This window comes from Plectropomus leopardus, chromosome 4 (assembly GCF_008729295.1).
Source record: "Plectropomus leopardus isolate mb chromosome 4, YSFRI_Pleo_2.0, whole genome shotgun sequence".
Taxonomy (NCBI): Eukaryota; Metazoa; Chordata; class Actinopteri; order Perciformes; family Serranidae; genus Plectropomus; species Plectropomus leopardus.
In genome coordinates, this window is record NC_056466.1 from 27,354,438 (window position 1) to 27,592,229 (window position 237,792).

Below are 237,792 nucleotides of genomic sequence, written 5' to 3' on the forward strand. Positions count from 1 at the left end.
TGAGAGGTGCACACTGTGTGCAACACGATACACAAAAACATCAAGGGAGATACAGCTTTATGAGAGAGGGCTGATGTAGGAAAACAGGAAACATCCAGAGGGAAGAAAAGTGAATGTAAGTAGGTGAGGGAGAAAAAAAGACTCAAAGATGGGATGGGACAGGAGGGGATGTGTGTGGAGGAGGGGGTGGCAACAGGTGTTTCATGGTAAAAGAGTTTTGTTTTTTCAAGGGGAGGAGTGAGCAAGTGCCCCGCTGCCTGCTCTGGTCTACCCCGATGGGGTTCTGGCAGTCTGGCAGGATGGTATTTCACATAAAAACACACTGTTGGTATTTCAGCCCGTACCACTTTTAAGGTCACATGAACCAAATTATATGATACTAAGGTCATATACTTTAGAATACATAAATACACATGGAGAGACGTGAAGAAATACACGTTGCATAACATAATTCTAATGTAATTATCCAAATGGGAGCATGAAATTGAGACGTGTGGAGAAAAGTCGTGTCCTGGGAGAAAAAGGGAGGAAGAAAGAGTGCAAGTGGTGGTGACAGGGTGATTAAACTGCTGCTGCAGTGGAAAAAGCTAAGCATGTGGGAACCTCGTTTCTGTGTGTGTTTAAGGTGACAGAAAGTAGAGAGGTGTGTGTGTTATTCTTTTTAAACTAACAGAACAGAAGCCTGCGTTTAAACTGTTTTTTACAGAGACAGAACAGTGTGAGAAAGCTCAGAGTGAGGCTGTGTTTGTGTGCGTGCGCCACACTCCTCATATAATATTATAATGTGTAATGGGATACGTGCTAAATCTGGCATTGGCATATGGTTCCTGTGTTAATGAACTGTGCAGTTCAAACCTACAGAGCATCGTAAAGTTACATAAGAGAGCTGGACTCAGCTTTCTGGACAGAAGAGACGGGCCTGGCAAAAACTGACATCAACTCCAATCTAGGACAACTCCCTTGGAGCAGTTTCTCCCCCTGGTGGAAGTATCAGGAGAGAGTAATGAATAAAAGTGACAACATACTCACATGAGGAAAGTTAGTTTTCTGATAATAGATAGATCATCTCTTTAATCTGAGATGTTGCTTTTAAAGACACAAAGTAAGACTGCTTAATCCCTGTCATAACATCATATCTATCAACTTTGCTCTTATATGGTTTTCACAGTTTAAAACCTGAGCATTGGGAGAAGGCAATGAGTAACTTAACAAGACACGACCCAAAAGGGAGAAAAAAAAAGTCCCTGAAAATTATGGCGAAAAAGATATATATATATATATAATAAATAAAATTCCCTGAAAATTATGGCGAAAAAGATTCCCACGGCCTAAGGGAGTTTAGTTTTGTGAATATGAGAATATGAGCTACTCTCTCTCATATCACAAACCAGAGAGGTGTTGGTGTATTTATGCACTCCTGAGATGGTCCCATTTCATGAAATGGGAAGTGGTTCTGGACTTGTTGCTGCACTGGCAAAATCCCTAAAACTACTAAAATATTTTTTACCTGACAAATGCTAATTAATATCTTTTCTAACTAATAAAAGGTCACTCTACATAGACAGCAACTAACGGTTACAACCTAATGACATATATAACAAATAATGTGAGCAAAAAATTGACATGCAATATGTGAATTAATAAAAAGTTTTATTATTTTCTGAATATATGGTTCCAACTTTGCAACTTGTGTACCAAATTTTTTATTGATTTTCTGAGTGGACTTTCCATTTTTTTTTCTAAAAATTGTAACAACATGACATGAGTGCAGGGTACATCTCAAACTTGTGTCATCAATAAAGTCTTGAGCTGCTCCATCGACAATGAATGGAGGCCTGATTTTTTGGAGCCACAGAGGGTTTGATTTCATTTCTGTATCTAAATGAGCCTTATCATATCATAGCATTCTCAGTTCTGAAATAGAAAATTTATCAAGTCACTCTCCTTCTTCTCTTGATGTCATCTGCAACGTCTTTAATCAATTATTGTCTTTGGAGCAGCTCCAGACTTTATATGCAATACATCACAAACTGAGTTTTAGCACTTAAACTTTTGGATTTCGGAGAGCGTTTTTTCATGTTTCCTGATATTTTTTTGGACTTTCTTAGACTATAGGAATAACTTGTTTGAATTTTAAAAATGGGCACAGCTTCCCTTTATCTTGCCGCACAGTGAAGACTTTTTCAGAAGCCTCCACAAGATGGAGCCAAACACTAAAATATATAAAAAAAGAATACGCCTCCAAGGCAGGACTTAATCCAATGCTTAGCACAAAGGTATTGAGCCTTGAAGTCAACATTGGCAGGGCAGACACACAAAAGGCCAAAGTAGAAACCATGAAACCTGATGTTTATTACTCTCTACCGCTCACTTTGTCATTTTCTATGTCAGGGATGGCTGTTAAAAGCAGCGCTGGGCAATAATGTATCACTGAAAGACAGCAGAAAATAGACTTTTCAGCCTCAGTAGCTGATTTAACATTTAGAACACATTTAAAAACATCTATCATAGTATCATCCCTAGCCACTGTGGGGTTACAAGTGTACACGATCATGGTCATATCAGATGGATTTAAATGAACACCTACTGTGAATTGTTACTTTCATCTCTCCTCCCTCACTTGTCCACCCTCCCTGATATTTAATTAAACTCCTCTCAACAGACTGTGAGTAGGTGGTGTAGCTGAGGGATACTCTCTCCCTCTTTTTCACCTCATGTTCACTATTTCTATCAATATTTTCTCTCCTCCCCGTCCTATTTTTTAAAATTCATTTCTTTTCACTAAACCTCCCTGATTCCCATTCCCTTCTGCATCTCCCTCATCATTTTCCTCCTCTTTCGCCCTCTCTCTCCTGCCTTCCTCCACACTGTGACAGCAGAGCGCAGCCGCTTTGAACCTGGTTTTATTCGGAGCACGCTCTTGTCTCCCATCACCCACGGTCTCCTGATTAGACTGCCCCCCCCCCCTTAGCAGTCACTGGGGCTCACAGCAGCCGACTGACAGGGAAGGAAAAAGCTTTTCCCAGGCAGAGAAGCAGCACTGCCTGAAGACTTGTAAGCCAAATATCCTGCTCGTCTGGGAGGTGAGGATTACCCTTTGGCCGGCTGCTAGATCCTTCGTTTCCCATATGGGAGTATTGGGTTCGAAAAGCACAAATATGGAAGCTTGTTCTACATAAGCTGCTGTAAGGGCAGATGTATGGTGAATGTCAGGATTTTAGCCCTCGGTACTTAATACCCAGTTACATGAAAATCTATAGAATTGAAAAAGAAATTATTTATTTGGAGACATACGCTGGCCTGCTGGCAACTGTGCTGCTAAGGCTGACTAAGAACTACTTTGTGGCCCCTCAGCTACCTTAAAGCTATATTTGGCCAGTCATTACCTGCTTCAGATGTACAGTATGTAATGCATACAGGCTGAGTGTTTGGAGTAGAGTGCAACAAGAACAGCATGTGAATTTAGGCCACATGCCTTTCAGCTACCTTTTAATTTGCACTCAGTACAGAAGTAGAGAACATATGTACGTAAACTGGTGGAAACAGAAAATTCAAATATATAAACAGCTGAATCCCGTCATTTATTCTCCTTCTCAGTGTGCCTGTTCTCCAATTTAACACCATCATTGCAAATGTTACACAGTGCTGATGAGTGAGCCAACAGGGAGGATGTTGAGCACCATGCAGAGAGGAGCTCTAATAACAGTCCCAAAACTGACAAGACCAAAGCGCTTAATGAAGTCTTAAAGCTGGAGACACAGTGCTGTCTGCATGAATAACATCAAGATGGACCTAGTCTCTAGCTTAAAGTTCTTATGTGTTAATCTTGCAGGTACTTTGTTTTGACTGTTACTAGCTCATTAAATGGCTATTATCGGTTGTTATCGGGGGCATAGATTTGAGGTATGGCCCTACTTCATGATTAAAGTTTGGTAGCAACCCCTAGTGGCCATGTGATAGGAACAAGGAAGGAGGCCAGGTGATGTAGTAGGCTAGAAAGTGCAAAACAAACACGAGACCAAAAGTAAATGTTGACTTATTTCAAATTATATGGATGAAACTTATGTAATGTACTCAAGTTACATAATAAAAATACTTATTTTTATCCAAACCAGGATCTTTTCCTAAACCTAACCAAGCAGTTTTAGTGCCTGAACCTAATGAAGCGACTGTTTCACAACGTTAGATATGCACATGTTGGTCTAATGGTAGGTGGAGTTTGTCCCGTCTGCAGCATTATGAAGGTAGTGATAACTACTGATAACGGTCATTTAATGGCCTAATTACATTCTAAAAAGGTGTCTTGAGGCCTAACATGATTCTCCGCTGCTTGAGAGGGTTAAAGCCAGGTCACCTACCCCCACTATGATCCTGGTCAACTTCACCAACGGCTGTACAACAGAGACTATCCTAACAAAAGCCATGCAGCTGCTTGTTATAACTGCCCATCATCAGTGCTGAGGTATCATCCATTCATGACAGCTGACATTACGAACACTTCACCCCTCTGCCTTCTGGAAGGTGCTACAAGTGTCAGTAGCTCACTGACATGTTTGGTTTAAAGTAACTGCAATTTTCCATAGAAACTTTAATAATCATCAATAGGTTAAAAGTATTTTTTGCTACATTAAACAAAGGTTTATGATCAAATAACTGCAAAATGAATATGATGTTCTCACCAAACTCTGCTACTTTGTATGCTAATTGGCAAACACTATTATGTTAACACAACCATCTTGAACTAAGACGGTGAACATGGTAAACATTATACCTGCTCACAACCAGCGTGTTAGCATGCAGAGGTTAGCATTTAGCTCAAAGCTGCTGTACCTAAATACAGCCTCACACAGTTGCTACCATGACTGTTGACTCTGGTTGGACTACTCTGTATATGCAGTATTTTTACAGAGTAAAAAAATGGTGTAGATACACTTGAATTATTATTCTGTTTAAAATGACTTTGCACTATTTTTAGAAAGCTGTGTTAGATTTGAATGATAATATTTATCCATGACAAAAAAGATTAATTGAATACCATTTTTCCTCTCCAAAGCCATCTTCTTTTCCTTTTCTCCTGAGCCTCCTCCTCCCTCTCCATCTGTCCCCAGCTATGCATCTCACCCTCCCTTGCTACCTCCTTCCTTTTCCCCTCCCTCATCCATCACTTCCTTCCAACCTATTCCTCACATGCATGCGTCCTTTTCTGCCAATCCCTGTGGAGACGCACTACAAGCTGACAACGAATGCAACCTTCCATCAGCACCAGCAGACTAACACAGATATCTCAAACACAGATATCTCAGTCTGCAACATTTACAGATAACCCGCATCTCTCTCTGCCCCCTTCTTCAATCCTTCATTTCCCTATCCTATGTTTCCTCTTCCTCTGCTTGTTGCGACCCCAATTGAATGAGGGTCTTATGAAGATAAATGACGCCTCTCAGCTTCCTCACCCTTCTCCCATCTGCTTCCCTCACAGCTGCGAAGGGGAATTCCCCTGGAATTCTTCCATTCCTACCTGACAGGTTCACAGCATCATTTTTTTTGTCCACACGGAAACAGTGAAAAAAGGCTTACGCATGGTTGGCAGGCGTAGCTGAAGACATTAGGCAGCCGTGATAGCGATTCAGAAGCTCAAGGCTCATCAGATTTCAATTATAGAGGAAATGAAGTGAAAATCTGAAGAGGCTTTTTGATAATCAAGGTTATTGAATATTTCTCTGGCACTACACCTCTGAGATAACTTCAGTACAAATCAAACACAATATTTTTTCAAATAAGATAAGGCAAATGAAGGAACAGTTTGACATTTTGGGAAATGCATTTTTTACTTTTTATTTGAGAGAAAATTGTAAAAGAAAATTGAAACTAATGTCACATCTCTGTGATAAACTTTACATTTTGAGTATTGGGATAGTGTTTAACAAAAAAGCTACTTTCCCAAAATGTCAAACTATTCCTTTAATATGAGAGAGTCAGTCTAAAGCTGGAAACTGAGGGGTGTCCATGTTTTTTTTTATTTTTCACAAAATTTTACATGACCATTGCCAGCTTCAATACTACGGACACTGCATATAAAAAGAACAGAGAGCATTGATTTTACATTTTTTTTAAAAATCCTGCTGTATAAATCTCAATGTCCATATCCAAATTATTTTCTTTGGAGAAACTTTCTTGACATGGAGAAAAGATTTCTATACACACATCGGTCTAATTTAAGTCTTTATTGATAAAGCCGGGCTTTCAGTTACTAGATGTAATTTAAGGCAATTTACATGTATTTATCCTGCCATGATTCAGGACCAGAACAGACAGGGTTAACTTCACATGGACCAGCAGAAATATCCTAGTGGGACTTCCTTATGTGACTGAGCTGTCAGGTCACTTAAAGTATTCACGACACAAGCAGTCAGTATTTACCACAGAACATTTAACACTGATATCTCTGCTCATACACCCAACAAAAATAACATGAATATAAAATGAGGTGGTGTAACACTTCACTTGGAACAGCTGCTATCATTTTGTTCCATTGGTGAAACAGCAAGGACCCTTGAGAAAAGACTCAACTCTGGAGAGGTCAAAGGTCACTGACCATGAGTCAGTGGATGTGGAAAGACGGATCAATAAGAACATCTTCATCTGCTACCAGAGACCATCTGTAAACATAGACAGGGGTTACCATCTCGGCCTCACGAATGGTTCTACCACCTGTTATCATGCAACCAAAGTTATGTAAAGACATCTGAGCAAGTTTCAATCAGTGGAGGGGGCCACGATCAACAGAATAGTTAGTAGGAAGGTTTTCTGTGAAAAAGGCTGACTGTATTGTGTATGCGGTGATCTCAAAATACAAATTTTTTTACCACTGGTTGTTTATTTCACAAAGAAATCTTCCAGATTTCTTAAACTGGACTTTCTCAAGTCCATGCACTGAAAGGGAGTTTAGTTTCATTATGAATTTGATATATAAATGAAAGAGATAAGACAAAAAAAGCCATGTTGTTACTTCAATTCCCCTTCCACATATTGAGCAGAAGGGCATGAATAAATCAAAGAATGAGCAAATTCCTCACAACTTTGCAGTCAGGAGTGCTTGTGTGCATGGGAGGGTACGTAGGCGAATTTATGAGACGGAGAGGGAATGTTTAATTTAAAATGAAGACAGAAAACAGCCTCAGAGGAAAACAGTCTATTCCACTCGCTCGGGCACCTTGAGATACTTACAGAGGCAGCAACCCTGAAGCCCAAAAAAATGTATCAAGGACAGGGTGCAGCCTTCATTTGCTCACCAAAAAGTGATCATACATTCTGAATCTCAACTTTTTTTTAGAGTAAGGCAATATCTCAAACATAGTTTCTGCTACAGCTAACGTGTCAAACAGCAATGGTAATGCTGTAGTCACTGCAGGGACAGTGTGATGAGTGAATATTAGGTTTAACTGGCTTTGGGTGTACACAGATAAAGATGGATGCAAAAATAGATGCATGAGTGGGTTTATCAGTGTGCTCAACAAACAGAGCACCCTCCCTTTGTATCTCTGTGTCTTTATTATAATAATCAGCGAGCAAAACACACACAGCTTTTCTTTCCAAGTGCTGAGTCACAAAACTGTAAGCTGAATATTTTTCTTTGTTAAATTTAGAAAGAACAATATTTTCAGTCCAAATGGTATCCTAAGATATCTTATTGAATCTGGTTTAGAAATGTGCACTGATTGTGTTTATGGCCTCACCAAAAATGGAGGCTAAAGGTAAATTTCATCTATTCATTTCAATGGAATAAGTGGATCCGTCAGCTGTTCTTGGCTGTTCGCTAAGAACCCTGAGTCAATTTTTGACATTCAGGGACAGCGTGCCAATTTACGCTTTACATTTACATTAAATGCATACAGACATTTTCAAACTGAAACTCACAACAACACTTCATTACCAGGTTTATTTCCTCAAGCTCAGGCAACAAAAGAATGTGGTTAGACATCGAAAAAAAAATCATCGCTGGCTTGGCTTAAATTAAGTATGGTTCTTTCCAATATCATGTGAAATACATCATGTAACTGTAGCATGCTACACATACTAGCAGGCCATGTTGTCATTAAAAATTAGTCTCATAAATTTGGTTTTACATGCTACACAAACAGTGGCTCTCAGGTGAGAGTCCTGAGTTTGTTTGACCCTTCCAACACCACTCCTGCACACCTTTATGGACTACAGTGGTTGCCCACAGGGTTAAAAAATGCCACTAGCTGGTGCATTTCTTACAACTGTGAAGGATTTCTTTGTATAAAGGTGTCTGATACCGGATAACCACTGACAAAGCAGTTGTATTTGACAAGACTGGTCGTTGCTCACTGTGTCAACAAGTGCCACTTCCCAGTGCTTATCGTACCACCATGAAATGTACCTCTGTGCGTCAGTATGTGACACTTAGATCACTGACAAAGCAGCATTATTTGGCGATTGGGAATGAGAATGGGCTGGCTCCGCTTAATGAAGTGAAATTAACTTCAACTTTGAACTATGACACTCAGAGAGATTAGGTGAGTCCAAAATTGAGGAAGCCATCATAGCTGTGTTACAGTATTCACTTTTCTTTATCACCGCCTTGGGCATCTTCTAAATAAACTGTGTGAACTGTTTGACCCGTTAGCCACCAAGTTTAACCAATAAGTTAATGAGTTTACTCGCTGACTGTTGCAAAGCTCGTCAGCCTGGGGAGCTTTATTTTCCTCTTCAGTAACTTTATTGAACTAAATGGTATGCAGTGGTTAACAAAATGCCAAGGGGAAGTAAACAGCATTAGAGAAAATAGAGCTGAATGGACTGCTCTTACGTAGTATCAGAGTTTCAACAATGCAGGTTTGGACTCAAGTTCAACATTGATTGATGGGGAAGCAATAATTTATAGTCAAAAATGGTAACAACTCTTGAAAGTCCAGAGGAATACAGGTAATGGTAAAAGAGGCAACAGGTAGAAGCAAACTAAACGTTTGGACACTAAATACACTACAAGGAGGAAACAGGTCAAACAAATCACTGGAGGAGACACATACAGCAAACTGACAAAGAACCAAAGGACTGGGCTGGTATATAAAGGGAATGACTGATTGGTGCAAACAGGTGAGCAGGAGCTGAGACGACTGCCAAACTAGTAGGAGACAGGTGAAAGTTATCAGGGTGGGGTAGGCAATCAAGACTGGAGGGAAACAAAACACAATGGTTGAAAGTGACATTAGAAATGGCACAGAACGAGATTATAACAAAATGAAATAGGAAACATGACTGACTGAAAAAATACAAGTAAAACTGAAAACTGAAAGAAAGACAGGTTAACCATAAAAATATATACCAGATAGTCTTAAACAAAAAATCTGAGGGCTCTGAGGACACAGAGCAGGACTATGACACATTGCACTTTTCTGGGCTTAGTGACAACTCAAAGCACTTTACAACATGACTTACCATTCACATACAATCATACATTGGTGGCAGAGGCTACAATGCAAGGTGCCATCTGCTCAGGAGGAGCAACGGCCATTCAAATGCTCTATCACATACTGATGGCATAGCCATAAGTAGCAATTTGGATTTCAGTATCTTACTCAGGGACACTTTGACATGCAGACTGCAGGGGCCAGGGATCGACCAAAAGCCTTCTCATAAGTGGATGACCGCTCCACCTCCTGAGCCACAGCCACACTAACCAGCGGCCAACTAGTAAGTTACTGATTAGCTTACCTGCTACATCACTTCACCAACTAGCCTTGCAGGAAGTCATTATTACCTCTTTTCCACCAAAGTTAGTGCATGTAAGCAGGTTTTTTGAACACATGTAAATCTGCTAAAAATAGGTATTAGACTTACTTAACATTGCCAGTAGATCAGAGCTGTGTACATGGCTCTGCAACAGATGAGCATGCCCTTGTGTGTGTGTGACTTCTGACATCATGGACAGACCAGAAAACAGGTTAATAAACTGTAGCAACGTGGAGGCCTGTGAAAAGTTTACAGTGTTTTTTTCTTTTTATACATCTCTTACCTATTCAGTGTCTCTCTCGAACTCAGTGTTTGTGTTTGCAGCCTCACCAAAAAATGGAGGCTAAAGGTAAATTTCATCTATTCATTTCAGTGGAATAAGTGGATCAGCCAAGCTGTTCTTGGCTGTTCGCTAAGAACCCCGAGTCAATTTTTGACATTCAGGGACAGCGTGCCAACTCGGCTCAGACTAGCACTATTTTGGTGGAGATGAACAACATTTTGTGGTGATGTTTATTGCATGTCGCCAATTAAGGGGCTAAAATTACAATGTTCACCTAGATGTTGTGTTTTAAACAGAGCATTCTACATTGTTGCAAGACCTTGGGATGTAGTTATCTGTCTTAAACACACACCAGTTCAATGGCAGGTTCAGGCCTTGCACCAGCTGTTAGTGCAGAAGTGCAATGTGCAGATGAGAGATGAATGGTAGATGTATGGGTGAGGATGAAGGCTAAGCCGGTCACTTCGGAAAATGGTACCACTCAATGGGCCCATTGAGAGGTGCAATATTATTTTCCTTTTACTGGAATTGAAACACGGCAGGAATGAGGACATTTGTGAATAGATTCCTTTGATTTCCTTTGATGTGAAGAGCTGATGCTTAAAAGTAGTTCATAAAGTGATGATGTGCTTGGAGCAAAGCGTTTGATGAATACTTTTTGTGCTTTTTACAAAAAGAGGAAGACATTTATAGGGAGAGAGAGGGAGAAAGTGTGTGTGTATGTGTGATCATTGGGATGACAATGAGCTGAAAAGCACTTTTTTAGTATGTCTCTAAGTGTGATAGAATTTAGCACCATGAAATGTCTGAGAGGTGTGTTTGATACAGCATTTTTGAGCTTGCAAAAAGCAAAAAAAAGAACCAGCTTTGCACTGTTTGATCCCCATGTCAAGGCCTCCTTGGCCAGGCAGAGAGAGGAGAGAGGACTGTAACGCTCCTGGCAGCTCTTTTCTCTCTTTTGCTCCATGAAAAGTAGCTCTGTGGGGGATGGACCAGAGGTGAGCATACGCACAAACTAAAGTAATAGCTGGGTGTTGACTAAGAGAAAGCAAAGCAGTGTGAGAAGGGATTTCACCCCCTGGCAGCTGTCAGTCAGTGTACTGTGAGGGCAGATATTTCATCTGATTTCACATGAAATCAATCAAGACAGTGCAGCTAAGTATTGTCTTACATGCAGCCTTTCCCTTGATATACTGTAATTTACTGACAACCATAAACAAACTATTTCTTCCATTCAAATGTGTGTGCAAAATGCTTTACCTTTCCCTTAGTTACACATATTCATGGTTAAAAGCAGTACAGTCTGATTGGCTGCCCACTGAGAAGCTTCAGTGGAGCAGTTGGGGTTAATGTTGCTGATGAAGACCTGCATTATGTTCCTTTAAGAGTTAACTCAAGACATTTTTGTTAAGTTGTTTGATTCATTTAATTTGCATGATGTTTGCAGAAGCACTGTAATATCTACTGTTTTATAGTGGTATTAGTGCTGTACAAATAGACTTGAACAAGAAATGAATAAGGGGAGACAAGCAATAAGATTTATCCTGATATCTAATGTCTGGGCTACCGTTGTCATGAGAGGTTTGCCTCTTCACATATACGATGACACAGATGGTGTGTGAGTGGCGCGTTTTGTTTTTGTCTTTTTGTTAACTGTCCCCTTGTACATTGGAATTGGGCACATTTGCGAGCTGCTTTACAAAAAAAAAACTAAACTGTACACTGAAGAAATTATTACCTAAAGCACCAATCCAAAAAATTAAACATGTCACATATTTTCCCCTCAAAATTAAATTAGCTGTGGCCTTTAGGTTTTGAACAATTAATAGACTTTAGTGACTGAGCTCCTGCTATAGACGAAGAAAGAAAAACAAAACAAAACAAAATATGGAGCTAGCATAGCAAAATTAAAAAGAAAATAAAATTTGTAAAAATAATGGACAAGGCAACCGTGACGTTAACTATTGATTCGACGAGTTTTGTTTTGAAGGTGCCGTTGTTAGCTGTCCTGAATTTGGCCGAATCTCTTTTCTCAGTGCCGATTATCACCTAATTCTTACTCATTTCGATGTCCAGATTGTGGTTTGTCTGAATATCTACTTTTAACTAACTTTGGTCGTTATGAGACGCTCCGAATTTGGCTGGGCTGAACGTCTCTTCTCTGAGTCATTTATTACTCTGGATGTCATATAGATGTCCAGATTGTGGCCTGTTGGAACATCTACTTTCAACTTGTTTTGATTGTCTGTGGACGTCCAGAATTGGGCGCTTATTATCTCAGTGTTATTTATCAACTAGTTCTGCCTCTCCCATGAACTTCCAGATTACAGCCTTGAAGGACGGACGTGATATTAACCAGTCTTGGATGTTCACAAACGCCTGCTCAATGGGTCAAGTTTAGTAATTTCACTTTTGCCACCTTTGAGTCAGAAGTGATGAGAAGTGACCATATGCTGAGGGTGGAGCTGACACTAACACTAGCTGCTAGCTTGGTTAGCATGATGCGTACACAGCTATTGTTAACTGTCATAATGCTTTTACTAATTTCACTAGCAAAAACTCACTAAAACTTCATCTTAAAATCAATCGAACAAAATGGAAAGTGAAAAAACTGACCGACGGATCCCTTAAATGCTATTTCAGTTCAACCAAATGCTGAACTTTTTTGATGCTTTTTTAGATGACTGAAAGGTGATTTCAATCTGTGATTACCCCATGGTTAAATTATCCAACTGACATTGTCGCTGTAGTAGCGACTTGTCAAGGGTTCGCACCCACCTTTCACTCATAACAGCTGAAGCAGCTTAATTATCCATAACTTTAATTTGGGCATTTTAACATAGGTTTACGGGGATTGCCTCAGTTTTGAAGCCAACCTCAGGTGGCCATTTGAGGAACTGCAGTTTCTGGTACTTCTGTGTTGGCTTCATTTTCCCCTGACTGTCAGTAGTTTCCACAAACAGAAGTGTCAACCATGGACATGTGCACATTTAACATCCCTAGAACTGGATTCTTGGATACTGTTGCCATGGATGCACATAACTCCCACACAACTGAAACATGTTATAAAGGTTATATTTGTGTGAGATATAATTTTCTGTTTTGTTCCTACAGTAAGTGCTGTACTGTAGTGGCTGAGTTTATATTTCCCATGGCTGTTATTTGCAGTACTCTGTCAATTACCATATGAATGTTTGTGTTTAAATGTTATGTTATGGGGTAAATTAGTTTTGCAGCATATTTAGCAAACTTGTGACTGTATTAGATGACATGCTTAAGAAATGTCATCTTAACTGTTTCAGTGCATACATATGATTATCCCTGTTTTATTGGCTTCATGGAAAACTCAACAGGGCTTTTTAGTCACACCAGATAGGTAGACGTATTTGCATTTTCTCAATGTACCTTATAGTCCGGTAATCTTTAACCAAATATTGCTCTCTTACAAACAATACTATTTACAGTAATGTCACTACGCCTGTCTTGTTGAACTTTGTCCAGGATCTGAACTGAAAGATTAAAGTTAAGATTTGCTGGACTTAATTTTTGGTGTCTGCTGCCATATTGGAAAACAGCTAGATTACCTGTTTTCCAGACTTGCTGGGGTTGCCACTATGACTTTGCTTGAATCAGTGTGTTTTTTCTGCTGACATTATCCTCTTGTAAAGTCATCAAGTGTTAGCTGCAGAATGGATTGTATGCTTAAGTATGTTTAACCTCTCCTTTCAAGTGAATGACTATGGTGTCTATGTACTCCAAAATCTGCAGAGACTCCACTGTTATGGAACTTTTTGCATTGGTAATACAATAGTTTTACTAAAAGACTCAACTAGAGTTCATTCTCCTCTATTTGAGTGTATTGTTTGTTTTTTCTTTAATAAATAAACAATTAGAAAGAAATATTTCAAAATGAATATCTGACTCAATTCCACAACATCCAGCAAATATTTTCAAAAAGGTTTTCAGCTCAATGCTGCCATTAAAAAAAAAAAAAACAAGCACTACATCTCAACTCTGCCCAGCTTTTTTAAATAATGCAATTCTATCATTTCTTTGCATTATAAATTAATTTTCAATAACAGTGTGCAAACTGTTTTGTAGACTTCACCCACAATGCTGTGCAGGACTCATTTTCATATTTCTTTGCTGTCTCTCTATTCTTTGTTAATTATATTAGTTAAGGTAAACATAATATTTAATTAATGTTTATTTTCCTGAAAATGATTCTGGTGTAAATAGTAATAGTTAATATTAATATTAATATGTACAAACACAGTGCACTGCAGTTAATGTTTCTTTTGTTTGTTTTTAAGATGATGTCAGTGCATATACTGTATGTAATGCAGTATTCAGACATAAGAAGAAAGAAAACAGAACAAAACTTGAAGAACATTTAAAATCAGGGCAGATTACATTAATCTCATCATGAAAGTATCTGCTGATAGTTATTAGAGCGTATCACAGTAATTGCATCACAAGTTTTGGGCATTTGAATCTACAAGGTGAGTTTTTTGCAAAACCTCTGAACAGATGATGGATAATAAGAATAATAAATATTGCAAACACAGTTAGTGTGGTCTTTTGATTTGCACAGCAGCATTAGTCAACAATCATAACATGCTGGAAAGGTCAAGGGTTCAACAAGGTCTTTTTTTTAAACAAGTAAATATGAAGGTCATCGTAACTTCTTATTCCAAAACAACATGACCTTAATCTTCCTTTCTAGTCTTGAAAGAGGATCCATGGAGCACAGTGTATACAATTCTAAAGGATTAGATCACCAAATAATTAACCTGGCAAGTACAAGTGCCCAGGTACCTGTAAATTAAATATGAGAGTGAGAATGTTAATAACATCCCAGCAGAATAGCAAATGGGAAGTTTAGACTTAATTTTATATTATTCTGTGGTGCATTCTGATTGTTTTTACCCTAGACAGTTTAACTGGATCAGTGCTTGCATTAGCTAACTTTTCTACATGTGCTGGCAGCCACCGGCTTCTATATTCTGTATATTGCATTTCATTTCTTGCCATACATGAAATCTGAACTAATTTACCAGATAAAATATTCTGAATCTGTCATTTGCAGATGGAGTGGAGTTTGTCCTGACAATCCCAGTTCTCCCAAACTCCCTTTCTGGTGAAAGCTCCACAGCGTTTCAGTCTTGGACACCCGCGGTCCAAAGCTCCTCCTGGGACCCAGGCCTCGTACACCAGAGGGTCGTTGTTCACCCACAGCCAGCGGTCCATCAGGTAGCGCAGGCCAATCCACACTCGCTCAGTGATGTTGACTTTCTGGATCTCTTTTTGGAACTGAACACGGTCGTCCACAGACATAAGGCTGCTGAGGTCAGTGTGTTTCTCTCTGCAGTGCTCCAGAGCCTCCTCCCACGTCATCTTCACCTTCACCAGCTTACTACTGAAGCAGTAAAAAGGCAAATGTATTATTTCTCTGTTATCATTCCATTTTCCATTAGACATGAGATGTCCAACTGTCTCATTGCCATTATTATTATCTGGTTGTCTACGACCCCAGTTTTTGAATGTAATGTCGCCCCCTCCTGACCACTTCCAGTTGGTATAGTTCTTGGGATCTCGATGGAGACCGATCCATCCGCTAGAAATGTTTACACCTGAAGCCTTTAGGAGCCTGTCTAGATCACTCTGACTATGAACAGAGGAAAGATCAGTGTAATATTGTCTACAGTGACCCTGAGCATCACGCCACGGCATTCTCTGAGGTACAAAAATGTGTTCTCCTAATTCTCCCTCAGCAGCTGCACAAAGAAAAAGTAAGATGATGGTCCTCTTCATGGTCGTTTTTCTTAAACTCAAGCTGAGATAGTTTTCTTTGGCTGTGTCCTCTCTGTGATGGTATCAATTAAAAGTGTGGTCATATCCAATATACCAAAAAAAATCAAATTAAGTAAATATCTCCTGAAGGTCTGCTAGCTGTCCGTTCTGTGTATGAGCTGAGAAAAATCACACACAGCCTTGGCTCTGTGAATGGGAAACTAAGTGGCTCAGAATGAGCAAGCCAGCTACTCTCCCTCTTCCACTTCCTTGCCAACAAGCAACGAAGCTACACCATGATAGTAATGAAACATCAGAGATATTACCGGAGCTTCTATAAGAGCACGCAATGACAGCGGTGTATTGTTTGGGTGTTGACTTCGGAAATCAACAATCTTTATCCAGAATTACAGACTCCACCTTTAAGTGACCGGTTAAGACTTTGCATGTGCTTTGACTTGTTTACAGGCAAAATATCCTCATGGTAGTCCTAAGTTCCAAAGACAAAAACAAATGACTTAAACAAACACATACAAAATAGTCAGCAGAACAGCAAGGTAGTAAAACCTGAGGGTGCATTGCTGCTCCACATTTGTTGACACTGGGAGGAATGTATCATAAAGCCAGGGGTGTATAAGGAGACAGTGAGGCCCTGGGCACAGATATGCAAAAGGCCCTACTACCTCTCATACATAGGAGCAAGACACACATTTTACAATTGTTTTGCCTCTTTTTGTTGTTGTTTTGCATCTTATTGTAGTCGTTACACATCTCTCTGTAGTTTTGTGTCTCCTAAGTAATTTTGTTTCTCTTTGTAGCCATTTCTTTGTGGTTAGTTTGTGTTAATTGCTAATTGCTTAGTGTTTTTAGTCATTTTGTGCTTCCTTGTAGTTTTTACCCATTTTTGTAGTCACCCTTAAACTCTTTGTGGCTCTTTACAGCAATTTTAGGTCTCTTTGTGGTCATTTTGTGTCAGTTTGTTGTTGCTTTGCATCTCTCTTTAGCCACCTTGTATCTATTTTTAGTCATTTTGTGCATCTTTGTAGTTGTTTTGCCCTATTTTTTAAGTCTTTGTGAGTCTTTTTGTGTCTGTTTGTGGTCTTTTTTACATCTCTTTGTAAACGTTTTATGTCTCTTTGGGCTCTTTTTGATGCTGGAAACAATGCTAATGAGAATGGAACCAGAAACAGTTACAGGATGTTAAATGAAAGCAATGACCCAACAGACTCTAAAACAGTCCATAGAGCTGAGGGGAGTTGCAGAGTCAGATGATAATTCTCTGTGGGTTCATCACAGGCAACCCCTTTCACATACAAGCAGTCATGTAATTGATTATTAATATAAAAAATATTGATTAGTGCAGCTTTAAAGTGATTCTCCATACAGTGTCCAATCCATGCTACATGGACGCTGTTTCAGCACTCTTTGTTCACGCTTTGCTGATCTGCTTGGGCTGCTAATTGAAGTACAACATATCCTATGTATGTTGTACAGTGCAAAATTAAATAATAAGGGCAGAGTGTGAGTTAGAAGTTGAAGGGAAAAATATCTAAAAAATACCCCCTTAGAATCTGGGATGCTCCTGCAGATTCAATCAGCACACAGACACAGATCAGTGTGTAGGTGTATGTCATTGGATCAGTGTCAGTGTTTTGTATCAGTTCCCACATTCTCATATGCACACGGAAACAAAAGAACTTGTACTGACATGATTGAGGTCATTCAGTCAACCTAGGCCACGAACACAAGTGGCTCTACAAAAGTAGCCTGTTTGTACTCATGGCTGTGACACACACACACACACACACACACAAATTTTCGACTATGTGAGCAATTGTGCCCAGGAGTAGTTTGATTCAACACTGCCTCCGCTGCAGCTGTCTGCACTACTCGAATTGAAGGACGCATCATCCTTTTGGAAATGGAACACAAGAGATCAGCTTTATATGAATGAGTGTATACGGTGTTATTGTTGATAGTATGTCATTACATTTCACTGGGATTTTCTGTGGCTTTTTTTAAAATTTAAAACATAGTCCTTCCCAAGATCAAGGTTGATCTTTCTATAGACGATATAGGCGGTATATACTGTGTAAAAAATGAACATAGCTACCATCACGTGATGCAATGGTTTGTGGACTGCCGTTTTGGAGCCTTGAGTTTGGCATTTCAGTCATCACCATCTTGGCTTTTTGGAGCCAGACATGACCATATGAGGGAGAGGAGGCAAGGGCACCTAATATATTAGGTCCAGCACTGGTCCCCACTTTAGCTTTGACCTGTGTTGATTCATTTAAATCATCCCTTACCCCTCAGAAAGAACTGGTTCAAATGCTGGTCATAAAGTTCATTATCATCAAAACATAATTACTATTCACTGCCCTGAAAAAACAACACACTGAACTTCCTTAAACTGTTAACACTTTCTCTAAGTTTAACCCATAAGTTCTAAGTGTCCTGGGACACCAGTGTCATAAATATACCATACAGTATGAAGAAACCATTCTTACGGCCTCACAGTCTATTAATATGACAAGTAAATCACATTGGTACTATAAGCACTTGAGAGGCCATGCTGTGTTCAAGATTTACAAGCAAGCCAGGGCCTTGGACAAGAAATGGATGTTCTGCTGCTCACCGGAAAATAATTATGAATAATGTCTCATGCTCAGGAATCTCAAAAACAGCACGATGAAAAAAAATGACATGACATTCTGTTCTCTGAGTAGTAATTATGAATATAAGATAAATAATTCCGATCTGACAGATGTGGGGAGCGTATCTTAAGGGAAGGAATGCAAAACACATCAAGGTTATTAAAATGTAGACTGACATAGTTGATGTGTTAAGACACATTACAGCAGTATTACCATATGTCTGCTGTTAAATCATTACTGTCAGTGTAATATAGATAAATGCTTTTACTGCATTCATTATTTAGTTATACATCTCCTAATGTGAAGAGAGAAAGGTACTAAGATAGCTGTTTTTTTTTCAGTCTGACCATACCAGATACAGGAGGCAGTAATCAAATTGTTGCCACTGACTATGGTTTGCTCCCATGTGCTACTGATTCAAGAAAATAGAGCACCAGAAGTCAAAGGGGATGAAAGTATGTTTAAAGTAAGTTTGGAAATAAAACGCTCTGAGTTCATGCATGAAGGTTGACACGTCTTCCTCTGCTCTGCACTTGCTGCTAAGCACCTCAACTGTTTTTCTCAGCTTCTTTCCAAGTGTGGCATAGAAAAGATAATCACCTGTGATGTAGGTTAGTTTGTATGGTCATTATGTTTCTTTATGCACGAGAGTTGGATGCATATGTGTGTGTGTGTATTTGGAGAGTGAGGGGGTCTGGATGCTCTCTTGCCCGTAGGCCAACTGCATTATTCAGGACAGAGATAAGAGGCTCCACACTCTGGACTTTTCTGATACTGCTTAACCTCAGCGTGGTCATACAGTAAACACATACACGCACAACCAAGCACTTCTATACTTGAGAGGACTCTCATACCCATTTTCCACCATAATTGTGTGTGTATGCAGGTTTTTAAATGTAGGTTAACCCATTAAAAATAGGCAAAAGCCTTGCCTTCTAATTGCCACAAGACCAGGGGTGTGCTGTAGATTAGCCTTTGGTTTTCTTTTTTTTCGCTGATGTGTTACACTTGACGTCGCAGACAGGAAAACAGGTTAGTAAACAGTAGAAAGCAGCATGGAGGTCGGTGAAAATGTTACAGTGGTCACTCCTTTTTTTTAAAAAAAAATCTCTCTTACTTATTTAATTTCAGTATTTTGTGGTGGCCTGTTATTGCAGTGTGCAAACAAAGGGGCTTAAATTAGCCCTTTTTTTTCACAGATTTTATATCTCAATCACTGCTGAATGTAGCTGTCCAGCCCTGTAACTGATAAGTACTCCTGACAATTCCTGCACAGTCATTTGTCCTGCAAGAATGCCAGTTGTAAACTTTACATTAAATACAAAAGCAAGGTACCAGTAAGTGTTTTTTTTCATCCAGTTGGAAAGTGGCTCATTGACATAATGTATCCTCTGGTCTAGCAATTTATCAATGTGGGCAGTAGTGCCCCACAGAAGGGTGTTTAGAAAATACTGAGGGGTGCTAGAAACAATATTTTGAAAGGGGGCATTTGTATGTGTCTGTTTTTAAAATAGATACATCCAAATGCATATTTACACGGTTTTATCAGACTTTTTTCACCACCATCATCAAACAACTGTAAAGTTCAATCAAATCTGTCAAATTCTTAAAATGGCATAATGCAGAATAATAATCACAGTGATATTTAGGGAAGACTTCACAACCATCACAACTGAATGCCTAACCTCAACCTTTACACATTTACCCATACTCTAATTTTAACCTGACCCCTAAAACCAAGTCTAACCCATTAAAAAGGCATTTGAAGGACTGTTTGAAGACAAAAACACACACACACACACACACACACACACACACACACACACACACACACACACACAAATATACACAAATACCCAAACACCCTTTACAGAGGCCATCTGATAGCCCACTGAATAACCTTCAAAGGCAAAACATTACACGAAAGACAGAAGAACCCGCAGGGATTCAGACTCTTCAGACTCTTCCCCCTTAAAGCTTAATGCTAATCCTACAGTCAGTCATGGCAGGCCAAAAGTATTTCACAGGACACACAGGAAAAAATGTCTTAGAAAAGAGACAAAGTTAGAAAGTGTGTAGTAACTCATGATATAATAACTTAGTTATTACTTTGTAAGGTGTGTTTATATGTAATAATATTAACTAATAATGTAATAACTACTCCTACTTACTAAACCCCTTAATCAATGCATCATCTTGTGACATTTATGTATTGTTACAACCCTTAATATTGCTGATAATATTTTTTAAGTCACTGGGAGAATTAGAGGGCAACACCAGCTAAGATTGATGGGATGGATCTATATGGTCACAGCATTTGTTCTGTTACAAATGTTTAGGTCTGTGAACATTTTGTTGACCTTCACTTTTCCCTGTGTCGTGTTTTATTTCTGACACACTTGTACATCATCTTTGTGGGCTGAGGATTCATTACTTAACCAAAAAGGACACAGATGATATACAGAAATATATGTTTCAATTCTTTTTGATTCAACTACCTGACTAATGAAACAAAATGTATGAGTTTGTAATAGAAGATGGACAAACCAGTATTAAAAACTGCACTGGCAACTCACTTGGCCTTCTATGTTGTTTTGTTTTATCAGTTTTAACAGAATTTAGCAGATGTGCCCAATAAAACTGATATTATGCATACTGTCTTACTGGCATTTAATACATTTAGCATTTATCACAGAAACAGACTTCTGCTTATATTTGCCTATTTTTGAGCATATTGGATTAGACAACAAGAAGGAGACAGAAAATCTGCAGGGACATGTTGGTGTAGTATTAAAAAAAAAACACTGCCAATGTTGCAGAAAAACATATAAACAACACAACAAAGAACATCTCTGAGAGGTCCTCCTCTTTGGGAGACACAAGGCATCGACCCAATGCTACATGGTTACTTTCTTCAGGGTCATAACGTGTTCAATTGCAGGTCTCCTGGAAGGTCAAGTGAGTTTTCTGTCCCAGTGGCTCCCTTGGGGTCAGACACCTAATTAAACACACACACACACACACACACACACCACACACACACACACACACACACACACACACACACACACACACACACACACAAGGCCAAAGTTTTTCAAGCAGCCCTGATGAGCATCATTAGATCCAATCAAAGCAAGTGATTAGCCATGGAGTAAGACAGAGAGACACTTTTAAGGGTGACTTGTACACTAATGAGCACAACAAAACACAAAAACTGGGTGGAATAGCAAACAATGGACAACCTTGTGTCTGCTTCAAGGGGTGCCGTCTGTCTACCAGCAAGCTGTCCAGCATGCTAGCTTACACACAGGTTTGTCTTGTGATGGTTAGAGAAAATCAGATCTCACTGCACAAATAGTAGCTAAACAATGATGTAAAAAGTACAATTTTTGTCCTTTGCATTAACCAAAGGAAAAAAATGCAGATGTTTTCTTTATAGTTTTTTATATGTTTTGTTATTGTGACTTATAGGGTCCAGCATGTAGAATTTAGGGAGATATAGTGGCAAAAATGGAATATAATATTCATGTTTTCAAAAAAAATTAGCTAAATGTATAAGCGAGAAGTGTGTAGCCTCATGAAATAGAGCAGAGTACATATATTTTATTGCAGATGCACTTGAGTAAATGTATTTTGCATAACAAATACTTAGAAGAATGACTAATTTTAAAAAGTAGTACATGTAGCAGAGTAAATGTGTTCACCCACCACTGCCTGTTTTACTATATATGACCACCTCACAGAAGGTGAAAACCTTGCCACTTGCTCTGAAAGACACAAGCCGCAGGCCCCGCCAGCCTCATTATGACTCACATGCAAATGTCATCAATAATATGACATGTTGAGCCCTGCACTCTTTCACATGAAAAAGGTGATTAACTTAAGTAAGGTGTGACTTCTCAGTGACACAGACCATGTTAAATGCAGCAGGCTCAAACCTCACTCTGAGGTAATGCGCTCAGTCACACAGAAATTATTGATGACGACTTGATTAATGTACATGTTAGCGCGGCTCAGGATCGAAATATACATGCATACATTATATATGCGACTAATGCAAGGCTCATCTCATTGCTGCGTTCCCCTGGCTCATTCGTAATGATTAATCACACTTTGAGGGATTGTGGGTAATTACCTTGAAAATATTCATTTGCAAGGTCAATGGGGGTGTTCGCTATATACTAAAAGCATTAAGGGTAATATATACAGTCCTTCACCCAATGGAATAGGTGTCATGTGTGTAATATGATACATAAGGTTTTTATGGCGTGAAGAAATCACAAGGGAGATGTTGCAGAAGAACACCGCAACCACACAGAAACATCTTGAGAGAAAATTATGTTTGAGCTAAAGTGACATGAAGAGATTAAGTCTGTGGGACTACGTGAGTGATCTAAAAAAACCTTCATTCCGTCAAATCTGTCACCCCCCCCATTATCTTCCAGCAGACATTCAGTGCTTTAGCTTGTCCACGCTGCATAGTAACATCACAAGAAAATTCAAGCTGTATTTGCACCAAACTAAAGTAAAACATTGGCTCGTGATATTTTTAAGCTTTTGAGGGAATGCACACACGCACACACGTATGCACGTGCACACACACACACACACACACACACAAAAAACACATTCTCTGAATTCTCTGAGACATGCACAACATGCACCTGCACATACACACATTGCATCCCAGCTAGTTAAAAACCCCACTGAATGTAAGTATAATGTAGTTTCCCCTAAAGTAAGCTTTGCTGCTTCTCCACCACCTGGTCCCCACAGTCCTGCGGAGCCTTGGCAAAGACAGATACCCCATCCACATGTGTCAAGATCTGGGTTATATACAATACCTGCAGGTATGCCTAACATATTGTTTGTAATTCATAATGTATGTGTTGCTTGAGGCTTGATCCATAGGCATTTAGCTTGTGGGTTTTTGAAAAGTTCTACACATGAGACCCTCTGTTGCACTTTTATTTGTATTCTTTCCAATGGCTGACCTTCATCTGATTTTCTTCCCATTGTTTCAAGAAGGCTAATCCATAGCCATGCTGGTGACCCATGAGGCTGTAATGCTCATTATACACTAAAAGCAATGGTTAGATGAATGGCATAAAAAAGTCAATAAGTAAAAACAAGTCCTGTTTTCCCCCCCCCCTGTGTACTTCTCTTGTAGCCTTGTTAGAAAAAAAATGTTTATTGAGCAGAGAAGATATAATGTTGTTGGTGGTTTTTGGTGGCTAGTCAGCCTGGTGAAGACAGTTTTATTGGTCACGGTTGCTGGATACCTAGTCGCCGCAGAGTTGCTGAGAGGACTGCTATTTCTGAGGACATCGGTGTCTTCAACGAAAGTCAGAGTCCATCTGTATCAGAGACCAGCCGTATTAAAATGGCATGTTATTTTATATGTCACCCAGTCCTGACTCAGGTCTATGATTTCCTCCAGCATGACATAAATACTGAACACAATCTCTTCTTCCTTGGCCCTCACTGGTTCGTGATCTTTCCATGTTAGAGGAGCTGATACTGATGCCTTCATACTCACTCTATAAACCTGTTGACAGTGGCCTCTCTATAACCTCAGCTTGAAAAGCTCCATAATTAACTTTGATTACCAACTTGATGTTTCTTATTAAATCATGGCAGACCATCCAGCTCCACCTTCAAGCTTCTCTTCCTTTAGATAGACACAAGTACAACATCCCTACTCACATGGATGTCTGACTGTACTTTTGAGTAAAGGTCAATATCAAATATTTGAACGTATCATAAAAACAAACAATCTGATATAGCCCATGAACACTGTCAAAAAGTGAAAGATTTGAGTCAAGTCTTTCTGTTACTATGTAGAGCTAGAAGAGGCAACACATTATATATTGTATCAGCATATCTTCAACGGTTTGCATGATATCTTATGAATTAACAGCCCGACTGATTATGTTGAGGAAATGAATCATGGTTCTGAGTGTTTGGCGTGACATGTTGTTTTGATATGTCGATGCAACGACATCACGTCCTACACGGTAACTTAAATTAACACAACACTGACTTTGGTTTTACACGGGACACAAGCCCCAGTCTCCTGGGTGAAAGTCCTGTGCACTTTTTGACCTTCCTTCCTTCCTATGTAGACTCTATTGCTCTTTATACTACAAGGTTTCCTCCTCTGCCCCCGATGATGGCGGACAGCCTGCAGGGAATAGGTCAAGTGATCACAGCCTCCTGGCTCACAATTATGTGGATTACATGTGAATTATAGTACAAAACTTTTCGTAGGTATAAGTACGAGCAGTAAATGAGAACAGCCTGTATATATATAATATATATATATATATATATATATATATATATATATAAATATATATATTACAACTGATTCCCTTACAGGTTTAAAGCCCAAAATTTCCCCCAAAGTAAAAGAACAGGACATTGTTCTGGCAGTCTTTTTCAAAGTGAAAAAACAAACAAACAAAACAACAACAACATAATAACAATGCAATCAACCCTGATAAATATGTTCTTATTTCTTTCTACAATCCTGACCATTATCAGAGCACATGACAGTCAGAAAATGCAAAAAAGGAGGCCAACCAGTCACAGATTTGCATATCAGGTCACAAGAGGCTGGCTTCCAAAAGACGAGTTTAGCATCTCCTCTGTGTCCTTAGTTAACCCCGTCACCTTTTTCATTTCTCTGACAGCTTCTTAAGAGTGATCTTGAGTGTAACAAGCCTGACCAACCTGAACCTTAACTTCTTGTTTCTCTTTGATCGAACTCCTTCTTCTTGGTCAGAGGTTGAAAAACAAACTACTTTCAAGAGCCTGCAGAGAGGGGCTGTGATAATTTCTCAAATGGCGATAATGACCCTTTATGTTCTCAAAGGCATTAATTGTTCAGCTCTCATTTGTTCACGGGAGGTTGTTTTGTATGGAATTAAATAAAAGAGAGCTTAAGAATTGTAAATCCTGCTGCCACCACAAGTGGCCAATAACCCGGTCTCTCACTCCTGACTCAGATTGATATGAGATATGAAACAAATTGGGGCAGTTTTGGACACTTTGAGCAACTGCCTTAGAATAAAGAGTGAGAAAGTCTTAATATTGTGGTTGGTAGTGGAGGTGGATCAGTCAAATGAACACTGGACTTTTACCCGTGTCCCTTGTGAAATTAGAAGTGAATTATACTACTTTAATAACAATATAGCTTGTATGTGTAACATACTAGCTTAGTAACATATGCCAGATAATGCATTTGATGTATGTCACGTGACAGCACATCCCACTAATAACAGATGTACTTCTTAAACCTAAAACCGAAGTTTTTTTGTTTTTTTTTTACTTGCGTTTTAAGTTTATTTTGGAAAGAGATGCACACATTTAACGAGCGCAAACTGAATATTTCCTGTGAAAACAGAAGTGTATTTTGAAAAGACACAATGCAAGTAACAAAATTGTGAACTGTGTGTAAATTGAGAGGCCCGTCCTCAAACGTGCAGGGAGGGGCACCTAGAGCATCATAGTTTGACATGTAGGGCCGCTGACCAAGTGTCTGTATTTGAAGAGTTGGGAGTTAGAATACGTGTCCAACTGCTACAGAGAGTTGGCCTGATTGTTCGATTATTTACGCTGTCAGCTGATAACCAAAGTTATTGTTATTCATCATTTGGAGACCTTGATACTGAATGTCATGCTAGTTGTTTTGGTATTTCACTCTTTGAGCTAATTTTTGTGAAATTTTGGCAAGTTGGCTCTATTTAAAGTATGCCAAATTAACTATTAGCATTTCTTCTTTGCAATTTACAGAAAACAATCACTGTTTTTTTTAAGTTGAAGAAAACTAAAAACATGATGATTCTCAGGCAAGTTCTGGAGTTATAAACTATTTTCTGTGCCTGCTAATTATTGATACATATTAAAGATGCAATAATGATACCACAGAAAGCCACCCTGAAAGTAAAAATTGTGTCATTATGTCTGTGTGTTCAGACTTGACAGAGTTATGACTCAGAGAAGGAGCAGGATTTCCACTCAGAGGGTTTTAAAGTACTTTAATTGCTTCCATGAGCGTCTCCAACTGCTGATTGAGTTGATAAATGGGCCAAATCAGCTGCCAAACTACAATAACTAACTCTCGCTTGTCTTTGCAACACTGGCATGCACCTGTTCCTTTCACCTCATGCTTTATCTTTGCTTCACGTCCTTCCCTCCATGTTGATCTTCAGCTGCACCCCATGGTTAGGACGCCTTAAAGTTTCAAAATGACAAACTCACATGCCAAACTTGCATTGTCTAATACATATTCATTCTTTTACAAACAGCTTATAACAAGGTGTCTTGGCTCTATATTTGTTTGTATCTTAGGATGTACTTACACCAACACACTCACATAAACTGACCTAGCCTGTCTTTTCTCCGCTAGGCTCGGCTCCTCCCTCCATTCTGTGCTCCCTACCCTCCATTCTGTCCTGCTCTGATAGCCCTGCTTCTGTTAATCACTTCATAGTGCAGACTCACACACAGAAAGAGACAGAGACACACACGCACGGGGCCAAGAATGGGAGTAATGAAGCTGGCTAAATGTTTTCAGCTGGGCTCTTCATCATGTCACCAAGGCGACCTTGGCTGGAGGTCAGACCGCTGGAGACCAAATCAGACTGAGCAGAAGTGGGGAGGGACAGGGGTCTATTGTACACTTACACAAAAAGAAGTATGAGGAGTGCAAGAAAGTGAGAAAGGGACAGATGATGTTTGTGTTTGTGAAAAGATGAGATGAAGTGTCCCCATCCCTGTCAGCGTGTATATTTTTATGTTTTAGAGGTCCAGTGTGTAGGATTTAGCGTGACATATTGGCAGAAATGGATTATAATACAAGTATGTTTTCATTAGTGAACAGTCACCTACAAATATGAATTGTTGTGTTTTCCTTATCTTAGAATGAGCTATTTGTATCTATATAGGGATTGGGCCCGCATTTATGGAGATCGCAGTGTTACAATGCCATGTTTCTACAGTAGCCCAGAAAGGATAAATCAAGCAGTCACTCTAGATAGTGCCATTCACGTTTTTGTTTCAGTCACCACAGTAAGCAGCCCCTTCGCAATGAGCAGCATTGGATAAACACTGATTTTTTTTTTTTTTTTACGTGAAATTGCTTTATTCAGTGTTAATAATGGTTTAGATCACCAGTTCCATTTATTTTGAAGTGGAAGAGACTTCTGTGGATACTTTGGCTCCTGCGAAAAACTTCCTGAAGGTCTGGATCTTAAGTTATCAGAAAGAAAGGTAAACACACTAGCAGGTGCTTGACAAGTGGGCTGTTTGCAACTTGCCAAACAGCATTGGCAAAACACTGATTTGTTACGGGAAACTGCTTTACTGAGTGTTTTTACTGAATTAAATCACAGAGTCAGATTTTCTGGGAAAGAAAGAGACCTCTGTGGATAATTCGGCTCCTAAAAAAAACGTTCCGAATAACAGGATCTTAAATCAGAGAAAAAAGTGAGCACACATTAGCAGGTGCTGGGCTAGTGGGCGTCTGCAACAAGCTTAACAGCATCAGAGAAACACTGGTTTGTGAAGTGAAGGTGCTTTGTTCAGTGGTGTTACTGGTATTAATCAATTGTTGCATTAATTTTTTGGGAGGAAGAGAGCTCTACGTAAAAAATTCTGCACCTGGTCAAAGCCTAATTGCTGGAGGAAATGGTTGCAATCTACAATCCTCAGATGCAACTAAATCCCTTTAAATCTCACAAACCGGACCTCTGAAGGCAGAGAGAATAGAATTGAGAGTGATGAGGTGATACAGTCAGAAGTGTAATGAAAAAGCTCAGAGAGGGAGCATGAGACGATAAATGAAGAGGAAGCCAGAGAAATTGAAATGTTGAAACATTGTGCCAGATGATTAAAAACAGAACACAATAATGACAAGACCAGCAGGAAATATATGAAGCCTTGGGGTGTGTGCTTCTGAGAAAGTAAGGTGATAATTGATAGTGAAAGTCTCCATTAGGCACTAAAATGACTCCATGCTGCACTAACTTCTCATAAACAAACCAGTCTTTCTTCCTTCCTATATTTGCTACCAAACGTTCAGCTCAACCAGAGAGGCTGAAGAATTTATAACAGGAGGCGAGACACTCCACAGTCTTTAGATACTTTATATCTGCCGCTTTCACTGCTTCACTGCACTATCTTGATATTCAGTTTCTGAAATCTTTCCATTGTGGGATACAGTATATTCAAGCTTCGCAGAGGTTTCACACCTGTATTAAAGCCCTTTTTCATCCCATACAGGAAAGCACAAAGAGCTTTCCTGCAGCTTCATTTTACATTCAGTGCACACATGCACACATATCCTCCTGCTTTATTATTTGAGTTTTATAGGTTATTTTTATTGTTTTGTTTGTTTGAGTTGTTTTAATGGGGTACAAGACTCAGGCCTTTGACATCTACACAATGTCTGTACTCATATTTATGACTGCTGTAGCCCTAATGTGAAGAAATAAACGTCTCTTGCCTCCAGCATCTACCTATAAAAACACATCAAAAACATAAATTCAGCAATATAACTAAGAAATTGTAAAATGGTATGCGTGTATTTTCAGCTCCAGGCTTGTAAACTACTTCTTTAAATCTTGTTTCAGTGTTTGTACAATTAGTCCATGCCAAAATGAATCACAGACTCTCTTACAAATTATGCAGAAGTCCTGCTTTTTCTATGCTCAAGTGTTCTTTTTTCCTCCCAAAATAAAAAAAAATGTTATTGTTATACACAAAAACTGTTGAGACAAAGAAATTTCCATTGTGTTTCTTGATCCTCTACCAGAAGAAAAACTTTGTTCTTCAGTATGCAGAGGGCTTAACGTCCACCTCTCACCAAACACCAATAAAGCCTGTATACCAGCAGCAGTTTCAGCCCCAAGCCTAAATAAATTTCCCTTGATAGCCTCTGTCTCCCTTTAAACCAATATAAGTCCATCACTTTAAAGTTTCTCTTCTTTCTCCCACTTTGTGTTTACAAAGTGGACACGTTCAAAAATGTGTGTGTTTTAGTTTCTATAGGGAGTTTATCTGTGTGTATATACAGTGTATGTAGCTGGGGTTGTGCTTGAGCTGCAGTCTAGATTGTGAAAAGGTTATTAAAGGGAACTGCAGCAGAGAAGGTAGCTGGAGCATTTATTGTGGCCGGCGCGGGTCATAGAAAGCCCTTACTGGAAAGACTGGGACATGTTTCATAGTGGAATAAAGTGTAATGACTTTATCCTCTGAGGGGTGACCTCGACAGAAGATGTTTATATGCCTTGTGTTTGTGTGCAGACTCATACTGTACGACCAAACCACATAATTTCTACTGTACCTTAAAACAGGACATATGACCTTGGGTGCCATTTGTCAAGAAAACTACTCGAGGCACTTATTTTTAGATTAGTCAGTTTGGTTTAATATATTAGCAGTACAGAAAGTAAACATGTTATAGTATATACAGTTTAAATCTCCCTAGAAATAAAGTCGATATTGGACATTTCTTCGCCTCACAATTTATATCCAGTGCTGTTCAGTGCCTTGCGGATGGTAGCCTGCCCTTTCAGACCATTTCCAGACCAGATGATACTTTGTCACGCCCCTTGAAGTCTCATAGCAATGCACAAGGCCCCCGTAACATGCAGTTAATGTTATGAAACAGTTGTGGTTAGGTTCAGGCAACCAAACTACCTGGTTAGATTTTGAAAAAAAATGTTTTGGGTGAAATGTTTATTTTGTGATGTGATGCGACGTAAATATGACGTGGGAATGACGTCAGTGCCTGACATACTGACCAAATGCTTTGATGCAAGTTTGGATCATTACCATGGTAATCAAAGTCCAAATCAGTTTTTGAATGCTGAATCTATTTATCTTACCATCCACATACATACATACATGTATGAATTGCCCCTAAAATAATAAATCAAAAGATAATAAGCCAAAATTATTCATTCTGCAGCAGCATTTATTACTTTTAATTATTGTCAAACACGGACATTTAAACTCAGTTTGATTACATGTAGTGCGCTACCAAGATGTTGGAAAAGTCAATAGCTTTGTGAAACTGATCCCAAAAGAGTCAATAGACAGATTTGCCGAAGAAAACTGGCATATCACAGACAATGAACTTGGTTAATCAAATGAAAACAACAAGTGACAGTTTAGCCATCTTGCAAAGTCCAAGTTATGTTCTAATTTCAGGACAGCCCCTGTGCCCAAGGTCTGTTCATAAGTTGCATACCATTACATTAAAACAACACTGACTTTTGGTTTCACACTGGACATAAACAGCTTTTGTTTGACCCATCTACCCTCCATCCCAGCCTCCAACTGTCTTGCTTTCTAAAATTGGAAGTTGCTGCATCATTTATTACTGTAGACTGGTCCACTCTGGAGTTAGCTGAAAACTTGGTGTGTTTCATAAAGATGCGAAGAGAAGTCTCACGCTATCACATACTCAGGAGCATTATAAAGCATTGGTATTTGACAACCTGGGAATGAAAACTGACTGGCCATGTCACAATTCACAGCCAAAAATACCCCAATGACATGACCCAAAAGTCAGATGAACAAAGCAAGGGGTTTTTACTGAGCAAAAATAGAAGGATACACAAAGATTATGCTGGTTAACAAAGTAGCAAGGTGTTGGGCTGGAACAAAAAAAAAAAAGGCAGGGTCAAAATGTAGATCAGAATCACAAAGCAGAGATAAAATGCGAGAAAGCTGCGGCATGGGGCCTAAAAACAATGTGGCAGAGACACAGTGAAAGTGGACCAGTAAATATACTGGGAGCTAATGAGGGGATGAGGAGCAGGTGAGTGATGATTAGCAGGTGGAGTGAATCTACTAATGAGTCAGCAAGCAGTGGGAGTGGCAGGGTGTGAAATGACAGCAGAAAAATAACACAATGCATCAGAAAACAAGTAAATAAATGCGTGATAAATAAACAAAGTGCAAATTTAAACAATTCCAGGTCTTTTATGTAGTGAGGTAGAAAGTACTGCAGGGTAGTGGGTGTTGATGTGTTGGTGGATCTGTATGCCTTTCCTATTATCATTAACTGTTTTTTAACAATTGCAATCACAGTCTTTACCTAACCTCAACCATATCAGTTTCCCATAATCTAAGTTCTTTCCTGGCAATTGAGTTGAGTTCGTAGTGAAGTGTAATATTTTTCATGTACGCTCAGGTTTTAATTTCTTGTCTCGTCATCATTTAAATTGTGTGCTAATGGAGGGTGACAGGAAACACACAACAAGAGTCCCCAACAAGAACCGAACCAAATATTCTTGGTATGCAACTTAACATTTGAGGTTTATTCTTCAGTTTTTAGGGGAACATTTAAAGAACAATGCAGTAAACCTCTAAGTAAGACATTCAGGCTAAATTTATATTTTCATGTCATTCCCCATTTAGCCTTTCCTGAGAATCCGGTAACTTCAGATGACATGTTGCCGTTGGCCCATCTGACCCCTGTTGTCCGCGAATTATATCACGACACATCTCTTACCTCTGATGGCTAAGCAGTCAGTGAGGGGAGAAAGTGTCATCCGGCTTGTTAGTTCAACTTAAAATCATACTGGCTGCGCTGCGTATTTGAAGTCAAACAATGACAGCCTAATCCACAGTAGAGCTGACAGTGACTGCATATAAAAAGAGAGAAATAGGGTGTGTGGGCCGCAGTGCAATGCAGTAGATAAAGCCAAAAAGACACCAAAGTCTTCTTAATTTCTTCTTTAATGTGCCATGAAATACCTCTTTTAATATAATGTACAGCCGGATAAAGCTGACGTTTACTCATGAAGTTAATCTAAGTTGACACAGAAACATGATGTTCACATTCATGAATTTTATTTTATTTTTATTTAACCTTGATTTAATAATAGTTCCATTGAGATTCAGCAATTTTTTATCTAAAGGTAGTCCTGGCCGAGACAGCAGCATGACAAATTTCAGGTAAAAGAACAACAGAGTTTTGGTCAAACAACAGAAAGATTTTTATAGTCAAAGACACATAAAAGCCTTAAAAAAATCAGCCAGTTTAAAGTTTAAAGTTTAATTCCATTAGAGAAATAATTAAAATGAGCAGCGTTCAGCAACTAGACAAGTGCATTCAGTGGTATGAAGTCCTTAGTCCTGTTTTTAAAATCTTCAAGGCTTATAAAAGAGAGTAGTTTAAGGTGACTCTGCAGCTGACACAAATATGAGGGAGCAAAAACTTTAAACGCACTTTCATCAGTGCCTGAGCTGACATACACATAACAATACAGTAAGATACTAATCTGAGCAAAAGCTCAAAAGCCCTTCAGGCAGAGGTGAAATTAGTTATAAAACATTTTACTCAGATAAAAGTCTTAATTTTACAGAAAAGACTGATGTGATTTCATCATTTCATTATTATTGTGTCTGTCATGCTTGCATTACTCTTTTCAAGCAGCATTAAGAGGGCCATGAGCGGGCTTTGCACCCCCAATGACCCCATGACCCCCCATGGTGATTAGACTAAGCCTTGGTAAGAGTCACATGTTATGTGAATGCTCCCACAGGACTCACTGTGGCAAATTTGGCACTCACTATCTTAACTCACTGAGTGCCATTGACGTATACAGTATATACGTCATTCAAAAGCCAACGTTTGAGTGCCATTGACGTATATAAATGTCAAAGTGTGTTTTCGGCGGCTGGCACAGGGGGGCGCACGTTTCTTCCTTCATTTGAGCTATTTGGTGTTTTCAGTCTTTGTACAAAATATTCTGTGGGTCTTGAAAGATGACTCAAAATGGCCAGAAAAGCTGGCACACACCCCTTTCCATTATATAATAGGGCTGGCACTCAATGAGTTAATTATGTTGGAGCCAGAAGTGACCATATTTAGATGAGAGTTTGGAGCTGTGGAGGAGCGAGGGGTGGATCTGACTCATAAGACTGTAGCAACTCCTCGCAGACAGCCTGTCACTCAAGTTGCCCCACCCTTAAATATGCAACCTTGGGCCTTAGTAAATTTGTTAATGAGTGAGCTATACAAAAATAACCCCTTTACAGTTGTGATGAATGTTTAGTTTGGCTATTGAGACAAAAACATGTTTATTTCTGCTGTGAAGTTGGGCATTTCAAGATCGCGGTCAACAGGGGTTGACTCGCTTTTGGAGCGAGCTTCTAATGGCCATTTGAGGAACTGCAGTTTTTGGATCTTCTGCACTGGTTCATCTTTCAGCCTTGGGGGTTGCCACTTGGACCATACCTATCTTTGAACTTGCCTTCAATTTTGATCTGAGCTACACACCTGTAAAGTTTCGTGACTGAATCTTGCACAGTTATGACACTACGCCACTGACAATATCCTGGTCCTGGGGAGAAGTCCCCTTCGTATTTAGAACATTTGCATTTGTTCCTCCCAATAAAAACATTAAAGCTGAAAACTTTTATTTCTGCAAAAGTAAAGACATTAACACTATAAATTGGTGCATAAAAATCAAATTTAGTGTTTGACACTAAAATGTTCTTATGGAGAACCTCCAAACCACTGGTTTTGTATGTGTTGTAACAAAAGGTATGCCCATGTGTCCACAGTCAACCAGACAGACATGTAAGCACCTGCCAAAGTAATCAAAAACACTCCTGTGGTTTTTCCCGCTACAAAAGGTGTCACCAGGAAAACATTTTGCCATGGTGACACAAACAAACACACACAGTCTCACAAGGGGAGAACAATACTGGCCCTGCTGTCACGGCTGGTAATAACCAAGCAGGAGACTATCAGACACATGTTAGTTCCTGGACAGGTCAGTCCCCCTTGAAGTCTACAACCTTCCAATAACATTTGGAGTCAAAAGACAAAAATAGTTGCAGGTGTCCAGAGCAGTTAAGGCTTTATCTGTGCCAAAGAGGAGAAAGGACAGCATAATTAATACCGCAGGGACTACAGGGACACTATTGACCATTTCTGTCCCTCCCTGCACCAATCAAAACCAAGCTCAAACTCTGACAACCAGCCATCTTTATGCCTGCATGCCTCAGTGGTCCATGCTGCACTGTGTTGTATATTCACTCTCTGTGTGCTACAAACTACAAAGACCATCCAGTTTGCCTTGGTGATATCTAACAGCAGCACTACATGCAGTTATTACTTTTTCAAAGCCTCAAACACATCTAGTAAATATCAGTAATGGACTAAGCTGTGTAGAAGGCCTCACAGTTTAAGTCACAGTTTAAAGAAAACAGCAAAAGACACAAACACATACTGTTTTAGCAACAACAGTCTATTGTGCCTGCAGTTAGTAGTTTTAAACTGCTGTGGCTGGATCAGCAGTATAGATGTTTTCATATTGTTGACTGAAAGTTGTTCAATGCTTAGGATTATCTCCTAGGCCAATTTTTAGGTGGCTATGGAGGAGAAATCAATCTAAAAGAGCAGAAACATCAAAACGCAGATCAATTATTTCCCTGCTGCTTTGACTGAAGAGTAAAATGAGGAAAAATCCTTAAAGACTTTCTCCAACGCAGCGATTGGAAAAAGCTGTGCCTTGCTCTTCTCTGAGTTTGCGCAGAGTGGTGTGGACAGGAGCGCAGAGTGGTGTGGACAGGAGCAGCATAACTCGGGAACAGATGGGCCTGTTGATGCATGAACTGGCGTGCATAGCGATATGTTACAGCATGATGTGGTGAAAGAGATCTCGCAGGCTGTGGAGTACATTGCTGTAGTTTTATCCAACATCTGGTTCTATCTGGCTGAGCTCATCACCTCAATGCACCATGAGGGACACATCGCACTGACAAAGCTCTTGAAGGAAATCTCTGAGCCTCTTGTACTTTAGCATGCTGCTGGCTCAGATTGTCACAGTGCTATACATAAAAAGTAGGGCTGTCAAACAATTTATTTTTTATTCCATATTAATCGCAGAATTTCCATAGTTATTCGCGATTGATCACATATTTTATTCACGTTTTCAATTCCATTATTTTGCATTACAAAACTGTTATGACGAAGATATGAATGATGAAGATATAAGAACCCTAAAGCATTATTCAACCTAACATGACATGGCTGGTCTTTTAGTTTCATATGATACTAAAATCATCACTCTAGCTTTCAAACTCAGCCTGACGTGTTGGCCAGTGATTGACACAATATGCAGAATGTTTTCTTTTTCTAATTTGAACACACAGGCCACCACTTTCCACTGCATATTTTACAATAATCATGTAAGATGTTTGAAGTAAAGTATTAATCATTTTTTTCACAGATATTTTATATTGCATGCACTGAGGCACAGCAGAAATCTTAAAACATTATTCACAGCATGGTCTGCCACAGATGTGGCCTTTGTATGGATCTGCTTACACAACAAGTTATTCTACTGATTCACTATCAACACGGAGTGTCAGCTGACATTAAAAAGCTGGAGCTCCAAAGCAGCTTTTCATTAAGCCTTTTCTTTTACTTGCCTTATAACCAAACTAACTTGTCCAAATTTAAAAAAAAAAAGATTTATTCAAAATAATAAAATCAACAGGGATTTGTATAATTATAATTTCTTAACATATAGAACACACAATTAATAGGTAATAATAGGTTACAACTGCATGAGATCAGAGCTGTCACGCTGTCAGGAACACAGTCTCTGATTGGTCGACAGAATCAGCTGAAGGCATCACTGATAGCTAACAACAACCGAAAAAATTGATTAATAATCACAGAAGACATTCAGTGACTGATTTATGTTCCTGATTTTTTTTTTTTTACAAAGTCTCCAAAAACCAAAGCAGTTCACATGGTTGGATTGCAAAACAAACAGATATGGTCGCACCGGAGCCCTGGTTGGAACAAAGATCAATTTCGGGGACAAAAATATTTCACATGCAGTGTTCCAGAGTTATTTAACTTTAAAAATGTTATGTTGTGTATGTCCTCGACCCCAGAGTTAACTTCTATAGTGTCCAGAATGTCTGATTTTGATTGATTTGGTGGTGAGAGAGACTCATGCATTCAGCTCAGGTGGAAAAGCACTGCTTCAAATATTCGCCATGATAAAGTATTCACTTTATTTTTTAAGATAAAGTTTCGTCAGACATCACATATATATTCCACTTGCCCTGCAAAGTGAAAGCTGAGAATGTGTCCATTGTTGTTCACACAGTAAACAATATTTGTATTATTATTCTTGCTAAATCTTTCTCAGATATCTTTGAAAATAGTTTCCACTGACGTTGAATCTAAATGTTTACCACCCAATCATGAGACAGAATTTGCTCTCATCTGCATGAAAATTGTATTCGAGCTGTCACCTGCTCGCTGGGCACACATGTGCATCCATGAAGTATGGTTTTGTGAGTCTGCTGTGATGTATGTTATGAAAACCCATTCTTGTCATTTCCACCCATCTGCAGCTCTCTACACTCTCACCTTCTGTTGAGTTACTGGGACAGATCAGAGTAATGGAGGAGAGAATGAATCCAGACACTGATCAGCTCTCCCACTGGACTCAACAAAAACTCCACTAAACTGTATAAAATCCCATTACTGCAGCGCCTGTGGGAAAGAAGTCCAATAATGTTCATTGGGATGTCTGTTTTAGGAACTGTTGGAAGAAAAAAAATGGAGTGATTACTCTATAGAGATGCTGAGTGTTGAGTCAATCAATTTGTGTTTGTTTATCGCTCAATTTGTTGCTTGTTTTTTGATGGATAATGGGTTTTCAAAATTGCATACTTTGGACTGAACAGCAGCGCAGCAAACATGCAGTAAATCTCCTGAGACATTGTATTTTTTCATCCATTAAATAAATATTTGCTTTATCTAATTTCTCTCCTCTTCAGTAATATTTGTAACACCACAATATTTTAAAAAGCATTAACACAACATTAGTTTATCAGGAGGTTTTAGATATTTCAGATCTAAAATGTTTAAGCTGCTTGTTGCTTTTGTTTATCTTTTAATAATAAATATATCTCTAATAATATATCGTAATGAACCATTCTGATCAACAGGCTGTAAATGTATGTTTTTGTTTGGTAATGTTACCAGCAAGACATTGGCAGACCAATTTGCAAAAGCAAATTAGTCTGGAACTTCCAAGGCATTATCACAGGGTGGCTGCAAGCCCTTAAAAGCTCTTAACAGGTCTCCAACATTTGCAAATAATATGCCTTAAAAAGTATTAAATTGTCAAGTTAGATCGCATGCTTTTTAGTCACGTCGCCACAAGAACCCCTGGTATTTGTGCTGCAGGGAAACATCATTTTAACAGGAGGGAAACACTGTTTAAGAGTGGAACAGGATTTGGCACAAGACCTGTCTGCAGGCAATACCCCTATTTTGGTCCCTTTTATGCATATAGATTACGCTGCGAGTCTGCTTTGTTAATCTAAGGCCTTGCTGGTCAGTCTGCTGGTTAGTTTTTTTTTTGAGCAGTAAACACAGACAGTATCATCAGAGCTGTTACCTTACTGTTCCTTTTGAACCCACATCAGTGTGTTTACTTGGAAAGAGTGTTGTTTCAATTTCAGTGTGTACTTCCATTGCAGGTCATTAATTTAATTATAAGTGGCATTTAAAAAATCTTAAAAAATTTCCCTCAACAGCCATGGATCAAAATGCCTCTGATCAAAATTGGTGCTAGGTCCTGCCACAAACCCAGACCGGCCAATCATATTGTAGCATCAGCCAGCTCCAACAACGGCCTGACAACAACCCGGCTGTGCTCCATCTCATGCAATCTTTTCAGATTTTCTTCATTTTCAGGCTGGATGTGGACTTTGAGCTCAATGTTGCGCCAAGGACACGTGTAATAATGACACTCATTTCTCTGATAAGTTGTAAGGAGATATATGTTTCTTCATCACAGCTGAAGACCTCTCTCTTTAGTGTTTTTATGTACGAATCATGTCCTCTGTTTTGAGCTGCTGCTATTGCTTTTCTTATATCTATTTCTTATATCTCTCCTGACATGATGTTATTGTTGTGCTCATGATTTGTTATTTTCTGTCTTTTTGTACAGCACCTGGGTTGCTACATAAAAGGTGCTATATAAATAAAGGTTCACCTACTTAGTCACTTACTAAGTAGGTGAACCAGGGTCTGGTTGGCTACACAATGAAATTAAATCCTCACTTATAAAATGGGATATCTCTGAGTTGGAAAACCAACCAACCAACCGACCGACCGACCAACCAACTGATCAAACAACCAACTGACCAAACAAACAATACTGCTGCTTCAGAAATGTTGACATGTGTTCCCAAATTTGAGAAATGTATATTAAGCCCTATTTGTACTAAACTAGTATTATCCAGGGACCTCATTTAATTTAGAAATGACCCCCCCCCGAGGCATTGTTTCCTGCGATGTATTTGCATGGGATAAGCAATGTCTGCATTTTATTCGAATTTCCCCCAAGCAGAAAAAAACAAAACGAAAAAAAAACCCCAAAAAAACCCAAAACCAAAACAACCCCAAATCACCAGCAAATCACAGAGATGCTGATTCACGTGATACTGATATTATCCCATGACCTCTGTGTTTGCTGAAATATGGTAAGTAATTCGCCCTGGAATTTTTACTTAACATATTACGGAAATGGCCGATTCACATGTCCTCCGCAATTATTACAAATACCGGAGGTCCCCATGTAATACCAATCCCGTGAGAATGGGGCTTCTGGGTGTGTGAATAGGTTTATATGGATTTGCATGTGTGTGTTCAAATATGAGAGACAGTTTTTTTTGTACAGAAAAATGGTGCTTGTTCTCTCTCTCTCTCTCTCTCTCTCTCTCTCTGTCTGTGTCCCTGCAGACTTAAACTCTATAGACGAAGAGTGTGTGTCTTTTTGAGTGTGTGTGTGTTCCTGTGTGCATGTGTGATCAGCGTATCTGGGTATGTTACTGACTTAATCATAGGGCTGCGTCCTGCTGAGAGCCTTACTGCTTCACACCGAACATCAGAGGCAGTTGCTGTGGCGATCTGTCACCATGGGGACACGTTTCTGCTCTGGGGTTCTGTAATAAAATGAATCTCTACCTCTGCTGTCCTCCCTCCCTCTCTCTCTCTGATTCTCTGATTCTCTGATTCTCTCTCTTTCTCTGGAGTTCTGTAATGAAATGAATCTCTCTCTTCGGGATATGGGTCAGTCTGCCTCCATTTTTTCCTCACACCCCCACCCACTCCCACTCGTTCTATACAATCTGGCTGAGATGGACTGCTCCATCACTGTCACCAGGTGCCCCGATTGGATGCCAAAGCCACTAATAAAGACAAGAAACACATTTCACTGCTTTATAAATACTTCTGCTTGGTCTGGCCTCTGTGGATGATTGTGTGGTTAGATGTGTCTGCAGGTTTGTGTGTGTGTGTGCTGTAAATATACGATATATATCAAACTATAGCTCCAGGTAATTTAGCCTCTATCTTTTCCCTGATGTATACACATGCTCACTCACACTTTGGTTATGTTTAGGCACAAAAACCACTTAGTTATGGCTCGGAGAAGATCATGTTTTTGCTAAAAATACAAGCCTTTGGTGGCAAAATCCTGACAAGAAATGCAGCAATGTCTCTGTAAAAAACAATAGCTTACCGTGGCACTATCTCTGGTTAGTGAGGAATCACTAAAATACACTCATGTCCGGTGGCTAAAAAGCTGTTCAAAACGCAGTGATGACTCGCTAAAACACAAGTTTGAAAAGGTCTGCAGCTTTGACGCCCTAGCACCTATTTATCATTATCCCCTCTGCTTCCTGATGACAAAGTCAGCTCATTTGCTTGATCACTTTAGTGACTTCGATACAGTATGTATGAAATGTACAAATGTCAACCTTCTCTTTTTTAAACAGGGCTAGATATTACACTCAAAAGCCATACACTATAAACAGTATTTAAACTCTGGTATAGTGGCATATTAGGAGTCATACTAGCACTAAGGGTGCGAAGGGTAACCATAGTACATGTCACTGGTAGGCAAACTGGGCCAAATCTGACCCTCTAATAAAAGTATTTGCCCCGCCAATGAAAGATAAAGTTGCCCCTTTTATAGTTTGCATCAAAACATTTGCATAATTATTCACACATCTGTTGCAGATAATGATGCACTAAATAGCCATCTTGTGTAAATCCCAATAAACCTAATCTTGTAACAATAAATCTAATGAATGTTTTGCATCTCAAACACAAATAGTTGCAGTCTAATTGACATGGTGTGCTGTTTATTGTTTTTCTGAGGCAACAACGGCTTGCTCACTGTTTATTTAGTGTGGAAAAAAATTACAATTTCAAGTCTCATAGCACACATTACATTTACTTAATTTTTCAACTGGATCCACAAAGATGGTTTAAACAAATGGAGGAAAGATTAGAAAATTGATTACTATGACACGCTATAAAGCAAATCTCAACAAACTTTCTTAATCAAATGCCACCCCATGCAGTTGAAATTACTTAATGCTCTATTTTTTTAATTTACCTGAATTAATACTTCACCCCAAAACAATACAAGCTGTGAATAGTACCTCCCTAAGCTCTATGGTCCCAGAAAAATTAAAAAAATTTTTGGGACCATATCCAAAAATAAAAAAAAATAAAAAAAAATAGCTATTTGAGCTAAACGTTTGCTAAACAAAGCCTTCCCTGTAAAGGAATTTATTGCACAAGCACTCACAAACTAAAATACTCATGAGTAAAATGCTAATCTAACCTAATGCTAGGGTTCCCACACATTTTCATGGAAATAATTTCAAAACTTTTCCATGACTTATTAAGGACTCATAAAATAATTTTTTCCCTTACTTGCTGGGAGAAAATGATGAAATGTATGTATTGGTTAATGAAGTTCTGTCACACATCAATGCATACCAGAGCTACATTAAGTTGACAGCTTCAGCAGATAGATTTGCTGTTGTGTTACAGTACATGGGAGGTTATCTACAGAAGACTGCTGTAACAATTTCATTACACACAACACAATTCCATAACTTTTCCAAAACTTTTAATATTTTTATGAATTGCATGACATTTCAAGGCATGGAAAATGTGATTGTGAAATTCAATGACTTTTCCAGGTTTTTCATGACTGTTTTACGACCTCACTGCTTACCCTTGTTGTATGTAGTGTGTTTAAGCAGAACAGAAGGAAAGCTCATCTGGATTTTCAGTGTGATGATCAAGATGAGTCTACCATTAGTTCAGTGAGATTTTTGTGAAAATAGTCTGGACATTTAGTTTAAAGTTGCCCATTCATGCACTAAAATCCAATGGTTTGCATCATGTATAATACTTCATTTAATTTACATCTCACAGAACCTGCAACTTCTACATTCAGTACTGATAGCACACATACTGTACTATAGGACTCTATTTGTAAGCACTCATTTGATGTAAAAATAATTAAACAAAACAAAAACAATGATACTAATAAGTTATAACATTTAGTAACAATAAGTAACTACATGTTTTTTCAACTGAAGCCCCTTGGCACACCTCAACCCATTTCTCTAAGTGAGTGACCCCAGTAAACACCGCTGTTAGACATCAGACTCTGGCTCTGACCTTCCACAGCACCTTAATTGCAGGTCAGCTGGGTTTTTGACTGGACAAATTACAAGTCAACCCCTATTTACTTGATTAGTTCCTCCTACGTGGGCAGAGTGCCACTTGGCTCTCAGATGGTCCCGCTGCCACAATCCAAGTGATTACAGGAAATGGAGTTTGGGAGATGAAGTCACTCTTGAACAAGTAGCGTTTAATCAGCAAACTCAGATGAGATCACACAGAGTTGTGTTGTTTATGTATCGGAGCAGTTGTAAGTGACACTTTGGTCTGATTGGATCTGTTGTTACATTTGATGCTGTTTAGATGAAGCTCATAATTAAAACATAAGTACTGGACACTGCTGTGTGTCTGAGCAGAGGCTGTAAAACAGGCAAGGCTCTGCATTTAGGAAAACGCCTGTAACAAAGTAAACACTGCATTTACTGCACGTAAATAAAATATACTGTGTGACACTATCTGTGACCCTGTTGGTAAATGCCTCAAGGCCCTAATTTGAATACACACCACGTGGACTGTGACAGCAAATGTTGCTGTACATCGTTATATATCAAGGCTTTCTGCACAATCAGACACTGTGTTAGCTTATTCTAGAGTTTATTGACCTCTCTGGCCTCCATTTACCTAAAAGTACCATAGAGGTGTGAATTATCCTGCCCTTACAGGTGCTATAAAACTCACCAGAGAGTAACAGAGCTGTCAATCAGGCAGTCTACACAACTAAACCAACCCAAGACGAAGTCAAATCCATCAAAATTCAAGGTGCAAACACCTGTGGAGGCAACATTGTGCAGGTGCTTCCGCTTGTCAAGTTATTCCTGTAGTCCGATTGTTGATGATGTTATTAATAGCATCCATTCTCCCGTTGTGAGAAGGAGGATCTTAAAAAAAATCTAGTAGTTTCCATCAACAGAAACCCTGCTGTTTCTTTTGTTTCTCCTGGTTCTCCAGAAATATAGGAGCAAGTGTGGAACATTTGTGACAGAACAGTGCAACTGACTGTGGAGATGTATACGCCTTAATACACCAAATGAGTTGGAGATAGTATCCATTTTTTTTGTGCTGGTTTTCATGAATAATTTTCACCACAGTGCAGAAAATAACAGAGTCAGAGTGAGACTGGCAGAGAGCAGTGATAAAAAATAGAGGCAAGCAGAGTAAATAAACAATCAGTGAGGTGGGCTGTGATTTGTTTATGTTTAGTCAAAGGCATTAAGCTGCTTGGCTATTTATTGTAATATAAATGCTATTTTTTTATATATAGTGGCTGTTTCTGAGTGGTGATGTCTGGGCTCATCAAATCGCTGACTTAAGTTAATAACAAGGAAAAATAATACATGTCCATAGTGGCACCAAAGATAGTTTTTGTTAAGGTAGTCAGATCTTGAAAATCCTGGAGTGGCACAGCAAAACCTTGAGCCATAGGTGATTGATGCTGCTGAAGTACATAATCTGGTTAAGAACCATGTCAATGTGGAGGTATAAGGAATCATGTGACTGTAACTAATTATCTGATGTGCATACACAAATACTACTGCAGTTAACATTTGGAGAACAATCCTGTTTAAATGTGTGGTGTATCTGTATGTGTTTGTCATGTGTTGTGGAGCAGGTGGACCCAAAAACAAGAGACTGCAGGCATAGTTGGTGCAGGAAGAAGAAAACTGAAGATCACACAACAAAAGTCCAACAAAGACTGAAGTTAAAACCAGGACTCAAATGCAAACTAGACTGACGAGGAGATGAAGTTCAGGTGGAGAAAAAGGGAGGAGGAGCTCAGGTGAGGGGAATAAGGTAATGAGGCAGAAGAACAGGCAGGGAGCTGATTGGCTAGGAAAAAAATCAGGAGCAGGGAGAAGCTAACAAGGCTTGATGCAAGACAGGTGTGCAGCTGGACAGGACAGGAACACAGGAGGGATAAAAGCAAGAGGCAACCTCGGAGGCTGAGAAATGAAGCCAATGTGGAAGTTCCCAAAAACTGCACTTCCTCTTATGGCCACTTGATGCTGGTTGCAAAAGTGAGTCAATCACCTAAAATCTCCATGTTAAATATATATATATATATATATATATTATATATAATATATACAAACTTTTAAAAACGTGGTAACCCAACTATATGTAAATTGTGAGGCCACATTCTGTCGTGTTGCTGCAGTGATCCTTTTCAGAAACACCCTTTTAAATAATAGAGTACCTCTACATAAACTGTACCATAGTGCTGAGTCTAACAACTACAGCAGAACAAACCTGAGCCTTTTAATACGACAGAATGTATTGCTGCTGTATTGCATTGCATTACATCATACAGGTATTTCTCTGCTCACTCTGTGTGTAAGCAGGGTGAAGGTGTAATCAGTGTGTAATACTCCAAATCATTCCACTAAAAGCCTCACCTTGCAAGGTGCTAAATGCACACTTCTGATATCCTTTAACACCTGTTCACACAGTCTTTTACCCTCCAATCTTTGGCTGGCTAATGATATAACAACAGAGAGGTGCCGAGTAAATGAGAATGGGAAGCAAGCTGCCTCGACACAGACAGGGAAGTCTATTCTTACCACGGCGACCAGCTCCCAGTGGTTGCCAAGACAACCACTGCGCCATTGTTTAATTGCATTTATAGAGACAAATTTATACTGGTCCTGTAGAGAGGCAATTATAAAAGACATTGTTTCCCATAAAGAACAGGAAGGAAAGGACTTTGACAATAAGTTGGTATCTCTGAGTGACGTGTCTCCTGATTGAACTATACTGATTAAAGTCCTGAGAGCTACAGCACTGTAACTTTAGCTTCATGAAGATAGCTAAAGCCCTGCAGTGTCGGGTTACTGCACAGCATCCCTCCTCAGCTGGGGAGAGGCACCCCGGATGGGTCAGTGCCGGAGAAGGCATGATGCTGAGTTCAGTATTGACTTTCTGTTTGCAACAAATCATCTGATTTAACCTGACTCAATATTGCATTGTAGGTTTTACTCTACTGTCTTTAGTATTGGTTGATTCCTTTATCCTCTTGACCAGGGGTCTTCAACATTTTTCAGGCCAAGAACCCCTCAGCTAAAAGAGAGATGGAGCAGGGTACCTGTATCTCTACGGTATCAAATTGAGTTGCATATTAAACTTTGCCTACAATAATGTGTAGGGCGACATATAGTGCCATGTATAAACACACACTTTTATGGTGCATGCAGTACTAAGGTACTAAAATAATATTTATTGGTAGAGTCATATCTTTATATATCATATTTGCTTTTCAGGTGGATGGGGTGTCAGAGTCTCTTGCAATGAGTTACAAAATGATCCATGTGGTTCATAAGAATGTCTTTATGCTTGAAATAATAATACAGCTAACTGCCGAATATGTTTCAACATGTTATGTTATGTACTTACAAAATTATCATAAAATAAAAAATAATTTATTATCAAACATTAAAAAAAAAACCCTAAACTTTATAAGACATAAAATACATACAAAATTAAATAATGTTAAATTAAACTTTACATTTCAACTTATATGAACAGATGCTAGCTTTTACAATCTTCTATCGCAGAGCTGTGACTGAGTAAAATTTGGAGCTAGAAAAAAAGAGTCAACTTCATTGTAATAAACGAAAATTACATTTGGTTTGATGGTTATCGTTTTTTTTTTTTTTTTTTTTTGTCTTTTTAGCCGAGTATTCTAAAGATATTGTCCTATCAATCTCAGCTATAGCATGCAGAGAAGAGGACAGGCCAATTTATTGGAATATAGCCACATTTTTCATAGGTGGAAACTGCCAAAATAATATGTAAAGTACCCCAAATGACGAGATCACATCCAGAGCAACTTTCATCCTCCCAATTCAATTAAAAGTACCACAATTTGTGAGAATATAATGCATGAACTAAGTACATTATACTGTATATAATCTGCAGGCAGTACCTTCGGAATTATGTAGGTAAGATTATTTCTGTCCTGGTTGACAGTCTTGCTCTAATACATTCTTGTGGGTGAAACAAGAGAGGAGAGACAGAGACAGACAGACAAACAGAGAAAGACAGAGAGACAGAGGGACACAGAGAGTGAGGCTGTCATCAGTTTATGAGCCAGAATGTGGGTGGTGATATTGACTGGTGTTTCATTACCCTTGAATAGGCTATTGATCAGCCTGTTATGAAGCTTTGTGTATTTCTGTACAACACACACACACACACACGCACGCATGCACACACACACACACACACACACACACACACACAGTGCTGGCAATACTCTATCCTGCAACAAAACGACTGAGTGGCAGACACTTGGACGTTTTGTCTCTCTGACACACACACAGATGCCCGCACACCAATACACAATCAAACTGGAGTACAAGATTCCTTCCACACCCTTGCTTTCTCTCTCACACAAACACACATACACACACATTCTCTCTCTCTCTCTCTCTCTCTCTCACACACACTAACACACAATACCTTCAGTTTCTCTCATCTGCAGCCCCCCATCACAATGCTATCTCTGCTCATTATGTCTCCTTTGTGTCCTTGCCCTACTGCCAAGAGCAATGGGGCCAGAGCTCCTATTGTTCCAGGCCCTGTCTATCAAACCGCAGTGCCGGCTTATCAAAATGAACATTACCATGACACTGAACCTGCTGGCATCTCAGACGCAAAAAAAAAAGAGGAAATACCAAAGGTGAGCTTAGCAAAGACACAAAGTAGCTCCACATAATGGTGTCTTGACATTTCCAGAGCGACAGGTAATAGAAGGCTAATAGCTTTCTTGGTCTGTGAATGTGTTTGTGAGTGTTTGCGTATTTGTATTTATTTTATGGCTGCTGTGGGTTTGTGTGCATACAGAATAGATTGCATACATAAATGCATATATAGCTGTTTTGTTTAACTTCTTCGTACTAGAATTTACAGTCAGATAAGTCGCTGGCTAAAGCTGATAGGAGATGTTGTTTAATTTCAACTCCCACTGTACAGGTAAATTGTCTGCCATGTAAAGCCAAAGTTCACAGTTTATGTGCTCACACTGTGCAGTCCCATTGTCAAACCATGACCTGAGTGCTCATACTTTACATGTAAAAAAGACAATAAAACAACCTGTCATAACAATAGCCTCTAACCGCGTCCCTCTGCCGGAGCACACTGGCAGTTTCTTTTCTTTTAAAGTTCTCTGTAGCGCCTTTGTATTCCCGTTGATGTGAGGAATGACAGTCTTGGGTTTGCTTTCTGAAACATCTGACATACAAGTATCATCTGTCAAGTCAATCAAAGGCTCCAACACTGCTTTCCGCCGATAGATCAGCTGCTTATTGTCATTGCTTGAATCTAACCAAGTGGTTTTGGCTATTGACAATTGTCTTTAAAGATTTGTTTGAACGCTAAAGGGCTGTGGGAAGGTAGATGTTTCTTTTGCTTGTGGAGGTTTTGCAATAATGTAGAGACAGATGTTAGCAAGGTAGCAGGACCAACAAATTAGTTAGGCAAACACCAGAGGTGAGGACTGACTTGGACTTGAGTCATACTCAAGTCACAAATGACTTTAAACTCAACTCGACAAAATTGAAACACACTTGCAACTTGACTTTAATTTAAGCAGCAATGATTCTTGACTTGACTTAGACTTCAACCTTTTGCCTTGAAAGTTATAAACATTTATGCAATGTGAGATGAGGTAAATACAACAAGACAGGATAGAAACATTCAAAATTCATTCTACTGTGGTACTTTTGTTGTTAAGTTCAGTCACGCTTTTTTTTGACAAACTTCTTTAAACCAAATAAAAAAATCTATTTAGCGAGGAGCAAATTATGACTTGTAGAGGACTCTAAACTCAAATGTATGGAACTGGCACTTGACGTGGAACTTTTGAGTGCAAAGACTTGTGACTTGTAAAACAATGACATGTTCCTACCCCTGATAAACACTGTACGACTGAGTACAGTGTTTATCAGAGGTACGCACTGATCATACGCACATACGCACTGATCTTGGGGAATCAACTGTGCGAGAGCCTTACGACAGCTGACCGAAATTTCTGACATGTGGGAATACATCCAAACTTTCGACAGCCTTTCGTTTGCAGCTGAACAGGCCATGATCAGTCCCGCTTCCCCCGTACATTGCACAGCAAAGAACGTGAGTCGAAGCTGAAATCTGGTTGACTAAGAAAAGTCATGCAGCTCAAAAATTAGGACTGCCTAAAGTCCAGCCTAATACAAGGACTCTCAATTCAATGATTCAAGAGAGAGGGGTTTAAAGTTTGCTAAACCTCCAAACAACATTTGCCCTGTCATAGCCTGGTAAACAAAAAAAAGCAGTACAGGTCTGTCAGACATCACATTTATTTATTCGGCTGGACAGACATGCTAGAACTGAAAAAACTTGGATTATCGCAAGAAACTATTTTTACTTGGCTGAAGTGGAAAAGTTTTTGTTTCGATAAAAGCAAAATGGTAACCTTGTGTAAACTGTGTATGCGTCCTGCAAGAATGGAAAGCGTGGTGCTGGTTTTAAAAAAAACAGCAGAGAAAAATAAGAGGTGACATTGAGGAAGTTTGCCGCGGCTGACGTAAGAAGAGACACATTTTGAGAAGTCAGTGAAAAAATACAGTGTACAATAAATGTGTGTTCACTTATGACTTTTTGTATGTGTTTGTCTACACAGCTGTCAGTCAGCTTGTGTTGTCGAGTGACTCGCTGTTTTAAAATATTCATTGGTCTATTCCCCTCTATGCAAATTCAGTCAGGAGCAGCAGAGAATATGCAGAATCTTTTTTTCATCTCTTCATTTATACAAACTAACACACACACACCACTGCAGTGGTCACCCTATTGAGAATTCAAAGTCACTTCTTTCCAGCCTTGGATGGGAGGACTGTGTGATTATGTTTTGGTCTGTCTCTGGCTTGACATCCTCTCTCTGTCTCTCTCCCTCTGTGTCTGACTCCCATCTGTCTGTCTATCTTCTCTGCACCGCTTCGTTGTTAATCAGTCCCATTTACTCGCCAAAAGACCCCTGGCTCTCAGTATGCAGCGCTTAGTGATGGCTTTGTCTGTGAGGATCTGATGAAGGGATTGGTGTAGACATGGGTGAAATGGTGGGGTGTCTGTGATGAGGTGCACACAGACATCAAGAAAGACACGACTACATGCAAAACATTGACACACATACTGTTTAAATATCTCATTTCAGATGAACCGCATTGGAAAATAGCAGATCTGGTATCCAGCGTGTTCAACTACTTTTGAGCCCAGTGAAATACTTTAAACAAAAATACTTTTGTTTTTGCTTCTGTTATGGAATTTGGAATTTGTATTTCTAATCTTTCTACTTACAATAACAGGGACTATGTCAGCTAGGCACACATTACATTTAGACAAGTCAAGCTGCTTAGGTTAGGTTTAAAAAAGTGAAGTAACACAGGTTAGGTTTTGAACAGTAAAGCTATGCAGGGTACCAGGGTTAGGTTTAGAAAAATTCAAATTACACAAATTAGATTGAGGAAGTGAGGTTACATAGGTTAGGTTTAAGGGCACAATGGCCGTTCTAAGATAAACATATTTCAACTTTTGGAATACAGCAGTGTGGAACGCACACTGCACATCGTGTGAAGAGGAACCAATCAACGGCAACTGATATGCTTCTTAACCTTTTTTATGTATTTATCAGTCTATGGATGAGTATTGATGAGAATTTGATCATTTTAGTGCAGGACTACCAAGAGCTTTTCAAACCATCCCAAGGACATTTTCAAAATGCACATTTAAAAAATACAATGCATGGAAGATGAACTTTGGATTTCTGTTAAGTAAGCTATGATAGGTCCTGCCTCTGCCCTTGAAATTTGGCAAAAGACTAGCTACCATATGTATTCTATGTATTTACGCACATTTTTTTTTATACAGTCTCAAAGACATCTGTCCTCTAAATTTCTACTTTTAAGTTTTTTTGAATAATTTAGTTTATTTAATTTAATGCAAGTTACTTCCACACTGTGCATGATTTTATGGCCAGCTCTGATCCTAAAATAAAGACATGCAAAGTCATATGCAAAAAACCCGCAGAGTGGACATATGCAAAAACATATGGAGGCAGAGGCGCATAAAGGCGAAGTGACCCACACAGATGCACAAGGACCCACACACATACACACATACAGATGGATACCCTCAAAAGTGCTTCCCTGCATGCCAGCAGCACAAATACATGCACATACTGTGTGCAGTAACGGGCACAGAGGTACAAAGGCACACACAAGGGCAAAGCATAACAATCCTCTTAAGTCTCCTCCTGTTGCCCTGAGCTTTGATCAGTATCCTCCACAGTCCACAGCCACCACACACATACACACTGTCTGCAAGGCACAACCACCACAGTGGAGGTCACAGTCTCAAAATTTCCTGCTTTGTGGGCGGATGATAGTACAATTATGCACCCCAGCTTGTTGGCCAAAGTCACCAGAAACATACATTTCCATATTCATGCCTGTTATTTTCCAGTTAAAAAGGTCATCTGCTCAGCAGCAATTTGCATAGCAGAGTGGTACGCAGGGAGGTGAGCCTTGGATGAGTCACAGAAACCCGTGCCAGGGATGCTTCACATGCCTTAAGTTTTTTTTTAGCCTCAAACTGATACTGCTTTTGTGCCAGCATAATTAGCAAATTCCTGAAAGTAACTGCAAATAGTTAATGATTTCAAATTCTGAAAAGTATGTTAGCCAATTAGCAGATTGAAATTTGTTGTCTCTGGAGCATTTCTTTTTTGATGTTATATTTTATGGTTATGCCACTGATCAGCAATGGAAAAAAAGCACAGAAGTGACTTAAGAACACGAAAACTTGAAAATTGACAGTGACAGAGCACTGGCAAGAACACCTTAGTCAGTCATTCAACTGATGCAGGAAATTGCACAATTTAAAAGGACTTAAAACCTATCCTGAATGCAAACTTGCAAATCCTAGAATAGCAAAGGAATGACCCGCCCTGCTAGGTAGTGATTGCTGCCTCCATTGGATGGATGGATTAGGTTAGGGCAAGAAGAGTGAAATTGGTTTGGGTTAGGGTAAGAATATCAGGATAAGTCAATAAGAGGCAGACTAAGGCAGAGTAGTGCAGGCCATTCCTTCACCCTCCTAGGATTTGCAAATTCACATCCTGAATTGGCCCCTCTTTTACCGAGTCACGTGTGTGATATATCTATTTCATTCATGAAATACATTGTGAGATGAGGTTTAACATCAATATATAAAGTTATTTTGGTCAGCTACAACAAGGTTTACTTTGTTTCACCATCATCATAGCCTATTAATGTTATTCATCTTACATCATCAAAAATATAGATATATATTCCCTCATTGCTATGTACCCTGCAAACACCTGTTAAAAAATGATAAATAATATATTAAGAATAAGCTGTGTACTTCTTTCACTTGCTTCCAAAAAATTAACATGTAAACCTGATCAAGATCTCTCTGACAAGAGGCAATGGTGCTCATAGAAACTACAACTACTACTTGCTACTTTTGTTCACAAGAGTGGTCAAAATCAACATAAAATGAAAGTTTTTTGTAGCTCCTTTACATAAATTAACAGTCCTACCATGGAAACCATAAAGAGACCTGGATACAGTGTTGGAAGCAGGCCCCATTCATTCCAATTGAAGTTGCTCATTGGTGCATGAAGCAAAATGAGTCATTTGGTGGTAGTTTTGACGCTCAAAAAAAAAAAAAACAAAAAACAAAATCTACTTTACAGTGGCTATTTTACAATTTATAATGTAATGTAAGTCTGTGGGAAAAAGTCTTTTTGAGTCGATGACATCATGTGAAAGACCTGACGTTATAACTCCACATAATAAATAATAATAAATGATAATGAATATTAAATAATTTATTAGGTAACTGGGACCAAATGTCCTAATAGAACATTTTACAGCAGAAACATACACTCAGTCCGATGGATAAACTATATGATGTACTCACATTTCTATATCACAACAAACATATCTCTGCTATTTCTTTAAGGCAATTTAATTTACTACTGAGTACATGTAAGGTCATAAGGTCATAACAGGCTGTATTTACTACATATGTTAAGAGCTCATATTCTAACAGCATTGATATATTTGATTCAGTTGTGCTCAGTTTAGTCGCTGACATGAACTGATGAGAAAATGCAGTTCTGAGCATTTGTATGTATGTTTGAAAGCAGGAAAATTGAATCTGGATGCATCAAACATTTAAGGAGCCCCCAGTAAATTAAAGAAGCCAAAGAATAAAGAGAGAATGTGAGGATGAGAGTTAAAGAGGACTCTCACAGAGACCTCTGTATTGCTGGAGGGGAATCAGGACCCCGTTTGTTATTGAGCTGGCCTTTACTCCTGCCTGCCTCAAATGAGACCTGCTGAATCCCTCCCAAACCAGCTCACATGGTGGCAAGCAAGCCTTAGCTAGAGGAAGCTATGCCTCATATTTGAACCCCACAGAAAAAATTCCTTCATTTTTCACACTGTTTATTCTAAAATATCTTTCCTTGTAAGCCCTTGAAAGCGTGTGCTAACATTAAAAATCCCAAATGGCTAATTTTATAAATTCAAGGATAAAACCAGAGTAAAAGATAAGCAAGTAGTTCTAATCAGCTATGGAGGAGACTGTGTTGTTTGAATCAATAATCACATTAATGACCCTGATTAGCATTAGCAGATTCAACCAATTATGCTGCCAGCAAAGATCTCACAGTAGTAATTGGACAGCTTTTGTCAGTTTCTACACATATATCTTTTGAATTTAAAAGCTTGCTCTCGGGGCTTTAACCCTACGTGGAGCAACCGTCTTTAGACAAACTGGACTGATCAGGCAAAGCAACAAATCTTTGAGGAGCAGATTTGCTTTAATTATGAGGTCCATCAACATTATCATCCGTCCTCACATCCACTCGCAGTGCTATTTGTGTTCTTGTGTCCAAGATGTGTCACAGCCAGCGATGGAAACTACTTACTGCATGATGTTCTCACAGCCAAGTTCAAAATCCACACCCCATTTAATCACTATAGTCATTATCCAAACTGAAGACTCATCCTGCCAGCCAAAACTCCAGTCTGCGCTCCATTAGGCGGCCACTGCCAGCCGGTCCAGATGGCTGTTGCCGGGCCCAGCCACCATGTGGCCAGCTTGGACTCATTGAGACAGAGTGGATCATTTCGCCATCCCTCTCTGCAGCCATGCAAGGCAAACACAAACACACTTTTACAAACACACTTCACACACAAACATATGAGAGCACAAACACGGCAATGAGGACAAATGGCAGTTTGTATCGGGGTCACCTTTGTTTAGAGTCCAACGTAAAGTCCTGCGTCCTGCCAGTGACAGAGAGGCAATGCGCCACTGCTTCAACATGTTTGGTGAAATGACAATATATGCTGATGATGCCTATTTGTCTACTATGTGAGTGTTTTTCCCGCTGACATCACCTGTGAGTTCCCACTTGGCTCATAGACTTTACATTGTGATGATGACGTAGATTTTTAAATCACTTTTCTCGGCCCGTAAAAATGTAGAAAATAGAAAACCTCTATGGATTGAAATAAAAAATCATAAATGTAAGAGTCATAAATTACCTTGTTTGCTGTTCAATGTGTCCTGTGTAAACAATTTTACAGATGTATCTTTCACAATGTTGGTTTCTGATGAAAATGTTTTTTGGGCTGCTGTGGATTATTTCACTGCAACACCAGGAGTGGCCCATGAATATCTCCTGTAGCTCTCTATCTAAGATTACATTGTATATAGACCAAGGGTGTCCAAATTCAAAACTGCTTCTCATGCAAAATGGGTTACTTAAAAAAAAAACAAAAAAACCACAAATGAGACAAACGTAACTATTTCATTGGTCAGATAGTTTTCAACTTTCCACCGCTCTTGAAAGCTTCCGTCATTACAGTTGACTTTACGCCTCTTCACTATGGCCATGTCTGCTGCCTAGCAGGAAACAACGCCTGCTGTTTGGTAACTGTTGCGTTTCTTGGTTTACCGTCAGTTAATGAAAACATATCAGCTCCGTCTGCATAGTTTCTACTTGATGCATGTCTACAAACTGTATGGTAGTCCTGCCATTGTAAGGTGAGGGGAAAATGCAAAATGATATTGCTTGATTAACCAATATTGTGTGGCAGGCCACAAACAGAATATTTTGAACGTCCAGCCAAGGGCCATTCAAAATTGGTTTGAATGCCACAATTGCCCCCCAGGCTGGGCTTTGGACATACCTGCTATAGACTATGTAATTTTAGATAGAGACTTCCATCACTCACAATGTCACAGTATTGACTCTTCACTGTGATAGATTATTTTATTCATATTGCCAACCCCAATTTGTATCCATCCAAACCTTGGAATTTTTACTCATACTTTTGCATTTTTCATCCCCCTGGCAAAAACAAAACAAAAAAAATGTGGTTGAAAGCCCTGAGTTCTACAACTACATTTAGTTACAAATGCAACTCTATCTATCTACTATCTAGGAGTCAGTGTTTGATTTGTACTTTCTGGGCTGCTGTAGAAAACACATGGCAGATTCCGAAGAAGAGGACTCTTATTTCAAGGTCACAAAAGCACAATTCTTATTTTCAGATGTTTATAAACTAATAAAAACATAGTTACGAATGTCACATTCATTTTTTGGAAATAGATGCCCCTAAGTCCTACACACTGGATCTTTAACAAAACCTTAAAATAACTTTTCATATACACTGAGAAAAAAAACATAAGAGGAAATGGAGATTTCTTGCATATTGAATGTTCAGTGGAAACTGCTCAAAGAGACAATGTCTGCCAGGTCAAATTGATAACTGTAGGATGATGAATAATATAATCGCTGTTTTTCTTTGTCCTTATTTCTTATGCAGATGATTGACATTTGCATATTTATTACATTAATCCAAAGTAATAAAACTGACAGCTCTGCGTGATGCCTAACAGCGTCTCTCGGCTGTTCAAACATCGCTGAGCTGAATGTGAGTGAATATGCCAAAAATAAATTACAAAAACCTACTTTTAACAGATAAGCATGTATTTTCACATCAGCTGAGACTCATCAGTCTTTTAACAATGTTGTCCATTGAGCCCATGTGGTGTGAACCACAGAGAGCTGAGCTGGAGGCTTCATCAGCAATGAGATAGATTAAAAAGAGGTCGCAGGGAGCCATTTAAAGAATAATGAGTTATGTCAGGCACTTGAGCACTCTAAGAAATGTTGTATTTCATTATCTATAATTTTAAAAGTGGATTTTGCTGTAATATCCGCTAAGCTAACATATTAGTGTACAGACAGTGAGAATGAACAAAGCTGTTGAATATTCATGAAATCTGCATGTTTGTGACATTTTCTTTGGTTCACTGAACAACAATAATACCTCAACCAATGCTATTTCAAAAGAAAACACTGCATTTGCCAGCCTGATCACCATACAACTGCACAGCTTAAAGCCAAATTGAAAAAAAAACAAGCTGAAGCACAGAAGAACCACAGAAATAGACATTATTCCCTGTAGTTGTCCTGTATGTTTCAGCAGTAAACCACATGAGCTGATTCACATTGCAAGGCGTTGGATTTGATCATGAGGGGATTATTTTATGCACAGTGTGTGTGTCACTGTGTGCACAGGCATGGATCTAATTAGGATTCAGGCAGTTAATGGGCGGAGGCCTGATGGTGTATGATTGCCTGGGTCTAATGTGCAGCAGGCTCTGGGGAAACATCAGCCCTCATGTCTACACACACTTTAGAAGAAAACTGCAGTGGCAAAGACGGGTTCAACTTTTCTCTCTTCCTTTTTCCTTTTGTCAAGCTTTTTGTTTCTCTGTTACTTTTACACAAAAAAATACTTTCACTAACCTTATCTTTTTCTTACACGCACACGTGCGCGCACACACACACACACACACTGCCTGATGAATAATGGCTGAAGTGAGGGGCGTAGAGGTTATTCATTTACAAAGCACTTCCTCTGCTCTCATCTCCCTGTAGGCACATCACTCTCACTCTGAATGAATCCCAAGAGAGACAGGAAGGTAGAGATGGAGAATTTAATAAGCTTAATATATTGTATGCTGATTATAAGTCAAATTAGGCGCACCACACACACACACACACACACACACACACACACACACACACACACACACACACACACACACACACACTCTCTCTCTTTCTCTTTGCTGTTGCGACAGACTTTATCAAAATAATGGAAATAACCAATATGATATCATCCATTAGTTTGTGGACACGTTTGGAAGCCTCGAGTTTGTCATTTTAGCTGTTGGCATCTTGTTTTTTTGGAGCCACAAGTTACAATATATGGAAAAGAAGGTGGAGCTGAGGAGTAGAGCTTTGATCAGGCCCAATAAAATAACCATTTAACATCAAGACATTTTCTGTCAAAGCTCAACCCAAGTCTGAGCCAGCAGCAGTTTTGGGCCCAAGCATGATTAAAACTTCCCTGCATCTTGTTTACAACAGGTTTGGCAGAATAAGTTATACCAGTCGGTGTATGTCAGTCTTTGAATGCGTGGTCAATGTGGTCAATGGCGTGGGGCATGCAGATGATGATCACAGCTTTCTGCTGCATGTTAAGCACATTTCTTTTACTGCTGGGGAGGCAGAAGCAAACACTGCCAACTACGTCATCCTGCAGTCACTTTGTCTTCCTTCTGTCTCTCACACTGTGTCCCTCTACCTCGCTTCTCCACTATATTGCTTTGTTGTTTCATTACCCCCCCAATTTCCCTCTTGATTAAATCATACATCAAGAACTGTCAGTTAAAAAACAAACAAGCAAATAAACAAGCAAATGGGAAATTGGTGAGAATTTGATCCAGTTTAATCCCAGAAGGTTGAGTTGGGCCCAATCAGGCTTGGGTACAGAGTCAAAGCTCTGCTGCGGTGGATTGCAGGGTGGGTCTGATCTGTGGTGGGGACTTGTCAATCACAAAGTAGCCCCGTCCAATACAAAATGAGGACCATGTTGTATTGAAGAAGACTTGAAAGTAGTGACTGAGACATGAACTCATGAGGAAAATGTTTACTGATGTAATGAATCAAGTGAGAAGCTGGGTCATTTTCTCATTGACTTTAAAAATTTGGGGGGAAAAAAACCTTGTCTTCTCTTTATTGTTACTGCTAAGACAATCTTCCTCGGGTTCGCCCACAACAGGTTTCAAAATCATTGTGTAAAGATGTATAATCCAATGTGTGAATCTGCAAAACTATTGAATATTTTATTCCGGTTCAGAAAGACATCTGGTTTTGCAGATTTAATATTTTTCAAATCTAGTTTACAGGAAAACAACGTGCCAGTTAGTACGAGCATCAAGAGCCACCATGACTGAACAGAAAAAGATAACTGCCGACAGTCCGATTGACAGGTGACCTCTGGGAAGTACAACAGCCTTGCAGCAGTTAGAACTAAGCACCACGGTGACTGCGGATAAACAAAGGATTTAAAGGATTACTTGAGTAAATGATGCAGCGTGGAAGTTTGCATAGAGGACGGGGGACAGAGAGCTTGTTAGCAGAGATGGGAGTATGAGGGTCATAACTTCCACATCTATTACAGAGTTACATGAAAGTATCGAAGGATGATCTGAGCCAGTGGAGGGAAAAACAATCTCTGCATCTCCAACTAAAATAAAGACAAATAAAATTGTCAGGACACTATGAATGCTCACCTCCAGATGATTTGGATCACTGTGCTCTTTAATATATAGCCGTAGGAATAATACGACACATCAATATGATTGTTTCTGTTGATGCAGAGCATACGTGCCCTTCCTTCAACTCCCAGTGTTTTTTTTTTCAAGTACATAAGATGCTCCTCTTTTATGCAGCTCATCTGCTTTCCTTGTCTCGAACTGTGCCAGTGGAACTTTATTTGCTACACACACAAAAACACTCGCACCTTTTTCACTCCCCTGCTACCCTCCCTGCTGTGCCAATGTGTTGCTGTTCTAATTAAAGGCGAATTTCCATTGGGGCGCGGCGGCTTAGGTCATAACACCATCTGAGTGACAATAGAACTCAGACGGTGTTGTAGCTCCATCATTATGCCATGCAAAATTGCTCCACCGTCCCCCACAGAAACACAAAACACCTTTGCTTATTAATAAAATTCCTGTGACTGAGATGGAGGGGGGCATTGTTTGAGCCTCCATAAGGTGTTTATGAGTTCACATAATTAATGTGTGTGTGTGTCTGTGTGTGTTGTTAATGTGTGTAAGTAGTTTGTTTATGTAATGATGTGCGTGTCAAGGGTTGCTACTCTTGTTAACATGCTTCTCTATTATCGCAAGATCCAACACATCTGCATGGGAACGAACAACAACAGCTCACAAGCATTGGTTTTTATAATAGAGCCTCTTTAAACTGTCAGAAGACATATCAACCAGCTGTAGCATGAACACAAGTGCATGCTGATCATAATTACAAGAAGCAGGAAATGGCTTTGTGAGGACGGGAAACATATCCCCACTGAACAAGAAAATGGAAAATTTGATCTTTCAGTAAAAAAATCATGATTTGAAACTTAATCAGCCCTCCACTGTGAATTTGTGTGCTGTAAGTGACTTTGACGTGGCATTTTGGAGGTTTTTTGAGGTAAAACACATGCCTGTGATCAGCCTGGATCATTAAGTGGGGCTGCACCATTGACGAGCACTTCATCCTTACAGATTTCAGACTGGATTTACTGTGTTTAGTTAAAGATTAATTACAGTCAGTGTTTGATCCTGTCTCCGCCTACTGCAAATTACAAAAGATGATGCACTAGCATGAAGAAGGAACAAGTGACAATAAGGAAAATGTGTTTTTATATTGGATTTCTGTGTGAAAACCTGTGAAGTCACAGGGGCAATATGAGGCTATCTGTTTCAGGAACAAGTAGCAGCTCAGCTACATTAGCTACTCACATAACCAGCCAATTTACATTTTGAAATTGTCAAATACTGCTGCTTTTGTAGTGCTTTCAGCGTAAGATCCCGACACCAAAAGCCACCTTTCGTGTCTGCATGATATGCCACTTAGAACGCGACTCGGACAGTAGTTATTATTTGCCACCAGACAGCATCTGCTGCTGCTGCATGATACATGGATGGTCCATGTCAGTAGAGTTTGTGGTCGGAGGAAACCTGTCACATCTACATGACACGCCACTGGATGGACTGAAAAATTGCTGGTAACGATGCAATATGTTGTTACCAGCAACATATTCCTGAATGTGATTTTTTTTCTGCACCTTAACATGTCCCTTTTTTTTTTGCCTAAACCCAACCATTTGTGCCAGCATGTGTGTTGATGTACCAGTGTTGGTTGCCACATGTTTTTGTTGCCTAAACATAATCATGTCCAGCATATTCTCACCATTGTGCTTGTGTTTACATCATGGCAACAGCATCCCGGAGCATTAACAGCAGATGCAGAAGGTTACATAGAGCGTAATATGTTGACACAGAAATCAACTGCAAAATAGCAATATGTGACAACTTGAAATGAGAATGGGTTGGCATAAATCCCTGCAAACCAGACAAATCTACAGTTCATGTTTTATTTAGACATGTCTGGTACGCCTCTGCTTTGGACAGATTTCCGGAATCTTGAGATCTGCCGCGTGTCACGGTCTTGAGAGCAGGTAGCAGGCTTGGACCCAATAGGAGGCAACAAAACTGGCAGCTGCACAAATTCAGATTCATTTAGAAAAAGCTTACAGCCCCCAAATCAGGAATGTGAAAGCAGGCAGGCACAGCATCACAGAACTTTAAACCAAAAATAAAGATGACTTGAAACAGAACAAAAGAACTGGGCAGGTATAAGTAGGGAGACACTAATTGGGGAAGTGAGAACAGGTGAGTAGACAGCAGGACTAGTGAAGGACAGGTGAAACTAATCAGGGACAAAACAATTACCAGGGCGGGAAAACACACAAAGAAAATAAAGTGAAACCAGATATGACATACCTACAAAATAAAACAGGAAACAGACTAAACATGAATGAATACATTAAAGGGAAATAAAGGAGAAAGCAAATAGAGAAACCAAAAACACAAAGTCCACAAGATAACAGACAACAAACAGAAAACCCAGGATCATGACACCCTGCCAATAACAAATCCAACATAGGGCGCGTTAGAGACAAAAAAAAGGAGCGTTGTTGGGGGATTTTGGCAATCACTACAGTATAACGCATGATAAATGCATGTACCTCCTGCGCTACAGCCACCCTATAAACAAATTGGACAGTAAATTTACGCTAAAAGAAGAACAATTAACTGCTCTTAAATATATGTTTGCTCTTATTCTTATTTGGCAAAAGTTTAACATAACAGCTCATAATATACCAGGTAATCTCTGCACGCTGTAGTCTGTTTACATTTGTTTCTGTTGCTCAGGTTTTTTTTTTCTCCCTACCCAATTTGTGCCAAGCTTGACTACCCATCTACACTCGACAGATCTGGTCATTGGTCGTGCTGTGCTATGTCAGATGATGTAGATAGCACCCTTTAGATATTGAAAATCGTAGGAGAGTAGCAGAGTGATTCACATTTGCAGTTGGGTCTTGCGATGTCAGGCCAGAATAACACACTCATAGTTGTTCCAGTGAAGGAGGATGATGGATGAGTCAAAGCAGCAGAGAGTGCTGTGATGTGAAACAGCAGCACTACTATGTACACAGTCCCTTCCATTTCATTAGGACATATAATTAGGCCCAAACACATCAGCTGTTCTGCTCATATCATCTGAGACATGTACACTGTTGCAAAATGACAGTTACCTGATGTTTCCGCTCATTGTTCAGCCTGTTTTAAATGTGATGGCCCGCTAACAAGCCAGCATGTCGTACTGTGCTGCTTGTTATACAGAATTAAGCAACAAAGGCCTTCACTACAGTCTTGCTTTACAGGGCAGAATAACTGGGCTCTGTCTGTCCTTTGTCTCATCCTGCCCATCTGTCTGAATAGCTGTCTTTCCACCAACCCCTCTCTAAATGAATCCTTCTAAGACCCCTATTGTTCGTGGTATGGCTGCCTCACGGTTTATGGTTTGGGATCGCAGTCATTTATAGCTCTCCGGCTGTGCGTCACCTAAACTGGGACGCTTTTCAGCAGAGCTGCTCAGAGAGATTAATCTGGTGGGGGGAAAAGGAAAAAAAGGGAGAGGAGAATAGCTAAGTGCGAGACAAGTGAAGTGTCCCTCCAAGGACCCCAGCTGAGCACCTGTCTGCATCCTGAAGTGATTTATTTTGTGGAGGGATGATAATACAATTTTAATATAGGGCAAAAAGTCTCTGTGGTACCGTTTGATAACTCCTTGCTCTTCAAAACAGGAGATAGTAGAAAGAGAGCGAACAACTGTATACAGAATTAAGATCAAGAAGCAGGGAAGATAGTGTCTGCTTTTTATGGCTAAATAGCACTTTAGATGGCAAGCAATCTACAACTACGGTCACTTTTAATCCTTGAAGGTGTTCTGTGGAGTTTTCTCTATTTGCATTACCATCCTCATGAAACATTTTACAGTTCAATTCGACATGATTTACATCTATGTTAACCAGCTGGTCTTCTTAGCTGCTCCCTCTTAAAATATTTTTTTTTTAGCAAATTCCTCCTTTTCTTTGCACATTATTCACCAACTGTCGATTAACAAGATAGCATGGACCCACTGGCAGGCCTGTTCATCCCCTTGGTCACATGCTTACATGGGCAGATTATGAGACAGCGTCCTGGGCACAGATATGCAAAAGACCCCAGCACTTCTCTTTAGGAACAAGATACGCAGACTTTGTTGTGGCTTCTTCATCTTTTTTGTGGTTGTTCTGTGGCTTTGTTTAGTCCGTAGCTACCTTTTTCTGATTTGTGTCTCTCCATGGTAATTTTGTGTCTTTTGACGTAGTTCTATGTCAAATAGGTAGATCCCTCTACTGGAGTCTTTGGGTAATACTCCACAAACACACATTCACACACTGAAAAAAGCATAAATGCAGCCAGCAAATCAGGAGTTGCCTACCCTAATATGTGCAGAATCCACATTATAGAGGGAGGTAGAATCCCGTCATCTATTTGATGACTTTGGGATGAGAATGGGCTGCACAGTCCAGAGCTAACAGAACAATATTGTAACCTTCATTATTTTGTGTTTCTCTGCAGCTCATTTGCTTTCTTTTTGGTACTTATGAGTTTCTTTTACTGGTCAGTTATCTGAGTGACATTTTGCAAAAGAAAGTTGGGGGGCACCTGACACTCTGGGCCTGTGCTCAGAAGGACCGTTCAGTTATTGTATGCATCCATTTGCATAATTCAAACAAAACAGAGATCCACTTATAAAAACATTGCTGATTACTACTGACTCCACAGGGTACTATTAAGTTCCCTGCACAGACAAGTTCCAAAATCCTTCAGTTCTGATCAAGCTTTAGTAGTAGTGGCTGATGATGTAGAGTACCTCATCATGTGTAAGACTCCACACTATGCCAACTCTTTTTTATGCCTGCCATGTGCAGGCACAGCCTTGAAATAAGTTGTGTTTACAGAGCAAAGGGAAAATAAAAGGCTCCCCTTCACCAGGATTTCCTTGTGTTGACACTGGGCCACCTCCATTCAACATCAAAGACACTCTGTAAAGTGCCCTTCAAGCACTGACTCAGCGTTTGTTCTGTGTGCTATGTTTTAAGTAAACTGTGGCACTTCTGCACATCACATAAAATACATCTGTGCAAGTACATATGAGTGCATGTGTGCAGGCTCTCATTTATGACACACAAATAGAGAAGCGCACACACATGTGCACACCAATATTTTTTGACACACAAACACAGAGAAACCTAAGATGACAAAATGTTCCACTTTTTGAAAAAAGGATGCCACTGGGCTTTTGAATAAGGTGCAGAATTTCAGAGGACAAACTGAAAAATCTTTAAAGAAAAAGATAAAAAAAAAAGCAAAATATATCCACTGCTTTTTATTCTGTAAGACATAGATAATACTGTGAAAAGGTTGAGCAGTGACCCAGTTCCAGAGGATTTCTCAGTTTTTAATAGTTTTTACACACTCGAAGGCAGAGACAGTGTGCAGTAAATGATGCAGTTCTTCAGTATACTTCAACACCCAAGGTCCAGGAGACCTTAAATGGACAGGAGCAGAAGGAGCAGGAGCAGAAGGCGAAGGGTATCAAGCATAGATGGAGGACAATTCTGGGCTCAAGTGATTTTTCACACTTCGGTGGCTTTTGTCCTCCTCTTGTCATCAGGCTTCACTATAGTTAAAAAGCTTTTTGCAGCTCAAGAGAAATACAGTGTGTGTGTGTGTGTGTGTGTGCTCATGCTGTGTTCATGCTACAGCTGGTTGATATGTCTTCTGTGTGTGTCTCCAAGCTGCAAAGGTCAGTATGTATCCAAAGACTCCAAAACACAAGTACAGTACTACACGATTTCAAATTCTTCATACACACACACACACACACACACACGCACACACACTGCGCTAGCACTAATCCCATCACATCTCTTCACTGATGCACACACATTTTTCCTCGCTCTTCCCTTTACTCTCCCTCGATCAGTCAGCAGCACACAGGTGATTGGGTCTCATCTCTATCAGTCTGATTGTCTCAGTAATTTGCTCTAAGGGGACATTCAGCCTCGGTAACATATCTCGCTCACTGAAAGAGGATGGATCAGCCTCTCTCTGCCTGAACTGAAAAGTCTCTTCAAAGGAGAAAAAATCACCATGGAGCCCAGAGCTCATGGCCAGATGAAGCTGCAGGTTGACACATGCTGTGTTTGGGTGACCATGGGGAGATGACATGATTGAAGTCATGTTCCCACAGTGTTTGTAAAGCTTTTTTACTGAAATATTGATAAGACTCTGCAGGAAGCTGATTATGGTCACTGGGTTACATCCAGTGGTGGCATGTAACTAGGTAGATTTACCCAAGTAATGTACATAAGTACAATTAAGAGACAGATGTTTATGGCTTTAGTATTTCCATATTATGCTGCTTTATGCTCTTTTTTTCCAACATTTATCTGACAGCTAGCACATAGTGATTATCTATCTATCTATCTATCTATCTATCTATCTGTCTGTCTGTCTGTCTGTCTGTCTGTCTGTCTATATATATATATATATATATATATATATATATATATGGATATTAAAAACCTTATTCTAAGGTAACAAAAACATGATTCTTAATTACAGGTAACTTTGAACTGATGAAAACATAGTTATGAATATTACATTCCATGTATGCCAACAGATACCCCTAACCCCAATCACACTGGATTTTAAAGTACAAGATCTGAATAGGTCTTCCACCACTTGTTGGATCATTACCAATACTCTTACAAAACCAGGTGATGAAATTTCAAGGGATTCATCCCACACGTGTCAACGAATTGCTAGTTAAAAGACAGAGCTATTTGTAAGAGGAAAGGAATGAAAATACTCTGAAGTCATAAAGGCAAGCGACAAAGCTGCATTTTGTGGAGGGATTTATTATATCTTTATCAGTTGGGTCACTGCTTATCTTATCATTCTGGGCTTTTCCTTATCACAGCAAGAGTGATGCAAGTGTGACAATATCAGTATCAATGTAACAATGAGACTTTATTGTTTGTATCAACTAAAGGTCACCAGGAATTAAGTCTGTGCCAGAGAATGTAATTCATGCTCAGCCAGCTCTTTATCCAAATTATATGTATTATTTTTTATGTCACTGCTAACCTGGCCATCATTTGCTATCAGAGGCTTAAGTGTAGCTAAAACAACATTCGTGGTAACTGTTCATATGGCAAGGCAATGTTAAATTTGTTTCCATTTTTAGTATATATAGGTATCTTTTTTGTATAGTTGCAAGTTCCTTCCATGTTTGTCTTCATGTTTGAATTGAAAAAGATATGAGGTTTTAGCTCATACAAACTATCTTTGTGATACAAACACATGAAAAAACAACATTTATAAACATGAAAGTAAAACTGAATTCTTGTACAAAGAGATAAAAGTAAAGGACTATTTCCATTTACCACTTTAGGCTTCCACAGTGCTGCAGTGTTTTCCTGAATTCCTGTGCCATTTCACTACCAGACTCTTTGTACTTCAATATCAGCCCCCTTTGTGATACTTTCAATCTAGCCTTGGCCATCATGGTCACAAATCCATAGACAAAGGGGGGAAATGGAAAAAGACGAACATTTAAAAATGTGGGGCTGCACTGAAGAGCTTCTGTGTGAAGGACAATCTGATAATCAGAGAAGCACGGGCAGCCTTGAAGGAGACACAAGAGCACTATCACAGCAGTTATGGGCTCTCTGGTGAACAAATCTTTCCATAATGTAGCAGCAAGAAAGAAAAGCTATATTCCTTGTACTGCTTGCTCCAGAGCGAGTACAACTTGTACAATTGTACAATGAACAATTGTAAAAATTGTATTGTTGTAGGACAGAGAAGAGTTAAGGTATATACTATGACAGCTTTGTGTCCTGCAGTATCTAGGCCAGTGGTTCTAAACCTTTTTCCCCTCAAGGACCCACAAATTGAAACACATTAGGGGCATAAACCTCCATTTGACAAGATGTTTCAGGGACCTCCTTCTGAAAAGATTCTGCCTGTTAGATATGATTAAGACCAGAGTTATCAATTAGCTGACGAGATAACCAAAGAGGAAGTGAAACCTATGATCAGAATAGTCACTGTTACAACTTTTCTCACCAATTGGGCTCACTCTATCAGGGTTTCCTACACATTCATTTATTTGTGGTGGCCAACCATGATTAAAACATCCACCGCTCACGGACCCGCAAAGATGCCAGAATTTAGAGTGGGGATACAGTGGGATACAATTTGGCAGAAATTAAGTATAATGAGTGTGTTTTCTAGTGTATAATCACCTGAAAAAAAGAAATTGTTATGTTTTCATTATCTTACAATGAATCGTTTATATCTACATAGGAGGAAGGTGCTCTTCCACAGTGTCTGTCACGTTGCACTGCCATGTTTCCACAGTAGCTCGAAAGGACAAACCAAACACTGGCTCTAGATTGGGCCATTTGCGTTTCCACATCACCCATCGTAGTAAGCAGTCTCTCTGTTACGAGTATGCCAAAAAATTATGATTTTTCAGCATGTAACTCCTTATTTAGTGTTTTGATCAGTTTAAATCATTGGGTCTATTTGTCATGGAGAGGAAAAGACAATTCATCTCTCAGAAAAAATCTCCTGTCTGGATCTTCAGCCTCTTCTCATTCCGAACTTGTAAAATACTGCCACTTCGAGGATGCTTTTGGCGTAAGATCATGCTGCCAAAAGCCACCTTTCGGGTGCACATACAGCCAGATGGCACCTACCAGCATGAAATTCAGCAGGATGGCGTTAAGGTTGAAACGCTGCTGTAATAACGTAATATGAGAACCGCCTATAGGGAGAGGTGGTGGATGGGTACAACCAACCCCAAACTTTTATGCAGAAATCAGGTGTTTGCTATCTGTCTGAATGTGATGTCTTTTTTGTACACCTTACCAGCTGCCTACTTCCCCTAAATCTAACCATACATGCCAGCATGTGTGTTTGATGACGTTATGGCGTTGGTTGCCATATTCTTGCGTTTTCTAAACATATCCATGTGCACTGTCATCCCACCATGTGCATTTGCTGACATCACAGTCGTGCCATCCTGCAGTGTAAACAGCAGATGCAGAAGGATTCCTTCAATTTAATACAAAGTGGCAATGTGTGACGACTTTGGACGAGAATGTGTTGGGATCTTGACTTATTGGAGAAAAAGGTGTGCACATGTGCTGTCTGCAACATGCAAAATGGCACTGGTGAAACACTGATTTGTAACCTAAATCAATGGCACTAAATCCCCTAAATTTTACACACTGTTCCTTTAAATGCTGACCGTGATTTAGTCAGTAGAGTCAGGCTCACTGAGTCAACCCTGGACATCTGTACAATCACTGAGCCAAGCATTGCCCTCTTTTCCACTTCTCTATTAACAGCTGCAATGAAAAGAAGTCCATCTATGAGTGCCAAACATTTTCAACAATGGCTGCCTTTCAAAGAATAATTGCTTCTGGAAATTAATATGAAGTCTGATGGTTGCATAGATCTCTTTATATGATAATGACCTTGAATTCCCCTTTCATTAAGCCATCTAATTCAAGTACCACTGCCAATATGCCAAAATCTTTCAGTTGCTCTTTTTGGATGAATGACATCTTATGAGGGCAGCAAGGTGCAATTACGCCTGGAGGCTTGTAACGTAACTGTAAGCTGCACTGTGCCGCAGGGAGCTTCCTTGAAGTGCCAGGTGGTTGCCTGGATCTCAATGACTGTTCTGTTTCCACAGCTGCTAGAGCTGTAAAACCTTTCCTAAAGCTGCTGGCCAACAATATCACCTTCCCTGGCACAGCGGAGGAGAAACAGGAGGTGGATATCCTGCAGCCAATATTCGTGATAGAGGGCACTCTGATTTCTGCGCTGCATGGTGAAAATCATCTCTACAGCTGCCAGAGAATTTTGCCATTATTACCCATGTTATTTACAGTGATTGAGGTGCCATTACATGTTCTCTTTTGGGGCCAATTTCTGAATTGGAGATCACCGCTTTGGTGGAGGCCAAATACAAGGCCAACCCTTATTTTCTGGCACATTCTACAGTAAGAGGTGGAGGAGGGGAGGGTGGAGAGGGCAACCAGTGTTGCACCAGTTTAGCTTTCTCAGCAAGTCTGTCTACATCTGAACACCACATGCTGTGCTGCTGAGGTTGTGACAGGATATCTTCATGATGTGGCAATTTGTGCCAACATCAGTGTGAGAGGAAGAGTTTGTTGGATGTGTTCGTTGACTCACATGAGACAAGTTGAATTATTAACTCTACCCCGTACCTGAACCTCCTTGGATGCTGAATGCTGTGAAGAATGGCTATTAGACTTTTTCATGGGTCACACTTTTAAAAGCTGCTGTTTAATTGGTCATATTATACTGGCTTTAGATTGAGCTTTCTTGTATGTCTGCTGTGTTTTTACATTCGATTTTTTACACCTATTACATCCCTCATCATCTGAGGAAGGATGGATCTCTCTTTGAATTATTATAAATATTATATAAAGTGGGTGTTTTCAAAGTCTGACAATGTAGGCATCTACTCAAAGAAAATCACACCAACTGTGCCCCTTGTTTTTTCTTCAGTGCTTTTTGCCACAAAGCCCTTTTTTGGCAGAAATCTTTGAATTTTAACCCAGACCATGATCTTTTTCCTAAACGTATCCAAGGAACCGCTTTCTGGCATGAAGCCCTGAAGGCAAATTTTTCCCAACAGTCATGGAGTCAGGTAGTTAGTTGTGGGCTACAACTTGAGCCTTGTTTGCTTGTTTGTGTGTGTGTGCGTGTGTGCGTGTGTGTGTGTCGGTGTGTTTTGATACAAGGCTATTCAGGGAAATGCATAAAACTATCACTGGATTACTTTAGTACTGGAGAAAACTTAATAACATGATGACTGTCAGGTAAAGTGTGGCAGTAAGGAGCATCTTTTCAAAAATTCAAATTAGATATATAGACGTCAATTCCATGCAACAATATCCTCAAAATGTGTAAGCCATGTTGTATTTAAAAATACGTATATCATGTCTGTATTTCCAGATTTGACTGACTCAGAGAAGAAGTAACTTGAATTAATATTTTACCCACTCTTTCAGTTAGTCAAAGAAAATGTTGTTTTTCTCGCATGCCTCCACAGAAAATGTAAAAGGTGAATAAAAGTACAAGTTTATCGACATCATTCAGTTTTAGTTTTACTACCCTTGGTTTAGGCAACAAAAATAAGTGTTTCGGTTTTTAAAAAGATCATGCTTTGGGTTAAAATAAGTACTTACAAATGCAAATGTAATGTGACATTATGTATGTCATGTGACATACTTCACAAACAAACTGCTGGTTGAACCAATCCACCATTCCTACCCCCCACCCTATACAGACTTATAATTACACAGCCGTTTCTCAGAGTATCAAATAATAATGCCCGGTGTATTTTTTACAGATGTTAAATGGTGCCGCGGTGCATCACTGTCTGCACTGCTGACCAGGCATTGCTATTTGACAAGTTGGGAGTAAAAACGCTTTAGATTAATGGGCCAATTACTAACTGCTGCTGTCACAATATCGGCATGTCTCTTTCACCTAACATTGTATCATTGCCTCAGTTCTCTGCAATAAAGCTGAGGCCATTCACCGATCACATTAATCTAGTTTACTCATCTTATTCACACTAAAACAACAACTTATGTTCCTGGTAAGGTAATAAATGAGCAACGAAAGGATGTTGATGGCCAAGTTTTGATTGAGAAAAAAAGGACATATGTTGCTGAGTTAGAAATAAATATTGAGTCTAAATAAAGAAGTTTGTGACTTTTTGTTAAGGACTTGAAAATGATATTAAGGGGAAATAATCCAACTGAGGAGAAGTAAGCATGTCAACCAAGGTAAGGAAATGCTGTTACAAAATTGACAAAGAATTGGCAAAGTAAAATACACACTCAGAGTACAGCATCAAACGGAAAAGAAAAAACTTAAAGCAGTGAGATCTTGTCTGCGTGTAGAGTCCAGGGGGAATCACAGTCCTCAGGAAAACCAAAAACAAGGAGACAGTGCCAAGCATGTCAAAGACTATAGTCAGTCAAAAAACTTCGTCAGAGAGAAAATTCACATTGGGATTACATCCACCACTACGAAAAGATCAACTTGGTGCATATGAAGGGGATCTGGAGTTCAATGTTTCCTCATCAGCTCTGCAGAATTCAGATTATTCCCCACCTCTGTCTGAGAAACCTCCATGGACTGGGAGCTAAGTGTAGTGAATGTAAAGGATGACGTGACAGAAAATGAAATGTTGTTGGCTTTGTCTCTTAAGGACGAACGACATTTCAATATTGTTTTTCCACAACACCAGTCTAAACCCAAATTCTGCCAACAGACAGACAACTTTCCTCTAAATCTTGCATGCTATAAATGTCATCACGGTGCAATAAGTCATTTTGTGAAAATCAGCTTGGTAAATTTGAACTGAACGTCTCATAATCATTTTGTATGCAAATAACTTCTGAGAATGTTAAACAAGAAAGAAAATGGGGCCTTTTGTTCCCTCAATAAAGCCTGTCAGGCAGCTGCCTACAAGGCTGTCAATCACAGCAGGCGATAAGGAAATGGCACCACATTATAGGAAAAGGCAATACCACAGAATGTGTTTTTGCTCCGATACTTTTTGTTTCTGTAATAGCATGAAAAATGATGCATGTAGCCATGTGCAAGAGCTTTTTTGTCTAATTAAGGTGTGTTCAGCTCATTTTCAATTTCTACTTCCCTGAGTTACATCAAATCACATAATTTTATTGACTTTGTATCCAACCACCACTGCAAATTGCTTTACAGTCTGTCTGAACATATAGTTTAATTTTTTTCACATTAAGTTAACTGAAATTCCCTCACTAGTGCATATCAAATCCATGGCACATTTGTGGTGAGAAGTATAGCAGCATTACTACTAGGGATGCCATGTAAATATCTTCGCTTTTATTTTATTTTCTGTCAGCTTTTTGTGTCAGACAACAGGCCAGCCACATTAACATGTGGAAACATGCCCAACGGCCCAACCTCCTGTCTGCGCTGGTTCCCTGGCTGCTGTGCACCTGCAACACCACTCAGGTCTGGTGGAAGCTAATGTTGGTTAGTTAGTTCTTCAATTACATCTAGTAACACTGTCCCAGTGGTAAAACACTTTGCTGTGGAAACATTGTGCTCATCCTCTGGTTTTATTTTGAGCTGTAAAATCCCATTTAGCATTGTTAACTGTGTTAGCACCACTGGCCAAGGTGACACTGCTAATGGCATTAACAGAGCTAACAGTGCAAACATAGTCAAAAATCCTGAAGGGGTTTACCGCCAAAAGGTTGAGACGCTTTCTCACCAGGGCGAGCTGGGGGAAGACCAGAGGACGAGTGCAGTGTTTCCACAGAAATGTTGTTGGGTCTGGATGGCATTTTTTGTGGTTATCGCAGAATGAGTGGCGCCACTAGCAATCTAGCTCCTTCCTGACCCCCTACCAGCACAGAGCAGTAAACTGAAGAATAACAAAATTAACTGACAGACCGACGTGCAACTGGTCAAAAATATCCTCAGCGGTTAATTAACTAAATAATAATATAATAATCGAAAAACTTATGAGCACTTTTGCTTTGCAAGCAGTGAAGTCAGGTCACTTTCAAGGAAACCCAGCAAGGGTTCCAAGTCTGAATGCTGGAGTTGGAGAACAACAAAGCTGCATATGCCCCTCAGTTTGTTGATGGTGATGTTGCTGGCGCTCTCTGTGGCGTCTGTCAGCTTTACGGGCTCATGCAGCCCTGAACATATTACAGGGCTGTTCTACAGAAGTAGGCTATGTAAGGAATCTGACAGTTTAAGGTCTTTTAACAAACATGGCAGTGTAGCATAGACAGTGTTCAAAGCAATTCACAAAGATGGAGGCTTTCTCGTCTCTGAGAGAGGACGCCACAGTGCACAGGGTTAACAAGAAATTCAGCCTTGTCTGTGTCACTGTTTGATGTCCTTTATCCCAAATCCACAGTGACCAAAGCCTGCTGAGTCCAGAGGTTGTCAGCTGAAACCTCGAGAGGAGAGTTTAAAGGAGTGAAGGATTTTGTGTTGCAGTGCAGAGACACAAGATACAAGCGAGATATCAGATAAAGCTTTCCTGCCCCCACAGCTTCACCAGCAAAGGCTTTCACACCCACGAAACCTTTAGAACTCCCTTGAGATGTAGAAAAAACACCACAGAAAGTAAAATCGGATGTGTGCTGACAAAGGTTGGCGCAAACGAATGGATGATTTGAACCTGCAGGTCAGGCTGCTGTTCGGAAATTCCCCTCTGTTGTCTCCACACTCTCTGAGATGCTGTATAAAGCCTGCAGGGAAATAGTGTAGATCTGAGTGTAGTTCTCTGACTGTTTCTCACACTTGCAGCTACTTCAAGTGAAAGAAGTTTTAGCGTCAGTGGAACTGTAAGGAATCTGTACTTGTTTTTAAAGAAATCATTGTTGGGGTTCAGACTCAGGGTGCTCCGATTGATAATTGATTCGGTCTGCCCAACCCAGGTGGCCAAAATGACCTGGCCCAGAATGGGTTTAAACTCAGCATGCTGGAAAAAATTAGTCGAGGCGCAGCCGGTTGCCCAACTTGGCATGAGTGACGCCCCAGAATCAGGCCAAATTTACTGGCTCAATTCCGGCTGCCGACACTGCCATTACTGGACTGTTATAAAAAATAACCTTTCCTAGCATCGGCCCAAACTCGGCACACAGGAAGAAATGAGTTGAGTAGCTGAGAATTGGGCTGAATGACCAATGCCCCAGAATCAGGCCTCCACTATTAATATACACATATAATTGTTATTGCCCCATACATAAAGTACAATTTTTGCATTTAATATTATATGCTATTATAAATAACATTTATTATTTTTGCTGTGCATCTCTACCCCTCTCTCAGTCTTCCTCCATCTCTTTCTCTTTTTCTTACTTTCTCTTTCCTATATATTATTTTGTCTTCCACTGTAATTTTACTGTCCTTTACAACATCTGTTGCACATCTGTTCATCCTGGAAGAGGGATCTCTCCTCAGTCGTTTCTTCACTTCTTCCTCAGGTTTCTTCCCTTTTTGCTTGGTGATGTGATATAATATTTGAACCCTTTTCACAGACACTTTTGAAAATGGTCAGGTACAGCTACAGAAAGTGAAACTAATGAAAGCATAAGACGATGACGTATGTGCTGTGGCATTACTCTCCACCATCTGCGTTGTTTGCATATGGTCACATTGTACACTTTTACATTCAGTGTTGACATTTATTACAGGCATTTTTAATAAGGAAAATGCAAATTCAGAGCAACCAGCTGTCCTGCTTTGTACTAAGGCAGAGAGACTACTGGGAATATAATGTACAAATAAGCAGCCTGAGGCTTTAATACATAAACTAAACTAATTAAACATTGTTAATATCACCTACAATGTGTTCCATTAATGTTTGTATCAATTACAGTGATTCTTTGCCTGAAGCACTTGTGAGGCTGGGTCACCTCGAAAGAATGTAAAATGTCAGCTTTGAATAAATGAAAATTAACTGTTGTGAATAGCCCCAGGCCAGCTTTTAGGCCTAAAGAAGCAAGCACTTAAATAGATAGATATGTGACCTTAATACTGACACCAGTCGGTTTGAAAAGATGTTTTATTTAAATACAATTACTAGCGATAATTATGAGAATAGTTTGTAACCTGGTCAATAGCATTGCCAAGCTTTTAGTAAAGAAAAAGGGAGGTTAGAACCAAAACATATTAGAAAAGCCAGAGTAAAATGGTTCTTCTTAGGTGAGGAGATTGATACTAAACTCATGTCTGTGCATTAAGTGCATTAAGGGCAGAGCCAGAGCCAAGCAGCAATTATATTAGCTTAGCATCAAGACTAAATGAGCTATTCGTGCAACCTGTGCTTCTATGCAGAACTTCCATCCACAGAGCCGATTACCAGTGAGCAGTCAGTTAGTCAGTGACACATGTTTATGTAGTATTATTATTTTATGTAGTATTATGTAGTATTATGTAATATTGTAGGATTTTTTTGTAGGCATAATAGCAGCAACTTCACTGTGACTACAAAAAGTAACTGTAAGACCCCCTTTAACTGAAAATTAAACATTAGTTTGTGAGCTCTGGAGATGCTGGAAAGAATGTTTTTTAAACTTTTTCTTCAACTTCCAGCCTTTATTGCTAAGCTAGGCTAATCAGCTCCTGACTCTGGAGTCCATATGTAACACACAGACAGACAGTGAAAGTTGTATGAATCCACTAATCCAATTTGTGAAACACAAAGCAAACATAATTTTCAATAAAGAAAATTCTTGAATGATTAGATGAAGATAGAGGTCATTTTTAGGTTTGAGGAAAGATTTGTTGGACTTTTTTAAGCTAACTATGATTGACCTCCCGCTCCACTCCTGTGCAGCTCAACTTTAGCATAAGTAAGGTTTTGGCATATCTAAGTACACTTGTGTCACCATCTAGGTGACATTTGTTGCCCTCTGTTGTTAATTTTCTGGACACAATAGGTGGGTTTCCATTACAGATTTGCACAAAACTTAAGCAATATTTTTGAAATGTCGATAAAACACAATTGCAAAATGTCTCCATTTCCGTTGAGTGACGTTATGCGACTTCTCACACGATGTTATGCGACTTCTCCTTTTGCAATAACATTCTAGCAAGCATGGAGATGGACGTTCAAAACAGTAAAAGGTTTATTTCTGTTGCAGCCACCGCACTAGCCAACATTATTTCCAACTGAAAGTGACGTAGGCGTGTTATGCGAGCAATAATGGAAAGACAAGCACCTTACATGGTAGTGGCCATGTATCAGGAATTTCTGGAAAGTGAAAGTGCACAATTTCACAGAGGAATTTCCGAACTTTTGGATGAACCGTTGAACTTTTAAAGAGTTATGCGATGCAATAACACCTCTTTTAATGCCTGCTTCATCATGCCAGAGGGAGCCAGTTCCTATTGACAAGCCAAGTCAAGTCAATTTTGTTTATAGAGCCCATTATCACAAAACACTTTTTGCCTGAGAGGGCTTTACAGCGTACAACATCCCTCTGCCCCCAGACCCTCACATCACCTGAGGAAAATCTCCCGAAAAAGAACCCCTGTAACGGGGGAAAAATAAAGAGGAAGAAACCTCAGGAAGGTAGAGGATGGTGAGGGATCCCTTTTCCACGACGGACAGACATGCAATAGATGTCATAAATAACAAATGAAATACAATCATGGCAAAAAGGAAAGAGAAAGAGAGAGGGGAGGAGAAGGGAAGAGATCTCTAATGTGAAAGCATCCTTCTACGTACTGTTGACAGTAAGAAACAAGGCACAAAATTCATATGTCCAGCTATTCACCCTAAAAATGCAAATATTGTATTTTCTGCTTTGCCAAGTAACATAAACATACTGTATTTCATTTTAAACATTTCTAACAACTGAGCCTTGTTGTCTTTTTTTTCTGTCCTTGGTTGGTCATTACCGGCATTAGCACAAGAGGTAACTTTTCCAAAAAATTTAAACAACCAGTGTAAGTTATCCAAATTATTGACCAGTGCAGTTATTTTCTAGTTAAAAGAGTTTAATCCCAATAGGTAAAAGTAACTCAAAATAAATCAATGGGGAACTTTTATTAATGTTGACAATGAACAAGTCTAACAGTCATTGTATGGTATTATTTATTTGTTCAGTTTCAATTATACTGGCTCCCTCCTTGCAGTATTATAAAGGAGTCATCTCCTATTGCAACTTAATAAATGATGGAGTTTTGCATGATATAATTGAAATGGGTGAAGTTTTTAACCATCTGCTCAAAAACAGCTTGAAAACAGAAAAGCCTACAAAGATCTTACTGGTGTTTCATGTTTCTGTCAGCTGGGAGAGAGGCATCAACTCTTGGGACAAAGCTATAATAAAGGACTTAAATGTGTATTTTAACAGAACAAAAGTAAAACTGAGAAGAACTCAGAAACTATAAACAACAGATTGCATTTGAGCCAAGTGCAGGTCCCCCAATTATCCCTCCAGGGCTGTTAAACTCAGATACTTTGAAAAATGTTATTATTCTTCCAGTATATACTTAAATACCCTGGAGACTATAATGCTGTATGGTAAGTAAATATATTTAGCTATCATTCATTTCTGCTTACTGCGTCCCCAGTGGCAGTTTGTTGCCTCCAAGCAATCTCTTTATATCCATCTGTACTGTCATGTACAGATGTATAGCTGGATTATTTATGTCGCATCCTGTCAACACAATGTCTCCTGAGGTTTACACCACCATGCTTTTATTTTCAAGTTAAATTCACAGTGTGCATGTGATAGGTGGCTATGTACATTATTTTTCGATGTAAAGACCACAGAAAACCAAGGCTACCATAAGTGTCTGTGTGTGTGTGTGTGTGTGTGTGTGTGTGTGTGTATGTGTGTTTTCAGTCTGAATGTATCTACCCTCTCCACCATTATCCTCCATTTTTCTTACCATGTTGCCTTGGGATGATCAAAGCTCCTTTCTGCTCTAGAGGAGTCCCCAGGGTTTAACGCATGAATAATACCACACACACATACATGCACACACACAGTCACACACTCTCTGATTCATAACAATCCCAGCTATAATTAAAACTTACATCTTTCTTTGAGTAGCAGCACACACATGAAAATGTGCTGCAGTGTTTCATAAAGCAGAGGTCACTACTCAAAAATAGGTCACGAACATGCTTTGAGCTTGCATGTTAAATTCTATTAACAAGGAAATAAATCTTGAAGGAGGTTGCCCGGGGTTGGAACAATCACTTGAACTTTGACATTCGTGTTCTGAAACCTCCACTTCATAGCTCTAAAAATTCCTCTTGTAAATTCTTTAACTATGTCAGTCTGGGATGTTCACCATGCAGCAGTGAGGGCAGAGGAGAGACTTTGCTTCAAGGACAGAACTAAGTTGGTCATTATTATCAAAGACCATCTGACCTCATTAACAATGAAAAAATTACGGAGTTAAAGTGTTGTCAAAAATAATTAAATTGTGACTTTGATACCAATAGCGAGTTAAGTATAACGACACGTGACACCTAAACACAAAGGATGCTACTATCATGATGTCAACAAATGCACATGATGGGATGATGCTGCATGTGATTCGGCTCAGGAAACAATAAGACATGGCAGCCAATGCCAGAATGTCAACAAACGCACCCTCTGGTATGGATTTTTCATTAATCTTATGATGGGAATGTTACTGTTTTGGTCACTTTAGGGCAACTGTTGTTTAAAAGTGACATTAAGCTGGTACAGTAGAAACCATATGCTAATTGGCTATTTCACCTTTAAAATATCACTAGAATAAGACCCTAAAATAATTGTAGTTTAATACATATATCATCTTGGAATTCGCATTTTCTAATATGCTTGTCATGCTATTTACGACACAGAATAGTCCTGACATTGATACATGATGATGTGCTATGCATCCTATAATTTAGCAGTATTGTAAATCCAAGCCATGTAAATCCAAAGTAAAACAGAGGATTTTTCTTCATTTGGTTGATTACACCTCCTAGACTGAGTTTCATTGGCCTTTTTCACAGCTGACATTTTGACCTGACCTAGTGGGAAAAACAATAATAACATTAACAATGCCTCTGTGCTTTTCTTGTCCCCATAAGCCTTTAAAGTCTAATTTTACTGAGGTGGTTTTGGGACAGTCAGTATTTTTGGCCTTTTTTAAGCCACTACACAACCATGGTGGACCCACAATCTGCCTGATATGACCTCCTCTTTTCCACAGACTCTTCTTGACTGACACCTCCCCTCTTTGTACTAAAAGCATGCTGCACCTTATAACCCAGTGTTTATACCTTTTCAAGACTTTTTGTTGTTGTTGTTGTTGTTTTTTGTTGACCTCACTGATGCTGCATTTTTGCCTGTAGACTGTACTTCTTGTTATACTTTACAAACTTTAAAAAAGGCAACATAGAGAGGTAGACAGAGGAATCAGAGGTTCCAATTTATGATCTGTGCAGGGTAATCTCTATTCGGAAATACATGCACGCTAAATACTTAACTGTAAAATATGACAAATTGATTATACTTGAAAAAAATCTTGGCAACTGAAAGCGTTGATTAAGGTAAATAAATATGACTAATAGTTTACTACAAAGTTGTATTTACAGTATTTAAATCTGTGAGGTTTCTTTAACTTAAAAATAATACTTACATAAACTTACAACTTAAGTAAACAGGGTTAGTCCAACTTACCTGAACAGTTGTGTTTAACTAATGGCCTTAGATAACACATATGCAAGATGTGTCTTTTGTCATGACAAAGATAGCAGTGCATGTGTTGGAGTTAGGGTATCTGGTTTGTTAATGCATTTGAGAATATACAATTATGACAGACTAGTTTTCAACCAGCAGGATACAGTTATAAAGCTCAATGTTTACACCTACAGTGCTGTTCTGTTAATTACCATTCAACTATGCATAACATGCATAGTAAATTACTTTGATTTTTGTCTGAGGCAATCATTTCCCTTAATTCAATTCCAGTTCTATTTGTCTACGATTGTTCAGTAAAGTCAGAATAAAATTGTTTATTTGTTACTGACACTTAAATCAAACAAGGTGACAGTACTTCTCAATTTTAAGTTACAACAACTTTAAAACAACTTTAAGTAAATTCAACTAAATTTTGAGGAAACTTAACCAGGTATAAAGTAAACATACCTTAGATGTAATAGTTATATTTACCTACCTTTTTTTTCAAGGCAATTAGTTTCTGACATTCTTTAGGTAAAATTAATTTAGAATTAAAATGACTCACAATATATTCCATAAATCTAAGATGAAACTGTACAGGTGGTGAATCCGACAGAAAAAAATGAATGAAATGCTGACATACAGCCTGACTGACATGAAACACATGTCCAGCCCTGCAGGCTGAAGTTTGATCAGTGCAATGCAACACAAGTCCTTTGTTTGGAATTTTTTGGGTGAACACTTCAATTTACTAGTTTTCACATGATGGCTCCCTGTAGCTAATTGCCACTTTCTGTCTCCCTTTATTGCGTACTTGCTGTCTGACTTGTTTGCTTTTTTGTTATGTGATCTGGTCAGCGTGTGAAGTGACAGGCGTTCAAGGTTGATTCAGACATCAGTGAGGAAGCGTTGGATGAATGTTAAAAGACACTCTGGCTCCCATCCTTTTCAAAGGAGCCTCTTCATCTCCTCAGCCCTCCTGCTGAGCACCCTCACTGGGCAGAGCGAAGCTCAAGGCCAGCCTCTCTACTGGCTTTCAGCTGTTCCGCTGTCTTTCATCATTTTTTCTGTCTGTTTTTCAGTCTGTTTTCTTTTCCTTTTCTTTTTTTTTTGTTTTGTCTTATAGCAATCTTTCTTTTAACCAAGATGAGAGGAAACAGACAATTAGCAAATTGTTCCTCTAGATCCTTGCTGATGACTGATTGGACCTTTTGTTTTATTCTGAAATGTATTTGTTTTAATGCTCATCAACCTCGGAGGGCACATTTAACAAGAATCAGGCATCCCTTCCCTCAGATTGTGTTGTGACAAATTGCTACAATGATGCATTACAAACATTAACTGCACAGATGGGCTGCACAAGGAAAACTTTGTGTGGCATTCATTGCTTTAGACTGCTGCTCCTTTACTGCAGTGGAACTGTACCTCACAACTGTGTATCAAGGGACACAATGGCACACCTTTGAACTGTTCAAAGCTGAAAATGACCTGAAAAGCTAGTTCCCAGCTGACAAAAGTAACATACCAGGTTTTCATTGACCTTTAGTGTGAACTGTGATGAAAACAGTGGGTGTGTAATATTCCAGAGGATGGAAAGGGAGAATGGTGTCTTGCATGTAATAGACTACAACATCTTGTTATCATTAACCAGGCAGGGGTGTTGCCAGAGGACACCCTCGCCCCCGTCCTCCTAAATATAGTCCTGGATTATGCATTTAGGCAGGCCAACAGTGGACAAGAGCAGGAACTCTGCCTCATTATTACACCAAGTAGTCCAGATGACTCCCTGCAGTAGTCAATAGACCTGGACTATGCAGATGACATCTGTCTGCTATCTGACCACGTGGAGCAAGCACAAGAGCTTTTGACTAGAGCGGAAACAGAGTGTGCCATGGTCGGTCTTAGGCTAAACACCAAGAAAACCAAGGTCATTGCCAACAATATCCTCCCGTACCATTCACCTCTCAGGACAACAAGAAGTACTGCTTTGAAAGAAGTCGATGCAATTTGATACCTTTGCTCATGGATCAACTCGACAGAGAAGGACATTAAAATGAGGAAGGCTCTGGTGTGGAAGACTCTGAATGGCAAGCCCAGTGTGAGGAAGTCAAGCCTCTCCTGGCATGCCAACCTCATCTTCTCTGTAGAGTCTGTTCTGCTATACAGATGTCAGTGATGGACCCTGAAGCCCAGCCTGCAGAAGATTCAGATTCAGACAACTTTATTTATCCCAGAAGGGCAATTAAGTTTTACAATCCACCTAGACCAAACACAAACTGACAGATAGGAACAAGCAGCACTCAGCAGTAGTAGTAGTATGTCAGAAGTCCCTGGATGGATGCTAAACCAAAATGCTGCATACAGAACTGAACATCAACCACGGCATGCACGTCACTATCAAGAATCTATACGGAGAGCTGCCCAGGGTGAGTGACAAAATAGTATCCAGGAGAATGAGACTGGCTGGTCCCTGCCAGAGACACTGGAAGCTCCCAGCCAACACATGAACATGGTTTACAAGGACGTCCAACATCATGTGGATGTCCTAAAGACAGATGCAGGAGCAGAAAGCTCTTGCAGGCTAGCCAGAGGATTGAAATCTTTAAAGGCTTGTTTTTGGATAAAAAATAATATGTAATAAAAAAACAGTTGGCAGGTAATCAATGCAATCTGCAAAATGTCTACTACTGTTTACTTCCCTTTGTGCATTATGCAACACCCTCTGCTGGTGATGCATCCTTGATTGTAATGGTTCCACTTAAAAATGGTGGACATGCAGGTTGGTTTGTGCGATGGCAACCATGTTCCAAGAATCCTGAATGGAACTGGTCCAAGGACCAGAGCTAGTTTGGTGGAAAAAGAGTATCAGAATTCCTAACATAGCATTGGAAATGGGCGTACACACTGATGTCTACCACTGTATATTTATTGATACAACCATTGGGAGTCCAACATTTTCAAATCCTGCACATTGAGGCCCTTAGATGAAATTTAAACAAAGCTTAAAAAAGTCAACTCATGCTCCAAGTGTTCTTTTATAACGGTGGATTTAAACATCGCCAGTCAGTTCTATGTTTGTGCCTTTTGAATAACACCCACTGAAGGTTTCCCTTCAGCCTGCATGTTATTTACCACTGCATCTACCTCATTGTGCCAGGACTACCACTGTTGAAACACCTCATTTGGAATGAGGCTTCTCTCTTTTCCTGCTCTCTCTCTCCCTCTCTCATTCTCTACCTCATTACCGCAGCTCCCTGAGGGGATCCTTATCAGCTTTAGTCGGCCTCACCTACGCCAGTCATGAAAGAGTCTGGGTGGAAGGAGGGCAGACGTAGAGATGGAGGGATGATTGAAGAAGAGTTGGAAAAAGGAGAGTGGCAAGGAGATGCATAGGTGAGGACGCATGGTTAGAGGGGAGATAAGAGCGGAGAATTGCTGTGGGGAGGCTGGGCGAGAGAACAAAGATGGAAGAAGCGCATGCAAATAAGCACACAAACACAGAGCCCCTCAAGTGTTATCTGCACAGCCTGTAGTTACACACCGCATTCAAGCCTTCTTATTTAACACTGAAGGAAGTAGAGAAAGAGGGGGTGGAGATAGAGAGGGGGATTTTCTCTCAGCCGCTCACCTGGGGCATCTGTCATTGATTTGCGGCTCTTTTTGAGCAGCTCTTTTATTTACACACAACTTTATTTATTCAGGCTCACGTCGAAGCTCAGGAGGAGTCAGCCAATTACCTATGCATTATTGACGAGGATGCTGTTGACCTCTCATGGCTTCGATCTCCAACACTCCTCCTTTTCTCCATCTCTCCTTCTTCTGCCCTCTCCTCCCATTACATCTTCTTCTTTCCCTTTCATTTCTGTCTTTCACCACACCCCTCTTCCGTCCTCTAATTCCCTCATACCTTATCACCTTCGCCTTGAATTTCCCTTCCTCCTTCATCTCTCCCATCTTCCTTTTTCTTATCTCCCTCTCTCCTGGTACGTCTGGTATGTATTTTACTACAAAAAAATTCATCTAACAGTGTTAGTGATAAAGATTCAAACACGCACATTTACCCTCATCACCATGTTCTCCCAAGTTTGAACCCTGCTGATCTTCAGTACTGGCACATTCAGGGAGATTTCTGAGAGAGAAGGCAGCACATCTGAGGCAAACAGAAAACAGACTCCACTCCACCTTGATGTGAAAAGCCCAGCGGAGATCTGACCATATGACTAAAAGAAGCTGGATGCATCCTCCTCCTCCTTCTCCACTTCAAAAGGATGTTGGCTTCATTAAAGAGCTGCATCAGGAAACATGAGAAAGTGCTACAAAGAGATGAGTGTTTGTTCACATCTGTAGTGCCGGTTCAAAATTCACTGAAAAGCTTCCACTTACACCCATACATCAACACAGTGGGGCATACGTGATTATGCACACACATATTGTTGTGTAATCTGAGGCTGAATGGGGACGGTGCAGTGTGCCGAGGTAAAGCCAGGGGATGAGGTAATTAGAGCCACACATACAGTGGCAGCTACAGTGTAGAGACACACAAACAAACAAACAAACTGTGTGGCAGCAAGAGTGTTGCGCCAAAGGTTTGGCAGGCAAATTGGACCTCTGAGAGCCCTGAGAAAAATGACACACAAAACACAAACAAAACAGAGAGGAAGAGAAGAAGTAAAAAATGAGTTTGGTTTTGAGTTGATGTATTTTTTAAAGGACAGACTGGTCCTCCGAGAGATGGAACGTGTGTGTGCGTGCCTCTGTGTGTGTAATGTGTCCGTGTGTAGGCGACCGTGGCCACACGTCCACGCGCTTGTCAATCTTCAGCCGAGGAACGGCAGATTCTGTCAAACACGTTTCCTGTGAGTTATATATCCATCATCTTCGTTGGCTCAGTAATTATTCAGCTGTGTACATCAATCTGTTCCTGTACTGATTAATTATTGTTTAAACAGCATAAATAATGTGCTTGGATGTGGTTCTAATTCAAATTCCTTAACAGCTGACAGACCAAATAGGACTGATAATAAGCTCATTAATGCTGCTTTGTAGATACGGTCGCCCACACAGCCTGGAAACACTGAAAACAGACACAAACAAAAATATGACCGAGACACGCATGGTACAGATAGAATAGAAACACAAGTGCATTTACTCCACTTCTGTATTTATAGCATGTCACTGAAATAAGGAAGGCTTATTACCAGGGTGCTTTTGCTCAAGAGGTAGACAAACTACAGCTCCCAGAATGCATTGTAAAATGGCAGAGATGGGTGGGGGGAGTGTTTTGATACATACTTAGTTGAAAATCTGAGAAGTATCCCTTTAAGAATATTTTTGAGTTGCTTTAATATTTCCATTTCCTGCTACTTTATACTTTGAATTCACTCCAAACCATTTCAGCTGTTTCAAAGAGGGAAAACTGCTTTGCATAAAACCAGTGCAATACTAGTGTGAGTAATGGCCAAGTGTTTTTTTTTTTTTTTGCAGAACATTATGATGTCACAGTAAAGATGACCTTTGACCTATTGGACATTAAATGTCATCACTTCAACATTATATCCCCCTTGTGTTAAATCTGACGATATGAATCATTGAGTTATGGCTGAAAACATGTTTTTTGAGGTCACCACGAACTTGACCTTTGACCTTGCCCACCAGATTGTACTCAGTTCATACTTGAGTCCAAGTGGACGTTTGTACCAAATTTGAGGAAACTCGTTCAGGAGACACAAATCCAATTTGTTTGGTAAGAAATCACCCATGACAGGCACGAAATGTGAGGAATAAGGCATAACACACCTGCATCACATCTTCAAAAATAACACTCTACTTACTTTTACAACAGCTGTTGTACAAATGTTTGGTATTGGGGAGGGGCAATGTATTCAATAAACACATTTAAAGCCATCAAGATGAAAATGAAAAACAACCTACAACCATCCCCACTATTAGATAACATCAATAAAATTGCTAACTCAAACAAACCTCTCTCAAAATTACACAAACTTTATCCTCAACTTACTCATCCAAACCTCTTTGAGAAAACAAGTGGGAAAAAGACTATAACATTACAATTTCTATAACAAAACAATTTCCACACAGGTGATGCCATACAATAATAATTTACATTCAACCCATCCACAGTTTATCTCTCCATTTCAATTTTCTGTATATCATTATTATCATTCATGATCAGTCATCCAAATTGTTGCCAATGAATTATCTGTTGACTGATAGTTGAGTTGATTTCATTTTTTCAGCTCTACACAATTGTGCATAGATGCACAGACTGTTGAGAGACTGGGTGTTTAATATCTTGTTTTACAAATCTAGAGTGCCCAGATGTAAAAGTTATGTTCTTCTTACTAACAGGACTAAGTGGTCGAGGTGTCACAGCAACAACAACCTTGATACTTTTGCACTCTATAAACATTCATCTAAAGCTTCCAGGGTTTGGCTGCCTGTATAAAGACATTACCAGAGAGTGAGTGTTTGGCTGCCAGGCTAAAAGTGAGGAATGTGGGCCTACCTGTTGCCCTGTTGTCCTGACCTGAAGCTACCAGCCGTCACTGGGTCAGCTTGCTCATTGTGATCCAATGTTGCTTTGTTTCAAATAGTCCATTGAATAGATGTTCATTTGTAGACATTATAACATATGGACAATAATGGTAAACAGAACTTAAAAGCAAGAGGAGGAAACTCCACTCTCCTCAGAAGACATCTCTTTTCCACTGGGGCTCCACACCTGGTCTGCATCAGCTCTCTTAATTACTCCTGCCAGCTCCCCTTCAAACTCACACAGGCTCTGCCTCTAGGTAAACCCAACCCACCAAGTCTGACAGCCATGCAGGAAAAAAATGACAGGAGGGGCAGGAGTATCGATATGCAAACTGATATTTTGGTGCATTTCTAAATGCACTTATGGATAACTGTGGGTTGGGAAATGAGGCTTGTGCACATGCGACCAGCTCCAGAATAACTGAGATTTATAAGACAGACAAAGTACCCGTAGCTTCATAAATCTGACGAAAAGAATGCCTGTTTGCATTTCTGTCTTTGTACGTGTACACAGTTTTAGTCGTGAATGTACACACAGCTTTAGGTGAGTCAGGTTCCCTGAGCACTAGTTCGCATTGCTGTTTCTGGTCTATACTCTTGAAACTAAAACCAAATCTAACTACAGTGGAAGTAGTTTTTTATGCATGTACTGTATGTCTACTGACTTTCTTGACAACCTTTTATCTGACTGACTTCAAACATGGTGGGTGTATTGCTTAAGACCCAAGGAAGTGCAGTGTGGAGTGTAAGCTCTTGAGATCTACAGGACCTAAACCCCCAAGCCACTTGTTTTTTTCAGTTAAAAAGCAATATCTATGGGTATTTAGTAGTCGTGTTGATTGATTCAGGTCCAACTGTTGACATTTGAGTGCAAAATATTAAAATTCTACATATTGTGTAATAAATACACACAGTGAATGCCCTCTAAAGGTCGAAACCTGGTTACTGCGATTTAACCGAGCCCCCTGTTGCTGCCTCATTGCCGCCCTCTTAACAACCAACTACTTTGTATGTAGGAGATGCTGTGGATCAAGAGGAGGCACAATTTGGTCATTTTGGAGATTTTTTGTGTGCAGGAGGCACTCAAGCCAAAAGTGTGTGTGTGTGCGTGTGTGTGGTGGTGGTGGGGGTTACACTGTTACACTGTAGCAAAAATTTAAAGCATCAGTGATGATTGCTTTTGTTACTGGAAAAAGCCTGGCTGTGAGGCTTTTAATCCCACGTGACATGTATATTGAGTATTGCTATGAGATGCAACTATTGTATGGCAGGCGTATTGTTCAGGACCTGAGGAAACAGTGTCAAATGTGTAGTTGTTGTGCAGTTCTCAATAGAGCTGTAAGCAGCAATACTACAGGCCAAGTAAACGGCTTGCTCATAATAGACACATTTTAAACAGACACTGCACTAGTCGTAACATCAGATGTTTGGATGATAAAGAATCTCCATCAATTTTCTTGTTATGTGCCACACAGAGAAGACAGTCTGCTACCATGCATATGAACTGGGAAATCTGATACAAACAATCACAGTGGAAATTAAAAATTTGCATGTACAATCCTCTCTGTTGGAGAACAAAAAGCAGCATCAAAGTAATTGTTCAGGGAGAGTCTTAGTCACGCAAACACCTCTTTTAAACAGAGGGCAGAGGAGCTGTTTTCAGTGAAGGAGGCTTGATTAGGCATCACCCTCAGTGATCAGTCATTCTCTGTGGAAATGTCTCTCACTGTGGATGTCCTCATATATCATGCAAAATGTTTTTATTTTCCCATCTTTATACTGAGCTTTGAATATTTCCATGATAAAACTGATAACTGCTGCTGGATAATATTCAGGTCTGAAGTCTTGGTGGCACAATAATATTTGTCCTGCTGAAAAGAAACGTCTTTTGTCATTTTTATCCAAGACAGAGAAGAAATATGAACTGACAAAGCAGCTGGTGCTGACATTTAAATGCACTTATGACATGTAGTTTGTGCACTATTTGTTTCTTTACTTAAAGTATTTGGTTTATGTCTTCTTGTCTGCGTGGATCCTTCAGTGAAAATGACACACACACACACACACACACACACACACACACACACACACCATGGTCTGTGTCCTTCAGAAGCAAGTCAAGAGGGTTTGTGATGGGAGGGTTCAACAAAAACAGGAAATGCAGCTGTTTGAGAAATTCCCCATCTGTTTGCTCGGCAGTCATGTGTAAAGTTTGAAAGTCACCCTGAGAGCAGATAAAGACTTTCAGAGAGAGTTGAGTTTATAGGCTCAAATTAATATCCGATGGTTGTAATAAAACTTTGCTCAGCCTTTGATGGTTCAGTTTCACGTGCCCTCATCTACAGTATCACGCAGACTTGACCTACAGACGCCATAAACTTTGTCTCCCATGAATTACGTTCATACTTGGCTTATTCACATCAGTAATTTGTATTCTTTGTAAAGCAGGAAGTGGTGTGACATTCTTACTGTGTAGTAAAAAGTAAAGGGGTGGGGGTCAGCGTGGTGCACGCACACAATAAGCATGTAATTTCCTAAATGAAGGCTTGTGTTTGAACATTTTTCATATTAATCATGTCCACAATCTTTCCTTGACCTTAAAATAAATTTTCACATTTTGAAAATACACTTATTTGCATTTTTTGGGATGATTTTCTGTTATTTCCCCAGTGTCAACGTCGTTCCACAGCTCCGTTCAAACCAAATATTCACGACTAGTTGAAATTTGCAACTACTTGCAATGTGCCAGTTTATACCAATGAGACGAGATGAGACACAACAGTATTAACTTCCAGCGTTTCAGGAACAATTAACGACCACAAGAGTTTTTTTAATGAATGTGTGTTATTGTTTTGTACTGGTGTTCAGTTGCTTCTTGATGCTTTGCATGGCATGTATTCTGTCTTGAGAATTCCTGTTTGTTATTGCTATTGCTGTCTTTATGGTGTCCTGCTGTCGTTATGTGAATTTCTATCATTTTATTGGTTTAAAAGCATCATGTCAAAGGACTACAGTTGGAATTAGCCAGCTGGCTAACACTGGCACATATACAGAAATGTTGATTAATGTTTCTAGTCCTCATAAATAAAATGAATGAAATGAACACCGCAAGCAGAAACAGCGACCCAATGTCCGACTGCGACACACTGTGAGGACCAAGACCGACATACGTGTAAACAGCTGCGGGAATGTAAATGAGGCGAACTAGAGAGAGCTGTTGTCAGACAGTAAGCAAACATGCCGTCTGCTGACAGTTTGTAACTGACTTGACCAGCTGACTTCACTGAAAACTGATTGGCTGTTGAAACTGATGACATGCTCTAAGTGCCTCTGCACCCACCCAAAAAAAAAATTAATTAATTAATAAAGTCAGGCACACAATCCATGTTTAAACACAACTTGTCATTTAAAAAATGTTGGTTTATGTTTGGATTAAACACACAAGATATAGCGTTTGAACTGGTGCTAGTAGGCAGATTTTGTTTTACAGAAACAGGCTAGCTGTTTCCCTCCCTAAGCTAAGCTAGCACAAGCTGAGGCAATATGTTCTCATATTCTACTTCATATGAATGAATTATGACATCATCATACTATGCTCATAGATTTGATATTGGAACCTTTCTATTGGCTGCAGCCTGCTCCCATGTGCCGGGTTCATAGAGAGAAACAAGTGATTTTCTGCATGGGGCCTGAGTGTTTTTTTATGATCATTGCAAATATTTCACTCAAGAAGATGGATGAATTGCAGAGATGAAAAGTATTCATTGCAATTTGAATGGCCTCTGGTGTTAAATTGAAATCACAATGCGCTGGTGAATAGACTGACATTTTTTTTTCCCATGCTGGTGCAGGTCAATGAGGATTTGATGAATCTACTTTGGCACTTGTGATTTATTATTCATTTAATTCTGCTTTAGTCACCGGGATTCAGACCCAGAGTGGCTCTGTCTCTCTAACACACACAAATGCACACACACACACACACACACACACACACACACACACACACGCTTGATATGTACATATGTACTACACATAGGTTGTCATTTAATAGTTAATCAAAAAGCTGTGCATTGATAGAACGGCTTTCACTACAGTTGCGGTTAATCCAGTTTGGCTCAGAAAATGATGAATGTGTCAAAAACAAACTTTATGGACCAAATACTAATCTGAATAAACTTTTTGAGTTTTTTTTTTTTCCTTTTTTTAAAACTAAACTGACTCTTTCTTGTGGCAGTTTGTTCCTTCTGGAATTTAGCATTTTGTGGGCTTATTGTTTTGAAATAATTGGACTAGTGATAAGGTTCTAAATAAAAAAAAATGCCACAATTTGCCTGTTTTCATGGTAATAAAAACAGTCTGTGTTTGCACAGGGAAGAGTACAACATACCTGGAGGTTTCTGGAACATGTGGTGAGAAGGAGGACGGAGATGTCAAAGATTTGGGACACCTGGACACAGAGCCATTAATTAGGACTGACCTGGACAAACGGGGTCATCTGAATGTCTCAGAAACTCCCATCTGGAGGACAGTGTGAAAACATAGTGTGGAAGTACAACAGCTAACCTGCCTGAGGTGCTACTAGTTTGTCATCACTCTCATAAAAATAAGGAATATTAGGATCATAATTCATTATAATCTAAACGGCATGTTGGGGATACTTCCAATATTTCTTTTAGCTCTGCTTTTGGTCTTCACCAACTGTGCCAACAATGCTTTTGCACAACATTTCCACTGAACTATGATCAGGGCTGTTTCAGCTGTCCTGATTTAGAACTTCACATATGCTCAAAGGGGCTCTATGTAGAATTCGGTGCATATGATAAGTCTGCACACAGTTCTAAACATGGAGGTGGTTGAGCTGGCAGCTAGTAGCTAACGGTGCTAACTCCAAAGACAGTGCTAACAATGACAAAAGGGCTGACAGAGCTAATCAGCGTTAGCCAGTGGGGAACCAGTGGATGGGCTGTAAGCTTCCAGTCGAATTAGCGCAGTGCAAAGTGGCAGCAATGAGCTAGTCAGCTGGATACTTACATGCATGCACTAACATGCACACCCAACTGGACCGACCAGACCGCTATCACTCTGAACTCAGATAGTGCTACTCTGTCAGTGCTTTTGGCGCATGAGCGTGATGCCAAAAGCCACCTTCTGTCAAACTGCAACACTGCTGGACATTTCTTCCTACAGTTGGTTGATGGAAACAGAGACGAATGCAAATAGTGAGTGGATTGTAACAGATGGGTGAAGGAGCAAGAATATAAGAAACACTTAGATCCATTCAGATTTTTTATTTTATGATTTTATTTCTGTCATGAAGCTCAGAGGACTTTTTAAAAATCCAGTTGAGAGCTCGAAAAGGCTTATTTATTGAAAAATAATCTTGTACCCTTTATTTTTATCCTCTGTCCTCCTCTCCCCCCCCTTTTTTTTTTACGACAAGAAATGATTGCATTGACCGATGTTGCCTCAGACTTGGGGTTCGGTCTGATAAATTACTCTGTCCATCATTGGAGGAGGGAGTATAAGCGAAGGGAGATAACCTGGTTGTCCATCATCCTTTGTCCAAGTGCAGAGAGGAGATTGGATATTGACCCAAGGTTGCCTTCTCCAAGCCGAGATATTTGAAGACTCTGTCACGGAATGACACAATAGTCCCGCTAGTGAGTTTCTCTTCAGTCACGCACTTCTTCACGTGCATATTTTCCAACTTAAACACCTCATTTTTGGAGAGACACAGCTCCAAAAATGAAATGTAGCACATCATATCACTGATCAACCTCTTGTAGAAACTAATATCCCGTCAGAGGGTTTACGTGAAGGTTTGTTGTTATTGAGTGCTTACTCAGTTTTTGCTCGCTATATCGTTTTGGCCCTGCTTTAGCAAGACTAACAGCTGTTGCAACAACTGTAATCAAACCAAAATCCTCACTTAGAACCTGGCAGCTAATCAGGCCCACTTCTTTTCAAATCCATGCATGCCTGTCCCTCAATATCCTACATTTACTTTAAAGGGGGAAGCATTTGTGACAGCTCTACACCCATTCTGACTTGTTGTGGGTGTTCCAGTGTCTCTCCCCCCCTGCCAATCTGTGTTTGTTTCTTGTGTGGTTGTCCTTCACCTGTCCTGTCATTATAGACAGTCTCTGCACAGCGCCACCTGGCCGCGGCGGAAGTCCCTGCATGGGCAAAGACGTCTGTATTTGGGGGAGTATCCTGCACAGCTGAAGAGGAGGGGTTCCCGCTGAAGGCCGCACTCTCGCCGCACCACCGAGAAGGCCGGAAGGATGTGGTTGATCTCGGAGTCTACCACCTCGCACTGCACCTCCAACCTGAGGGGTGAAATAGAGGAGCAGAGGTCTGTATGCAACCTTAAAATAACAGTTTCCTTGGTTTAATGCCAGACAAAATGTTCTGGGGTGTTCTTAAATGAATAACTTGAAAAATAAGAGTAATAAAAGTTATTTCTATTGGGGACAAGTCACAGGAAAGTGGAATTGGCATAACCTTAAAATACATGAAAAAGGAGAGGCAGGAAGAAAGAGAAATTTCTCCACTTTCATCACGCTTCAGATGCCAATTTGAAAATAGAATGATGAAATTTAGTGGAGAAGCAAAAGGGAAAAAACTGTGAGGCAGGTATGAGAAAGATAACTTGTTTCAAGGACAGAACTGAGCTAGGAGGAGGAGTAACAGAACAGAAACAAAAGGAGAACAGCACTGTAAACCGGGACAGGACGGTAAAGAAGTAAACACAAAAGATACTTGGAGGATGAAACAAGAGCAAAGAAGAAGAACTGCAGCTGAAAGCAGTCGGTACAGGGGAAGTTTGGAGGAGAGACTCAAGCACCAGCAGGCTTTCGGTGTCTGAGCTCCAGAAAAGTTTCTGGTTGTGCTGCCTGGAGGTGGTACAATAGACAAAATAAAACCTGAGAGATTCAGCCTCACCTGTTCACAGTGTCAGCGAATACAAGAAAAGTTATCTGCCTGGGCAGTGCAATAATACACGGTAGGTTTAGTTGCTACAACTTTATACCGAAGAAGTGTTACCACCATTTTTTTTTTTTTTTAACCTGTCCTGTTCGGCAGCTTAGGCAAGCAGTATGAAGGTACAAAACCATTTGAGGTGATTTTTGTGCTCAAAGATGAAAAAATATTTCAAATTGCTTGTTTGTTTCCAAATCCACTTTATACTATTTAGACATAATTGACAGTGTTTTGGCTGCAGATTGTCTTCTTTGGGAAGAGACAGTAAGTACATTTCTATGTAGGGAAAGTTGTGATGGGACATCACATCATCATCATTATTTTGTGGACACGACAGAACTCCAAAGACTGCCTGGGGAATTAACAAAAAGTATGAAAACATGACATGGATTCCTACAAGAAATCACATCTCACCATGCCTCAAAAAGGTCTCTTAGGGTAAATTAAAGAAGTGGTGTATCTGGGTAAAGAAAGGTTGCTTGTTGGGACTGAACTTTGCATTAAAGGAAGTATTTCACTGCTGAGAAGATAGTCTTTTGTAAAACTAGGCTGTAAAGCTGCAAATACCTTTGGAACTTGAGCTACATGATTAGAGAAAACAGAAAAAGGAAACTTTTGCTCAAGAGGTGGAAAACCTACAAACACCAGAATACACAGCGCTGCACTGGACCAATAGATGCTTCCCTTGGTGTGTGATGTAATGTGAGTTGGTTTTGGCAGTCTCGTCTGAAAGCAATATGACACCCGGCTGGTAACAAATGATCTTGTATCTCAGATAAACAATAAGCTAAAATATGTTTCTGAAAACATTTGAGGTGAGAAATAGGAACTCAGTACCAGAATCTTGGTTTAGATTTGATCAGCCATGTCTAGTTATATTGTTTGATCTCTGTTTTATCAGCTTCCACCTTTTTTAACACATGGTGCCCACTTCCTGTGCAGTGCACTAAAATATGTTTCTGAGAACATTTTAGACAAGAAATAGGCAATACATTGGGAGAGAGGGGGTTGGCTCTCTCTCTCTCTCTCTCTGATTTTATACTCTCTGTTGTTGTAGTCCCAGCAACATCCCAAAAGCCAGTGTAAATCTGCTGGATGACACGAAATGCCCATTTGCTGGCAAATGAGCAGCCGGATTTAAGCGCTGCTCAGATGGAGATGAAAAGTTCAACATGGTTTATTTACACGTACTCTTCACATTGCCAAATAAAAAGCTGGTTTAAAATCAACAAAGTATCCCTTTATGTTTGGTTGACTGATGGTGAGTGTGTAGATATGTAACTCAGATGGACTTTAGGCTGGCTTACCCGCGCAGTGCCTCCTTATTGTTGATGAATCTGAAGTGAGCGGGCTCGCAGATGAAACCATCTGAATAGCACGCCTCCACACAGGACTGGCCTTCTTGAGATACAAGTAGCCTGAGGGAGCTGAGAGGAGGCCAGGCAGGGGGAGCCGTTACATTGGATGCCCAGCCGAGGGCTGTGGAATTGGGCAGGGGCACAAACAGAGGTCCTGAAACCCTGCCACCACCAGCAGCCCCTTGTCTGGAGAGGTTGGCTGGGATGAAGTTCGGCTCTGGGGCACAGAAGTCCTGGAGGTGAAAGAAATGAGGACATTAGTTTCTGTAATCATGTGGTATACTGTTGGAGCAATACTTAGAGTAAGAATACGTCTTTTAATAAGTTTAAAGGCAAAAATGATGCAGTCTGGTAAGTGTATTTAAGGACAGGTTCACATTATTTGAAATCTGCCATGGAACCTTTTTTACATGCCATTATGCACACTGAAACAGTTCTTTCTTGTAGTAATCATTCTTCTTGTTCATACTGGCTTAATGCAAGTGATGGTGGATAAATCCAATGTCGTCTTTCTGTGCAAAAATGCATTTCAAGGTTTATAATGAGGCTTCAGCAGTCAGTTTGTCAAATCAAGTTGAGATCTTCTAAATTGAGTCTTTTTAACACTAAATCCCAATTTGGTTCTCTTAGAGAGCGTTTCTTTGCTTAGCCAAGGCAGAGAGAAGACATGCACTTGACATGACTAACCTAGACCTCTGAAACTTCATGTTAGCTGCATGATTCTGTAGTTTTGGAAATATATCAGGTCATATATAATCACTATACATACCATAATATTATAATGGTTGCACTTGAAGATTTGACTATCATAGAAGACTGGGCTATTGGCTTTGGCAAAGGTCTATGCTCTTTGACTGCCCGCAAAGTAATTACCCCTTTGAAACCTGGATAGACATCATTTTGCTCACTCTGAGTTCAGATGCCTTTCACGTGTATTTAAACCTCTGAACGCTGAGCAAACGAATTTGCTTTCTTTTGAAACCATGGGGGGAGGCAATGAGCAGTTTGTTAAAGAAATGTCCCGCAATTCTCTAGAAATTAGTAATTACTTTTTAAAAAGCTAGAGAAAATGCCTAAAGCTAAACTATTTTTATAATTAACATAATTATACATTAAAAAAGTATTTTATGGAATTATTATAATTTTTTAAGCACTTTTAGGTAATTTCTTTAGGTGATTTTTTTTGGTACTTTTTACCAATTTCCAGCTAACTTTGGTGTCAATTTTTCATAAGTTGCTCATTGTCTTCTAAGCCAAATATGCCCAGGTTTTAAAGGGTTTATGTATATGCGCTTACAAATATGTTTTCTTTAATGCAGTAGAATAAATGAAATAAAAATACCCGAGAATTAAAAGATTGCAGTGTTCTCTTTGTTAAATATTGATTAACTGGTAAACAGAAATCTCTTAAATTTCTTCTGTTTCTCGTCCAACTGTGTAAAATCTGCAGAGATTTCTGCATCCCATCTAGCTGCCAGTCAGGAGCACACAAAGGTTTTTGAGAGACGGACACTGTCTGCAGAGACTCTGCAGTTTGTCTGACATCTAGTGTGGGATTATTAAAAAAAAAAAAAAGAAAAACCCTTTCTTTCATCCTGGCCCTCCATCATCATCGTGCCCACACCTCTGCTCTTTCTCCTCACTCATCCCTCCTCATTAGTGTCAGGAGACCTTCTGCTTCAGAGCTGGAGGGCAGATATGTGGTTTGTAATGAGAGTTAGCGTGTAGATTAATCACAAGTCTACATACGTGGAGTGCAGAGACACACACACACTCACACAGGCAGAGATACACGATGTTCTGGGTGTTGAATGCACACAGTGATGAAATATTAAGCAGAGTTGGGAGCTGGAGAGCTGGTGAAAAGCCTGTACAGCGACTAAAAGAGAGAATCTCTGCATGTGTGTGTTTTGTTCAGCGCTCTGTGTACATTTGTCTCAATGTGGACCGAAGCTCACCTGATGCTGGATGTAGGCATGTACTCTCTCCAGCATCCCCTCGCAGGTGTACTCATAAGGCAGATATGGCTCAACCTGAAAAATGACAAACACACAGCCCACACACCACTATTACTTCCATAATTTGGGCATATCAAAATGCACTTTTTGTCACCATCTCTTCATTGTTCACACTAATTGCAATAAACTGTCTCTTCTCCTCATTCATTTCAGCAGATGAATGTTTCTATTGTCAGATTCCCGTGAGGCCTAATCACAGTGTGTCACTGCTTGGAAACTCATTAGGCTTTATTTGCACAGCAGTAGATCATCTCTTGCTGTGATGTGCCTGTTTTATAGCTAAACCCCACTTCTGATAGGTCTAATTAGAGATGAGCTGAAAACACTATATATATGTAGGTAATATATTATTTTGTGTTTAATACCGCTTATGCCATATGTTAAATACACAGTAACAAATTGCAAACCTGGATGAATGTAAAATGGCTGCAAACTGCAGTGTATGGATTAATGCAAATTGAATTAGCTGATGAAAAAAGACTTGCTGAATATTGTTGTCATCCTAATTGTAAATTAGCCACACTCTATAAAAATGTCAATTAAATCTCCATGATTGATCTAAAATAAGTTGTTACAAAGGTGTAACACATTGAAAGATTCTTTCACAGCATGTAAAAGGCTAACAGCAGATATTGAAGTAGCTTGTGCCCTAATGCAAAAGACCTGCCTTTGTAAATGATACACGACTCACTAAATTGCATTTCCAATCTGAAATCAAAGCAGTCTGATGTTCAACCATGTGTGAAATCAGGCTTGGCCCATTTCAAGTGGAAATCACTGAGAAGCAAGTGTGCAGGAATGATGCAATTTCAAAAAGTTACGCACACTGCAAATCTGATCAAAGGCTCACGTTAATCTACTCTGTAAGCCAGAAAGCAAAAAAGTAAACATGTGAACAGGAGGGATGGACATGCAAGCTCAAACAATCTACAGTAACAGAGTTCCTCCGTTTGTTTGTCACTTTTCTCTTCACTTAGCCAGGCGAGGTGACTCAGAGCAGTGGTCCCTAACCTTTTTCCAAATGAGACTCCTTTTCCATCATTGATGAAACTGATGACCCCTGACTACGGGGCATATTTTTTGGATATGTAATAACATATTTAGTGCATAACAATATGCAATATGCATACGTTTTGAGCAGCTAATTTCCAGTGAAAATTGTATCAGAGATGAGTTTTCCTGATTATTTTAAGAATGTTTTATATGATTATCTGAATATTTAACAATCATACATACATATTTAAGCTTCTTTTTGGACAATTTTAGTCTTTTCCTCTCCTTGGCACTTTGCCATTTTTCTTTTAGCTCTTTGGTTGTTATTGCAGTGGAAATACTTTTCTAATGCAGGACGGCTGTTTTGCAGAGAGGGAAGGCTCTGTGGGTATAGATTGTGTTCAGGTCTTCGCTCTGCCCTTATCCTGTGTGATTTTTTAAGTTTATAGCTTGAATAATAATCTAAACTTTAAAAATAACAATTTCATATTCCTTTTCATCACCGTAATGAATGAAATAATGAGATACTGGCTTACTGCATATAAGTATAGAATTTCTTACACTCCTTAGAATCAAAGTTCCTGACGCCCTCTGAACTTTGGCAACCACCAATGCGAGTCTGGACCCCCAACTGGGAACCAGTGACTTTGAGGATGTTCTCATTTACAACAGCAGCCTAGAGCACATTTTTGCTTTTAGTTTTAAATACACACAGTTGACAGAGTGTAAGCCATGAACACATTCCACAAACCAAAAAAATCTCTTTTTACATGTGCTTTTCGTTTGTAATTAATGCAAATATCAGTTTAATCAACAACAGCATTAATATTTAACCATAATTTGGCCAAAGATTTTGCAATGGTCTGCCACTTCAAACATCAGGTCAGAGGGATGGGGAGATAGAGACTGAAAGAATGAAAGGAGGAAAACAGGGAGAAAAAGGAATAACCAAGGATGAGAAAACGAAAAAAGAAAGAAAGAAGACAAATAAAGAGATGGAGAAAGGATTTATTGGAACATGAGGACTTGTCAGCTAGCCTGAGATTGCTTTGTCCTGCATGACTGAACATGAGCTTTTGCCCCCCCCCCCCACGCACACACACACACACGCGCACGCACACACACACACAAACACACAGTGTGTATGCATGTATGTTTGAGTGTGTGTCTTGAAGTCAGTGCGTAACATGTTGCTGAGGCTCTATGTGCTGATGTGCCTGATCTGTGAAACTTCAATGTCTCTCCAGTTGTGCTTATGTGTTTATGTTAGGATAAATGCAAAGAACAGAATATCATCTGGTTGTGTTTGTGTGTGTGTGTGTGTGTGTGTGTGTGTGTGTGTGTGTCTGTCTGTCTAAATGTGTGTGCCGGGGTGTTGTGCTTCCAGTGAAGGGTGAAGGGGTCCATCAGCTCTCTCTCAGTGGTCTGACAGTGCAGATGCAGACAGAGCAGTCAGCCCAGGCTGCTGAACTGTAGCTTGTCTGACAACACAGACAAGAGGTAGAGATGAGAGCAGACACATACACACCCACACACATACACACACTCTCTCTCACACACCCATCACTACAGATATCACCTTTTCTCTAATCTCCATGCGTGCTGCCTCTAATCTGCAAAAGGCACAAACTATTACAGAGCATTTAACGGATCACGCCGACAGCTGTCTTCCTACTGCACATGATCCCTCGGTGCCCTTCATGCAGTCGAAATTGATGCTTTGTCAGAGAGTTACTGCAGATTTTTCTTTTGAATAGAATATGGAATAAGCTAGATGGCTGAAATGGAAAGAAATGATCCCAAAGCCATGTTATTAAGACACATGTTATGTCATTCTGTATCAGGATATCTCGAGCTGTAAACATCGCCTTGTCATAACTGAAAATAACTAAAACACCTAGTGGACATGTATTTGACGCACTTGAGATGTGAACTTTTGTAAACATACTTATCTTAAGATATAAAGAGTTTATGCTGGGTGTGAAATGTGCCAACCAGGCAAGTCCTCCATTTTAATGAGAACAGAAAGCTTTAGAGACCATGCAGACATTTAGTCGATCTGGGCTTTAGACTCCCTCTCAATCTTTCTGTTTCTTTGTCTTTATGTTCATCTCTCTCTTTTTCCATTCTTTTCCCATTTACTCCCCCTTTGTCGTGCTTTCCAGAAAGATTCAATCTCCCCGGGTGACTCCTTAATTAACCTCTCTCCCACTCTTGGCAGTCCCTACCATCCTCATATTCTCCATCGGCCCACACTTCCTGTGTGGAAAAGTTCAACACTCTGTAATATCAGACTGCTGCCTACATGCTGGCAAAGTCGCCACTGTGGCAAAGCCACTGTGCTGTTTGTCAAAGTTTTTAAATGCTTTATCAAGCTCATGCGCCAACAAGAGGTCCACTACTGTAACTTCATCATAGCTCTGCTACACACCAGTAAACAGAACAAGGACATCTGTAAATCTAGCCGCACTGAGCAAAATAATAGAGTGGTTTTTTTTATTATCAGGACTCTGAATTGCTCTTTTATTTTAAAATATATTTTATCTTCATATTTCATGCCATGCAGATTCATATCAGGGGACTGATTGATAAGATCCCAGCCCTGCAGTCATATTCAAGTCAACAAGGATGATTTCATGAGGTATCAGTGCAGAACATCGCTTCATATTTATAATGTAGATGACTGATTTCACTCAAGGAGAAGCTGAATGGATAGAAGAGACTTTTTACTTTCAATTTAACATCATTGCCTGACAGCTTAGGTGAATCTGAGAGACCTGGAAGTACCGGCATACAATGCACATGTCTTGATTTCTATCATGTGAATTACAGCACACTGTGAAGTACCTTGGTCCTCATGATTTCCCTGATGGCAGAGTCAAACTCCAGGGAGTTGTTATAGTCCACTGTCATGACGTGCGGTCTGCCGATGTACTGCTCTGCATATGGGTGTTGGGAGGACACCTACAGAAAACACATGGAGAGCATACAGCAAGAGCTCAGTGTGCTGAGAGAAATGTCTTTGGGGAGTTAGGTCATCTTGCTTATCTTAGAAGCTGGGGGTAGGCGGTATAATTTATTTTTTACTTTTTGCCTACCTCAGCTTTAACCTTTTGGTGCTGTTAACCTTAGGATGCTGTTATTAATTGTAAAGTCTCTTTTATTTGGGGGTATTTGAGTGTAATAAAGGTTAATCTCATTCATCAGTGGAAAAATAAAAATACTTTCTGTGAGTCTCTACTTTCATACATTCAGAGCAGAGCCAGTGTATCTGCCATTCATAGCATTCTGATGATGTTCTCCTTAGGTCTCTAAAGAATGCACCAGGCCAGAAGAACGTATTGCAAGGATTTCTCCTAAGTTGTGTGTTCAGAGACATTAATAGTAACAGTGATGGTGTTGTACCAGGAACACCATGTTCTAGCCTCTTATAAAGCACTAACATGCTCTCTTTGCACCTCCAGTCTGTGCCAGCTCTTTTAAAAGATCTTCTGATAAAGAAAGTTACTTGACAATTTGGCTGGTGGTGAAAACTGCATTTGCCAAAATATTCTCATCAGTGACTAATGGTGGGGGAGTAATGGACTTAATGAGCTTACCTCTCTAGAAGTGGGCTTGCCTCTGAAAAACTCATGATTGAGTGAGCTGTGAGGCGGCTGGAACTTGGGCTGCAGAAAGATGCAGCCATTGGCTATCGCTTCCAGAGGGGCTGGGCCTTCGTACGGGAAACCAAAGCCAATAAAGAGCTATAAAAACAATCGGGAGTGTTATTTTGCAATCGTGGTTGCAAGCTTAAACATGTTTTTTTATTAAGTATTGCAGTATAGGTGTGTATACCAAAATCAGTTTCTAGACAAATGTGAGTATACTGTAAAATTGAAGCTACAGACAAAGTGTCTGTGTGCACTCAGAATGTGAATTCAAGAGATAAAGTATGTATGTAGGTAATATTTTCTCCACAGTCTTGCCTTGGCCTTGCGCAGCAGTTGCTGCAGCTCATGCTGCGGCAGCAGGCCATGGTTCTTCACGAAGGCCGGGACCTCTGGAGGTCTCTGGGTCTCATAGTACACTGTGCCGTGGACCTCCATGTACCTGTGGAGAATCTGCAGAAAGCCTTCCTTACCCTGCTGGGAGAGGAGGGGAAAAAGATGGGTTGGTGAAATGGAGGGTGAAGGGTGAAGACAGGAGGGTGTATGGAAAAAAGAGTGTCAGAATAAAACAGCAGAGAGAGGAATATGATTAAAGAATCTGTGTCCATGTACAGGGTGCTGTATTTGTTTTGGGTCTGATCTTTGTGTGAGCTGTCTTCTGTCTGTGTGCATAGCTGTCAGACTTTGATGTCAGTGTGTTTGTACAGTACAATGTATCCATGTTTGTCTCAAAATGTAAGACTGCATGCATGGTGAATACATCTAAAAAAAGATACACCCATTGCATATGAGCACAAGTTGTGCTTGCACTTGGCTTTTCAGGTGATTTTCATAAAAATTCTCCACACAAAAATACAACGGTAAACAGCAAAAAACCTAAATGCCTACTTGTCCTTTCTTTACATGAAAAACAACAAAATTGGGCAATCGCAGCAAACATCTTTTCTCTCACCTCCTACTCTTCACGGTTACTGGCTTCACGGCATTTAAGTGTAGCCAAACTCATTGTTGTTCTTATTGGCATTTCTCTTTTTCAGACAAGAACAGTTATATGATTTCCAATTCCTAATTCAACCGACAATAGACAATGCTTCAAATAAAGATGCAAAGAGGTTACAAATTCTAAAATTTGGATGTTTTACACACATCTTCAACACGCCAGCACTGAAGGTCTGTACAATCAGCAGAGTTTCAAGGTGGGCATGTAAAATTAGTATCACTAATTCAATATCTGACATATGTCTCCTTCTGTTCCCGAGTTATGATGTTGAATAATGTCCAGAAAAGTGACCATTTGTATATGAATTACTGACCCCATTTTATGTTGAATTCTTAAAGAAAATGGTCCATGGTGAACGAAGAATCCAAAAGAGGCAAACATTCTTCATCAACTGAAGTCACTGAGAGCTGTATTTGACAACTGCAAAACTATGTCAAAACATTTGTTTATAAACTCTCACACAACTAGTTCAGTATAATCCAAGTCTCATTTAGGTTTCGTAAGCCTAAGATACCTGAGCACAGGCGTGTATGAGCTGTGCTAGAGCAGAGTTCAAACGCATGCATGTGCCCAGCCACACTACTTGGTCGTGCATGAGACTGTTTGTACTGATATGTTTTAAATCATAATGTTTGAGCAAAAATGCATGTTTGGGAAGTACCAAGCATACGACTGGATAAATGAAACTTGGATTGTACTGCTCGGGTTGTGTGAGAGTTTGTAAACAAATGTTTTGATATGGTTTTGCTGCGAAACGCAAGCCCTGTTTACTTCAATTCAAGAAGAATGTTTTCCTTTACTGGATTCTGTCTTCAGTGTGGATGCATGTGAGTAAAGCAACATTTTCTTCACAAATATGCCGCTCATCTGTGTTACTCATCAAGTGACACATTGCTTTGTGGTTTTTCACGTAAATTTAGTTAAGCATTGACAATTTTGGCTAATGGATCATACTGGATAACTTTTTTCTTTCTTTCTGATACCTGATCCAGTGATTTTGGCTAGTACCAGATCAACACATTCGATGCTAAAATTGACCCTGAGGTGCAGAATCTGCTTTAAAAGCCTTGGTATTAAAAGTAACAGAATATTATTGTGAAAACCACAGGCTATTCACCAAAAGAAATGGAAACACCACTGAACTCAAAGCAGCGCTCAGCGAATAGGTATCTCCTTTACAAAATGATCGTGCTAGGGTTTGTGTGGGAGTTAAGGCTGCGATAGTGGCATTACTTGCAATTACTCATAGCTTTGCATTCATCTCTGCTTATTTTTCTAGAGTAAAACATGAAACGATTTGAAAGGACAGAGCCAGAGAAGCACACAGTCAAAGTCAGGGTTGAGCATGATGATTTGGGAGAACAAAATGCATCAGCTAACATCCAAACTGAATCATATGAATGGAGCATAACCCTGGGCTAGAGTATTGACTCTGCTGTCTGGTCTGGAGCAGCTTACTGTATCTCTGTACCGCGGTGTGGCCCCCTGCAGCCGTAATTGGAGGCTGTGGCGATCGATAGCTTCCTCTGTGAGGATTTTCCCAGCCAATTAGGAGATTAGCTCAAGCGCTAAGTGCAGCAGACAACATGAATTAGCAGAAGGAGAAACACGGGTGTGGAAGAGTGCAGATTCCACAACCTGCTCTTGCAGCTATCTCTCTCTGTCTCTCTAAGCTAACTCTCTCAACATGTACAGGATTAGGACCAGTAATAAGTATGCTCTGCTGTGCTGGTTTTTATCCCTCACCTGATTTCTTGTAATGTAGATTTAAATCAATTTTTTGCAGGGCATTTACATCTTAAATTCCATTTGCACGGCATGTAGTAAAGATACAATGTCAAAAAGGAAGTATATTTGCTGAGCCTCACCCTCCTTACTGTTGGCAAGCCACTCAAGCTTTCCTTTTCTGCAGCTTGACCACACAAGATTTTTGCCAACTTAGAAAATAATGAGTCCTTGTTATCAGACAACGGTACACAAAAGCAAGATTCTCATGCATAGCTGACAACGCACAAAATGATAAAATAATAGCTATAAATAAGGTGGGAGCTATTTGAGAAGACTACCACCATCAGAAGGGCTGCACTGGCTGCTCTGAGAAATTAAGTCGCAAAAAAGAAAAAACAAATTCCCTCAAGTGACTGGCAGCATTACAAAAGAGAAAAAAAAGATAGTCACTGTATACATTGAAGTGATGGGTGTCCCGATGAATACTTTGCATTTGAGTGCACTTGTGACTGGTAACTTCTCATTAATAGCTTTTCTGGATCCTACCAATAACTGTGTTTGTTTAATTGCATGTGTGTGTAGTTTGAACTGTGAACAGCTCAGAGTAACTTGTGCTGCATGTATGTATGTGAGATGGCCTTGAAGTAACAGCTCTCCAAAAAGTAAAAAAAACAAACAAACAGTTTTTCCTCTTTCCTATAGTGCTATTTATATAGAATGTTTTGATGTGAGTTGCGGAGCGTTGAGGATATCGGCTGTTGAGATGTCTGCCTTTTCTCCAATATAATGGAACTAGATGACACTCGCCTTGTGGTGCTCAAAGGCCTAAAAGAAAATACATTTCAAAAACTAAACATTAATGTCTCTTTCCACAACACCATGACATGGTTACTCAAGATAATCCACAGACTTTGTTGTGAGCAGTTTCAGGTAGGAACTTTTTTCTCTCCAACCCCTAAATGTATGCCTGCACAGAAGGAAGCGTGCATCTACTCATGGATGAGAGGCTTGCGCTCGTGACAGTGCAAGATATAAACATTAATAGCTGGTGTAGTTCGGTAGAAAGAAAATAGTTTCCTTATGGGAGAGATAAGGTAATACATCTCTACAGATATCTTCAACACTCAGCAACTCGCACCAAAACAATATAGTTTAACAAGTAGTACTACAGGGAAGAGGAAAATATGTATTTTTGACTTTGGGAGAACTGTTCCTTTACAAGGGATATGGGATGAGAGCAACAGGCTCTTACCTGAAGCTAAGACGCATCCAGCCGGAATCAGCACAAAAGAAAGACATAAAGAGAGAGAGGGACAGAAAATAAATCAGGTGAAAATGTGGATTAAGAATACAACAATGAGGGAAACAAAGAAAGAAGACAAAGATTACCTATATACCTTTTCACCAAGCTATTGTACTTTTAACCCCCTCCCCCCCCCCCCCCACACACACACACACACACACTTCTGTGCTCATCTCCTTCACAAGCCACAACTATAAAGAATTCCAAGGAATTGTACAAACACACAGTGGAAAGTATTGGCAGCAAACAACATCTTTGTAGTCATTTTAACAATGGAGTCACAACATGCTGCTCGACAATATGTGGTGGAACAAGCAGGCAGCCTTTCAGAGGAAAATTGCCTGTAAGTTAAAGCTGTACAATTGTGTATATAGAGCTGCATGAAGCTGAGCTGTAATGGTGCAAACAGTGGGGGTGCGCAAAATGCTGTCATTGGATTTTTTTTTTTACACTGCAGTGTATTGTCAGGGCCATTGTGTGTGTGTGTGTGTGAGTCTGCGTGTTAGAACAGTGAAAGAGTCTCCTGCATGAGGAATTCAGAAGTAACCTGTAGTGCAATCCTCTTTCTTTGGAATTTAGAAGAAAAACCCTCCCATGTTTGTGTGTGTTTGTCAGATGTTTTTTTATGTATATGGATCCAGGTGTAAAACAAGAATGTACCTGTATGTGCACATGATCATATATGTGTGCGTTTTCATAGTTGCAAATATATACGTACAGTTTGTGTTTGTACGTACTTGTACTGGATAAACTTATAGCTCTCCATTAATTTTTGTGCATGGAAACACTGATTGATTTGTCGTCCGTACCTTCCACATGCTGGCCTCTTTGCCGTAAACCACAGCCATGTTGTTTACTTTGTTCTGCTGGATGCTCCTCTTCTCCGTCTCATTCAGCTCCTCCGAAACGAAGCCCATGAATGAGTTGTCTGGTGTGTGAGCTGATTGTGTGTGTGTGTGTGTGTGTGTGAGAAGTAAGATAGGGCAGGATAGTAGTAAACAGAGAGAAAAAAATACAGAAAGACAGAAAGAAAGGTTTATTGTTAGAGAGAAGCAGTGGAGAGAAAAAAAACAGCTCCACATCCTTGTCTGCTTTGGTTCAATGGCTAAGTCAGTGTGATTATCGGCTCCCTGAATATTATAAATAGTGATTGTCATAAAGCCAGCTGTGAGGCTGAGATGTTTTTGGCAGTTCGAGGCTGCACTAAAATGGTACTGACTTTAGAGTGGTAATAGAAGAATTTTTTTCCTTTAACTTAGCATAATGAAGATTGATTCCACGTGTAATGGCTATAGCATAATGACACCATCAACATTTAGATTGGCTCCCTGTGAGCCTTACTTTCTATATGCAATTCTGTCTGCTACTGGGTACAATCTCCTGGGGAAATGAAGGTTTGATTTATGGCACCAAGGAAGTGGGTCAACCATTGCAGAACAAAAACAGGAAGTGGATAAGAGCCTCAAAACACCATGTGCACTGCCACGGTAATTAACGTAAAATTTAAGCTGTGCACATAATTCTCAGCTCCACATGCACCAGTGCACATTACTTGGTACAGCTGCCAACTCAATCAATGACCGTAAGTAGAGTCACATGCTCTCACTCCACAAATCTATTTTATAATGCTGTAAAACAACAAACACATTTTTGTTGAAAAATTGCTGAGAAGCATACGTTTGAGGTAGTTTAGGTTGATCTGGGGGCAGCTATGTCAAAAACAAAAGAACACTAAAGGACAAAAACACCAAATGATGTGGTCAAAACATTTTTTTTTTGGTGCCTTGTAAATTTTTAGTACATGCAGTATTAAAAGTCACTTGCACCTGTGCATGTACATAGAAAAATGTATTTTGAGCTGTGGTATAGTGCTTGAATCTTCCCAGGTAGCTATTGGTAGCTAACATCAGTCACCCAAGGGGAGTAAGGTAAGTCCTTTGCAAATACTATCCTTAGTAGCATAAATGGTAGACAAAGGAAACTTGTTGCTTGGCTTTGAAAAAAACGGAAAGAGATTCGGTTGTCATTGCGACAGCAGCACCAACCATAGCAGTACTAGGAAACACTGGGGGAGGTTATATTTGAAAAGTTATCACTTTAACTTTACAGTATCAAAACCAACTACATTCATGTTTTTACTGTTTTTTTTACTGCATCTTTTCAGTCAATGCCAGTTTTTATTTTATGTTGTGTATATTTTTTTATATTGAATAACAACAAATTAGCTCCTTCTCCTCTCTCACAAGGATGAAGCAGTTGATAATGGTTGAATCAGTCAAAAGGGCTTAAGCTGATGTGAAACATGGGCATCTGCAGTATGCCCCATATTGACGGTATGATAATCTTGCTGCTGAGTGCCAACTATAACTGAAGGAGCATGGTATTGTTTAGTAGAGAATATGAAAGAAGAAGTAGTTAGGGAGTCAGTGTTTCAGTCAGGAGCGGTGAGGAGGCACACAAATACGAGGGCTTTGAAAAAAGCAGATCAGACATATTGTGTAGCATGAAACAGAAGAGAGAAAAGAAAACGTGATAAAGAACTGATACAGCCTGAAGCTGTGGTGTTGCTGAAAATAGCTGCATTAGACACATTGCTCTGAAATTAATGTGAACAAGCAGTCAGACCTGTCAAAGAAAATGAAAAAAACAGTCAAAACTAGAGACAGATCTGTGTGCGTGTGACAGTTGAGTTTTCACTCTCATCTTTCGGAGCTATAAAATAAAAATGCTTGTGCTTCACATGTTAAAAGACATGACAGTAAAAAGAATGTTTGCAAAAACTATTTATAATATGATGTGTTAATCAACCAGTTGACAGAATAAATGTTGACATTGTATGTTTTTGCAAACCATGAAATGACACATCTGAAAGTTTTATAGATAGCTGATATGTTGAAGTCAAATTTCAATTTTATGTTGTGACAACACTCTGGTTCACTCCTCCTGATGAGAAGCTCAGTTCATACACATCTATTCTGAACTATGCTGAAAGTGTGAAACATAGAAGTGAAATGAATCCAGGCTTTGCGTAGAAATGTGCAATGCCAACATTTTACTCTGGCGACTGGGATGGAGCAACAAATTAAATCGAGATTTATGTTCATGAAGTTTTATTTCTTACGGAACATGGTCATGTACTGCCTGGCGTTGAGGTTCCAGTAGCCCCAGTTGGTCCGGTAGCCGTGCAGCGTCGCATACTCCTCATGATTGTAGGCCGGCTCTGTCCCAAATGTGTCAATCACTCGGATATGACATCTGTAAGGACACAGTGACACAACTTCAAAACAAAATGTTCCTATTGTATCCCATTTACAAAGGGTCTTTTTCATGTGTGTAATCACACGTAATTAAAACTAGGGCTGGGCATATATATTATATCCATATCATAGTTATGACATTAGATCTCTTCTTAATTTTGAATGTAGTAAGTGTTGTCTTTTCCTAGTTTTAAAGGCTGCATTACAGTAAAGTGATTTTCTGATATCACCAGACTGTTCAAGCCGTTCTAATATTTGAATAAAAAAGATCGATCTACTTGTAAAGATTATCTATCTACCCACTTAATCATTATATCCCATTTACTGATAATTATTTATCAAAAATCTCAGTGTTAACATTTTGTGAAAGCACCAAAAGTCAACCCTACAATATCCTTGTAAGATTGAAATTGAGGTATATATAAAATTGTGATATTTATGTGTTTATCACCCCGCCTTAATACAGCTATTTTATACAGTGTAATTGAGGATTTGACAAGTTCTTATACACTGATGCTTCAAGATGGAGTTGGAATTGTTGACAAAATAATTAGCTAACATATGCAATAAGCAAAAATAACACGCACTTCATATGTTCTTTAATTTTCTTGCAAATACATTATAAAATGCTAAAACCATTAGTTAGTGTCTCTATACGGCTAATAAATGCTAATTTGAGTTTGGTTAAAATTAATTGTGGCCAAAATATCAACAACATGGTGCTACTTCATCATGTGTACCTTCTTATTTCTCTGTGTCTTGTGCATTGCCGTCTTCCTCTCCACAAAGTTTGTTAATATCTTGCAATTTTATTGGCAATAGTCATGTTTTTAGGTGCATCTAAGAAAATTAGAAATCTTAAATCTGCATCACAACAATATCCTTTCTTTCCTGAGCCTGGTGAAAATCTGAGCTCTGCCTCACATGCAGGATATGCATGGAGGGTTGTCCCAGGCGTTGACTGAATTACACGCTAGGTTTACGCGGATTGTGAGCACAAACTGAATGCAAGGCGCAGCACAAATCTGCCTTGCACTTTCAAGTCAGTAAATCTGGCCCTGTGTGGTATAAGTCATTCTGTTTCCAGCTCTGACAAGAGCCTTAATGACAGAACACTACTAACAGCACGGTGTTTAGTGCAGCAGCACAAAAAAAAGCCAAAGGTTTTGCCTGCAAGTTGCAAAGGGCAGTGTGAGAGGTTTGGCTTGAAAATGGCAGGAATAATAATGAAAGAAATCACTTTGAGGTTTAGAGGTTGGGTTTGTGATAGGACACTGATAGGGTTTCCGGGTGAACGCTTAGTAGCACAGCACTAAAGCACAGGGCACATAACTGAATCTCTCTCTCGCTCTCTCTCAAACACACACACACACACACACACACACACACACACACACAGAGTTCGCTTTGCCCTTGCCAGTGAGTGTGCTCTATCTGGTCAGTCTGTTAGCTCAGGGGGATTAACAAGAGCTAAAGGTGGCAGAGTCCACTTCCTCACTCTGAGACTTTTTCCTGGAAGATAACTGTGTGTGTTTTTGTGTGTCTGTTTGAATGTGTAAAAGAACAAAAGAGAAAGAGTGAGATAGTCCAGCGACATTCTTCATTAAAAAAGTCCCTTAAAGGGATAATTTGCCAATTTTCAAAGCGCTTTGTATCATCATAGTGTGGGCTGTATGTGTAAGGGAATTGTGGTAAACTTCCCTTTAACTACCACTCAGATCTCTCTGCTCATCTCTCAGCTCAAACATCCAAGCCTGTAACTCAAACTACAGATTGTACTTCCTTATTTGTGCCTGCCTGCCACCACTGACACAAGGAGTATACTAGAGGATTGAGAAAGAGACCTGCCCCTCTCTCTCACTCTGTCTCTCACAACAAAGTCAAATCAAGCTGTAAAACTAGGCTGTGCTGTTCAAATATAAACCAAGATTCTGACACTTCATTACCTAAAATGTCTTTAGAAACATATTTTAGTGCACTGTTTTTAAAACAAGAATTTGTGAACAGTAGGTGGGTGCCATACAGTTTCCTGTGTTGTAAAAACGGAGACTAAAAAATCCAGACCAAACTCAAACAGTGAAAGTTTTTTTCTGTTACTGTGTGCTATTTTAGCTTACTATTTAACTGTAATCTGATTCCATTTGGTCTCGTAACATTTATAAAGTCTAGAGGAGCTGCATGATTACATTATTTTTATCCCTGTTCAAATTAGCAGAGCGCTAAACCGGAAGTTGGCAGCTTGGACGACAGAAGTCTCTAGTGTGCCTTCTATATTGCCCACACAGTGCGAAAGCAGTGCAGATTATCCGGGTAATTTATTGCGGAAGTTGAAGCATTTTTTGACATGCGTTATATCTATGGTTGCATTATGTCACCCACCAAAGGGAGCATTTATTGGTCTGATGCAGGGTAGTGCATTCTGGTAGTTGTAGGTTTTCTATCTCTTGAGCAAAAACAAATGCCACAAACCTTTTTCTCTGTCTGGTCTCAGAGATGGGTCAGGTGATAGTGACTGTGAGAGTCTTAAAGCACCACCAGTGTCATCAGCTGTCATATGACCCTTGTCTTTCACATCAAAGTGTTTCTTGGAGAGACTTCTGATCACACAGGTTTGCAACCATGGCCTTTCTCAAATACAACATGTCTTGTTGATATTCTTTTTTATGGTCTGTTGAAGCAGCTCACAGTGGAAAAATTGTTTTCCCTGTCTGTTCAGTGATGGATTTCTGACTTTAACATCAGTATAAATGGGTAGTTCAGAAAAAAGGCGACTTTGGTTTTTTACCAGCTGACACGTATAAAAAAAATGTATTATTACATTCTGGCTTTATAGCTGCACTGGAAATATCTGGGTGAGATGCCATGTTTTCTCCATTCAGTGCACTGAGTCTTTTGAATGAGCAATGTCATCTTAACAGTGCCTCTTTGTAGAACTCCCCTGCTAATGTATTGCCAGTCTTAAGTGTCTCTTCCACTTACAAACAAGATCAAAATTGCCCGCTCTCTAACCTTCAACATTCACAATTTCCTAGAAAAGCATTTAGCTTTGCATTCAGGCATCTGCCGCACTTACAGAAAGGGTCCTTGGGTGATTGTTTATATATTTTCAGGAGATGGTACTTAAGAGGCTTTAATGCAGGAGTGAAAAAAATCCCTCTGAAGGCATTCAAATCTTGAGAGAGACAAGGTGAGACCCCAGTCTTGTTTGACACTTCTAAGATATTTCCGACCAATAAATTGTCAGTGATATATCTCGGAAAGGAGCTTAGAAAAATAGGTTTATCTGCAAAAGAGTGAAAAAAAAGCATGCACTTATCTGTGCTGCCTTGTTTTGAGGCACTAAAAATGAGATTCTCCAGAAAATGCTGTGTGTCTATTTGTAAGGGTCATAGAAAGCTGACGATGAATTATTAATGATAAATGTTAGTTTCGCTTGTCTCTGCCCTGTCTCCCTTCCTCCCTCTCTCTAACCTGCACTATCGCATATCGCCAGCTCTGAAACGGTGAAAATGTTTCTGCCCACAGATAAGAGGTCCCCGAAGGGAAGGAAAAAAAAAAAGGAGTGGAAGAAGAGGGGATAAGCGGAGGAGTAGCTGAGCTGAATATCTATTGGGAGATCAGAGTATGGGGCTAATCTGGGTTAAACGGCTGCTCAGCAAGGCTCAGCAGTCCTCCGAGGTGAAGGGAATATGGCAGGGTGGTGTGTTGTCACCCACAGTTTCAGATTTAGCTCTAGGGGAGTAAGATGAACCACGATTTGACTTGACAAAAACAGATACTTTCATTTTATGCAAGTTTAATGCCTCTGCACTGGCGATGGTTGTGGCCGGAGGCATCATGTTTCTGGTTGTCTGTCCATCTCTGTCTCATGAATGTGATAATCAAGACAGCTCAGATGGAATTTCTTCACATTTGGCACCAAGGTCCACTTGGACTTAAGGATGAACTGTTTAGATTTTAGTAGTCAAAGGGCAAGGTCACTGGGACATAGTCCATCTCATTCCTGTGAACACAGTATCTCATGAAGGCATTTTAGGAATTTCTTCAAATTTGGCACAAACATCCACTTGGACTCAAGGATGAACTGATTAGATTTTGCCACAAGGGTTTAAGTCACTGTGACCTTGGGTCCGTCTCACTCTTGGAACAAGATTTCTCAAGAGCAATTCGAGGGAATTTCTCCAAAACTGACAAAAGTGTCCACTTGGACTCAATAATGAACTCATCAGAACCTGGTGGTTGAAGGTCAAAGGTTACGTGTCTAGTTTTATTATTACGTTTTACCCGGTCAAATGAGAAGTTAGCCTCATCAGTCAATCACTTTTTCCAGGTAACCATGACTGTCAGCGGAGCAATGTTAACATGAAAGTGTTAAAGAACTTAAAAAGTCAAAGGATCACTTTTAAAGGCCTGGAATCCTCAGCATATTTACTCACTCTCGTCTTTGTCTTGCACAAAGAGCCCTCAGGATTTTATTTCAAGACCTGTCAAGACCAAAACTGCGGGGATATAACTTTTTTGCATGAGCAAATAAAAAATGAGTGCTTAATGAAGGCAGTTAAGTTGATTTCAGCTTCCCACTGTTTGTCTTTGTTTGATCATAAAAACAAAAGAAAATTTCCAAACCTAAAATTCATCTCTGTAATACCATTGGATCATTTTCTCAAGACATTTTTCACGGAACATTTATACATACATACATACAGTTTGGTAACAGAAGAAAACGTTGAAGAGTAATCTTAATTCATTTTCTGTAGCTGTTTTAATGGAAGTATGGATCTTTTAGATAAATCTAAGACATGGTCTGCATGTCCCACATTTTATCTTGCCTCACTGGTGCACTCTTTCCTGTCGACACATCACCACTAAAAACAGAGGGCTTTTTTTTGAGAATCTTCACCCTGGGTGGAGTTTTACAAAAAATCCATTTTCAGTGACCTAAAACTCAGTTTGGATGTGGACGAAAGGCCAAATCACATAGAAAAAAAAGTTTTAAATATAAACGTATAAGTGTAGACCAACCCTTCAAAGTCCTTGTCTTGCCTCGGTCTTGATAGTCATGACAAGGTCTCATTTTAGGGGGCCTTGACAACCACAACACACCCTCATCAGTATGCTGTACCTAACACAGCAGTAGTGTGAGATGCAAGACATTATTTTACTACCTGAGTGAAAGCATGGCATTGCAGAGTTATTGGTTGATGGCAACAGTTTACTAATGTAAACACTGACACCTCTGTCCTGTCTGTCTATTTGTTTTCATCTATGGTCTCTCCTTTTCTCTTGTTTGCTACAGCATGATTGTGTTTGGACCTTTACTTGGTTATTGTGTAACATATTATATGCATTGTCTAGTGCTTTTTAATTCAAAACTGTACATAATCTATTAAATGGTACTTAAAAATCTGGTGTGCATTAGTGATGAGATATTAATTGTATCTGGTACTTTGGACTTTGTTTTAGTTAAATGACAGAAAGGAAATTGATAGTTAACAATTGCCACAGTACTTCAGTATTGACTGCACAGTTTTTGCAGCATTTTACACACGTCTGTGTGGATAATCAGTTTTAACACACTTTTTTCACCTCAGCACGTGGTAATCTTAGTGGTTAACAGCTTGTGCTACACACTCAACCATTACAGTTTGTTAAAATCAAGGCCACGTGTTCTCATAGTGCTGTTTAAAGACAGGTTGAAGAGCCGTGTGAAGAAGTACATTAGGAATAAGGACACAATAACAATGGTTAACGTTTTACATTTTTAATTTCATATTACATAGTGGACCTTTATCTTTGTGACTCCTTTCTTTCAAAGTGCAGTGATGTGTACAGTACTCCCTCTCCCATCTATCATTTATCCCCCATTACTTGAGGAGATGCTGCAGCTTCGTCACCATGCTACCACCATTAGTCTGCCTTAGACTTTGCACGGAAGAACTACTTGGGCAAACTAAATATGAACTTTTCAATGTTTTCATTTCGACTGAGAGCAGGGTCACTGTTGGTAGGGGGAAAACTCTGATTGATATATAGAGCTGAAGAGAAGCTCAAGAACAGGAGCAGGCAGGGATTACAGATACTATTATGTCAGAGGAGCTGTTAAAGTGTTGTCAAGAGACCAAAATGATGTGCCCAGATTGACTGACTACAGTAGATGTTCTTTTAAATTCTTTTTTTTTTTTTAGATATATATTTTTTTGGCTTTTCCAATGCCTTTATTTGATAGGACAGATATAGCATGAAAGGGGGATGACATGCAGCAAAGGGCTGAAGCCGGACTCAAACCTGTGGCTGCTGCCGGGGGACACAGCTTTTGTACATAGGGTGCCTGCTTTACCAACTGAGCCATCCGGCGCCCCAGTTCTTTTAAATCTAATCCACATGGACATGGGCATTTTTATAAACAGGGTTTTCACCCTCTCAATAAACAAAGAAAATCCCATCCATACAAGCTTTGCTCTAAAAGAAATCCCCATCCCAATTTATCTCTGTTTCTATCATTACCGAATGAAGAAAAGAAACATTTGTTTTATTTTGTGAAGCACCAGTAACTGATTGTTGCATGGGAAAGCAAACGGGAGCCCCTGGACATTAGTAACTGTGCTTTGAAGAATATCATCTTTGAGAAGTAATAAGTCAGAGTGAGTTTGAGCAAGATGACAACTCGACCATAATATGAACAAACAACCAGCTACTGATACCTCAAAGAATAATTCTTAAAGCTAGTGATGTGCCCCCAAAGATTCAGCAGGCTCAAGGGAGGCAGAAGCTTGTATGTGTCTCAGTAAGGATTTTTTTTTAGGCCTTCCCTTGGATATCCTCTGCGATCCAGCTCTATCAGAGCAGTAAATTCAGCATGCAGAGGAAATCAATATGCCAGTCCTGTTATCAGATGAGTGGGTGTGATTTAAGACTATCTCCTATCGGCTTTCAGCATCTTGCACACGTGCACCCTCACATGCACGTGCGCGCAATCACCTAAACACAACAACACAGCGATCAGGACAGGCATCGTGTTGTCCAGGCATAATAAATGAATGTGGATGTCGGTGGGAACATAAAACAAAAGTAATTAAAGGGAGCTGAAGGGCCCCAAAGCTCAGAGCAGTTGATTAATGATGCCTTTCAGCACACAGGGCTCAACTCGACTGGTCTAACCTGACGAGGCAAGAGAGGGAAAAAGAGAGAGAGAGAAACAGTGAGAGAAAGAGATACAGTGAGAGAGAGAGGTGAATCGGTATATCATTGACCCGTCCTAAACCTCTGAGGATGGTGGAATTGTTGGGTTTAGATAAATGGTGAAAAGGTTAGGCACGAATGCCTGATAAATAAAAAATAAAAGTAAATACTGGAGAGAGGAAAAATAAAAAGAAGTGTTGTTTTATTGCTTTACAGCAGATCAAGACTAATTACTGGTGCATGTTACATGTCATACAGCTGACTGTAAATCTCAGTGAATTCTATAATGCCTCTCTTTAATTTCTGTCAAAATATTACTGTGCCGGATGATTTTATTATTCAAGTTCAAAGTTTCAAATAACAAAAAAAAAATCATAACCTCTGGCTAGTAAGCATTCCCAAGGCATCAAATACTGATGCTTTCTCATGCCCCTCTGCACGTGATTTCGACCCCAAGGCTGCCTTTGAGGTCCTTTTGAGACGCACCAGGCTTTCAACTAACTCCAATGTAAACCCATCCACAGCAAATCCTAACACTGAGAGCAACTGATGAAGCATAAAGAGAGAAAGCCTGTGAAAAGCAAGAGGGAAGGGGATGGATGGGTCAAACAAAATCGGATTTCATCCAGGAGATCACAGTATGTGTTCTGTGTGAAACCAAAAGTCACTGTTGTTTTGATGTAACGATGTATAACATAATTTACGTGCAGTTGTTGTACAGTGCAGTCCCCTACGTGATGTATCCAGTCACGTTACGAAAAAAAAGGTACTTTGTTTAAGCATGTTAAAATGAAAAAAGATAATTTCAAAACATTATCTTTTTTCTAAACCTAACCAAGTAATTTTGTTGTCTAAACTGCAACACAGCATTTTTGCAACCTAATCACATGTAACGATGTGTTTCAGCATCACATAGATATGCTACAGGGTACTCTGTGCATCGCTATGAGATGCCGAAGGTTGAAACCTAAGCATTCAGACTGTTCAGAAGACTCATTTTTTCTGCTTTTAGACAAGCTGACATCTGCTCATGATGGATTTTGTTATATGGTCAGCTGCTCTGGGCATGCTACTGCAAGTGTGCCTTCACTGCTGCATGTAGCTACATGCTAACATCAGGCAAACCTGTAATATTGGTTGCAAATGTAGTTAATTACTTCACAATTTTGGATCATATTCCAGCTGAAACATCTCTGGTTATTTTGGCTTAGCGCTTTTATTGCTCCGTTACGGTCATCCCCCAGCTGCAATGATGATGCGGAGACACTGAGATGTGAAAGACTGGTAAATGCTGACTGATCAGAGCAGACTGGGCTTTTCAGGAAAGGGGCTTAAAGAAACAGGCGCTAAAATGTGCCACCTGAGACAGAGGATGAATACAGATGAATATTCAGACAGACAGTATTAAATAAATGTGGGTTTTTTTTACATTAAACTATGGAAAAAATGTACTAGTGAAAATATTAAAAAAACAAGCATGAACCTGAAAATGAGCATAATGTCTCCTTGGAAGCTTGTGCTGCGTTCATAAATCTGCACCTGACCAGAGAATTAAATATCCTGCCCATTCTTATTCATATATTTGAAATCGCTAAAGTGCATCTCCTCGTAAAAGTGAGGATAGATGTTACTCGTTCCATCCGTATTGCTGAAACATTCAGATAACTCTCTCTCCGCGAGCTTCTGGGCGAACAAAAGAGCGTTGCATACAAACACTAAAAGTCACATTCTGTTAGGGAAAGCAGAAATCAACACTCCACGCAGTAATGACAGAGCAGAAGGACTTGCTGACCTCAGCAAGCAATTAGGTGCAGACTGCTGGCTGAGTGGCATCTTGTCTGGGGGAATTGTGGGATTGTGTGTTTGTGAAAGACAAATCACGAGGAAGAAAGAGAGAGCAAAACAGGTTGTGTGCTGGGAAAATAGCTCCACAGCCCACCCGTAATGCATTTCTCTGTCTCCTAATTGGATTTTAAAAATACATGGAGCGGTCCTTTATATGTGGTGTCAGGTAGACTGGAGACACATTCCACTCCTCTGTTTTTTGTGGTCTCTCTCTCTCTCTTTTTCCTCTCTTTTATCCTTTGTTGCCATCCCAAAACACACTTTCACCATTTCATCTCCTCCTCTCTCTGCTTCACTTTCATTTGGCCTCCCATACTCACACATGCCCTCTCTTCCTTTGATCTTTATTGTTGCCTCTTCACGCTCAGAGCAAGAACAAGGAAACCAAAATGTCAATTGCTGTCTCCTCATACAGGGGGTAAACAGAGATGCCAATTTATTGGACCAGGACGGATGAGAATGGGACAGAGGGGGGTGGCTGCAAGCTGTTTTTAAGGGGCTGGAGAGGACGAGGCTCAAGCCGGACTTTCAATCTTTTTTGTTTCTGAGGCAACAACATGGAGGACCTGAAGATAATATGAGCTTGTAACTCTGCTCTGCAGGGTTGTGCTGCTCATTTGTCTTCAAACGCACTGTGGCACTTTAAATTCTTGTTTTTGGGTATTACTTTACTGTTTTGTTGCCTCGGCCTCATGACTGTCATGGCCTAGTTTTCCAAGTTGTTCCATCTTTGTAGCAATGCCAAAAGCCATTAAGCATACTTTTGTAACAGTACAAAAAAAACCTCTCAGCCTGTTTCTTTTTAACATCTCACTAATCTTTCTTCTTTCTCATGAGGCAGATGTCTCCTGTTTTTTCCCGTCTCCCTGTCTCTTCTTCTTTCAGTGTTTAATCGCCACCCTGCTGCTGACAGTGAGCCTCCGCGTGCATTAAAACAACAGCAATAATAAGCTGCCAAAACAGGGTTTGATTGGAAATCGTTTCACGCACGAAAACATGTACATGTCCCAGTGTGCATGCATGTTGAGTTGTCAATATCTCGTTCCTCCAATCTTGTCCTGGTTGTGACATTTATATTACTCTTGCTGTGCAGAGTAATGGTGCATGACAGGTAGTGCAGTGTAGTTTGTGTGTATTTGTATGTGTGTTGTACATGACAACGTGCAAAATTATGCGTTTGACATATCATGCATTTTAAGGTCTTTAACTGAATGGAGATGAACGGTTAGAGTGACACGGTGTGTGTGTGTGTGTGTGTGTGTGTGTGTGTGTGTGTGTGTGTGTGTGTGTGTGTGTGTGTGTGTGTGTTCGCACACATGCAGGAGTGTGTTTGAAGTTAACAAGCTGCATGAGTTACTGTCAGACATCTGCACAGAGACATGTACACTTTATTACCAGCAATAATTAATCTATAAACACAGCCAATAAATGTATCTGCCTGCTTTCTGACAAACGCACTCCTGCAGACACACACACAAATATATGCAGGTAAAGCTGCGCACACATACAGTGAGAAAATGGAGATACTCTAAATTCACACACGCAAACATAATCCGCATCCACTCACTTGTGTTTCTTGAGCGAGAGCCCCATGTGTTGCTTCATCTGCTGCAGGCCATGGTAGTCGGTGTAGATGAGGTCAAAGGGCAGCGGGCCAGTCAGCGGGCAACTGCCTCTGCCTGGGGGCACACCAAGGAACCTGCAACACACGGAAAGAAAACAGAGTTCAGACGAGCAGAGAGACATGACCAACAGAGGCGAGAGAGAAGATTCAATCCAAAAATAGTGAGCACAAGAACTGCACTTCAGAGCATCTGAGCATCCATTATTGACTTGGACAAAAACATTTTAGTTTTGTTCCAGAATGGAAGGGGGAGAAAGACAAGGTGAACATACAGCACAGCGGTGTTAGCTGGGACTCATCGATGTATGGAATGAGAGTGCTGAGGGTTTCACCTTTTTTTTAAAATTAAAAGCTAATTACTGCCTTGCAATTGTATGCCTATGCCAACATGTCAAGTTGCAGTTTACTTCCATGTCTTTGAAGACTAATATAGTGCCTTACAGCAGACAATGATTCAAATATGGATGTTGCTGCAAAGAGGGTACACTTTGGAAAATGTGCATGCTTCAGTATTCAGCACTTCTATTCAGCAGCACAGAAGATTCATACATTCATCACAGTTTCAAGGTGGGCACCCAAGATTAACATCACCAGTTCAGTATCTGACCAAACGTCTCCCTTTCTGTTCCTGAGTTGAGGCGCTGAATAATTCCCCCGAAAAGCATCTTTGATAAAGATTATATTCATGTGATAACCTCCAGGACTGTAAAATGCAAAGTGCAAAAACTGCAGTTGTTTGAATGGCCACTTGAGGCTGGCTCCAGAAGCGAGTCAATCCCCACAGACAACTTTACACCAGAAATAAACATGTTTACAGCCTGGTACAAAAATGGTTTTGGTCTGGATTGCTAATTTACAGCCTCCCATCTAAATTTAGTCACTTCTGGCTCCAAAAAACCAAGATGACGACAGCAGAAATGTCAAATTCAAGGCTTAAAAACTGATTCATAAACCCATGGGTGAATAGCTACGTCCATTATTTTATACAGTGTGTAATATTGATGTCACAGTAAGGCTGACCTTTCACCTCTTAGATAAAAAATACCACCACCTCACCACGTTTTCCTCTTAGACATTTGGCTGAGATTTTATCATAATTAGCGTAGTAATTCTTGAGTTGTGGACAAAAACATGTTTTGTGAGGTCACGATCAAATTGTAATCGGTTCGTACTTAAGTCCAAGGGGATGTTTGTGACAAATTTGAAGAAATCAAAGTGTTCCTGGGATATCGCATTTATGAAAATGGAACAGATGGAATGACATACAACCAGAAAGAATAATGCCCTTTGTCTAAGGTATTTCTATGCCGTATAAATCTACTAGTGAAAGGATGTGACTTTCATTTGTCTTTATTGATCCATTTACTTTATAAATGTTTTTCAGTCTATTATTGTCTTTTGTGGACTGACACATTCTTATAATGCAGGAAATGGCACAAGTCTACCAGTTCATTATATCATCCCCGGTCATCTGTCAGCCTGAACTTTAACAACAGAGACCCAAGTTCAATCTAGAAACATGCAGCAGCTAATTAGCAAGATTGGAAGACTACAGTCCACATTGTCATTAATGACTGCAGCTGTGCACTAATCAGGCACATGGCATTTTCACACTATATTTCATTTAGATGTGGTGACACGAGTTAAGACCTCAGGTGTAACGCTGTGATGGTTTTTTTCTGAACATGAAAGTATCAAGTGTAGGGATACAGTGTATTCTCATTGAGCAGCTTTTTATGGACTATAATAACCTAATACTAAGACTGTTCTCTCTTTATGTTTCCCTTGCAATTATCACCCTTGCTGCTTTGAAATATACAGTATGTTTAACTAGGGGTTAAACTGCTCTCTTTTTAAAAATGTGTGTCCTTTTATTTGTATCAGTCTATGTCCCCTCTCTAAATTTGGATGTTTTAGCGCAGGTGGAGCGCTTCATGAATTTTTTTTTTTTACTTAGCACAAGTTTGAGTCATGATAATTGATGAGATCAATGGAGTAGCTGCTGCAGAGGCAGTGAAAGCAAACTTTGAGACCCTGCACAATAAAAGATTAAGTTTCACTTTGAGTATGCTCTGTACTCCTAGAATGTGGTGCAATAAATAACAAAATGCTCCAATAGTGCCTGTAGTGAATGATCCAGCTCCAAAAATCTAAAATCAATGTGTGTCAGCAGGTGATTCAACCATGGTGGGTTGCCACCTGGACGCATGGTAAACCGTGTGCTTGTTGTTATTCTAATCAATGTATTTTGTATACAAAAAAACAACTTATCATATGAATTGTTACAATAGTAGCCCGTCGCTCAGTCCCTTACTTTTGTCCAGTTAGAAATAAAAGTGCTGAATGGATTGCCGTGAAATTTTGTACAGTCATCTGGAAAACAGAGAGTGCTGAATTACACATCCCATCAGCAGAAGAACTGAGTGCTTAGCATGAGTGGTTGTAGCTAAATAGACTAAACCTCATCAGCAGAAAATCCTTTTTTGATTGACAGCTGATCTCTGAGAAGTACAGAAGTGCAGACACAACAGCAGTGAGGTCTTTTTTTGGAAGAATGGTGCCACTTTAAACCAGCAGAAGTATAAATTTTAGAATGCTTGCAACTTAAAGAATCAAAGCCCCTAACCCTGGAGCTGCTGCATTCAACTTGCTGAGCCATGCAGCAAGACAAAAGTGAGAGAAACAGACTGAGTAGATAGCAGCACAGGGCCGCATCTGGAGCACAGCACGAAGAAGGAACTTCAACAAAAATGAAACAGGGACCTTCAGAATGAAAAAGACCACCAGCATACCCTTGCCAAATAAATCAGGATGACTGCATGATAGTTTCCCAACAAAGTGATGTGAAACAATCAAATACCAATCACTGTTTACATCTCCCCTAGCTCTGGGGAACATTTTCTCATATCAAAGTTAAAAATCTAAATCCCTCGGGTGAAGGGGGGGGTGTCTTTTGACTGAAAGTTGAATTAAAAGTGTGTTTGTTGACCAGATAGCATCACATGAGTTACGCTGAGTTCAATCAAAGTCAAGCCAGGGCATACCGGGCAGGCCTTTGGCAAAATATAACTCAAACAAACAGGATGAAAAGAGCTGAATGCGTAATGACCTGGCTGAATTGAACCTTATAGCAGCAACATCAGCAACAACAACAGATGGTAAATGGATGGAGGGGGAGAAAATAGAGAGACAAAACTGATGTGTCGAGGTTGTGTGTGTATGTGTGTATGTTTGAATCAGGTGCTTAACTATAAGTGCTTGTTTATTTATTTATATACTTGCTGTGTTGTGAGATCCAGATGTCTGCTTGTCTATCGATACGAACATTCACTTCCCAAAAGTCTGCTTTGATTACAACAAGACTTTCCAAGGCATACACGTTGACACTCACTTACACATGCACACACACACACACACACACACACACACACACACTTACAAACACACGCACATACAAACCAAATGATGATGTACTGTGCCCAGTTTCACATCCTTGTTTGACTCAGTTTCAATGTATTGATCGACCAAGGGCTGCTCTGTTACTGTGCCGACAGAGCCGCTATCGGATATCTGACCTGTGAGTGGTCTTCTAGCTCTTACTTAGCTCTTATTTCTGTGACAGACGAGGCCAAAGGCTAATGGAGGCTGTAATGCAATTCATACCCCCAGTGAATTATATTCTGCTTTGCTAGTTTTACATTTGAGTCTTTTTGGCCTTCATTTGATAGTGTTGCGAGGCAGGACTTCTAGAAACTCTGCTGACAGCTGCTAACCACCACAAGACAGCAGTGAAAATACACGGATAAAAGAGTTTGATGCAGTGATTGAAGCAAAACATGAAAAATGGGGTACTACTGTGAATCATCAACTGCAGTGTGTGGGTTCTACACATAAGGGTAAGGGTGCTTTTGACAGGTGTTCTACGATGAATGAATACTGTAAATACTAGCACTGAGACAAAATAATCTGAAGTCAAAGTTCACTTATACTTGCTCTTTCTGGAGATCTGAAATGTACCTCCTCGTCTTCACAACTGAAAACTGTGATATGTGGTTGAACCTAGTAGCAGTGAATTATTAGCCTTCCTCAAAGTGTTGTAGGCTTGGGCGATATAATGGCATTACAGTATACAAACCAGACAGGCTGGCCAGAACTGCTTAGGGCCTCTGGGATGGGCTATATAACAATTCTGACAACTGTATAGTAGAAGATGTTAATTCGGTCAATAAATGGTGGATATGACAAATTATCCGGATCGTAAAACACACTTTTTCACCTACTTTTCCATGGAAAATTAAAAAAAAAAAAATAAAATTATTTGACAAATTAATGACAAATGATTTAGATATTTTTGTCTGGGAAAAAAATGGGATTAAATGGGTTAATGCTCTGAATGTCATACAGAACATTTACCTCATCCGTCTATAACTATATTGCCAAATGCATCAGGAGGTTTAGGCAGTTGTTGAAATGTGCACAGACAATTTACTGTAGGTAAAGATTTCATTCAAGAGTACCACTTGACAAAGAAAATCTAAAGTGCATTGCTAAAATTGGATAAAATTGTGTACATTCTTCTCTAAAGATTAAATTGTTGCTATTTTTGTTACATAAAACTGACAATAGTTCATTAAAACAATGTACCTTTGTGAGAAGACTGTAAATCATGGCAAAATTTATACAGTTTTTAGTTCAACATCCTTTTTAAAGAAGGATAGATTTGGCATCTATTCATGTCTGTGTTAAAAAAAACTCAGTCACTGGTCCATAAGCACACTAAAATGGTCCATACAGGCTGTTAAAAAAACCCTTTTTATATGATCAAAATGTGATTACAATCTGCAATCCTTGTTCTTTAAAAACTGCAAAAATACTTTACGTATATTCACAAAAAAATCACAACTCCACATTTCTTACAGTTCAACCCACAGTGTTTTTTTTTCTTCTAGAATCACACCTGGATGCTGCCTGCATCCAAGCTTGTTAGAGGCTAGCCACCATTTGCGGATTGAAGCCTTGCAACACATTATGAAATAGCATGATGGGATTTCAAGTGTGCTCTCTGCCTGGAGTGTGGTGCCCCTCATTAGTCTCGTTTCCATTAGCGATACAATGTCTGCTTCCATCCTTATAGATAATGGAGAACTCTCGTAGTTAAAGAGGCCTATTCAGAGTCCACTCAATAAGAACCAATCAAATTTCAGGGATGACAGGGAAAAGCACGCAGTCTACAGCATCTTAGGTTTACATAAGATGTGCTTTGTGTCCTAAAACCAGACTCCTTAACTCAAGAAGGTCGTAAGCTGCACTGATGTACCCAAAACAAAACTAAATAAAATGAAGTGAACATCTTGGATGAAGCCTGGGAGGGTTTTGGTGACCCTGTGGCTTCCAGATTGCCATACCTGTTGTCCTCCTATAGTACATATTCTCACATTTTTTCTTCCCTAATGGAACACCTTCAGTCACATCACCATATTTTCTCACAGGTTCCTCCCTCATCTCTTCCTGTGAAACCTTTACGACTTTGTACTGGGAGGTTGGAGAATGTGACAATAAGAAAAGCCTAAGTCACACACTGCAGCTTTCTCTATCGGTACATCAATATGAGGATAGTCAAAGTCTGGGCATGCTTTGTTTTTAACTGTAACAAGGTATTCAGTAGGAATTCTGTGGTGTAACTGTAGTTTGATTTAAAAGAAATTTGTTTACTGGGATGTTTTCTGCTACTGCAGTCTGACACTTGAATACATGTTGCACAATGGAGGTACTTAAACAAAAAGAATAAAACAGATTGGCATACAGAGGGTGATAACAGCACTCTAACAGAATGAGTTCTACTTGTTTTAATTTCCTCATACCACATCATATTCTTACTTAATTAAACACTCTTCAAAACTGCAGAAAAGGAGCTTTCTTGTAGGGCCATGGAATTAAAGTGACAATCAGTGTTCAGTTTATTTCAATACATCGACAAATGGGCCATATTGATGATGTTACACATTTTGCCAGTTTATCAATGCCCGAGTCTGACAAATAATCCAATTAGGATGACATGTTGAGTCTATTTGCTTGGAGTTGGCTTTGCCATATCAACACCAGGCTGAATTAATTTTTTCATACTAAATTCAATTTGTATCACACACCCCATGAGGCACATACACACATGCAGAAAAAAAGCTGTAAATCATGATGATCGCTACACCATCTCTGGTTATTCATTGTGGAAAGCCAGCAATAACATAATATGTCCAATCCATTTTAATTATGCAGTGCTGCAGCTCAGTCAGGCCTTTTGTTTGCCTGCAGATGTCTATCAGTCACTCTGTGTGCAGCTCTGTCAGTCATAACAGAGATGAGGGGGACAAAAAGTAAAAAAAGGGCTTGGATGAAGTAATGCTAACTGGGATTCAAAATAAAAAAAAGAAAGACAGACAGAAAACAAAGAAAGGAAAACACAGACTGTAATGTACCAACAGCTGAGACAACAGCAGCACGGCAGAATACAAGCAGCTCCTCGGTTCTTCATTTTCCATCAGCAGCCTGCTTCTCTCATTCTTTTCCTCTAATCCCTCTCTTTTGGCAGCTGTTCAAGCATAGCACATCGGCCAAGAGTGAAAATTAGTTGTTTATTCTTGAAATAGTCTCATTTACTCTCTCTTTTGTTAAGAAACGTCGAAGGATAATTTCGCTGATGAAACTACATTGAATACCTGACCTCTGCATGGTTTATTTTTACAAAGCTCAACTGCACCAGCTGTCCACTAAATTCACCCTTTGACAGAGGTTATTATACCCTGTTCACACCTTGTACAGGACAGTTCAATGACATGCAGCTAAATTTGGATGGACTGCTAATTGTACAAACTGTTGCTGTGTTAGAAACAGTCAGTGTCAGAGTTGCAGTTTTGCAGGCTTTGATGCAGGTACATTTCCATGCCTGGCACTGTTTGTTGCCATTGGTAAAATTAGGTAAGTTATATAAGGATAGTATTATAATCAAAGTAGTACCTTTACTTTACACTGAGATTTTTACATTTTTTGCTTGATATGTAAACTATGTAAACTGAACTTACTCCACTACATTTGTCTGACAGTTTTAGTTACACTGACATGGAACATTTTACTGCACAATGAATACTTTTATTTTTGCTATTTTAAGTACATTTTCAAGATAATACTTACATACTTTTACTTAGACTTAAGTTAAGATTTTGAATGCATTACTTTTACTTATGTTTCCCATGTTTAAAGTGTTGTATTGCTATATTTACTTAAATAAAGGATCTAAATACTTTTTCCAAGATGCTTGTCGTAAAACTTCAAATGGATTTGAAAGGTTTAATCTGAAAGTATGGTATTTAAAAGATTGCAAATATATAAATTCAAAATACTTAATAAAAAGGCTGAATATCAAAATAAAAAAACGAAAACATGTCAGTTAACAAATCCCACCAAAACTCAATCTAAAATAAGGACATCAGGACATATAATTCAAATCTACTTGGACTGTGGCTCAAGTCTTGAAACACATAGAATAGTGCGTAACACACACATATCAACGCCTTACTGTAAATGCGGAAATGCTGATATGCAGAAAAGACCCTATTTAGAGGTAGAGGTTGAAAATAGACATCAGCAATACACACACACACACACACACACACACACACACACACACACACACAAACACAGGATGGCAGCTATCCCAGACACAATTCAAGTGCCATGCAGGGCCACGCAGGAGTCCAATTACCCAAGGTTCTCTTGTCTCTTGGCTGGCATCTAGTCAACGGGCCCTTAGAATGAACACAAACACACACACACACACACACACACACGCAATGGAATGCCGTATGAGTCGTATGAGTCTATATGAGTGAGGAAGAACTGAACAACAGCATAGTGATTAATTCCAATTAATGTTTCCTTTCTATTGATTGTAAAGAATATTCAAAATCTATAAAGCCTGTTTAAATAAACCACTTCACACAGTCAACCAGATGTCTTTAAGAAAATAGTGTTGTTAATGTTGATGGTTCTCCACAATCTGAAAGTAACCTGGTACTGTCGGTTGTTCATGAAACATTCTCAATACGTCTACTGTTGACAGATCAAAAACTGGTAAAATTGGGAATGAAAGGATATCTGGAAGATGTGGCAGAAGCATTGATTCCACTGCAGACAACAATGAAACACAAGTGTTTTGGTTGTTATACAGACAACTATGAAGGTAGAGGTTGTTTATAGCTGTGGATTATCATAGTGTGTTATGTTTGACAAAATTATGTTGTCTAAAATAAGAGCTAAAACAATACCTTAACTCACAAGGAAACCTACAAAACATATTGTCGGAATTGTGGCATTGAACATCAATTTGAGAATACTATTTTTGATTTTTTCTTCCCACTTTCCATTTTGCAATGCAGTAGATTTACTATCATGACAGAACAAAGCCATGATATTAATTTTAACCCTATGAAACAGCCCTAATGTTGACTGTACAACGGGATGCAGTATATTACATCCTGCATTCACACATTATGATCTCAATTTTCTCAGATTTAAAAAGGACTAGGACTAAAAAAACCTTTGAACTTTTTGCTCAGTCAGAAAATGAAAATGATAGATACAATCTCAGTGAAGTGCTGCATGTAAGCGTTTGCTATTGTGTGTGTGTGTTTGCGTGTGTGCTACTAGTTATGTTTTCCCGAGCACAGTGCTATATAGCTATTCCGCTCAATAGCAAATGACTGTATTGATCTCCTAAGGAGCAATTTAGCAGGGTGTTATTAGACACACAAAGGCACAAAATGAGCAATAACACACAGCATATTGCTTGTGGAGAGCTAATACTGGTCATTTTGCCCGTAGGTCTAACACCGCTATGTGTGTGAAGTGTGTGTGTGTCTTGGTCAAGTGGGGCAGAAACGGAGATAATTTATCCTTTCTCACTCCTGTTCCCTAGTTTGTACGTATTGAGAGAGAGAGAGAGAGAGAGAAAGAGAGAGTTCTTGTACATACATACATACATATTCACATAGTGAGGACCTCACATTTTTTCCAACAGAGTAAGGACATTTTGGAAAGTGGGGAAATTATGGCTATTCTTCAGTTTTGAAAGTTAAGGCTAAAATTTGGGTTAAGGTAAGAATTACATCTAAGTTACAGTTAGGGATTTAGTTGTGATGATTAAGGTTATTGTAAAGGGCATGGGAATGCATTAAGTCAAAGAGGGTTCTCACAAAGATAGAAGTACAGGAATGCATGTGTGTCCGTTTATCTGTAAATTCACATTTTACTTTACATTTCACTCTCCCACACAAACACACACATTTCCTCTTTCAGATTTTTTTTTTTTTTTTTACTATTTTCAACCTCTTAATCTTTCTGTCTAACATTACCTGATTTCTTTCCCCCTCCACGCCCTCTCCTTCTTCCTCTTCACCCAACTCTTGCTCACTCCCACTTAATTTTTCCTCTCTCTCTGACTTCCTGCCCTTTGCATTTAACTTGTCATTCCTCCTTTCACCTTGCTTTCCCATCTTTGGCCCTCCCTCTCTCCCCTGCGTCTCTAATTCTCCCTCTCTCCACTGGAGCTCTTCATCTGAGAATTTTATTATCTCCGACAGGAGTGTTGAATTTTTTCCTCTTCCTTCTTTCATCTCTGATTCGTCCCTCCCTCTGCTGCTCTCTCTCTCTCTCCCGTCTCCCTCTCTCTCTCTCCGTGTATTGGTGTTTATGATGCCTTGCGGCTCCCTTATCTAGTGCACCCTGCCTTAGCTGATAACTGGGGCCTGTCAGCTGCTTATGGCACTGCCGTATACGTCTTATATGTGTGTTTCGGTGCATGTGAGTGTTTGTGTGTAAAAGATAGTGTTGAATGGTATGTATCCATCTGCTCGTGTGTGTGTGTGTGTGTGTGTGTGTGTGTGTGTGTGTGTGTGTGTGTAAAGTTAGAGAAACTTTTCCAAGACATGCACAGATTGCTATCCCCTGGGTGTAATCAGAGGCGGATGTGGAAACAGATGATTACATGGATGTTTAAGTGTTTGATTATGCCGTGTGTAAGTGTGTCTGTGTGTGTGTAAGTGTCTGTGAGTGTTTTCGTGCCCAACTATCATTTGATTGCGCTGAGTATTAAAAACATGTTGATTTACAACAGTATTTATTTTTCCAGGCATAAGTTTTTAATATTCAAGCTATCTATGCCACACGCATGCACACACACACACAGATCACTGAGGTAACTTCTTGACATGTAAAGTAGACTTGTCTTCCTAAAACGGGAGTATTATGCAGCCTACAGCTGCCTCCAGGGTCCACACATAAGAGGATCAAGCCGGTGTTGCATGATTTTGTCATCATGTCACAGTGATAAACTTTTTAACCAAGTTTTAAAGCAGAAAGTTTTTGATGTTACCTTACGCAACACCAAGGCAACATTTTTGACGAAATTTAGGACTAGGATGTTTTGGTTTCTATATTTCATTTTTTGCACAGTCCTTTGAAATTATTTACAGTCAGTTAGGCTGGTAAACATGTAAACATTTCCCTCAAAGTTTTGCGCTAAAATCTACAAAACGATCTGGATGAAATTGTTAGACATGCAGTTCTATTTCACACCATCTTTGCTCTCCGAATGCGCTCACTTGGCTTGACCACTCTCCTATATGGAAATAGAAGTGATTACCATATTGTTTTCTATTTCTGTTTTCTCTCCTGGCAGGGTGAGGACTGTATTTTTCCTGCATGCATAATGCTTGTGTAGATTAATGATTGTTGTCCAGGTAAAACCTCAAGAAAAAAAAAAACAAAAACAAAACTGTCATTATGAAGTTGAAAATGCTTCACCCAAATTGTTGTTTTGGTTGTGAAAAACTGAATAAGCAAGCTAGATGTTCCATAAAGCCCAGAGAACTGTTTCTGATTTGCTTACATGAGAAAGAAAAGTTTAAACAAAGATGTGATTAAAAAAGTGCTTAGCTTTAAACATCAAGGTATTTTCATCATAATGTTGTGCAATAAAGAGCTTATTCTGTCAGTGCATTTTTTTCACCAACAATAGAAGTTGAGGAAAATGTGCATGATTTAGTTTTTTATTATACAATCCTCTAGATGTTAGAATTACTTTTTTTTTCCTCAGGATGAAGCAAAATATTAAAAAAAAGTTGAACAGAATATAAGAAATGAACCAGACCAAAGCAAACACTAGATTTGATCTTTCATGCCATCAGTCTGTTTTGTCATGTCTTTATTTTATGCTAGGATACACACAAAGACAAACGCATACTCCATGCAACTCTTGTGACAGTCTCAGCTGCTTCCACCCTCCTCTCACTGCTGACCCTGTCTCGCCCTCTGTCAGCCAGGACTGTGGGGATGACATTAGCTGACAGCACTGATTGGAATGCCCTTCAACTTTTGTGTCAGGCATACAAACCCACACATCACACACACTCTGGAATACTGTGCAAATGCATGTCTACTCACAAACTGCACTCTCACATTCATGCACACAGTCAGTTACACATCTCTGTGGCCAGTATGGATCGTCACAAACACACATACAAACACATATTCTTGTACTCCTACCTTTGTGAGGACCCCCATTGATATCATACATTCCCTAGATCCTGGATGCCAAAACTTAACCCATAACCTAACCTAACCCTGAACCCTAGATCAAGTATTAACCCTGAAACAAGTCTTTGAAGAGGTGAGAACCAGCCAAAATGTCCTCACTTTGCAAAAATGTCCTCACTTTGCAAATAATGTCCTTGCTCTGTATGCTGTATGTTTATTGTTTGGTCCTCACTATTTAGCATATAAAAGCACACACACACACACACACACACACACACACACACACACACTGCGTATGCACCCTCTACTAATAAAGCCAGATCCTGCTTTGTTTCCCAAGACGTCAGGCAGTCCGCCCTTTTTCCATCGTCAGCAACTTTTGATCTAATCCTCCTAAATCAAGAAGAATAAGAGTCGGCATTGCTTGTGACGGAAGAAGTCAAGGGAATTGAAAGCACACGCGCGCGCGCGCACGCACACACACACACACACACACACACACACACACACACACACACACATACATACATAAGGATACACATGTGAGACTGCACAGCACACATATGAAAATGCATATGGTGGGATGCTGGTGTGTAAATAGACACTTTGGCCGATATACAAATCATTATGCTCTCGCACATGGTGCAGATCAGATAAATCCACTGTGCAACCTGCTGCCGGTACTCAGAAAGGAACCAAACAGAAGAAGAGCGCCAGTCAAAATGATACAGCAGGCAGATGCCTTTCACTCAAGTGTGGAGCGAACACACGCATATGGATGAATGTGAACAAACACTCACAAATCATCCCAAGTCAAGAGGATGTGTGGATGCAAGTGCCATCCTACATCCCACTGCACACACACACCCAGAGTATTCAAGTGAACTCATTAGCATTACCCCACTGACGGGGGAAAGCGCCAACTGAGAACTAATTTTCATCAATGTGTGTTGTAGGCCATTGACCCTTTGAAGCTGCACTCAGATGCCTGAATTGAGCTCGAGCTCACACCTGAAATTAGACTTTCAAACGCAAACTGGCACTAGAGGAAAAGATTTTCCAGTCACAGTGAAACGACAGAGAATATACCCACCTCTCATCGATGCCTCAGTAACATTCAGATAAAAAGTCAGCAGTGTTGTTTTCTTCAGTAACTATCATTCAGACTTGACAAGCGTTAATTAGCAAGTTGCTTGTTCGCACATAGAGCTGATAGACTCTGGAGCAGCCATGCAAAAGTATCAAAAGTGCCAAATCTTATAGGGTGGAAAGAAAAAGGTGGCACAGAGTTCAAATGACACCGCTGATTTAGTTGCATTCCAACACACTACAGTATCGAGGGGAACATCGCAAACATTTTATGTGCTCAGCATCAGCCTGATGGCATCGTCACTGTGTACATGCAATCAAGCTAACATTAGCTTTTAGTTCAAAGCACAGTGGTGTCTTGGTACAGCTTTGCAGAACAGCTAGCATGGCCGTAGACTCGAAGACAAATGCAATCTTTCCCCTACTTTGTGCCTAAATATATAACCAAACCTTCACCATCACTATTTCGGACCTGAAAACAGCTTTATTTTTGTAAAACTTATTTGTGACATCTTTGGTAGGAACTGACATATAATGTCCTTCAGAACAATGTATTTGGTTGCTTAAATGAGGGGACTTGTTGAAAATTTTCTAAATAGAATATTGTCTGGATGAAATAAAGGCACGGCAGAAGAGACACAAATGGATTGATACTGCTGTGGTACATCTGAGGTCTATGTAAAAAGGGCTAAGAAATGGGAGACTCACACAGTCTGTACTGAGTTCTCACAATGAGTCTCAGTGTGAAAAGTCAGCTCAGTTCTCAGGCAGGGTTCAAATCCAACTTATTCTTGATTTTAACATAAAAAATACTTCAAAACAATAGAAAGAAATAAACATAAAAGGGGTAGAAGGGGATTTCTGTGGGACATAGATGTTGTGGACTGCTCACTGCTTACATCTCTTTACCAGACAAATAGAGCAGAAACACAATGTTGGTTTGTTGGTGAAGGAGCTGTACAGAAGCTGTTAGAGCAACCTCTGCCTGCACTGATACTGTCGGCATCTGCAAAAAGTACTGCCAGAGTGCTTTATAACTGCATTTGAGTTCAGTTATTACCCAGAATTTGCTGCACAGACCAAAGATAGAGAAGGAAGAAAAGGCTAAGGTGACGCAAAGTGGGAGAAAAAAGAAAGAAAAAAGTAAAGGTAAGAGAAAAGACAGCAATCTATTCAGATTTAGTGAAATCAACACCTTTCTGCGCCCAGCTTAATTTCAAGGCTGGCTGCCCTAAAATGGCCCAATTTTCTCCTCCGAGGAGGCACGGAGATATCAGGTGCACTGACATCAGTTTGAGCCCAGCTTTGACAGCTCGTCGCTTTTTAAGCCATTAGGAAGAGGAGACATTGACAGCATCATTGAGCAAAATGTTTTGGGTTCTCATGTTAACTCTTAACAACTCCAGGGAGGCCTACAGTATGTTGGCACCAAACCCAATTACGCTTGACTTTGCTCACATCAGCTGCACTCTCTTTTCAACAAACGTGGAGATAACAAGGGCTCTGATATAACTAACAAGCACTGTCAAGTTTGCTGAAGGATAATGTGGATAATAAGAGGTTTCTGGCCCCATTTTCTGCAGTGCTTGGCACAGATGTAATAAATGGTGTTTCTGGTTTGAATGTCATTTAAATTACTTTGGATTTTAAAGACAGAATTATAGATTGTTATGGGTAGATAAAGAATGGAGAGTTGACACTACCTAGTACACAGATAAAGCTGTTATGTTCAAAATGAATCACTGATAAAAGTCGAAATAAAATAACTTGAGGGGAAAATAAGGATAAAAAGCCACAATGTTAAGAATACCATGTGCTGCATGTGATCATTTGCCAACAGTTCAGTTTTACAATGCACATTACTGATGATGCCACTATTGATATTTTCCCTTAATGCATGACTACATACTTTCCTAACATCCAAATTGATGACTATGTGCTTGCTCTGCAGGTACTGCACACCAATTTATCTGTTGTGGTCATGCACCATTGCACTGAGAACCAATTAAGAACCATTATGACTTTGATAATATTTCAAGCCAGGGCTCATTATTTCTCTTAACCCAAGAATGAATTAAGTTCTTGCGTCACACAACAGTATGCTGCCTAACTCAATCACATAATTACTTTTCTATATAAAAAACTAGGCATCATAAACTTGTGAAAATAAAGTCTTGAAAGTTGAATGGCTGCTTTATGTTTGTATTCCTCTGCAAGCCAGTCAAGTTGCAGTTACAGTTCACATCCATATCTGTGGAAATGTGTCTGCTTCACACAAATGTCATCTCCGCATTACATAAGAGCTATACAATCAGCACAGTTTCAAGGTGGACACCCAGGATTAGTGTCACCAATTCAGTATCTGACCAAATGTAACCCCTTCTGTTCCTGAGTTAATAGCAAGAAAAGTGTTTTTGCAGGACATTATAATTTCACAGTGAAGTTGACCTTTGACATTTTGAATATATAATATTAACACTTGGTCATTTTATTCTTTCAGATATTTGTGTGACATTCTGTAACAATAAGCATATGGATTCTTGGGTTATGGCCAACATGTTTAAAATGTGCTAGATGAGGTCACAGTGGCCACCAAGATCTTATCAGTTTTTCCTTGAATCCAAGTGAATGTTTGTGCCAAATTTAAGAGAAATTCCCCGAGGTGTTCATGAGATATCACATTCACGAGAATGGGATAGACAGATGGACAACGTAGAACATAATGCTCTGGCTGTTGCTATCACTGGCACGGACTGATAAACAAATATGCATATACCATGATGAAGAGTTTCTAAGTCGTAATGCATTGGTCACCTATGAAGAAATAAAGGATTTATAACTTATAGTCAGAGTGCCTCAGATGCATTTAAGTTAACCTATACCATTGACTTCCAACACAAGTAAGCTGGAAAGCCATTTTTTTAAATTGATACTGTAAAAGACTGTTTTTTTAAAAGGTAAACTACACAGGATTTGACTAAATATCATAACAAGACCATGTCTAGACTTACGCCCCAGACACACTGCATGTGTGAGCAACATGTGACAGCAATCTTGCCAAAGTGCAGTTTCTTACATGCTTGCAGTGTTGACACTGGCAGTGTGGTTGCTGCGATGCTTCTGCAGGGCTGCCTGCTACTATGAATACTGCAATTCCACAACTTCAAGCACATTTTCAACTCATTTATGATGGTATGCAAGCTCCTGCATTGTCAACAACACAGTCCTGTAGATATTTCACATTAAAATGCCTTGTGTCATCAACTGATGGGATTCTGTCAATAGAAATGTTGTCAGGGGACTTTTATTTTGAAAAAAGAAACAGGAAAGGTTGAATAAAACAGGCATTTCTATTTCCTTATGTCTGTGACAGATAAAGACAAAAACTGTAATAAAAGGTGGTATAATGCCAATATAATTACCAAAACACAATTTTCACTGTTTATTTCTGCTGACAACCGCACGTGGCAGATGGAAAAAATCAGAGAGCAGCAGTTTCTCTAGATGTGCCTCAGCTTAGAAGCAGCTGAGATGCGCCTGAGCATCGGTGCTCATACAGGCAGTGAGGCTGCTCTACCTTTTGTTTATGGGCATTGAAAAAAAACAACCCCAAAACAATAGGTTCTGTGATGCTCACGCACCACTCACACAGGCAGTGTGTCCCAGACGTCATATTTATATACCTTTAATGAAGGCTTACCTCTTTTTGCAATAAGTTTGTTCAAACTAACATGTCAATTTTCTGCTTCGTGAGGGTTGCCTCCAGTGCCTCGTTACAGTGACAAGCTAACATTACTCTAAGGTTTAATCAAATGCTTCCACAAATCTCTTTTGAGATCGTTTGATGTCATTATGAACTGATCAGAACTGCTTGCTAGATTTCTCCACTTCTCTCTAGTCAAGAGATTAAAAAAGCTTAGTTAACTGAGGGGAGGAGGCTGTAATGGGTCAGACGTTGGAGCATTTTAGCAAAAGCCAGATGTGTTACTACATGCGATTACATTTCCTCCTTCTCTTTTTCTCTCCTTTTCCTTATTTCCTTTTTTCGTGTGCCTTGGGCAGCCTCTCGTGAGAAATAAAGCTCGGTGAAGGAAAGGAGGTTGATGAATGGCTGATAGCGTTGGTTTTACTGGAGCTCGCCTCAATGTGTCCCCAGGCCTTGGAGTCTATTCAGCACTAAAACTCCCCTCCCCTGCTTCCATTCCCCAGTAAGAGGAGATTGAAAAGCCCTCAGCGCCAGGGTCTGGGATGACGCAACACACACACACACACACACACACACACACACACACACACACACATACACACACGTCTCTCACACATCCCCTTGCTGTACCTGTCTGCCTTGCTTTTTTTCCCTCCTCACTTTATTCAGCCAGACCCAACTGTTTTGGCCCTGCAGCCGATAGAGGCTGACCTCCCTTAGCTTTTCTTCACGTAGTCACACAACTGAGGCCGTATGAAGACCAAGATGGAAACTGCCTTTACTCTTCACTCATTTACTCTCAGACAAAATGGCTTACAGAGGAATCTGTTTCCCCACAGGGACAACAAAAGACATTTTTAATGGTCGCCGTGTTGTCCGTTATAGATAGAAAAGCACCAATCTAGTTAATAACACTGATAGTGACTGTAGTCTGTTATCAGGTCACACTTTTGTTTACACCTTGCTACATATATGGATGTTTGTTAACCAATCACAAATGTGATTGTTCCAACAGCTGACTAACATCTATCCATAAACTTGCTCAAACACATGGATAAATCACATGTATGGACTATGAGTAAGACACAAGTTTTATCCTCTGCATAAATTCTTATTCATGCCTCCCTCTCACCCCCACCTATCTTTCAGTGGTCCGACTGATAAGGGATCAGAGTAAAATTAAAGATTGATACAGATTAAAGATTGAGATTTAATATTATACATTTACCCAAATGAGGATTTTGAGAAACACTAATTAGTAATGTAGATAAGAAGAACAGACATAAAGCAGAGAGAATCTTGACACTTAGAGTCATAGTGAAATAAAAAATAAATCCTGTGTCCTTGTGTCAACTGTTAATTTCTCTCATTATATGCTAACTATGTGTCAAAAAAAAAGCATTCGGGAGATTTTTTTCACTCTTCTATCACCTTCTTAAAAAGAGTAAAACTCTATTTCACTCATCTTGAACTTGAATAGCCTGGCAGATCGCGTCTGGTCCCGTCCCAATCAAACAGATTTACAGTTGATTATGCCAATAACAACTATTAATCTGATATGGAGTGGATTTGATACGATGACTGGCAACTTGCAGAACCTTAATGCTTTTGCAAAATACGTAATGACATAATTTTTGGCTCACGTATCCTCATGTCGGGGACACTACAGCAAACATAAACCCAGCATTTTGAGAGCAACCCAGATAGCTGCAGCTGATGTGGAAGTTGAAGTGCTCATTTCAGATTCTGATAACAGAAACCACAACACATCATCACAGCTCATCTCTGCACCCTGTCGCCTTTTATGTTTGCCTGTGGCATATGTCACATGTTTCATTGCTCAGATTGCTTGAAGGTCTATCTAATGGCATCCAGAGATATTTTGCTTTACAACTGTTAATAACTCCCCAATACAAATTGGAAATAAACTAAGAGCTTTCTGATGTGTATTTGCCACTTGGTCTGGCAATGACACACTAGAACTCAGAGGTGGTTTTATAAATCTGTCCAATCAAATTTGATTTGGGAATGACAAGCCACCTCACCCATCATATTAAACCACATTTTACTGTTAGCTACTGGGTAGCTGGCAGAGCAAAGTCATAGTAGGAGTTGTGTGTTTGGATTGCAACTGGCAATAACTTTGATTATGTACATAGTATTCTTGTTTTATTAATTTAACACACATCCTCCCTCTCCTAATCTAACATCACATGTGGACGGAGTGTATGGAAGTGAACATTCCCACAGCTCCATGCATCTAAAGTCTATTGCACAAACACGCTATATTTGTTCTGATTACTTTTATCACAATCCAGTCAAAATGAAAGGATTTAAAGTTACTCTTTCCATAAACTCAGTTTCAACAAAATTTGCAATATTCAGTTTTTATCATTACTTTTTTAATTGTTTATATCATTACATTTTTAACTGCGGTTGATTGTTTGGTTTATGTTTTAAAACTCTCCCCACGTTTTAGTGTTAAAACCCCAACTCAACAAGAGCAGATGTGCCAACATACACAAAGGCACTCTCGAAAGAACACCAAGGATTGTGCTAAATCAGCTAAAGAAGCATAAGCAGCAACTTGTCCTATTTGTATTTCTGAGTCCCAGCTGTGCCAAGCAGACCAATTAGAGGTAATGTCATGCGGAGATGTGAGTCAAAGCGACACCAGAAACGAAAGACAAATTCCCCCGTGGGCCACAACAGTTTTTTCCTTCAGTACTTTAAATCTGAGACAAGGGATAAAGGAAGTCATTACCAAGTGTTGGGTGGTGGCGGCATGTGTGCGTGAGTGTGTGTTTGTCTGTAAGGGGTTAGAAGTAAGGGTAGGGGTGATGAAATGCTGTAAAAATCTGGGAAGTTGCTAACAAGCACATTGATTTGAGCTTAGAGGCGAACAACAGAGAGACAGAGCGAGGAGGAGCAAGACTGATAGAAAGAGAAAGAAAGACACATGGTAACAGAGAAAGAGAGGAGAGGAGAGGAGAGGAGAGGGAGATAGATGGTACTGAAAGGGGAGAGGATAGGTAGTAAGGACAGAGGAGAAGATAAGAAATACAGAGAGAAGAGGAGATAGGATGTGTGGAGAGAAGAGAGAGAGAGAGAAGAGATATGAGGTACAGAGGAGATAGGAAAAGAGCTGAGAGTAGAGGAGTTAGAAGTTTGTTTCTGCTAACACACTTTAAGCAGACAAAATGATGCAGACAGAGCATATGACTCATTTGCACGCTCTAGTTTTTAACAAAGACGCTTTATCTCACATACCAAACAGTCGCCCACAACTGATTAATGTTTATGTGCTACAGTTTCTCTTAAAGAAGAAGTTACCTCACAAGTTTCACACACCTCAGCAGCTTCTGTGGAATAAAGAGATCAGATGCACACTCCCTACATAAGAGTTCGGGTATTTTAATAGGAGACGCTTCTCCAGCGCACTTACAGCCAAGTGTCTGATAATGTTTCGAGTCAGCTGCTTTCCAAGTTATGCATAGTTGTTGCACAACAAAGTCAGAGAAAACAGAAGAGAATTAAAGTTATGAAAAAAATACGAGAAAGCAGCGATGTAAGGAAAGTGAGAATGGCTTAATTGCCAGGGAGAAGAAAGGAAAGCAAGATGAGGGTTCTTAGGTGTGGGCATGTGTGTGTGCTGCATGTGTGTGTGCTCTTATCTGCTTGGGGCAGGTATAATAAGGCAGCTCGTAGCCAGCCTGTGGGAGAGCAAGAGGTGAAGCGAGGTCACCGACTCCATTCTCTCTACAGGCTTCACTTTAATGATGGCTGAAGGTGAGGGAGTCAGGTTGTAGGGGATGTGATGGAGGGAGAGCAGACAAGGGGAGAAAGAGAGAGAAGGAGGGTTTATGAGGCACACAGTCCCACAGAGTGTGACTGTGACTTTTCATGGTCGTGACTGAAAAACAGAAACCTCAGAACAAAAAGAGGAAGGCGTAGTAAAGACCTTAAATAAGAGCAGCTACTCCTACAAACACCCACAGATTCACATTCACTTATTATGCATATTACATAAATAACACTTCTAAGAGGAAATGTATGTTTTCCAAAGGTGTGCAGAGAAAACTGTTACAGAATTTGTCAAGCTCACACCTCCACCTACAATGGCTTTGACCTGGCACTCTCAGCTTGACACAAAATCATTTAACAAGGTCAGAACACATTTAGTCTACTGATGTTGACAAACAGATAAAACCGAGAGAGGAAATCATAACCAAAAGCAACTGGAGACAGTGAAGGAAAACAGAAAAGAAACATTAAAGGAATATAATGTGATCATAAAGAGAGCTGAAGGCATGCACAAGACAGAGGGGAAAAATACAGAGGAAAACAAGAGTGTAACCGCGAGAATCTGAAGACCAATCCAATTTTATAAGGCATTACGTAACCTCAGTAGATGGCTCTTTTTTGCATTAATCTCTTGGGTTATGCAAGCCATTTCTGGGCCAAATCGCTAGACTTATAGCAATGAGCTTATGATGCAAACTAGCTTTAGTTCTTTTACAGCATGCTGTCAGTGCTGTAGTGCACACACATGGATTCACAAGCACATATGGAGCCATTTTCTCCCTGGGAAATGTTCCCTCTTACAGAAAGACTTACACACAGGTTACGCACACACACGCGCACACACACACACACACACACACACCACACAAGAGCTCTACTGAACTGCCCAAAGGTAACACTCACTATCGCTCTGCTTTATAACTGGACACCAGAGGCTCTACAGGCTTTGAATATTGATGACCTGTCCAAAAGATATAACGTTATACTTCCCTGACCAGCAGGTTTGACCTTTGTAAACAGGATGTCTGGATACTGATATTCCTGTGGTAGTGATGTGAGCATGTAGGAAGTCGCGATGAAGGAGGAGAGGTTAAAAACCAGCCACAATATATCAGTGTGAAGGGCACGGTGTCAACAGTATACACATTAATCATTTTAGATAAAAAAAGATGCCTGTTCACCCATTTATCCTCACTGTGAGAAAGAGCTTAAAACAACCAGGGGATTTGACTCGAGGAGAGACAGACTGACACTGATTGAGATTCCTTTTATGTGAATGCTTGAATCAAAATAGTTTGACAGGCAGAGGGAGAAGACAGTGGAGAGAACCACTGGAAGTAGAACTAGAATTACAGAAATATAGAGGGTATGTAGCAGGCAACAAACAAAGGCACATTAAAAAAAAAAAAACCCAACAACAAACAAACGGTTTTTATGGCACGAATGGAACTTGAAGTGCAAAGAATTTGTGAACAGATGGCCTTTATAGCAACTGTTAACCGTTAGTTAGAGTAGTGTAAAAACTGATCTTGGACACTATTGAGCAGTAGCAGTAACTCTGAACATTATTACCATAGCTCATAACAACAGCATTAACCTATAACAGCAGCATAACTGTACCTCATAATAGCAGCATCAAGTGACTTAACTTATTAATGCTCTGCAGCCAGTCACAGGTGAGGGGCAGACTGAGGGAGGGGCACCTCACCTAACCACAGGATAAGGTTTAAATTAGTTAATGTTAAATTCATGCTTAGGGTTAAGGCTTATCTTTGCCCCAACATCACCTTGAAACAGCACTTAAGCTAGTGCTCCACTGGTCTGACCAAATGTGATATTTTATGAACCAGAGGAGCATTTGGGCTGACCAAAGGGCCACATGAGTGCTTCAAGTGCCCATTGAGTGCCTACAGAAGTGTACACTGAGGGCCTTTGGGGGCCACTTGGACAAACTACACTAGCATCTGTGCACTCAAGTGCCCTTGTAGTGTGATTATTAGTGTCCAAAATGGGGCAATTCCATGTTCAAATTCCATCTCAAAGCTAACTCTAGCACTCTCCCCCCTGCCTCAAATGTACATTTTATGCATTTTTTTTCTCCATCACCACAGCAGCATGTTCATTTCAGGTGGAAATTAGTTTATAAAGCTTGCAGCACATTCATAAACAGGCAGCTTCAACTAGGCACATATAGGCCTATGCATGAGCAGCGAAAAACTAGGATTGTAATATTTGTTACTACTGATTTTATGTGATTTGGAGAGATGTTAAAGCAGGACTGAAATAAAAAATACAGATCTGCAACTGTTCTCACTAGTCTGTGTGTGTCCACTGACCCTTACAGTACTGTACAGTATTTTACAGTATTACATACATACATAGTGTATGTGTTTTTGTGTTAGATTGAATGTGAGTCCTTGCTGAAGGCCAGCCACACCATCCAATTATCTGCACATCTCAGGGACAAGAGCAGCTCGATGCTTTGGGATTTCCTACAATGCATGAAACGATACTTGTAGTTGAAAAAAAAAACAGTTATAGTCCCGCTTGTCTATGTGGGTTCATACAGTTTATTGGGCAGGAAAACATACTGTATATAAACACCAAAAACTGACATATTTATTGTTCTTGCTCAGCACTTGTACATGTCAGATGGCAGTTGGCCTTTGTGGTAAGCTATTTGTCCCACCCCTCCTTCACTGTGATTGTATGGCTAAGTGACAGTAACAAGCGCAACATTTTAAATGAAGCTGCATATTTTTGAACTTGGTACCAGAGTACTGGCTCCTGATACATTGCCAATCTGCACTTCTTCTCTGTCCTTTCCTGTTTTAGAGGTGTCAGTTGGCTGAAACTCTGTGTCTTTGCACCTCAAACACCAAAAGCCCCGAAGCATGATCTCCATGGCAACTGAGACATTACCTGAAATTGGGGTGAGATTGTTAGATTTGACACCTCAAGTTAAAAAAATAGATGGAGAGGGAGTGAATGAGGCTGTCACACAAAGCATGGGAGGAGACTTCAAAAGCCATGGAAACTGTTGACAAGAGACTGGGAGCATTAACTTTAACTGAGTTCTATAATCAAATTATAAGTACAAAAACCAACAAATAAGAAAACTGGTTGTTGATTCATCACCATGCTCTTACAATGGTTGTGTTAACTGTTGCTCTTCTCCATATAGCGCCATGCAAAGCAATTGTTTTTTTCCTAGACAGTGTTTTGTTCCCCATTGGAATAGTGGCACAAAAAGGTTGCTTTTAGCAAGATATTGCTGCATTTCCTGCCAGTATAGTCATGAAAAGTGTTGTTTTTGACATTGCTGTTTCCATATGTGGCAACTATAACCAAGCATGTTTTTGTGCCTAAATCTCACCATACGCTACCACAGTGTTGTGAAAACATTAAGTTTCAATGTATTGTCTACATAATAACATAAATGTAACGTGTCCGTGGTTTGCAGAAATGTACAATGCCAATATTTTTCTGGCGATGTTTCTATATTGCCAGGTACTCTCACTATATAGCACTAGAGGGCGGAGTCAAAGGTTTCTGACAACAACAAACATGGCGACAGTGGAGGAGGTCACAACACTGTGCCTTTTAATGGAGGCAGCATTATAAACAGTGGTGGTATGTGTGCCATTAAATACATTGTGACATGAGGAGGGAGAATTCTTTTCAATATATTACCAGTTTATTCCATTTTTTCCCCATTCTTTGTCATGTTCTATAGATATGTCTTGCTGAAATACACTACGTTCCCCCCACGATGGTGCTGCTCCACTTTGTCTGTAAGCTTTAGAAGATGTGCATGAACACAGACAACATGAACACAGAGTATGGACAGAGGGCTACATCTGTGCCCATATGCGTACCTAACCTTGAGCATAGATGGGCCTATACATTAATGCCTTTGTTGTCTATGTAAGCAGTCACACTGTCAGCACCACATGTGATGCTCAAGAAAAGCAGCAATTTCATCAAATAAGTTCCTTGTATCTTCACATCCACTCTGTGGTACTACAGCAGCTATTTTATCAGTCCACACTGCATTTACAGTGTTATGCTACACTGCAAGAGGCCGTATCTTCCTTTCTTGTTCCAGATTCTTTTATCATTCAGAACTTTCTATGTATGCCCTCACAGTAGTGACAGGATCAGGCACAAAGGTGCTGACCATCCACCTTCACACTGACTGCAGCAGCTCTCAGTGATCTGCACCCTCGATTCTGTAATGTAGAACAGGCGGAGCCCTGTCTTTCCTCCTTCTCACTCTAATACATCTCAGGTGCCTTGCCAATCTAATTGGCACCAAATTCAGCTTCATTTCCATCAAGCTGCTCAGTTAGCCCACATTGTGAGAGTGCAAGCTCAGCAGAGATGGGGAGATGCAAAAACCTGTATCGAATTAACTCAGGTTTGTGTGCAATTGTGTGTGGGAAAGTGAACGGTGCGAGTGAAATTTCTGCTTTGTGCAGAAAGGAAGGACAGTGCAAGATCCAAAACAAAGGGGTGGCATTTATCAGGAAGCCTTCAAAAAAATCCAATGCAAAGAACCATGATTTGCATATTTGAATAACACACGTCTCCGCCCCAAACTCCACAGATGCCAACTCAGCAGTTTGCCTGCTGTTCTCCCCATCCTCCCTCTTCTCCCCTACAGGCTTCCTCACTCACATTTTCCAATGGGCCCATCCACCAGCACAGTGACAGCCGTTAAACTGATATATGTCACAGAAAAGGGAGATAACAAGTGAATTATTTCCTTTATAATTAGGCCTCAACACATCAATAAAGAGGGAGCACAAAGAAAAACAGATTAGAATTATTTTTTTTCCATAAGTAAATTGCATGCTGAGTTAAATCAATAGATGTTGTTATCTGAATGTTCTGGTTTACTTTTATACTCAGCCATCGCCTTTGGGCCACAGTATGTTAGTGAGTCTCTATGTGCTCTGATCATGCATCTCTAGTGAATAGAGTCCAGCCACCTGATTGTAGTACTGACTGTAAACTACAAATCAGGGTGTGTGTTATATACTGTAACACAACCCTGGACCAAATCATCCCCTCAGTGGCCAATTACAGCTACCTTCTGCTTCCTCCTCAGCCAACTTCAACTCTGAGATGCAGCCATGAGAGCAATGTATCACACACACACAAACACACACACACACACACACACACACTATTGTGGACTTGTAGAACTGTGGAGGTGGATGGACCCTGGGCACTTTTTGTACAGTTTTGTTCTAGTGTTGACCAAAAAAAAAAAAAGTGAAAAAATTTCTCTCAATCTGTGGTTGGACTTTCACGAACCAGCCTCTTTTGGGCGATTGTAGTCCGTGTGCCTGGTTTTACATTCATCTCAGTCGGCCTGCTTGTCCAAATTGTCAGAGCATTTGTCTGTACTTTCTATCTGTGTGCCTGGTTGCATATTTTTGTGTCTTTGTGAGTACTCTTGCACGTTATTGGGGACAGGAAGAACAAAGGAAGAGCTGCATTGTGTCCACAGAAATGGGAGCAAGTGAGAAAAGTAGGTGGAGAAAGAAACTATTTTGAAACTACACAGGTGTGTTGTAAGAGACAGAAATAGTATAGTAAGAAATCAGACCTGAAATATGAGTTTAGTGAGCAGCTTTGCAGTCGTATTGTCTGAAGTTTTTAAGGAATTGCCACCAAACAAATATATTAGGGCATTGTTTATCTGTCAGTGTCTCTCCATCACAGCAGCAGACACATTCCGACTTGGGACCAAAATAAATCAACATCATCCGTGTGGACATATTGTATTGTTTGTTGATTTCTGAGGTATATTTTGTATGAAATGTTGATTGTGAGCCACTCGGAGTGTTATCACTACGGCTCCCTCTTTTCTTGTCTGTTTACTGACAAAACACAATGATTGCATTTGCTTGATGTGAATATACTCAAAGCCAATGTGTGAGAGAGAAACGCTTGAGAGTACAGAGAAACAACACAAAAATGAAGCAGTTTTGTTGTGCTGAGAGAATACTCTAATTATTTCATTCTTTCACAAATAACAGTTTTACCCCCTGTGTACAGTGCCAAGAAAATCTATACTCATGCTTTGTAAGTCATGGTTAAATTGTGTGTGAAGTTGTGCGTGTAACTGTGCGTAGCTTTGAAGCGAGGTAGGAGATATGTTGCATTTGAACCACATAGCATGACAGCACAAACGAGTATCCCACGGATCATTTATAGCTATAAAAAAGCATATCCTGGTTTTAAAGTAAGCAGCATCTGTTTGTTCAGAATTTTTACTAAAGGCTGGGGTGAATGGGCCATTTACAGTGTCACATTATCATCTATATCATGTTGACTGTAAGGGTTTCTTAATACAATATGCCACATTTGTAAGTTTCATGCATATTATGTCAACATTTTTAAAACGATGTAGTGAAGAGGCTGACTTTGTTATCGGGAAGAGGAGGGAGTGGTGGATGACGTGACACATCGGCAAGATGCCTGCCAAACTGCAGACCACTGAGCAGATTTTTAGCCACTAGATGTAGATTTTTATTAGCAACTCACTGCGGTTTTTCCATTAGGGGACAGTGCCACAGTTTTTACTGAGACCAAGACGAAAAGCTGCTGTTTTTTTACCGGGATATTGTTACATTTCCTGCCAGGAATAGTGCCACAATAACCAGTTGTTTTTTTTACTGAGACCTTGTTACATTTCCTGCTAGGATAGTGCCATGAAAAGCTGTTGTTTTTTACTGGGGCATTCACGACTTCTCCAGCTGTGATTGTCTTTTTAAGCCCAAACTTGACCTTCTCTTAACCATATCCAAGTGCATTGTTGTGACTAAACCAAACGACATGACAACCACTTCAACATAATGATGTACAACTGTAACATAATTGTGGTTTGCAAAAACATACGTTTTTTTTTTTTTTTGGCCATTGGGTTGTTTGTGGGAAACATGAAGGACAACGGAGAGGAGAGAACAGTATTATTATTTTTTGCCAGAAATTCAAAGTGCATTACCACCTTAGTTCAACCGTAACTCTCATTTTTTGTTTTACTGAAGGCAGGGACCAAGGGAAATGAAAGGTGTGGGAACAAAAAATTGACACACCAACAGAAAACGATTGGACACACTGCATAACCCTTCTCTGTTCCACTTTACTGCAGCAAACCATGTGGAAAGATTGACATCGGGAGGCAAAGTTGAAAAAAAAAAAAAGCTATTTCTTACACTAGTGTTTTTTAACGACTGAGTCTGGATCCAAATGCAGTTTGAAGAAAGATTAGACTGCTTCCTCGAGTAATCCAAAGCTAAAGGCTATTTTTCCTTCCAAAGCCATTCCATGTGGGCAAGGTGGACAAAATAATTTTTCATGCTGGAATGTTAGATTGCACTTCACAGGCGCCTAAAACACATTGCAGCCCGGGTTGGGAAAAGGACCAATTTTAAAATGTGGGTCCTGAGACACCACAGTGACATGCACTCTCTAAAAACCCTCCTGCCATCCATTTCAAGTGTGACAACTGAGCTCAGCCTTGTGGATATCCCTGCCATCTCTAAACTCATTTTTTAAGAATAAGATTCCTCTAGATTTTCATACTCTCTCCTGCTCCCTGCAAGAGGTGTTATATGTCCACAAAATGACTGCCAAAGGCTGGGGGTTAATACAATTCTTCTTCTATGATTTGTGAGAGTTGTTGCAGGCAGTGCAGAGTGTAAAAGAGTGCAGCAGGGTCTCTGTAGACATCATTATATTGATCTATACTCTATACCAGTGTCATTGTGGTGATCAATGATGGCAGAAAGACAAAGACTTTGGGCCCAATCAAGGCTGAAGAGAGACGTCTCCCGTCTACGGTGCGATTCAGTTGTCTTCTCAAACTCATACCTATTCATACAACTGTTCAACATTAGCCATCCATCTTCACGGGAGCCTGACAACCTGTGTGATTTATTCAGTCTCAGCCATGAAGTAGCTGGACTGGACAGAACAAGCCTGAGGGATCTCTCCCAACAGGGTTGATTTACATTCATCCACCCGTGTGTGTGTGTGTGTGTGTGTGAGTGTGTGTGTGTGTGTGTGTGTGTGTGTGTGTGTGTGTGTGTGTGTGTGTGTGTGTTGGCTCTATTGCTGTATCCGTCAGCAGAAACATGCAAGCGTGCTGATGCAGGGGATAAAAAGACACACCAACGCAGTCACGCTAACAGGAAGCTGTGGAGTGCATCGATACCTGATCAATACAGCAACAAATAAATCAACAGGACCTTAGGGCACTCGTACAGTACATAATCTTAAGTGGGAATGGGGTGCAGTTAAAGCACAATGCTCTCTTAAACCTGTGAATACAAGACATGGGAATATGAGAGTAAAACATAATAGGATAGTAAAAAGTCACTGGTTTGTTGTCACAGCTGTCATTAGGTTCATTTTTGTGACAGATATTTTGTATCCCACCTAACAAACATGTTAAACAGACAGTACACCACATATTTCAAAAATAGATATTGTTCCTCTTATCTCCAGTGTTATTTATCAGTCTAGATTGTTTTAGTGTGAATTGCTGAGTGTTGGGAGATTTGGGTCTTAGAAATGTCTGCCTTCTCTACACATTAATGGCCTCCTACTTGGCTGAACTGTCTTGTTAGTTAGCTTAGTGGTGCTAGGTAAGCTGGCAGAATATGTATGCTTCTGTCTGAGCAATGATACGGTTGGCAGTTGTCATTTGGTGGAAAAGGAAAGTTCATACATGAATATGCCCACAGCAAGGTCTGTGGATTGTCTTGACCAACCAGTAGTGGATAAAGTACTTGAAATCCATACTTGAATAAATGTACAAATTTCTTACCAAAAAATGACTTTGGCAGAAGATACAGTTAGTATATTACTTAGTTAGAATATTAATTAGAAGTTAGATAATTACTTCAGCAAAAGTCTAAGAGTGTCTGATATTTATAAAAGTAATAATACAATATTAAATGTACTTAAGTATATAAAGTAAAAGTACAAGTAAATGCTGTTAATGAAGAAAAGCAGCAAATAGAATTATGAAGTTTATTTCTTGGTAACATACACACATAATTCCATTTTATTGGAGAAAAGGCAGACATAGTGATGTACTGCACTACAGATAAGAGGAAAAAATATTTATCCCTGATTTTGGGGTGAACCATCCGTTTAAATACAACTGTGACAGGACTGTGAGAAAATAATTATACAGTAAATAACACAGGTAGATTGTAGAAATGGTCATTACTTGGTTCAAGTAATCAAACAGTTTAGCCAGCCAAATCAATCAATGCCATCGATAAACTGTCTCTATCCTAAGCAAACATATTTCCTTGTCTGGATAATCCCAATATTGATGTAATGTAACCGGTCAAGTGGAGAAACGTCACCTACTGTCTTCACATAAGATCGCAGCTCAGACTCAGAAGCAAACACTGGTTGATTAGGTGAATGAGAAATGGGGTAAACGTCTGCATTATCATCACCCGCTCAAAACCAACAGCCACTGACAAATCAAACGCCCAGCATTTGATGGCTTTAGGATGCAGTGACTCACCCTTGCAGCTCTTTGACAGACATGGAGATCTTGAGGTTATGTCCCAAAACATGGAGGGCAGTGAGGATGTCAGCCCACTGGACCATCTCTCCCAGGGGACCCCCCTTCAGCACTTTTGGGCTAAAGACATCTCCAGACTCTTCTGTTAGAAAGCCGACATGGACGAGGATCTGAAGGGCGACAGGGACATATAGTGACAGAGAGTTCAAAGTCAGCGGAGAGGCTCTTTCAGCAAAATGCCCACTGTAAAAAAATACAGTAAGTGTTAACTTAAAATTTAACCACTGCAGATTCTTGTTGAGGCTTTAAATTATGTCAATGACTACTTACCACCTAAATCATTCTCTAACTTAAATGACCTAAATGGTTTCAAGGGTCTTCCTTTTAGAATTCTGGTTGTCAGTTTCATTGGTTATGAAAACACTGCACTCACCAAGCTAGTCAATGAGATGGAGGTGTGACATTGCTACACTTAAATTACATGGGACAAAATCATGAGCAGCCAGATTATCTAGAGGAATACTTTATCCCCAAAATGACCATTTGGTATTGGTGATTAGTCACCAAGTGTTACCTTGAATTTGTGAAGAAAACTTCATATTCACATGCTTTCACGGTGAATGGAGAATGTAAACATTCTCGATTACTGTGATGAACACAGGGACTGCGCATTTACCAACAGCAAAACTATATCAAAACATTTGTGTACAAACTATTCAAAAACTCATGGAGTAAAAGACAAGTCTCATTCATCAAGTTGTATGCTCAGTTTGTTCCCAAACACACGCATTTGTGCTAAAACATTACACTGTAATACATGTCAGTAGAGCTCATACACATGCATGCTAAGGTACTCTCGGGCACGCTACTCGAAAGCACAAGTTTTATTTGTTGTGTTGTTTCAGTGAAAATACATATGTTTGGGAAGTACTAAGCAAACAGCTGGATTAAAAAGATTATACGACAGAAACTCCTGTGAGAGTATGTTTTGATATAGTTTTGCTGTTGTTACATGTAGGCTCAAAGGACTTCCATTCTTGGATTCTGCATTCACCGTGGACAACAAATGGCAAAGCAACACATGGTCACTAATGATGTACCATTGGTCATTTTGTGGGTAAAGTACTGAAGTGAAATCAAAAGCAGGAGCACCTGATATTAAACATAAACTAAGGCAAATGATATGTAAAATTGAACTAAGGCGTTGGTCTTTAACCTGTGACTGAGTTTTACAACTCATGCTAAGAAACAGTTTTACATTGTCTTCATTTTTTTTCTTCCACATAAGTGTGGCTAACCTGGGGGTTTACTTAAAACTTGTACAATCATGTCACTGTGCTTGTGCTTTTGCTTGGTCTTAATAATTTTGAACATCGTGCTATAATTAGAAATGGAAATGATTACCAAAATGAGTTGTAATAAACCGCAGTTATCCGTTAAAGAGGTCAAATTCATCAGAATGTTTATTAACACAACTTCTTCAAAACAATACAGTTTACTTATTATTAATTTTGTCCTGCTGCTAAGTGGGACTTTGTTTACTAACTCTGTTACCACAATTTCATACTTAACAATTTCATATTTTGCATTGTAAAGCAGCAGCTCTGAACTCAATTCAATGCACAAAAAACATCCACTTCAGCAGCAATGATTATTTAAAAAGTGTATTGTCACTTTTAATGAGCCTGTAAACATTGAACCATTCTTCAGTAAGTATCATAATGTACATCTGTCAAAATAACAGATTTTACCGACAATATGTCTTGATGGTGTCATGAGGTACATTTATTTTAACCTGATTCATATAATATCATTTATTAAAGTATGCGTGCGTACTGTACTGTATAAAGTTAAGCTCCTTGAAAGTTAAGCTTCTGCGGTGCAAACTGTTTTAATGAGTTTGAGGATTAAAATCATTAGAATTTCAGACTCTTCCAAAAGAAATTTATGGAAACTGAAAAGTAATTCTTTGAAATCCCCAATGTATTATCCCCTCATGCTCCGATGGAACAGCATGCACGCGTGAAAATCCATCATTATGGACAACTCATTTCATATGCACCGTATGCCGATACAGATAACCACTGTGACTAATTCCCAGGCACCTAGTGGGAAAATCCCCTTTGTTCTAAAACATCATGTAACACATGTGAAGGAATCATCAGTTTATATATTGTGCCGTTATACAACTTTGCACTAACAGGCCACAGTCCTGTCATGCATGTCCACCTAGCTGTTGCATAATTAGTGCAACCCACTGAGAAATGAGCAACACGTTGCCTTTCACAGCGGATTAGACACAACCATGTCCGAACGCTGCTCTGCTGAGTAATCCTGATTAGCTAACACAGCATGAACACCTCCATGCAACATATATAATGAGCTTAAGGCCAACTCTGTGGAGTTTGCCAGAAAGTTTTGGACAGCGAATGCTTACTCTTTTTCTTTCTCTGCTCGTATGTAAGTACATGTGTGTTCTGTGTTTGCACCTCCATAGCTTTGAACTGCCAAGGTAATGATTAAAAGCTTCCAAGAGCTTTTTCAAAGCGAGCCGCAGTGCACTCTCTTATCACTCTCCTCCTGCCACATTAGCCAAGATGCACTAATGTTTGAAGGTAACTGAAGGGGCCAACACAAACACTAGCGTACAGACACACATGCTGTTCGTACACATTTTATTATCATGGAGGAAGTACTGGATAACAGAAAAAGAGAAAAACCTTGAATATCTGATATAAATGTATATAGCGATGTACTGTATACATCCAGCACAACTGCTAAAGTCATTCCACTAAAGTTAACATGTACAAAATGTGTGTAAAACATTGGGACAATGGTGTGCATGCGGCAGAGTCAAGCTCCAGTGAGACTCCAGCTGGCGTGAAAAATCCCCTGATTTAATAAGCCTGCTCTATTAACTTCTGCTTCATAAAAAAAAGATAAGTGAAATTTAATTACAGTTTGGGTGGCAGATGGCAAGAGTGAGAATTCATGGCGCCAATACTATTCACTCTCTTGGCTTGGTGGTGGTTCGGCGGTGAAAGTGCTGGTGAGAGCGTATCACACAAACACTGGCAACCACACTAAAGTGGAGACAGAAGGAGGCGAATTTCACATCCTGGCGGCGGCACAGTAACACTGCTAAATAAATATGAGGAATATCACACAGTGGCAGCGGAGCCGAATAACTGTGGATTGGATTCTGCAAAGCTGGCATCCACACACAAATGAAAAGTTAACAGGGAGCGAGGTAAGGGTGCTTTACAAAACCTGGCAACTTGCACCCGTGATCTAGACTGCTGAGGAGAGATTTCACTTCCTCTGTAATAGCCGGTGTTTATCTCCATTTGTGAATGTTAATTCCTCTGTATTGGAACCGAATTAGAGTGGAGTTCAATGACACATATCAGAGCAGCGCTGGAGATGTAACCTTTATATCACAGGATAGGAATCAATAGCTAGAAGGGGAAGAGAGAGAAATGAGTGTGGGTGGGTTCACACTGTTTTACTGTGTAGATCACCGGCACACAGACTCTCGCCACCGACACAGTCTTGCATATTTGCTCACGCATCCACTTGAAGATGAAGATGAACGGGAGGGAAAAGCTGCACAATGGGAAGTCGACAACAGACTCTCAAGCTAAAGCAGCGCTTCCTCATAAACTCCTGCATCACGGCCAGCGGCCTCCCTCAGGAATCTGATCACACACGAGAGAGAGAGGGGAGCTCTTTATACAGTGGACTTATGGCACTCCCAGATGGTGTGTGTCTGAGTGTGCGTGAGGATGGATTTTGAATTTTGTTTGTTTTGGTTTGTTTGCCTGGATTTGTTTCACACTGACAAACATCAGTGAACTCGGTGTGGATGCTTGTTTGTGTTCGCCATGAGCACGGGGGATTCTCAAAAGGATCTGAAGCTACTCTCTACTATTAACGTCCCGTGGGGACTGAGCGCAAAGACCTGCCAAACCCGCTGAGACAGATAGAGAGACACGATAACAACTCTCTCATGCTCAAGTCTCTCGCTCACCTTTATAACGCCCTGTCTGCTGGTTCATGTGTTCATGCACCACCTCTGTTGCAAAACTCTTTATGCCACAAATCTGGGTCTTTTCACAAAATCATCCCTTTTTGGTGATTTTGTTTTGTTTTCGGTGACTGTATAACTGCGATAAGCTGTGGAAAATAAAATCTATTGTCTTTCATGTGCTGATGTAAAAGGGATAGTTCAGATATTCTGAAGTGGGGTTGTATGAGGTACTTATCCATAGACAGTGTATCATACACAGTAGGAGTCAGTCATCAGCAGTTTAGAAAAGCAAGCTGGAATCTGACATGGAAGCAAGCAAAATACTGCTGTGGAGGGATCAGCAACAAAACATATTTAACCACTGAAAAAAATCACAGTCAGTTTAATCCTTAATACCTGAGGTAAACTGCATTGGTCTTTCAAAAAGAACAATGAGCAACTTAACAAGAAATGGCCAAAAAATAGCAAGAAGTCAGAAAAAAAAGTTATAAGAAAATTACCTGAAAAAAAAGTTTAATAAAAAAACAAACAAACATGAAGAAAATGACTTCAAAGTAGGGTTAAAAACTTTTTTTTTCTGTAACATAATTTTAAATACATAATTAAGAGAATTTCATTTTTCATTTTCAAGACCCCCCCCCCCAACTTGCCTCAACTTGCTCATTGTGTTTTACTCCCTGTTTTTTGAAAGCAATGAAACCATTTTCCTCAGGTTTCAGATATTTAAAATGCATGTGAAAGGCATCGGAATGTGGGAAAAGAAAAGAAGAAACAAAGATGTCAATCCAGGAGTTAAAGGGTTAAGTGTGCGCTAAATTGAGAATATGTTATGTGTATGTGAGAATATGTATGTTCGTGGAGATAGTGGTTTCCACTATCTCCACTAACAGGTTAACAGTTCTGAACATAGTAGCTGCTGATCTTCCCTGCCTCCAATAGTTGTTATTGTGTGACTTTGGCATTTAAAAGGTTTAATTCAGATTCACCAAACTTATACAATGACACAAACTAATGAACTAATTGAGGCAGGGGTAGCCCAGCATCTCCTGAGTTCAGCGGGCTAAAATGTTTTTATCAATGGAGTCTGGTGACTTTGATAAGAGCGTAGATCGGGAACTAAAGGCATTAACAGCTTCCCCATCAGAATAGACTGTCTGACTGAAAGGTAAAGCTGTGAAAATACTCTAATAGAGTGCTATTTATAGGCTAAAATATGTTTTGCTGCTGTCCCCCCATCCACATCTGTGCATTGCTTAGCTTGTCATACACCAGTATGCTTCTCCAAATTGGCGGCATGCTGACTAACATCTACTTTATGTAACACACTGACTATAGCTAAATACCCCATACTACCCCACTACAAAAAATCTGAACATTTCCTTTCAGATTGCTCCATGTAATATGAGGTAAAATCCTTGGAAAGTCCTTGGTGTGCATACTTGAGAGCAGGAGAGTTGAAGTAGCTCTTGAGTATGTGGTACCACTCCATTGCTCTGCTCCACTCATCACTAACTGGCTAACGACGGAGGAATGCTAATGCTTGTCTCAGCATCTGTTAGCGCAACACTTCGCATGAATGCATGTGTGCGCGACCCTGTTCGCTCATGCACTGTGGCCCTCGTGAAGGTCGCAGCTGTCCAATGGAGGGCCATGGGTGGCGACACAAGCTGGCACTGCCAACCATCAACTACTCTACCCTTAATTTCACCTTCTCCGTCATCCTCCTTTTTACGCCTCCGCAGACTTAGTTTCCCTTCTTTATTTCTCATCACGTCTTTCCTCCAACCTGCTTCCTCCCCCTCCTCCTTCCTCCTCACTTTTACTTTTTCTATCCACCCGCCTCCTCACTCTCCACTCACCTTCCATATCCCATTAGTCTCCTACTCTGTCTGCACTTCATCAGTCAGAGGTCAATTAACTCTCAAGAGGGCAGACACAGGGAGAAGGGAAATTAACAGTTTGGCATATGCTGACAAACACATTGAATGTGCATGCTCGACGTGCACCGACTGGATGCACACAAAGTCTCTTGCTGAGACACTTAAACTTCAGACAGGCAGCGACTGCACTGTAGCAGGTTAACAGGATAAGGTCAGTGTCCTTGAATCTGTACTATCATCTCTTTAAAAGCCTCTCCATTATGCCATAGCTTTGCTGAATATGTCTGCTATGATGTCTAGAAAAAAAGAGAACAGCAATTTGTCATATGCAAAATATTCCATCAGCTACGTTATAATGGCTGAATGGGTTGACCTGGGCTTTTGATTGAGTTTGATAACGGCACCATGAAAAAAAAGAAGTGAGTTCTTTAAAATGCATAACAGCTTTGAAAGCGAAGTGCAGCAAAAGGTTGATTGTATTCTTTCTGAGCGCCACAATGACTGTAGAAATGGGCAGATTAATCACCAAATAAAAGAGATTTCCTGGAATATTTAAAGCTACTTCATCACCACGGCACCCTGAATACAAAACCTCTCAAATGTCTATCTCTGGCATATATGTGACTGAATGACTTCGGGATTACATTTCTCAAAGTTTCCACAGTCACTGTCTCTCTCTCTCTCTCTCTCTGTTGCGCCACACACACACACACACACACACACACACACACACACACACACACACACACACACACAACACACACACACACACACCCCTGTTTCCCGTCCTTATGTCTGCCACCGAGAGTTCAAAAGAATCATCTTGCGCTTTCTCTCCCTCTCGTTCCCTTCTCCCTCCGCACTTGCCTCTCTGCTCTGCTAATTTATTCTTTTTCTGAGTAAACATCCACTCTGCTTACAATCAAAGAGAAAGCCAAACAAGGAAACAGAACTGAATCAACAGAGCCCCATCGGAATTGTAAAGAGTGCGCACTCGAGCAGAATGCTAAAGTTGGTATCGGAAGCGGGGGGATTTTGTCAAAGACAAAGGTTAGGCGGGTGCAGGGCGGCAGTCAATTCGCATCAGACAATGTTGTTTCCGAGGTCAGAGTTAATTAAAATCAAACAGTGTTCCCCTTCTCAGTGTTAAAGTGAGTGCTTACTTTAGAGTTTAAGTGAAAATGAATCCGGGGAGGAGGGCAACATTCAATAATGGTGAACTGACTGAGATTTCCTTTTTTCAAAAAGAATGTCTGAGATTCTGCCTTTGGCTTTTATTGCAACGATATCCACTTAGCAGTCACGCACGCACACATTTTTTACTTCCATTCCTAATTATTGTGATAAACAGCTTTTGACAGCCAAGGCTAACTCGTACAAACACCCGGACATCTGCTGTACAGATAGCTGCGGCACGTTGTAAGGCACACATAGGCTGTTGAAGCAGCCACGGAGCCACGATAGAGGATAACAAATCCCCTCAGAGCACTACAAGAAAGGAGAACATCAATCTCAGTGACAGAGGCCTATTTCCACCCTTGTTAACTTATTTTAGATAGACGGGGGCAGAGAGAGACATTTTGGGGGAGAAGACGCTGAATGTGTGCTCAATCTGCCTCCTTACATTAAGTCATTCATTTATCATTATTGTCTTAACTAAAAGATAATGAGTCTACTCAGAGCAGGGGAAGAAAAGGTAGGGAGCTAGAATGTAGAAAGGTTATGTGCTGCAAAAAAGTTTCTCCCAAAGTTTAAATTACATATTGCTTTCACTGACATTTGGAAAAGTAAGCTTTTGAACTACAGCCTTAGTTTTATATTTTTTAATGAAATATCCAGTCTTTTTGTTTCTGCTTCACCTCACGACTCCCCTCTCCACCTCCATCAATCCTCTCCTAATCCACATTCCACAAACCATCCAAACTGCCATCCATCCCCCTTTTGTCCTTCCTTTCTCATCTTATTCTTCTCCCCCTGGCGCAACACATTGCATTTCATCACAATCCCTATCGTTCATAATCATCATTTCTCACCTCTTTTCTTCTCTCCCATCTATCTTTGCAATCTCTGTCTTCCATTCTCTAACACTAAGCCCTTGGCACGCACGGCAGCTCGCAGGAAGTAGCCAAGTCCACACTGCGCAGTTCCGGTGCCAACCAAAATGAGGTTTAAAAATTTAATACTACGACGCAGCATTAGAGTCTTATTTTTGGAGAATGCAGCTTTTATAGCTATCTTTGAACGGGTATATAAAAGCGGTTACACGCCAATTACAGAAGAAGAATGCAGACGGCAGCGATGAATGACAACCTATCATTACCTCCTCTATCATTTTTCTCTTACCATCATTCAAACTGAGAACCCTCAAAAAGCAAGTGATAAAGGCTTTTTATGCCAGAGCACTTGAGTGGAAAGCAGTGTTTCCCGTGCCTTGGATCTCTGAATTGAAATGCTTTTAGCCAACCTTGAATCATCTATTTTACTGTAAGGCATCTGTAGATCACTTTGAGTCTGGTACATACTCAAAATGGTATTATCTGGTGCTATAAGATGCACTGTGTGTTATTGCTTCACTGTAAAGTTCTCTTGCACGTCTCCCTTCTCCCTCCTACTGCACTTTTTGAGATAGACTACCACTGTTGTGTATTGTGACACTCTTCACACCATTGAAGCTCCTGATCTCTTTGTTATTGCAAACTTTTGCTCAGCTGCACTCTGCATTTAGCCATGGCCAAATGGAGTTATTACAGCACCTGATCACAGGTGAAAGAACAAACACTTAACCCAGCACCCTTTAGTTTCTTCCTATCCTCCTCTCACCTTCTTCTGGTCCCTCCATCGCTGCTCTAGCTTGGCATCTAGGTGGTTGGCGGCCGTTGCCCACTGCTGTGCAAGGCGGCGAATTCGACGCTTCATGAAGCTGAGGGACTCTTTTCCTGCCCCGACCTGGTCCAACAGCACGGAGAGGTCTGTGCGAAAAGCAGCCTGGCAGGGAAAGAAGTTAAGAGAGACTGTGAGGATGTAGAAAACAGGCAGAAAAAGTAGCACAGCCATTTGAAATTTTGCACCAGCAACAGTTGATGTTAATCTCAAGCTTTTAGCCGTGACTCTAAAGGTGGCACCATTTTGGTTCAGTTTGTAATGTCTCAGTAACTACAGGATGGATTTACATGAAACTGAAAACAGATACTTAGTTCCCAGCAAGTTAGTTCATTCATTTTTTTTTTTTTATATGTATATATGGACATCACAGTAGCATTCAAATTGTACATTCATGCCCAGGATGCAGATGCACTATGTTTAATGTTTATAGTGCAATGCAACTTTGCAACACCTGTCCATAGGATTCTCTTTAAAAGTGAAAAAAGAAAAAAGAAAAGAAAATGCATCCACAAATACATACAGATATGCAAAAAGCAGGTGTATCCTGCGATGGTATTACTATTAGTGTGAGAAAAATGTTTTTCTTTGAGCCACGATTTAATACTTCTATCAAAAACATTAAAATTCTGTGGCATGTTCAGTTCAGTTGGTAGTCAGCTCCATAGTATGTGGATAAATCCTAATGACTTTGGTTACCCTAACTTTTTGTCTGGCACACTTACTTAAAATGCAGCCCATAGAAACATGTTGTGTGCCCCCCCCTCATATTTTAATCATATGTATTGCATATCAATACTTTCACTTTTTCACTTTTAATATCTTGCATGTAATAAACTACTCGGCTACTGAGTCAAACTGCATCTCTCTAACAAGCATCTGGCAGGTTAAAGCTGAAAACCTGTAGAAAGCTACTGGTTGCTTGGTGGCACCCTGCGAGTATCATGAAAACCAATCCCAAATCCTATGAAACACTTATGGTTGAAAAGCACAAACGTGAGGTTGAAGCGCAGTCACACTAAGCAGTTCAGTGATGGAGTGGCCATCATCGTTATGTTCTGCAACTGTATGGCCTCAATGTAATTCTGGCTATTCAGGCCAATTGGCACTCAATCATTAAAACTTTGAGCACCCCTGATGTAGCACCATAATCAGGTCAGAATTTCTATGTCAAATACGTCTAAGATTGGTTTTCTTTAAACAGCCTAGTACAGCCACTATCATGGCTGTAGACTCTATGCTTTGTCTTTTATTGACTTGAATGCTTTTAAAACCCACTGGACTGCTGAGAGTAAGTAAGCAAAGATGTGAAAGAACACTGTGTCATCTGCAGATTTAAGAACACCAACTGATGTAGCCTGTGCAAGTAAATATTTTTCTCGGGTGTGATACTTTTATTCTCTGGAAATGCAGGGAAACCCTCTCTGGTTGAAAAAGCCATTTGGCAACAGGATGCAATATTTGCCTTGTCAACATTATTTTATTTTAGAGATGTATTTCAAGAAAAAAATGTGTCCTAAGAGAACCTTTTTTTTTCACTTTGCTATTTGTTTTACTGTTGGCTTTAGTTCCCTCTGTCAAAGAAAAGTCACAGCAGCATGCATTCTCCAACTAATGCTCTAAACGCTCAATAAGATACTTCCCCCCACTGACGGCAACCTTGGCTCAGCCCTGTTTGTGCAAGATACAGCAAGACTGTATCCACAGTTGAGTAATTTGGGTCACAGGGTAAGATAGAGATGCAAGTCTTCATTTACACTGACATTCTGCTTTACCGCCTGAAAATTTCACTGCTGCCACATATAAAGTGTAAAAGGCAAGGTGAAACCATACAAACAAAAACGTGTTGTTCACACATCACTTTAATACCACTTTAAACATTCATGATTGCTTTGTGCACCCAAACAAACCCCGCAGAAGGCTGATCAAGCCACTGTTACTGGGAACAATTCCAGGAACCGATGTGGGGTTTAAATTTTTGGTAGTCTTAGGCCTCATTCCCACTGCACAGAAAACATGCTAACACTTGCTAACATCTGGCTTTTAAGGTTTTCAAAGACCTCTGTTCCTGCTGCTCTCTACTGTTTACCTGTTCTCTAATGCGCACGCACACACACACACACACACACACACACACACACACACACACACACACACACACACACACACACACACACTGTGTGTGCCAGCTGACAGAAAGTCCAACTCGCTCTCCACAGGTAAATTCAGTGGCAGTGGGAATATAGACATTTATTGGATTTACCCGTGTTTTAAAAAGGTATCACAAGCCATCAGTTGGGCCCCCCAGCACCAAGTCCAGACGAGGCTTTCACATGTAAATGAAAATACTGTGAGATTCACAAATGCAACACAGGATGGTAAAAGGATTTTGACTCACCGATGATCCAGGGGTTACTAAAAGGTGTAACTTTAGGTCCTCTGCTGGATCAGACACTTGAATTTAATGCTCTTAACGACACTTTCAAGATGAATATTAACCAAAATTTCTTAAGATTTTGAGACAAATATTTTTTTCTTATTTAAGAATGAGAGGTTAGTATGAGGGTAGGTCATATGTGACCCCATGCAGAGGGAGGTTTTATGTTGGAATATGCTCATAGAGTCAAGTTAAGCTACATTTAAGGTTAATCTATATTTTTCTAACAGGCAAATGCAAGTATAAAGTAAAAAGACAGAGATTGGTTTAAATACAGGTAACATCAGAAATGTGGACTTTTGTCCAAAAGAGCTGGACTCATTTTGACAAAGAAAAAAATATGTATATAAAATTGAAATTGAAGAAAGGTTAAGAATTTTTCAGGACCCGTAGACACCTTGACCTCTAATAGTTTTACCTGCACAAGTATGCAATGATGCCAAACAATACCCAAAACAGTTTATTTCAGTTCAGTTTATTTTACAATTTATTTCAACAATTTATCTTAATCTGGGTTGGTACAACTTTGTAAGAGTAAAACTCAGGCACTTGTCAAGGTACTGAAATCAAAAAGTCTCTGACTCTTGAAGCTTTTATTGTCATATGTTAATGTTATGTTATTGTTAATCAATAACATTGTGACAAATGAAGTTTAAGGAATTTTTTTATACTGACAGAAATCAACATGTTTTGAAATTTAACTTATTTTGCCCATTGTTCATATCAACTTTGATTGTATGTTTTCACCGTGATTATTGGCTGGATGACAGCAGGTCCTGTGCAGCTTCTGAACGAGCCCTTTTGAATTTTATTTCCTCAAACTTAATCTCTTAAATAGTTGGGTTTTTAAAATAATTTTTATGCTGTATGATGTTGGTAAGAAGTGTGCAGTGAAGACTTCCCTTATTCCATTTGGTGAACATCCAAATTCAAAGACCCTTATTATCACTGACTAGAGGGCACCTTCACCTGCTCTGTGCCACAAATGTGAGGAACAAAGTAGCTGACATTAAAATTTGGACAATTTCATTGGCCTGTGATAAAAAGCAGTTAAAGAGAGTGGAGGATTTTCCTTTCCTTTATAAAAGTCAGCGGGGAGAATTGAAGAAGACTTATAAAACTCACTCCATGAATGTCATAAAATATGTCACTGAAGCTAGAGAGTAAGAATGATAGCTACAGTAGATACTGTATGTGTAAGAACGTTTTTGTGAGTTTGATCCTGCATACCGCTCACACTGCTGTTACTGTGTTTTAGTTTGTCTTCATCAGGAATTAAAGTATTACTGCTCCATGACCTCAAAGTCAGTGTTGAGAAGAGTAGAGGGTTGAGGATAATGATGAGGGAGATCAAGCGTGTTTTAATTGAGAGGGTCAGATGAAGGTTAACTATTATGAAGTGATGGGGGCAGATTGCTCCCTGGTGAGCGGCATCTTTTGAACAAAAGGACTCTTAGCACTCTTTTGACTGGTTCTGTGGACATGAATGACAGTTAAACGAGTGCCATTAATCACTCTCTCCATTTGTAATTTTCTGTTATTGTTGTTATTAAAGGCAGTCTAAAATTCAAAGTACAAAGGCAACAATTTGGGCGATTAATAGAGTGTCGAAAAATATTTTGGATGGTACCTTTGTTTGGTAAAAACTGTAAAAAAAAAACCCCAAAAAAAAACAACCAGGTCAATTCCAGGAGCTGACTAAAAAACAGTATTGTTCGTCTTACCATTTTTTCCTGCCACCTCAACTCTGCTCCATTACAGGACTGAAGATCTGCATCGTCATTTTTATCAAAAACATTAAATATTGAAGCCAGTAATTAACATTTAAAATACTTAAAAGATGTTTCTTTAGGTACCAACTGCACAGAAAAGCTTTACAATAAAGGGATTATAAAAAGGGAAATATTCCACATGCCTGTAACATGTTTTATTCTTATCATGAGATAAGATTCATGATTCTCTTTTACTTTATACCTATGCTTTGTCTAATTCCACTAATATTTCTAATATTGAAAACCTGTATGTTTTTTTTACCCAGAAAGCAGTGGGATAAAAATCCACAATCAAAACAGCTTCCACAATTTATCTACCAAAAAGGGAACAGTGGTCACCTTCTGTATTTAATATACGACGGTTAAATGAGAAAAATGTGAAGAGTTTTAAACACAGCAAAAGGCTTCCTCCTTAATCAGCTGCATTCTCTGGCCCTTATTTTGCCTGTCACAATGTTTTATGATTTTCCAAAGAACTGTTACCCTGATTCCCCATTAATTTGTACCACTGTGGTATTTCTGCATAACCTTTGTGAACTGAGCATACTTGTAAAGTCTGAGCTATTAGCCTGACTGGTTATTTTGCGATTCGTTTTTAGCGAATAAAGTAGAAATAGAGCAGATCTGCAACTGCTCTGTGTTAATGTAAACTTAATAAACAGACAATATAATGTTTAACCTGTAGCTTGTGTGTCATGGGTATTAACTGGGAAGGTAAGGTACCTATGAAAGTAATGGCAACAAATGGAAAGAAGCTCATTTCCTATTAAGACATTTAGAACAAGGCTGGGAATCCTGAATTATATATCTATTTGCTTTGCATGCTTGGTTTGAGAGGTATAGACATACTCCCCTGAATTGTACCTGCAGTTTCTCATCACAGACAGAAACTGAATTGCTTTACTTCTATTGCTCCCTTTGGACAACACACATTGTTTAGATTATTGTTTTTAAAATGAAGTCCATCATCTTATAAAATGTTTTGCCTATGTATGTATATAAAAAGTAATGTTAGCTGTTACACTGAGTTGGCGAGCCCAGTATAATCACTGTGTAATCACGTGTTTTCTGTCCATAAAAACATGTGATTTTGCTGATGTCTTTTTTGCATGTTTGTGAGTACGCCCCATACCTGTCTCTTCGGGGCCTTCGGCTGCAGAACATACTGGGTGGGGGGACTACTGTGGTTCCTCCAGGCCAGTGGTGGGCAGAACCACTCCACCTCGCTCAGGTAGACAAGGAAGGAGCAGTCTGAACCGTCAACACCGTAAAAGGCGTAGCAAGGGTCCGATGTCCAACGTGCGCGCATCCACTGGATGGTGTACAGAGAACATATATATTAAGCAAAATTTACATTGTTCTTTTGCCACTGGGCAGCAAGGACAATTTGAAACTCAGTTATATACAATTTACAGGCTGTAACAGGTTATCTTTTAATTTAATTATCTTAGACTTGGAGCTGTTTGTCTCTATTATATCTTTCCTCATCATGCCGTGAGACATCTCCCACCAAAAGGATTATTGATTTTGAAGAAGCAACTCAAAATATTTGCAACAACTCAATCTATTACTCTTCCAACTAGCTAAGGGGAAAAATAAACATTTTAGGGGATTTAGATGTTCTAATTATTGTCCCTTTGATGCAAAAAGTGGTTTAAATTGAGTTTACATTTCCACGTGGTGTTTACACATTTATATGAAGCAAGTAGGGGAGATAAAAGGCCTAACTTGTGTTAAAATATGTTAAATATTTATAACCCCACCACCTATCAGCAAGCAACAATGATGTCGATAAAAAAAAAAAAGGAAAAGGTTAAGAGTACCTATTTTACCATCATATTCCAAATGAGAATAACAGATGGACACTCACATCTACTTTCCCAGGACACTCTGGAAAGCGAGGGTCTCTTGGTACTTCACACTGGCTTGACGTCCCATCTCTCACCGCTGAAAAGACGCAGTAAGGGAAATGTTATCTTCAGCAATAAACGTGAACGTAGTTTTTGTAGGGCTGTGGACTGTATTGCTATTTTTTTATATTATTTTTGCAATGTCAACTTGTGAGATTATCACATTGCTAAAGACTATAATATTGCACTCAGGGATTTTTGGAGTTAGTTAAAGGAGATTATTAGCAGAAGATTTCACTTCAAAAGAAATCATCTCTTTAATAGGTGTTTTTCGTTTCATTTTTTTAAATAAACTTTGTGTTTACGGTTTCATGTAACATGTAAATGAAAAGACAAGATGACAATAGTTTACAAAGATCTGACATGTATGAATCCACTGAGAGAGTGGAATATTTTGGGAGGGTAGGAGGCCAAAGAGAGCAATAAAAGGAAAGGGGAAATGAATGTGTCAAATGAGAAATAGAATCAAATATTGACTTCCAGAAGGTAAATAATGTGAGACAAAGCCAAAACATGTAAATCAGTGTAGTCGGAGCCTGCTTCTATCTGTCGCATATTGGGTTGATGTCAAGTTTAATTTTAGAAAGCCTGACCTTGGTGCAGTATATTCGATAAATGAGCTTAAGGTGGATAAGGCCCTGATGGATGCAGATGAAGGAGGAGTGGACTCTGTCCAAAACTTTGTCCCATTCACATCTTGAAACTTGTAGCCTAAATCAATCTCCCACTGCTGTCTCACTGAAAGATCTATTGGTGCCTTTTGTGTTCAGTTCAATGTTCAATTTCTTCAATAAAAGAAAGTTGTAAATAAATTCCTTTCATTTTTTTCGCCTTTGCGCTGGCAAGGGCCGAGGCTGGAGGCATTATGTGATCAGGTTTTCCATCCGCCCATCTGCCCATTCTTGTGAACACAATATCTCTTGAACACTTTGAGGGAACTTCTACAAATTTGGCACAAACGTCCATTTGAACTCAGCAATAAAGAGATTAGATTTGGTGGTCAGTTGTATAAAATTTGGCACAAATGTCCACTTGGACTCAAAGATGAACAGATTAAATTTTGGTGGTCAGAGATAAAGGTCAATGTCACCTTGCATGCGTCTAATTCTCGTGAATGCGATTGACAAGAACAATTTTAAGCAATGTCTTCAAATGCTTTCATATTTTGGGCTGTCTTGGGGAAGATGTGTGTTAAGCATTCAAGTTTTCCCAGACATGGATGTAAACTGTACTTGACTGGTGCATGGAGGCATACAAGCATAAGTTGATTATTCTAGTTTTAATTCAACAAGTGATTTCTTGTATTTTATGATGACGATTCATATTTTCCTTATATCATGCACTGAAAAAAGAGAATTGTAACCTTTAAAAAATATTTCAATTGGTAACACATAAATGAATTAAGCTTACTCAGCTCGATTTCCATTCGACTCTTTTAATCGAAATTAATAACTTGATTACAAAAATTAATAATAATAATAATTTCTGTGTTAACAACTTAAGTAATTATTTCAAGTTGGTTAACAATTCCCCTTTTTCAGTATGCAGCTATAATTTTTCCATAGGCTTGACACACCAGGATCCATCCTTACATATAATATATCAAGCTAAATGATGAATTGATATATGCCTCTTGTGAGTGAAATACCTCCCTTCACCCACGATCGCTGCTTCATTAGTCTAGGCTTAGCTTACTGAAGTCAGCTGGCTCTTAAGTGAATATTTATTCTCCAGTGAAAATAACTCTTCCAGCAGCAATCAGCCACTGTAATATTATCTATCAGCTCATTTAGCAGCATATGGTGCATGTCAAATCCTCTTACAAAAATCCAGGTTTCATTTCTTGAATCAAACAATTTTTGCAAAGTGACTAAAAACATGACCTTATTTGACCCACAGGCTCACCCTACAGAACTACCAGGTTATGGCGTGACTTGTATTAACAGCTTTTCTCCACTCGCCTGTGGACGCTTTATGGCATTATTCGCTTCCTCCATCATCATTAACATCATCGCCTCCAGCGTATGCCATATGTGTTGCCGGTGCCCATAACTCCCCACGGTATCCCTTTTGCAACATCACGCCATATCTGCTGTACTGCAGTGCACACTATTCACTGGGCCTGATAAAGCAGCACAGCCCATCTCCCGCTGCTGCCAGCCGTCCGAGGGTTACGCTAGCAAGTACGTCTGCTCACTTAGGCTGCACTCACTGCATTAATTGCTCCACTGACTTAGTTAACTGCTTCTCTGCTGCTGATGTGAGGAAGAGAGGGGAAGAGACTGACAGAAAGAGAGGACTGAGTGATGTTGTCTGAAAAGAAAACCAATGCAGCTTCAATTTCTCATTGTTTTCCTGTCTGTCATCTCCCCCTCCTTCTCTCCTTCTTTCTCTCCCCGGACCAACATATTTGCCTACTCTGTTGGTTCCGACTGTTTCCATTTGCCTAATGAAAAAGAGACATTTCCTCACATAAGTCTTCCCCCGGGCTTCTCTTCAGCGATTGAAAACACACACAGCGAGGCACACACTGCTTACAAATATGATTACAATAGCAACCATTGTAGCAACAATTGGAATTGTGGTCAACTAACTAGATAAAAAGTTGACTCCTGTCGCTGCAAGACAGAAAATAAAAGTCTTGGCGGTGCTTGAGGGGGAAGGAAATTCTAATCACGTCCTCTCTCTCTCTCTCTCTCGCCTGTCGTTCCCTCTTGCACATGCCTGACCACGAGATAAATAAACCGCCACTGAGCCGTATGATAATAAAGTCTGCCGGCAGTGTTTCAATTCATCTGTGATTAGAGAAAGCAGCAGTGTTTTCATTTTGGCGTGTGCCGTCCTCCCTGCAGATGCAATGGGGAAAAACAAAAGGAGATGTAATGCTCATTTATTCTCATGTAAAGAGTTGGGCAATTACCCTCAAGAGAAAAAGTGAGAGAGGAGAATGAGGAGGGACGAGTGATTGTAATGGGGGGTATATTATGTGTGTGTGCAAAATTGTCATAGGCTGAGTGTTATTTAGATTTTGATTAAAAATGTGCGAGAGCAAGACAACAGAAAAACAACAGGGCTGGATGGAAGCAATAAAGTAACGATGAGATGAACAGAGATGACCACAGAGTCCTGCAGGCACAACAGTGCTTTCAATATGACTTGATTACTCACATCTATCTCTCACTTTCCTAAAAATAAAATCTATCTAATATCTAACTATAACGTTTTCCTGGTTATATTGAGCCAGAAAAAGGTGCAGCTCTCAGATCTGAATGTTTTTAGATTTTGGGTTGATGTTTTTGATAACCTATTTTTAAACTTCATTGCTGTAACACGCACATTGTTACAATATTGTTTTCTATGGTTTATAGTTTTTGTGTGGAAAATATCAAACTGAAACTGTCACCTGTGTATTTTGAAAAGGTGTCAGAAGTAATTTGTGTCAGTGGGAAAATCAGCTAGATGTCCTCATTTAAACTAAAATGTGACTGTGTGTGTGTGTGTTTCTCATGTGTGCGTCTGCAGATCTGTTTTGTATTCTCTTCTGTTTTGTTGTAACAGCAGCAATTGAAGTTTATCTCCAACACAAGCTGACAGCTGTGCACGAGTCCAGCTGCGCTTCAAGTCAAACATTACTTTAGAATTACACTTAATGTGACTTTTTTTCTTTTCTTTGCTGACCCTTCTCCCTACATAAACTCTAATGGGAGAGTGGTTAGAACCCAAAACACTGACAGTGTAATCTTTGGGGTGGCGCCCTGAAAGTCGTAGATTGAACTTATCAGTTGGACCGCCTTCAATCGACTGAGATTCTTCAAGGAGCACTCATTCTTCGAGAATAAGTGCTGTGACTTTTAATTGACTTTTAAAATACATGTATACATGTTAGTCCAACTGAAATCAGACTAAACCGAATTTCTTGAAGTCAGACTAGCACACCCAGAACATGCAATTGGAGGTCGATTTCCTCTGTCATGTAGATAGCCATACTGGACTTATCTGGACTTGGCATTCTGCTTGTGCTCTTAGTCATCGCGCCGGCCTCCTTCAGCGGTTAGGGTAAGGGACTGTTTGTTATTTAGGAGGGGGGAAGGGTGCTGCAAAATGGGTCAGGGATTAAAAAGTAATAATTAAGCACTGATGAGGGACTTGTGTTAATTTTGGCTTAGGTGAGGGACATACAACTTTAAATGGTTGTATTTCTTAATTATTATAAATACAAAAAGACACACCCCAACCATCTCTTCTTATGATAACTAAACTACAAGCCCACAACACGGAACAAAAGCACAGCAATGAACAGCTGTGAATGGGGCATATTTTAACATATTTTAGCCACTTAAAAGAAATCTATATCAGTTAAAGTGCACTCTATATTTTAATATTTGCTTTGCTTTACCAAACACAACAGCTGATCGAGGCAGTGATAGACCAGCTGCCTCGACCAACTCTGCCGTTCAGCGGAGTGAAATGTTTCTCTCGGTGGAGTCTGGTGTTTTTGATATAACGGCAAGCAAATCCTTGTTGGAAAGGGCTGTCTTAAGGCAAGGTAGAGCGAAAGTGGTGAAAATATTCTAAACATAGCGTATACTTAAACTGATGTTGATCTTTTTAGGTGGCTTAAAACTAATCAATTAAGGCAATTGCTCAGCGCAATTTAATTATATACACGTGACACAGAGGTAAATAAACAGTTGTGATTGTGATTTGGTCTATCTCATAGGCTGTATAAATAATATAGCTGAAAGGGGGCATATCTCCACCTACCATGGCGGAGTCGGACATACTTCCATCAATAAATCGGTTCTCCTCTGGTACTTGTATACTGGGACAAGGACAGTAGTCTGGTTAAATGGCATTATCAAGCTATAACTGTAGCTACATACCTAAAGATGAAAAGAGGAAGTAACAGTCAAATATTCATATTGAAAAGCCAAATCTGTTTCAATTTACGTAGTTCTAAGTCAGACACAGCCAATCTTATAATCATCAAATAGTAATTGTCCTACTAGTATGTATTACCCAAGTAGTAGGAAGTATTGTGTATTCTTCAGCACGGTTTTGCTCATTTTCTTTTTTTTAAGATGATTTTTTGGGGGGGCATTTTCCCTTTATTTTATAGGACAGTTTGGAAAAGACAGGAAAGGTGGGACAGAGAAGGGGGAATGACATGCAGCAAAGGGCCACAGGTCCAACTTGAACCCGGGCCACTGCAGGAGCCTGAGGCATATGGGGCGTACACTCAACCCAGTGAGCTAGAGGTCGTCCCGTTTTGCTCTTTTTCATAGGTTAGTTTCATAAAGCAGATTTGTGTACCTGTATAAGCACTTCATGTCGGTGCTGTTGTGTACTGTTTATTGCTATATTCTTCCTGTATGACACCATATTACTAATATGGGATTTTCTGCCATGTGTGGTCAAGGTCATTTTTTTTATCATGTATGTTTGGTTTTTTGACCACTATCATAAGTTGTTTTGGCCAAAAGCATCTGCCAAATAAATGTAACAATCAGGCTGGAGAAGGTGTACAGGATTTCAGTGTCAGTTGTGAATGTGCACACGCTTGAGATGAGTGGAAGTGCTGTGTGCATAGAATTGTTTATTTATTCTTCTTATGATTTAATTATGCTGCATATTTTTTATGGCTGTTTGTAAGTAGGATCTACAGCACAGTAAAGTCTCTACATCTCCCAACAGGAACAATAAAGTCTGTCCATTCAGCATTGGAAAACCTGCTAATAATAGGCTAGAGTCTCCATCTCATTGCCTGTTAATGAGTATGCTTTTCTTTTTTTCTTTTTTCTAGCATGTCATATTTGAAGTCTGGGAAAACGGGGTTACAAAAGAGTAAAGCAGCATGGAGCACAGTGAAAATGTTATGTCTGTTTCTTTTTTTTTCACTATTTTAGTTATCCAGTTTCTGTTCTCAGTGGCGACTAATTTGGAATGATGTTTAAACACTGCTGACTGAGATGGCACATCCACCCAGGTGCCATGTTTTTTCATCACTGCCCATTGAAGCTGGAACTGATAAATACCTATGACTAAAAGGGGTTTTACACTCTTGAAATCAGTTACTCATTTTTTCAGATGTTATGCTTCCTATATCATATGTATACATAATATAAAGTAAAACAAGCAGGTAAAGGAATTCTGCACTGATGACGATGATGGTGACTGGTACTGTACCTCTTCCTTGCACCATGCTGTTTTGCAGTATCTGCTCCACCCTTGTGGCCATGTTGGAGACGTTCTGGGCTATAGCTTGGATCCTCTCCACCAGGCTGGCTGGCTGAAACCTGCGCACACACAAAAACACACAAAGAAAGTAATGAAAAATGTGGAAATGGGGCACACCCTGACACTGTGGGCCACAATGTAAACTCAATTTAAATTATAGGACCTGGGCATGGAAGGGACATCAAGTACAACATCATCAAGTACAACCTCTAATGCCTAACTTTTATCATCCATTCTTTCTCTCCTGACTTTCTCACCTCACTTCAGTCATGGGCTACTCTCTCTCTCTCTGTCTGTCTTTTAGTTTAATCTCATTGTTGTTTCTAGTTTTTCTTTTCTTTTTCTTTTCTTTTCTTTTCTTCCCCTCCTCTTCTCCCTTGCCTCTCCCTCTGTGTTTGCCCTCCCTCCCTTTTTACATCTCAACAGATGTAGAAGTGTTAGTGGGAGATGCAAATTGTTAGACACTTGGTTGGAGCGTGAAATAGAAAAAGACCTGCACTGTTAATACCACTTCGTCTGTAGGGTGAGAGACTTCCCATTCACATAATAACATGGGTGAAAAATGTGTGTGTGTGTGTGTGTGTGTGTGTGTGTGTGTGTTCGTTGTGTGTATGTGTTTGCATGTGTTCATGTGCTCATTGTAGTTCTGCATATTTCTGAAGCATCTGACTGCATGATTGCACATCACGCAAAGCAAAGCCTGCGTACACACACATGCTCATTCTGCTGTGCCCATTATGTCCGTTCAAATGACTTGATTTCAGTGTGCATTGTGTGTGTGTGTGTGTGTGTGTGTGTGTGTGAGTGTGCCTTTTCCTCTTTCTCTGTATTGTCTAATCAGCAGATGGTATTAACCCTCATTAAATCCAGAGGATTAAATGCAGCATAAAAATGCATCATCAGAGATGATGATAAGAATTATTGATTATGTGTACAGTATGTTTGTGTGTGTGTGTGTGTGTGTGCGCATGTGTGTGTGTACAGAACAGGATACAAGGCTGCTTAAGGAACTACACACCAACAGCTGCATTAAAAAACAAACTTAAAAAATAAATAATTCATGGGGCTGAGGGAATAATGTGAGGAAAGTGCTTTTGTTGCTCTGCAAAGTGTAAACAAAAAAAGGAGGCAGCCATCAAAGTCACAGGCAGTCTCCATGCTCCATTAACATCTTTGTAAGTGTCACTTGTAAGCGTCGCTAAGTGTGTTTGCATCCCCTTAAATATGTTCACTACAACAGAGAAGTCATTATTCTCTAGTGCATGTATATTTTAGGGGCAGCAGCTATCTCCAAAACATTTGATAGTTTGCAGAAATGTGAAATTATAATGGAGTTTTGAGAATTTCTGTTGCATAAAAAGTTTTTAAACAGACATATTCTATCTCTGTATATCAGCCTACCTGGTTCCTAGTAACGGATCCCTGAGTAAAATTACTTTAATCAAAATTTAAAATTCTTTGTTCATTTTCAGTATTATCTGATTTTATATTTTTATTCGTGATTTTACTTATTTTTTACATTGTTTTAACTCGCAGTTTCTATTTTTTACAGTGTAGAGTTGAGCTAGTGTTAAACTTTTCAAACTGGTTTGATATTACGCTAAACACTGAAGCGGTATACTGCCACACTTGACTTGGCAGATGCTTAACAGTGGAACATAATTACACCGTATCCTATTGGTAAACTAGCCTCTGACTAACACCTAGCATCACAATAACATATATTGTGCTCTATATTGAGCTCTCTCTCCACACTGAATACATGAAATGTGCATTTCTGTTATGTCATGTAAACATGTTATGTCATGTAACCTAATGTTTTTAACATTACTTTTTAAAACAGAAAATAATTTTATATTGTGATATTTACTGGAAATTACATACTATATAGCCAACAGTAAATAGTGTAGCTTGTTATTAGCAATGGTCATTTAGCTTACCAGAAACTTTCAGCTCTTTGGCATTCTTTCTCAGGCCAGCTGCCATCTTATTTAGGTTTTTGTAGTAAAATAAGGAGGTACGGGAAAAATAATTCCTTGTGTCAACTTTGTGAAGCAACTGTTCCTCATCCACTGAGGCGCTTTCAAAGCGAGTAATAGGAATAAATAGAAACATGCCATCTGACAAAAGTTCAGCTCAAAACATTGCCTGCAGCAAGGTAGGTTTGGCTTCAAACCCAAAGTCTTGCCCTTGTGGTGCAGTTTTAGTTTTCTTGAAAGATTAACTGCCATTAGACGCAAAATGCTCCGATAGTCTGTTCATAGACATGTTATATTAATGACATCATCATATTGCTTTTCATAAATGCTGTATAAGATGTATTTAGCAAAACATGTCATAATGACAAATGCCAGTTCAGCCGGTTTTGCATATAACTAACCTGGTTTAAGGTTGTACACCATACCAGACACTATCATTGTGTGTTTTTACACAAGATGTTTGCCTGTTTTATTGCTGTACAAACAAATTACTGACCACAGGCAAATGAAGCGAGGGTCAAAGCTAAATCTTTTTCCAGTCCCTGAGACTTCAGCTATGAGAATGATACTTCATCCATCAGTCCATCCATTTTTCGCACTTATGCAGGACTTGAGCTGCTGTTATGCAAGCTAAGCATGGTAGCCCAGTCCATCTCCCCAGCCATGTCCACCAGCTCTTCCTGGGGGATCCCAAGGCATTTCCCAGTAAAATGGAATACATAATCCTTTTCATTGCATGTTACGGGTTTCCTGCTTGGTCCCCTCCCAGTTGGACATGCCTAGAATACCTTCACAGAGAAGCGTCCAGGAGGCAGCAAACCACCTTAAATGACTCCCTTTGATGTGGAGGAACAAGACTCAGTAAAGGAAATTCCACCAGTAAATCAAGAGCTTTGCCTTCAGGCTCAGCTCCCTCTTCACCCAGACAGAAAAAGGCAGCGCCTGCATTTCTGCTGATGCATCACCAATCCACCTGTCAATCTTCATCTTACCCTCACTAGTGAACAAGCCCCCCAATCACTTGAATGGCTTCACTTGGGAAACTGACTCTTTTCACATCCTGAAGGACAACCCACGATGCAAAGTAGCAGGGCCTCAGACTTGGAGATACTGCCCATCATCTCTTCCGCTTAACACTTGTCTCAAAACCATCCATCAATTTGCATAAGTTTACTGCCATTTTCATACCAGGTAGGGATATAGTGTGATGACATAAGCCCTGGATTCTATGGTGCCAGCTCCCGGGTGAAAAGTCTGTGTAATGTCTGATTTAGCCTATGTGTGTATGGAGCGGGTTATTATCTGGAGAATTCATAGCAAGCATGTGAGACAACTTGAAACTAGACAAAACAAACATCTGGGGTGGACAGGAAGGGTCAAAGACACATAGACAGCAACAAAAATGCCATCTGAGAGATGATGAGGTTTTGGGTTTTTTTTTGTCAAAAAAGGCTGAAACCATAATCTTCAGACAAATGAAAGGATCAGCAACAACTCTGTTGTTCATGACCACATTAGGAAAGGGCTATAGTTTTGTCTTTACTGCAAGCTCTACCCAGGCACCACCCAGCACCCAAACCAATGGGAGTATTTCCAGAAGGCGAGAATGCATTTGACAATCTTTTCTTTGTTACTAAATGTTTGGCCATGCACCATTACCAAGCTGGCATGCACCTGTGGTGCGCCCCATAGGTGGAGCTTGCACACCGTCTGAGATTGCAGTCGCCAAATATGCCGGCTCTGGGGCTAAATTTCAGCAATGAGAGCAGCATTTAAGTCACAACACCCACATGGCCCATAAAAACACAAACATGTCCAGGGAGATCGATAAGACAGAGAACTGATGATGACATTCTGGCTTACATAAAATCATATTTACTGTCCATGCAGTCAATTTGTCTGCTAGGAAAGCTGTCATGGCTTTTGCCCTAAAGGTCGACATTGTTTGTTTTGTCAGCTGACAATTATGTGGTTGCTGTCGCTGGCTGATAGATTGCTCTCCATTTCAAACTTTTACTGGCCCTCACTGTTACATGTGAAGCTATGTGCACTGGTGCACTGAACTGGAGCCGATCCTGTGAAAGGGGAACTCTGGGAAATGTCCAGGCCTGATTCTGCGTACATTGGCTGGAGTTCATATGTGAAAGTGCCTATAGTTGCACCTTTTTACTCTCCAATTCTGGGCTCACTTTTATCAATTCTTTTTCAGGATTGCTTTTGCATTCTGAACCACAGTTGTGTTGGAAGAACGCTAATAAAAGCTGTGTTTTTTTATTTGCTACTGTGCCTATTTAGTGCCACAAATAGCCTTCCTCTCACCTGTTAAAAGACACCAAATGAAAAATCTCCATAGTGTAAAGAAACCTTCCCAAACGTGCTCTGTGTGAGCACACTGAAACAGTTATCTCAATAAAAGCATTTGACAGAACTAATTATAATTTCACTCCTCCATTACGTGCAAGTGAGGCAAAAACAGCGTTACGAAAGTTATTACCTTATATTGTCTTATAATGAGTGCTAGCATTATATTAGGCAATAAAATTATATTAAAACATTAATATTATTACATGGAGCATCTCACAAAAGTCCCCCTCTGTAGAGGATTACAGCTACCGGCACCTATCCTATAAAAGTTGCAATGTATTTGGCCTGAAGGACAAAACCTTGCTTGGTAAGCTGAGTAACCCTGTTACTGTAAAGTTCCCTTTGGGGGGCTTCGCTGTGACTGTGCAAGTTGGCCTCTATAATACTTGACCTTCTAATCTCACCTCTAACGTCTGCTACAATGTGAAATCATCCCTTGAGATGAACACAAAAAAGGCGAAGAAAGAGAGTCACAGACGGAGAGACTAGGGCAGAAAAATGGATGAAAGGCTGAGAGAGAGCGGAGGACTGCATAACGAGATCCAAAGAGGACGAGAACAAAAAGACCAACTCAGAAACATAGTGTGAGAGTCGAGGAAAAACTGAAGTAAAAGCAGACGGAAAATAAAGAGAAGATCAGCAATCCACAGCAAACAGACCAAGAGTACCAGGGGGACCTTTATGTGAAGGGAGAGAAATAATGAAATAAAGAGATCTTCTGCGGATTTGTGTGGAAACTAACAAACAGCTTGAGTGAAACTTTAAAAAGATGATTAGGATCAAAGAATACAAGGATATACATATTTGATGGCTCACTTGTGTGCTACTTGCAATGAAGCCTTCGTCCTTTTGATGAATGTAGACAGTTGGCTCTTTTACAAATGAGGGAAACAAAACAGAAATGAGGAAGAGCAAAGAGGAGACAAATCGAGAGAAAAAGTATAGGGGAGAAGAAACGGCGAGAGGAAATCCACTGACGGATGCTGAACAGAAGTAAAACACTCTGAGAAGAAGAAACTGAAAGAGAGGCGGTAAGAGAAAATCAATGATGACTAGAGGGAGAGTTTCTAGGATAAAAAAAAAGTGCTCTCATGCTCTCCTTATTCCCCCCCCCCCCCCCCCCCCTCCTCTCTCTCTCTATCTAATGAGCTCATCCTCTTAAGGGAGGAGGACAGATCTGGCAGCATCTCATCAACCAAAGCTGTCCAGGGCAAAAGATGCATGTGACAAGGCGTCAGCATGAGGGTCTGAGTGTTTGTTTGCATGCGTCCTGACTTATTCGACCCCATGGCGTAGTGTTAAAACATCACACTAAGCAGCACTTACTCCAGCGCTTTTTTTGACACAAATGACAAAACACATGCATGAATGCACACAGATGCACACTAACTAACTTTGAGTTTTCACGTACAGTGGTAAAGAAAAAGGGGTTTGAACAGCATTGTGTATTTCTCCAATTGATCTATGCAGGGAGCAACAAATCACATCACACATCATGAACTCACCGAAGTCAGAAGAATAACTTGCCAACTTGGTATATGGAACCATCCAAGGAGCACATGAATGCAGCATAAGAGCAGGGATTTCTTTGCTTGGACTTGCAGTAAGGTTAAACTTTTACTGAAAGTAACATGAGTATTAGGCTGTCAGTGCAGAAGAAAATTGAGTAGGACTCATTACGAAGCAAATGCTGCAACGTATTAGCGCTAAACTGGCCAGAGCATTACTCGTCGCCAAAGAGAGCCATGGACCCACACCAGAGAATGGAATTGCAAAAGATATGTAGAACTACCTAGAATGTTTTAACTTGACAAGCTGTGATTCATAACTTAATCGGGAAGCAAACCTGAGTGCCTGTGTCATCCTTTCCAAAAGACTTAATTTCCAAAAACACAACCCTGGAGTTTTCAAACCAGTATGGGGTTAGTGGTGCTTTCAAAGGTCTCTGTTTTTGGGGTTGTAAATTGCCAGAGTAGTGTGAGCGTTGGGCGTAAAAGTAGCAATAGTTATGCTTTTTAAAATGAAAACAGATTAGTGTGGATATAGCCTCAGTGTCTCCTTTGCTTGGCTGACTACCTCCAGCAAAGCTTACAGTATGACATTGACTTGAGTGCTGTGGAAAAGAAGGCCTCCTGGGATAAAGGTTGTTACTGACGGGGCTTAGCTGGGTGCTTAAGGGAGGAGGAATAGGTAAAGCCAAGCCAGAGCAGTGATCTTCAGCGAGCGTGCGCCTAAGGGGAGACTTTGCAATCTCCCTCTCATCCGGTAAAAACGGAGTGAATCAACTCTGCATCCTTTCCCCTCTATCATCCCCCTCTCCAGTTTTTTTTTTCCAGCCTCCCCTCCCTCGCTATATTCCCTCCGTTTTCTGCTCTAACGAGTGGCTGCCCCATGGGCGAATCGCAGGCTGGGGCCTCAGACATCAAGTCCCATTCGCTGCTACACGGGAGTGTGTCAGCACCAATGAAGCTCATGCAGAGATGACACTCCCGCCCAGTGTGTGTGTGTGTGTGTGTGTGTGTGTGTGTGTGTGTGTGTGTGTGTGTCTGTGTCTGTGTGCCTTTCTGTGAACGCGTGCCTGACTGGCCTGGATTTGGGTTATGTTTTTATAAAGCTCTCTCTTCCCATTTGCTCCTTTCCCCGCTGGCTAAAATCACACTTTACCACGTCACTCATACTCAACTACATTTCTCACACAGCCTCTCTCGCTCAGTGTGTACAGTACATACGAGAGCAAGAGAAAGAGAAAGAGTAGAGCATAAAAAGAGAGAGGGGACAGAGAGCAGGATAGAAGAGAGAAGTTCCGATCTCGATCGGCACTTCAGAGATAGAGACAGGAGGAGAGGGGAAATGAGTGATGGAATAAAAATCACTGGACTGAAGAGAGATACTTAGGTCATCCTTGACTGTGTGTTTGTGTGTGTGTGTGTGGTCGTTAATCCTGCAGGCTATGTCCTCGGTCAGGGGTCTGTGCCCTGGTCTCACGCCCAGACTGGTTTTAACAAGTGTTACCTCAAGTGAACTAATACACAGACACACACAAACACACACAACATTTTTACACACAAACACTAACTCAGACTCGTTAAACACACATTATTCTGCTCCTCAGCGGGGAGCCAACAAAGGAACATCATCAAGACAAAGAGTGTGTGTATGCATGTGTGTGTAGGCGCCCACCAGTTTCCTTCGTCGATACTCTTTTCATTCTGCTTCCTGAATAAAAACTCTCACTACAGCTATTAAAGCCGCTTCGCTCCAAGGATCCATTCAGTCCAAACAACACTGTACTTAGAAAATAAAATGGAGTTTTTTTGTTCTGACTTTGATTTCATATTGTTCACAGAGCACCGCTGTCGAAGAGAACAAATTTCAAGGAGAACTCATCCAAGAATTAAACAAAGAAATGTGAACTTCATGTAGCCTAAGTTTTCTGTGATAAAGCTGTGATTTGGTATCTGTTTGAAGTTTGCGTCACTCTATACAAACGTTATTTGAGATGAGCCGTCAAATTCCTGTCATGTTTATAAGTCGCACGATTTCTTTTTTCAGAACTTGATTAAAAAGTAGCAGCAAAAATAATTCTTTATTCCAGTGAATCAGAATGCAACCAAAGAAATAAACAGTCAGTTATAGCAAAGATGCCCTTGGACTGAACTCAAGCTATACATAGGTGTTTCAGCTTTATCTTGTTGGTGTAATCACAGACTGCATCACAGCCACAAAACTGATATGTATTTGATTTGGTTTCATTTAATCGTTTTTAGGCCTGTTTCACACAGCAGGCGTCAGCAGCGCCAAACGTGTTGTTTTTTATTTCGGAGCCCATGTTATCAAGTTAGAGCATTCACACTGCCCGCCTGAGCAGCGCTTGTCAGGTGTGTGTCAGCTGCAGCACATCTAGAGAAACAGTGGTTCGCCGATTATTTATACATGACGCGTGCGTTTGTCAGCAGAAATAGGACGTGAAAATGTATTTTTGATGATTATGTTGACGCTAAACCACTTTTTACTGCAGTTTAAAAGTCTCTCTTTGTCACAGAGATGAAGAAATACAAAGATGTCTGTTTCACTCCAGCTTCCCTGTTTCCCTATCAAAACAAAAGCCCTCTGACAGTGTCTCTGTGGACAGAATCCCATTCCAAGGCATTTTATTTTGAAACATTTACAGGACCGTGTTGTCGGCAATGCAGTAGTTTGCACGATTTCATAAATGAGTGGAATTTATGCTTATACATGTGGAAATACAGTGCTCATAGCAGCAGGCAGCAATGCAGCAGCAACACTGCAACAATGCTGCATGTGTGAACACCTCAAGCAAAAAACACACTGCAGTTCAGCAAGGCTGCCGTCACGCTCTGCTGACGCGTGCTGTGTGAAATGGGCCTTATGGTTGCTGTGAAAGAAACGTTGCAGCTTATGACAATGTATCATTTGACAAAATGGTAATAATGCTTTAAAATAGGGCTGGGCAATGTATGGATATTATATGATCTCACTGCGAGACAGTAATTGATTTAACTTAAAAAAAGCTGGCTGTGCTGACTTAAAATCTTAAATTCAGAAGACATGCTGATTTTGTAATGATTTATTATAATGATTAATGATTCAACATGTCTTCTTAAACACAGTCAACATAAAAATTTAAGGCAGCCCAGACACTAAGTTTTAAACGTTAAAACAAACAGTTTCTTTAGATAACATCTTCAATTTCTAATATCATCATATCCAAAGTTTTGTCTTTGCTTTGTGTGATGCAATTTTATGAGATAACCAGACTGTTCTAGCTCTTCTATTATTTGCCCACTTATTTATTATATGCGCATTCCTGATGATTACAAAAATCTGTTAGCAGAGACCTATTTGCTGTGTAAATCTGTGTAAATATTTTGTGACCGCTCCAAGTGTAAACCCTACAGTATCTCAGTCATTGTACTTTGACAAAGTTATTGTGATTCCCCTAGCCCTACTTTTAATGTACAATGTCCTTTTAACTTTGCATTATCCCTTGATATTTGATTAACCAGTCATTGTTATTCCAATTAGAAGTAATACAAAGAGGGGGGTAGACAAGTGAACATTAACCTTTTGTGAAAATAGACCTTAAAGGAACTAAATCAGCTTTGCAAACTCTGCTACAAATGTGGGTAATAGGTTGAATGCCAGTTGTGTTTAATGGGGCGTCTAGCCGAGCTGAAGGCACTGCTGCTGGGGATTAAGTCTGGGTCTCTGCAGTCTTGGCTGAGTGTTTTTTTCCCTCTTAACCGGTCAGACACCCCAACTTAAGCCTTAAATCATGCTATTTTGATCATGCACGCCGATTAAACATGCACAGCTAATGTGAAAATAAAACTAGTTAGGCTAATGTAAACACTGTCAATTGAAATCTTGAATAATCTCAAGGTGTGAACACTGGCAAGTTGTGACATGGCGATCCTTCCCATCTCTAATTTCCATCCTGCACTATGTGAACTCAGCATGACACGCACTCGTATCTTTGGACGATAATTTAAAAATAAGGATCACTAGTTACGGGTGGGTTAAGAATACCGCCGGCTGCTGCATTGTAATTGCTTGGTAAATGTGTCTGGATGGTTCAGGTGATCCACAGTTTCTATTGTGGAAATACATATCTGTCCACACATACCAACCTCAAAAAGATTGCAGCATGGTTGCTCTTTCTTAACACGGACAGCATTGCTCTGCAGCTGCATATGAAATGCATATTGTAGTGATCTACAGCAGGAAAAGGACGGCAGCTCACATTCCCACCGTCACACAAGTCTTTATTTAATTTAAAAGCACACACTTTTTCATCTTCAGATCCACATATAGAAAAAGAACCTCATGTTTGAATGGCACTGTCCATGTTCAGGAAAGTTTCGGTGAATCAAAGGATACTACTATTCCTGATATCCTGTCCGAAAATGATGCAGCATAGAGGCCGCAGTTTACTTTCCAACTTTTCTCCATCTTTTCCTTGATGTTTACATTTGAAAACTTCAACCTGGCTAGTTAGCAGCTAGCTAGTTAGAAGTCAGCAGGAGGAGAGCCTAGAGTTGATTTCCTCATCCTGATGAGCAGTCACATGTCACCACCGTCAGAAGCCAACCACTAAAAACACCATCAAGGCTTGCAAAATAGACAGAAGACCCTGAATGAAGCAAAATATAGCAGAGCTGACAAAGAGGCTAGAAACTGGAACTAGAAATGTCCACGCCTAAATCATCCACATTTTTGTAACAGTTTAATCCTGTCATTTGTTACTAGATTTTCAACTAATTTGAAGAGACACTGCACTATATACAGTATATCTCATTTAGCAAAGTTGTACGATGAGACAAAGTCTTGCCACTGAGGGAAAACTGTTCATCAACCATATTAAAAACATGACAGTCATACAACATTGGTTTCAGCTCTTGTGTTTGACCCTAATTAAACTCTGACCATAATCCCGTATCCACCCAAACTACCTCCTTCAAGGCAATAACTAGAAATTGATTTCTGCTACAGTTAACACATGCATGTACCATCCTACTTGCAGGACACTTCTCCCCACTAACAGTTGAATGGCTCCCCTTACACATTAAACAGCCCATTACTAGACATTGATTGCAGTTAACACCGACGCCAGACCGTATTAATCGTCCCATCCTTCCGCTCTAGTGCCTCGGCGTAGATCTGAACCTGAGCGCTTATCCGGGATCATTTAACAAGGCTCGAAGAAGTGAGGGGATTTCTGTCAGTGTGTATCACATCACTCCTGCTGCACCGGGTTTAGTGAGGCCGTTTGAAAATGAAAGGAGTTAGAATGGAGGGAACGTTAGATAGAAAAGACAAATTGGATGTTTTGGTACTAACGGGGCAAAGAGAGGAGCCGTTTGATAAAAGCAGTAGCAGGAAGGTCATACAAGACTTGTCAGTTTGCAGCAGCGATTTTGAGGTAATAGGCAGCAATTTCCACAAGCGACCATAAGAGGGGAAAAAAATGAGTAAAGATGAGAGCGAAATACAATAAGGCGAGGAGTAAAAAAAGGAAAGATGATAAGTCATGACTACAGTAGAGATAGAGAGGTGGTGTGCAGTGTGAATGATAATGAGGAGTACCTCTTAAATATCACAGTGTTACAGCAGTGTTTCATGTCTATATGCCAGAAAGGATAAGTAATCAAAACTCTGCTAGCTGCTGTCTGTTTATACACACCTAAGCTGACCAAAGCACTCCTGATACTGTATCATAAAAACATTCTCTCTCTGTCTATATTATTTGTTTCCATTCATAAGGGGACAGAACAATGCTTCCACTATTACAGCCAAAGCTTTGTATCAAATTACTGTATTAATTTAATACTACATACTGCAGTTTTGTAGCCTTACATTGCCAGACTAAATCCCAAGTGTGAGTTAATGTGGAAGCTCTTTGTTCATTTTCTATCTCTAGGGGCGTTATCAAAAGGCCTAGACCAAAATGCCATTGGATGCAGAGTGACCTACAACCAATGAAAATGCAACATGTGAGGCAGTGCTGAGTGACGGAGAAATGTTAACAGACTACAATGTGCACAGATGAGCTGGGATGGCGATGCTTTAAAACGTCTGAGCGAGTGCTGCTGCTTTTGCTATTTGAATTTGAAAGTAGTACATCAACAGAAAGTTCTACACCAGCTGCAGCTGCAGGATACTTCTCCTCACTAAGGTTGTTTTCAAGGATGCTTCAGTGGCACTCCTCTTTACAATACCAGGTTTATGTTTGCCATCGTGTCCACGAAGGCTCCATAAGTCATCATATCAAACCTGCCCCATTAGAGTAAAGGTTGTGATCAACCAGGTTGGCTGAATATGCGTCTGAACGGGAGAAGGACCAGACGCATCTCCTTAAGCAAATTAAGCATAAGCTTGCAGATTTATCTGATTCCCAGGCTTACAGATTTGCTGAAAGTTAGAAAATCTGAACTTGAATGTAAGCACATTTCAAAATTACGACTACATACAAGTTGGTGTTTTTCACAGGATTCATGATGAAGCAAATAACAAATGGTTGCATTCTTTTCAGGTAACAGTGGTGGAAGAAGAACAGCAACAAAACTGTGTAGAAATACACTTCATTCCTGCATTTAAACTTTTATCTAAGTAAAAGAACAAAAGTATTAGAGTCAAACAAATGCTGAAAGGACAAAAAGTAAATACATAATGATCCATTTCAGAATCATATATATTGTATCACTGGCCTTTAATTACTATTTCAGTTATGTGTGCATCAATTTAATGTTGCTGGTTGTGAAATGTAAAATAATACATCATATTTAATTTGTTTGTTATATTTTGTATCAATAATCTGAGTTTATGAAGTAACTAGTGAGAGATATCACATAAAATGTAATGGATGAAAAAATACAATATTTCCCTCTGAAACGTAAAGAAGTAAAAATGTAAGGTAGCATGAAATAAAGTAATCAAGTAAGGTACATGTACCACAAAAGTGTGCTAAAGTACAGTATTTTTTTCACCACAGGCTAATTTAGACATAAATTGATCTCTAATTGTTAGTTGTTTACCCATACCCATCCCATACAATTAATATGGCAAATTTGAAGCCTACTTGCCCAATAACCTAACTATTATTCTAGCTATTTTCAAATTAACAATATCTTTAATGTGACGTCAACAGATTAAGACCAACCTATACTTGTGTAATTCACAGAGTCAGCATCATTAAATTATGTTTTCATAGTTTTCTAGTTTCTAGTTTTCAAGTTTTTTCAAGCAAAAAGTAAAGGAACTGCATTTGCTCTTTATTTCCTTATCTAATTTCTAACTTTAACCTATTACATCTACAGAGTATTGATTCATGAATTAAGAATTTAGGTGGTTCAGCTGGTGTACCTGTTGATAGCAGAGCTAAGCTCATCCAGGCGCCGTGCCTCAGTGGTGGAGGTGTTGTCCAGTTTGGACAGGCTGTCCATCCTCTTCAGAATCACCTCCAGCATGTCACTGATCTTCCTCAGCACACCACGTGACTCCACGCCCCCCAGCACTGAGAGGAAACAAAAATGTGGAAGGAGAGACAGGAGATGAATGAAAATCTGGACACAAAAAACCTGCAGAACAGCATGCACATTAATCACTAAGCTAGCAGCTTTTCTGGCTCACCACGCTATAGTTGATTTTGGCTGTGCTCTTGTTTTGGACAACTGTCTCTACGCACTTCACTGCAATGCAGATCTAAAGCATATTCCCTTCTGTTGTGTGCCAAACAATGAAAAAGTGCTCAGTTTGATGTGTGGGAAAACAATCACAATCTACCTTCCTTCTGTACTGAGTATCAGTGTCCTGCTACTGTAGCTCAAGATATTTTAATGAATAAAAAATGAACTGTTCCTCTCAAATTAAATATCTATTGAAAAAGCAATAACTTTTTTGTGGGATATCTATGTAATAAAACTTTCAGTTTATAACCCTAAATGACAAAGTGGGGCTGCTACAGAGAACAATATAACCTGTAGATTCAAGTCATCTACCCAAACAACTTTGGTGATTGCTGAGAGTGAAATCCAAACACTCAGTATATCAGTGGTGTATCCCAAGAAAAAAAAATGCCACTCAAGTTTGATCTGTGACTTCAGATTTGTTGCAGTTTACAGACCCCAACTCACTGATTAAACCAGGCAGTCACCATTTATTAAAATAAGGAGCAGCCAACATGCAATGTTCCCCATGTAAATAAATCAAGAGAATTACAGATTTGGGGTTGTATGCCTCCTTGCACTGAAAGTTTACATCCATGTCTGTAAAAACATGGATGTGTCACACACATTCTCCCCTCTAGCAGCACAGAATATCTTTACAATCTGCACAGTTCTGAGTTGGACACCTGAAATTATCATCGCCGATTCAGTGTCTTACTAAATGTTTCTCCTTCTATTCCTGAGTCATGACTTTAAATAATGATACAGTGTAGTTGACCTTTTAGATATAAAATGTCATCACTTTATCATCACATCCTATTAAGCATTTGTTTGAAATATTGTCATAATTAGCATACAAATTTGTGACTTATAGCCAAAAACATATTTTTGTGAGGTCACAGTGACCTTGACCTTTAATCTTTGACCACCAAATTCAAATCAGTTCATTCTTGAGTCCAAGCGGACATTTCGGCCAAGTTGGAGGAAACTTCCTGACGGCCTTCCTGAGATAATATGATTGAGAGAATGAGACAGTGTCACACTAAACTTAATCTTTGACCTATAAAATCTAACCAGTTTTTTCTCGAGTCCAAGTGGAGGATTGTGCCCAATTTGAAGAATTCCCTCAAGGCATTCTTGAGATATCATATTCACGACAATGGGATGGACAGATGGATGGACAACCCGAAAACATAATGCTTTCAGCCTTGGCTATTATTGGCACAAAGGCATGACAATGATTCCACAAGATCCACAAAACACCTTTTTTATAAAAAATATTACTTTACCTTAAAAAGCTTTATAAAACAATCAGAATGAATCAGTTATTAATAAAGCTGTTTATTTATTTAATTGTTCAAATTTTAACTTCTCATTCACTCCCATGTTTGCTTTGACTTGATGTGAGGCTGCAAGATTTCTGCAGTTGCATTAAACATCCAGTATGTGACACACAAAAAGTCCTACAAAAAAAGACAATTTTGGATATGAGAAAGACAAATCCTTTCATAACACCACTTTAACCTCATGAGAGCAGCTCCTTCACTTGAGCCTGTGTATATTTCCTCATTTTAAAGTCTAAAAGCAAACAGTTGGATTATCTCTGTCTTTAACCTGTATATCAAAAGTTTGATCTCTCATTTCCTCTTCCTACACTGCACTGCACCCAGTGGTGATCTCTTGTCATAAACTGGCTTTTGTTCGCACCAGACACCCAGACACTCTGGAGTCTGATGTCTGAATATGGGCTTACCTTTATATCCTTTGATACCCTTTGATATGAGAATAACTTCCACCAAGACTATGAGTTATGAAAAGCCTGGAACTAATTACGCTGAGACTTCTTACTTTTTTTTTTCTGTCCATGTGGTGGCCAATTTATTTATTTCACCCAGCACAGCCGAGAAGGCTCTCAGTGCACTGGAAGGAACGGCTGTGTAAATAGTTTTGTATGTGCAGAAAGATAAATACATCTTTGGCCATCAGTATTGAAAAGTGAGTCTTTACACAAGTGCGCACACAGACAGATGCAGCTCAGGAGACAGTGAGGGAGAGAGCTAGAATATACTCTGAAAGGTGCACAAGACCTCATTAGGATAATTACAGCGACAGTGCCAGGGTCAGAGTGTCTGTGAATTCAGTCATAATGCCTCAGAACGAGGAAGGTGACTGAAAGGTGGAGACACAGATGGAAAGCTTTCTCATTTAATGTCTTTGCTGAATTAATCTCTCCCATATATGTCAAACTCATCATTTTAAGTGCTTGTAGAAAAAAGAAACAGAAAAATCTTATGATAAAACAATCTCTGGTAAGAATGAGAGGGACAGAGAATTGTGGCTCAGATATTGGTGACTGGGCTCTGCCTTTAATAAGGACTCATTTTTAAGACGATAAGTGCACAGTTTATCCTTTTTAAAAAGAAAACCCCACATAGTCTGTATAAAGACAGAAAGCACATTTAGTGACAGATGCTAGCCATTTCAATTACCACATTCAAACCTTGCACAGCAAAGAATCTGCTTTAAAGGTTCTGTATGTGACACTCAGAGCACTAATAGCAAATAGAGTATTCGTGCCTTGAGCAGAGAATGAAGTCCTGTGTGTATGTGTGTGTGTGTGTGTGTGTGTGTGTGTGTGTGTGTGTGTGTGTGTGTGTGTTGCAGTCCGAGCTTCTCTGTGGTTTGTTGTGGTTAGTCAGTTCAGCTGCAGGTGCCTGGCTTGTGTATGTGTGCATCCCACTGGCTAGCCACTCGTTACGACTGCTTTGCATTGTAGTCATATGGCAGTTACCGCTCATATTTGGCGAAAGTTTCACACCCATCCTCCAGTTCCCTCCCGATTAACCCTGTTGACTCCGTCAGCACTGTTGCCTTGTTTAGCACTTTTTATAGAGTTAGCACCGTTAGCTGCTGGCCACTGGCTCAGCCATGTTGAGAACCATGTCCACACAACTCGTACAAGATGAATTTCACTTAGAGCCTCTTTTATAAGCCCCTTACAATAAATAAAAGCATTGTTTTTTGCCCAATGTTAAAATTCACTGTGCTCTGTACAATGATAAGTTTTGGTTTTTTTTGTTTTGTTTTGTTTTGTTGGGATCAGGGATTTCTGTCTGTCTTTTTTTTCTCTGCAACATTTGAAACATTATCTAATGACAGTGTATTTTGCCAGGCCACTGTCAATCAAATCTTATCACACATCAAGCACACAATCCATATACCGAAGATTAGCTGAGTTTTTGAGAGTTGAAATCTTAAAAGATTGTGTTTCCCCCAAAATATTTACTTTGATTGTTGCTTACTTAGTGAGTACAATTTAATCTTACTGAATTAAAAAAAGAGATTTAATACCTGGAAACAACACAAACATCCTCGATACTACAAGTATAATATTTCAATAGATAAAAGCTGCTTCGTGTAGATTCAATTAGTATGTTAAAACAAATCAAACAGGTGTCAGGACCTGCAAAGAGTAAAATGCAAATGGATGTTGGCAGATGGTAAACAAGCCAAATGAAGTGTTTATAGTTATGATGATGATGATTTTAAAGTCCCAGTGAAATGGAAGTAAGTGCATCTGTAGCTTCTGTCTTGTGAGAGAATAACAACATTTCTGAGCAGCGTACAGCTACAAGAGGCTTTTAAATCAAACTCTTTGCATTCAATTGGACCACTGATACCCAAATACACATTGCTTCCTATGGCTCTAAATACTGCTCTATTAGCTGGCACTACAACCCAAAAGCAGTGAAGTTTAGTTTTATATGACTGGTGTGGCTTGATCACTGCCCAAAGTCTAATTTGATTGGATAAACTTTTGTAAACACCCCTAAAAGCAGAATGAGTCATCAAACATTTGAAACCATTTTATCTGGTTTCAAAGAAAGAGAAAAGACAGGGATTTTGATTAAAAAAAAAAAAAAAAATACTCGTATACTGATTTTTTGACATATATTTGGCACTTGTGAATGATCAGTTAACACAGAGAGACAGAATTAAAATTGGGAGAATGGATGTTTCATTTACTGAGTATTTAAGGACTGCAAAGAGGAGTAAAAGGAATGCTTCACAGAAATCTGATTTCAGTGAACACCATAGGCACATTTTAATGTCAGTTTAAGAATGCAATGAATCCAAATATGGTCACGGAGGATAATGCAAAGTAAAGGGGGCAACTTTAATATGATGCCATCATTAAATCTTCCGCAACCGCGCATGATGCAGTAAACAGCCTAATAATACACAGCTACGCACATTTGGGACACAAAGGTCAGAGTGTATTCCTCTATCCACCCATCAGAGGATTCGGTAGGGCCCATATTGACACTGCAAACACCTGGATTACACTGTCCAACCACTTTATCAAACCTCATGTCTGCTGCTTGACAGGCAATTACAGCCAATGGGTTCTGGTGCCTAACAGCTTCGATGCAAGGTCATTGTCTGCCTCGATCCCTTCCAACAGCCGAATCCTAAGTTCAGTGACTTATCTCCTCAGCGACAGATGTATTCGTCTCAGACTGACAGTGTCATGTCCTTTTCCTGTGATGGATCGCTGTGTCAGAGTGTGCCGGTGGGTCACTCTGCTGACATCTTTGTGATTGGCTGATAATGGATAACATCTACAGTATGTTGAGGGTCAAGCAAATTGAAGCCATGCTGAGAAAATTATTAGAGGGCTGAACAAATTCATTCAGTGTTTCGCCCAGAGATGTCTTGGCAAAGCCTCTAAAAAGCATTTAGATGGCCCAAAGTACACACTATTAGGGCTGGTTTTGCTAAAATCATGATAAATTTGATACTTTGGTACAGTCTAATTTGGGTGATTCCCTTTGTTCTTGGCTGTAAATAAATATGACAATTAGAAAAAGTAATATTACAACGCTGTTGCTGACAGATGTTGCGGCTGTGGTGTTCAGCAGTGCAGCAAAAGGGGGCAAATGGGAGTCAAAAGGTACAAAAGTTAATGAATAGATCTTTCATTTGTTCCCATGGTCTAATGTATCTCATATCGAGTCAGGGGGCTAATTGTTCTCTCTAACTCTTTGTTTCTTGATGAATCTCTGTGTCAAATATGCAGTCACAGAAGCTGCACTCCCACGGATGGCAAATGACCAGCTGCGATAAATGAGGTCCGCCTTTGAAAAGCTGATCGTTGTTGCGATCTCATTGTGAACTTTTATGCAGGCACACTGGAAATCTTTTTTAATGTGTTTCACTGTGGTGAGCAAATATGAATTTATGGGACAAGTGCCAAATAGCTTGCATAAATGATACCATTACATAGGAAATGGCTGGCCTTATTGTGCCCCCATCAGATGAAACTTATTCAGATCTCGCTGGTGTAATATATCTGTGAGTGAAGGACACTGTGACCACAGATACTGTAGTGTAATGGACACGAGTGGAAAGAAGATAAACAGCAGCAACACATGAGATGGTCTGTCTTGCTACAGCTCAAAGAGCAGATGAGTCAAAAACAGGGAAGTGCCTATGTAATATTGGCATAGCACCTGGAAAATAACTGATAACACAAATAAGCAAATCAAGATGTAAAAGTAAAGAATGACATGAGGATGAACATCCATAAGTAACAAAAGTAAAAGCCAAGTAGCAACCAATTTCCCCTCTGAGTAATATGTATTGAGTCTGGATTTTGTCTGAATCACTGATGATGGATTATATGGAAATTAACACCACAGCTCTCACAAGACTGTCACTCAGAGGAGTCATCTCATCGTTTGGATGATGTATTGACAAGTTCTGACTACTCAGTGCAAAAATAGCATCAGAAAAACCTAGCTTGAAATGACATCAGCTTTAAATGAGCTGTATGTGACATTCAGAACATTAATATAGCAGCAAACCACTATTTGCTAGATAGTGAAATAATGGCATCCTGAGCAGAGAATGAAGTTATGCTGACTCTCTATGTTGTAATTTGAGCTTCTCTGTTTTTTGTTTCAGTAGTCAATCAGCCCGTGCTTGCACTAACATGCATGCACGGGCCATAAGATACTGGACCATAAGATGGCACCTATTCAATCCAATGCAATTGCTCACCAAAAGAAGTTTCTAGCTTCCAGATTAACTAATAGAGTATGCAGCCCACTGAATTTGTGCAGTTGCGCTTGCCTGATGCAACACAATTTACTAAACACAAAGCAGCCAAATGTCAAAGAATTCACATAAAAGGGCAAATTGTGGAATTAGGGGGTTTCCAACCTGCAGCAGTAATTGATACTTCAATGATGGGAAGTTAAAAAGTCTGAGAGTTTAGGTCTAATATTTATAACTACACTTAAGACAGAGACCATGAATGACTTCTCGGCAGACCACAGAAATTAAACTGACCAATGCCAGATGTCAGAGCAATCCAGTTCCCTGATGACAAAACAGGCTCAAAGTCTGTCACCCATTACTGTTAATACTCACAGCACTGAACATATTTTCCCTACATTAGAGAAACCTTCCTGATTGAGTGCTGATGGTGTCATCTCCGCTCTCACCTTCTGTTCAACCTCGTTGAACCATTCAGCCTTCATGAATAAACATTTTAAAGTACATTTGAAAAATTGCAAATGTCATCATAGAGATACCTGATAAATATTCCATTACTTGTAAGCAAGGTGGCTACTTCACTTGCAAACACTGAAACACTGAGGCTTAAGTTATATTAAGGTCCTCCTCTGAAAGCAAATTTAAAGTGAGTGGGGTGATGGTTGCCTCAAGGACCAGAATACCACATTTAGCTCGTCTGAACAAAAAATCTACCCAAAGGCATCATGAAACAGACCAACGGAGAGCATAGCATAGCGTAGTAAGTTGACTGTAACTTTCGCCAATTATAACACACTGTTAATGAAGGACTCATGTTGATTTGCTCATCTTGATCAATACGTGCATTTATTTTGAGCTGATTGATGTAACACTGCCATGTAGTTCCAATTACACTGTGGCAGTACATTTGATACCAAGAAAATGATAAAAATGAAAGATAGAAAAATGGGTAGAAAAGTGTACACATCCAAACTGGCCCCAAATAACCAAATATTTACTTTAATTAGAATTGTGCTGCAAGTTATTTACTATGCATGAATGAATAATTATCTGAAGAGATCAAACAAAAAGTGTTTTTTTGGGGCCCTCAGTCATGAATCCAGCACAGAGCTGCTGTACCATCTGAGTGACTACCTGTTTGTGTTTGTGTAAGATAAATGCAGACTTAAGATTGAATGAGAGTCAAAGCGGTGAGCTAACAGCTCCAAGCTGCTGGCACACTATTTCATGCCGTGTTTGGCTTCCCCCACTGGCATGGGGTGGATAAATCAACACACACACACACACACACACACACACACACAGACACACGCACGCACAGTGCCCTTCTTTAGCCACCATATTGGACTGAATATTTAGTGTCACGGCACATCATATTTCTCCTGAGGACTGAAATGCGTGAAGCGTGAACAGAATCCTTGTTACTGTCTCTAAACAGACTAAAAACTGAGAGAGAGACTGCTTGTGTATGAGCTCTTTGTGCATGTGTGTATGTGGGCTATATGCATGTATGTGTATGTGCACATACTGTAGTTAAAACAGAAAGCTGGGTGCATCTCAAATCAAATTTCAGCTTCTGAGAAGCACAGTCTTGACAGTGGGCACAATTAACATTAATGACTGTAAATTAAATTGCACAGCACAGGTGCAGCTTCATTAAAAATCCATACAGAATACATAAACTATTATAATAAGTCACTGTATGTGTTTGCGTACATACACTATGTGCGTATGTGCTTAGAAAATGAGTTCAGGAAACAGCTGCATCGCATCTGTCTGCTTGAATGTATTGTAATGGAAATGACAGCAAGGGTCACTCAATACAAAATAGCTATGACTTCCCTCCATCAAATTCCTTTTCATGTCACCAACTTTGCATTTCGCAAAGGCTGTGAACAGTATTTCTCTGTGTCAACTGCACCATCAAAAAAGGACATTTCATATCTCAGCACAGTAGGGTGCCACACCAAAGAAGACAGTGCCGGCAGGGTTGTGTTTATACAGTATATAAGTATATAAGTACGTCTGTGGATATGGCATGTAATGTGTACAGGGTGGAATACAATGGATTCTTCCATTACAGTTGAATGCAGGGCTGAAAAAGCTTTAAAGCAGTGGGGTTCCTTCCATTAAAAGTGTGTGATTGTGCCCAGAGGTATTCTGGCAGCCTGTGTGAGTATGTGTGTGTGTGTGTGCGTATGTGTGTGCGTGTGTGTGTGTGTATGTGTGTGTTTGTAGAAAGGGCAGAGGTCACAGAAAGGGCACACTACAGCCGGATGAATGGTTGGGTTTTGGCTCTGCTTTTTTACACATGGCTAGCTGAATTGAACTGAATTACACTGTGCAAAATATCCATAATATGACAGTATGCATGTGAACTATTTCTGTATAATAGAAAAGTGTTTAGATTTGGATTAGCAAAGCCCAAGTGTACTGAACAATTTAATATTGACAGTCGAAAGCTTGAAATCAAATACGGCGTGATCCCATAAAAATAGCATTTTGAAAATGATGAAATCCGATGTGGAAAAACTCGGCTGAAAGAAGTGAGGAATGAGTGTTCACCTGCAGCGGAGTTATGGTGCTTTGAAAACGTTTCCCTGTCTCCACATATCAAGCGCGATCGAGCTCTGTCTTTGAAAATGAAACTGTCTTGAAGCAAACTCTCTATCATTTGATATGTGGTGGTTTTGTGAGACAGCTCTGAACTATAATCCTTCCTACGGTGAGTCAGCCAATCATTCGTGTGTGTGTGTGTGTGCGTGTGTGTGTATGTGTGTGTGTGTGTGTGTGTATGGCATATATGTGCTACGCCATCAAAGTCTATACAACCATCTCATTAAGGATTGTAATGCACACATCTGTGTGCGGGAGGTATTGTGTGTGCCAGAACAGGATGGTGTTTTGACTGGCTGAGGGGCTGGGGTTGGGTGGGGTGCATTTGCATATTTATAAGAAAACAACCATTTGTGGTTTGATGAATGCTGACAGAAGGGCCTGCTGGATACGAGTTGACACAGCTAAATTAACCGGAGACCGATGTCATTTTGTCAAAGGAGTGCGTGCACACACACACACACACACACACACACACAGAATGGCAAGCAAATCCTCCCTAAAACAAAACTATGGTACTACTTCACACTTTAAAGTCAATCTCTAAAGAAAAAAAAAAAAAACTGTCTCTCTTGGCTGGAAATCTGAAAATTAAGACTTGATGATGCCGCATGATACATTATGGAGATGTTTCATCAGTGCTTAATAACTCTGTAGGCTCATAAATGTTTTGTTTGAGATATTCCATCCCAGTGGGTATAATTTGAATTCAGGGCTTCCAGCTGTGGCTCAGAAAAATGCATCCGTATCCCAGTAAAATCACTATGGGTGCTGTCACGGTTCCCATTATTCACTGTCAGCTCCAGGATTTGTTTGGGATGACATCATCACAGCAGTCTGTCTCAGCTCCTCAGGTTAAAGGAGAGGCTCCTGCATCACTGACTAAAACTAAGCTGTTCAACTTAATCAAAGTGCACGCATAATAACCTCTAGCTGACACACACACATACATATTCATTCACACGATGCATGTTTACCTCTGCAAACTCCTCGTTTCCTGGCCCTCTTGTCACGCTCATTTCTCCACCACAACCCCTTCACCTTTTACTCCTCTCTAAACACTCCCTCCAGGATAATGCAATGTCCCGAGTGCAAAATTAACACAAAGCCGTATATGCATGCGTTTCCACTCTGTCAGTTTCACTCAATTTGTTTGAAATTTAGGCTCTTATATCTATTTTCGAGTCTTGGTGGTACTTTTCGGGGTTGATTTTGCAAAGTGGTAGCATGTGGCTGCATGTCACATCAGTTTCCAACAGATAATTGGGACCTGTTAAGTCCTTTGATACACCAAAACTTGGCAAAATCCTTGGCCGAGCCATTCAACCACTCTGACTCTTTTTTTCCAATCTGACAGAGCAGAGGACTCTTGCGAGAGAGGGACAAAAAGAGTGTGCTTTATGGGGAATAAGAACTGGTGTGACAATGGAAAGGTGAGGTGCAGTCCTGCTCACTGCTATAAGCCACTCAGAGGCGTATGCAGAGCGAAGTTGCTGCCATGTTTGGGCAAAATATGGCATATGGCCATCGTGATTAGGTTGGGATGTGTGGACAGTTAAATCATTCCACAACCAGAAACCAAGGATTACCAGAAACATCTGGAAACATGGACAAGTTCACAAGTTAAAGGAGCTGATGGATCACATTTCAGTGGAGTTATACCATGTGTAATTCCACATGATAAATACATAACTGATTTACTGACTGATTGAAAGTCAACAAATCCCTGTGAATTCTGCGTGACTTTGCAATATTGTCAAATCTCTTGACTTTTCCTCAAATTTAGTCAATTTAGTTACTTAATTGTTTTTGGAAATAAAGATGCAAACAAGTAAGAAATGAACATCTCACATTTACCAACAAAAATGACTGCTAAAGACATTGCAAGGCTATTTCTCAATGCTGTGCGTAAAAGTGGGGGGGCCGTGTTGTGCCATGTGCAGGGTTGTGGTAGAACACAAACAACATTAATTGACAAAAACTTTCTTACTGCAAAAACACCTGGAGAATAGCTGAAATATGTAACAGACAACATGAATCACCATGAAAGAGGCTATTGAGTGCTTTTGTTTTTACATGAATCATACAAAAACATCAATTACAGCAACTATTTTTGCAATTTCATAGCATGTATTGCAATTTTTCAGAAAAGCTGCCGTGAAATCAGTCATTTTAGGCTGCAACAATCCCAAAAAGAAACCCACAAAATCCTGGAGGGACTTCCTAAACCTCCTCCTTCTTCTCCCTCACGCTTCTCTGTCATCATCCTCCTCATGCCCCGTTCTTCCTCCTTCACCTAATTCTTCATCCACCCCCGCTCTCCCCCTCGTCTGCAGCAAAGGAAACAACACAATCACCAGTAAAAGTCCTCTCTCATCCCTCAGCAGACAGACAGACAGACAGACAGACAGACTGGTGCTTAATGCCCCACTACCGCTCCAATCTCTAGAACATCTCCTCTCTTCATTTCCACCCACATTCAATTACTACAAATTACATGCAGTTTAAATATTATGGTGCAGGAGCTCTACTGTTCATTAACTAAAGAACGGCAGGACTGAGTGCAGCCAGAAAAGAGTGGGATGTTGGCTTTTTTTAGCTTCACAATGGGAATGGAAGTATACAGTGGGAGCGGGGTTTAGGCAAATAAGAATGCAGCAAATGATGCATGAAGGAAGTGAAATATAATGCCGACAATAAAGTAAAAACACAGTGAATGCCAATGATCTAAAAGTAAAATGTAACAAGATGTAAGATCACACATGATTGGGATGATCGATAAGCTATTTTGTACCCTACAGAATGGAACCAGCTGGTGAAAAAAACACTACTTTGCTCCATCGTAATTCCCCCTCTTGGTTCAGCTTTTGAAATATTTATTGTTCATCTGGTTTTGACATTTTCTCACCATTCATCCAGCGATGTCAAGGCAAATTGGATTTCATAAAGGGAGATAGGATAGATGAGAGGATATTAAAAGACACAAAGAAAGACAGACAGCTACAATGCCGATTAATGCTGACAGTTTCTGTCACTTCTCCTTTGAGTGCTTCTCTGTTTCCAAGTGATCGAGGAGGGGATGAAGAAAGACTCCCTGTATGGCTGTAATCTAACACTTTGTGTCTCTACAGTTTGGCTTCAATTCATCCTCTTTCCCCTCCTTTCCCAAATTTTGTCTGTGTCTCGAGCCTGTTGTTCTATTTGATTTGCACTTGTTGTTTTGAAGATGCTAAGACAAGATCTCTCTCCCCTCTTAAAATGTTTCACCCTCAGTCCATCTGCAATATCCGCACTCATTATTCCCCTTATCTTTAATTCTCTATCACATTTTAATTCTGTTTCCCCCTCTGTTGTCTTGATTCATCATTGTTTACCCTCATGATGATGACAGAAGATGAAAAACTGGCATCACTGAGCTCACAGACCGCACAAAGCACTTGAGACACACAAATAAAAAACAATATTTGAATACAGACCAAATCGCATATAGACATACGCAGAATGAAAAGGCTAATCTGTTGACAAGTGCAGCGCGCCCGCATGTGTGGGTGTGTTTGTTTCTTGATGAAACTGTGATGAAATGGGGTGATAGTGAGCTGCTGCTTCAAACCACAGTGTCAAATGAAATACATAACAATGAGCTTCTTCAGCAGTATCTCCTTTTGGAATTGCACATAAATATAAATCCCTTATAATTGCTAATGCACATACCTAAATGAGAACATGACAGCAAACTCATCATGACAAGCTTGACAGACAAGCTGTGGCCTTCGTCACCATTCCCACCACCTACTGAAGCCGCCGTCTCTCATAAAGCATTTCTCTGTTGACTTTCCCTGCTTCAGCACGGCTCTGCTGTTCAGAGCGGACAGACACACAGCCGCGGGGGCTCCTTCCACCGCAACCACGTCAATGTATGTTAGTGTGACAGAGCGTTGTGTTCTACACCGAGACTGGCAAAGATCGAGAGGTTGAGTTTAGAGTGTGTGTGTGCGTGCGTGTGTGCTTGTGTGTGTGTTAGATATACAAGAATTTAGATGGGAAAATATGTGTGACGTGACCTTTTCATTGTTCTTTGTGACTGAGTGTGCGCATTTGGCTACAGTGTGTTCACAAATGTGTGTATGTATGAGTGGGCACAGCATGATGTTTAACTCAGAGGAATTTCCTGGAAAGAGGGAAGAAAGAAAATAACACATGGATGTGCCTGCCTCAGTGAAGGGTGTGGTTAAATTTAGGTTTAATTACTTTGAACAACAGGCTTTGGCTTAAGTTAGACCTGCGTATGTTGGTTTTCAGCAACAGCCAAGTCAAATTTCTCAAATTTTTGTCATAGTTATAAGTTGGATGTTAATATGAGATATAATGAAAAAATGCTAATAACAGTATCTTTAGATACCACACGAACAAGCATAAATACTAAGGATGTAAGTCACTAGTGTTTTTATTATATGATATCGTTTTTTTTTCGAAAATGATACATTATTTGCCGATATCACAGTCTGCGAATACATGATTTCAATTCAATTCAGGGGCCTGCGATTAATATGAGACATCATCAGTAAAGCACTGTTTAAATGTTTCGGAAAGAGGTGTGCTTGGACAGAACTGGTGACGTAGATGAGCCATCGGAATTTCAAAAAACGATGTATTTTATGATGTCAATTTGCATCGATGTTTTTACTTTGCATCCATAATATACTGTAGATCCATGAACTGGTACACCCCTACTTGCACTATTCCTGCCAACAGTTTGGACTGTAGAGGGCTCTTAGACGGACAGCAAAATGCGCCAAAACAGCGACAGCTATTTTACCAATCACAGTGCTAGCTCGCTGACATAACCTGAAGAGTCTCAAAACAAACTCAAAATTCTGTGACAACATCATAAGCAGTGAAGTACCTTTTCTTTATTTATATATTTAATTTAGTTGATTTTTTTTGCTTGTAATGCGATAGGTAATATTTAATTAACATAACAATTGCTTTCTTAAAAAAATCTGCAGAAAATATGCAGAGGTTGTGTTGAAATACTGTAGGCACAGATTCTGTGTAGGCCTGCCTATGAGTCACAATACATCTACAGAACCAAACACTAACTCCAGTTACCTTTGACTCATGACATGACCTGTATGTCAAGTTGATGGTGTTTTATTCTACTTTTGAGACAAGCCGATGTTAGCTCGTGACAGATTTCTTCATGCAGTGATCTGTTCCAGGTGCACCACTGCAAGTTTTTACATGAAGTAGCATCGGCTGATACATGTAGCTACATTCTGAAGCCAGTGAAATATGCAATCTTAGTTGCTGATGTTGTTAAGTTCTCCCCAAAATTGGATCATACACTACATACTGCTGGGAAATGTCCAATTGTGAAGATTTTGGTTTAGAAACTTTTATTGGCAATATTTTTAATGGTAGAAAGTCCTGTCAAACCAATCCAAGCAGACTGAGCTTTTTCAGGAGGGAGGTTTTAAAAGGCAGGTGCTCAAACAGAGCATCTGAGACAGGTGAATACAGGTGTTCTAGCAGAGACAGTATGAGGAAAATACAGTGTTTTTTTCTCATTTATAGCATGAAAAAATGCTCTAGTAGAAACACAAAATTGAACCCCTTTCAGTTAAATAAGAGTTTGACATTGAGGCCAACATCTTGTGAAAGCTCATTTGACTTGGGGAAACCCCTTTTAAGTAACAGTTTTAGTAAGGGACAAATAGATGCACCATATTAGTGGTATGTATGATGTTTAAGGAAAATGAAAGATGCTCACGTTTTGAATATGCACAGTTGAGCCCTGGGCAGAAATTCCATGTGCTGTAGTTTCTTTGCCTCTCCATTATCTTTTACTACATCACCTAAAGGCCTCCTATCAATCAGCATCACAATGAAACATAGTTGCAGCGTAGCCCTGAGGGAAGGATGAAGCAAAGATGGAAGAGCAGGAGAAGGACAGCAGTAAAACTGTTTTTAGATGAGTAGATTTCATCAGTCATCCATCAGTGGAGAAATAACAAGATGCATGCCAGAGGCCAGTGTTACATTTACTGTCATCACACAGAATACCTAGTGAATTGTAAAAGTTGGCACTAATGGGAACTTTCCTAGTTGTTCCCTCCATGTCTTCCCCTCCCTAGTACTATATTTCACTGCACAGACTGTAAGCACGTCTGCAGTTTCTAGAAAACGCCGAGCTGTGAGCTGGTAACTTCTGCTGCCAGGCTTTGTGATGACTAAGAGGACACTGATTCACTCCCTATTTATTGCTTAATCTTTACCCTACCTTGTTCTTCCTGTGCAATTATTATTGACTACAAGTTTTCGCAGCTTTTAAATAGAAAATTAAAATTTCCTTGAGGGCAGTTTCTATTGTGATTGTGTGTGTGGAAGAGAGAAGGACTTCCTTTTTACTTTTCGCTTCTCCTTCAACTCTGCCACTACACATTCATTTTGTACAGATACTTTAACAACTATTTGGGCTAAGAGAACATCACCCTCCTGAAATCAATCTGTTCGGTGACCTCTCAGTAATCTTTGTCTCCTTCTTTTCTCTCCCTCTCTTTCATGTGCTCACAGATTCTTTATCCTTAGTTTTTGTCTCCTTTGTACTTCCCCTTCTGGCATCTCTCACTCTCCATTCTTCTTAAATCTTATCCAATTGTCTCTGCCTGTTTCTCTCTCTGGACCTATAAGTGTTTGTCTCTATAATTCAGCCCTCAGCAGATAAATTAGCATCTGTCAGGGCTTTGCTGTGTGCGGAGAGCTTTGGCAGAAGCTGCTGTCTCCTTTTTTTTGCTCAATGGCACACTTCACCACCCTGGCACCTTCACTCATCCCGTTATTTACTCTGACTCACAGGTAATGAAGCAAATGACTGGTGAAACCGTGTGTGAGAGAGGCAAGACATACCACTTTTGGAGCCAGAATGGACATCTGGCCTTGTGATACTGAGAGGCTGAGTTGCAAACTAGGGATATACAAATGTTTACAGTTGAAATGAACAGCTGGGCTGGGGGCAGTTTAGGTGTACAGTGCAAGAGGTGTTTATCTGGAGGCTTTTAGCCAGGGGCAACAAACTGCCATGTGTTTTACAGAACCAAAATAGCACATGAACGACAAGCTTTAGAGAGACAACACAGTCGTTGCCTGTAACGTAGGAAAACACCAGTCGATTGCACATATTCCATATTGAGTTCATTCATTCAGACTGGGAAAATAAGACTCCACTACATCCCAAGAAATGTTTTGTGGCTTGTATGCATCTTGTTAGAGTGCATGCTGTTTCGGGGGGGTTTTGCTGAAACAGCCATCAATGCTTTTTGCAAGTGCAAACTCCCAAACTTTCAGTCGCTGATGGAATTTTAAAGCAGCAAATGTTGTTTTTTTTCTCCCCAAGATGACTAAAGCAGTAAACAGAGGGGATTGTTTAAAATTTCAGGAAACACAGCTAGCAGCAGCTAGCTAATCTCAGAGCTGCACTAAATAATGCAGAACTTTTATTATGATTTTATGTATGACTGATTTTCCACCTCAGTATGAGAAAAATGGTACATATCCAAGCAAGGTCTCTGTGTAATACTCAACATTGGTGTCGCGTCTATATTTGCTATGAGGGCATTAAAATCAGCTGGGTGTGGCTTAAAGGTCCAGTGTGAAGGATTAAAGGGCATCTATTGGCAAAAATGTTCTAAAGTATTCATAATAAACTGAAAATAAGAATTGCCATATTTTTGTAACTCAGTCGTTAATTTTTGTACATACAGAGCGGGTCCCATATATATAGGAACATAGATACCACATCCGCTGGTGCTCTAAGCTTGCCTTGATGCGTTTGCGTGGGCGCCATATTGAGGAGGTCAAGATCCGCTATTTAACAAATACATTTTTATTGAGCTATGCAGATTTCACGACAAAATCAACCATACCCTGCTTCATTCTGAAGCAATTTTCATAAAATATGTTTTTTTTCTGAAAGCGAGGATGATAGTGGTTACTTGTTCGAATTCATTTCTGCTACTGGAAGCAATCTAATCAGCTCTATGACAAAACACATATCTTCTGAATGGCCACAACCCTTAGACACACAGGCTACAACTTATGGAAAAGCAGCATCCAGTGATGGAGTTATTCAAGTACAGTACTTAAGTACAGTTTTAAGGTACTGGTACTGGCACTTTACTTGAGTATTTGCATTTCCTGCCTCTTTAAATTTCATGAAATGTATTGGAAGTATGAAGTTGAATTAAATGAAGTTGCATGAAATTTAAGCGAGGCAGTTGATTTTGCAGTGAAATTTGCATCTCTCAATACACATGTATTTATTTACTAGCAGATCTTGACCTCCTCAATACGACACCCATGCAGATGCATGTCAAGCCAGGAACACGGCATCTACGTCTCTATATCTATGGCGGGTCCCCTTCAACTAAGTACGCCATGTTGTTTCTACAGTAGCCCAGAATGGACAAATTAAACACTAGCTCATGATAGAGCTACTTGGGTTTTTGTGTCACTAAACCACTAAATTCCACACACTAGACCTTTAAGGGCCCATACACATGCTACAGTTTTCGTGCGTTCAGACCCTTTGTTTTCAATGTAGGCGCGTGGTAGGCGCACCCAAAAAAAGCCAGGTGCATTTTTTTCAGGGCGTGACAGATGCGCCTTGAGATAAACAACATTCAACTTCTGGAACGCAGCAACATGCACCGCAACCAATCACAGCCCTTTATTTCTTCTCTTTCTTCTGTAAATGTCATGCTAAATGTGACATAGCTCAATAAACATGTATTTGTTAACTCTGTGCTAAATATGGAGGAAAGTTCATCATTTTAGTGCAGGGCTACCCAAAAATTTACATCTGTCACGCAGACAATATTTTAATACACACCTAAACAACAAATGCCTGGAAAAAGGTTCAGCACCGAATTTAGGATTTCTGGTGAGTAGGCTACGATACGGTGCTGGTTATGGTCACTAAGCAAACTCAGATGCAACCTGCTTTTGCACACTTAAAGGTAAACAGCACCCAGTGCATGGCCCTGTATTCCAGTTGTGTGTCCCCATCCTAAAAGCTGCTTTTACCATGATAAGAACTGATGATTATCAATGTGGAATACTAACAGTTTCATTTTTTTTTTGTTCAATAACAGCTGCATTTGTCCCATGAACATTACTGGATGAATGTGGCGTTAAACATATTGGTGACAACTGATATAAGACATGGTTATTAAAATAATGGGTCTGAATTTAAGTGTGAAAGAATAAAATACTCTGAACTAAGAAAAGTTAATCGAAAGACCAATTACAGTGCATCACAAGTATGTGATTAGATTTGAAATTCGCAGATGAGGACGAGAACAGAATAAAAAAAGAATAGAAAGAAACCAAACAGAGACAAAGGGATGAAGGCAAGAGTGACCTCTGTTCCCAATTGACACTCTGTTGTGTAATCTGCAGCAGGCTGCCTGCTCTGTCTCTGTCAAACACACTCATTCGCTCGACACACACACAATCAACACATACATATACTAAAGCAAAGACTCTGATCTGTCTTTCTCCCAGCTTAACCTGACAGTGGCGTCAGCTTCAATAAGCCTCTGTTTGCAGCTGGGGCTCTGCTGTCTCTGCCTAATTGCATTATCTTTCAGTTACCTAAGACACTACTGTGTTTTATGCTGTTGATGCTGACGCAGAAATCAGGTGCTAGTTACTGTAGAGGAAGAGTCGGACCAAAGCCTGTGCTGTGTTGACAACATCCCTGGTTAAAGGTGATGGTGTGCAATGATTACAGTTGGCCCAGTAAAAACATGTGCACATGACGCTCACATTCACACAGAGGCACAACTCACTAACCATACCACCATGCGTGCAAAGAAAATACTAATTAAATCTCAAAGGATGGCTAATCAATTATTTACTAATGCCGCTGCACTAAGGATGATGTTCTTATGAAATACTGATGATAGTGACTAGACAGTTCCGAGTATGTTTGTGTTGCGCTCATGTGTGTGAATGTGAATGCTGATAAATATATAACTATCAGTTTTTTGTGTGTGCCATATTTAATAAGATTGTGTGTATTTGTATGTTCTCCAATATAACCCTGCAAAGTTTGTTTCTCTTGAAGCCAAAATCTATAACACATCTCTCTTAATCATCTTGCTTTGTGCTGTTAAAGACTGAGTTTTTCTGATGTTACTTTTGTATCATAAAATCTTTGTTGCTACCTTAGAGTGCAATCTTCATCTTTTGGCAAAACGATAAAAAAACTGGACATTTTCATTTATTCCGAATCTAGTTTTTGGTGACCTCCAGTGGTTTGACTCCTTATCTTGCTGAAATGATGTAGATGTGTACTGCAAGGAGTGTTGGTACACTCTGCCTTCACTGTTGGGTGCAACAAAGTAAACTTTTGACCATACCTACCCACATCCACTGGCGATGTTGAGTGTGCCCAGAGGTGCAACAGACTCGAGACTTCCAACCCTTAAAGTGCACTGCTTTTCAGCAAGCTTGTTTATATTCTCAGGGTCTCAAATACAGTCGCTCTATCAGGCCCCTTTGTGTGTGATATCGATGACAAGGGGCCTTAAGCATGCTTGTGCAACAACCTTCAACTAATTCCGATATTACCCCATGAAGTAATATTAAGGGTGAAAAAGTTTGCATAGAGGGGGAGGGAGGGGTCACTTAAAACCAGACTTTCACCCAGGAGACTGCAGTTTTTTGCCCTGTGAGAAGCCAAAGGTCAATGTTGCTTTAGTGTAACGTAATGCTATTTGTCTATGGTTGTCTGGCACTGAGGTCACTCATGATGTATTTCCATCACTTTACATAAAAAAAAAACACACTTAATTTTACCTTAAACACAAGTGGTTTTGTTGCAAAAATCCTAACCATGACACTTCCCCAACATTAACCACGTGTAACTTTATTACAGCTATGCATAGAGATGGTAAAGGTCGACCTCTGTGTCGCGATGAGACGCTGATGGATGTGACACAGTATAAGGACAGTCTTGTAAAGGCATAGTGAAGCAAAGTGGTTTACTAGCCTATTGACTTTTGCTTTTATTTATCCAGTATTTCCTGACCAACGCTTTACTGTTTGAGGCTGATTGCGATATCAATCTTTGGGAGTAAAAGAAAATTCCAATAACAATTCATCATCATGGTTGGTAATTTCTTTCTTGATAAAGATTTTTTGGATTAGTTTTTTGTGACCAACATACTGAATGGGACATATTACATTTGAAAGATAAACCTATCAGTGCTCAGACAAATGATGCAATAGTGACACTGTTTCTAAATCATGTTAAACTTAGTTTCACATTTCTGTACTGCAATTTCTCATTCTTATCTAAAGCACAGACATGTACAGTACATAGACATGATAAGACATATCTATAATAAGCAAATACTGTAACTCTCTTTTTGTGGTATGGCCGTGATGCTGGATATAACATAAACACTGTGCACTGGAAAAAACTGGCATTGAATAGAGGCTACTTATTCCCTCGACACCCCCACCTTTGTCCAACAAATGATAATACGTGGTCATTTAGACACGCGCAACACAGCTTAACCTCAACAGATTTCGTCTGGTCGTTGACAGCAGTGACACTGATGGGTCTGGTAATGATGGTATGGTATTGATTTGTTCAGCTGCAGACAGTAGACATTTACTTTAAAAGGTAGCAGCAGTGGTCCACTTTCTGCCAACATATTTTCCTTCATTGGAGCACAAAAAATATGGCCCGAGTGAGGAAAACATGGGGAAATATGGGTCCTTCGCAACAGGACTGTTACACAAACCATGTTTAAACATGACACTTCACTGCATTTACAAGACATCCAGATTGGAACAATGTAATGTGCCTGCGTGTTACATGGCAGACAGCAGCAGACACAGAACCACATGTACAGTACATATGTAATGATAAGACAGACAGAGGACTTAGTTACAGGAATAAAACAACGGACATCATGGGCAGCGGGTGGGTTATGCATAAGCATCTATAATTTACACAGGCACAGCAATCTCATGGGATCACAGAGGAAGATACACTAACTGCTTTACAGCTGGATGCATTTAAATGTAGATGTAAAGTACATTTAATTGCTGTGAACATTTTTTTCTAGATTTGAATGCAGCATGGATTTTATTTGCACAAAGCTGTGCTGAGGGGCTTGAGGCAATTTACTCCATCGACTTGCTAAACTGTCTGAGCTCAGCTGCTTCAGAAGCTTGTGGGTATAGTTAGCTGTCTGTGTGCATGTGTGAGGGGGAAAGAAAGCGGGAGTTTGTGCATATACATATATAATGTCCTTTATGCTTAGAGAAGATCATGCCACTGGTTTGTATGTGTAAATAATCTGCAGTAGCTTTATAGATATTCCCAGATTCCCTAACCATAGGATGCTGACGAGGACACATTTCATTTTTCTCAGACTGATAGCCTGGTGGGAGCCACAGAGACTGACGCCGCCTTGAGCGGGTCCATTAAGAAAATGAGAGCGATCAATCAAAACGGATTAATCCAACTTGATCTCTCAAAGGCAGATAAAGAAATTTAAATCTGCATCATGTTGCCACGCATGTTCACGTGCATACATACAATAACAGTGCACACAACAAAGCATTTTGAGACTACAGAAAAAGGACAAAAACTATAATTAGTAACAGTACAACACTGTAAGTCTTCACACTATGCCTCTGTGTCTGCGACACAGTTTGTGCACAGCATTAAACTCACACTATTATTTGTAAATCCCAGGAAAGCAACTGTACTCCACCATGTCGATTGTAAGGTGAGTGTTTCTGACAAGGAAAAATGGTTGTGCTTGTTAAAGCTGTTTCCATTCAAACATGATGCATTTCTCAGCAGACAAATTCACTGAATGTTACATGACAGAAACAAAGAATGAGAGATTTGGGAAAACCTTTTAGAAATTGTTTTTTTTCTGTTGTGCTTCAGCATGTCTTTTATTTACTAAGAAACGGATGGGCCCTATCATCCAAGCTGACAGGTAATGCCATTTAAACTTTCCCAGAGAGAGGAGGAGCCCAAGGCTTGGCAGTGCAGCACACGCTCTACCAGATCCTCGCAGTAAGCCGCTAAAAAGATGCATGAGTGAAAGAGAAGCCGTCAGTAGGCAGCATGTACTTCTGGGTAAAGCATTGAAGTGCTTGTCACCATTCAATATATGGCCATGGAAAAGAAAACACTGTTTTTGTTTATGCACACTGTACAGGCTACACATATTCTAAAGATTTCTATGAACACATTTATGAATTGCTGTTTCACAATCAAGAGCAATCCTCGATTTGACATTTAAGCAATGTCATAAAAGAGGTAGTGCTGTTGCACTGGCTGTGACTTGGTGATGATAATCACAGCCATGTTGATATTCAGTACAACAGCACGACCACAAGTGTTATACAGGGTGTGTGTGTGTGTCGTTGTGCATGCTGCCATGTATTAATTCTGTATTTTCATAGAGCTTGACCATTAAGTACCTCTGTTGGAATACACCGTTTGGTTATTCATTGTACCACTCTTGCATTCAAAATATGAAGTACTAAAGTGTCTTTCCTTCCCTTTGTCCTCTTCTGACAATTTTTCATAATTAAGTTAAATGTTATTTTTGGGAATATGTTCATCTTGTAGTGGCAAGTTTATGACGTTGGTTGTAGATGGTGGCCAATTAACAGTTAATGTCTTGAACACCTGTAAAGCTAAAAGTCCCAGTGCTATTATACCCAAAATCAGCACTCATGGCATGCCTCTTGTCCAATCAAAGTACTTGGTCAGAACAAAATGTTGTTTACTACATGAAGATGTTTTAAACCTTTAGAACAAGTAGCCAGTGGTTTGATATATTAGGGTTGGTTTTTGTTTTTGCGTGTGTCATTCAGTAAAATCGAGGTAAGATTATCCACCATAGAAGCCCTTGCCAATGAAAGAGAAGTACCAAACTGCAAAATTAAACCTCTTCTGCTTCTTCAACTCGTAGAATTGATCAAAAACCAAACAACTACAGCTCATAGGGGAAAAACAGAAATCAGTTAATGGACATGGATGCTGATAAGCCAGCCATTAGGGAGAGCGACTGTGAGTCAAAAACGTGTGACAAGACCGCCGGCAAACATCAACAGCTTCCTGACATTATCATGCACTGCTGACAGATGTGCAACATAACAGCTATTATCGATGCTGCTGGTGTAATTATTGCTGCCACGTGATTAACAGAAGCACTGGGAAGCTTGATGCAGTTTTGTGTGTTTGTTTTTGAGTCATGTGGCAGACAGTGAGAGAAAGAGAAGCGATGGGGGAGAAAAGAGAGATGCAGTCAGTGAGGTTGACCGTAATTTTAACTGACTGCATGACGAGTGCGCAAAAGACAGTGTTTATGCGTTTGTGTTTTCAGCAGCCATGCATCTTAATTTAGCTTTGCGACCATGTGTATCCCCTCTTTCAGAACGAAAACATCTCCACTGCCCTAAACTGAGCTTTCTCCTCCTCTCCTAAACTCTCAGCAATCATTCACCCGTCCTTTCACCTCCGTCCAGACAGTTCATCTCCCAGGGTACTGCAAACAGAGCCTTCTTTCTCACACACACATACACAGACGTAAATAAACAAACACACACCTGGTAGAGGTTAAGTCCACCTGTCTAGTGCTTAGAGAGACTCACTTGAGCTTCCATTCATTTCTCTCCTTTTCGGGTCTTTTTTTTTTCATGGTCAAACTGCTTCTGTTATTCTCTGCCATTACCTGTCAGGAGGAGCTGTTTACTGTGTCTATGTTGCAGGAGTAGCAGAGTGAGGTTCTGTGTGGGAAAGAAAAGATTAAGAAACTGTCTGGAGTGTGTCAATAAAGCTTAGAGAAAGAGAGAGGAAGGGAGAGTATCCATCTTCATATTTAGCTGCCTGAAAATCATGAAGAATATTTATTTGAATAATCTTTATATCACATGCACTTTAGAGAATGTGCTCTTCAAACCACAAATGGCACTTTATTCCAAATACCAGCAGCGGGACCAAGTCATTGGGTATGTTTACATATACAATATTATTTCCCCTTTTATTCTAAATATGACAATATTCTGAATTTGATACAGGACCTATAAAAGCATATTCCATTTGGATTTTCCAAATTAAGCCATATTCCAAATGTAGCATTTCTGATTAAGATATGTGGGATATGCTAGTATTATTTGGGTTTTAATAGCATTATTTGAGCATGTACACAGCCAATTTGGAATATACATTGCTGGGTTTGAACCGCAATATGCAACACATGGCCTCTTGTCCGTTCTGTCTATGGCCATGGAGATGTTGTACACAAACCAACTTGCAAACAGTTTGCGAAGCTGTGGGGAAGAGATGCATGGCCAAAAGAAAAGCCAACATTTCTGGTCAGGCGATTATGAAAGACTTTGATATCAACAGGTTTTTGGATAGATACTGTATGTCATACCAACCTTTTCAAGAGGGTGGTTGAAGGAATCAGGGAAGCAAGTCTACCACTGGTTAAAAACTTTGGGAAAAAAAAGTATTTTGATTCAGAGAGGCAAAATAACAAGAGGCTCCAGCCGCTCCACTTTTCTATATTTTGACATGATGAATGACATTTCAGGGTGTGTTAATCAGAGTATGCACAGCTGCATGTAATATTCATTTTCATTAGCCACGTAAAACAGCTTAGTGGAGATATTTTCGTTTTTGGAATGAGGCCAAAAAACAATAAAAAAAAAACCCAGAATATTTTGTGCATGTTAACATAGTGAGAGTTGTGCAAGTCAAAAGTAGGTCTCACGTCAAGACCTGAGTCCTGAACTTTGAGTCCTAAACAAGTCATAATACACTTTTCACAAAATATAATACAATTTTAATAATAGAACTAAACATTAAATTCATAAAAATCATGAATGCTTTTTTAAAGTTGGAATTATTTGTTAACAACAAGATGCTGAAAGGTATTGCATCTTCATCTGTAATTTTCAACCTGCATGTTTTGCATTTATTTATTTACTTATTTTTGACTACCACATTTTTGAATGCAAATAAAATTAATTTTGGTGTCATTTTTTTCCAACTGGCGATAAGTAACATAGTGTAGGTTATTCACGGTTTTCTTCTGCAACTTGAAAGGAAGCTGTCAGATTGGTTCAGACAAAGTTGATCTGGGGAGTTTAGTGTCAGCTTGCTGAGAATGAAGAGCATCGATGTAAGCTGATTTAGAAAATTAAGGGGGATAAATTGCTTATGGCACACTTTTTAAATAACAAAAATTAAATACAACAAGTATTTTCAAGTAAAAAGACTCAAGTTGAAGTAAAGACACAAGTCATTGGTGTTAAAGTCTAAACTGAGCTTTTTTTTTATTGTGTTTAGTTTAAAGTCATCAAATTTGTGACTCACATCTGACTAGAGTCTAAGTCATGTGACTCGACTCTTCACCTCTACCAAATACCATAACATAATACAAACACTCAGCGAAGTAATATTATGTCATCAACATAAACTGACTTCTTTTATAAATACACAATATATGCTGTCATCAATTCATCATATACCTTTATGCTTTGTGTACCATCATGCGATACATTTTTTCTTATGTTGTATGATTGTTTCACACAAACTTGAACACTGATGTCAAGTATGTTTTGTCTTTAGCAGTTCAATAATGTGGTGTTTTCTACACCAGTAAAACTAATTTGGCTGTTTTCAACCTGTGGAATTGAAAACTTCATGCTGATGTTGAGGTATAGAGACAAAAAATGAATTCATATCAGTAACTTAAAGTGCTGGTAACATGGGCAACACATACAGGTAATTATTTTCCCAATAAACTGCACTGATTGTGTCCCTGTGTGTCCTTGAACTTGAATGGATCAAAAGACAAAAACTGAAAGGGAGCAAAAGAAAGAGACATATCGACATGGATGAAAAGAGAGAAGTGTCAATGCAGAAAACAATGCAAATCAAACAGGAGTGTATCGCACTGTGAGGCAAACAAGCCAAGCAGAGTTAACTCTCATTAGAGTGAACTCTCTCATCTATTGTTTTCTCCTCATCTGTCTATCTTCACTGTATCTCTGCTGCCCTAAGAGACGTGTCACTTCCTCCTTGCAGCGTTTCCTGAAATAGCAGCATTGCCCTCATAGGCATTGTGCTGCCACATAAGCACTGTATCCAATAAAGCCCTTCACATACGGTACATACTGTATATGGGATTAACTGTGCCTCATAAATCACTGTTGGTAACTTTATTTATGGTATCTTATGCATGCATTTCTAAGCCGAGTTCTGCTCTCAACCCAATCCTACCAGGGGCAGTTTCTTTTTTTGTATTGCATACAATTTAAGTGTGACATGTCTTTTGCCAATTTTATAGCAGCTGCCTGTCGCAAATTCCTTGCAAGTGTATTTTAGTATGCATGAATGAGTTCATTCCATTTCCATGTTTGAGTTTATGTTTGCCTCATTAAGCATTTTTTTAATTTATATGGTCAGATAAAACTGGATTATTCAAACAACTTGCTATGACACATTTTAACCCCTAATAGACCTTGGGGACCGCCAGCAGTCTTGGTCAATGTCACTGTCTTTAGGAGGTGGTGGTATACTTTTTTTTAAGCTATAATGGTAGTGGCATCAATGTCATATCAGTGTCATGCTAGGGTGTCAGGATGGGGGTTAAATCATGCTTCAATTTTAGGCTAAATTTTGGTGAAGGAAAAATTAGCATGGCCAATTTCAAAGGAGTTTGTTGACTTCTCACCTCAAAATACCCAATGAAAATGGGTTATGTTGGTAACAATGAGTCTCCCCTTTAGAAAGATGCCCACTTTAGGCTAATCCTATTCAGTTTTGGCAAAAAAACCCCCCCAAAACTTGCAGTTGTTTGCATGTAGTATACATGTGTTATTTTTAACTTCTCTAAAAATGATATATTTGAATATTTCTGTTATATAATCTTAGAGTGGCATAAATAATAATATTAGAGTGGCATAAACTGTGTATGACTGGAAAGCTGAGACTGTTAGAATTCAATGAGCCCAACTTAACTATGTGTTATGATGTTATTCCCCATAGTAGCCATTTCATTGTGGCGGGAACCTTTTTTGAAACTTGACCTTACTGTATAAAATGACCTGTTGTGACCTCTAGAATAATCACAGCCTCATGAAACTGTCCCGCCAAACCGGATTAGTGGATGGATGTCTTTCACATTAACAATAAGGGGACTTTGAAGTAATTTCTAAAACAGAAGAACTCTTCCAGTGGCCAAAAAAAGCATTTCTTACTGAAATATTTAAGATTTAGGTATGGATTATTTTATGTCTCTCCCAAGGTCTTGGTGCCTTAATGTGGTATTTTGATGGGATGCATTTTGCACCAAATCTGTTTAACATAGGGTATCAACACAAAAACTGTTGCAACTTACAAGACATAGCATGGGAATGACCATCAAATACCACCATCATAATGTTCTAAAAATGGGTCTATATTGGATAATGATATTCATTTAAGTTAAGCCTTTGTCTATATATCCATCTTTCAAACCATCTCAAGATAATTTTAGATCTTTAACTGGATAAAAGAACACACAAGAGGCAAGGTCTACTGCACACAAAGAAGACTGTCTTGCTGATATTGTCTCAAACTGGTTGTATGCTAACCATCTGAAATGCTGCTTCATTATTTAGAGTCAAATCTGTCACTTTGAAGATATTAAAATGGTTCAGAAACCTTTATTTCTTTGCCTTTTCATCACTCCTCTACTATACACTTTGTGTCAAATAAATGAATTCCCCTGCACTGCAGCGTCATTACTGTCACTTTTCAGACAAAGGCAGACGCATTTTTGGGGCTCTGTGGAAGAACTGTCCAACTGCATTCAACACAGGCATGCATGTGAGAGCAAGAAAAAAAAAGGGGACAGAGGAATAGGAAGAAGTGAGCTGAGGAAACAAAGAAAAAGCTACAGCTACCCTACAATTACTCAGTCTCACACTGACTATCTCTGAGGGAAAGAAAATGACAGAGAATGAGAAGCAGGAGGCGAAGGAGAGAGGGGTGGTAAAAGAGGTGGCTCGAGGAGAGAAATAATCTCAAGTCATGCTTGGTGTGCTTTTACGACCTTATCAGTCCACACCAGTAAAGGAACCAGACAAATACAGCTGCCTTTTTTTGTCAACACAGACATAATACAATCGGTTGTCTTCCCAAAACTGTCAAGCAACAGAGGCCATGGCTTCGTAAACACCATTAGTGTATATATCTGCAGAAAGGAAGCACAAGCACGCTTGAGTATGACACTATCAGGACCCGAGAAAATAACCAGCTTATGGCGGAGGAAACGATGAGCTAGCGACCTGTGGACAAAGCTTGATGCAGGCTGGGTAATTGAGACAGCATATTGCTGCAGAGTAACCTTCCCAGAGACATAACCATAATATAATGTGCAGTGGAGAAATTTCTCATTTATGGCCGGGTAATAGCACTTAGGTCAGAACAATGGCCCTCTCTACTTGGAAATTGGATAGGCTTTCTCATTAATATGTATTGGTGTTAGGAATGGGCTAAGGATGGAATAGCACGGTGAATGGCCTGAAGTTTGCACAGAGGGGAAACAAAGTTAGGGAGAAGAGTTATAAATGTGAATAGTGCAATGTGGGGGGGAAAAAAAGATGCAGCCAAGGTACGAACATGCTGTACTTAGGAGCTTATGTTCCCAAAGTCCCAGATATCCCAGGGCCTGTGTTCCCAAGGTTATATGTCCCTTAATTCAATAATCTGTTAAGACACATCAACCCTCCTGTTGTGTTCATGCCACCTTCTTGTCACTGTCAAGACATATCATAAGACATATCAGAGCCAAAAATAGATTCAAAAGTAAAATTTAGTATTGACAAGGACGATGCATGCATGTGAAGGTTTTGGACTCCTTTTCCAGGTCTTTCAACCTTAACCTTTTTGTAGATGGGAATAGTTTGCTGTTATGGGTGTCACCTTAACCTGACCTTTCACAACTTTCCTTACTTTAACTTGTTTAGATATAGATTGGTGCTAGGACAACATTTATTTGTAGGCCAACATGGACATTATGGCTGCCCTGGTTCCCTTGACAAAAAGACATTGTGATTTTTCCATCGGATTTTTAATCATTGTGGAAAATAAGCTCTGTGGCAAACAACAGTTTATGATACCTACATATCTTGTTGAACAATACAATCTTCACAAGTTGACATTACTTCGAGGATTTGTATAAATGCAGTCACTGCAAAAGTTAATGCTAGGCAACAGACAACCTACACCATGGTCACATGACTTCAACATCACCACCACAACGAGGCTGTAAAGCTGTGATTGGCAGAGATCAGCGTGATGAGTCTTTTTCATCTCTTTTGATGATTATTTGATTTATTTGATTTTTTTTTCAAATTCTTAATTTGTTAGTTTTGGGGGTTTTTTTTAAATTAAATCATATAATAGTTTTTCAGTGTCTTGGGCTGCAGTACATTTTGGAACTGCTCTCCTAACAGAAAGACCAACTATATTTAAACAAAGACCTGTGCCAGTACAATTTCATCACTCCCAGAGTCATGATTTTAGTGACCTATCATAACGCACATCATACTGTATTATTATTAAACATCTGGGAAACAGCGGGCCCTTGGAACATATGCACTTGTGGGCGGTAAAGATATAAAACAACTGAGAAAAGGTGTATGCAACTAGTTTGTAAGGCCATAATATAGTCACAATGTGCTTTGGTAAAAGAACTCATCTAACGCACATGCTGATAAATTGATATTACAAGGCGCAAAGGTATTTTTTCTGTTAACCACACAAGAATGTAGCTTAGTGTCACTTCTGGCAGAGCTTTAAAGTTGCACTTTCACAAGTTGATCAATCAAAAGTTTCATTAATACTCTACCATCAGTGACTCATTCAACAGCTGCTTGGCTAGCAATTGACTGGCCAACACTTAATGATAATAATCCAGTGGTAGCAATTATAACCTGACACTTGTTGCTATTATTCTGCTGATACTGCATCTTAATGTCAACACTGTTTTCTGCTGCAGCTCTCTCAACCTGCCCAACCTTCTCCTTGGTGTTGTTTTAATTTAATGCTTATGTATCTGTTTGTTAAGGGGAGGTTTGTTCTCTAGCCAGAATCTCCATTGCTTCACTGATTCTTCAAAGAACAAGGCCTTTTTGCAAACTTAATAACAATATGTTACACACTGTTAACTCTTGGCTGTGACTGTAACTCTTGAAACATGCTATACTAATTCTTCATAATGGATTCTTCCATCACCTTCCAACTGTTGCTGAAAGGTGATGCAAGTGCCACTATATACTGTTTCCTACTACTACTACTACTACTATATACTATCCCACTTACTTTAACATGTATCTTAAACCCACCTTAATTTTAATTCTAAACCAGAAAAAAAGAAGTTAAAGAAGAAATTCACTGCTGACGAGATGGTGTTTTCATAAAACGGGGCTGTCTGGGCAGTAGAAAGACTTAAAAACCTTTGATATTGGTAAAACATTACCAGAGAAAAAAGAGAAAAATAAAAGTTGCACCCACTTTTGCTCAAGAAGTAGAAAACGTACAACTACCAAAATGCAATGCACTGCAACGCACCAATAAAAGCTCTGGCTGGTAGGTGATGTTATGCATGCGCAAGGTAAACAACATAGCGGCTGGCTGTTTCATCTGAGTTTTTTCAGCTTCTGTTTTCACAATGCAGGAAAAAGTATGGCCCCCACTTCCTGTTCACAAAGTCTTGTATTACAGCCAAACAATGCATTACACTATGTTTCTGAAAACATTTTAGGTGGAAAATAGGCAATAAAGAAACAAAAAGTTGGTTAATATTTGATTAGGGCACCTAGATTTACACTTTGATTAGAGGTTGGTCTGAGTTTGGGAGAGAGTGTCTGCTCTCTCTCTTGATCCACTTCTATACTCTTTGTGTCTGTGGTGTATGGAAATGCAGAAGTACAATCTGTAGTCTAAGCAGCAGCTGTTTTGAGCTGGTAGACAAGCACGGAAATCTGGACGATGGTAAGATAGAGGGACGTTTACCTCAGTTCATTACATTCTTAAATACATTCTTAAATACATACATACATACATACATACGTACAAACTTTTATGATACACAGCTGGTTGAAAATCAACAATCTTCCCCTGTCCTGTTAAACTACTGGTAATAATGAAAATGTTCTAAATTGCCTTCACTAAGAATATGGGAGATTTTTCTGATCTTTTATCTTTCTATACTTGTTACAACACTAGGTCAAAAACACACAAATCCACGTCCTCATACAAACACACATACACTCCCAAACCATTTTCATTTTTGGCACTTAGTTGATGGCATTATCCAGAAAAAATCACAACCCCCTCCCCACACACACACACACACACACACGCACACACAGTCCATTCAAACTCCCTAGGCTGTGTGTGCAGTGATAAAGTGTACTCCCCGAGTGACTCTCCTGCTGCACCTAGCACCAGCGACATGCAGAAGATTGTCATGCCAGATTTGTTCAACATGAAGCGATGGGAAGGAAACGTAACTGCAGGGAATGTGTGAGAGAGATGAACATCCAGTGTGAAAAAAACATGAAAGGGGACCCACAGAGTGGGGGTGTCTGGTGTGCTCCAACAGTATACCAGCTACTGCATACTGTTGTACTCAAATATGCATGCACATTACAGAAAGCAAAGAAATGCATATGCATGTAAGCTGGCATTACATTTGAGAGTGTTTGTCTCGACGGAGGTCTCTTAAGGACTAAAGCAGAAATGACTTTTGGGAATGTGACACACTGGCGCGAGTCTTTTTCTGACTGACGGCGTGGAAACTTTCAGACGAACATCACAGAAGTGAGTTTAATGCGAGTCAAACAACCATTAGTCTCGGCCCCTGCTTGGATCTGAGCACAGCAGTATTTTCAAACAGACTGCTGTCCTCGTGGAGATTAGATGTCTTCCATTTTAGAAATCTCAGCTTTTGACTGACAATATTCTAAAGTAGCTAGCCATTAAACCACCAGAGATGAGAGAACTGAAAAATCTAAAATGAGGCAAAAAATACAAAATCACATTCTCTCTCCCAGCAGGGACCAACGAAGCCAGTGAGAGAGCCTTGAGTCGTTCAGCTCGAGCAAACACTAGAGAGAAACATGCTTAGGGTGAGGAAGGGACTGTCATGGGTCCTTGTTAATGTAATAAACTGCAAAGTATAAACAAGCTCCATAGGGAAAGCCTTTGATCAAACTAACATCTCCCCTATGTCTGATGTATTTGGATCTAGAGGAAAAAAATCTGGTTATGTACCTTTTTATCCCGCTCTTTCATCTTCCTCTTTTGTGAGCAGTACAACCTCTAGAAATCTCATTCTCTCGCTTAATCAGAGATACACACACAAACAAATACAATCTCTTCTCTACTTCCACCTTCATCTTCCACCCCCACTTTCTCATTTTCACTATTGAGCCCCTGCCTCTCCATCTCCGGCTCGCAGCTCTTGATGAGTTTGTGAGTCACTGAAGAGAGACGGGGATTTGAGCGACAACCCAGCACTCTGAACCTCCAGTGGAAGCTGATAATCCGCGGAAGCGAGAGGTGGCACCGAAATTCGGCTAATACCCAAACAATTGCTATCGGTGCAACTCCCACTACGGTGACAAAGCCCTACACAAATTTCGGCTGTTATTGTATGCAAACAGAAGGCTAATATCTGTGTAAAAATAACGATGGCACGACGTGAGATGAAATCCTTTGAATTTGATTTATATACAAAAAAGCATCTTGCCTACTTGTGGTTCTGATAGCCTTGTTGTCAGCGTATCACGCATAATGATTAGCCTTCAATGACAGCTGGTGAATCAGACATCCTCAACTCAGGAAGCTATTATACAACAACATCTACACAGATACATGGGAATTTTTGAGAGAACAGAAATGGACGGTGATGACTGAAGGATTGCTCTGGGTCATTAGGGGCAAAACTGTTATGAAAATGTTGTCTGGGAACTAGAACTTTTCATAGTTCTAATTTTGTGTTTACATGAGATCCGGCAGACGGACAAGAATGTCTGGATGGCATTAAAAACAAACAGGCTTACAGTATGGCAGGACTGTAATGAGAATATGTATGATTATGTGTTGTAATGGCAAAGTTGTATTATAAAAATGGAAAAAATACAATAAATAAAATCATTTTGTGTGTGTTATTTTATGTATTTTATCTAGCAATGTCTGGTGATGGTCCAGATCGCACACATTTTTTTCGTTGTGTGAGGGAGCTGTTCAACATCAGGTTGTAAATTCTGTTGTATAAGACAGCCAAAAGTTAAAATATTTAACCTTTGAAGGGCAATGCCATTTAGCGTTACTGTTGCTGGTATTAATTTTATCATCCTGCTCTCTCAATCTGCCTCTACATTTTGCTGAATTCTATGTGAACACAGCAAAAGAACCCTCCCTTTTTGTTGTGTCTGCAATGTAAGATATAGGGACGATTGTAGTTATTAGTTCTCCTTTTAGAGGGAATCTGTTTTGCTCCTATTATAGAGTCGTTCTCTCCCATTACAAGAGGAACCATGAGTGATGTAAGTGTACTTAGAGTGGTCAAACCCAACCAATGCAGCCCCAACAACCCCCTTAAAGGCCAGTTACATACAACAAAATAAAAAGCTCACACAAAAAAGGAGGAAAAAGAAGAAGAAAATACAAACAAATGGGCCTGACAGTGAAAATCAGGCTCTACTGGGTATCTAATGGACACTGGAAATACTGCGCATTGTGGCTTGTTAAAACAAATGTGACTGTGCTATACCAGCCACTGGCCAGCTTACAGAACATCTTCTCTGCATTCCTGTTAGCTGTGGGAATACAAACAGATAAAAGCCCTTGAAAATAGGTAGTTTTTGGGGGAGCTTCACATTGGATAGTTCCCCTTTGGGAGTCCCCACAGCTGTTTGATCCAAAAATGCCTAATGTCACGTGTATGATAGACATAAAACCTGTAAATTCAGTCATCATTATTAAGAAAACACTGTTCATTTTCAGAAACACACCTTTCCCATTATTGCAGGAAAGCATTTCCATTTAGAGGTCATGCTTGAGAGAGAGCCGAAGGCAGTGGACAAAACCAAACAGCTTTTGACAGTTAGCTGTGTCATGACAAAGTCACTTCTTTGTAAAGAGCCTCTGTTTTAAATTGGTAATAAAGCTTTTACAGATACATAATGTATGCCATGAGCTGAATAACGTCTTTAGCATTTAGACCAATGCTAAAATAGAAGCACTGCTACTAAGGCTGAATGGTTTTAGAAAAAAAATATCTAAATGAGATTTTTCTGGCCAGTAATACAAAATGAATTGAGTGGAGGTTGTTTTCTGTAAATTTTACTAAAGGCTTAGAGAATACATTTTTAAAATATTTTGAAGTATTTTCCAATACTTTGATAAACACAATATTCTAATTTTACAAGTAAAAGGAGGCACCATTATTATTATTATTATTGATAACAGCAGCATATTTGCTCATAGGGTCAATCAGTATCTTGGTATCAGACTGGTGACATCTGCTAATGAGACACTAATTTTGATAGCTTTGCACTATAGATGCTAAAAATAGCATAGCTTTACAGACTGACAGGATGGACTGGTTCACAGCCCCAAAGCTAGGAGGTCTCAATTCAGAGTTCTTAAGGCAATAAGCTTAAAACAAATGATACTGTGTCCTGAAATGTATGTATTGAACTTTAAATTAAATGGGTAAGGCTTATTAAAAATAGATTTTATATGTTTATAATTTTGTTATAAAACTTGTTTATCCTTTGGCCCTAAATGCTCCCTAACCAGAGATCTGAATCGTCTTGTCATCTTTTAAATGGTCAAACATGATGATATATCCTCATTCTACATGAGGAAAAATATTCAAAAAAATCAAAGTTTATTACCAGTGAAATGGCTTCAAGGCAAACGAAAATGACCACACAATAGAGTGGCTCTGCTTTACCGGTCTGTGTGAAAAGACCAGAACCCAAACATTTTTAATTTGGCATTGGTGCATTTTTTCACATGGAAGGTCTGCCAGAATGACAAGTAGTTAATGAAACACGGGGACTGGAGCTGTGTGTGTCTGCCAGTGTGTGTGTGAGACTGTGTGTTGCTGCTGCTCTGCAGGTGGTGACTGGAGGCTTAATGAAAGGGCCAGTTGTTTTGCGGGGCTGATTTGCAGAGAGCAGATGGATCGGTCTCTCGGTCTCTCTGGTCTCAATCTTGTCCCACATTGCTGCTGTCGCCCCATTTAACAGCCAATTTCCTGCCAGCTCATCACAAACACACATACCCACACACACAAAGCGAGAGAGCAGCAAAAACAGTGTGAGGTAGTAGACCACAGAGACGCGCATAAAGGGAGAAAAGAGGGTGAAACTGTGGGGCATACACAAACAAATGTACCCGAGGCACACTGGAGATGATAGAGATACGGGCATCTTTTGTGCATAGGCAAGCACGAAAGTATTAAGTACATAAAGGGATACACACAAATACATGTAGGCATACACACATACACAAAGTAAACTCCTAAGGGCACACATGGGTGGACACTATACAGTTTTAATGAGCTTGTGCCAGATGTCTTCCCAGGCTGCAGAGCATGACTAGTTGATTAATCAAGTACATTTTACTAAGAAATGCCGACACATACACACTAATCCCAATTTATCACACAAACACAGTAATCTCAATTTATCACAAACACAGTAATCCCAAATGGCCCCTTCTCCCCCCCCCCCACTGCCCCATTATCTCTCTCACACACACTGCGCCTGATTTTGTAATATGCTTCTGCATCTATGTGTTCAGTGAAGTCCGATGTTTTCTCTTCCCATTCCCACTGCTTCATCTATCTCTGACAGATTACTGCACACACTCACGCACACCAACACTGGACTGATTCACACTAATAGTAACACTTGCCTCGTCTTTCACTTGCTCTCACACCCACACAAACTTATATGCGGCATCCTTTAGCTACTGTTGTGCATATACACATGTGGAAGCGCCCTCAGAATGCAGGATTTCTTATTTTTAACTCTAGCAGTAGTGATAAGTGGCTAGCCTCCACAAAATGACCTCTGACTTTCAATCTTCGCACCTTGCACGGCAGGAGATTACAATGGCACTCCTCTTTTTTTCTGCCTTGCCACTGGCAGTCAGCCTTCACTCCAGGTCATGTGATATCGCCCACTGGCCAATGTGTCAATGACATTGTGCTGGTGAGATATGGCTCTGCCGGACGCAGGCTTCAGAGTCCATGCAACAGTATAGGTATATTAACTGGTGCAGTGTGGAAATGAATGGTTGCTAGAGTTATATTTACAGTACTTCAGTTATGCCTGTAGACAGATGAGAGACAGATCAACATGCTGAGAAAAATGTCAACAACACTGTGTAAATGTTTGATACTTCACCTCCAGGTAATTCTAATGTATTTGGCCCATTCAGTTTCAATTTGCATGCAACCTCACATTCTGTCCTCGCTTGCACTCAAAGCTTGCTGCGCTCATACCAATTGGTGCATTCTCATATTTTAACATGCAGATGCTTCAGCAGCGGAATGTGACAGTAACTAAGCAGTTAACTCTTTAGGAAACAAAAAAGCAAAATGACACGAAAGACAAGAGGCACTTTCCTGTTGATCCTGGTGCTCAATTGACTCAGTGAGCCTTACTACTGTATTTCAAAGCACTATGTAATTAAGAGGTGGTGAGATTTTAATGTTTTGTGGTGTGCATATCTTGCCTGTTATTTTATTTTCTGTTAGCTTTGCAGGCAGAGGTGCAGCTAGTTGTGTTAACTTGCAAAAATATGGTGCTACTGACCACCCTCCAGTCTCCTCTGGTTAGCCAGCTGCTCTGCACTGCACACAGGCTGTGCAGGAGAGCTAGCTAGCAGTGCCACTCTTTTATCAATTACTGCTTGTGAAGCACTCGCTGCAGAAACATGGCAAAGCCACAGTGCAGTACAACATAGTGCTCATATTACTACTAAACTGAACAGTAACCAATAGAGCAATATGCTTTACACTTGAGAAATATTCTCCCCAGTTAACCGATTAATGTTTTAACATTGGCGAATCTGCATCTCATAAGATAGCCACTCTCCCTCTGATTGGCTAGCACTCTTAGCCTTCATTGTTTGGGTTGGTTAGGTTTAGGCAACAGGAGTGGGATTGGTTAGGGTTAGGGTAGGATTGTCAAGATAAGCCAATCAGAAGCAGAGTAAGGCAAAGAAGGGCAGGTCATGCCTTTGCTATCCTAGGAAAAGCAAATTCATTTACCATTTAAATCCCTAGTTTGGTACTGTATGAAATCAATACCATTATTATTAATTTAAGGGCAGAAGCAAGTCTACACCTCATCCTTGTTCAATTTCCTGCTCCTATCTATACAGGCGTATCTAACCCCTCTCTCTTCCATTCGTGTCACTTCTCACAACCATCTTCCCCAAACCATGTTCTTCTTTTTCTTCCAATACAGCAACCACAAGAGGATGATGAAGCCGAAGCTCAACAAGACATACCCCCACCCTTAGTTTCACTCCCTGGGTTGCTTAACACCGCCAAGCTCATCTTCGACCCTCATTTGACACCCCCTTCATCCCACCCCTCAACGTTTTTCACCCTTCCATACCCAAACCTCACTCAACCCTTCATAACACATCTTTGAAAATGATTTTTTTTTTAAGTTTTCCAGTGGCAAATGTCAGTCCTCTGTATTCCACTAAACCACTGACTCAAAAGAATCTTGGGAAATGTAGGGGAATTCAATGTGTCATCAGACTGTAACTTCTACTTGTGGTTACAGCACAAGTTATATAGGCTAGCTTTAATGGACTTGTATATCATGGAGAGTCTCACAGGGAATCCTGAAAGGGTTCAGGGGAGCTGTAAAATAAATTTCAGGCTGGATTGCTTATTGTTCTTTTAAAGTCATCAAAGAAAATGCAAAATAAAATGTATAGTACTTTCAGTCAGCATTAAGTGGATTAATTCTGTTGTATATAATGCATTTAAACTGCATTTCCTGAAACATATATGCACATGTATTTTCATGTATATATAGCTCATGCACACAGCTCCACCATTTAGTGTTGCAGTTCAGAATCCCTGAAAGTAGTGCAGTTGAAACCCACAGATATAACATTAGCCACCCACGCTACTGTCACTGCTGTAGATCAGACCAATACTCCCAAGCTACTGGCTGGCGTCTCCACCTCATGTCCTACTACCATATAAATCTTTTCTTCTTACAAGTGTGCTGATTTATCTCTCACTGCTTGAACGCAACCACAGAAAAAGCAGGTTTTCTGCTGAAGGTTAAATGAATGAAAGTCACTGGTCACACTGGTTCCACACAGTAATTTACATTTACTTCATGATTTCTTTGCTTCATCCTGCTGTTCCAGGCTATTTGATGTTTCCAGTGACAGGTGGTGCAGCTTTGACAAAGTGGCGCAAAGCAGTGAAGTGCCAGCAGGACCACAGAGAGTTATAGCACAGTGATATGCACTGACATTACAGCATTTCAACTCAGCAGAGGAACTGTTTACACACAAACACACACATGCACTGTCTCACACACACATAGCACATGTCAGTACCTTCTGTGCGGATGGTGAAGGGGGAGTCCCCCAATCTCTTGGCTGAGAATTGCCCCCCCAGAGAGGTCATTAGAAAACACAGGCTGAAGAAGCCTATTCCCACCACGAATATCCTGCAACACAGAGGGAGGAGAGAGGGAATAGATGAGAAGAGAGTTGAGATAGACAGACATATTTGTAGGGATGGGCAGGTAAATAGATGTTTTTGGTGAGTATTTTTGGGAAATATGAAGATGAGGACAGAGAGTGGAGTGGATAGTGAGGTGTTTGGAGGCAGAAAACTGAGTGGGTATAAAGTGAGAGGCTTGAAAAACAAAAGGAAGACGGTAGGCAGATGAACAAGCCGACAATTATGGAAGACACGTTTGCAGGGAAGAATGATCGGCAGCGAGGGAGAAAGAGGGAGGGAAAATAGAGATGCGGAGGAGAGATGAGGGGTTGAGGGGAGATGTTAAAGAGAGCAGAAGAGGAAGAGACAGTCAAGAAACAGCAGGCAGCACTTCTAGAAGGCAGAGCCGAGATCACATGTAGAAAAGTAAAAACTTGAAGCCAAAGGGCACCTGAAACATTTCAGTGTTTTGATGTTACTGGTTGGCATGCATCTACAGTGGGACAACTGACAAAATAAGGTTGAGCAGTTTGTCCCCAAGTGTCATTATTTATGCAATATGAGGGGTGTGCAGAGGGGAACGGAAGAAAAGACAAGAAGAGGACAGATGACAGCCAAAAACACTTAGGTATTTAAGGTGAGAATAACAGTGTAAATATAGCTAATGCCAGTGAAAGTCTCCAAAAACAGAAAGTGGTCTCACTGAGATACAAAAAATGAGGTCAACAAAAATGAGCTGTGCAATACAGTCTTCACTGTGTGAGCTCATCAATATATAGAGTGATTGGTTGTAGGAGTTCCTACTGTGCTGAATTGTTTCCAATGTAAAGCCAGCTTCATACTTTCAAAGCAAGTGTATCAACTGTGCATGATCCAGTTACAAAATATAACCTCTTGTTCCACACTCCAGTCCAGTTGTACCTCTAGCTGCTTTGCCAAGAAGAAGAATAAGGAGATAACAAATGCTGTTGTTAGTTTTAAAGTGAGGATGTGCAAGGGGATCAGCTGTTATCTACATTTATGGAGAACAATTTTCCTTTAAAGGAATATAACAATAGAGGGGACAACTGGAATGGAGTGTGGATCTAGAAATGTGGATGTGTGGACTGCAGGACCCACGCAGACCCTCAACTGTAGGCAATGGAACCAAGTGTGTTTCTGCTTAACCATGCAAGTCTGCAGCTGACTATAACTGTTCAATGTGGAAAGTTTGTCTGAGGCTTACATAACTGGGGACAATATCTACAGTCCTCTGTTTGAGGCTCCAGTAGCCTGACTTAGACAGATCAAGTGGGTGTCCTAAAGGCATGTATGGACAGCAGGGATGACCTTGCAGTGTGCATGTGGACATGGCAGAATTGTTTAAAGATAGACTTAAAACATTTAAAACCTATGCTTAAAATCAGTCAAGTCACATATTCAATCCAGCTGACAGAAGAAAGCGCTGGCTTTGTACATTTCTGCAAACCACTAATACAGTACATTTGCACGTTTCATACATATCACATCAATGTTTCTAAAATGACGTAGAGTTTTGTCATCAGGAGGTGAAGGGGAAGGTGGATATTGTGACATCGAGACAAGATGCCCACCAAGCTGAAACCCACTGTTGAGACCAATAAACAACAAAATCAATTGCTTTTTAGCAACCAGTCACTGTGTTTCTACCATGGATAGTACCACAAAAAGCAGGGTTTTTTTTAGAGAGCCTTCTCTGTGTTTCCTGCCAAGATAGGAAAATGAAAAGCGATTCTTTTTTACCAACTCATTGCTGCATTTTATTCTGGGATGGTGCCATGAAAAGTATTTTTTCTAGACATCACTGTGTTTCCAGTAAGGATTGTGCCACTTAAACCACATATTTTAAGCCACAACATGATCTTTTCCAAACAATAACCAAGCCCTTTTTGCGCCAAAACCTAACAACAGGTTAATCACAGTGTTACTGAAACGTTAAGAAGAGTTATGTTTCAACAAATCTGCTTCACAAATCCAAGATTCAAATGCAAGATATTGGTGGTGTGCAGAAACATACAATGCCAACATTTATTCTGATGATTGGGTTACGATATTTTGAAATCCATAAGGACGTGGGCCCTGAAGTGTAGTGCATATCTTGCTTTGAAACATTAACTTCTGCTTTACCCCACTTTATGGCACAGATCAGTTATTTGAAATGCTACCGTATCTCAGAGGGGAAAATAAAATGAGAACTCTGTGTGGGTTCTCCCTTGTTAGACAGCCGTGAGAGAAAGAGATCTTTGACTTAAAAGAGTTGAAAATCAGGTCTTTTGTATCCGTGTAAATCCTGCCCTAGTTAAGCTACTCGCTTCCCTCTGTATGGATCAAAGGTTATCTTATGATGCCAAGACTCTTCTGGGAACCAGAAAGGCAAAGCTGTCTGTGATTCTCATCCGCTGGACAAAATACCAGCCAGCCTCCATGACTAACAAGTCCCACTTTAAAAATCCTTGCTGCTCCTAAACCCCACTAGAGAGAATTCTTGGAAGATTTTGTAGAAGTGGTGCAGCACAAAGACAGATTTATGTGACAAAGAATGGCTAACAATCCAGTACTTATGCAACATATTTTAGCAGCTGTAGCCATTTTCCTAAATGTCCTCATTATGTACATTTGTTTGAGCAAACGCTTTGTAATTTTTCAAAGATATAAGGCTGCTACAACAAAACAAGTAGTTATAAACCAGCATATGAGAAATGTACCTAGAGTAATATAATGTCATAAAACCACAGGAAGAAAAGGAACCTTTGTGATATTATCATCTCAATTCACTTGATAATTTTAGGAAAACCTTGCACAGGTAGCCTTTAAAGTCCTGCACCAGAGGTTGAAAAATTGAATGTTAACATAACAAATGAATAAATTATTCATAACTATTGCTTTTCTCTTCAAAGCCAGGCAAGAGCTGTTTGCTTGAATGCATGGCCCAGTGTGAAATCTGACAGCACTTCCTGGAATGGTAAGTAGCTCCAGTCACGCAAAGTTCTGAAAGAAACCTCTTAATATTGATAAGGCCGTAAGAAATGAGTTCCTATCAACAGCCAGGAAGAATGGCCACTTAAAAGAGCATTTGCTGGAGTGATCTGATTGACCCAAAGGGATCAAGATGATGTAGAATAATCTGTTAAGTATAGAGCGTGGTGGGTTTGGCAAGCTCCCACAGAGACTTTATATTCCAAGACAGAGCCAATGTGTCTTGTCCTGGGTTGGAATACACCGGCGTCAAGGACAGACAAGTGGGATGTGGCTCTTTGTGAGGAAACTGTTTACCCTTGTACAACACAAGAACATACTGACAGTGAATAATCATCATCATCAAGACTCTTATCTAATGGGTCCCATCAAGCATGATTACAGCTTTACAGTTATTGCGGTTAAATTGGTCATTTGTCTTCGTTTTCTGTACATTTTGGAAGCAATGTGATCATATTACATTTTGAGATGGATCTAATAAATTACAGCTCTGACTGCACATGTAATAAGACAAACTGTAATTTATGTATGAATACATGTTGAAATGAAAACTCCCCAATTCTGATCATCAACTTTATCTGCTGGTGGCGGCAACTGATTATTAGACACTTTAATGTGACAATCCCTGTGATCATCGGGATTAGAGCAAAGGGCTTCAAAGTGAAGTGTCAGCGGCATGTCAACGGCCGCCTCTGCATGTAGCATTCTTTTATTGATTTACACTGAAAATATGGGTAAATTATAATCATACTGTATTTACATCAAAGCCGCAGCATCTAAGCAGCTGGCACATTCACTGTGGCTTCTCATTTACCTCTCTCTCTCTCTCCCAGGATACTGTAATATTATGAAATAATAAAACATTACCCCCCATCTGTTCCGGGCATATTGCAGAATGAATTAGGAGAGCTCAATCATTGTCAGAGGGCAACAGAGCAGCGATACATTAGCTGATGTGAATCCAATCCCAAACAATCATTACCATGAAGAGATTATGTGTCATGTATAGGACAGCATGATCCAGATGTACCTGTATGGATTATTTCCCTTGCTATACTACCATCTGGTCAGCAAGTCATGAAGGTGGAAGCTGGAAATCTCGATCGCTGACCTGATTAAGGATAAGCATTACACATTTCAGCTGCCCCATTATTTGCTTTCCTACCCACAGTGTCTTATTATAGAAAGGAAAACTGAAGAGACTGGTTTGAAAAGAGAAGAAGTCACACAGAAGTCAGGAAGCAATATTGGGTGTTTTGAACTGTTTCCGACTTAACACTATACAGTGGGACCTCAGCATTCTAGAACCAGAGCATTCTAGAACCCATACCACTCTAGCACTGGTGACATGCAAGAAACATTCCAGAACCACTTGACTTAACATTCTATAGTTGGCCTTCAGTATTCTAGAACTTCGCCATTCTAGAATTATAACACTCTAAAACTTATAAACACTCATGACTAAAAATTCTAAACTGCTCCCTAACATTCTAGAAATTAAACATTCTAGAACCCATAACACTCTAGAACCTGTGACATGCGAAAAATATTCCGGAAGCCTAACATTCTAAAACTCATACACATTAATGACTTAACATTCTACATTTAGAACTTTATTTAGAACATTTAGAACATTCTAGAAAAGCAACATGACATTCTAGAAACCCATGACATGCTAGAAACATGTAACTATAACATTCCAAAACCAATAAACATTCATGACTTAGCATTCTAGAATTGGACCTTGACATTCTAGAACTTTAACACTCTAAAACACCAAAATTCTAGAACCCATAACGTTCTACAACCCTTGACATGCAAGAAGCATTGCAGAACCTTAATATTCTAGAACTATAACATTATATAACCAGAATATTCTATAACCCCTGACATGCTAGAAACATCCCATAACCCTATCAGTCTAATAATAGCAATAGACATTCATAACTATACATTCTACCATGGCACATTAACATTCTAGAAATGTAAAATTATAGAATAGCATTCTAGAACCCACAAAACTCTAGCACATGTGACATGTGATAAACATTCCAGAAGCCTAATATTCTAAAACTAATAAAGATTTATGATTTAACATTCTACAACTGGACTTTGACATTCTATAACTGTAACATTCTCAAACTCATAAAACTCATTAACCTGTGACATTTTAGAAAAGTTCTGGAACCTTAACATTTTAGAACTAACTAAAATTCATAACTTAACATTCTACAATTGGACCTAAGAATTCTAGAACTTTAACATTCTAGAACCACAATATTCTAGGGCCCTTGACAGGCTAAAAACATTCCACAAGCCTAAGATTCTAGAGCTAAGAAGGTAGAAGGTAGATTTATTGGTCATTTTTTTAAACAAAGTTTAAAAAACGAAATCATATTCATCCTTGATCCTACATCTTTGGAGTTGAAGGGTGAGTCTATTAAAATCAGCAGCTACTATGAAGATTCCATCCGGTTGCTTGGTGATGTTGCTGCTGGTGGAATTATTCAATTCCTGCAGTGCATTTTTTGAATTTGCATTATTCATAACTTAAAATTATACAACTGTACCTTAAGATTCCAGAACTATAAAACTGCAAAACTGTAATTCTGTAATTCTGTAATTCTACACCTTCAATCCAACCACTTCATGGTTTAACATTCTACAATTGTACTTTCGTCTTTCAACCTATGACTCCCTGCCTGAGGTCTAGCTCCCCCTACCATCTTTTTCTGTAACCCTCCAGTCCGCCCTGTACATTTCCCCCACCAGCACCTCTACTAGCACTCCTCCACCACCTCTCAAACCTGAGCCCCATCACAGCTGCTTCTCTCCTCTTTTGATGAAGCCTGGTGGCACTGTATGAGCTGTGGAATTTACAGCACTTTCCCAATACACAATCTATTCCTTCAGTGAAATAAATATTAATAATCCTCCGTATGTGTGTATGCAGGAAAAAGCACAAATGATTGTAAGCAACGAGAGGAGAGGAGAGGAAAAAAAGGAGAGAAAATATTTAGTTCATGTGGGTGTGTAAAAGCTGGCCCAATGCTGTCCTAGGGCGATCGTTTCCTCTCTTTATCATTTAACCGTTTTCCAAAGTGGCGTTAGGTGGGTGATATGAGAGGATTAGGCCTCAGTCCTGCCTGACGAGTCTTTAATTAACAGGCTTAAAGTAAATGCTCTGCTCCCTATAATTGGATCAGAAGGAGAGATCTGCTATCAGCTAATTGGCTTCCTTGCACATACATCAGATTTCGCCTCTAGGTAGATGATCTTGAAGCGAGAGGAGTTCTGCCAGGCATGGTGTGATAGTTGTGTTTTCCAAGAAACTTTTCCTGGCACCTCAACTAGTAAGATCAGATGGGCCAGTTAATACTCTTCTTGCCTAAAGATCAGCAAAAAAACATGTATCTTTTTTGCCTGGAATTCTGTAGTGGTCCAGTAATCTAAGACCACATTCACAATATCCCTTGTTCAAGCCTGGCCAAGGGAACTTTAATGCCGCCAATGTTTTTATGTCTTTTCTTGTCTTGTATCCTATCAAGGCAAGATTTGACCAAAATAATATACTTTTCATAGTAAAACGACTGAAAACCAAAATCTGGGCCAGTGATCTGTTTTAATTTTGCATGATACTCAACTGTGACACCTGTGTCTGTGTTGTCAAGGCTAGCGTAGCTTTATCACAAAGCTCCCTAAATTAGTGTGTTTGGATAAATGCTTGAGCTCCTGAGTAGACAGCAGGTGAAATAATTCAATGCAGCCCTCACCAGCTGTATCATCACTCAAGCTCACTAGAGAGATTGTATAGAAAATGCAACAGTATTAGTAGTTGGAAAGTAGGTAAAAGGTGAATGATAGTATCCACTGAAGGAAAATCCACAGCTTTTGCACCACTGATGGTTCTCCAACTCCCAGAATTAAGAAAGGAGGTATAGAGCTATTAATTTATAGCTTGCCATTATTCTACAGTATACCTATCAGGCCAGATAAAATATAGCAGGTTGACACAGCATGGCTAAATGGACTGTAAATTATCAACTGTTTCAACATGTGTAACAGATTCCCATTTATGTCCTCAAGCCCAGCTACACATAATGGAGCTATCCATGCAGGAAGAAACTAAGTTAGAGCTCGGCTGACTGCTAGTGCAGACTTATTTAGAATTAATGATTTATAACTGTCCTTTTATTCATGTGGAACTTAATCTAATTAATGTAGTGGAAAAACATCTGGTGTTGTGTTTTAGTGAGTGGTGACGCACATGTTAGCTACACATAACGTACTCAATGCTATATTAGCATGTAAGCGTTGAAAAAAACGCACACTTTATCAACCACAATGAAGGCAGAGGGAAAACTGGCAACAGAATAACGTCGTGGGCTCTTTGTCTCTTACCTGAACGGTTTGAACGTCACTAGACATCTTCTGACCATTATTTTACCGTCGGTGCAGCCAGTAATCATTTCCCAAAACGAGCGACCCCTGACATTGTTGCTAACCTCCTAACCTGGAACTTGACGTGACCAAACATTTTTATCTGCGTCCCATCCAGCGGTCCACAGCGGCGGTTGTTTTAAACGAACACACCACCCGTAAGTGCTTCTTTATTCCTCCGGAGGAAACAGTGGAAAGTTTCATTCAGAAAGTGTCCTCTTTCCGTGTGTGGAAATGTCTTTAAAGCGTTGTACCGTCCGCAGGCAAACACTCTGAATCTGGGGTGAAGTCGCCGCAGCTTGTGTCGACCGCCTGAGTCATATTATCCGATGTGAGTTCTTGCAAAAGAAATGGCGTTGTAATCAAACATGTGGGTAAAAGTACGTATCGTTTGGAAGATGTGTTTTTTGTTTCTCTGTGAAGGAATGCACGGAGAGGAGAGCTAGCTTCAGGGACGTTTTAACTTCACGGTGAAGCCAGCGCGAGTGTGGCAAGTCAGCCGTATTGCCTCGTAGTCGTTCACTTCTCACGAGGCAAGGTGGTTTTAATGACGTGTAGGACGTCCGGTTGATCTTTTCAAAATAATAGTTTTGTTAATGAGCGACCATTTCTGACAATGTGATGTAAGAAAAAAGGGAGGGAAAAATTATTATTTTTATTATTACTATTATTATTATTATTATTATTATTATTATTAAAAAACTAAATCACAGATTTTGCCTCAGAAAACGTAACAGTCAGAGGACTTCACAAACAATGTGTTTCACATGCTATCATCCCATTCTACTGTGTCCACAAGAATAAAAAAAAACTAAAATAAAAAAGACAACAAATGTAACGTTGACTGTGATTGAGGAAAACACCCTACAAGAAAATGTGTGTGTGTGTGTGGTGTGTGTGTGTGTGTGTGTGTGTGTGTGTGTGTGTGATTTGCAAAAAATATTTCATCAAATAGGAATTTAACACTTATAATGTTTAAGTCATAACCTATGCAAACCTGAGGAAACACTATTCAAAATGTGGAAAAGGAAAAGTCCAATTTAAAAAGTGCAAATAGGTTCATTTGCTCTCTGTGTGACCCCCTTATTCTATTGTTAAGATATTTGTCAGGATCTTTTTGTTACTGTATTCATTCTGTTTTGTGTGATGTTAATTTGCTGAACATAAACATAACTCTACAAAGCAGTGTGTAAAACGTTCATTGATTTTGAGAGAAAAAAAAAGTAATCAATTTAGATGGCACAATTACCTGGAGGCTAAAGCACTTCTTAGTGAGAAACATATTTTGTTATTTTACTTTGGAGGTAAATTCCCGCTATTTCCTGTATCGTTGATGCTTCCTCAAGTCGCCTTGACGCTAGTCCGGCAGTACAGTGATGGACAGATCTGGATGATCTGAATCCTCCGCAGCCGCATTCACCTCTGCATGGCGCCATTTAAAGCTTTTAAGTTGTGATGTGAAAAGCACTACAGTAACACTCAAAACCCCAACTTTCTGCACCCTTGCCTCATAGGAGAAAAGCATTTACCCGTTTGATATGGCCTACTTTTCTTTAAAAAAGGACCACTTCTTTATGTGGTTCTGAACTGTGGCCAAGTTGGAGTTGATCACCAGCTCCTTTGATGACTAGAAAGTGGACTGAGTGATATGACTGACTCATATGGCTTAAGGTACTTGTTTTGGCATATTATGGATTTTAGGTAAATATTTGTCTGTTTGGTGGTGACTAACATGACAGGAGATTATGTGGGAAGCCCAGTGTTGAGCATCGCAGTTGATGATTTCAGCACCACGGACAGCGAATGTGTTCAGGATGCAACAGCGGCACCCAGCGGCATGCAGTGTTACTGCAGCACGTGTCACAGGAGCAACAGCATTAGGAATGGTGGTGAAAGTCGTGTTTATACTATGTGGTTTAAAAAAAGTTTTACTTCGTGTGAAAATTACGGGAGATGATAGAGTGTTGACAAATAACATTGAATAAAATTATCCATTTTGTATTTCATTTTTTTCTTAGTTGGCACTTGAAATTACAAACACATAGACACAACACAACTTATGGCACTACACAGAATTAGCTCAAACACATAAGGAGAGCCCAAAACTATATCTTCAAAATACCATGTTTGTTCAGCTAAATTATTTGCAGTCAGTTTTAGTCATGGCACAGATTATACAGTCTTTGTGGCCAGCGGAGCGTTGGAGCAGAAATGGAGGCAGAAGGGGGAGATCTACAGGGGACCAGACTGAGGATGACAGTGAAATCTCAAACTCCCTTCATGCATCACTTGCCCTGGTACATGTGGATCTGACTGACAGCCCACCGCCCATGCAGGCTGTCCCTCTCTGCGGGTTGTGGGAATGGTTCTGCTCTATCAGCGGGAATCCAACATGGGATTTTTACACCTTTTGTTTGTGTGTGTGTGTGCTGCATACATTTTGGTCGACACAAATGCATAAAAACATACACATGCACTGATGTTTAAAAAGCATTTTGTCATACAAAGAGAATACCCAAAGGCTTCACTTTGCCTCAGCCTCCCACAAAGCAAATATAGATATTACCCCCGAATCAAATTTAATGAATCATTCAGAAAAAATGCACTATCTATATGATAGATGGATTTTAGGAAAAAAGAGCTGCCCACTGCAGCAGTGAATGTTATCATTTTAATGGAAGAACCAAAGAGATATTAAGTTCAATTCGAGAGTGGAGAAAATGTTGCAGGCCCTGTCACAGCTCTAACATGCAGCTTTCTGCTTTTGCAGGTCCGGTCCTCCTCCCCCTCATTTCTTGGTTAAGTTCCCTCAGCAGCACTTGTCACTGTTCTTAATGAGCTGTCTACCTTGAAACAGCATCTCGCCCGAAGCAGTGCTAACCAGCATCTGTAAAGCCACCACAGGCACAGACGAAGCAGGCGAACTGTAATAAAAACAAAAGGCAGTCCTGATGTTCGCTGCGTTTGTCATGTCTTTTGTGCTCTGCATTCGGCGTTGTAATGCTTTATTTTTGTATCCCTTTGTTATAGATGATGTTTATATATGATTTGTCCATCTGGCTCATTAGTGGCCCCAGAAAATGATAAATACCCCAAAATGTACCGCTGATTATAAAACCAGAATATGGCTAAGAGGATAAATGCATAACCATTTTTAATTTATCCTATTTATATATTGTTACATCTGCTTACATAGTACTTTGTATTTTGTAGGTTTACAGTATGATATAGTAGAGGATGCAATCATTTACCCTAAAACTGGCACTGTACCTATGGTTTCCTGCAGGCCTATACACCCTGAAAAATGATTGTAACTGAACGAATCAATAGTTTAGGGATTTGTGATCTGTCAGCTAATCAATCTGGCATTTGGGAAAACGTGGTCAAAATATTTTTGCAGCCAAAGACGCATCAATACTTTCTTTCAGCAGGAATGCAGCAGAAGATATAATGACCTCTCTGACCCCTCAAGATGGTAGGAACCCATAAAGTTATATTCTCATTGCAGGAATAAGGAAAGAGACACAGAGAGACTCATGGTGACCACAAAAAGGGGCAAAACAATAACAAAGTGACACAAAATGACTGCAGAGATGTAAAGCAACTACAAAGAGATGCAAAACAACCACAAAGGGACACAAAAAACTGCAAAAATACAGAAATGATCACAAAGAGACACAAAACAATCACAAGATGATCACATAAAGTAACAAAACAACTATAAAAAGACACAAAATGAACACAAAGAGACACAAAACAACAGGACACAAAATGACCACAGACAAATAATGACAAGACACAAAATGATCACAAAGAGGCACAAAACAACTACAAAAAGACAAACTGACAACAAAGAGACACAAAACAACTACAAAGACACACACAACGATCACAAAGAGACATAAAACAACTAAACAAGACACAAGTGATCACAGAGACACATAACAATAACAACAAGACACAGAATGACAACAAAAAGACACAAAACAACTAAGACAGAATGACTGATGGCCGTATCTGATGGGCAGAAGACAAAGGAAAATTTAAAGAACACACTAAGACAAAAACTTGCAAAGAAGTAAAGAGAGAGTGACATAAAGATCAAGAGACAGCATTTCTTACATATAGTAAGCTTTGTTATTTTCTCTGAGGATGGATGACTAAACTAGGAGGCGAGCACCATCCATCTATCAGCAGACAGGGACAAAGCGAGGAGAGCATACAGGGACATTTGTTTCAGCTGTTTCACAAGAACTTCTTTTATCTGCCCCACAAAGTTGTTATCAGATTTCTGCCGCAACAAACTCTCTTACCAAGGGGAAGGAATGACTTTGGAAATAACAGTGCAGACCAGTGTCTCACATGTTGGGAGTTAATAAGGCTTTGGTCATGGTTAGAGTAAAATGGAGTTACACGATCTTTTAAAGCCACTGATATATGCCCTGGATGATTACCGCTGATAATCTTGTGGTGTGTGAGGGGTTAAGGAATCTGGTTTGCTTGCAAATGTCAGTGCACAGCCCAGAGGATTATCTCAAGCACGTTTGATTTTCACATTTAATTATCTAAACAAATCTGGATGGAGGGGGCAACACAAATCTGTGAATGAGATAATGACAGAATGTGTGGGAAATAAAACTCGTAACAATTTGATGAGCGTTTATAGAACTAATCAACATTCTTATGCGCAATTAAGTTGCCCTTAATTAATCTCAATCTTCCATTCACCAATATATCCTATTAGTTCATAAAGAAACAGATCAAGTGGAATGCTTCCTGCCGAAAAATCAGAACATTTTCTTCATATTTCAAAGCTCTTTGTCAAATGAGGTATTTGACTTTGGAAATTCTAAAGATCTAAATACATTTGCTTGACACTGAAATAAAGATCAGCATGTAAACAGACAGAAAACTGTCACTAATGCTGTTTTTATCCATTCATGTTTTTATTTTCAGTCAAATATGAACAAAATGGTTCCAGTAATTGAGTTTGCATCTAAAAAGCATATTTTACCTGTGACTGCCTATCCCTAAATACGTGTAATTGACAGGATGTGTCTGGATAGGGCTGATGATCCTGGTCTGCGAGCCGATGGAGAAGCTGTTTATCGGGACAGCAGCATAAATTGATTTTCTGCTTCTGGATCCAGCAAAGGTCAGAGCCACTTCCTCATTTCTAAATGCATCTTGTTGGAACAAAGTGTAAGAAGAGTCAGCTAAACAAAATGCGATTCTAATCGAGTGATTTATGCTGGTCATTATAAAGGTGCGCTGCTGTCACAGGAGGGGTTGAGATGAGGACAGCAGACTGAGATCAAACTCCAAACTCTGATCATGTAGACAAATGGCATATTAGTGTCACGCACTGAGTGTCAGACAGCCAATCTAATTTAATTTTCTCTGGCGGTGAAGAAAAGCTGTAAAAAAAAAAGGAAAACAGTTATACTGTCACAGTACTTAAATTATGGCAAACAAATCAGACAACATCCAGATGGAAAGATACATCAAGAGATGGCATTAAAGGTTCTGTTTAGGACATTAAAAGCATTACTATAGCAGTTTACTGCTATTTCCTATAAAGATAGTGAAGTGATGGCGTCCTTAACAAACAATGAAGTCACACTCCCTCTCTGCTGTAATCTGAGCTAATGACGGTCTGGCCATGTATGCATGTTGCATGTGAGTCCCGATGTGTGTATCCCTGCGCTTACAGCAGTTATTAACGATAACACTGTCCCAGCTCACAGTGGCTGGATGGCACCATCACCAAAGTGCAGCACCCATCCCCCAAAGGTAACACCATTTCCTCTGTCTGCAGTGTTACCATTGTTAACACAGTTGGTGTTGTTAGTGCTATTAGCTGCTAGCCACCAGCTCAGCCACCTCCACAATGAGAGCTGTATGAATACAATCCCAGCTCTGACTCTAAATCATAGATTTGCTCTTAAGGTTGCGTACAGCTTCACAAATAGCTTGTAAAAAGATATGCTGGCCCATCCCCATGTCTGAAAAGTTTTAGGAGTAAAATCTGCTGAATCACACCAAAGAAAAATGTGGGTTCAACCTTTTAAGCCAATTCCACTTTAGGTGACAAAAAGAGATGTCATAACTGTTGTCTTCATCAATAGTCAAAGGTAAAATAAGATGTCTGAAAGAATAACCCAGACAGATAATTGCAACAGCAGGTTTCTGTCCACAGTTATATTTATAATATACTATATTTACCTTTCAGTGTTTCAGTTGAAGGACAGGGTCAGATTTTTTTCCAGTCTTATATACCTAAACCTTGTGGGCATACATAAAGCAGCCGTAATCAATATTTCTAAATATTTTAACGAAATCACATGATTACTGGAATATGAAAGTTGTTGTTTGTAGTGATGAACCCACTGATAGCTGTCACCCAACTCTGAAGCAACTCCCATCAGCTCAACTGGGTGATAAAGTGTCTTTAAGCATATAGGATTGTTTTTCATGGTCTGCAGCTTTACTGCTTTATTTTTCTCTCACTACAGGCTGTTTTTTTTTCTACAAAAGGGCTCTTACAACTGAACTGTACTCTTCTTCCACAGCACTAAACAACACACAGCCAAAGTTAGCAGCTAGCTGGTAAACATTGTGGAGCACTAGGACACTAAAAAGAAAGAAAGAAAGAAAGAAAGAAAGAAAGAAATTTCCCAAAAGCAGTGGAAATATTGAACCTGTGTTCATCAGATGACCAGTAATTGGATGAGTTGACAACTATTGGCAGGAAAGATTGCCATCAACTTTGTTTGTTTCTGTTGCCCTCAAGTACCCCCCCCCCCCCCCCCCCCCACTGCACCATCAGCTCAACTATTTCCCTGTCCAACTTGCACAGACATCAACATCAACCATGTTTGATTAGCATACAATATCATTGTAAGCCCATACTCAAGCATACATATACAATGCAGAAATTGCATCACCAGGCTGACTCACCGTACGCCAATTTTTAGATATCCATCTAAAACATAATCATAATAACATAACATAATCCATGTATACGCACGCTCACACACACACAATAACAGATAAAGACAAGCGTCTTGCCTAATGAGTTTAAGTACCATAAATGGTTACAATAAAAGGAACGCCAATGTCCAAAAACAAAACTTGTACAACACTGGTAAGGGCAGCCTGCATGCTTTCTTCTGTCCACTCACAAGTGGTGCAAGAACAAGAATATTGCATGAATCAGTCAGTAACAAACACAGGTCTTGTTGGTTATAAGGCCATTCCTACATTAAAAAAGTTGCAGTCAAGCAAAGACGCGACGCAGATAACGTCAAACAATTCCATCAACCTTAAAATGAGCCAGTCCCAGTTCCAGCTGCAGGGCAACCCAAACACGAAGAGCCATGGCATCATAGACAGTGCCACAAACGGGGAAGCCAGGTAGCAAAGAATACTGAGCAGCGATTAGAAGCCTTAATATAGGGTTCAGCTGCACTGCCCCTGCAATCAAGTCACTGTTGAATCATTTAATGCAGCCCCATGCAAATTAACAGGCAGAAAAATCCACTTTGCTACATTTTGTCATTTGTTGCATGACTGAGTTCTCACCTGTTGAAACAGCAGAGCAGACACAATACTGTGACAGAACTGTATTGACTGCTGTTTTTTATTGCAAGGAAAACCACAGTTTACTCTTGGTGAAAGTCTTTTTTTCTGGTTTATGTCAAATTCTTCACAAGTCAGTATGATAAACTCCTGTTCTACTGCCCCATCCTATTTCTTTTCAGTAACACAGGCTGAATTTTTGCTACAGGACTGATCAGAACCAGATTCTGAAGTCCATTGCACAGTTCAAACAAAAAGAGGAAATTAGACCAGGCACTGTAATAAGCTTTCCTTTGTTAATTAAGACCCACTTGTTTTTTTTGTTTTTTTCTCAAACTCACTCCGCCCTCTCTGATCTCCAAAACAAAGACGAGCTAATTGGGAGTCTGGAGTCGGCCACAAAAAACAAACAAAAAACAATCCATTACCTCTGAACTGTAATTGAAAACAGAGCCCCAAGTTAATTACTAATCATTAATCATCCTATTCACCTCCAGCTACCTTTATCGTTTTTCATTCCACCAACTTTTCTCAACACCAATTACAAAACCTCTCTCTGCATGGGATGAAGGGAAGCTATCGAAAGGAGGGATAAAGACCAAACAGTTCAGACAAATGATGAGATGACAGAAATCGATGGAGGAATAGAGAACAGACATGAGGAGAGAACATAACAATAAGGGAGATTGATTTATCTGTAATGAACGAGGGAAATGGCTCTTTGGAGTGATTTGTCCCAGTCATGTCCGGGTTGATTGCGGGACGTTTTGCGAGAGGTTGAAAGGCAGTAGAGTATGGTGATGCTGATTGACAGCGCAGGTTGACACCAGGAAGATAATTTGCATTTTCATTACATTCACGATTGACATCCTTCTCCTGTGCGGTTGACACACACAGACACACACACACACAGTGATGCAAACATGGGACAATCATGGCGCTGTCTCCGCGCTGAGCCCGACGCTCAGCATCTCTGCAGTGAGTGACAGCTACAGAGTGGCCCTTTGTGAGTCTGTGTGGGATTTGGAAACAAAAGAATCACTCTCAAAATAGACTAAGAGGAACCAGATTGTTTGCTGCAAACAAATTCTAATATTGAAAACAATACATTATTTCAGAATTTAATGATGTGTGATGTGTCCAACTTTATGGGAAAGTGCAAAACTTTTACTTGAGAAAATGAAGATTTTTATTAAGTGATACTCCAGACCACAGAAAATATGTGAATAATGAAATGACAAGGTAAAGCTTATTTATGGTATAATTTTTGATATAACATTAAAGAAATAGCTTAACGTTTTATGATTTATGGTTATTTGGTGAATAGACCTGCACTTGTACATACTTTTTAAGTTATTTGACCATTCAAAGTGCCTTCACACTACTTGTTACATTCACCCATTCACACACACACACACACACACACACACACACACACACACCCATCCATACACTGGTGGCCAAGGCTACCATACAAGGTGATGCTCATTTTCTCAACATTCATATGCAATTACACACCAATTAAATAGCCATCAGGAGAAATTTTGGGTTCAGAATCTTGCCTAGTGATACTGACATGCAAATTGGTGGAGCTGGGGATCAAACCTCCTATCTGTCAATGATCCGCTGTATCTCCTGATTGACAGTCACCCATTTCTTTGAAGTTAAATGAGAAAACTAATACTAAACTAATACTGTGTATTGCAGAGTTTGCAGTGTGTACAGATAGTGTCTGGCTTTTCCCCATGCTGCCAGCACCCACAGCTCTCCATTAATAAGCCATAGGGTTTGCACAGGTGATGCAAAAACAGGTAATAATGTGTCACCTGTAAATCAACAGCCAAACACTGTTCATCTGCCTACTTTGTAATGACACAGTGATGGTTGAAAATCTGCAGTTTTTTTCACAATTCCAATAATTGTATAGAGCTGGAGATGGGAGTAAATTAGTTTAGCTTTTCCAAGTTAAAAAAACCCCTAATTTACCAATTTTTCCTATTTGTTTATTTGTATTTACACATGCTGTAACTACTTTTAAGGACCAACAGAAAATGCTGAACTACTCCTTTAAACTGAATTACTTCCTGTAAGTGAAGCATTGGTAGTTTTGCTTATCCAACTACATCTGAAGCCCTGTGCCCCTTAATTCGTATAGCACATTTCGACTGCTTGAAGCGCTTTTACAATATATGTCACATCATGTCACATTCACCGACTCACACCCATATTCACACGCTGGTAGGCACCGGCCACATCTGCCCGATACATACAAGGGCAGTGTCACTTGAGAACTCTCCAGACGGAACTTGTGGCATGCACATGGTATGTCAGGACAGCATCAGGTGGTAATGCTGCTGGTAATGACGGAATATA

The 237,792-nt window shown here is 39.8% G+C and overlaps 1 protein-coding gene across 1 annotated transcript; it reads right to left on the reverse strand.

Moving 5' to 3' along the window:
* Nucleotides 1-90,411: 90,411 nt before the first annotated feature.
* Nucleotides 90,412-228,324, reverse strand: LOC121942362 (alpha-1,6-mannosylglycoprotein 6-beta-N-acetylglucosaminyltransferase B-like). Its single transcript, XM_042485547.1, has 18 exons — nt 227,800-228,324; nt 220,296-220,408; nt 181,593-181,743; nt 168,316-168,425; nt 162,090-162,166; nt 161,352-161,531; nt 155,951-156,115; nt 147,221-147,390; nt 117,417-117,548; nt 106,690-106,823; nt 104,378-104,508; nt 103,518-103,523; nt 99,856-100,014; nt 99,487-99,633; nt 98,735-98,851; nt 94,835-94,909; nt 92,826-93,109; nt 90,412-90,863 (listed from the first exon to the last, which is right to left on the reverse strand). Exons 1-18 carry the CDS (start codon nt 227,865-227,867, stop codon nt 90,665-90,667), a joined length of 2,418 nt encoding a protein of 805 aa, XP_042341481.1. The 5' UTR covers nt 227,868-228,324; the 3' UTR covers nt 90,412-90,664.
* Between the last annotated feature and the right edge of the window lie 9,468 nt (nt 228,325-237,792).

Excerpts from the sequence above, each read along its gene's own strand:
- LOC121942362 (XM_042485547.1), bottom strand. The coding sequence starts at position 227,867 with ATGATTACTGGCTGCACCGACGGTAAAATAATGGTCAGAAGATGTCTA. Across the intron at positions 147,391-155,950 it reads GATGGAGGGACCAGAAGAAG|ATCCTCGTCCATGTCGGCTT; the intron begins GTGAGAGGAGGA and ends GTCGCCCTTCAG. Across the intron at positions 117,549-147,220 it reads TCTGTCAAAGAGCTGCAAGG|GTTCCTTGGTGTGCCCCCAG; the intron begins GTGAGTCACTGC and ends CGTGTGTTGCAG.